This window comes from Notolepis coatsorum, assembly GCF_963971535.1.
Source record: "Notolepis coatsorum genome assembly, chromosome: 13".
In the NCBI taxonomy this organism is placed as follows: domain Eukaryota; kingdom Metazoa; phylum Chordata; class Actinopteri; order Aulopiformes; family Paralepididae; genus Notolepis; species Notolepis coatsorum.
In genome coordinates, this window is record NC_140177.1 from 29,132,621 (window position 1) to 29,408,730 (window position 276,110).

At 43.4% G+C, this 276,110-nt stretch overlaps 9 protein-coding genes across 14 annotated transcripts in view; 7 read left to right on the plus strand and 2 right to left on the minus strand.

Annotated features, from left to right (window-relative positions):
* LOC311238684 (LYR motif-containing protein 1-like) overlaps nt 1–7,442 on the plus strand; it is an 8,323-nt gene extending 881 nt beyond the window's left edge. Inside the window, exons 2-5 of the mRNA XM_084326838.1 lie at nt 82–252; nt 643–703; nt 5,556–5,587; nt 6,981–7,442. Of these exons, the coding sequence (XP_084182964.1) occupies nt 94–252; nt 643–703; nt 5,556–5,587; nt 6,981–7,097 (369 nt within the window). The 5' untranslated portion in view covers nt 82–93 and the 3' untranslated portion in view covers nt 7,098–7,442. The remainder of the gene's footprint in view (nt 1–81; nt 253–642; nt 704–5,555; nt 5,588–6,980) is intronic.
* A 16,787-nt stretch (nt 7,443–24,229) lies between these two features.
* acss2l (acyl-CoA synthetase short chain family member 2 like) lies at nt 24,230–67,209 on the minus strand. 2 transcript variants are annotated; one of them, XM_084327102.1, is made up of 19 exons: nt 67,071–67,209; nt 54,797–54,973; nt 54,297–54,492; nt 49,240–49,331; nt 48,685–48,788; nt 46,745–46,817; nt 45,841–45,916; nt 45,055–45,139; nt 44,279–44,416; nt 39,108–39,278; nt 34,670–34,803; nt 32,297–32,429; nt 31,543–31,599; nt 30,546–30,626; nt 30,293–30,401; nt 30,091–30,159; nt 28,322–28,498; nt 25,781–25,855; nt 24,230–25,138 (listed from the first exon to the last, which is right to left on the minus strand). In XM_084327102.1, exons 2-19 carry the CDS (start codon nt 54,927–54,929, stop codon nt 25,011–25,013), a joined length of 2,031 nt encoding a protein of 676 aa, XP_084183228.1. In that variant the 5' UTR covers nt 54,930–54,973; nt 67,071–67,209; the 3' UTR covers nt 24,230–25,010. The 2 variants fall into 2 exon arrangements, with proteins under 2 accessions (XP_084183228.1, XP_084183227.1); XM_084327101.1 differs by lacking the exon at nt 67,071–67,209 and having other exon boundaries at nt 54,797–55,025.
* Nucleotides 56,106–66,294, plus strand: ndufv2 (NADH:ubiquinone oxidoreductase core subunit V2). Its single transcript, XM_084327010.1, has 8 exons — nt 56,106–56,238; nt 57,204–57,266; nt 59,539–59,601; nt 59,822–59,938; nt 61,255–61,423; nt 61,881–61,990; nt 65,816–65,892; nt 66,110–66,294. The coding sequence occupies exons 1-8, from the start codon at nt 56,197–56,199 to the stop codon at nt 66,201–66,203; spliced, it is 735 nt and encodes a 244-aa protein (XP_084183136.1). The 5' UTR covers nt 56,106–56,196; the 3' UTR covers nt 66,204–66,294.
* Nucleotides 67,210–67,370: 161 nt separating the features above from the next.
* ankrd12 (ankyrin repeat domain 12) lies at nt 67,371–143,806 on the plus strand. Of its 5 annotated transcripts, XM_084327827.1 has the most exons (14): nt 67,371–67,506; nt 76,729–76,863; nt 123,474–123,587; nt 124,039–124,189; nt 126,285–126,356; nt 127,006–127,140; nt 128,971–129,174; nt 133,168–133,310; nt 134,320–134,467; nt 134,622–139,285; nt 139,383–139,481; nt 139,915–140,082; nt 140,276–140,371; nt 142,256–143,806. In XM_084327827.1, exons 3-14 carry the CDS (start codon nt 123,528–123,530, stop codon nt 142,439–142,441), a joined length of 6,126 nt encoding a protein of 2,041 aa, XP_084183953.1. In that variant the 5' UTR covers nt 67,371–67,506; nt 76,729–76,863; nt 123,474–123,527; the 3' UTR covers nt 142,442–143,806. The 5 variants fall into 5 exon arrangements, with proteins under 5 accessions (XP_084183953.1, XP_084183952.1, XP_084183950.1 ...); XM_084327826.1 differs by lacking the exon at nt 76,729–76,863 and having other exon boundaries at nt 67,372–67,506; XM_084327824.1 differs by lacking the exon at nt 76,729–76,863 and having other exon boundaries at nt 67,383–67,517.
* Nucleotides 143,807–145,531: 1,725 nt separating this feature from the next.
* twsg1a (twisted gastrulation BMP signaling modulator 1a) lies at nt 145,532–159,729 on the plus strand. Its single transcript, XM_084328034.1, has 5 exons — nt 145,532–145,727; nt 146,378–146,535; nt 155,145–155,244; nt 158,127–158,387; nt 159,239–159,729. Exons 1-5 carry the CDS (start codon nt 145,547–145,549, stop codon nt 159,418–159,420), a joined length of 882 nt encoding a protein of 293 aa, XP_084184160.1. The 5' UTR covers nt 145,532–145,546; the 3' UTR covers nt 159,421–159,729.
* A 140-nt stretch (nt 159,730–159,869) lies between these two features.
* Nucleotides 159,870–184,703, plus strand: ralbp1 (ralA binding protein 1). The gene is made up of 10 exons (XM_084328033.1): nt 159,870–160,740; nt 162,558–162,878; nt 169,418–169,861; nt 170,328–170,677; nt 171,773–171,934; nt 174,028–174,159; nt 174,663–174,773; nt 175,355–175,476; nt 176,524–176,644; nt 182,719–184,703. The coding sequence occupies exons 2-10, from the start codon at nt 162,626–162,628 to the stop codon at nt 183,043–183,045; spliced, it is 2,022 nt and encodes a 673-aa protein (XP_084184159.1). The 5' UTR covers nt 159,870–160,740; nt 162,558–162,625; the 3' UTR covers nt 183,046–184,703.
* Nucleotides 184,704–185,154: 451 nt separating this feature from the next.
* Nucleotides 185,155–207,189, plus strand: rab31 (RAB31, member RAS oncogene family). The gene is made up of 7 exons (XM_084327534.1): nt 185,155–185,300; nt 187,877–187,956; nt 190,847–190,928; nt 194,091–194,162; nt 194,254–194,360; nt 203,819–203,928; nt 205,078–207,189. Exons 1-7 carry the CDS (start codon nt 185,265–185,267, stop codon nt 205,173–205,175), a joined length of 585 nt encoding a protein of 194 aa, XP_084183660.1. The 5' UTR covers nt 185,155–185,264; the 3' UTR covers nt 205,176–207,189.
* An 11,423-nt stretch (nt 207,190–218,612) lies between these two features.
* Nucleotides 218,613–243,297, plus strand: vapal (VAMP (vesicle-associated membrane protein)-associated protein A, like). Its single transcript, XM_084327006.1, has 6 exons — nt 218,613–218,749; nt 228,716–228,868; nt 232,938–233,041; nt 237,246–237,326; nt 240,360–240,551; nt 242,191–243,297. The coding sequence occupies exons 1-6, from the start codon at nt 218,692–218,694 to the stop codon at nt 242,350–242,352; spliced, it is 750 nt and encodes a 249-aa protein (XP_084183132.1). The 5' UTR covers nt 218,613–218,691; the 3' UTR covers nt 242,353–243,297.
* Nucleotides 243,298–246,127: 2,830 nt separating this feature from the next.
* LOC311238742 (protein APCDD1-like) lies at nt 246,128–273,892 on the minus strand. The gene is made up of 5 exons (XM_084326914.1): nt 273,436–273,892; nt 262,944–263,130; nt 259,235–259,766; nt 249,662–249,983; nt 246,128–248,751 (listed from the first exon to the last, which is right to left on the minus strand). Exons 1-5 carry the CDS (start codon nt 273,476–273,478, stop codon nt 248,291–248,293), a joined length of 1,545 nt encoding a protein of 514 aa, XP_084183040.1. The 5' UTR covers nt 273,479–273,892; the 3' UTR covers nt 246,128–248,290.
* Nucleotides 273,893–276,110: the final 2,218 nt, after the last annotated feature.

Here is a 276,110-nt window from a genome sequence, read left to right on the forward strand (position 1 = left end):
TAATTTCAAATGTTTAATGAATTATTGTCTATAATATTGACTTAATGTAATTCGTTGACCTATTTATGGTGATTTCTCAAGGTTTGAGTCCTGATGGCGGCTGCCACTCGTAAGGAGGTGCTGTCTCTATATATGAGGGTGTTTCGTATTGCCCGAACCTGGCAGGCCCAGACGTCTCTCTCCCAGGATACAGAGGCTGAGAGGAAATACATTGTCCAAGAGGCCCGCACTCTCTTCAAACAGAACCAACAGGTGTAGAAAGATTCAACTCATAGAACCAGCACTAGTTTATATATATATATATATATATATATATATATATATATATTCCTTACACAGTGTATTTATACCGGTATCACTGTACATATTAATACTACAGCTCTGTACATACATCTGATTAGTGCTATTACTCAGTGCTACTAATTTATATATTTTATAGCCAGTTTAATCACCTGAACATTGTATATTACTATCGCACTTTACCGTTACATTTTCACTCTGGTTGGATGCCAAACTTCTTTTTGTTGTACTGTACTTGTGCTGTATGATAATACATTTGAATCTAATCATATATATATATATATATATATATATTTATTAGAGCTTTTATGACTAATCTCCTTCATTGTTGTTTTTCTAAAGCTAACAGACCAGGAATCAATAAAGAAGTGCATGGGAGAATGTGAAGCAAGGATAGAAATTGGTAAGAGAAGACAGATGAGATGTCTTGTTGATTTCTGGACTAAGCGTGTAGAGCAGGGGTGTCAAACTCATTTTCACAGAGGGCCACATCAGCATTATGGTTGCCCTCAAAGGGCCAAAGACCGTATAAATGTTAATGTAATGTAAAATAAATGTCACAGTCAAGAGGGGCAGAACTAACAACTGTGAGCTGCAAAGAACACGTGGGACAGATGTAGCAGATGTTACAAAAACAAATGGCTGCACACAACTTTGCAGAGGCCATACATCCAACTAATGGAAGATAGTTTAATTAACTTTAATTAACAGATTGCAGAATGGGTACAGTACAGTACAGCTCGATATACACAATTGTTAGGGGGATGCAGACCAGAGAAAGACTTTCGATTTGTTTACATCAGGGTCCCCCATTTTCAATTCGTAATGAAATTGCTATTATGTGTCTGCATGAACACACAACTGTAACTTTATTCAAAAATAACAAAATAAGGGTTGCCTCAGTTCACAACTATATTGGTCAAGTTTTGGGTGGGACTTGTTTGCGTCCCTACAGCTTCTTATTCAATTGAGCGAGATGCTCGGTTATGTCACACAGCCAGTTTGCATCTGACAGTTCAGACAATATTTCTTCAACCCTTTGTTACCTATTCCGCCTGGATCTTTTTTGTATTTTGGGCTGTAAAATTGTCAAAGAATGTCTGAGGAGTAAGTGCTTTTGGCTTTTTTCCTTTGTTACTTCATCAATACCTCAGATGTTCAACATACATGTATGTGTAAGAATGTGTAATAACTAAGGCTGTCAAAGTTAAAGCTTTATTAACGCATTAACCCACAATAATTTTAACGCCGCTATTTTTTAACCCAAGATTAATGTTTAAATACTTTTTTTTTTTTTTTTTTATTTTTACCAGAGCTCTTGGGGGCCACATCAAATGACGTGGCGGGCCACATTTGGCCCGCGGGCCATGAGTTTGACACCTATGGTGTAGAGCAGGGGTCCCCAACCTTTTTTGAACCAAGATCTACTTTTTAATTTACCACCTAGCCGAGAGCTACCAGCCAAAATTGTATATTGTAAGCCGTCATTTGAGGCTTTATAAAAGCAGCATAATGAACACAAATCTGTCAGTGCCGAGTCCGACCTCATCTTAAATAACAAACAGCATTGCTTGTTGTAGTTAACAAGGAGAGGCAGAGTTGATTTTGCAATTTTTTTTCTTTTTTTATAATCTAATTTTATTAATCGAGATCTACTTGAAACCAGCCCGCGATCTACCTGTCGATTGCGATCGACTGGTTGGGCACCACTGGTGTAGAGTGTAAGAGTGTAGCCCACCTGGGTTTTAACCTGGGTCCCCCGCATTGGGAAACCAAACATTTACGCTTAGCCAAAGGAGAATCTCCCCCTGGCCAAGGGAGATAATAAATAATAATAATAATACATTTAATTTGTAACACACTTTATATTTGTAACAAATCTCAAAGTGCTACATGAAAGGAGATAAAGATAATAAAATTAAAATGTATAAACCAACCAATGAAATGAAAGAAACATTCAGATCAAAGTCAGCTCTAGACGGCAAAAAAAGAAAATATCACGTTTTTAAAAACCCACAAGGCATCATTCGGTCCATTTAGGCAAATGCCTTGTTAAAAATAAATGTTTTTAGTCCCCTTTTTAAATGCCTCAACGGACTGTGGTGCTCTCAGATGGTCGGGGAGGGCATTCCACAGCCGAGGAGCAGCTGAGCAGAAGGCCCGGTCGCCCATTGTGCGTTTTGTGTTTGGGTTTGAGTGTGTTTGAGTTTCCAGAGCGGGTGGAGGTCGGGGGAGTGATGAGTTCCTTTAGATTTGTTTATTTATGGATCCCCATTAGCATTAGTCTACACCCATGGGGGAAAGACTATTCTTCCTGGGGTCCTAACACACAACCTACAAGATTACAGTACATTACATTACAGTAACAAGAAAACAATAAAAACATAAACACCTTAGCCTAAGCACATTCTCAACATCTTCAAAATCTCACAAAAAAAACACTGGCTCTAACTACAAATACAATACTAACTAACTAATCTAACAATACTAACTAAATAAATCAGTAACTCAACTGTATTTTGCCAAACAGCATCCTTCAACTTTTTCTTAAAAGTAAATGTGTTGCTGATAGGGGTGTAACGATGCAACCTCGCAACGATTAATTTCAATTACGATTATTCAGGCAACGATTCAATGCATCATGAAATCTCTTCATTTGACCACGATTCGATAAATGTTTGATTCATTTTCTATCAGTTAATTCCCCAAAAAATTTTGAATACACAAATGTGGCTGGGGGAACTGATTCACTCAGCATGAATGGACTATAGGTCAATAAAAACAATAAATTGTTTTAAATTTCGATTATAATCGATTCTAACATTTTCAAATCGATGCAGTTGAATCGTCACATTAGAATCGATGCATTTAGATTAATCGATGCATCATTACACCCCTAGTTGATCATCATTATCTTCACAGGTATACAATTCCAGTATGCAGCAGCTCTATACATTACGTTTCTCTTAAGTGCATTTGTTCTTGGTAGAGTAAAATGAAGACCCACTGCGTGTCTGGTGACATAGCCACGTCTAGTATTGGTGGGTTGTAGTTCTGACCACAAAGACTTAGGTTTACCAGTTTTATAAATATTAAACAAAAATGTTACAAGGCTGCATGCCAGCCTCTGATCCACTCTAAGCCAAGGCAGAGCGGCATGCATTCCCCCAACACTGCTCCTCACAGAGCAGCGGAGGGCGAGACGTGCCGCTCTGTTCTGAGCAAGCTGACGTTTCTCCAGATCCCGCTTTGAAGCGCTCAAGCAAATTGTTGGGCAGTAGTCCAAGTGGGATAGGACTAAAGCTTGTAACATTAGTTTAACTGTCTCTTCTCACTCAATAGATGAGCACACCTAGGAGAGCACAGATAGGAGGGGGCATTGCTGTGGATGCACTGATGGGTAAGGAGGGAGAACGTGTACTCTATCCTGAAGGAGACGGGAAGCCAGTGTAGAGAATGGAGTATGGGCCCATACTGGTGAGATCTTAGGCTCCAGGCTCCAGGCAGGGCTACTCTGCTAAAGGAACTCAAAGGTTCCATCCTTAGGCTCCAGGCAGGGCTACTCTGCTAAAGGAACTCAAAGGTTCCATCCGTAGGCTCCAGGCAGGGCTACTCTGCTAAAGGAACTCAAAGGTTCCATCCGTAGGCTCCAGGCGGGGCTACTCTGCTAAAGGAACTCAAAGGTTCCGTCCGTAGGCTCCAGGCAGGGCTACTCTGCTAAAGGAACTCAAAGGTTCCATCCGTAGGCTCCAGGCAGGGCTACTCTGCTAAAGGAACTCAAAGGTTCCATCCGTAGGCTCCAGGCAGGGCTACTCTGCTAAAGGAACTCAAAGGTTCCATCCGTAGGCTCCAGGCAGGGCTACTCTGCTAAAGGAACTCAAAGGTTCCATCCTTGGGCTCCAGGCAGGGCTACTCTGCTAAAGGAACTCAGAGAGTTCCTTTAGGCAGGGGAGAAGAGATCGGTCTTGAGGCAGGGTTGAAGTATCTAATGTGTTGAGGCAGGATTAAGTGTCTAATGTCTTGAGGCAGGGTTGAAGTATCTAATGTGTTGAGGCAGGGTTGAAGTATCTAATGTCTTGAGGCAGGATTGGATTGTCTAATGTCTTGAGGCCGGGTTGAAGTATCTAGTGTCTTGGGGGAGGGAGTTCCAGAGCCTGGAGGCAGACCCTGACCCCAAAATCTGCGAAGCTTGGACTTGGGGGTGGAGAGAAGACAGGCTGAGGTAGATCAGAGGGACAGAGAGGGTCGTAGGGGGAGAGGAGGTCGGTGAGAGATGGGGTAGTTAGTTGGTGAAGGGCTTTGTAGATGAAGACCAGGGTTTTGTAGTAGATCCGGGGGGAGACAGGAAGTCAGTGGAGGTCTTTTAGGACTGGGGTGATGTGGTACCATGCTGTTGTGTGGGTTAGAAGTCGGGTGGATGCGTTCACATACTGATGTTGTCATGTTAAAGCTTTAGTCGTTGAAGAGATCTGCAAGTAATATCTGTGTGCTCCAAGTAATATCTGTGTGCTCCAAGTAATATCTCAGTGTGCTCCAAGTAATATCTCAGTGTGCTCCAAGTAATATCTCTGTGTGCTCAAATTAATATCTCAGTGTGCACCAAGTAATATCTCAGTGTGCTCCAAGTAATATCTCAGTGTGCACTAAGTAATATCTCAGTGCTCTAATTAATATCTCACTGTGCTCCAAGTAATATCTCAGTGTGCACCAAGTAATATCTCAGTGTGCTCCAATTAATATCTCAGTGTGCACTAAGTAATATCTCAGTGTGCTCCAATTAATATCTCAGTGTGCTCCAATTAATATCTCAGTGTGCACTAAGTAATATCTCAGTGTGCACTAAGTAATATCTCAGTGTGCTCCAATTAATATCTCAGTGTGCACTAAGTAATATCTCAGTGTGCACCAAGTAATATCTCAGTGTGCACCAAGTAATATCTCAGTGTGCTCCAATTAATATCTCAGTGTGCACTAAGTAATATCTCAGTGTGCACTAAGTAATATCTCAGTGTGCACTAAGTAATATCTCACTGTGCACTAAGTAATATCTCAGTGTGCACTAAGTAATATCTCAGTGTGCACTAAGTAATATCTCACTGTGCACTAAGTAATATCTCAGTGTGCACCAAGTAATATCTCAATGTGCTCCAAGCTTAAGACACAAGCTCTGTGCATGTTGCATGTTCCCTGATTACATACGACTTTGAAGAAACCTTGACCCCCCCCCCCCCCCCCCCCCCCTTCTATTTTGACAGGTCTACATTACAGGAACCCATATCCAAGACCTGTAAGTCATAAAGCTTTTATCGAAACAAGCAGGGGAGGAAATTAGGCCACTTTACTCGCCAAATGCGAGTATTTTTTACGTTTGGCGAGTAATTCATGAAGAGCACTCGCCAGTCTGGCGAGTACTAGTCATTACAAAACAAAACAAAAAAATCATTCTGCAATCTGCTGATTCGCTCACTGGCACAAGCCGAACTCTGACTCCCCCCTTGATTCCTCCCATTTGCGCCTCAATCCAACCATAACCAATGAACATCATCATTGTACAGATGCGCTCTAAGCTCCTCCAATGAACACTCATTTTCTAGAAGATGCCGCCCATCTAGGGGAAGTGGACAGATCACTGCGCGCGGACCTACAGACTCCTGCCACCGGCTTGACAACGTAGACAAACTTAGACAAAAACACATCAGTGGATGAAAATAATTGCATGTAGAGTCATCGCTTTCGGATATCAGTGCGGTCTGACATGGGGGCGAACAACAGCACGCGACGCGTCTCCTTCGAGTCGGATGAGAATGACAAGTCAACCAGCATTAGCCGGCTAGCTACCTAGCATGTAACAAGCTACCATAACGCGCGTTCAACATAGTGGACTATACTGAGCGGCTTTGCTTAAATGCAGCCGAGTGACATTTTATTATTACCGGGTTTCCCCCCATATCACCACTCGCCCATATGCCCTTCACAACGGTGATGTTGTCATACTTGGCATTCAGAATACACCTGCTGAACCCCTAGCGTTGTCGATTCGGTTCCAATGTATTGTCATCTTACAGCACAAGTACAGTACAACCAGAATACATTTGGCATACAACCAGAGTGCAAATGTAACAAGTCAAGTTGTTTTATTTAGCTATTACATTACAGTGAAATGCTTGGTTCTTTCACTGCCCAACTCAGTCCAACCTAGACCAGTCCAACCTAGTCCAGTCCAGTCCAGCATCTTTCACTGCCTAGTTCAGCCCAACCCAGTCCAGAATAGTTCCCTCTTTCATGTTAATATGTGATATCCTAATATTTTGAAGAGTAGAGACAGTGTGATTAATACATGTTGTATGCTAATATTGTGAAGAGTAGAGACTGTTATTAATGTTTTATGCTAATAAATATTTTAAAGAGTAGAGACACGGTGTGATTTTTACTATGATTGAAAATCAATTTAGACAAAGACATACAAAGAAGTAATTATCACAATTAGCGATTTTTTTTGGCTGGTAAAAAATCAGTTTGTCTGGTAAAAAAAATCAGATACTCGCCAGTTGACTGGTAAGCCAAAAAGTTAGTTTCCTCCCCTGGAAACAAGTATCGGTTTCTGTGTCCTGTGTGTACGGCCGCAGTGCTACTGAGAAGCTGAATCCCCTCGTGTCGTCTCGCTGTTCTCCTCCTTGCAGATCTACCTGCCTCCGATGGGACTGGCGACTCAGAAAGGCAGGAAGCTGCGAGCGCAGCAGCGCCTGCGGAAGCAAGCCAAGCCGCTTTACTTACAGTCACATGACACAGAGACCTGACGCCGGCTCGCCCCCGTCCTCCTCCTCCTCCAAGAGGTCATGTTACCAGGAACAGGAGATCGGAAACACGGACACGAGAGATGACCTCAGTCAGGAGAACGGGTTTGATTATGACCACTCTGCAAGAAATGTAAGAAGAATTCTATGGCGGAGGGGAAAAAGTCATTTTTTTCTTTATTTTCTGACACGTTAAGTGTGAAGAATCTTGCACTGTATGATTTGTACGACATTCTATGCCAGCCAACGTTCTGTTGTTCTGCCATTTCAGTCTGTCTTGTAATATAGGAAGCCATCAAGATGTATTTATGTTGAATTTATTTATTATTTCTTGTAATAAAATGTGATATTAAATAGCGCCTCTTGTACTATTTATTCTACATCAAAAACAGAACCGAATAGAAAAACAAGACGCGTTGAAGCTACTGGTTCCTACTAGTTGTCCAGCTGGCAGAGACGGGCCACGCCCCCCGGTTCACCCAGCTGGTTCCTACTAGTCGTCCAGCTGGCAGAGACAGGCCACGCCCCCCGGTTCACCCAGCTGGTTCCTACTAGTCGTCCAGCTGGCAGAGACAGGCCACGCCCCCCGGTTCACCCAGCTGGTTCCTACTAGTCGTCCAGCTGGCAGAGACAGGCCACGCCCCCCGGTTCACCCAGCTGGTTCCTACTAGTCGTCCAGCTGGCAGAGACTGGCCACGCCCCGGTTCACCCAGTGCTTCTCAGGCCGGTCTGAGGGCACAGCTCCACCGACATGACGAAGTTGGTGGAGTGTCCCGTGGTGGACAGGGTGCCCTGGCGGGCGCTGGTCTTGTAGACGGGACAGACGTAGACGTGTCTCTGTGCTGGAACGTGGCCATCTCTCCGGGCCTCAGCCAGATGGTGGGCACCGGTTCGAAGAGGATCTTAGGGAGGGACTCTCTCCGAGGACCAACCTTCTGACTGTCCCAGCGCGCCCCCTCCAAGAAGAGGCCCCTGACGTAGGCGCCGTCCTCCGGCTTGTCCTCTATGTCGGTCTCCTGCTTGGTCACCTGGGAGAATGACGGGGGAAAAAATAAGAAACTCAGAAGACAAAGCGGGTTGACGAAAAAAAGACGCTTGGAAGGAACTGGTCGCTTTCACTGCCACACTACAGAAGGTTAACCTTTCACTACCACACTACAGACGGTTAACCGTGTGGTGAAAGGGTTAACCCTTTGTCATGTGGCAGTGAAAGGGTTAACCTTCTGTATTGTCGCAGTGAAAGGGTTAACCCTTTGGTAGTGGTAGTGAAAGGGATAAGATGAGATATTCCTTTATTGATCCCCTTGGTGAAATTCAGACAGCAGTATGGGGGAGGGGGGGTACAGGTATGGACAGGGTAATAGTAGAAAGACATAAATACAGGCAATACAGATTATAGTACAGTAGAAAAGTTAAAATAGGCACTATAAACAATATAATTAACTCTGAATATATATACGCAAGAAAGAAGCATTTCATATAAAAGTATTCTGTATTTTTGTATGACAACTAATAAAGAAACTTGAAACTATGCGCAATATACTTCACCTCGAATTGAAAGCAGATGTGGTCGATGGCGATGGTGTACTTCCTGGCAAAGTTCTGGCAAACTCCAGTGAGGAAGGACTGGGTGAAGTAGAAGCCAGAGAGCCAGAAGACGGTGGGGGGGCCGCTGTCTATCCAGTCCTGTACAGAGAGACATCCAAGCACATGGTACATTTATATATCTCTTTTATCCAAAGCGCTTTACAATTTGTTCCTCACATTCACCCATTCAAGTTCAAGTTTTGTTCCATTTGTCACAAGCGGCACGGTGGTGTAGTGGTCAACACTGTCGCCTCACAGCAAGAAGATACAAGAGTTTTATTTGTCACGGCATACAGGTATACAGTGAAATGCGGGGGGTCTCGCCCGCAACGATGTGCATAATACAAGTAATAATATAAGACTCCAACCAATAGAGCGACATAGTGCAATAAACAAGTAAACAAAGTAGGCATATCGGTATCTGTACATGAGCTATTTACAGAGCATGCCACAGGTCCTGTGGCAGTGCTGTACAAGAAGGTCCAGGGTTCCGTGATGCCAGTTACCCAGGTGGGGTATCTCCCAGGCCTTTCTGTGTGGAGTTTGCATGTTCTCCCCGTGCTCGCAAGGGTTCCCCCCCCCGATAAGAGAAACCCAATGGAAAAACATGCACACAACAGATCGCTAACGCTGTCGTGTCTGACGAAGACGTACAGGAGCACTTGGGGGAAGGACGACGGGATGGGTTAAGCGCAGAGGAGTATCGCATCGGCGATCCTACAAAAACAATGCATGCGTGTGTGTTCCGGTGTGTGTGTGTTAACCGCTAACATTGAGGATAATTGCATGCCAATTAAAGACCTCTGCGACGGGTCCTGCATTAGTATTATTATTATTACATATAAGGTACATGTACATTACAGTGAAATGCGTGGTTCTGTATGAGCCCCCTGAGATTGTGCTTCATACAGTAAAACAGAATAAAGTCCAAACACTATACAAACTAAAGTACAAAATGTAAACAATGAGGGGGAAAAAATAAAAATGCAAAAACGAGGTGTGGATCACTCACACATTCACACACCGATGGTCACAGAGGCGACCATGCAAGGTGCTCAACCTACTCATCGGGTGCAGTTAGGGGTTAAGTGTCTTGCTCAAGGACACTTCGACACGCTGCCCGGGGAGAAGTGGGAATCGAACCGGGAACCTCCGGATTACGACCGCTCTACCTCCCGAGACGGGCTACTATTTCACCCCAGGTCTGCCTCAGCGAGTTCCTTCTCACCTGCAGGAAGAGCAGCCTGGCCAGGAGATCAGCCACGTAGCCGCCCAGCGGCTTGAGGGAGGGGTAGGACCGGGCCGCCCACATCGCAGGCACCCTGCCCACCAGCATACTGTCGAAGACGTCCTCCAGCTCGGCGGACATCACCACCAAACCCTTCAGGGCCTTCCGGATGTTCACCAGGCTGCCACACACCACCTGAGTCAGCCTGAGAGGACGGGCAAACGTTCACCATGAATCACTAAAGCCACAGATGTGTATCAGCGCCGCGGTGGTCACACACTGTAGTTCAAAAGAGCAAGGGTCACTCGACCTGCATTTGTGTGAATAAAATAGGCTCAAATTAGTTGGCAAACAAATAAATAAAAAGTTAATCATTTTAAAATAGCAATCAACGGTAGTAATACAGAATCATTAGCTAGGCTAGTCGCTAAATTACAATGCCGATAAAGCACAGTGCGTTAACCTGCTTCAGCCTTTACATCTGTATATCTTATTGGCAGTAATAACAGTGAACAGTGATACCTTTAATACAAATCGGTCAAGAGGGCGTTTGAATAAACAAACACAAGCGTACATAATTAAATGCTCCTCGCGTCAAACGGCTATGTGGACATGCAGTTGCTTTCAGTTTAGCTGGTCGTCCGCACTAATACACATTGGCAGTATTAGGGGGAGGGAAACTGATGGGTGGGGATCGGGCGTTGTGGACAGCGACTCCTACAGGTCGGTTGGTGCGCCTGCGCAGTAGAATCAGGAAGCGACGGGGGGCGGGGCCCCTCCAAAGCCCAGACCCCTGACGCTGAAAGATGCGACTGCTGTTACCTCGAGTATCGGAGGGGACTCGTGCTATGTATGACTTAGTCCACATTGCAGCCGGCTTGTGGGAGGCAAGAAACAGCGTTCAAAGACAGGGGAGGGTTGAATTGGATGATACGAAAATTGGGATGGGAGAAAAATTGAAAATGGGAGAAAAAAATGGGGAAAAAAATATTTGAAAACAATATTTGAAAACAAAAAATATTTAACTGTGTTGCTATATTTCTGTTACCTTCTGCCGTTCCTCGTTTACTAACGTATCCATGAAGAAGCCGGTTCGTTTATTGGTCAGTGACATAATTAAAATCAAAATGTTTCCTTCAAGACATTTTCAACTTTTCAACCGCGTCATTAGCAACTTTGTTGACAGTTGACAGGTGACAGTTTTTGGGACCAAATAAGGTTTCGTCGATAATCCAATGTACAGTTACCCCACCCCGCCTACCCAACCCCCCCCACCCACCCAACCACCTCCAATGTACGGTTCCCCCCCTCACCCCTACCCATACCCCTCCCTCCACCCCACCCACCCAACCTCCTCCAATGTACAGTTTTCTTCGTCAAATGTATATACTCTCTTTTTAGACTCCTTTTTATATCACAAACAGTACTGTATTTGTAAATCTGGTATGTCATAAATGTATAGATGTAGCAGTACTGTCTATCTGTATGTCATATATGTTATGATGAATTGAAAATGGGGGACCCTGATGTAAACAAGACGAAAGTCTTTCTCTGGTCTGCATCCCCTTAACAATTGTGTGTATTGAGCTGTACTGTATTGTACCCATTTTGTAATCTGTTAATAACATTTTCAATCAATCAATCAATGGTTTTCCAAACAATAATTTCTCAAGTCATTGTAGGCTAATAGCTATCTGGCTATAGTTATACCAACTGTACCGACTGTACAGCTATGACAAAACGAAATAAAGCATGGCTTTGGACGTCCTTAGCAATTGACTTGAAGCACAGAAAAGGGAAGATTTAGATATAATTGTGGAAGCTGAACTGATAATAATAATACAAATACAACTGTATGTGTATAGCACCTTTCATACAGAAACTGCAGCTCAAAGTGCTTCACAACGGAAAAAGACAGGCATAAAATGAGCACAAAGTGCAGACATATAAAATCACAGTTTTTCACATTAGGATCTAACATCCCAACAGGCCACCTTGGTTATGGTTTGATTAAAAAAAAATCACAATAAAAATAGACAATAATAAAAAGAGTAAGATAGAATAGTCAGAGTAAAATAGTGCAATAGTGCAGTGCAACAAGTAGTAGAATAGAATAGACATGAAATGAGCACATAAAGTGCAGACGTATAAAATCAAATTTTTATTTTTTTACAGTGCAATAAAATAGTTCTGGATTACTGTTTAACAGTTTAAAGTCGTCTTTACTTTCTCTGTTTGGTATCCGTTTAAAACCTGACAGTCTTCCCTCCTGTTTTATACCCACTTTGACCCTTCAAACTTCTCACTCAGGCCAAACCTCCCTCTCAGGGCCCAGTTCCCTCACTCAGGGCGCAGTTCTAGGCCTGGGTCCTACACAGTTTTAAAGCCTGACAGTCTTTCTTGTTTGATACGCACACAGTTTAATTTAACAGATTGTTTAACACAGTTTAACACAACTTTAAGTTAACTTTTAGATTGTAGAATGGGTACAGTACAACAATACAGCTCAATACACACAATTGTTAAGGGGATGCAGACCAGAGAAAGACTTTCGTCTTGTTTACATCAGGGTCCCCCATTTTCAATTCATAATGACATAATGACATACACAATATACAGATATACAGATATAAAAATCGATTCTAATCATCTAATCTAAACATGACATTTATGACATACAGATATGCAGTACTGTTACATTTGTGACATACAAGATATGCAAATATACAGTACTGTTAAACAGAGATCCTAACAGTAAATATATACATACGAGGGGGAGGGAACTGTACATTAGGAGGGGGTGGGAGGGGGGTTCAGACATTTACGGGGGCCAGTTTAGAATTGCAGCCTCCCGTAGGTGCTCTTTGAGAGCGGTTTTGAAGCTGGGTAGGGATTCACATTTTTTACGGCTGTGGGTAGTGCATTCCACATTGATGTGGCATAATTGCAAAACGTGCAGGGGTGTAAAGTACTTGAGTAATTGTACTTCGTTACAATACTTAAGTACTGTTTTGGGGGATTTGTACTTTACTCTATTATTAGGGTTGTATACTTTGTACTTTTACTCCATTACATTTCAGAGGAAAAAAACATACTTTTTACTCCTTACATTTAAAATGAAGACCTACAAAGTACACATCTCACATGTCCAACAATTTTAATTAGTATATTTGAATTGTTTATCTGGCTGAACTAACATTAACGTTATTAATCCTGCGACCGCAGGTAAATCAAATCCCCATCAATGGTAATGAACCCGCCCATACCCATGCTGATTGGTCCTTGTGCAAGACTAGAAAGCGGGGATCTTTGATTAAACACCTGCTATCAGAAGAAGAGACAGGACAGTCAGATCTGCATTATGCTGTGGTTAATATTGTGATATTATTCAGGGTACTCCAGTATTCTGTGGTTAATATTGTGCTATTATTCAGGGTACTCCAGTATTCTGTCTTTAATATTGTGATATTATTCAGGATATACTCCAGTATTCTGTCTTTAATATTGTGATATTATTCAGGATAATCCAGTATGCTGTGGTTAATATTGTGATATTATTCAGGGTACTCCAGTATTCTGCCTTTAATATTGTGATATTATTCAGGGTACTCCAGTATTCTGTCTTTAATATTATGATATTATTCAGGGTACTCCAGTATTCTGTCTTTAATATTGTGATATTATTCAGGGTACTCCAGTATTCTGCCTTTAATATTGTGATATTATTCAGGATAATTCCAGTATTCTGTTTTTAATATTGTCATATTATTCAGGATACTACAGTATTCGGTCTTTAATATTGTGATATTATTCATGCTGTGATGTGAATGCCGTCCATGTTAGTTTACCTTCAATGGAGAAGTGCATTAAATAATTTTAATGCAAAAAAAGTGTCCTCTGTTCTTTCATTTCAGCATTGTCTATCGCAGAACACATTCCATTGTGGGCCGAGTGTATGCTTGGTTTCATTCCAGCCTTGCCTAAACACCAGCTGATGATTTCACTAATTGGCTCACCTCTTCAACTAACTCACCTGGTGCTATGTGTAGTTAAAATGAAAACTTGGCCAATGATGGAATGAGTTTGAGACCCCTGGTCTATCCCCTTTCAAACATTTTTTTTTAACTTTTTAGTACTTAAGTACATTTAAAAGTAGGACTTTTTGACTTTTACTCAAGTGTGTTTTTAGCCAGATACTTTGACTTTTACTTGAGTCCGATTTTGAAAGAGTACCCATACTTTCACGCAAGTATAATTTCTGGGTACTTTTTACACCCCTGAAAACATGTTTAGACCCTTGTTTGTGCCGAATCTGGGTTGAACATGATTTGTGGAACTCCCTCTGGTGTTGTGGTCATGGTATTCACTGACCTTTGGGAAGTATTTCGACATGTACATGGGTACCTTCGTGGTGTAGTGTATCTTGTAGACTAGGCCCATTGCAAGTTGCTGTACTCTGTTGTCTACTCTAAGCCATCCTATGTTGTCAAAATGGGCAGGGGTGAGGTGGGTTTTAGGAGTCAGGTCAAGCAGTAGTCTGACCAGTTTGTTTTGTGATGTTTGTAATCTTGTTTTAGTGCCTTTGAGGGGCTTTGGTACCACCATGAGGTGCAAGCATAGTCGTAGTACCCTTGAATGAGTGCTCCTGCTAGAGTCTTCAGGGTATTCTTGTTTACCAGAGAGGAGATCCGGTACAAGAATCTTGTTCTTTGCTTGATATTTTTGATTACATTGGATGCCATTTTGTCACAGGAAAGATTTGCCTCTAGGATGGAACCCAGGTATATAATTTCATCTTTCCTTGTGACAATATTATCACACACTGTAACAGTTGTTGTTGTTGGTTTTGCTGAGTTTGTTATTTGATCCGAAGAGAATGGACTCTGTTTTACCCAGGTGTGTGTAATGATAGTTTGTTATCAGCGAGCCAGGTGCAGATTCTGCCGAGTTCTGAGCCGAGGGTTTTTTCAACCTGTAACTTGTTCTTGTCAGAGACCAGCAGGGCTGAGTCGTCCGCGAACAGGAACAAGTTGCAGTCACAAGCTGAACAACATTTAATTCTACGAGGATAGCCTAGTCATGAAACAACTGTTTGGCATTCAATATTAAGTATTTCCCTACATATATACACCAAGTTTGATTTACAGCAAAGCTTTATTTCGTTTTTGGCAGAGCTTTGAACAAGGCCCATTTATTGCTCTTTTATTTTGAAGGCTAAATCAGTCAACCGGACGTGATCCTGTGGGCATTGATTGATTGATTGAAAAGTTTATTAACAGATTGCAGAATGGGTACAGTACAGTACAGCTCAATACATACAATTGTTAAGGGGATGCAGACCAGAGAAAGACTTTCATCTTGTTTACATCAGGGTCCCCCATTTTCAATTCATCATAACATATATGACATACATGACATACAGATAGACAGTACTGCTACATCTATACATTTATGACATATCAGATTTGCAAATACAGTACTGTTTGTGATACAAAAGTGTCCAGAAAAGGAGTGTATATACATTTGGCGTAGAAACTGTACATTGGAGGAGGTTGGTTGGGTGGGGTGGGGTTGGGTGGGTTGGGTGAGGGCTGTACATTGGAGGTGGGGGGGGGGGGGGGGGGGAATCAGCATTTTCGACTAACTTTGATGTGGGATAAAAAAATATTTTCCCATAAGCAGTTTATGAAAATGCTGATTCTGAGGACTTTGAAACTCAAATTACTCAAAAAGTACACAGAAAAAAAATTTCATATAATTTGTACAGGTAGTCTAAGAAGTACTAAGTACAACCATGGAAGTTTCATAAACTGCTTATGGGAAAATATTTTTTTATCCCACATCAAAGTTAGTCGAAAATGCTGATTCTGAGGACTTTGAAACTTAAATTACTCAAAAAGTACACAGTAAAAATATTTCATATAATTTGTACAAGTAGTCTAAGAGGTACTAAGTACAACCATGGCAGTTTCATAAACTGCTTATGGGAAAATATTTTTTTATCCCACATCGAAGTTAGTCGAAAATGCTGATTATGAGGAATTTGAAACTCAAATTACTCAAAAAGTACACAGTAAAAATATTTCATATAATTAGTACAAGTAGTCTAAGAGGTACTAAGTACAACTATGGCAGTTTCATAAACTGCTTATGGGAAAATCTTTTTTTATCCAACATCAAAGTTAGTCGAAAATGCTGATTCTGAGGACTTTGAAACTCAAATTACTCAAAAAGTACACAGTAAAAATATTTCATATAATTTGTACAAGTAGTCTAAGAGGTACTAAGTACAACCATGGAAGTTTCATAAACTGCTTATGGGAAAATATTTTTTTATCCCACATCAAAGTTAGTCGAAAATGCTGATTCTGGGGACTTTGAAACTGAAATTACTCAAAAAGTACACAGTAAAAATATTTCATATAATTTGTACAGGTAGTCTAAGAAGTACTAAGTACAACCATGGAAGTTTCATAAACTGCTTATGGGAAAATATTTTTTTATCCCACATCAAAGTTAGTCGAAAATGCTGATTCTGAGGACTTTGAAACTGAAATTACTCAAAAAGTACACAGTAAAAATATTTCATATAATTTGTACAAGTAGTCTAAGAGGTACTAAGTACAACCATGGCAGTTTCATAAACTGCTTATGGGAAAATATTTTTTTATCCCACATCGAAGTTAGTCGAAAATGCTGATTCTGAGGAATTTGAAACTGAAATTACTCAAAAAGTACACAGTAAAAATATTTCATATAATTAGTACAAGTAGTCTAAGAGGTACTAAGTACAACCATGGCAGTTTCATAAACTGCTTATGGGAAAATCTTTTTTTAATCCCACATCAAAGTTAGTCGAAAATGCTGATTCTGAGGAATTTGAAACTGAAATTACTCAAAAAGTACACAGTAAAAATATTTCATATAATCAGTACAAGTAGTCTAAGAGGTACTAAGTACAACCATGGCAGTTTCATAAACTGCTTATGGGAAAATCTTTTTTTATCCAACATCAAAGTTAGTCGAAAATGCTGATTCTGAGGACTTTGAAACTGAAATTACTCAAAAAGTACACAGTAAAAATATTTCATATAATTTGTACAAGTAGTCTAAGAGGTACTAAGTACAAACATGGCAGATTCATAAACTGCTTATGGGAAAATCTTTTTTTATCCAACATCAAAGTTAGTCGAAAATGCTGATTCTGAGGACTTTGAAACTCAAATTACTCAAAAAGTACAGAGTAAAAATATTTCATATAATTTGTACAAGTAGTCTAAGAGGTACTAAGTACAACCATGGAAGTTTCATAAACTGCTTATGGGGAAATATTTTTTTATCCCACATCAAAGTTAGTCGAAAATGCTGATTCTGAGGACTTTGAAACTGAAATTACTCAAAAAGTACACAGTAAAAATATTTCATATAATTTGTACAAGTAGTCTAAGAGGTACTAAGTACAAGCATGGCAGTTTCATAAACTGCTTATGGGAAAATCTTTTTTTATCCAACATCAAAGTTAGTCAAAAATGCTGATTCTGAGGACTTTGAAACTCAAATTACTCAAAAAGTACACAGTAAAAATATTTCATATAATTTGTACAAGTAGTCTAAGAGGTACTAAGTACAACCATGGCAGTTTCATAAACTGCTTATGGGAAAATCTTTTTTTATCCAACATCAAAGTTAGTCGAAAATGCTGATTCTGAGGACTTTGAAACTCAAATTACTCAAAAAGTACACAGTAAAAATATTTCATATAATTTGTACAAGTAGTCTAAGAGGTACTAAGTACAACCATGGACGTTTCATAAACTGCTTATGGGAAAATATTTTTTTATCCCACATCAAAGTTAGTCGAAAATGCTGATTCTGGGGACTTTGAAACTGAAATTACTCAAAAAGTACACAGTAAAAATATTTCATATAATTTGTACAGGTAGTCTAAGAAGTACTAAGTACAACCATGGAAGTTTCATAAACTGCTTATGGGAAAATATTTTTTTATCCCACATCAAAGTTAGTCGAAAATGCTGATTCTGAGGACTTTGAAACTGAAATTACTCAAAAAGTACACAGTAAAAATATTTCATATAATTTGTACAAGTAGTCTAAGAGGTACTAAGTACAACCATGGCAGTTTCATAAACTGCTTATGGGAAAATATTTTTTTATCCCACATCGAAGTTAGTCGAAAATGCTGATTCTGAGGAATTTGGAACTGAAATTACTCAAAAAGTACACAGTAAAAATATTTAATATAATTTGTACAAGTAGTCTAAGAGGTACTAAGTACAACCATGGAAGTTTCATAAACTGCTTATGGGAAAATATTTTTTTATCCAACATCAAAGTTAGTCAAAAATGCTGATTCTGAGGACTTTGAAACTCAAATTACTCAAAAAGTACATAGTAAAAATATTTCATATAATTTGTACAAGTAGTCTAAGAAGTACTAAGTACAACCATGGAAGTTTCATAAACTGCTTATGGGAAAATCTTTTTTTATCCAACATCAAAGTTAGTCAAAAATGCTGATTCTGAGGACTTTGAAACTGAAATTACTCAAAAAGTACATAGTAAAAATATTTCATATAATTTGTACAAGTAGTCTAAGAAGTACTAAGTACAACCATGGAAGTTTCATAAACTGCTTATGGGAGAAATGGTTTTTATCCCACATCAAAGTTAGTCGAAAATACTCATTGTTCTATAAAAAGGACTTTGAAACTCAAATTACTCAAAGTACACAGTAAAAGTAGTTAATATTATTTGTGCAAGTAGTCTTGAGAAGTATTAAGTACAAACATGGCAGTGTAATAAACTACTTATGAAATAATAGAAATTAACCACATGCCATCCTTTACTTTGAAATCCTCACCGGAAGTGTTCCTCTGTGGAATTGTCTATAGCTTTAGTGGTCGAATATACTGCGCGTCCTATTGATTCGATGTTCAATAATACTGCACATACGAAACGTCCTATTGATTCGACTAAACGTCCTATTGATTCGATGCGCATTCAATGTCATATTAAGTATTTCTGTAAGATCTACTTGTGAGACTGTGTTCAAAAGTCACGTCGGTTCATTACAACAGCGTCCCAGGCTTGTTTTAATGCATTACCGTAAACCTGGAACTAATCGCGCACTCGAAAAACAAGAGCGGCTGATTTGACCACGCAAAAGCAAAAGACGGCTCACTTGACCGCAGTGACACTTGCGGGTTTGCATTGAAAGCGAACAGCTATAAATGCATAGTCCATATGTGCCTTCAAATATTTCCAGTTCCAGTGTTCTATTGTCCATCTTGCATGTATAACCAGCTTTTATATATTTAATTAGAATATCAGAATGCATTACAGAATGTTGATCAGTGCGACCGTACCCGCAATATGGTTAATTCGCATTAGAAAAAATAAAGATTGCTGGTTCAACAGCATCTATAAGTGTGGTAATAACGCAGATATTGAGTGTATAATATTTCTGTGAATATGCGCGTGGTGCACGGCACGCCTCTGTACCCAACCAAAATGAAAACGATTGCTTCCAGCCCACGAGTCGTGCGTCCGTGGTGGCTGATGGGCCAGCAGTGCGCACGGCGGTGTTCAGAGTGGTCGCAACGAGAAGTCAGGTACCCACTCCCCCTATATAGCATAATACAATAATATAATACCCGCTCCCACAACTGCTTATATAGCATAATATAATAATATAATATAACACCCGCCTATCGTTAATGAACTAGATACATCCATCTAATCGTCAACGCATAGTCTGAAACTGCAATGTGAAGAGGGTTCAACCGTCAGTGGTTCCACAGACCTGCCCCCTCGCGCGGCCGCTGCAAGGGTTCAATAGTCCACGAAACCAGGACCCCTCTCTCGCAGAGCAGCTCAACCATGCAATATGAACAATATATGTTTTAACAACAATAGGCTGGCCCCCCTACCACCAGTATATTCATTTTAATATAACGATAATGGTCACCTTACCAAGAACAGTTATAGCAATGTATATATAATATACCATTCATTACTATAGCACTCTACACACACCGTTCTCCGACGGCGAGGCCTGGAGCCTGCATCATACAATATCCGACAAATATACACCATGGCAAGGAAACAGCTAACGACCTATGGATATAGCCTCACAACACTTAGAATTTAAGACGCCTGTATAATACAATACACAACACTGAAATATGGGAATAAAACATCGATATAACACAACTCATAACCTAACCTCATTCAACATGGGTTCATCGTAACTCATAACCTTTTCAATCGACTAAGCTTATTTCGCAGACTAGGATTGCAGTAGGCTGACGCAATTAAGAGACTAAATCAGGACAAATTAAGGCCGATCAACCTTAACCGCAATCTGTTCGTAATTCCCACGCACTCCAGTCCTGCAAATCCCAATGGTTGTCTGTATACTCTAAACTCTGGCCAGGGTCTAAGTCCCATGTACATTTCAGCCAGGCCTCCTCGAGGTCTTTAGGGCTATACCCTATGATTTAAATAGTGGCATTTCTACCTGTGGCTCCAACTTAAACAAACAACCCTAACTTAAATAAAATGGGTCATTCTAACCTAGTAGTGTAGAAAAAAGAAAGAGAGAGAGAGAGAGAGAGAGGTGTGAGTGGGAAAAAAAATTAAATAAAAAGTTCTAGTTATAAATTGCACCTTGCAAATATTCATTTCAACAACACAATTCAATGGGTTTAGTTATATTTTTAGCCACCTATTTACAAGACAATAATGAGAATGCATCCACTCATAACGGCTGTTTTAACTATGCAGATTTCGACTTAACGTAACAGGTTCATCTGCTTACCTTTTTGAAAGTGGATCCTTTGAGAGTGGATGTCCAGTCAATACTGTCCGCAAACAGGCTGGTAAGTCTGAATGAATGCCCACCCAGGGACGCCAAATTGTCACGTTTTAGATTCAAAAGTGAAAGTTGTAAACGATACTTAAAAATATAAGAGATGAAACACTTTTGAAGGTATTTATTATAAACAGTTTAACATAAAAGTAAATTAGCAAGGTACAATTGAAATCTAAAGATTGTTACAACCGGCCGGTTGAGTATATAAAAGAAAGTATAAAAGTCAAGTCATTGTGAGTCAGTCCAGCATGTCTTGTCCGTGCAGTCCAGTCCAAGCAGAGAAGAAGAAAGAGTGAAGCCCCCCTTCCCTGTGGGGGTGATCTTTATTAGCGATCCCATAGTCCAGTGTGTATGTGGTCTGGCTCCTCAGTGCGCGTCGTGTGTCTTGTGTATTGGTCAGTCAGTATGTCCGGCGTGCATGAGTGCATGTAACGCACATCTACGTGTAAGTCGTGCATGTGTGTCTCTAGGATAACGATCTGTGATTAATGGAGACTGGACTATGTGACCACTGGATGACCTAGTCGTATTTTATTCTGCTTGTGGCATCCTGTTAATTTATGTGATCCGGCTTTATCTAGTGCCGGTGAGTACCAGGGTGTGTGTGTGTGTGTGTGTAGGTGTGTGTGTGTGACAGTGAGAGTGAGTGTAGGGGGAGGGCTGTGCTTGTGTAGTGAAATGTATCAGTGTGTCTCCTGCAGGTTTATGGAGAATCACTACGTGGAATTTAGTAATTATTTGTCACTACCGCACTACTAGATACACAACACACCACTGCACTGCTATAGATACACACACACACACAATACACCACCGCACTGCTGTAGATACACACACACAATACACCACTGCACTGCTGTAGATACACACACACACACAACACACTACCGCACTGCTGTAGATACACACACACACAACACACCACCACACTGCTGTAGATACACACACACAATACACCACCGCACTGTTGTAGATACACACACACAATACCGCACTGCTGTAGATACACACACAATACACCACTGCACTGCTGTAGATACACACACAATACACCACGCACTGCTGTAGATACACACACACACAACACACTGCTGTAGATTGGCTCCTGCATATGTGCAAGTGTACTGTATTCGCATTAGAGTTATGGATAATAACGATTATCTTTAGCTTCTTTTGTTCAATTCAATTACATTTTCTATTCAGTTCGGTGGCATGCAGCCTCAAGCATGTAATGGTGTACTCAGGCTTTTTATTTAAATTCAAATGAGACACTTTAGAACTGGGCTTCTCTTGTCTCTAGGGTCACAGTGGCTCATTGAAATATCAAAGCTCCTCTGAAAACGGCTCATCTCAAACAGTGATGTGTCAGACTCATCATTGTGACCGTGAATGCATCGTTATCGTCAGAGCGAGGTTCAGGTGCGCAGCGAAGGGAGCGGAGACCCACAGCTGTGGCCGCTTCCAAACATCGTTAGACGGCGTGTTTTCACCTTGGACACCGGTAATGTGCTGCGTTGTGGGCGAGGTCACTGAGTCCACTGCATCAACCACGACACACAAGCCATCAGTTCACCTCCGTCAAACCCCAATGAAGTCTTTTATATAGAGGTTTATATTTCCCCCATTCATGTGTGAACTCTGCATAACATGTGCAATAATGCTGTATACTGTATCTATATATAAAAATGCTTACCGTATATATCCACATCTGTCTGTGCATACCTGCATATAATCCTCTGTAGATACTATATCTGTTGTACATATTCCTTACCTACTCTAACTAGTTACACTGCTGGTCAGTATGACTTACTACCATAGTGTCTTTATACCTTTATCACTGTATAGTGTACATATTCATACTATAATGCTGCCTGTATATACACATCTGATTAGCACTACACTCAATTGCACTTTACTGTTACATGTGCACTCTGGTTGGATAATGACAATACATTTCAATCTGGTTGTATAATGACAATACATTTTAATAGAATCTAATCTATAGTGGGGGGATCCCAGTAATATAGTGTGTAGAGTGTGTGTGTGTGTAACCAGGGCTAGGAGGTGTCTTCACTTCAGGGTTGAAGGGCAGGTGATGCTGGCTACCGCACCAGATGGGACGAGGTGTCATGGAGCAAACCCCTGCAGACTGCTGTTGTGGTTTTCGGGAGGGGAGGGATGTGGAGGGGTGACAAGACCACTGTTGCCATGACAACCACACCTCTGCAGCTGGAGGTGATGATGTAACAGTGCCACCATGTGTTGCTGCACCTCCTCTCGTGTCCTTCATACTCATGAGAGAGAGGCAAAGAGAGAGAGATAGACACAAAGAGAGAGAGAGAGACACAAAGAGAGAGAGACACAAAGAGAGAGAGGCAAAGAGAGAGAGATACAAAGAGAGAAAGAAACTAAGAGAGAGAGACAAAGACAGAGATACAAAGACAGAGAGAGAGGGGGGGATAAAGGAAGAGAAACGGAAACAGAGAACACGAGGGAGGGAAAGGGAAACAGAGAGAAACAAAGAGAAAGAAAGACAGGGAGAAATAAAGAAATGATAGAAAGGGAGGGAGAAACGCAGAGAAAGCATAAGAGAGAGGAAGATAGAGAGGAAGAGATAGAGAGAAAGAGCCAAGTGCAATGCAACCCAACAGCATGTGATTTTGATGCAGGCAACAGTTCCCTGCCTGCACCCGTCATGACAGTTTAACAAGAGATCAGTCATACAGAGACCCAGCTTCCAGGACGCCCTGCTGCAATGTAATCTCCAAAAGAAGAGAGGGAGATTATTTCTTCTCAAGAGCACCAATGCTTGTAATTTCAGTTCAAACAAATCCGGGGCACTTAAGATATGATCTCCTTCTCTTCTCCACCCCTCTATTCTTACAGAATCTCTCTTTCCATCTCAAATTGCTATTCCCGCGGCAGTGCGGCATTGATCAGACGATCAAAGCCATGTGGTTCAGCTGCACACAACAAAAGGAAAAAATGCTTTGGCAAGAGAATAAAGACTTTCATAGTAAGCCAGCAGACAGCCGGATGGCAGCGACGTCAAACGACCACCAGGGGGCATCTTTGATTGATTGATTGAAAACTTTATTAACAGATTGCAGAATGGGTACAATACAGTACGGCTCAATACACACAATTGTTAAGGGAATGCAGACCAGAGAAAGACTTTCGTCTTGCAAATACAGTACTGTTTGTGATACAAAAAGAGTCCAGAAAAGAGAGTATATACATTTGACGTAAAAACTGTACATTGGAGGTTGGGTAGGAGGGGTTGGGAGAAACACTGTACAACTGTACGAGCAAAACTGTACATTTCTCTCGCATTCACTCTCAACTTCACCATACTGTGTGGGGGAGCGGCAGGGGAAAAAGTCACAGACCTCAAACAAATTATACACTTTATTTTTAGGTCATAGAAACATGTCACAATTTGAGAATGTACATCAATCAACATCCAAATGCAAGCCTGTGCAAAGGGAACTGTGCAAAGCTGACTTGTCTTTCGCAAAAGTACCTTTTAACAATTCTTAAATAAATTAATTATTAAAAAAAAGAAAGAAAAAAAGAGCAGGTAGCTTCCTTCGTGGTTTGGAAAGTAATACTTTGACAATATGTCCGTGTGGAGAGAATGTGAGAAGCGACGTCTACTCGAAAGGCTGATTATTATCAGTCGTAGACTGATGAGAGAATGATAGCGATAGGTCACTGACTGGTAAGAAAAAAAAAGGTTGTTTGAACTACTGACCCGTCCATAATAATGTGATTAACATGGTTAACGATCATTTGAAAGGGAGAGCTTCACTCCCGTTCAACTAGGGAGTAGAAACAGTAAATAAAGTGAATGCACCACCAACACCTGAGCTGGAGACTCGATATCAAAAGACATCTGACTCTTACATCTGGATTCTTATGTGTCCCTTATCCCTCACAGAAGAACAATTCAAACATCCCAAAATCTACAGCCTATTTCTTTTTTATATACCTGATCCCAGCCCCGTTATATCCAGCCCCCAAAACAGTCCATACTAAACATACTGCGGCTGATCCGAGACCAGCGCGTTTTGGGGACTTTGTCTTCGTCACAGAGGAGAGTTCTCACTGGGCCTACGGAGAGAGAGAGAGAGAGAGAGAGAGAGAGAGAGAGAGAGAGAGAGAGAGAGAGAGAGAGAGAGAGAGAGAGAGAGAGAGAGAGAGGCTCTCAGGCCGCGGCTTCACATCTCTGGCTGAACAGCACCTCCACCACCTTGGGGTCGGCCAGGGAGGAGAGGTCGCCCAGGTCCTTGTCGTTCCGCGCCACCTGCCTCAGGATCCGTCTCATGATCTTACCTGCAGGGAGAGACGTGACAGTCAGGTCAGTGAGAACAGGCTTCAGCAAGTTACATTCTTTTGAAGACCTTTTTAATGCCACTTTACGACCATACTAGCACACAAAAAAAACACATAGTGACACTGAACTGGCAGCTGCACCTGCCAATTCAAATCTGCGCACGTTCCATACAAGTTCTCGCCAGACGCACCGAGCTCCCGGTAGCCCCGCAAAAAACAACGCCTTGTGCATTTCATATTCATATTGTTTCATCTCCTGACAGCCCCCCCCCCCCCCCCCCCAAATGTAATACCTGTGCACATTTTATTTAAGACTTTCTAATACCTTTTAAGGCCTTTTAAATTGAGAATTATTCATTGAATACTTTTTAATACCCCGCAGATACCCAGGGCCACACATAAGGCGAGTGACCAGCTGCTAAGGGGGGGGGGGTCCAGCAATAAATGTACGTTACATAATGTGAAATGAGTTAAGCATATCAGTGAGTATGATATGATATGATACGTTGGGGGAGAGCCCAGCAGTTTGGGGGAGAGCCCAGCAGTTTGAGGGGCCACGTCTGTGTTTGGGGCCTGGAAGGAGTATGGAGGTTAGTGAGACGACGGGGTACAGGCCAGAGTCACGTGGTGCAGAGACGTTACCAGAGCGGGTCTTCGGGAGGCACGGGGCGTTCTGGATGAAGTCCGGCGTGGCGATTGGTCCAATTTTCTCTCTCACTGAAAAGGAATATGAAGAAAAGAAAACATGGGAAACAAAAAAAAACAAGAAAGAAAAGAAAATCAATATCACTTCCAAGTGGAAGACATCTTGTCTGGATCACATGCATCTTGTCTGGATCACATACACATCTTGTCTGGATCACATAAATCCTGCCTGGATAATATACAGTAGATAATAATCATTGTATCCTGTAGTGGATAAGGTTGGTTGGTCCTCTCTGGCAGAGAGACGTGACTTGCATTGGCATCTGTTTCTGTATAAAGCCATTATTGATGATCACTTCATTACTGGACTGGAACTCTGGACCTTATCACACTCTGATCTGGTAATTGGTTTACGCTTAAGGTCCCCAGAGTTTGCACTGAATTAGTAAAATCTACGTTTAGCTTGTGTGCCCCTGACATGTGGAATGTTTGACAGCCTGCTCTCAGTGATCTTTCCAGATTAGATGTTATGTTATGTTATGTTTAATTAGGATCCCAATTAGTTGTCAGATTAATGACCGCTCGTCCTCACAAGACAATAATACAACAGAATACAAATACAGAATGTAATTAGTAATACAATGAAAAAATAAATAACAATAATAAAAACAGAAAGCATAAAGGAAATAAAAAATGTATATTCAACATTGAAGATATAATGAATGGTTGTATTCATTCACATTATCTCATATCTAAAAGGGTAAAATAATTAGTTACATTTAAAAATCTATACATTTTTAATAATTCAAATAAATATTCAATGAATAAAAAATAAAAAAAAACGTTAACACTTTGTATGCCAGACCCGATGATAGTCAGGTTAACTCGCCGACGCTTGGGCGCCAAACCCAAGTATAGTCGGGTTTTCATAGTTATTTCTTTTATTCGATATTTCCATTCATTACAGGCACACGGACATCTGGGTTAACATGGGGGATCATTCTGAGAATGCCAATGTGCAATACCGGCCGCATCCACCCAGGTGGCAGTATCAAGCACCGTTTGAAACATGATATCTTGGCCTGTGGGTCGATCAGAGGTCTCCAGTCGGATTTCTATTGGTCGGGCAAGGGGACCGGTTGTCCCAATCGGATTGAGAAGCGTGAATTGCTCCCGGTCCATGATGTGTGGCGGATTATGTTGGCGACACGATCTACACCAATACTGGGACTCGCGATCAGATAATTGGAATATTCTTTTTGGGGTACATCCTAGTGAAGGTAAGGCCTATATGGTATCAATCCTGCTGTGATCCAACCATGATTTCACTTCGATCACAATATATGTGTGTACCGTTTCTCCACAATGTGTGCCTTTGGTGACGATCAAAGCATCAAAAAACTACCCCCCCCCCCCCCCACCCTTTCATGCATTCATGATGAAACATAATCTTGATAATATAGATGTGATTTCAAAATAATAACGTGTATGTACAGGCGAGAAATGACAACGTTTTTAGTGAATTGCACGTATTGCTGCATAGCGTTGTTTTCTGGGATTAGACAGGATTATTCTAAAACTATAGTCATATTCACCACGGTATAAAATGGGAATGTATGGATGAAAAAATTATTTCATTTTCTCATATTGAACGATAGATAGGTGATGTCAAATGGGCCATAGGATTGTATCCATAGCTATAATATAGAATATAGTTATAGCCCTGCAAACACCGCCACGTATTCCTATACTTTAGAGTGTCGGCCTTTTAACAACACATCACGCATATCGCTCCGGTGTCCAAAGTGTTAAGGTTTAACTCACTTAGCCTCTTGAGCTCGTCCACTAGCGTGTGGTTTAACTCACCTAGCCTCTTGAGCTCGTCCACTAGCGTGTGGTTTAACTCACCTAGCCTCTTGAGCTCGTCCACTAGCGCGTGGTTTAACTCACCTAGCCTCTTGAGCTCGTCCACTAGCGTGTGGTTTAACTCACCTAGCCTCTTGAGCTTGTCCACTAGTGTGTGGTTTAACTCACCTAGCCTCTTGAGCTCGTCCACTAGCGTGTGGTTTAACTCACCTAGCCTCTTGAGCTCGTCCACTAGCGTGTGGTCTAACTCACCTAGCCTCTTGAGCTCGTCCACTAGCGTGTAGTCTAACTCACCTAGCCTCTTGAGCTCGTCCACTAGCGTGTGGTCTAACTCACCTAGCCTCTTGAGCTCTTCCACTAGCGTGTGGTCTAACTCACCTAGCCTCTTGAGCTCGTCCACTAGCATGTGGTCTAACTCACCTAGCCTCTTGAGCTCGTCCACTAGCGTGTTGTCTAACTCACCTAGCCTCTTGAGCTCGTCCACTAGCGTGTAGTCTAACTCACCTAGCCTCTTGAGCTCGTCCACTAGCGTGTAGTCTAACTCACCTAGCCTCTTGAGCTCGTCCACTAGCGTGTGGTCTAACTCACCTAGCCTCTTGAGCTCTTCCACTAGCGTGTGGTCTAACTCACCTAGCCTCTTGAGCTCGTCCACTAGCGTGTGGTCTAACTCACCTAGCCTCTTGAGCTCGTCCACTAGCGTGTGGTTGAACTCCCTGCAGTCCTTGAGGCTGACGAAGCAGTAGAGACACTCCCCCTTGACGGCGTGTGGCCGGCTGACCACCGCGGCCTCTGCCACCGCCGTGTGCTGCGTCAGGGCCGCCTCCACCTCCGCCGTGCTCATCAGGTGCCCTGTGTGACGTGGGACAGAACACATGCAAAGGTCAAAAGCTCAACTACACCTGATTTAAGGATTCATACATGTAACTCCTATGTTCTTTTTTCTTTGCCTTTCTATCTAAGACGCTCCAGAAATATTAGTGAACATGAACAACTCTCTCCCAGTTGTTAAAACTCAACTTTGTGATGTCATCAAGTATAAAATCTGAAGCTGCTCCATAGACAATTAATTGGGAAAGATGATGTTATAGGTGACACAGAGGGTTCAGAGTATATATTAACATTTTCTGTTTCAGAACTGAGAACACTACTATAGAATGAAGCTCATTTAGGTATAAAAACACAAACAAACATTATGTGGGGTCCACAAAATCAGTCTCTCATCCATTGTCAATGAAGGAGCTTCAGACTTTATACCCGATTACATCACAAGTTTCTTATTTCTCTGGCTTCTGGCTTTGGGAGAGAGTAGCTCGTGTTCGCACATATTGATTGTGTTTCCCTTGGCCATGAAAACAACACGCTAGAATTCTTCATTTGGGTGGCGTTCCCCTTTACGGTTGATTTTTATCACTATAGTTGAAATGTTTGAGTATTGTGAGTATTCCTATGATCCAGTAATACCTGTAATAATACAGTAATAGTACATGTAATAATACAGTAATAGTACATGTAATAATACCGGTACCTGACATGTTTAGTATGTCGTCTATCCTTCCTGTGATCCAGTAAAAGTACATGTAATAATACAGTAATTGTACATGTAATAATACAGTAATAGTACAAGTAATAATACAGTAATAGCACGTGTAATAATACAGTAATAGCACATGTAAAACTAATAATACAGTAATGGTACATGTAATAATATCTGTACCTGACATGTTTAGCATATAGTCTAGTCTTCCTGTGATCAGATAAAAGTACATGTAATAATACAGTAATTGTACATGTAATAATACAGTCATAGTACATGTAATAATACAGTAATAGTACATGTAATAATACAGTCATAGTACATGTAATAATACAGTAATAGTACATGTAATAATACAGTAATAGTACATGTAATAATACAGTAATAGCACATGTAAAACTAATACAGTAATGGTACATGTAATAATATCTGTACCTGACACGTTTAGCATATCGTCTAGTCTTCCTGTGATCAAATAATAGCACATGTAATAATAATAATACAGTAATACATGTAATAATACAGTAATAGCACATGTAATAATACAGTAATAGCACATGTAATAATACAGTCATAGTGCATGTAATAATACAGTAATAGTACATGTAATAATACAGTAATAGTACATGTAATAATACATGTAATAATATCTGTACCTGACACGTTTAGCATATGGTCTAGTCTTCCTGTGATCAAATAATAGTACATGTAATAATACAGTAATAGCACATGTAATAATACAGTAATAGTACATGTAATAATACAGTCATAGTACATGTAATAATACAGTAATAGCACATGTAATAATACAGTAATAGTACATGTAATAATACATGTAATAATACAGTAATAGTACATGTAATAATACATGTAATAATACAGTAATAGTACATGTAATAATATCTACCTGACACGTTCAGCATGTCGTCGATCCTCCCTGTGATCCAGTAATAGCCGTCCTTGTCCCGCCTGCAGCCTGAAAGAAGGAACACAGTAAATAAAAGCACCCGGCTCTTTACGGGACAGTCTTCTCGTTAACAGGCCTGCGCGCGGAGTGTTAACAAGTATTCCGTGTTTTCTAACGAGACGATGTTTCAGCGGCGTCTCACCATCACCGGTCACGTAGAAGCCTGGGAATTTCTTAAAGTAGGTGTTCTCAAAGCGCTCCTGGTTGCCGTACACGGCGCGCATAATGCCAGGCCAAGGCCTCCGGAAGACCTGCCAACACACACACACACACACAGAACGTCCGTTTAACGAGATGAAGATATGTATTCTCAGAGACACAATCATAAGAAATGGAGAGAAAAAACATGCATGCGAATAACAATTGAATTCAAGTTTTTTTGTGTGTGGATTTACCAGATAGCCCTCGGCCTCCCCCTCCAGTTCCTCTCCGTGCTCGTTGAGAATGGTGGGCTCCACGCCAAAGAAGGGGAAAGTCTGAAAGGTCAGATAGGGCTTCATGTTACCTTCTTTTATCAGATCACTGCAGCTTTTGTCAATAAGCGACTCTGGGCGCGGCGACGCCGGCGCTGGTTTTATTAAACATGTCCTTGATTCTCTCTGTTTCAAATATTGACATCTGCCAATAACATGGCTGTGAGTCAAAGTAGATTAGATTAGTAATCAGAGTTATATAGGGCTGCTCAATTGGACAGCCCTGTTAAATGTTCCATCCCACTGTAGTTATTTTAATTCTAATTAGTGTGTATGCTCGACCACATTGTGCACAATTGTATTTTATCTTGTAATTCTATTCTATTGTACTTCTATTTCAATTTAGTTTATATTCCATTTTATCTTATTCGACCTTTTATTTTATTCTATCGTAATTGTCTGTCTGTTAATGTCGCACCAATCGACCAAATCAAATTCCTTGTATGTGTAAACTACTTGGAAAGACCTTTCTGATTCTTCGGATTCTGATTCATATAACTCTGTATTATGCATGCATGTACAATAATGTTGTATATATATATATTTATTATTACCGTATATATATATATCCACATCTGTCTGTACATACCTGCACATAATCCTTATACATATCTGTAGATACTATATTTATACCTGCACATATCCCTTACCTACTCTTCCTAGTTACGCTGCTGGCTAGTATGACTTACTACCATAATGTCTTTATACCTGTATCACTGTACATATTAACTACAACTCTGTACATACATCTGATTAGCACTATTACTGAGTAGTACTAATTTATATATTTTATACCCAGTTTAATCACTTGCTATGTAAGATATCGCGCAAGGATATTTTCCAGGTACCTTCCATGGACACTAACTTTAAGAGTCGATCACATCACAAATGTCAACGTGGAAACAAAAGCGCCACCTACAGCAGAGCCGGGTTTCAGAGGCGTGGCGGCCGGTAGGGGAGTCAGGACATGGCCGCCCTGGAGGAGACAAGAAGACAGGTCAACAAACACAGACATCAGGCTGTAAACCGACTCTCTTCATTGTCTACGTTCATCCAACACGACGGGATGAAGTGTCCATGGAACAGAGGCCGATACTGAACATTAACCCTTTCACTACCACACCACAGAAGGTTACGATAATTACAACAGAGCATCTGCAGGTTTCAAAGTTACATTTAAGACCTTTTTAATACCAGAGCAAAATTAGAGCAACATTTAATACCAATTTCACAACCATACGAGCAAAGAAAATACACATAGCAACACTGAACACAAATTCCTGCGTGTTCCATACAAGCTCTCGCCAGATGCACCAAGCTCCCGGTAACCACACAAAAAACAACGACATGAATACAAAAACATTTCATACATTTAATATGAATTCATCGCCCTCCCGACAGCCGGGCTGCCCCCCCAAAAATACCTGTACAAATGAAATTTAAGACATTTTAATATCTTTTAAGGCCTTAAATTGAGAATTCTGAATTCAATACTTTTTAAGACTGTTTAATACGCCACAGATAGTCTGGAGTCAATGACATGATAGCTCCTAATCGGACCTTCGTATCAGGTGTTTCAACACAGGTTGCTTCAGGTCTATATCACCAGATCTCACTGTCCCACTGTACAAAGAGGTAGCATTGAGAAAGAGGGCAGGGAGGGGAACACGTACCGTCTCAGTCTGCCAAAAGGTGTCCACCACCGGGCACCGGCCCTGGCCAACCACATCATGGTACCAGTGCCACGCCTCCGGGTTGATTGGCTCACCTACAGTACCCAGAATCCTCAGGCTGGACAGGTCGTATCTGGAAGAGGGAGGACAGGGTCTGATGTACCGGGAAGCCAGAGTCATCTAATATTACGCAATAAACATGTTTTCATATAATTTCAAACCTTTATTTAAACTCGAAAGGAGACTGAGGTTTGCCTCGTTTACAGTCACGTCGAGTGTACGTACAGAGTTAAGCAAAAAAAAGTATATAAAATCATAACAATAAGACAACAAGATGAGGCAAAAAGCAAGGATAACAAATCAATTAAAACACGTGCAACTTGTTGGACAAAGGTTGGAGATAGAGTTTTTATTTTATTTTTTTTATTATCTTTTCCCCCTCCTTTTTCCTCAGTTTTTCTCCCATCCCAATGTTAGTCGTTATGCCAATTCCCAATCCCCTTCCTGGTCGCTGCGCACCTACCCCCTACGGTCGGTCTGGGAGAGTGGAGACTATCACATGCTTCCTCCGACACATGTGTAGCCAATCAACCGCTTCTTTTCACCTGGCAGCGCGGACTCTCACTGAGAGGGTGTAACGTGTGGAAGGATCACACTACCCCCCTTAGATCCTTTCCTCGCTGAGCAGGCGCCCCGACCAAACTGTAGGAGTCACTGTTTACAATGACCAGGACCCACCCACTGGCTTTCCCACCCTCTAACACTGCCAATTGTGTTAGTATGAACGACCAGCCAAGCTGGTAGCAATGCCGAGAGCTGGGCTCGATACCAGTATCTCCTGCGTTGAGGGCGAGCGCCTTGCCCACTGCGCCACCCAGCCGCCCGTGGAGATAGAGGTTTTAAACTCTGCAACAGAGGGGAGAATCTCAAGCTTTAAGGACTGTTTGAGTTCATTCCATGAGCTAGAGGGGCATCATAGCAAGATGCAGATTTACCCTGTTCCGAGCAAACTCTGGGGACCTTAAGGACCAGCCAGTCACTAGAATATGTTGGTCTTAAACATCAGGATATTGGGAATGGGATTGATTCTCTGAAAGGGGATCAGACGAAGATCATCCTCACTTCGGGGCGACAGTGACTCGGGAGGTAGAGCAGTCGTCTGGTAATCCAAAGATTCCCGATTTGATTCCCGCTCCTCCCGGGCAGCGTGTCAAACTGTCCTTGAGCAAGACACTTAACCCCTAATTGCTCCCGATGAGCAGTTTGGCACCTTGCATGGTTTGCCTCCGCCGTCGGTGTGTGAATGTGTGAGTGAGTGGGTAAAATGTGAGGAACAAATTTTAAAGCGCTATATAAATGCAGCCATTCACCATTTACTTCAATGGAACACACTAGATCTATATAAGGTATAGCGCCCTGCTCGGCCCAATACACACTCATTCACCGCAATACAAAAGGTGAAAGATGCCAGCGTTACTTTGGTGTCGTCGACAACATGGGTCTGGTGACATTCATCATCAGCCTGATGTATAGCCTCAACACACAGGTGTCAACAATCATGTAATGGAAGCTCTGACTGCTTTGTGTGTGTCGTCCCCTGTGTGTCGTCCCCTGTGTGTCGTCCCCTGTGTGTCGTCCCCTGTGTGTGTCATCCCCTCGCACCCTGCGAGCTGACAGCGTCTCTCGCGGTACACCAGTCGGTTCCTACGCCGAGACCCAGAGCGGTCGGGTCAAACGATAAGCTAAAATTACATCTGTCTAGATTTACACCTTAGAGCTCCGCCGTGCGGGAGAGACAGCTGGCCTGACTTCTCAGACAAAGCGTCGGAGTTCTTCCTTTGACCAGAAGGTGGCGTCTGGGAGTTGGGATGAAGTTGGGATCCTAGTTCAGCATTACTGATTGATTGAAAACTTTATTAACAGATACATACCTGGACGCTGTACTTTATACTGTACTTTAACCCTTTCACTACCACACTACAGAAGGTTAACCTTTTCACTACCTATACCACACTATAGACAGTTAACCTTCTGTAGTGTGGTTGTGAAAGGGTTAACCCTTTGTCGTGTGGCAGTGAAAGGGTTAACCTTATGTAGTGTCACAGTGAAAGGGTTAACCATTTGGTAGTGTGGTAGTGAAAGGGTTAAGAAGACAGAATATCTCACTCTGTAGAGTCATGTGTGTGTGTGTGTGCGTGTGTGTGTGTCTGTGTGTGTGTGAATGTGTGTGTGTGAATGTGTGTGTGTGTGCGTGAGTGTGTGTGTGTGAATGTGTGTGTGCGTGGATGTGTGTGTGTGCGTGAATGTGTGTGTGACTGTGTGTGTGTGTGTGTGAGTGAATGTGTGTGTGACTGTGTGTGAGTGTGGTCTTACTTGAGCAGGGGCTCTCTTCCGTACTTCATTAGCAGGCGGATGGCGGTGGGGGCTGTGTAGAACTTAGTCACTTTGTATTTCTCTATGATCTCCCAAAACCGGCCCACATGAGGGTGGACTGGAATACCTTCGAACTGTGACACACACACACACACACACGCCACACACACACACGCCACACACACACACACACACACTATTATCAGCATCATTTCCATCAGTTGGAGATGTGCTTTTTGAGACGTCAAGTGGCCTAGGCAGAAAGTGATTTATTTAAGGCGGGCCTAAATAAATATGGGTGGGCCTATTTTCCCATCACTAATATTGTCTTACGGTACACATTGAAATGACAAATATGTGATGCTTTTGTTAGGCTTACAGAAAAGGATAAATGTGGACCAAACAATTCAACTGGAAAAACTTAACGTTGCAAGCAAGCCCTTTTTAATGTAAATAATATCTCAAAAGAGAGAACTAACAGCCCAAAACCTTTTAAAACACAAGAGAGCATTGTATTATTATAGTCTATATACCCTAACTAAGCAGAGAATATATGCATATCTGATGCAACCTAGTGCTGGACACAACAGCATTGCATAGCCTGGCCTGGCGAACACATAACCACACCAGGGCTATCTGCAGGTTTCAACAAGTGACATTTAAAAAGTCTCAAGACCTTTTTAATACCACTTAGAGCAAAATGTAAGACCACTTTCATGACCATACTAGCTGCACTTGTGCGCCAATTTAAATTCTTGCACGTTCCATACAAGCTCTCACCAGACGCACCAAGCTCCCTGTAGCCCCGCAACATAAACCAACCACACACCTGGACATAGCCAGGTACAACAGCAACATAAACCAACCACACACCTGGACATAGCCAGGTACAACCGCAACATAAACCATGACACCTGAACATAGCCAGGTACAACAGCAACATAAACCAACCACACACGTGGACATAGCCAGGTACAACCGCAACATAAACCATGACACCTGAACATAGCCAGGTACAACAGCAACATAAACCAACCACACACCTGGACATAGCCAGGTACAACAGCAACATAAACCATGACACCTGGACATAGCCAGGTACAACCGCAACATAAACCATGACACCTGGACATAGCCAGGTACAACCGCAACATAAACCATGACACCTGGACATTAGGGGTGGGAATCACCAGTTTCATCATGATACGATACGATATCGATTCTTTGGACAACGATACGATATTTGCCGATATCACAAAGTCTCTCACGATACAATACGATACGATTAGATTCAGGTGCCTGCGATCGATATGAGATGATATCATATGCCCATTTAACACAATCAGTAACATTTAGATCAACAACAAAAAAGGTAATGAAAATATCATTTGACATTTGTATTTTTGAGCTCTTCCAGACATTTAAAGGAAAATCAATCTATTGTTTTTAATACAAATAGACCTCCTGTTCACTGTAAAGTGCCACGTTTTTATATATTGAGCTTTAAACTTTAAGCTACATTTTTTGGAACTCAAAACTCACAACCTCCCTCTCCCAAACCGTTCCTACAACAATTTGTTGATGTTGCATGATCATGTATAGGCCTACATTTATTATGTATTATATTGTTTATGTTTAAATAACATTTAAACATCAAACTCCTCTGACCTCATCTGGTCTTTCCAAAGACACGCGCACACACACACACACAGAAAGGGAGAATGCTATGCTGTAACATCTACACACACGGAGCTACTGCTGTTGTTCTTGGGCGGATATGAGACTCGCCACAGGATTTTCAAAATAAGAGTATCGATATGAATCGATCTTATTACATCGCATCGATCCGATTCGATTGTTGATAATTACATCGATGTATCGATCTGGATCGATGTATCGTCCCACCCCTACTGGACATAGCCAGGTACAAGTACAACAGCAACATAAACCACACACCTGGACATAGCCAGGTACAACCGCAACATAAACCATGACACCTGGACATAGCCAGGTACAAGTACAACAGCAACATAAACCACACACCTGGACATAGCCAGGTACAACCGCAACATAAACCATGACACCTGGACATAGCCAGGTACAACCGCAACATAAACCATGACACCTGGACATAGCCAGGTACAACAGCAACATAAACCATGACACCTGAACATAGCCAGGTACAACAGCAACATAAACCATGACACCTGGACATAGCCAGGTACAACAGCAACATAAACCATGACACCTGAACATAGCCTGGTACAACCGCAACATAAACCATGACACCTGAACATAGCCAGGTACAACCGCAACATAAACCATGACACCTGGACATAGCCAGGTACAACAGCAACATAAACCATGACACCTGGACATAGCCAGGTACAACCGCAACATAAACCATGACACCTGGACATAGCCAGGTACAACAGCAACATAAACCATGACACCTGGACATAGCCAGGTACAACCGCAACATAAACCATGACACCTGGACATAGCCAGGTACAACAGAAACATAAACCATGACACCTGGACATAGCCAGGTACAACCGCAACATAAACCATGACACCTGGACATAGCCAGGTACAACAGCAACATAAACCATGACACCTGGACATAGCCAGGTACAACAGCAACATAAACCATGACACCTGGACATAGCCAGGTACAACCGCAACATAAACCATGACACCTGGACATAGCCAGGTACAACAGCAACATAAACCATGACACCTGAACATAGCCAGGTACAACAGCAACATAAACCATGACACCTGGACATAGCCAGGTACAACCGCAACATAAACCACACACACACACACACACACACACACACACACACACACACACACACACTTGGCAGACGCAGCAACAGATGCACAAAATCCAATTGTACATCCAACAAAAACTTGATTCAGTCAGTCTCTACTGGAGAGGATATCATGAACATACAGGTCAGTCTGTGTGTCACCACTGATGCCCAGATGACAGATGAAAAGAGTCGTTCTGCTTGTCATGGTGATGAGGGCAGATAGGAGACGATTCATGTTGTCATGGTGATGAGGGCAGATAGGAGATGGTTCATGTTGTCATGGTGATGAGGGCATATAGGAGACGATTCATGTTGTCATGGTGATGAGGGCAGATAGGAGATGGTTCATGTTGTCATGGTGATGAGGGCATATAGGAGATGGTTCATGTTGTCATGGTGATGAGGGCATATAGGAGATGGTTCATGTTGTCATGGTGATGAGGGCATATAGGAGATGGTTCATGTTGTCATGGTGATGAGGGCATATAGGAGATGGTTCATGTTGTCATGGTGATGAGGGCATATAGGAGATGGTTCATGTTGTCATGGTGATGAGGGCATATAGGAGATGGTTCATGTTGTCATGGTGATGAGGGCGTATAGGAGATGGTTCATGTTGTCATGGTGATGAGGGCAGATAGGAGATGGTTCATGTTGTCATGGTGATGAGGGCAGATAGGAGATGGTTCATGTTGTCATGGTGATGAGGGCAGATAGGAGATGGTTCATGTTGTCATGGTGATGAGGGCAGATAGGAGATGGTTCATGTTGTCATGGTGATGAGGGCAGATAGGAGATGGTTCATGTTGTCATGGTGATGAGGGCAGATAGGAGATGGTTCATGTTGGGGAACATGTCTGGGGCATCGAGTGCTTCAGCGAGTGATGAAAAGACTGTGTCCATGTTCTGCATCTTCCACAGCGACTGAGAACTGGGTGCTGGCTGGCTGTACGTCTCATTAACTACTCGGCACTTGTTGAGGAGGAACTGGCGAAAGCAGCAGGTGTCTGGGTTGAGAATGATGTCTGAATGATAACCTGCTCCTCATGATGTCATTTTGAGACAAACTTAAGCAAACTGCTTTGTTTCGCCACGATTTAACCTTAATCTACATTAAACGCAGCTAGCTAGCGGGAGGTAGGCGCCTAATGCCAATCAATTAGGCTGAATGACAGAGATGGGGCTGCTCCCTATCTGGCATTTATGAAATGCACAGGCACTCAAAATAAACAGACCGATCATAGTCATCAATAATAATAATAATAATAATAATAATAATAATAATAATAATAATATAATAATAATAATAATAATAATAATAATAATAATAATAATAATAATAATATAATAATAATAATAATAATAAATAATAATCATCATATGGTAAACAAGAAGCAATGAACAAGAATTGTTTTATTTTCATTGTTCACATAGTCAAAGATATATAATTGAAGCAGTATTCATTGACTGCTATGGAGCTTTGACTCTACAACAAAGCCTTCTGATTGGGTGGGCCAGTGCACAATGTGGGTGGGCCAGCGACCACCTAGGCCCAACACTGCCTCCGCCACTGGACCGAAAAGAAAGAAGGAAAGAAAGAGAGCAGCTTCTCTACTCACCATGACACTAGTAGCTCCGTTAGCGAGGGGCCCGTAGGTGATGTAGGAATGGCCTGTGATCCAGCCGATGTCGGCCGTGCACCAGTACACGTCGTCATGGTGATGATCGAAGACGTACCGGAAGGTCAGCGAGGTGTACAGCAGGTAGCCGGCCACCGTGTGGAGGACACCCTGTACGGTACACACACACACACCACACACGACAAAAAAGCTTCAGTCAACACAGCAGATGACAACAATAGATCACTCATCCGCCCGCCTGCCTGCCAGCCAAGCGGAAGGGACACGTGTATGTACTGCAGGTGTGTATATGCGTGCCAGTGTGCCAGTGTATGTGTGTGTGTATGAGAGAGAGAGAGAGAGAGTGAGAGAGAGACAGAGGACAAGAGGGAGAGCATGAGAGAGAGTGAACAATGTATGTAAGCGTTTCATGTCTGGCTCTCTCATTCTCTCAATGGACATGAACCTAGCACTGAAATCTTGCCCGTTCCGTCCTTGATATGGGGTGAGTCAGAATTGGTTGTTGGTTGTATGTCATACTGGTTCTGATTATTCATGTCAAAAATATGTCTATAAACCATAACCCAGGAGTAGTTACTATACACCCAACTATATTTACATTTACATTTAGTCATTTAGCTGACCCTTTTATCCAAATAAGAAACTTACAAGTTCTGTGCAACAAGTTGGAAGGGTACAACTCTGGCAGCTAAGGGTCAAGATTGTTCGTTAACCCTTTCCCTACCACACTACCAAAGGGTTAAGCCTTTCACTGTGACAATACAGAAGGTTAACCCTTTCAATGCCACACAACAAAGGGTTAACCCTTTCACAACCACACTACAGAAGGTTAACCCTTTCACTACCACACTACAGACGGTTAACCGTGAACAGTGTCAAGCCTGAGTGCTACAGTCTTGAGTGCATAGTAGTATGGACATATTAGCATAGTAGGTAGTAATATATGCAAGGTAACGGCAAGGTATTAACGGTTCAGACTGAAGCCACAACAGTGACACAATGTTGTAGTCTGTTCGATACCACTGACCATCAGTAAACTCCTTGGTCTGTCCTCAGACATATCACTTCTAGAAATCCCGCTCATTATTCAATTTGTTCTGATAATACCTCATATCTGATCACAACCCCTTTATAACATCCTACCTCTGTTCATGTTCATGCCACCAAACTCATCCACAGTCAAAAATAGAAACGGTTTAGGGATAATTAATTTGAATATTATGAGTCTAATACAGAAATCAGATAATTTAAATGTCTTAATGTTGCAGACTGATGCAATGATGTGAGTGTCTCTTTAGAACCTGGTCAAACCTGGCTGGACCCTTGACTGATGTATGGTTTATGCGTAGCCCAAGGTTGGGTGCTACAAGTGGTGGTGAAGGAGGCAATTTACACCCTACATTGTGGGGAGCGCTTTGAGTATCTAGAAAAGCGCTATATAAATGTAATGATCATTCATTCATTTAGCTTCTGCACCACAGTTGTTGGTGTGAATTTTAAAAGGTTGTCTAGCAACCAGAGTTTACAAGAAAAGCAATAGAGACGCAAACCCAACCATACCATACCATGCTAGACCACGGCTAGCCCCAGCCAGGCTGAACACAGCTAATAATAATAATAATAATAATAATAATAATATAATAATAAACGTTATTTGTATAGCACCTTTCATACAGAAACTGCAGCTGAAAGTGCTTCACAACAGAAAAAAGACAAGCATAAAATGAGCACATAAAGTGCAGACATATAAAATCACAGTTTTCTACATTAGGATCTAACATCCCAACAGGCCACCTTGTTTATGGTTTGATTCAGTTTTAAATAGACAATAATAAAAAATAGACAGAGTAAAATAGTGCAATAGTGCAGTGCAATAAAATTGTAGAAATTACATACCTAGGTTCCATCCTAGAGGCAAATCTTTCCTGTGACAAAATGGCATCCAATGTAATAATAAAAAGTCAACCAACAAACTAGATTCTTGTACCGGATCTCCTCTCTGGTAAACAAGAATACCCTGAAGACTCTGGCAGGAGCACTCATTCAAAGGTACTACGACTATGCTTGCACCTCATGGTACCAAAGCACCTCAAAGGCGCTAAAAACAAAATTAAAAACATCACAAAACAAACATGTCAGACTACTGCTTGACCTGACTCCTAGAACCCACCTCACCCCTGCCCACTTTGACAACCTAGGATGGCTTAGAGTAGATGACAGAGTACAGCAACTTGCAATGGGCCTGGTCTACAAGATACACTACATGACTAAGGTACCCATGTACATGTCAAAATAATTCCCAAAGGTCACACAACACCAGAGGGAGCTCCACAAATCATGTTAAACCCAGATTCGGCTCAAACAAGGGACTAAACACGTTTCGCAATTATGCCACATCAATGTGGAACACCCTACCCACAGCTGTAAAGGAATGTGAATCACTACCCACTTTCAAAACCACTCTCAAAGAGCACCTACGAGAGACTGCAATTCGAAACTGGCCCTAACACAATGTCCTAACACAACCCCCTCCAATGTACAATAAATGTCCTATTAAACCCAATAATACATGAGACCCTCTTCTTGGGACCAAGTAAGGTTTAGTTGATAATCCAATGTACAGTTAGCCCCCCCCAGCTCCTCTTCAAACCCAGCTAAGTTCTGCAAAGCAGTTAATTGAAGTAAAAACAAGACCTCTTTTGCTCCCTATCCACATTAAATTTGAATGATAGTGAGATTTGAAATTTGCCTGACCTTTAATTAACAGGCACTTCACGATGCTGGGCACTTATTTGATAAATGATATTCTAGGCGTATCCCAGTTAATATTGATGTCGATGCTGATGTCGATGTTGATTGTATGACTGCCATTGGCCACGCCCCTCTCTTTCACCGTTGTCCCTTTTGACATAGTGAGGTATTCGATGCTCTGCAGTCCATTGATCCCAGGACCTTTACTGGATCATTTACTTCTTTTTTCCGCTTCTAAAATTAGCAGCTCCAATTATCTCTGAGCAATGAATGCATATATTAAACGTTCCATCTCAGTGGGAAGGTTTCCTAATGTCTGGAAATCTGCCCATGTGATTCCATTACATAAATGGAGGAGTTAGGAATCATTTGAATAATTACCGTCTTACCTCCAAACTTCTCTGTCTAGCTAAAGTCCTGGAAACTTTGGTAAATAATCAACTAAAGTCCTTTCTTTCAACTCACTCAATACTAAGCCCACACCGATCTGGTTTCAGAGCCAATCACAGCACAGTTTCAGCCATCACAGTAGTTACAAATTAAATAATTTCGGCACTAGACAGAGCCTTTGTGCCGCCCTATTTATTGATCCATCAAAAGCTTTTGACACCGTCGATCCCCACTTGCTGTTAAAGAGACTAATATTATCTAATATTGGTTTGCATAGAGGTGCTTGTCATTGGTTTCAGGACGACAGTGTGTGATGTCGGAATTTCTATCAATAACTAAAGGAGTGCCACACGGTTCAATTCTTGGTCCTGTCCTCTTCACTAGTATTTACATAAACAATATAGTCTCTACTTTGAATGGCTGTCAAGCCCATTTGTATGAGAATGATACTATAATAATTAGGGATGCTCGATATTGGCTTTTTTACCGATACCGATATACCGATATTGTCCAACTCTTAATTTCCGATACCGATATCAACCAATACCGATATATGCAGGGTTCCCCCCCCCCAAAAAAACGGAATAATTTCAGGTAATTAACATTACATATCTCTTGTCGTGGAATGAACACAACATTATGCATACTTTTGACAATAAATAAAATCAGAATTTGTTCTTACTTGCTTGCTTGGGTAAATACATTTTATAGAAATGTAAAAAAAAATTAAAAAAAATTAAAACCGATACCGATATTTTCCGATATCACAATTTAATGCCAATATCGGCCGATAATATCGGTAGGCCGATAATATCGGACATCCCTAATAATAATGTATTGCTGACTCTGTTCAGCTAGCAGTGGATAACCACCAACAATCCTCTGCAGGAAGCTCTCATCAAGCTTAAACTGGTGCTGAATGCTAGTAGAATGAAATGTCTATTATCTAGATCCAGAAACATAGATCATAATTGTGTAAGTATATCTACTCTAAATGGATCCACTATTGAGAGTCACTGAATATAAATATCTTGCCATTTGGCTTGATGAAAAACGTACTTTTAAATACCACATAGCCAATCTCGTTAACAAACTGAGACAAAGAATTGGGTTATTTTACAGAAACAAATTCAGCTTCCCCATGATTTGTAGAAAGAGGATTGTTGAAGTCTTTTGGATTACGGTGATGTAATTTATAGAAATCCTGCCTACTCTTTTACCCCTAGACATAGTCTATTTCTGCTCTTTTAATAACTGGTGATAGTTACGACACTCATCATTGCATCCTGTATGATAAGGTGGGTCGCTTTTCTCTATCAGAGAGACGTAATAGGCGTTGGTATCTGTTCATCTTTAAGGCCATTAATGGAAAATTGCCACCACATATCACAATGATGCTAGATTGGAATTATGGTTCTTATCTGACCCGCTCAGATGATTGCCTCATACTTTAAGGTCAGTCTGAACTTGTTATGTCTGCCTTTTGTTTTGATGCACCAGCTTCCTGGAATGATCTTCAACTTACACTAAAAATCAATACCCCACTAACCTATGATCACAAACCTCCATACCTCAGTGTGTATGTTTTCAATTTGTTCTCTCTTTTAGTTTTTTTCACTTGTGTTTTTTTAAATCTTATTCAGGCAAATGTCTTTTATCCCTTTTACATGTATATTCTAATCTGAACCGTCTCAATTTGTGACCTCGACAGCATTGCAAATGAGGGTAAGATAAGGTAAGATAAGATATTCTTTTATTGATCCCCTTGGGGAAATTTGGGCATCATAGCAGCATGGGGGGGGGGGGGTACAGGTATGGGCAGGCTAATAGTAGAAAGACATAAATATAGGCAATAAAACCTCAATGTCCTTTTCGATAGAATAAATAAAGGTTTCAATCAATGTCTATCTACAGTACGAGTGTGTGTGTGTGTGTGTGTGTGTGTGTGTGTGTGTGTGTGTGTGTGTGTGTGTGTGTGTACTACTATAAGCTGTGCGCTTGCGTCCCACCTTAGGCTTGCCAGTGGAGCCGCTGGTGTAGAGGATGAACAGGGGGTGCTCAGCGTCCAGCCACTCAGGTTCACACTCCTCCGAGGCGTCCCCCATGGCCTCGTCCCACCACACGTCACACGCCGCGTCCCAGGACGTCTGGACACACCGCCGTCATACAGTACATTATAACACACGTCAAACGACACGTATGTATTTCCATATTTGTCTGAATATACCTGCATATAATCCTTTCTATATAAACCTATTTAATTTATACACCTGCATATAGCCCATATAACAGTGTGATATCATGTACAATAATTGTCACTATTTATTATGTGCTCATTTTAACTATTTTGGTAATGATGATATAGTATGTAATGACTACTTTTAAGTAGAAAAACCTAACCAGGGACAGGAGATGCAAATTAGCCATGGCTAGAAATCCTACATGCAATGCATGTGTAGCTTGTTATTGTAACTTGCTACAATGTGTACAATGCATTGTATACACATGCATATATATATTTACCGTATATATATTTATCCACAGCTGTCTGTATATACCTGCATATGATCCTTTTTACATATCTATAGATACTATATCTATATCTATATCTGTAGTACATATACCTTAACTACTCTTGCTGTATAATGACAATACATTTTAATCTAATCTAATTCACACATCTACCCATGCTTATAGATAGATGAGAGAGATGACTTGGAGTGACGTGATTATGAATGGACTGCCAAAACCATAGGTTATATAAAAAACACAATAAGGTGTCTACCTGTAATTTGTTGCAAGCAGCTCCGCTTTTGGTCCTCAGTGCCGGGTGCTTGACAACTAGACATCTGGTGACGGTAGGAGACCCTCTGTGGGAAGAGAAAGAAGCTGTGAGATGCAGCAGGGCTCAAATAAACATCACTCCTACACAGAGCTGTCACCTCTGTCCAAAAGGCGCAACATTTTTACCAAATCCGAACATCCGTGACGACATTTGTTTTGAAAGAAAACACGACTATAACTTTTAATTGGGTGTATACAGATTACCACCAATAACAAATAAAAAAAATTAAGATTGTCTGAACATTCACAAGTGATGTAGTCATATAAGTGATGTAGTTATCAGAAAAGTGCAGGAAACATTATGGCTGTGTTCATCATCGTTTCCATGGACACAGTGAATAAAAAAGGCTGGAATTAAATCTAACTAACTTTTTTCCAACTCATCTTTGGTTCTTATTTATAAAAGAGATCTACTGACGGCACGCTGCTCCTCCCAGGACGGCCATATGTGCCGTTTCACACGTCGCCGTGGGAGACCAGCGAATTCTTCCATGGTGAGTCGGAACGCTCCACGTTGCCTGGCAACCCCCCGCCGCTCGGGCAGTGCTTCTCATCAACAGCCCTGATAACAGCTGATATGAGTCTGTGGCGGTTGCATGCATGCGTGTGTCTGTGTGCGGTGACCCGTACGCTGGGGGTGAGGTCTCATTACCGGAGGAGGCTAATGTAAATAAGGGCTGCTGTGCAGACGGAGAGGACTGATAACAGGACCGTGAACAGGACCTACTTTCCCCGGCATTTCTCCAGGGCCTCGTCCGCTATCTGCTTCAGGTTGATCAGCTTCTCCCCCCTGTAGACGCCGTCTGTACGGACGAGTGAGGGTCGAGAGAGGGGCAGGGAGGGAGAGAGAGAGAGAGGGAGAGAGAGTTGGTGCATGGTTGATGATGACGGAGCATATCAGTTGGACGTGCATATTAACAAACGTTATTTTTGATCTACTTTTTTCTCCTCCTTTTTTTCCCTGTGATTTTTCTCCCCATCCCAATTTTTACCTCTCGTGCCAATTCTCCCTCCCCTGTCCTGATCGTTGCTCGCATATGCCCCCCACTGGCCGGTTGTAGGGAGGATAGAAGCCTTGCATCACATGTCCCCTCCGATACATGTGGAGGCAGCCTGTCACATCTTTTCACCTGCCAGCGTGGACTCTCATTTGGCGAGGTGTAACGTATGGGAGGCTCACACTGCCCCCGTCATTTTCCTGACTTTGCTGTGCAGGCGCCCCAACCGACCTGTAGGAGTCGCTGTTCACAACGACCAGACTACCACCCTTCGACTTCCCACCCGCTAACTCTGCCAATTGAGTTAGTATGACGGCCGGCCCAAGCCGGAGGCAACGCCGACAGCCGGATTTTAACCCGGTGTCTCTTGCGTTGGTGACAAGCGCAATGTCTGCTGCGCCACCCAGCCGCCCCTATTAACAAACGTTATTACATTTTATTACTGGGTACCCTCTTTACCTCCCCCCCCACACACACACACACACACACACTGATAATAGCAGTCCATGCCAGCTGTGTGTTGTCACACTGGGAGGCCCGGTGGTAAAAGGGCATGTTGTTGGCAGCAGCTACATCACATCACATTGGCCACGTCACAGTAGCCACGTCCTCCACGCACTGCACTGTACCCACCTGATGTCACCAGGACCGTGCTCTGGGCATCCATGATCCTCTCACACAGAGACTCGGAGGAGAAACCAGCAAACTGGACACAGAGAGAGAGAGAGAGAGAGAGAGAGAGAGAGAGAGAGAGAGAGAGAGAGAGAGAGAGAGAGAGAGAGAGAGAGAGAGAGAGAGAGAGAGAGAGAGAGAGAGAGAGAGAGAGAGAGAGAGAGAGAGAGAGAGATGGGGGAAGATGGGAAGGGGGCAGAGAGAGAGAGAGAGAGATGGGAAGGGGGGCACAGACAGAGAGAAAGGAAGAGATATAGATAGAGGGGGGGACACAGAGAGAGGGAGACAGGGAGAGAGACAGAGGGAGAAAGAGAGAAAGACAGACAGAGAGAGAGAGAGAGAGAGAGATAGAGAAATAGAGAGAACCATGTTAGGCTTATTCATAAAGTAAAAGGAAAAAGAATAATCACACTAAATAGCTGAATCATTTCATTTACAGTTACATAATAAACGTTTTAAATAGCCATATGAAACAAGTCTCTTATTAGATTGTTCCCACTTCTCCCCGAGAGCCATTTGGGTTCTGGATGAGGTGAATAATAGTTCACAGAGTACAGGAGTGTCACGATGACAGCATTACAAATCAGGACACCACCAAGGACTCTGGACTCAGCTAATGTCACAGAGTACAAAGCGGTTAAAACTAGGATTTAATTGCGCGCCGGTTTGCTAAATTAAGAACAGAGATATAGAAAACGGGAGCACCTGAGAGTAGAGAGCGGAGAGGTTAGCATTAACCCAACCATCCCTGTCATTCTAAGTGGACGTTGGCGCAGAGCATTAATATAAGATCACAGAATTGAACGTGAGCTGCGCAGCGTCCAGGGGGAGAGATCGGGCCAGAAGTCGGTGCAGGAATAGCCGCGCGCGCTGGATAAAAGTGAACGATAAAAGCTCCCCGGGGGGGGATTTTTAACTGCAATACTAAACTCTACATGGACATGAACGGCCCCCCGGCGGATGAAAAGGCCTTGGCTCAGCAGTGAAATTACGCTTCCTGCGAGCCCTTCCAAACCTGCATACAGACAAGGGCTGCAACTAATGACTATTTTGGTAGTCGACTAATCTGTCGATTATTTTTTCGATTAGTCGACTAATCGAAAAACAATTATATTAAAAAAATAATTATATATATATATATTTTTTTGCACTACCTATCTTTGTGAAAGTGGCTTCTCAGCTCTGGTCCAGCTGAAGACAGAGCAGAGGAACAGATTGGACATTGAGCATGACCTCAGAGTTGCTTTGAGACTCTTGTCAGGACCAAACAACATCCCCAGTTATCCCATTAGTTCCCACAAACTGTTATGTTAAGCTAAGAAGTCTTCAGCTGGCTGGACCAGAGCTGAGAAGCCACTTTCACAAAGATAGATAGTGCAAAAAAAATAAAAAAAATAAAAAATATATATATGTATATATATAATATTTCTTTTTGTTTTTTTTAATGACTAATCGACGCAACAATTCCTTGTCGACGAGTTTTTATAATCGACATCGTCGATTATGTCGACTAATCGTTGCAGCCCTAATACAGACAGTACAGGTCTGACCTGTATTTAAACCCCTTGGCAAGGGAAGCCATGAGACCCGACTATTATGTGAGCAGGTGCCGTTGTCACCGGCGTTGACCGGTTCAGCGGTCGACTCGACAGGAACAGGGCAGATTTGGGGGTAAAAAAATAAACATCAACTAGTGTTTATCTATACGACTGAAATTAGGTCATGGATACAAATGCTAACCTACTTGTGCATCCCCTGCAAAAGGGGAAAAAAACGGGGATCTTCCAAACAAACTGAGATTAAGTGATTAGACAGCTTCCCCAAACCAGAGATGCAGGATCGTGCCCCTTTTGAAATCCTTTGATATGAATTGTAGAAAGACATTTATTTGTGCTACTTACCACAATGGAATGAACGGCTCCTATCCTAGCACAGGCCAGCATTGTGTACACCAGCTCTGGGATCATAGGAAGGTAGATGGCCACCCTGTCCCCCTTTTTCACACCTGTAAAATCAGTGACAGAGAGACATGATAGGAGGCATTAAAGGAACATGCAGACATTATGGGAAATGCACTTACCGTCTTCTCCAGAGTCAGACAAGAAGATAGATACCGGTTTCCTCTCTGTGCGTTCAGTAGAAAGCTATCCGTCTGCATGGTTAGCCTAGCTTAGCACAAATGAATAGAAGCGGATACGGATCAGCTACCCTAGTTGTTGGCCAAAAACACCTCTCCCGGGGGTTTTAAGCTGGGCTAGCTGATCCCGTGGCTTTCTACTGGACGCACAGAAAGGAAATTGGTATCTATCTTCTTTTCGGACTCTGGAGAAGACGGTAAACAAATGACCCGGAACTGGTGCATTCTGATACATATCTGTATACCAGATGTTCCTTTATATTGGGCAAAACCACAACGTCACAGAGGTCTATTGCTGACGAAGACTTATTTTTCTCACCCATCTGTTTGAGGACATTAGCACACCGGCACACCTGGCTGAGCAGCTGGTTGTAGGTAATGACCATGTGGTGATCAGGTGAGTTCCCCTCCCTGAGAAGACAATAAACCAATAAAAAAAGGTAATATATTATTGTTTTAGTTGATGCATTATCCTTGCCTTTGTCTGCCCTCGTCTTGTTGTCTTGTTGTTGGGATTTTACATGCCTACTTACAAGATATTTTAGGGGATTTCTGCTTTTCTTTATTGGATAGGACAGTTTGTGGCAGGAAATCTGAGGTCCAATAAAGCATGTAACAAAGGTCCTAGGTCAGATTCGAACATTCAGATTCTGTATGCGTTCTATCGTGGTGGGCCATATGCTGTGATTTCTATACTGTATTCATGACCGCTTATCTCTTTATGTAAACTCGACATAACTGTATACACGAGGGACACCTCGGTTGCCTTTCATGTATAAATAAAGGTTTGAAATGAAATGAAACGAAGATATAAACAGACCACCGCCCGTTGCAGCGATGCACGGCCCATCTCGTATCAGTCTCTGGATGAGAGTCTCATTAGCAGTGAAAAAGACCCTGGACCACCACACTTCATCTAACGGCACCGAGCAACGTCACTGGGTTGGAACTTTGGACCCTATCTGACTCACTGAGATGACGAGGAGTGTGTTCTGAGCTCGGAAGGTCCGCCTCCTCCTTTAGTGCTCCTGACTCACAGAACATCCTCCAATGCACTTTAAAGATCAATACTCTCCCAACCTAATGCACAGTTCAAATCACTAATCACTGTGTATCAGTCTGTAGCTGTTTTAGCTGTTTTTCTTTGTTTTTAATCTTCATTTTGATCTTGTATTTTAGATGATTTCTCCTGTGTTTAGCCGATTCTTTTTAACGTATTACTTTTAAATGATTACGTTTTACATTTTTATTATTTTTTTTTTACTCTTTTTCCCCTCCTTTTTTCCTCTGATTTTCTCCCATCCCAATGTTAGTCGTTATGCCAATTCCCAATCCCCTTCCTGGTCGCTGCGCACTTACCCCCCCACAGTCGGTCTGGGAGAGTGGAGGCTATCACGTGCTTCCTCCGACACACGTCTAGCCAATCAACCGCTTCTTTTCACCTGGCAGCGCGGACTCTCACTGAAAGGGTGTAACGTGTGGAAAGATCACACTACCCCCCTTAGATCCTATCCGCGCTGAGCAGGCGCCCCGACCGAACTGTAGGAGTCGCTGTTTACAACGACCCAGACCCACCCCTCCAGCTTTCCCACCCTCTAATACAGCCAATTGTATTAGTGTGAACGGCCAGCCAAGCTGGTGACAACGCCGGAGCTGTGAGCTGGATTCGAACAGGCGAATCCAGCGTCTCCGGTGTTGGTGACGAACGCAATCTCCGCTACGCCACCTGACCGCCCTGATTACGTTTTACTTCTTTTTTTTTTTTTTTTCCATTTTCCTCAGATTTTCTCCCATCCCAATGTTAGTCGTTATGCCAATTCCCAATCCCCTTCCTGGTCGCTGCGCACTTACCCCCCACAGTCAGATCATCTGGGAGAGTGGAGGCTATCACGTGCTTCCTCCGACACACGTCCAGCCAATCAACCGCTTCTTTTCACCTGGCAGCGCGGATATTCTCCGAGAGGGCGTAGCGTGTGGAAGGATCACACTATCCCACTCAGGTCCCATCCGCGCTTAGCAGGCGCCCCGACCGAACTGTAGGAGTCGCTGTTTACAACGACCCGGACCCACCCCGCCAGCTTCTCCCACCCTCTAATACTGCCAATTGTATTAGTGTGAACGGCCAGCCAAGCTGGTGACAACCCCGGAGCTGTGAGCTGGATTCGAACAGCTCACATGTTAAACCCAGATTCGGCTCAAACAAGGGACTAAACACGTTTCGCAATTATGCCACATCAATGTGGAACGCCCTACCCAAAGCTGTAAAGGAATGTGAATCACTACCCACTTTCAAAAACACTCTCAAAAAACACCTAAGGGAGACTGCAACTCGAAACTGGCCCCTGTAAATGTCCGAACACAACCCCCTCCAATGTACAGTAAATTACCAAGTATGGTCTTGTCAATAATCCAATGTACAGTGTTTGTTTGTACAGGTGTACAGTGTCCCCCACCCACCCCTCCTACCCAACCCCCCCCCCCCCCCACTCCTACCCAACCCCCCCCCCCCCCCCATCCACCTCCAATGTACAGTCCCCCCCCACCCCCACCTACCCAATCCAATGTACAGTTTCTACGTCTAATGTATATACTCTTTTCTTTCTGGACTCTTTTTGTATCACAAACAGTACTGTAATTGCAAATCTGGTATGTCATAAATGTATAGATGTAGCAGTACTGTCTATCGGTATGTCATGTATGTCACATATGTTACGATGAATTGAAAATGGGGGACCCTGATGTAAACAAGACAAAAGTCTTTCTCTGGTCTGCATCCCCTTAACAATTGTATGTATTGAGCTGTACTGTACTGTACCCATTCTGCAATCTGTTAATAAAGTTTTCAATCAATCAATCAAAACAGCTCCGGGGTTGGTGACGAACGCAATCTCCGCTCTACGCCACCTAACCGCCCATGATTACGTTTTACTTTTAACAGATTATGTTTGACTGATTATTCAAACCGACTTCTTTCTGTCCAGAGATGTTTCTGGTTGGTTTTTTTTTTATCTATTTTTTGTAAGCATGGAATCATTGCGCTGTAAATGAGGGCCACCCTTGATGATTTCCCAAGATTTGAATAAAGATTGAGTTACCATCTCAAACCAAACCAACATGTCCAGTGAGTTCACGTAAGGGGATAGCATGTTCTTCTATTAGCTTTGGAAGCGTGTCAGGCTAGGGCTGGAACAACTATGTACAAGAGCCCTGGACACTGGCAGCGTGCCTGGACAAAGCCTGCCTCTGCTGTGGGACTCATGCCAGATCACTGCATGGTGGCAACAACCTGATCGCCAGTAGGAATGGTGAAATTAAGTAAAATAAATGTCTAAAATAAATGTCTTACATTTACTTTTGCTGACGCTTTTATCCAAAGCGACTTACAAATTGTGAACAAGTCGGCAGAAGGGGTACATCTCTGGCAGCTACGGGTCAGTGGCCTTGTTTGTCAAATAGTATTGAGCTTGAGTGCATAGTAGTATAGACTATTAGCATGATGGGTAGTAGTATAAGTATAGAAGCATAGTACTAAGGTACATAATAGTAAAAAGGTTAATTTTATTTTATTTTAATTTCAGATATTGTTTCAAGAGGTGTGTTTTTAGTCACCGGCGGGCTGTGTTTCAGCTGTCCTGACTGTGGTGGGGAGTGTTTCCACCATGGTGAGAATCTTACTTCTCGTTAAGTCTTCGTCTTTAGTGTCATGGAATGCAGCAGCTATTCAGGTGACGTTGCAAAAGAAAGTGGAAGTTGTCTTGGCCTTTAGTGGTGCATCTAGCAAAGCCTTTGAACAGAACCGCTGACATACTGACGATTTTGATTTTTAATTTGAATTTTTAAGTTGAATTGTGTCTCCTACTCAGTGGAATGTGACACACATTCTCACAGCCATATCATGTTGCTGCTACATGCAGTACAATGAACCATACGGAATTCTAAGACTTTCCTTATTGCTCTCTGCCACACCTTGAACCATTGTGGACGTGCTACCTCATCCCCGGAGTTAATATCTAACCTCCTAAGTGGGACCAGAAGGTATCTTGGCAACAGGTGAGAAGAGCATTTTCTGCCAAAATTGCCCAGTGAGACAGACTGATGCAGCCTGCTGATAACCAGATTTAGTCAAGGTGAAACATGTTTTCAATCTGCTGATAACCTGATTTAAGGTGAAACATGTTTTCCATTTGTGGCCACTGCTGACCACCTAAAACAGAGCTTCTATTATATACACCTCTTTCACAAAAAAACTTCTATTTATGAACCATAAACCATAGTCACAGAGTCTAGACCAGCTCAGTGGAAAGGATTCACTTCACGCTGCCTTTTGAATCAGGAGTTTGAAAAATGTATCTCTGTGTGAGTTTAAGAGGTGTGAACCTTTTAAACGTATTCTGTTGCCATAGCTTGTGTGAAAGCTATTAGCCCCTAGGTTACATTCTTTAATCTCACTCTGTGTGTGGGAATTACGACTTTATATTACAATCACACAGCATCAGTGTAGAAGTGTCTGATCTAAATAGATCCTCGCTCTGCAGCGCTGTGGTCTGGTTTCCCTTCACATGAGATCAGCTGATAAGCTGGAATACAGGAACCGATCGAATATGCATTTGAAATAGTCATGTATGCCTTCACCGGGTATTACATAATTACAGTCTGGAGTTCAAACATCTTAGGGAACTTGTGTGGGTGGTGGTTGCCTTTACAAAGTGTCCAGTATCAGAACCCACCACCACTGCCCGGTTGGCAGAACAACTGCTGCTTGTCTGCTAAGTGCTGAAGTTGATGGGGTAAATATTTGTTCGTAACATGGGTCTGCTCATAAAAATCCCACAGTGCACACAGCCTTTCAATATGATTGGCACAGGGTGTGTTTTGCTGTAGCAACCCTGGAGAATCCTGTAGGATTACTTCCAAAATACAGGCTGGCGTCAAAAAACTAATTTTGAAACCAATCCTACTGTCCTTTCCGGTCCAATGGGATTGTCGAGAGTTCCTAGTCCTACACAGTTTTGGTTGTATGAAAACCCTGTAAGATATCAATCTTACAGGATTCTAATCAATCCCTTTTGTCTGTCTGATAGGATCCAAAAGGATCGTCTCCAGAAAAACAACAACAACAACAACTCGTGTATTTTTGGAACTGATCCTACAGATTCGTAAAGGACTTGTTGACTGGGGGGGGAAACATCTGAGCAGCAGCTCTGCCCTGCAGCGGCTGTGTGTCAACGCGCTGGGTCATCTATACAGGGAACCACGCCACTCACTGCCTTGACCACGGAGCGCCTCCCATATAGCCGTGCGACAGCCAGCCACACATAAGGCCCTTCTTGTATGGTGTGTCGTGGTATAGAACTCTTAGGAATGTTGTTTACTCACCAGTAATATGCGACCCGTTCGCCGAGATTCTTCTCTTTCACGTTTCGGTCGAGGACGTTGTAGCACATGTTGGTCTTGGCCCCCTCCATGCATTTGACATAAATGTGACCTTTTGTCACATCGAAGTTATATTGCAGCATTGGTCCCGTCGCCGGCTTCTTCCAGAAGAACTCGTCTGCAACCTCTTTCCAGAAAGCTGAAACAGGGGGGGGAGGGGTATTTAGTATTTTTAATCTGTTGTAGATAGCAGGGTATACAGTGGTTGTCACTCACAATGCCAGACGGTCAAATGGACAGGCAGACAGACAGGACATCTGACCAGCACTATATAGTAGTCAAGTCAGTCACTGATATAGACAGTCACAGACAGACAGTCGGATACAGACAGCAGGTCAGACACACAGAGACAGAGAAAGAGACAGAGAGACAGAGAGAATATAACGACAAATAACACACATACATTATGCAAGCACCCAACATCCGGACTTGACATGGCCTACCTTCTGGGTCCTCCAGGGACTTCCTGTAGAGTGCTAGATAGGAGCTGAAATTAGGCACGTGAGCATCCCTCTGCAGGTCTTCAGGAGGGTGGTACAGTTTGTCCTCTATGTGTTGGGATCCTGGAACAACCATTGTTGAGGAGGAGGGACAGATGCAGCCAGACAGGCCTATTTCATCTGAGACGGGGCGAGGCAGTAAATGGGTTAATCCTGAGCCACCGCTGATCTGTCTATCCTCATGGGGTAAGGTAAGTACACTAAACAAGGGCCTCGCGTACTGGTGCTGTACAGTCAGTTCAACCCCCCGTGGACAGGACCCGCCCCTAATCCCTCGGTCTGGGACCCTTCCACAGTCTGTTTAGTGCCAAGGTAGCCAACCGGGGGCCACGATTAGGCACTCCCACTTTTTCATTGGCTGGACCGTCCCTGGTCTGTTGATCGCATTATGTGCCGAGGCTGCGCGCGCAGAGCAGGGGAGGAGGAGGAATGCAGCGGGACGATGAATGCTAGGGATTCACACACATGCACGGCGAACGTTGACAGGGAGGGTATAATGTGCGCTCCCAGAAAGGAAACCCTCCCGCTGATTGATTGATTGAAAACTTTATTAACAGATTGCAGGATGGGTACAGACAGTACAGTACAGCTCAATACATACAATTGTTAAGGGGATGCAGAGACCAGAGAAAGACTTTCGTCTTGTTTACATCAGGGTCCCCCATTTTCAATTCATCATAACATATATGACATACACGACATACAGATAGACAGTACTGCTACATCTATACATTTATGACATAGCTTCCGTTATCCACAAGGAATTATGCCTTCTTTAGAGGAGAATTAACCCAAATTCCTACATTTATGTCTGACACATCTGGCCTACTTTGATTATTAGCTAGACTGAATGAATAAATGAAAACTTTATTTAACAGATTGCAGAATGGGGTTCAATACAGTACGGCTCAATACACACAATTGTTAAGGGGATGCAGACCAGAGAAAGACGTTTGTCTTGTTTACATCAGGGTCCCCCATTTTCAATTCATAGTGAGGCATGATAATCATTCGAGCAGTTACAAATCTACAAATATTGGACCATTCTACATAATCTATACATGGTTCTGCATTATTTAAAAAAAAATTAAAGTGGAAACTTTAAAACAAATGAGCTAAATAAAGAAGTACGCAACAGCATTTGAGGTTCAAAAGAGTCACATAGATGCATTCTGCGTTCTTACTGGTCGAATATTTTATTCTGTGATCGATTGACTTGAACTGCGACTGACGTTGCGTAAAAAACAGACCCTCTTAATCGAGAAGGATAACTCCTGTGTTGATGTCGGCCATTGCGTTCCCGTGATAAGTGTTGACACCTCGGGACAAAAACTCCTTCCAGAATGTTTTTGTCTTCGGCTCTTCGCTCTGCTGTATCGCGAACGGTATGGTTATGAAGATGCATTCCTATTCGAGTTGTCGATACGAGTATATATGCACCAGTTCCTATAAAGTTAGACATAATAATGACGTGACTCTTCACAAGGGCAAGTAAGCTAACGCTGCAGCCAGTGGTAGTTAGCGAGCTATCGTTAGCTAGTTTACCGGGAACATTACGGTAAACACGTTATAAAATAGAGATACATAGGCACAATATCACTACATTTTTATATACGCGATACTGTAACCTTTTGAATAGTAAGAAACGTTACATGTTAGCTAGCTAGTTTACTTGCTAATGTAAGCTGTTGTCATTTAACGTCAGCTCTCTAATCACAAACGAATTAAAAAAACATTCAGAGATCTTCTCGGCAAAGCCTGTGTGGTTGTGTCTGTGTTGGACTACTAACCGTATCTACAGATCAGTGTTTGACTACTAACCGTGTGTACAGATCAGTGTTCCTGGATGACGCGAGGCGCCGGGTCAAGGCGGTGGTTCTTATGAGTTCTCATGTCAAGGACCCCCCAATTGATGACGTAATTGCCCAATGACTTTGGGACCCCTGTCTGCAAGATATTTGATGTCCATATGATTTAATCCACAATTCCATAACTGTCTATATACTGTACGTTGTAGAGAGAGTAGAATAGTCATATACATAGTTTTATACACTCTCATAGTACTAACTTCTAGTGAATTTGTGTAATCAATATAATATAACTAATTACACTAATATATTATATTATTCACTCGAAGTTAGTACAGTGAGAGAGAGTATCATTTAATTCATATTCCCTAGAGACCCCACTTTGAGAACCACTGAGGTAGGGTATCCATTTGTGATTTTTATGAAAAGGATGTAATGTAATGATGTTGCTGCTGTTCGGATAGCAAGACCACATTTGTTAAATTTTCTTTACCATTTTCTTTTTTTAAATGCGTCTTTATTTCTCTCCATGATGTGGACAGGCCAGGCAGGTGAGGAGTCTGCACCAGTCTGCTGCCCGAGCTTCAGCTGGGGGCCTCTTTGTGGTAAGTCAGTCGGGTGCAAAAGATAAGATAAATCTACTTTTGAACACAGATAATAGCCAGTGCATCATTCATAGTGGTTTGGGGGTCATGTAATACATTTGTAGTGTGTAAGATTCCCTAGTACAAGTATTTATAGGCATGTTAGACCTTCTTTTGTTAAGGGGATTGGGTTTCTTTGAGCGAGTATCTTTATCATTAGAGTACAAGTATCTTGTGTTTTATTATAAATGCCATTGCGGACATCTCCGTAGCCAAACAACACGTTAATTGTAATAAAAAACAACAGGTGATTATAATTACATGACAACCGTGTCCCATGAGCTATGGCATTGCGCCATATTGGTACTGTAGGCATGATGACTGGTCATGAGAATACTATTGACTAGTCAGACTTCGTGTTCCATCTCCACTACATGCAACTCAACATCTCCTTTGAGAATCGGAGCTGCAATGAAAACACATGTGACAAGCTCATGTAATAATGGAAACTTGTCATGGTTACAGTCCCTTGTTAATATAATATGCACGTCGTCAGGTCTGTTTAGGGGAAATATTCTCTCGCTGAATACCGTCTCTGGAACACACTTCTTAAACCAGGGAACACAACCTTGTTGTTGTTGATCTCTTTGAATGTTAGGCTATGAAGGTTTTGGCAAGTATTTTCAAGATACCATGAGTGATGTTGATGCTGTTTCCTGCTCACAAGGGGGCAGCATTCATATACATGCTGTCTGTGCTGATGATTCTGGATGGCAGAGTTAACCACGGTATAGTGCAGTAAATAAATGGTACAAATACTAGGGGCTGTGTGATAAACCGATAATATATTTTACAGACCTAATTTTGCAAATGTAAATGGGTTCCTCCTAATTTTGTGCCCCTTTAATTCAACTGAATGCACTGCTTACTGTTTAAAGACAAACATGTTGACAAATAAACATTACAAACATGTTGACAGAGGGACAACACGATGGAGAATGTAGTATTTGTGTGCTGGTGTTTAAATTTTTTTTTATAAGAATTATCGTTTCAATTGTCATTAGAGGTAAGGTTAAATGTGTGATATGGATTTCAGGTCATATTGAGCGGCCCTAGTAGACACCACTCATAGGTCTTGAACTTCATTGTTAAAGAATAGAATAGAAATACTTTTATTATCCCGAGGGAAATTTGACAGTTAAAGGCCAAATCTGTAAAGTTAATTGACCATATACATTTGAGCTATACACGCACTTAAGATTCTTGAACAATCTGATTTATAGATTTACAATATTCCTTTTCTAACGTAATAATGTACAACTCAAAATACATAATTTCTAGCTCATCTTTACACAGATTGTGTACACAGATGTAAAACGTAAACTCTGTATTAAAGTGTTAAAGTATCAAGTGCTCAAATTGGAGAATGCATATTTCAAACCCCAAGGTTTTGATTACAGTAGTGACAGCTGGGGCAACCTGTTTAATAACAGTTGGATTACAGTAGTGACAGCTGGGGCAACCTGTTTAATAACAGTTGGATTATTACAGTAGTGACAGCTGGGGCAACCTGTTTAATAACAGTTGGATTACAGTAGTGACAGCTGGGGCAACCTGTTTAATAACAGTTGGATTACAGTAGTGACAGCTGGGGCAACCTGTTTAATAACAGTTGGATTACAGTAGTGATGGCCGTGGGCAACCTGTTTGTTAACAGTTGGATTACAGTAGTGACGGCCAAGGCAACCCGTTTAACAGTTGGATTACAGTGGTGGCAGCCAAGGCAACTTGTCTGTTAGCAGTTGGATTACAAATTGCACCTTCAAATGAAAGTAAATTCACACAATACCAATTCAATCCATCCTTTCTGATCATGTCCCTTGTTTATGTTACCGGTATATACTGTAGTTTGATAAAGGCCATTCAAACTAGAGGTGGGAATCTCACATTTAATTCAATTTAAATAGTTGGGATCAGGATTCAAATCTATTCTCGTTTCATCAGTTATCTAGGACATTAGATACCGTATATCAGATTCTAGATTGCTATTACTTGCTAATCTTGGTCATCTGTATGATTTAGTGACGGTTTATAGCTCTAAGGCCATGAGAATGTTGAAACCATATCACAAGACAGACAACTGAAAAATATTTGTTTTGGGAATTTGTATCTTAGAAGACAGAATCTTGATTCTCAATTTTTACCCCAATTAAAACTCAACCTGGGATGTTTTAGTTTTATCATTATGAGCATAATTACGTGTCCCTCTAACATGATGCCCTTTCTGTTTTAGCACAGAGATACACCTGATAACAACCCAGACACTCCTTTTGAATTCACTGAGGAGAACATAAAGGTAATTGTGACATATTCTAAGTAATATCATTGCAGGAATTAGGCCTGCTGTTTTTGTAAGAAAGCAGATCATTGAATAAATGAATTGTTAAAATTGTGTTGAAGTAGAAAGGATAAGAGGAAATGTTTTTTCAAATAAACGATTCCGCACTGGATGCATGACAGCGTTGTTCTCAGCAAGTCCACATACTTGTTGCTGTAACATTGTTGTGTTTCTGCAGAGGATCGATGCCATCATTTCAAATTACCCAGAGGGACACAAGCAGTCGGCCACCCTCCCCGTGTTGGACGTGGCTCAGAGACAACACGGTTGGCTCCCCATCTCGGCCATGAACAAGGTAATGCGAAACATCTCACTTCCTCCAAAAACACGCAAGAAATTGTGGAATGCAATTTGTGACTTCAAAACAAAAACACGAGAAGTAGCTGAATGAGTTTTGTGTAGGGATGCACCGATCCGACTTTTTCAGTTCCGATACCGATACTTGGGTTTTGGTATCGGCCAATACCAATACCGCTCCGATACCCATTGTCCAATTTTTTTTCTCCAAAAGTTAAAAAAAAAATGTAATCCACGTTTTATTTGATTTATTAAAATATATTTAGTTTTTAAGAATTGTAAAGGATCACAAGTGTGTTTTTGATTTGTTGTAAACAAAGACAGAAAATAAACTTCATTCAATTAATAAACTGTATGCCTCACTGTCACTTTGTGGAAGAGACTGGGATCATTCTTTTGTGCAAGGCAACATCAGGCTTGACTTAAAACATTACTTTCCTAACTTAGTGAAACTACATGTAACAAATTAACAGATATAAATGTACTGAATGGTTATTTCTTATTTTATTACTATATTTAAAAAAAATCCGATATATAACGTTATATAAAAAAAATTATATACCGATACCCGATCCAGCAATTTTACTGATATCGGCGGCCGATACCGATACCATTATCGGATCGGTGCATCCCTAGTTTTGTGCAAATGTGACCTAAAAAAGGGATGACAATTATACTGGGGTGTTCATAAAACCATCCCATCTTATGAATTCTAATGATGCCATGAATCACTTTGAGCTCTGTCCAGGGAAGATGGGGAATTTTCAGAAGCCTGTTGATAACTAAAAAATACCTCCTCTTAGGACATTCAAAGTGTTTTCACACCAATGTTTTTGTAATAGCCTCCTATTAGCATCTGTTAGCTATAGTGCAAGTCAATGGGGGGAATGAAACCATTTCCCTTCAATGGCACACGTCGGCCCCTTCCATTTACTCATAAGCTCTAGGCGTAGTAAGAATACGCATTAAAAACCGTTTGAAATGACGTGTGTGCAATTGAGAGAAACGTTGCATTCCCCACTTACCAACACTAGCACTGGTAACAAATGCCAACAGGAGGCTTGAGCCAATTTCCCAGAAACAAAAAGAGGCTGAAAACACACTGAATGTTCTAGAAGGGGACTTGGACTGCTGACGAAGAAGATAGGCTTCTAAATGTCCTTCACCATCCCCTTAATAAGGTCAAATCAGTCTACATTTTTAAAATAAAGGACCACTCCACCAGATGGTGTTAAAGAGATTAATAACACCGCTATTCTGAAATACTATTATACTAATTGAGTGAATCCAACTTTGAATGTATACAATCCTTAGGTGGCAGAGGTGCTGGAAATCGCTCCGATGAGGGTATACGAGGTGGCGACCTTCTACACCATGTATCTGCGTCAGCCGGTGGGAAAGTACTTTATTCAGATCTGCACAACAACGCCCTGCATGCTCTGCAACTCGGACAGCATCCTGGAGGCCCTCCAAAACAAACTGGGTAAGAGAGCAGACGTCCAGCTCACAGTGGGACCCCAATGAAAGAGATGAAAACACTGATTAAATCAGATTCCTTTTTTATTGTGTATATATATTTATAAATAAGGTAAACATAGATGGGGGAACAACCATGTAAATATACAGTTGTTATTGCTACTCAAACAGCGGTGTACTGTTGCAGTTAGAACTACGCAAATAGGAAGCGCAATGTTGGACGGGCGCCAGTAGAATTTGACTGGCTGAAGCCAGCAGCGGCACTCGAAGGCGGGTAACAAAGTCAACTCGGGTTATACTTTGTTTATTGCGAGTAAACGGTGTTTAGATACAGCCTTGTAATCGCAAGACTGTCGCCTGTGTTACCAAGCGTCGCTTGTTTCATTAACCCACCCAGCCTGTTTGGTTGTCAAAGTAGATGAGGCTTATAATAAACACACCGCACTTCTTTGATCTCCCGACAGGCATCAAGGTTGGAGAGACCACAGCAGACAAGATGTTCACAGTGATTGAGGTAGAGTGTCTGGGCGCTTGTGTCAACGCTCCAATGATCCAGATCAACGACAACTACTATGTGAGTATTCAGTACCCTGTCTGCACCTCACTCATTTCTCTACTTAATATGCAGAGCAGCAGATTAACACAATTAGATCAGATGGAGCGCCGTTTGCACAGGGCACATGTCTGCAGAGGATGCCTGCGTAATTCCCAATTATTCCCGACAAGACCTGATAGCTTGGAGAACTGTAGTGGCTTGATGGCATTGCTTGTTGTTTTCCTGTTATACTCGCGATTATCAGTAATACAGGGTATCTGCGGGGTATTAAAAAGGTCTTAAAAGTATTAAATTCATAATTCTCAAAGGCCTTCAAATGTATTAAAAAGTCTTACATTTAATTTGCATAGGTACTAAATTCTTTGTGCGGGCAGCCCGGCTGTCAGGAGATTAAATAATATAAATTATATGAAATGTTTTTGTATTCAAGTCGTTGTTTTTTACGGGGCTACCAGGAGCTTGTATGGAACATGCAAGGATTTTAATTGAAGGTGCAGCCGCCAGTTCAGTGTCGCTATTATTATTTTCTTGCTAGTATGGCCATGAAATGTCATTTAAAAAGTCTTACATTTAACTTGTTGATACCTGCAGATACCCTGTAATAGGTGATTATATCAAGTATATATAGACTGTAATTTGTGTAAAAGAAAGGACAATTACAAGGAAAAGAAAGCATAATGTGAAAAGCGAATATTCTCCACCAGCAGTGCTTTTACACAAAGCTTCTCTATCGACACCAGTAGGTCTGTCATTTCTATGAGTCCATTCAGCAACATCAAAGAACCACAGTGACCCTTTTCCCAATCATTCAGAATGACATTGCTGTTCTCATAATCTTTGTGAATAATAAGTGTGGGCTCTGTGGGTTCAGTGAACACCGAAACGGATTCATCCGTGTTGTTTTGGGGATGAGAGCACAGATTCCAGGTTGGTCTGCTTTCATAGGAAACCCCCACGTCATTGCTCTCCAAAGTCCAATCTCCGTAGGGCTGGGCAACAATAATACCACTAATTATCCTTCATCCATCTGCATGATCGTATTGCGGGATGTTTTTTTTTTAAGATCTCGAATCGTGATACACAATTTTCAGTGGTATTTTGTTGTTTAAAAATAAGTGGTCTACAAGCTACATTCTGACAGCCATCACTGATATAGAGTGTTTGGTCAGTAACATGGGTCTCCCAGTCCCTCCGCACTGCAGTAAACAGAAAATAAATATTCTGGTATCCCGTTCCCACTTGATCCAACTCAGGAGAAAGAAGCACCCTGCAAAAATGGTCTGACAAAAATAAGAAATAAAAACTTGTTTACTTTTAAGCAAATATGTGCTTGAAACAAGTCAAATAGTTTGCCAGTGCAGATTCTGCCATTTTGGCTTGGAAAGATCTCTTGAAATAAGTAAAAATATCTAGGGTTCTCTCTCCTGATTGGATAAAGTGGGAACGGCATACCAGAACATGTATTTTCTGTTTACTGCAGAGCTGAGGGACTGGGGGACCCAAGTCAGTGACTGACCAAACACTCTATATCAGTGATGGGCTGATCATGGCTGTCAGAATGTAGAGCCATATGAAATCCGCGTTCACGGAATCGCGGAATTGAGCAATAAAAATGGAATCAACTAATAAAATAAAATTACCTTTTTAAATTATAGACAAACAACACTTTGCTTTCATGAAATATTGTAAGCAGTCATTTGAGGCTTTATAAAAGCAGTAGTAGGTGCAACAGTAGGTTCCACATACCAGTGCCATAGAAAGCCGGGATCCTAAGCAATCGTTTCATATGCAGCGCAACAGTATGTCTATCTATTAATGTAATAATAAACATTGTTTGGAGTATCAACTATTCAAATTATGAAAATTTAATAAGTGTAGATGGACTTGGGACATTATGTAATTTACCTATAATGGCCATTCCCCAATCCCCATGCTTAATTATGTCTAATAAGTTGCTCCAGAAATTTCTAGATTGATTAATTATTTACACTGATTTGGTGGAACCATTTTTGATCCCTCGAAATTTTTTATAACATCAAATCCCTACAAAAGACATCAACGTATTGACATTGCATCTGGACGACAAACCATACACTCTTATTGGCCCAGTTCTCTAGTTTCTGGTTGTAAGGTTTCACAAGGCTGTGATTATCCTAGGAAAGTACCTATTGTGGATAATTGTGATTATCCACAATAGGTAATTTTATACAGTGAGGTCATGTTTAAATATAATGGCATCACCACATTCAGTGAGCTACTACTATAGAGAATCACATCATCACATAGGAATATGTTTGCTTCAGCTTTACAGCCAGAACTGATTCATGCAATTCCAAGACTGTTAAGCCAACAATATAATATAGAAAAAAAGCTAAAATCACATCTCTTGCTGACAATCACATCACTGCATGGTTTTGCCCTAAAACTGCACGGGTATAAATTGGGCATAGCTAAAAGGTGAGCCTCGTTTCCATCCAGGTATCTTGAGGCAAGAGCTCAAGAGACCCAATTGATAAATGGCCAAATGCAGATTTTTACTGTCAAAATGTAGTTTAACTTTGGAGCAACATTTAGCCTCCTTCCCGACAAGCTAGCATGACATGCTTGGCACCTGCCGGTTCCCTGTGATGTCTAGTTACAGTATGATCTCACTATAACCGGTCAGTCACCGATGCTGCTGCCGCACCGATATACTCCAGAGGGTTAACGTAATGATCATTCACAACTAAGCACATAACCATGATATATTATAAATATTGAAAAAGGTCCTTTTGAATATTGTGATATTATTTCCCCCCATATTTCCCAGCCCTACTTCTGCGACAGACGGCGTGTCTGTGGAGCTCGTCTGTGACCTTCTGTGCCGCAGGTCACCTGTGCGATCAGTTTCCGCAGAGGTTTACACATTGAGCACGAGCCACTCTGGATCAGAGGATCAATTCTCTCTATTAGGTGTCGATTCTCACTGTATGAGAAGGTCTTCAAACGCGAGGAGCAGAGTTTTGAAATCCTCTAACTTGTGTTAAATAGCCTATATTAGACTATATGGATGAAGTTGCACCTTTATTTATCCCCTTGGGGGAAATTCGTCCTCTGCATTGTGACCCATCCTGACTGTTCAGGAGCAGTGGGGCAGCCACACAGCGCGGCGCCCGGGGACCAACTCTAGTAATGCCAGTACCTTGGTCAAGGGCAACGGCAGGAAACCTAGCATGCATGTCTTTTCATGGTGTGGGGGAAACCGGAGTACCCGGAGGAAACCCACGTAAACACGGGGAGAGAACATGCAAACTCCACACAGAACGGCCCCTGGCTGCGGTTTGAACCCAGGACCTTCTTGCTGTGTTAACCACCGTGCCGTCGCTATACGCATGAACAATATGGACAAAGCATCATATGGCAATTATTTTAGGATAGGCTTGAATTATGATCGCAATATAACTTGCAATGTCATTTTTAATATAGTATAGTTTAGAATCTACATTTACTTTGCATGTAAAAAATATTGTGGAAATACATTGACCTGCTATGTAGGCTACATGTAATTCTATGACATCTCTCATTGTCTATTAGATTTCCCAGTGATGGGCTATTGTATTGTATTATATTGTATTGTATTATATAGGCCTCCTATTTAAGGAAATGGGTGAGACACGTCTGCCGTCTCTTCTCATTCTCACTTCCTCTCACATTGTGTATTTAAAATAAATATATATTTAAGAATGCCGTTGCTGGCATCTTGTGTGATGACATGGATATTATGTTCTCCATTGTGTTCTCTATTGTGATATCAATGAGCTACTTTGCTCAGCCCTAAACATGCTTCTTTCCCGTCGTTTCCAGGAGGATCTCACTCCTAAAGACGTAGACGATATTATAGATGAACTCCGAGCAGGCAGAGTCCCAGCACCTGGCCCCAGGTATGTATGCGTTTGCCAGTCCTGATCCCATCAGTTTGATTTCTCTAGTTTCCTAATTAGAAATCTGATCTTCAATAAGACTGTACTCAATTATTCTGAGTTTTTTTTTTCAAACTACCGTAACCATATAGCCTGGAATATCCTGAAATATCCATGAGTATAGCTCTTGACTCTTGTGATGGCAAAAAATTAAATAAAATAATTTCCCCTCCTATAGAAATGGTCGATTCTCCTGTGAGCCAGCAGGTGGACTGACCTGTCTGACAGAACCCCCTCCAGGACCCGGTGTCGGCGTGAGAGCAGACCTGTAAAGACTCTACAACCAGATCAGCCGTTTTAAAGTCATCCCTGATATAATGTTTATTGTCAGACTAATGTAAATAAAATGTTCATATCCCTGTGCTCTAGGTGTCAGTGTGTCACTTCGTGGTTGACAGTGGAGGTGGAAAGAGGCATCTTTACGAACGGGATAAACACAAGATCTGATGCATGATACCAACTGGCTAGTGATGAGATGTATTCCAGACAGGCACCCAACAATATTGGAGGTGTTTTGGGGGATCAGGTTACATGTAACGATCCTACGTGCATTGTGCATCCATAAATCATGTACTATTTACACAGTCTAGGCTACACTAAATAAGATTCCATGGGAGAGGAATTGGAGGGCTGTGTCAGGGCTATTTCCATGTTCAATACCATTCTCAGACAACCAACCAACCCCCAACTGACTCCTTGTTCTTACAACGCTCCTGTCATTTCCATTCTACCCTGGTGGCTTGTTCATGTCTAGCCGGTGCCCCTCCCCCAACCCGATTTCCTCTTGCGATTTCAAGCTTGTTCTGCAACATAATAATGCACGCCACAGCGCATGCGCCCACGGTCCTCCATGATGCACTGCGCCACCAACTCAAAAAACTGACCGGGTGCAAAACGTATTTATGAAAGCACTGGGCGATTCAAAATAGCCCGTTAGCGAGTGTACTACAAAAAACGGCACCGCGCAAATGTTTTACAAGTAAAGCGGAGGGCTAGCCTCCTTTATTCCCCCGTGCTTTTCGAGAACGTCCCCCCACTGACCGCACAACAGAGCAGCGGAAAAGATGACGTCAAGTCCCCGTTACTGCCCTGCTCTTCACCTCACCCCCAGTCAGCTCGCACGGTTAATAAATACTCACCGTTTCAGACGACATGTGTGAATGCCTATCCGCTCGATTAACGTGCGCCCGAGAGTGTTCTCGTGGGCAAAGGCGACGTTTTTACTCTCATTACTAGTAAAAATGTGAGTGAAATCGTTCGACACAACATAACCCCCCCACATCTATATCCAGCTAGACGTTAGACCTTATAAGCTCGGTGTGGGTGGGGCTCAGTGGACCACGTGACTCTTCCCCGCCCAATGAGAGCGCCGCCTGCGTGTTTTGCCGGAGCTTCTTCACGGAGACGACGAGCCGACTGGGATGTTTTCAAACCAGCGAGAAACAACGTCACACAGCCGTAGGCTAACGGCTATAACGTCCCGAGATTTAGGAAATAATAACAGTTTATATCGCGCATTATTCATATAGAGCTAAATCCGAATGAGTTGGCGGGAACACATAAGCGAGTTTGAAGGTAAGCATAAAGTAAGGTTTGTTTTTATTATTGCCTTGGATCATAGGAGGGGGGAAAATTCCCAGTTAGCCATCTGGGCTAGTTCTTACTGCGAGCGAGCTAATCATGTTAGCTAGCTAACTTTGACGTAAACTGCGTGCGAAAATAGGGAATGTTATGCCTTTTGCGTGTGGCGCTTGGTATAATAGTTCTGTGTGCCACGTGCGTTACACACGTTTGAATGACTTAATCTAACAAAAAAAATTAAACTACGAGGTTTATTTATTTTCGCTGAACTTTGCATCGAAAATATAGAAAGCCTGGCTTGTATGCGCGAGGGCGAAGCAGAGTGACAAGTGTAGCCAGCAGCCTCAGCTGTGCTTCGGTGCTGGTAGCGAGCCAGCTAGGTTAGCTTGGTTAGCTCTGTTAGCTTGGTTAGCTCTGGCTGCGGAGGAGGGGGGGACACTGAGGGCAGCCAGCTCGGTTAGCTCTGGCTGGGGAGGGGGGGACACTGAGGGCAGACAGAGAGGCTGCAACGGGCTTTTGTCTCGTCTTGGATCATAATGTGCTCGTGTTGAATATCGTGATTAAAGCGCGTCACATAATTTGAATTTCATGTCATGTTGGTCACCTGGTTGCATTATCATCCAGCAAAAAGCTTTTTTTGTAACAGTTATTCTGACGCAACAACGTAAATGATGTTTGCTAGTTGGTTAGCCTAATTGATATTAGCCACAACAACGTTAACTTAACATGGCAAGAGGTTTTTTTGAGCGCCCAGCTACGCATATTGTTGGCTAAAGCTGTTTGACAAGCATGCTCAAAGCACGGTAGCCTGTGCGGATTGGGGTTATCAGTCATATAGTAGTATTTTATTTTATTTTTATATACCACATTTGTGTTTCTACTACTAGGTGTCTCGAATAGGGTGCACTGTGTAACGTTAGCATACAGATGCACCAAGATAGCCCCGTTTGAATTAATAGGAGGTCGTGCGCCTCCCAGCCAGTGTTACACCATAGCCCGAGCTTTTGGGGGTGTGTTTGCTCGATACAAAAGCTGTCTGTTTTAGAACGCCGTCCTTAAAGGAAAACTCCAACATTTTGGGAAATTAGCTTATTTGCCGTCTACCCTGAAGGTAGCCAAGAAGATACATTTTTCTTCTCTGTGCATGATGCAGTAGGAGTAGGAAGACGTGCACCGTTAGCCTAGCTTAGCATCAGTCACTGGAAGTAGGTTCCTCCATTAGCCTAGTTCCCAACGTCTTCCTACTCCTACTGCACGCACAGAGAAGAAATAGGTATGCATCTTGTCTAACTCCAGGGTAGATGGCAAATAAGCTAATTTTCCAAAATGTTGGAGTTTTCCTTTAACTCTACTGTAAGCACTCTGCAATGAATATATTGGAACATTATCATTAATGTGATCATAAATGGAAAACCATCAGTACAGTGTCCCAGAGTAGACATCTTACAACGTTGTGGGTAACCTAACCACACTACCTGGAATACTAAATTTACCAGGCCTTGTATATTTTGACATGGTCTTGAGTTTTGTCAATATTAATAAACATTATTCTATGCTTTGACATTATTGTTAGTCAATATATATATATATTACCAATAATACTGGCAGTGGCAATTCGAGTAGTTCTCATGGTCTAAAATGTTTTTGTTCTTCCCCCTTTTTATATCCAAATACTTCTAATCTATTCCCACAAATTGTAGAATAATTGTATAAGAACAGAACAGCAGTTGTCTTGCTGCTTGGTATCATTTACAACACCTGCAGAAAAGTTGTTTCCCAGAGTCCAATTTCATTTAATTTCAAACCTTTATTTCAACTCGTAAGACTGCGGTTACCCTCATTGTTACAGCAATTTCATATAGGCACAATAAATAAGAATAAACAATAAAGAAATCCACTAAGATGGTTACAAATTGTCTCAGTGGTTGGAGATCATAATTTTAAATGCAGTTAAAGGAAGAACCTTCGTTCAGTCAGTTGGAGGGCATTCCAGGTGTTGGATGACAAGATACATTTGTAAAAGAGCTTGTTAGCTTGCCAGTTTGTGCCGTTAACCAGCCTCTGTACATACAGTAGGATGGTTCTAATCTTGGGTTTGAGTAGTAGGGCTTTCCTCAACAAAAATTCTTAACTAGTTGACTAATAGTTAAGATTTTATTTGAAGTTAAGTGCAGTAAAATTGGACTTTGTTGTTTAGTTAATTTATGCTTACCAGAGTTATCATTCATCTGAAAATTACTCAGCATGGGGGAAAAGCAAGAGTGAAAACGCAATAGCTGCGACCTTTTGCAATAGGCCACTCCCCCTTTTAGCCAATTGGCATGAACATACACACAGACTTGACCTCCATGCCAAATTTCAGCCTCCTAGGGCAAAACCTGTGGCTGCTAGAGGCGCGGGTGTGTAAAATCTTTGTGGACCACCCGACAGACGTGACCTATAGAGCTGCTGGTCACAGCTAAAAATTACTAATTCACAAACACATTGTTGCTCAACTGAGACCAAATCGGCTGACTATAATAGACTTAAGAGGGGGCAGCCCAACTAAATAGCCTAGTTTCATTATTGTTTGGTCGGTGTGTGACTGTAATGGTGTAGAAGGCCCATATATGTATATGTAGGCCTATGACCACTACAATATGTAAACTGTAATCATGGCGCACTCTTTTACTTAAAACAAATGTTTTTTTATTCATATCATGTAGTTTTGACCACAGTGCCATCACATTGCTATATTCAAGATTGTCATGTGCACAGTTAAACAGACAGTTTGCCATACAATGAAAATCTTACTTTGCTCGTCCGCCCTTCACACAAAATCACACAATACTTAACTTAAACATATTTAAATACAAGCGAGTGCTAGAAAAATAAGGTAAAAATAGATAAATATTGTATTGTGACGCACCATGCTTAACCATCCTTTCTACCCAACAATTCCGTGATGCTTGCAGAAGCACTTTGAGTTTTCACTCTCACGTGCACTCTTGCCGTACACTTATGTGAATTATAATTTAGATTGTAACTACACAGGCTATACTGAAGAAGAAGCTACAGATGCTTTATTTGTGTCTGCAGCATGACGAGCACCAAACTGCCCAGACGTGCAGCGCCGCTATTATAAGACCCCCCCCCCCCCCAATACAGAATCAAGGTTTTTAACATAAACAACTCAATGAAAGCTAGCTCACCACAGACTGGGAAACACACAAAGGTCTGCATGTCAAGTTACAGGAAATAACCGTTGCTCTACAGTTGAAGAAACACGAGTAGATTCTCACCTTAATCACTGATGCACAAATACAACAAAGGAAAAGTTGAAGCCGCTTCTGGCGATGCATGGATCCGTGCACAATCCTGATGTGCGCAATCCTGATGTGCGCAATCCTGACGTGCGCACCAGAGTGCTTTTTACTGGCCGGGGGCAGTTTGTGTTGTTAATATCCTGCGATTGCGTTTGAGGATGTGTGCTGTGCCAGAGCAGGAGAAAGTCACTACTGCGCACACGTGCAACTAAATGTCCCCGTCAGATCGTCTGTGGGTGAGTGACCACAAGTAGGGCTGGGCGATATGGCCTAAATATGATATCACGATATTTTCTGACCTTTCGGCGATACACGATACGCATCACGATGTTTTTCTTTTTTTCCCCAAAATTCATTATGAGGCTTACCAAGACAGTATTTGAGTTTGCAAGCTAACATTAAAGACAAAATAAAATACCCATGCATTTAGCATTTTTATATTATATATTAGATTTAGATTATTGGATTATTAGATTATATATTGCATATATTTAGCAATGAGATATTATTTGATTTAGATATGAAATATGATGAATTGAAAATGGGGGACCCTGATGTAAACAAGACGAAAGTCTTTCTCTGGTCTGCATCCTCCAGTCCGCTGTTGACTGTTGTTGTATTGAGCTGTAGTATTGTACCCATGCTGCAATCTTTTAATAACGTTCTCATTCATTCAGTCGGCAAACAGAATCATTTTGATTGACAGTCGCGTCTGCCAATTACGTCACATCGCTTGCACCCGCCCTGCTGTTCTTAGCACCAATCGGAAAGCGCGTATTTATTTTTTACTTCCGCCATTGGAGAGCTCAATGACAATAACAATGGCAGCTCGCTGCGGCCGACGTTTAGCTTTTAGCTCCGCAGAAGGACTAAACGACTGGAGGCATAATGATTTTACTGCAACGGATGTTATAATAAAAGCCTTTCCATACATCTGTCTGATTGAAAACTTTATTAACAGACCGCAGAATGGGCACAACTGAGTCAGCACGGGCTGAGATATGAACGAGCTTGCTATATCTAGGTCGACCTCGGTCGGCACTATGTAAATACGCTGATGTTATTGAAAGTGTAACTATATAGAGACCTCTGAACAGGTCCTGCATTATTATTATTATAACGTTAATGCCACAAAACGAATGCCTTTGTTATCATAAGTAGTCACTTTTGATGCAGTAGTGTGTGTGGGGCGGCGCTGTTCAAAAGTGTCAACGTGTGGACCAGATTGACGCGACACAAGCCTCTTGGGCAAAACATCACGATATCCACGATACGTTTAAAAAGTGTATTGTTAATGAACTGTACCCGATATTTATATAATATCGTCATATCGCCCAGCCCTAACCACAAGTTACCATGCGTAGCCCCTGGCTGACAGTCCTGTGCGTCGTGGGGAAGAACAAAGTTGCTACATTTGAAGTTCCAGGTTTGTCAATGATGAGGCTAGACCTGAAGTTAAAGGTTTGTCAGTCATGACGATATCAACTTAAAGGATCACTTCGCAGAGGCTATGAACTTAAAGGATCATTAATGTTGACAATATTCCGATATTACCCGATTATGACAATACTCTGAATAAGACATTGTATGCATTTATCCAATGTATGCAATAAACAGCATTGTTTTTTTAATCTACTTTTTCTCCTTATTTTCTATTTCACCCATCCCAATTTTTCGCTGTTTCCAATTCTCCCCTCCACTGTCTTGAACGTTGCTCGCATATGCCCCCCACTGGTCGGTTGTAGGGAGGATGGAAGCCTTGCATCACGTGTCCCCTCCGGTACACGAGGAGGCAGCCTGTCACATCTTTTCACCTGCCAGCGCGGACTCTCATTGGCGAGGTGTAACGTGTGGGAGGCTCACACTACCCCCGCCATTTCCTGTCTCTGCTGTGCACTTGTGCAGGCGTCCCCCAACCGACTTGTAGGAGTCGCTGTCCACAATGTCCAGATTACCACCCATCGACTTCCACCCACTGACTCTGCCAATTGAGCCAGTATGACGGCCGGCCCAAGCCGGAGGCAACGCAGACAGCCGGATTCGAACCCGGTGTCTCTTGCGTTGGTGACGAGCGCAATGTCCGCTGCGCCACCCAGCCGCCTGTAATAAACAGCATCTTTTGATTACGTTAACCTGAATTAGGTCATAGTCGAAGTAAGCACTAGTCTCGATAAGACATGGAATATAATTGCCTGTATACCCAAATTTCAAATTTGCAAGAAAATGGGCCCAAATGTACAACACATTGGTAGGCGTGTAACAATCTCGATACGGAATCTTAAAAACAGTGCATTAAAATTTAAAGTGCGCCTCGATGGCCCTTTCCTGTGTTTTGAATTTTTTTTATTTTTGTTTTTTTTAACACAATGAGGGGTTGTCTTAATACTGAGCAATTGGGAAGAATGTACATAGGACAGTTGCTGCAGTTCAGCTGTGATGAGACCCCTCCCCATTGAAACAAACCACTCAGAATTGCAGCCACAATCGATAATAACATGCGTGTGAAGAGATCTTTGAAAAATTATGACATGTATAAAATGGCAGCTGAGGCAGCTCGCCTATAAACTTTCTATTTTCTATCTAAAGTTGAACCTAAGATAGGTTTCTGACAACGGTAGGTTTGATATATTGCGTGATCTTGAGTAATTTCATCTGCAATGCCTACTTTGACAGTTTGATCTGAATTTTGTTCAATGGCAGGCACAGGCTTGTGCACCATTGTACATGTATAATAATTATCTTATTTGTACAATAAAAGCACTTACAGGCACTGATACGGCCCGTTGAGAACAGGACTGATACGGAGAGGGACAGAGGCTGCTAGAATGCATAATCAGAGTAGTTTCATTTCCCCCAGCAAAACTCATTTTTAGGTGACTCCAAAGACTTATATTATTAACTTGTTGAAAAGCACTACAATATAGGACAATGTTAAAACCATCTACAATTCTCCCATTCTCTTCCCTGGGTCTCATCATTCCCATTATTATTTGTCATCTAAGCTAGGCATCTGCTTGCATCTTATCAGCATTCAGCATAGAGTGGGGGGGGGGGGGTACACTATGCACAACACGCAATAGTTTTTTTCTGAGCCAAACCAAGCGGTGTAGTGTGTGTGTGTGTATATATATAATATATATATGCATATAATATATAATTAGAGCTCTGTAGTATAAATACATTTAACACAGGAAGAATCAAAATGACCCCTACACGTTGGCAAAATGACAGAGATTGAGGTTTAATACTGGAGGGAAACATGGACGCCGTACTGGGGATCTAATGTGGAGGGAGCTTCTTCAATCATTAAAGGATACGTTTAATTTAAATGTCTTATCGTAAACATAATAGTCTACGAAAAGACCAAAGCCAACCATGCATTTCTTCTGCTTACAAGTATGGTCCATCCAGCCAACTGCAGATTATAGCTTGTATCCAGAAGTCATAGAACTCCATTGTTGTTCACAAGCCGTACTGTTTGTTTTGGTCAGTATAATTCATCATTGTGATGAAGACGAGCATCATAGTTTCACCCTGAACTGCTGCATGACGGGACGAATACTGCTTCTGTTTCAGGCAGACTCCAGGCGAGGTCACCCCGTAAAGTAATCCCGTGGGGAAAAACTGTGCTGATCATCGCAAGGATGGATTATACTGATAAAAACAAACTGTACGGTTTTTGGACAATGGTAGTTATATGATTTCTGGGTATGAGCTATAATCTGGTGTTGGCTGAACGTAGAGGAAATGCATTGTTGGTTTTGGTCTTTTCGTCGGCTGTATTGTTGACAATAAGGGGAAAATGTAATTATCCTTTAATCAGGCTATGCTCCATAGCATGTAAACAGGGATGTGAATGGAATGGTTCTATAAACATCCCATCATGTAAACGGCTTAATAGAAATATTGGCTTTTTTAGAATAAAGCCAATAGTCAGGTTATTGCAGTCGTCTGGTAATCCGGAGGTTCCCGCTTCGATTCCCGGGCAGCGTGCCGAAGTGTCCTTGAGCAAGACACTTAACCCCCAACTGATCCCGATGAGCAGGTCGGCACCTTGCATGGTTGCCTCCGCCTTTGGTGTGTGAATGGATGGAATGTGAGGAACAAATTGTAAAGCGCTTTGGATGAAAGCTGCTATATAAATGCATTCCATTCCATGTCAAAGTCGACCAATACGGTGGCAAAGTGAGTAAGGCAACAGGCATTTTAATGCATCCTGTCCTGTGGCAGCAGAGGGAGCAGCCCGGCGGTGAGGAGGATCAGCTAAGTGATAGTGGTGTGGACATTTCTCGATTCTAAGATGCGATGCAGACGTGTAGATTCTGCATCGATGCAGTGACAAAATATATAGATTATTATAGCCTACTAGACTTAGGCACATAGCGCACATTTACGCATTTAACAAACAATTTGCGCAAAATTTTTGGGGGTAAAAATGGTTAGTAAAAGTTAGACGTACCGTACGTAGTACCTACTTACTGGTCACAGGAGTTTTCAATAACGTTTGGATGCTAATCCATTTTGTGAATCCATTTGTTGAAACAACATCTTTGTTGGCAGACGACTCCTGCTATTTTATTTAATTTTTTTATATATTTTTGTGCATTTTTACAGCTTTATTGGTCACGCAGGACCGACAGGAGAGGGCGAACGGGAGGAGAGGTGGGGAGGACATGCGACAAATAACGACGGGAGCTGGGATCGAACCTGGGTCGGCCGCGTAGGTGCGCGAGGCACTATGGTATGCGCCACGAGGGCGCCCCCTAACGTTAGCAGCTAAGCATGCATAGCGCGACCTGTCTAACGTTAATTAACTTGTGTTCCGCTGGGAAAGACTGTTCATCACTGCATTTCAACTTGGTTTAATCCAAACGTCCATTCAGAAACTTTGTATTATGAAATCATACATTCTGCGATATCTGTGAATATTCCTATGCCTTGGTCTGTGTTCAGCTGACACTGTTGACACGCCCACTACGCAAAGCTAGTGCTCCGGTCATGCATCCACTCCACTCATAGAAAATACAGCATCAGGCTATTCTAAAAGTATTTATTGGTACTAATAAAATGGGAGTATTGAACCGTTTTTAACAGCTGGGTATCGAGATACCTTTCTAGTATCTGTGTATCATGCAACACTATCTGATTTAAATAAAAGTTAATTTATCTGACTGCTTGTATTAAAATTTAATTGATGAAAAAGTAGCCATGTGCAGTAATATAGATTATAAAATTGAGGATGTAATATATTATTAAGCTGCATCGTAGAATCAAATCGTGGACAGCTGAATCGTAATCGAATCGTCAGGCCAGTAGATTCACAGCTCTACTGAGTGACGTGTCGGGGTAAACCACACGGGTGTTTGAAAAGATGGGGGTGTGGTCGCTCATGTGTCTGGCTCAGCCGTGCACTGTTGCGTTGAATTTAGTATTTACTGACCTCAACTACGTTGTAATTTCAGCTGGCCCACATCCACATTGTTTTGTATGTGGTTTGTGTACATTGTCGTCGAACACGTCCTCGTTCCGAAGAGACGATGGAGCGATTCTCTGCTGGCTATTGTAGGTTTTATTGTTTTGGATGGGGAAAGCCTCTGTGGCACATGTGTCGAACTTGAGGCCCGCAGGCCCAATGGTTGGTGTTTTTGTCCGGTCCTCAGGCGGAATGGCCTTTCCTAGGCGCAATTCAATTGGCCTGTGATGGAAATCAAGCGCACCTCAGTTTCCGCAATACAAATTACTTTTGCTTTTAAAAGTTTGTCTGTTTTCAGCCGCATTATTATTCGGTTGCATCCATTACTTATCAAGTGAGTTATTACTTTCATCATACCTACTCCGATATCAAATCCGCGGAAAGTATTTGTTTTGCGCATGATAAGTGAAGGCTACTGTGTGTGACTGTGTTCCACAGACCCTTTCCGGACATGTGCTCGGGACAATGCGGAGAATCGGGTGTGTGCGATGCCTGGAGTTGCCTTTTCCTTCTCCGGGGCAGACGTGTTCGGACATATGGAACTGCTGGGTTCAGGCGAGGGGTGGCGAGTAGGTAGGGCATGACGCAGAAAGCCTACTCCTCCACCTGTCTACGGAATAGCATCATTTAAAATATTTATGTAACTCGACATCTCCAGGACCAATTTAACCTATTACAAACTATTGTGGGTCAATAATTAATTAATTGAAACATGATCGGTATTATTAGCTTGCAAATTCATCATTATTTTAATAAATTTCATCTACTCTAGAGTAGACCAGTGAATGTGAGGTGAGAGATGTTTTGTGCGTTTGTGTATTCTACTTCGTTCTCCAATAGTCCAGGACCAGTTTAGCCAACAATTGCTAATCTTACAAACTCTTAATTAATTGAATCCTAAATTATATCAAACTTAAATCTGTAGAAAATAAATCTATAATAAGCCAATTTACCACATACAGCCCTCATTGTGTTCATTGATATGCTGAATGAACATAAGTGCATTTACAATAACATATTGAACTGGTATGCACAAATTGATTAGATAAACAAAATTACCAATTAAGTTAGTGACCTCAGGAAAAGGCCCGCAAAATCATCTATTTTTCCATTTCGGCCTCTTTGGTACAGCTCTGCTCTATGGTAATAAAAAGCGCCAGATCGCTGGCTAAACTGAAATGCAACATTTGAGTAAAAGTGAATAGCAATGCAGTAAATCACTACTTTTAAGCTAATCACTGTTTTGTCCATGGCACATTCAGTGGACCTGGTGCATAACGGATGTCTGGAACCAGGTTTGGTGTAGCCTATGGTCTGCGTCACCTATTCCACAATACATTGTTTGCAGTGGTACAATGGTTTCAGCTTAGCCAAGTAGCTTGGTCGTGTAGTCAAACACACAGCCTTCACTGACCGCGTCTGTCACAAATCCCAGGAAATGGACATCTAAAACGGTGATGGTAAAACCAGCTTCAAGATTCTCGATGTTGGCAACCAATACCTTAGATCCCTAAATGAATCTCCTTAGGCCTGCCGCGATAAGCAATAAATCGATTAATTGCTGCGATAATTAAAATGAATGCAATGATTTTGACGGGCGCGATTAATTGCTATTTGCGCGTTTGTTTTAATGAGGCGGAACCAGTGCCCCTTGTCAGTCACTGTCCGTGTTGGGAGGCGGGCCGCTGACGTTACTAGAGTACAGCACGGGAGCTCCGTGGGGCAACGCCACATAGACATTTCTCAATAGTGTTGCTCCTTTTAACCAAGTAGCATTATTTGTAGTGTAACGTTAGCTATTTTTAGACCCAAGTAGTTACTCGCTACTGCCCGGAGAAACTGGACTGCTAAATAAAGATGAAAGATAGAGCTTTGATTCTCATTCCATGCTAACAACATTAGCTAAATAGCTAACAAACGAAATACAACGTATAGCATAGCTACAAGTACAACACAGAATAACGTTAATACAATTACATGCATCATTGTTTACAATGAACGGGTGGGGCTAGTCAAAGGACTGGACACAGGGACAAGTTAAACATGAATTAATTTATTATAACACTCCGGTAGTTTCGAGTCGTGCTGCAGTGCTTACGCACCACAGCTATTCTATTATATACTGCTTTGACGCTTCCTCCTCATCGTTGATTGCCTGTAGTAGCTGCATCTAACGTTAGTAGCTAACGTTAAAACTAACCTAAAGTTAGTTGTTCACCAACAATTTGTTTTATCATTAGCTCAAAAACAGAACCGGACGAGACAAGTTGTCGGCTCATAGTTTCTGCTTAGGATAATCACAACAATACTTCCGGTCCGGTCGGTGGGCTTCAAAATAAAAGTCTAAAACACCGGAAAAGACGGAGCGGTGGGCTTCAAAATAAAAGTTTTGGGAAATAAATTTCTCAAAAAAAATTCTCTAACCGGTCGCAATAATATCGCTTATCGCGATATTTTCGGGGGCAATTAATCGCCCAGCAAAATGTGTTATCGTGGCAGGCCTAACCAAAGATAACCCAACAAGCTTGCATACCTCCGTGCTGCTGTTATGATTCAGCACAAGGCACAGTAGTCTTGAGGTCTGCTGCGTTGTCGAAGCAGGCGGTAGTCGTCTTCATGCACATGATTCATTGAGCTGGTCTTTCTCACGTCCCCATAGTAGGATGATGCAACCAACAGCGTTCTCACAATGATAGAGCTCTTGATACAAGGACTTGTTGTATCAAGGCTACATGGTTTGGTGAAACGCTGGCGCAATGCAGACCTGTAGTTGACCTATCTCAAACCCGCCCACCTTTCTTGATCCGCCAATCACAAAATAGGGTGGGTATGAGAGGGTAAATTTAAGTTGCAGATAAAGTTGTGAAAAGCTCATCATGCATGGAAGTCCTAACCGTTTAAATCTCTGTGTAGGCTATCTACCTCTAATAATGGTGTGTCATGCAAAAAAGAAAATCCAGAATTTTAATTTCATTTGTCACCACTCACTGCAACCTTTTGCAAATTGTCTACGTATTAGAGTCTTCACATTACCTTTAAAGTGATTTGGCAGCCAGGAACATAGCCCTCCTTTATCCAGAGGGGTTATCCTTTATTCAGCTTGGTATGACGTGGAGACCTTTAGTATTGTCTCTAGGCCTGCAGCCTGACCAGCAGCCAGGCTAACTAATCTTCTTAGCAGTCAGAGGATAGGGTCTGGGATGACGAGCATGAACACGAGGACGGATACAGAAAGCCCCACTAGGAGCAACTTGTATTTAACGCTCCTTTTTCCTGTCTGCCTCCGTTCCCAGTGTACCGACCTCGGGATGGTGAGAAATACTTGGCTCGCCACGGTTGGCCGTGTTACAGATTCAGCAGCATGTACAAATCTAATCGCTGCTGTAAAGCCGGCTCTGTTTTTCAAGTGTTGTTTTCATCATGACTTAACATTTTCACAGTTCAGACATTAGCGGGATGCATATCCAGGCGGAGCAGAGGGACTGATGTGTGAATGTGTCCTCACGTCCGTCCTGCGGCATCGCAGACATCGCTTGCCTGAGAGCAAGCTTATTAGCAGGAATGTGGGCTACTCTTTTCAAAGACTGCCGCTGAAGATGAGGGATAGGCTTCAGTTGAAACATGGCATCAGTGAGGATGGAACCTTTAGTGTGGTGCGGTGATGGAGGGAGGACTCCTGTTACCAGAGTTATACAAAATCAAGAACAAAATAATACTCCTGTTCCAATCATGCAAACTTGACCCCTAATGACCACCTGAGAGACTAACCTAATGGATTAGCCCAAGCGACGAGGCTCTGTTACTAGGTGGTTTAGTAGGGATGCACTGGTATCGCCAGATAATCTGTACTGGCTAGCATGAGCTTCACAAAGCACAATACGTGTCTGTTTGACTGTATTTTTAACTGCTTAACGGTGCTGTAAGTGTATTCTTTTGTTAAAACGAGTGTTAAGTAGCTCTACATTCCGACAGCCATCACTGATATGGAGTGTTTGGTCAGTAACATGGGTCTCTTAGTCCCTCCACTCTTCAGTAAACGGTAACACTAAATAAATGTTCTGGTATCCCGTTCCTACTTTATCCATCGGGAGAGAGAACCCTAGATTTTTTTTTTTACTTATTTCAAGAAATCCTGCCAAGCCAAATTTGCTGGCAGAGTATTTGACTTGTTTCAAGCCCATATTTGTTTCTATTTCTTATTTTTGTCAAGACCATTTAAACAGTGTGGAGTTCTCTCTCCTGATTGGTAGAGTTGTTCCGATACCAGTATCGGAAATGCCGCCGATACTGCCTAAAATGCTGGTATCGGTATCGGCGAGTACACGTAAATTCTAGCCTCCGATCCCATGACGTCATTTATCTCCTGCCGAGAGTGAGGATTATAAAATGAACGTGTTTTAAAGTGTGATGCTGTTTGTCATTTTAACAGCAGATACACTTTCTTAAATTCCATTGTCCCGACAGAGCGTGTGATGGGGAGCTCGGACGGGATGTGTTTTGCTTGCTGGTGTTATTATAGCATTAGCTGAAAAGCTAGCTAGTTGGAACAACATCCGCTTTAACGTTACATCAAATCAGATGATCGCCTGTCCTTTCTCCAGGACCTGACACTGTCCGTCTATCAACAATAATGCACCCACGGTGAATCGTATTTAAGTCAAGTAGCTACTGACTAGCGTTAGCTGACTAACGTTATCAAATGTCAATGCGGGGAAGACGACTAGCTACTAGCTAACAGACTGGGTAGCGAGTGCAACACCGTCTAACGTCCGTGCGTAGGGCTGGGCGATATGGCCTAAATATGATATCACGATATTTTCTGACCTTTCGGCGATACACGATACGCATCACAATGTTTTTCTTTTTTTCCCCAAACAATTCATTATGAGGCTTACCAAGACAGTATTTGAGTTTGCAAGCTAACATTAAAGACAAAATAAAATACCCATGCATTTAGCATTTTTATATTATATATTAGATTTAGATTATTGGGTTATTAGATTATATATTGCATATATTTAGCAATGAGATATTATATGATTTAGATATGAAATATGATGAATTGAAAATGGGGGACCCTGATGTAAACAAGACGAAAGTCTTTCTCTGGTCTGCATCCTCCAGTCCACTGTTGACTGTTGTTGTATTGAGCTGTACTGTATTGTACCCATGCTGCAATCTGTTAATAACGTTTTCATTCATTCAGTCGGAAAACAGAATCATTTTGATTGACAGTCGCGTCTGCCAATTACGTCACATCGCTTGCACCCGCCCTGCTGTTCTTAGCACCAATCGGCAAGCGCGTATTCATTTTTTACTTCCGCCATTGGAGAGCTCAATGACAACAACAATGGCAGCGGTAGCTCGCCGCGACCGACGTTTAGCTTTTAGCTCCGCAGAAGGACTAAACGACTGGAGGCATAATGATTTTACTGCAACGGATGTTATAATAAAAGCCTTTCCATACATCTGTCTGATTGAAAACTTTATTAACAGACTGCAGAATGGGCACAACTGAGTCAGCACGGGCTGAGATATGAACGACTAATGCTTGCTATATCTAGGTCGACCTCGGTCGTTGCTATGTAAATACGCTGATGTTATTGAAAGTGTAACTATATAACGTTAATGCCACAAAACGAATGCCTTTGTTATCATAAGTAGTAACTTTTGATGCAGTAGTGTGTGTGTGGGGCGGCGCTGTTCAAAAGTGTCAACGTGTGGACCAGATTGACGCGACACAAGCCTCTTGGGCAAAACATCACGATATCCACGATACGTTTAAAAAGTGTATCGTTAATGAACTGTACCCGATATTTATATAATATCGTCATATCGCCCAGCCCTATCCGTGCGGATCATTGGAGTAGGGTATATCTGCAGTGCCGCAGCCCCATACTCATTGATTAATGATACTAATACTAATCTATACAATCACCTGTTGAATAAATACCATTACTTTCTAGTTATTACTAAAAAACAGTATATATAAAACGGTATCTGTAAAAAAATATATATATATAATTTTTTTTTTAATGTATGCACTGGTATCGGATCAGTATCGGTATCGGCCGGTACCCAAAGCTTAGGTATCGGAATCGGATCGGGAAGGAAAAAATGGTATCGGAACATCTCTACTGATTGGATAAAGTGGGAGCGGGATACCAGAAAATATATTTTGTGTTTCCTGTAGAGTGGAGGGACTGGGAGACCCATGTTACCAAACTTTATAAAAGTGATGGCTGTCATAATGTAGAGCTATTATTTTAACATGTAGAAGACCACTTATTTTAACAACAAAATACCACTTTTTAGCACCTTTTTAATAGTAGAATTGGCCTTTTTTACTTGAGACAGTGTGTTGCTTAATATAAGCTAAGCTCCAAGTGAACAACAGAATGTAGCATCAAACGAGGACTATTTAACAAACAAATACATTTCAGTTAATACCTCCTTAAAAAATTATATATATTTTGTGGTGAAATCTATCATACGAGAGCCTTAACACTCCGTCGGAGCTTTACATTTCCACGGTGAGGGCGTTTTCTCATTAGGAACGGTTGCCCCCGTTCCGTTCCCAAGAACGATAGTCCCCACTGGCCAGCTTTCACACTACCAATCTCTCTTCGTCCCAGAGCGTTAGCATTATTATATACGTTTATTACATGGCGTTTTAACATTAGCTGAAATGCTTGATTGTGATTGGTCAATAGTGCTCGGCAGAGGTCCGTAACGGACCTCTGCCGAGCAATAATGACCGCTGTTCGCAGCTGGAGCAATCAATCCCACTGACACACACTGCATCAGTGCAATCAGACACACCTGCCGGCGAAGCTGCCGGCGATGACGGCGCGGAGCGACGGAACAGAACTGCGTCTGCATTTGATCTCGTCTTGTCGATGGTGTAAAATGAATTGTGTATATTGTTAGTAAGTTAGCCATGTAATAAGCGGGATAATGTATAGCCTATACTCGGTCATTGTCGCAAAATAATTGACCTTCGGGGCTTCACTACGTTTAGAACACCTCGGCGAGGCGCCTCGGTATTCTAAACTCCGTGTCTGTCAATTATTTTGCGACAATGACCTCGTAGCTATACATTATCCCTTTCATAACAACTCCAAAATTACGCAATGAATCAACACAGTACTATAAACGTGCATACTAGAGGCTCCCAGAAGCAGTCAAAAGAGGATCGGTAATGCAGCCTTTATCAACTATGCCCCAAAACTATGGAACAAACTACCCCAAAACATCAGGGAAGCCAACTCGCTAGACATCTTTAAAAGACAGCTTAAAACCCATCTCTTTGCTCAGGCATTTCACTGATAGATATCTGCTACCACCTAGTGGCAAGAGGAAACATCAGGGATATCCTGACACAACTTGTATTTATTCTTACCCTGCCTACTCTTTTACACTGCCTATCAAATTCATGTGTCGGTTATTGCACTTTTTACTTCTTACTGATGACTATTTTTAAACTGAATCATTTTAAACTATTTTTATTATTTGCCATATCTTGCTATGCTCGCTCATGCCTGTATTTTTTATGTCCGTTCTATTTTATAATTTTTTTTTTTTTTTTTTTACTATTTTTAAACTGAATCATTTTAAACTATTTTTACTATTTGTGTTACTGAAAACTGTAAGCGGAGAGCCTATTGGGATGCTAGATCCTAATGTGAAACACTGTGATTCTACCTGTCTATCTTTTTATGCTCGCTTATGCCTGTATTTTTTACTGTTGTGAATAGGGATGGGTACCGAATTCGGTACTTTTGAGTAGGGCTGGGCGATATGGCCTAAATATGATATCACGATATTTTCTGACCTTTCGGCGATACACGATACACATCACGATGTTTTTCTTTTTTACCCCAAACAATTCATTATGAGGCTTACCAAGACAGTATTTGAGTTTGCAAGCTAACATTAAAGACAAAATAAAATACCCATGCATTTAGCATTTTTATATTAGATTTAGATTATTAGATTATATATTGCATATGAGATATTATATGATTTAGATATGAAATATGATGAATTGAAAATGGGGGACCCTGATGTAAACAAGACTAAAGTCTTTCTCTGGTCTGCATCCCCTTAACAATTGTATGTATTGAGCTGTACTGTACCCATTCTGCAATATGTTAAAGTTTTAAATCAATCAATCAATAAATAAATAAATAAATAAATAGCATTTTAGCATTTTTATGAAACTACTGTATATATGTATGTCTCTAAATGTTTTGATGAATTGAAAATGGAGGACCCTTATGTAAAAAAGCCGAAAGTCTTTTTCTGGTCTTCATCCTCCTGTACTGTATTGTACCCATTCTGCAACCTTTTAATACAGTTTTCATTCATTCATTCTGACGGAAACATAATCATTTTGATTGACAGTCGAGTCTGCCAATGACGTCACACCGCTTGCACCCGCCCTGCTGGTCTTAGCACCAATCGTCAAGTGTTATTATTTTTTGACTTCCTGAATGTCCCGTGTGCTGAACATCAACAAAGCTACTAACGTTAGCTCCCCGCGGCCGTCGAGTAGGAGACCAGTGCTTCACAGGATGACTAAATGAGGCATAATGATTTTACTACAACGAATGTTATAATAAAAGCCTTTCCATACATCTGTCTGATTGAAAACTTTATTAACAGACCGCGGAATGGGCATATCTCAGCACAGGCTGAGATATGAACGAGTAACGTGTGGACAGATTGACGCGACACAATCCTCTTGGGCAAAACATCACGATATCCACGATACGTTGAAAAAGTGTATCGTTAATGAACTGTACCCGATATTTATATAATATCGTCATATCGCCCAGCCCTACTTTTGAGGTACCGAACCGAAACACGTCGGTACTACCGAGTATCGAATCAAGTGAGAAACCGGAAAAAAAAAATAAAAAAAAAATAAAGAAAATTATTTTTTATTAATTTTCTTTTTACTTTACTTTTTTTTTTTTTTTTTACTTTTTTCTTTTCATGTCAACGTTCACACGCACAATATATGCTTACCTAGGATTTGACTTGATTCAACAACAAAGCAGTCGGAGCAATGACAAGCCAAAAACTGTCGAAATTGTAGTTATTTGAAGTTTGGATTTTTTTTTTACGACTGAGGTAGGTAAATTAAATTTCTTGAGACTAAAGTACCGAAAAAAGGTACCGTTGGGTACCGGTATCGATTCACAGGTACCGGTATCGGTTCAAATGTGAAAGGTACCCATCCCTAGTTGTGAAGCACTTTGAACTGCAACCTCTGTATGAAAAGTGCTATACAAATAAAGTTATTATTATTATTATTATAACGTTAAGTGGCTGGAGCAGTCATAACTCTGCAGTGGAAATAGGGGTTTGTAATTAGCGTTAAGTATAACAACTCCAAAATTACGCAATGAATCAACACTACTATAGCTATAACGGCGCTGTTAAGGTGGTATTGAGAGGGCAAGGGAGACGTAAGCACTCGGCTGAAATTGAAACACAGCTTCCCTCGTTGGAGCAGGTTTACAGACTCACAATCCCAAACGGACCTAAATAATATTTTGAAATTAAAGTATGAATACAACTCTATTCTGGGCAAGCAGGTTAGCACCGTCCTTCTTAAAACTCAGACAGAAGGACTTGTTACAGCAAGCCTCTTCCGTGTTTTGGTACAGTTGTGCTCACATTTGCAATCGTTCCGTGTCCGGGGACGGAAAAGGCCCCGGATGCCTAGTGAGAAAGCACCCTTAACCCGCCCTGCCGGAGCGCTTTCACGTGAATCTAATAGATGTTGCCCTTTTGTGCTCTAAACTTTCCCAATAGAGAGTTCTTCTCCTTTGCTGTTGTAATGTTTATCATTTAGCTTCGCCTGCCTAACTCTTCGGCCAATAGAGAGTTCTTCTCCTGTCCTGTTGTAAGGTTTATCATAGCCTTTCATGTAGGGCTGGACGGTATGGTCTCAAATTTATATCACGGTATAATTTGAAGCATAGACGGTAACGGTATATATCACGGTATATTAACTTATCTTAAAATGTCTATATAAATGCTTCTGAAGGGGTAAAACACTGGTATGGCAGCTGTTATTCTGTTACAGCTGCTCAGCTATACTATAGCTAATGTCCATCAATATCTTCCTTTTTAATTAAATGGGTTCAAGAATCGAATCAGGATTGTTAGCAGAGAGGGAGAGAGGAGGCTGCTAGTGGAGCCAGCTAACGTTAGCTTGCTGAGGCTACTAGTAGATCGACAGGCTGCTACAGTAGGAGTGGAGCCAGCTAACGTTAGCTTGCTGAGGCTACTAGTAGATCGACAGGCTGCTACAGTAGGAGTGGAGCCAGCTAACGTTAGCTTGCTGAGGCTACTAGTAGATCGACAGGCTGCTACAGTAGGAGTGGAGCCAGCTAACGTTAGCTTGCTGAGGCTACTAGTAGATCGACAGGCTGCTACAGTAGGAGAGGAGCCAGCTAACGTTAGCTTGCTGAGGCTACGTACATTGACAGTTAACATTAACGCGATGTGGGCATTCCAGAATGGCGAGGATGCAAAGCATATTAGACCATTGGACTCGTCGCAGAGTTTACATTACACATAGAAACTGCGCGACTTGCAAGAGAAGTTGTCACACAGCCTTCAAACGCAGGGCGAAAGAGCTAGTTTGCTTCTGTGTTTATTATGAAATGACAATTGCGTGTTGACACGCCCACTGCGCGAAGTCTCTGTGCTCCTTTTCCAGTTCGCACCATCTATTATCTATGACTAATTCTATCTATTTTTAGGGGCAAATGCAGGGAGCGAAATTAACTTTTTGACTCACCGGCCAGTGGCGGGTAGATGGGAAGAATCTACCCGCCAAACATATTTCTTACCTGCCAAATTTTTTTTGATTAAAAAAATATATATATATATTTTATATAACTTTTTTTTAAATAAAATATATATTATATAATCATACTTGTAGTCAGGGACCGAAACTAAAGCCTGCCTGCCGCCCGCCAGGGGCGCTCAGTTTTTACCTTTGGCGCTTGACACTTAGAGGGCTGCCCGCCGTGTGGCGTGTAATCAATCAAGTTCATAACAATACCCTTATTTTGAAAATCTGTGCGGGTCTCATTTCCGCCCCAAGCGCATCTCCAGTCATAATATCGATGGCTCCGGCAGTTAGCAACAATTAGGTTCGTATGATACTCTTATTTTGAAAAAAACTGTGGCAACGAGTCATATCCGCCCAGCCCTGCAGCGGGATACTATTGGCTAAGGGCGTCTGCTCACAGTGCTCGTGTCAACACAGGCAGTCTGCTCTAGTCTAGAAGAGCGGACCTCCATGAGCTACCGTTACCGTTTAAACAATGACCCAGTCAACTATTCACTTTTAGTTTAATACATGACTAGGCATTGTCTAACGGTATCTAGCTGGCTAGCTACTGATAGCTGCTGATATCAACAAATGCTCCAGCAATTGTCGACTCGAGTGCATAATACCTCCGTTCCCTCGTTAGCTAGCTCACGTTAGCTAGCTCACGTTAGATCTATCTGTCCCAGTAAACTAAATTGTCTTAACGTTATCTACCGGGCTAGCAGTAGCTACAGATAGCTCCTGATATCAATGTCTTATAACATTGATTGAATGCGTATTCTAGCTGAGGGCATGTTGAATGTGATTTGACAAAAGAACCGTAACGTTATACCAATAGGGTCCAGCTGCATCGCCGGAGAATCCTTGCATGCTGAATGTAGGGTCTAGCTGAATATAGGGTCTAGCTGCAGGGCCGGAGAATCCTTTCTGGAGCTGGAGGCTACTCAAGTATACACACAGACAGTGGAGCTGTTTGCAGATAGCGAGCATTTTGACTTATTGCGTGGTGGCGATGTCTCGCAGATAATACAACTACAAGTATGATTATATAATTTGGCAGGTAAGAAATATGCTTGGCGGGTAGATTCTTCCCATCTACCCGCCACTGGCCGATGAGTCAAAGTTAATTTCGCTCCCTGCTTGTAGTTGTATTATCTGCGAGACATCGCCACCACGCAATAAGTCAAAATGCTCGCTATCTGCAAACAGCTCCACTGTCTGTGTGTATACTTGAGTAGCCTCCAGCTCCAGCAAGGATTCTCCGGCCCTGCAGCTAGACCCTATATTCAGCTAGACCCTACATTCAGCATGCAAGGATTCTCCGGCGATGCAGCTGGACCCTATTGGTATAACGTTACGGTTCTTTTGTCAAATCACATTCAACATGCCCTCAGCTAGAATACGCATTCAATCAATGTTATAAGACATTGATATCAGGAGCTATCTGTAGCTACTGCTAGCCCGGTAGATAACGTTAAGACAATTTAGTTTACTGGGACAGATAGATCTAACGTGAGCTAGCTAACGTGAGCTAGCTAACGAGGGAACGGAGGTATTATGCACTCGAGTCGACTATTGCTGGAGCATTTGTTGATATCAGCAGCTATCAGTAGCTAGCCAGCTAGATACCGTTAGACAATGCCTCGTCATGTATTAAACTAAAAGTGAATAGTTGACTGGGACATTGTTTAAACAGTAACGGTAGCTCATGGAGGTCCGCTCTTCTAGACTAGAGCAGACTGCCTGTGTTGACACAAGCACTGCGAGCAGAAGCCAATAGTATCCCGCTGCAGGGCTGGGCGGATATGACGCGTTGCCACGGTTTCTTTCAAAATAAGAGTATCATACGAGCCTAATGTTGCTAACTGCCGGAGCCATCGATATTATGACTGGAGATGCGCTTGGGGCGGAAATGAGACCCGCACAGATTTTCGAAATAAGAGTATCGTTATGAACTTGATTGATTACACGCCACACGGCGGGCAGCCCTCTAAGTGTCAAGCGCCAAAGGTAAAAACTGAGCGCCCCTGGCGGGCGGCAGGCTTTAGTTTCGGTCCCTGGGCAAATGCAAGTGAAATAGTCGCGCTGTGGTTACATGACGTCATTGCTATTTTAGAGCTGCTCTACCGGTTACAAGGTATAGTCAAAATCCATACCGTAGAGCAAATTCATACCGTTTATACCGTCCACCCCTACTTTCATGCCTAACTCTTTAGTCTCTGATTGCATTTTGATAAATTCATCTCAGGCATGTTATTAATGTCATCAACACCGCAGGCCTGCCCTGTAATGTGTTGTTTACCCTACATTCATTCTGTAATGCTGGCTCCTCGATGCTTCAAAAGAAAATAGTCCCTGCCACTGATGGCCTAATAGAAACACCACGGAGAGGCACTTATATTATAGGGGCTTTTATTATAGTATTATAGCCTCTTATATTATAGAGGGCAGCTATATGCAAGTATCCATGGAAGAGGCACTTATTAGTGTGGGTGAACTAAGAACCGCCAGTCTTGTGCTTCTGCACCAACACCTGCTTCATTTTCTCTCTGTTTCAGGCAGCCTATATTTTTCATTATTCTGGTACTTCTCGATTATGGTTTTCTGCTTCCTCTTCCTGAACTCTTCATCTATTTTATATCTCTGTCTCTCAGATATTTTCTTTTTTGGGGGCTTCAGACAGTTGTGAGCTTTTTCTTTGACTCTTGATTACTCTTAGCTTCAGACAGTTGTGAGCTTTTTCTTTGACTCTTGATTACTCTTATCGCTGTTGTTTGTTGAGTTTACCAGATGTCTGTGGAGCCTCTTCCTTTACATTTGTGGATGGTGCATTGACTGACTGCAGACAATGTTTGCTGGTTGGGAGTCCAAATTCGGTTTTGGGTCTGACAGTTGGTGTCACCGTCACTTCCACAGGCCTTTTGTCATGCATATCCAGTTGCACTTGTTGGGATGGCAAATGGTCTGACAGAGCCTTTGCAGGTACAAATGGCACTTTAGTCCAGCGTTGTTTTGCAGCCCGAGACCTCTTCCCTCGGCTTGGCATGATGTTCTCACTAAATGATGTGATAGATAATGAACAAATCAGATGGGGTTTCAAATATTCACACAAACCAGAAAGTTAAAGGAGCACTTTACTGGAAAACGATCCAGATTTATTTTGCACATAATCTCACATCATACTGTGACATCACAAATGTTCTAGAATGTTCTATTATGACATCATACTGTGACATCACAAATGTTCTAGAATGTTCTATTATGACTGATGAACAATTTGAATGGCATGAATGGCAGAACATTCTAGATAATTTGTGATGTCACAGTATGATGTCATAAAAGCACATTCTAGAACATTTGTGTACCTATCGGGGCATGTGTGCGGCGCGGAGAGCGGGCGGTTTTGACGTGAGCGACGGAGTGGGTTTAAAAATGGGTCGGCGCGACCTCCTCCGCTCCAATCCGCTCCGGGCCGCTCACAGTGGTTTAACACTGATGTAATATACATGTAGTACAATGCCAAAGCAACAGGTGGCGATGTACAAACATGAATGCCATTTTCAACCAATGAGAAGGGTGAACCGTCACTCACATCCTGCTAGACCAAAGTATATTCCGCCGCCGTTGTTGTTGTTGTTGTTAGCTTACATGCTAACGTGAATGGCAGCGACCATAGCATTGTGGCTAGGCTAGCTACCATCGCTTAGTAGAGCTAGTTGAATGGATATTACGTTATTTAACATTGCAGAATGGGTACAATTACAATACGGCTCAATACAAACAATTGTTAAGGGGCCCAGGGGGTGTAGACTGTTGTAGTTTGGTCAAATCAAGCAAATTTACATTAAAAAATTCTGCCGAGCGAGCTGTGGAGCGATGTGGAGCGGGGAGTGCTTGATTCGTAAATGAAAGTGAGCGGGGCTGAGCGGCGTGGCGGCGGGATCAACATGAGCGATTAGCGGAGCGGAACAAGCCGTCTAGAGCGAAGAGCGGATTTCTCGTCCGCGCCGCTCCGCTCACATGCTCTGGTATCTATTCAACAATTCATAGACCCTCTCCCGTTGGCCGGCGGTGCACAGGCATCACCCACACTTTCACAATTTCCCTGCATGGAATTGTCTAGTTAGTGTGGGTTCTAACTTCTCCCACACTATTGTAATCTATACTATTTATTTTATTCCTCTTTATCATTCCGCCGATTTTTGTCCGCTAACTCCTCCCAGAGCTTTCGCACCACATACACGTGTAAGGTATCAAAACGACCGGCTTGGTCCAACTCGAGTCGCTATAACTTCTTGGAAAGTTTCACCGCACCGTTTGGCTACAAATCGACTTTAAACGGGAAAATTCGGTCCATAAGGAATGAATGGCAGTGTGATGTCACAGTATGATGTCATAATAGAACATTCTAGAACATTTGTGATGGCACAGTATGATGTCATAATAACACATTCTAGAACATTTGTGATGTCATAATCAAACATTCTAGAACATTTGTGATGTTGCAGTATGATGTCATAATCAAACATTCTAGAACAGTTGTGTATCTATATATTCAACAATTCTCTCCGAAGATCTCATTGTGCATCTTGAAACGGTACTGAACAGATAGACTCCCGTTGGCCGGTGGTGCACAGGCATCACCCACACTTTCACAATTTCCTCGCACGGAATTGTCTAGTGTGGGTTCTCCCACACTATTGTAATCTACTATTTATTTATTTATACTTCTTTATTATTCTAGATTCTAGAAGATTTGTGATGTCACAGTATGATGTCATAATGGAACATTCTAGACGATTTGTGATGTCATAATAGAACATTCTAGAACATTTGTGTATCTATTCAACAATTCTCTCAGATCTTTAACAGATCTTTCTCATTGTGCATCTTGGAACAGGACCGTTTGGCTACAAATCGACTTTAAACGGGAAATGTTGGTCCATAAGAACATAAGAAAACCTGCATTTCTCAAACAAGATGCTTTTTCGATGCTTCTGCTGTGGAAAGGTGAGTGTCCACAACGGCTAGCTAGCTGTCCTTCGGAGGAATACAGACCCTCTCCCGTTGGCCGGTGGTGCACAGGCATCACCCACACTTTCACAATTTCCCCATGCGGAATTGTCTAGTATTATAGAAGCTATATATCCACAGAAGAGGCACTTATATTATAGAAGCTATATATCCACAGAAGAGGCACTTATATTATAGAGGCTTATATTATATTATTATAGCCTCTTATATTAGTTAGAGGCTATATGCAAGTATCCACAGAAGAGTGATACTGGGAATAAAACCAGAAATAAACCTGGTCCAAACCAATCACCATATTACGCAACAGGAACATTGTAATTGCGGTATTTGCTAACCTAGCTTAAATAGCCCTGGTTTATTCTAAGACTGCATGGGGCTGCAAATTAAGTTCCTATTTTCTGTTTTCGGTGATCATATCTGGAACCCTCATCCGAAACGGTCAAATATTTCCTCGAGTCTCTCATTCAGCTCAATGCTATTGTCACTACGTCCGTGAACATTATGAGCTGTGACACAAGGTTAGCCGAGGCTAAAGCTGGGAGGTATACCATCATGGATCCATGCGACGGTATGGATTTTTAACAATACTGCTGTCCATGAGGTATAACGTCAGTGACCAAATGCGTCCACAGTTTTATAGGATTCTATCACATTTTCATAACGATAGCGAATATAACTTACCCTGCGCCGTTTTCATTGAGGTTTCTTACAAATTAACAATGTTTTATTTGTCCTTTTATATGCGGATAACATTAAAATCTTAAATTGTACCATTATGTTCCCCTTTAGACAACAAACATAATGCTAATGATGCACTTTTGTTAAGATAATTAGGTGACTATTCTCGGTCACTGTACTCGGGTCGCATAAATAGTTTAACGCTCCTGTGTTCAGATCACGTTTTCCTCACCTTTACTCCGGTGCTGACCTGTGAACTAGGCGAAAAAAGGTCTTGGAATTTGTAGTCCTTTTTTGTTTTAACCTGTTTTCATCCTTTTTAAATCAATGCTGCCATCTACTGTCAACAGAAAGGTAGTGTATAACGTTAAGTTGATTTATAGATGGGCCCCCCACAGGTCATTTTCAGTTCAAAACCCAAATGTATATGTTTTTCTAATTAGTTATTTTTGTTAAAATGGAAAATATAAAAAAATTGTAAATGGTTTTAGCTTCATCACTGCTAACACTGAATTAAGTACAACAACAGTACTGTCATTTATATTGTCTAACAAACAAATACTAATCACAATCACTTGTCACATCAAATTTAACAACAGCCAGCACTTCATAACATTTTATAAACAATATATATATATAACAATATAATAAACGTATAACTTAAAACAATATAAACTATACAATATCAACTATTTACAGCACACCATACATATTTATTTTTTCATTCATACTCATTCATCCAAACACCAGTAACACCAGAAGCTGGCATTGTCGTCGTCCTCCTCCCACTCTACACAAATGGTGTGGAACAATTTGTGACAGTTGTCACACTGGACCCACGACACCAAACCCTCGGAGTCCGCAGGGGGGTCCGCCTTTTTACATTGGCCACACCGCCAGATCCCCAGCTTCTGCCTCTTGGTGGTGTGACCTTGCAGTTAAAAAGAAAATTATTATTATGACACTGCTTGAATACAATATACCAATAATAAATATGAATAACTATCTATATAGTACTTTTCACACATGGACCATAGTTCAAAGTGCCCCACAGCAATTCGTATAAAATCAGCACATTTTTGACCAAATAAAAAACAAACTAAAAAACATAGGTAACGTACCGATGGGTGTCGTGGGTCTGGCGTGGGAGGAGGAGGAAGTCGATGCTCCTGACGGTCCAGGAATACAGGAGGCTGCAGACACAATAAGGGGAGCACCACTCAAAAGTCAATTTTGTTTGGTTTGGTAAATATTGTGCTATGAACAGTCTATCAGTGTACTGTATGTGTGTAGGGGCGGCAGGTACAATAAGAGTTTTTTTTCCTCAGTTAGTTTACTATTTACAATTTCTTTTAGAGAGTTGTTTCATTTGCACTAATATTTGTGTACCATCTTAGACCAGAGGAATAACATGTATGAATTCTGAAATTGGCCGTAGTTCCTTGTTTGTAACATATCTGTGTAATTTGGATTCATAAAACGGATAACTGAAGCCTTCCAAAATAATTAAGTGACATTAATAGCTTATTCTACACAAAATATCACCACACATACCATGGTGAGAGAGTGGGACAGCCAGGTTGCAGTGGGCACGGCTATGCTCTGAAGAGAGATAAAGTACATTTTGGTTTAGCATAATATACATTTAAAATGACAAATGCATGATGCATTTAAAAATGATAGGGCCTAACAAAAATAATAGTTGGTTTCAGGTTGGTTGTCAGTTTGGCCATGGGTAGGTAGGGAATTTATTTTATTTTATTTTTTTATTTTATTCTTTCCCACGGCGACTATGGATAGGGAATTTCTTTATTTAATTAAAATGTTCACAACAACATGGATGCATGTACTCTGCCAGCATGTTTAATATCCATAATACTAAATGTTTGACTAAGATTTCTATGAAACGTTATTCTAATTAAAAAAAAAAAAAACAGATTTTTTTTTTTTTTTTTTTTTAATATATAATTTTTTTTTAAAAACTCATAAAATATATTGGGTCGCACCTAAATCGGCAGGGTCGGTCGGCAACCTGAAACCAACCATTATTTTTGTTAGGCCTAGTGTCCCACAGTTGTTTGAAAAAGCTTACGGTGGAAGGGAGAGGAAGTTGGCTGGGACACTCGGTGGCTGCACTGCGGTGGGACTGCCGGCTCTGAGAAAATTGTTAAGAAACAATAAAACATGATTATTTATTCATATGAAAAATGTATACTTTTTTGCTAACTGAGAATGTTGTCTTAAAAACCACTCAAAATCAGTTCATTATTATCTTTTTTTTCTTAGATTATTTTCGCGCCACCTCCGTTCATCACTTCAGACAAACTTAGATATCTTCTTAAGATTACAATGTATTTACACATTTTCGTCGGACAAAACACTGGCTATATATGCTAGCAACATAACCAAACTATCTGACTATCTTGGGGCGAGTGGGAGTTAATGGTTATCGATTAAGATGCTACTTTTACTTGGAAAACATCGTCGCCCAGAACACATTCTAACAATTATAACTTTGTACTGGTACAAACGTTCATATCTAATAGTCTTTAGATTACTAAATATAGATGAATACTCATGAAATTTGATATATATACTCTAAAATAAGTGATTTCATATATCCTACCTTTCGACGTCAAAATCTGGTGCTGTGAGTAAATATCCAGAATGCCATGCAAAATGGGGTGTGACCGAATTTGGTTTTGGGCGTTCCCAGACAGAGAGTGACCGAGATTGGTTTACGTTCCGTTATACATAGTCTTAAAAAAAATAAACTAGCCTACTTTTTCTAGTTAATAAGAAATCCTTGCACACACTATTGAAAAGTAAAATGGCACAGTGACAAAAACAGCATATTGTGATGTGATATTGTGGCCAGATCGCCCAGCCGCACTAGGCTTTGATGTGGAGCCGGCGCACCTGGAATATGCAGAGGCAAAGATCAGTTTATGGAAGTAGGCCTAATCCTCTGAGACTATGAAGAAAATACACAACAATGGGACTTGGGTGGTTTTAAAAAAACAAAAGGAACATGCTAGTTCCCGTAATACCAGGCAGAGCCGTTGCTCGAATCTGCGTCGTACGAGTTCTTCTAGGGCCCGGTACCTTTCTGTGTGCTGCAGTGAAAAGGGTCTTGTGAAACCGCGAGTGCTGTTGATGATATGAAGTGTCCCTGGCGTTGCTCGGCCCCGGCCTATCTGCCACTGCCTTTGGCAGGCGAGCAAAGTATCTGCGTCTGAGAGGCCCAGCTAGAATGTGAGTCCACAGCCGTGTGTGTGTGCGTGTGGAGAGGGTGGAGCCTACTGATTACACAACGTGTGCTTGTCTTGCCAGCAGCAGAATGTGTGCAGAGAGCATTGTTTTTGTTTTAGTAGGTAGATACTCGTATCTTGGCGTGTCTTAACGGTTGTAGGTCACACAGACGTTGGCTTGAGAACCATGTGCTTTTTCGAGAGTTGACAAGGTTCATTAACCCCTGAACTCCTCACTGGGAACTCCAGGGAAGCACAGAATGAATGGAGAAAAGGTACATTTGTAATGGGCTGAAATCTATATATTTTTTTATGAGTCTAAGAAGTCACTTTTTATGAATGAGCAACTAGAAAGATGTGTGCCTTTTTTATTGATAGTTTAACACTTTCCGTGCCAGCCATGCGGTGCCTAGGAACCCCGTTGCGTGCCACTGCTATATTCAATGACAGAGCTCTCATATTTGCGAACGCATAAACTATATCTTATATTATGGCTATGTGTCTAATATGGCCGTCGCTTATTTATTATTTGACTTGTTTGCAGTCAACATTGTCGAAACTGATTGTTTTTTAATCTGTTCATTTCCGTTTATATCATTTTGAAAAACGCTAGTTTTTTGAAAGTTTCAGAAAAAAAAAGATTCTGTGATAAACGCCCTTTACTGGAATACACTGGAATACACAAAACACGTTGTCATTTTTCTGCCTATTTATGAATTGTTTTAAAAAAACGCTAAGATTATCAACTACTTATGCACGCTATAGAAGCGGGCTGAAAAATCTATTTTCTTTTTTCCTGATCGCACACACACACATACACACATATGGCACACGCTGATATATAGGTGAAAATAGCTCTGATTATCCCAAGACTGGACAAATAGATTCCTTACCTCAGATCAGATGTTCTCCAAAAAGATTATTCCAATTCCTGATCGCCATTCCAAATATCGATCGCGTTTATTGATCCAACACTGGGTACTGGAAACTAGGGGTGCACCGAGATATCGGTCGGGTATCGGTATCGGCCGATAAGTGCCTTGTTGACTGCCATCGGCCCATCGGCCGATAAGCTCAAATGTGCCGATGGCAGTAGCCGATAAATATCCATCAATTTGTGTCGCGTCAATCTGGCCCACACATTCAAACTTTGAAAAAAGTTTCAGTCAAGCGACCTGCACAACGCTGCCCCCCCACACACACGCTACTGCATCAAAGTTACTACTTATGATTAACAACGGCATTCGTTTTGTGGCATTAACATTATATAGTGTTATATGTGCCTCCTCCTGGTGATTTGGGCCTCTTGGGCTTTTTGTGAAGCCAACAGTCACCAACCTAGGGGTGAAATTCGATTGTGACCTAAAGCTGGACAAGCAGATCAATACTGTGGTGGGAAGGAGCTTTTTCCAGCTTAGGAGGCTGTCCAAGGTCAAACCTTTTTTATCCCGTTCCGTTTTTGAAACGGTTATCCATGCTTTTATGACCTCTCGCCTTTGCCCTGTACGTGGGCGTCAGTCAGGCCTCCCTCTCTCGTTTGCAGTTGGTGCAAAACGCCGCTGCCCGTCTGCTGACTGGAACGCGAAAGAGGGAGCACATTTCCCCTGTGCTGGCTGCCCTCCACTGGCTTCCTGTGCGTTTTAGGATTGATTTTAAGGTTTTACTGTTTGTTTTTAAATGTTTGAACGGCTTGGCACCGGGTTACCTCTCAGACCTGCTGGAACCCTATGTTCCTCTAAGGTCCCTCAGGTCCTCTGACCAGCTCCTCTTGGCCGTTCCAAACTCCAGGCTGAAGCTTAGGGGGGACCGTGCTTTTGCAGTGGCAGCCCCAAAGCTCTGGAATGAGCTGCCACTGCATGTTAGGCAGGCCCCCACTCTGCAGGTGTTTAAAATCACGCCTAAAAACACACTTATTTGCTCTGGCTTTTGTTTTTTAAACCGTTTTTTGAGAGATTGGCCTTTTTATGTGACACATTGTACTGTTTTATGTGTTTTTATTACATTTTTATGTTTTATGTTTTATCCTATGTTTGTGGACTTGTACAGCACTTTGCTCAACTTTGTTGTTTTAAATGTGCTATATAAATAAAGTGGATTGGATTGGATATAGTTACACGTTCAATAACATCAGCGTATTTACCCGAACATAGCAAGCATTACTCATTCATATCTCTCACTTCCTTCCTTTGCTCAGAGAGCCCGTACTGAATTGTACCCATTCTGCAATCTGTTAACACTTTCTATGCCACTCACGAGTTTTCTCGGAATTATTAACACTTTAACCGCCGAAAACGCCGGAACTCGTCATTCCCCGCCATGCTCATTCCGCCGAGGACGCCTTAACTCGTCTTTGATGTCAATATTTCAAAAATCTGTCATCGAAATCATATTTCCTTTCCGGAGCTCTGAGACACAGTGCTGATCTCCTCTCAACTCTCTAGCGGTTCAAGAGCGCCATCTGGTGGCCGATCGGCAGATCGCCAACCGGATATTAACCTTTGAACCAGTAGTACTCATGCAAATGTGGTCCGGCCACTCTCTATAGCTCCCGCGACTCCATCTTGAAACACTGGATAATAGATCGCTCGCCCTAACTCAATAAACAACGTTATTTGGACGTATATACTATTATACAACCTGGAAATGGATCGGGCATTTCTACATCCCATAATCGAAAACGGTCTACTCCACGCTGATCGTCCAACGGCGCGAGGAACATACGGTAAGATTCAGCGTTATATTCTAACGTGTTCAATATAAACTGCTATGATGAACATATGACCCACTATGGATGAATCATCTAACTCTGCCCACGGAATTATAAACTATCCCCCGCCCATCCGGTCATCATCAGATCATACGTAGATCATTCTAGAAGTACGTCCAGTTGAAATTTTTCATCTCGCGCCGATCGCTACCAAACTGTATTTCATCATCAATATAATGCATTTAGGGCTATAACTCACGTTCTGAAGAAAGCTGCAGAAAACGATAAAAACATACTTATACTTTAGACCATATTTTAGTATGAATGTGAATGAAAAACTTTAACGTTGCTACACCCTGAACAATACATATAGGACATTGAATGGGCCATAATAATGGCAATGTAGCAATAGAATTTAAAAAGTTATAGCCCTGCAAAGAAGGGGAACTTCTCCATAGACAAATAGAGCTGGCGAGGGATGGTAAATTATGAATTTAACCCATGGCGATCAAAGTGTTAATATCTCGCTGAAAGCCACTCACGAGATTTCTCTGATTTTTTTTTTTTTTTTTTTTTTTTTTTTTTTGCGATCTGAAATCATATTGCATCACGCGAGCCTACCCTAGTCTACCAGAGTGCCGCCGGCGATCAGATGTGGAAAAAAGCGCCCCCTATCGTCTCCCAGATGACATAAGGGATTTTGGAATGGACTCAATGAAAATGGATGGGGAAAAAAATCGGGATGCAGGTGTCCAGACTGAAGTACATCTGGCCCTTGTGAACATGAATACACGTGTCTACTGTCTAGTGTTGGAACTAGGGCTGCAACGATTAGTCGATATGAAAAATCGTCCACGAGAAATTGTTGCGTCGATTAGTCATTAAAAAATTAAATAAAAAAACATAATTTTTTAACTACCTATCTTTGTGAAAGTGGCTTCTCAGCTCTGGTCCAGCCAGCTGAAGACTTCTTAGCTTAACATAACAGACCGACAGTAAGTTTGGGGGAACTAATGAGATAACTGGGGATGTTGTTTGGTCCTGACAAGAGTATATCATGCCCTGTTTAGACGGAAACGCTAGCAGGTGAATCCGCAAAAAAAAAAATTCGGATGTGCCTTTCGTTTATACGGAAACAGCGTTTTTACGGGGTGAAACCGCAAGAAAGTGAGACCACCTTCCAGGGTGGAATTCCTAGAAACGATAAACCTTTGCGCTCATCTAAACTGTCAAACCGCATAAAACGATGACGAAAGGGTTGTCAAGGCTCTCGTCGCGAGTACTGCTTACATCACAGGTATGCGCCAGTAGCCTAGAAGCGTAAAACAAAGCATGTCTGATTCTATCCATGGCGATCACCTGAAGGCTACATTGGCAGTACTTTTAAATACACAAGAATCTGTCCCGCGGCTATCGCAACTATTAGTGACTGGACCCACTGTCTGTGAGTGACTCTGCTTTGGTCCAATCACATTCCCCACCCACAGTCTGCGAATCAGAGGCAGAGTAGGGCGGGTCTTCACAGCACGTCTGGTTGTCTCAACGACCTGAGGTGATCTGATTGGCCACTGACGTTTCTGGTCATGTGACATCTGCGCCAATCGTGTGACAGCGGGGCTCCGTCGTCTCGAGTCTTTCAGCCTCGTCTGCACGCAGAATTCCATCCCAAAACACTAGTCTAAACGCAAAATTAAAAGTGAGACCGCAAGACGACTTTTGCGGTTTCTGTTCAGACTCTCTCCGTCTAAACGTAGCCTCAAAGCAACTCTGAGGTCATGCTCAATGTCCAATCTGTTCCTCTGCTCTGTCTTCAGCTGGACCAGAGCTGAGAAGCCACTTTCACAAAGATAGGTAGTGAAAAGAAAAAAAAGAAAATTATATCTATATATTTTTTATTTTATTTTTATAAATATAATTGTTTTTCGATTAGTCGACTAATCGAAAAAATAATCGACAGATTAGTCGACTACCAAAATAGTCATTAGTTGCAGCCCTAGTTGGAACACGCGCTTTGAAAAGTGGGATGCTTATTTGGCTACACCTCCTGTCCTACTAGTGTAGCTTTCTGAAGATTTACGGGATTTATTACTACGCCCCACTATCCGCTGGGTGCATACTATGACCTTTATCATGTTTTGTAACAGATTACAGAAATTCAAGAAGCCTATTGGAACGTGAGGTTCTGATATGATTTGATTAATATATCTACATTATTTTATCCCACTTTATGCTTTGATCTTGCTGTTTGTTTTACACTGATTTTATGTCTTATTTCTTAACGATGTAAAGCACTTTGAACTGCAATCCCCTGTGAAAGATGCTACACAAATAAAGTTATTATTAATAATAACTATGTATAGCACCTTTCATACAGCGGATTGCAGTTCAAAGTGCTTTACATCAGTAGCTGGTAGCTTGATAAATGAATTGCAACAATTTAACTATTTAAATTAGCCATTATTGTCTGAGTCTCCCTTAGGAGTCTTGGGCATCGAGAGACACGGGTGACATAGCAACACACAGCCGCTCAATATACACACAATATATCCATATACATGTAGAATCAAACTACAGTTAACATGCAGTGTCACAATATATACACGTAGAATCAAACTACAGTTAACATGCAGTGTCACAATATATACATGTAGATTCAAACTACAGTTAACATGCAGTGTCACACAATATATACATGTAGAATCAAACTACAGTTAACATGCAGTGTCACACAATATATGTATTAGGGCTGACCCCTATTAGTCGACTAATCGCGATCGAAAGGAGCCGTAGTCGACTGCCAACCTCTTAGTCGAATGCAATTTTTTTTTATTGTTATTATTTAAAAATTTGTATCATTCTTTCCAAAAGAAAATAGGCCTAGAAGCGTGGCTAACGCTAATGGCTCGCATACCAGAGGCTAACTGCCTAAGAAAACAGGCACGGAGGCACTGAAAGAGGATTTCACCCATCTAATGAACACACTAGACTAGACAAATATCAAGATGTATCCATCAGTGGACCAATTGCATGCTTTTGCAGAGGACAAGAAGCCTTCCGTCGACTCCTTCAGACATTAAGCACCCCCACAGCCCAAATGGAATGGGAAACATTTTTTTTTTGTTTTTATTTTTTAAACATAACATACAATTAGATATACAAGTATTAATTAACAGTACACATCCAATGAAATCACAATTTAAAAAAAATTTAGCATATGAGATATACACCTAATACTTGCTATCTAATACCCTACATACATATGCTCTCGCTCTTAGCTGTATAGGGACTGCAAACTCAAAAACATCATTCAACAGCAATACAGAGGGGTGTACAGGTATATTCAGAATTAAGAAATTTGATACCGGTAATTGCTGGGACACTTCTTTCCAGAATATCTTAACTGGTGGGCAATCCCAGTACATGTGCATAAATGTACCCTCATCCCCATTTGTACATAAGGAGCATCTGGAGTCTTGTTTAAGTCCCATTCTGTTCAATCTTATAGGAGTCTGGTATGTCCTATGAATATAGTTGAGATTAATTTGTTGATGGTCCGGGTTACGTGACGCAAGTCGAACGTTTGCCCAGGCTTCTTGCCAATCAAAATGTATTTCCAGGTCTGGTATATCCCTCCTCCAGACTGAGTCTAGGGGGAGGATTCCATACGAGGACGTTAGTAATTGATGATAAAAATCTGATACAAAACCTCTCGATGTTTCTCTTTCATAGAAGAATTTGTGGCATCTGTGGTGTTCAATTGGTATCCATAATGGGACTCCATGAGCCTTCAAACATACCAATAACTGTGCGTAAAAATAATATGTGGAACTGGTGAGATACATTTTTTTATGTATGTCTTCTAGGGCTGCAACGATTAGTCGACATAATCGACGACGTCGATTATAAAAAATTGTCGACGAGAAATTGTTGCGTCGATTAGTCATTAAAATTTTTTTTTTTTTTTTTTTTTTTTTTTTTTTTTTGTGCACTACCTATCATTGTGAGAGTGGCTTCTCAGGGTTCCAGACAACATCATAACATGATGATCCCATAGCAAATTTTGGACATTGAAAACATTGTTCCCCTGCAGGAGATGATGATCAGACTAGACACACAATACATTACACACGCACTCCTCTCACTCACACACAGCGATCAGAGTAAGACACACACATACACACTCCTCTCACTCACACACAGCGATCAGAGTAAGACACACACACATACACACTCCTCTCACTCACACACAGCGATCAGAGTAAGACACACACACATTCACACTCCTCTCTCTCACACACAGCGATCAGAGTAAGACACACACACATTCACACTCCTCTCACTCACACACAGCGATCAGAGTAAGACACACACACATACACAAATTACACAGTACACACCTCTCACTCACACAGCGATCAGAGTAAGACACACACACAAATTACACAGTACACACACTCCTCTCACTCACACAGCGATCAGAGTAAGACATACACACACACACGGACTCCTCTCACACACAGCAAACAAAAGTTATTTAAAGTACACTTCCACTTTAATTTGTATTATTTAATTTATTTATCTTGTTATGAGTGATTGCTGTATTGTTCTTCAAATACATTTTCATTTAAAGTGGCTTAAAGATCCAAATTCAAATGTTTCATGAGTCATTATTTTAATTTGCTATGGGATCATCATGTTATGATGTTGTTGTTTGGTCCTGACAAGAGTCTCAAAGTCTGGGGTGATGGTAGACAAGCAACTCTGAGGTCATGCTCAATGTCCAATCTGTTCCTCTGCTCTGTCTTCAGCTGGACCAGAGCTGAGAAGCCACTTTCACAAAGATAGGTAATTAAAAAAAAATCCTTTTTTTTTTTTTTTTTTTTTTTTTTTTTTTTACATTGGTTTTCGATTAGTCGACTAATCGAAAAAATAATCGGCAGATTAGTCGACTACCAAATTAGTCATTAGTTGCAGCCCTAATGTCTTCATATCTACAAAAACCCTGTTTGTTAAACATCTCCTAATGTGTGTATGGCCCTGCTTTTCCCATTTAGGGTATCTTATAGGTCGTTTTCCAATCAGGAGTGCATTGTTATTGAATAAATGACTATGCCATTTATGTGGGTTAGAATATTTTTTTTGTGTTTCACGCCATATCCGGATCGCATGAGTAATAATGGGGGAATGGGAAAACATTTATACTTTTTCTTTTCTTTAAACAATTTTTTTTCATAGTCTACTATCTGCTAATTTCGGCCAATCAATGTCGACTATCCAAATCCTTAGTTGGGGACAGCCCTAATATGTGTATACATGTAGAATCAAACTACAGTTAACATGCAGTGTCACAATATGTTAGAGCTGGGCTAGGGGTGGACGGTATGGTCTAAAATTTATATCACGGTATAATTTGAAGCATAGACGGTAACGGTATATATCACGGTATCAGTGTTTCCGTTTTTTTTGCCTGATAGGCAGGCTATATAAAGAATGACATCCTCAAGGCATGTAGATTTATAATATTTTAACTTAAAACTAGGCTACTTTTGCGTATAAAGTCATTATATTCCAAATAAAATAAGTCCCGAGTCGAGACTCCGTCCTGCTCCCATTGCAAACAGCGGGGCTGGATTTTGCTAGAAGCATATGTAGCTGCAGAGCCGCAGAGCCATGGGCGCTTTCAGGTCTGGTCACAATTCAGCCGTTGGGTGGGGGGGGCGCTGTTGAGCGGGCCTGTGACCAGACCTAAAAGCGCCCCCGGTTCTGCGGCTCTGCAGCTGCATATGCTTCTAGCAAAATCCAGCCCCGCTGTTTGCAATGGGAGCAGGACGTCCACCCGCTGCAGCCGTCGTTATCATAACACTACACACATATCATAATGTTTACAGCAAACTGTAGTTGATCACCAGGTATGTTTTATTAACGTAGAATAATTCATATAAGAAAAACGATGGGGAAATCCCTTACCTTTCTCCACTGGTTAAAAATGCCAGGAACTGAAATTGAAACTTGCTGTGCGCCGCGGTGATATGTGTTTATTATGAAATGACAATTGCGTGTTGACACGCGCCCACTGCGCGAAGCCTCCTAAATAACTTTTTCCAGTTTGCACATATCTATGACAAATTCTATCTATTTTTAGGGGCAAATGCGATTGAAATAGTCGCGCTGTGGTTACATGACGTCATTGCTATTTTAGAGCTGCCCTACCGGTTACACGGTATAGTCAAAATCCATACCGTAGAGCAAATTCATACCGTATACCGTTTATACCGTCCACCCCTAAGCTGGGCCGTTAACGGCGTTAACGTGCTGCGTTAACGCGAGACTAGTATCGTGCGATAATATAATTGACGCCGTTAATCTTTTTCTCAACGTTGGGTCTGTATTGTCCTTAAATACTTGCCGTAGTTCACAGCTGTGGTTCCCGGAAGTGATTGCACGTATGTACCGGAGCTGTAGTCAGAATAATGTGTTAAACTAAACGTAGGGCTGACCTTCTAAGCTTTTTTTGGCAATCTAAGCTTCGGGGCCGAGCTTCGATTTTAATTTGAAGCTTCGATTAAAAAATAAAAATTATATATATATATATATTTTTTTTAATCTTATGTTGTGGGACTTGTACAGCACTTTGGTAAACTTTGTTGTTTTTAAATGTGCTCTATAAATAAAGTGGATTGGATTAATTAATTAAGTAGCCCCTTTCGTGACTGTGACGTAGCCAACAAGGTTTCACTCGGCTGTGTGATTTAATTCAAGGTGGATCGCTGTTGTCATTTGTACAACTTCAGATTTCATGGGAACTACCAATCCCCCAAATCAAGAATGTTTAAGATGAATGAAGTAATGATAATGATTTGAAATATGGCCTGTGTAGACTAAACTATGCACAGAATTATGTCAGTCTACAAGGTCTGGATTCTACATGGTCCGGCAGCGGCAATGTAGACCTTGTAGACTCCACTAGAGACCAATTATCAGTGAATGTTCATGCATTTTTAAGAAGGGCTACTTCCACAAAAAAACAAAGAACTCACCAAAACATCTCCGTAGCACCTTATCTAAATGTTTTATTTCATATATGGAGATTCATATTTATTTATGTATTGCATGCATTTCTACATTTTATTTCCTATTTTGTTTATTCATCCCAGTATCTTTCTTTCTTATGTGTGGAATTCTACAAGGCATGTAGGTGTATATGTGTTTGAGGATGATATCCTTCAAACAGGCAATAGTGATGATATAATTTGGGCAGTGCTGAGCTGGGTTACTTTCCTTTAGTGTATTTGTCCCCCGGCCCCACCCAATGGCCCCATACACACACACACACACACACACACACACACACACACACACACACACACACACACACACACACACACACACACACACACACACACACACACACACACACACACACACACACACACACACACACACACACACACACACACACACACACACACACACACACACACACACACACACACACACACACACACACACACACACACACACACACACACACACACACACACACACACACACACACACACACACACACACACACACACACACACACACACACACACACACACACACACACACACACACACACACACACACACACACACACACACACACACACACACACACACACACACACACACACACACACACACACACACACACACACACACACACACACACACACACACACACACACACACACACACACACACACACACACACACACACACACACACACACACACACACACACACACACACACACACACACCACACACACACACAAATCGAAGTAAAAAATAAAAATGAAAAGCGAAAAGCGAGAGACTAAACCTAACCTCTTGTTGTTGTTAGCTTACATGCTAACGTGAATGGGATCGACCATAGCATTGCGGCTAGGCTAGCTACCATAGCAGTACAGCAGCTAGTTGAATGGATACACGTTATTTAACATTGCAGAATGGGTACAATACGGCTCAATACAAACGGTTGTTAAGGGGGGGTGCAGAGTCATCAACACAATGTACCACCAAGAGCGGAGAGTTTATGGGCCCTTTCTCACTCACTGCTCTGTGTCGAATCAGACCTGGCTCGCATCAGAAAAGGGTCTGTCTGAGTGAGAACGCTGTCCCCCGTCCCCGCCCCCCGCTGATTCGTCCCCGGGGGCGCTGAACCTGGACCACTGAAATAGGTGGTCTCAGGCGCGCACCCGTGGTCGACCAGTAGATCAATGACATTCAATATAATGCATATAATCGATGCAGCAATGTTACTAGTAAAAGCTAACTAGCGTTTAGCCGTTAGCTTAGCGCTATCGTTAAAACGCTCAAAAGCGGACTCTACAACACCATCCATTCGTGATAAAATGGGGTGGGTTATATTGACAAGGCTTGACAACAGAGGTTCAAATATAACTTCATATTTATTGGCCATTTGTTCATTTTATATCAGCATCCAGAGTCCGCAGTCGTGTTAAGACATTCCTGTTTACATTTTCGGTTGACCAGTAGATCAATGACATTCAATATAATCGATGCGAGCAATGTTACTAGTAAAAGGTTAAGCTAACTAGCGTTAGCCGTTAGCTTAGCGTTATTGTTAACCCTGCAAAACGATCAAAAGCGGACTCTACAACAGAGTTCCATTCGTGAGAAAAGGGGGGTGGGTTATATTGACAAGGCTTGACAACAGAGGTTCAAATATAACTTCATATTTATTAGTTATTTGTTTCTTTATATCAGAATCCATTCTCCAGTCTCCGTGTTAACACTTCCTGTGTTTACATATCGAGCGTGACATCGACTACGGCAAGCTTACAAGCTCAAAGCGCAAACCGTAAACAAAACCCAGAGCGCACCCAGACTGAAGTGTGTACACAAACTAGAGGGGGGAGAGGGGGGGGAGTTCGCATCAGATCTCGGAACGGGCAGAACGGAACGAAATAGAAACGAATAGGGTGAGTGAGAAAGGGCCCTAAGTCTCTCAAAAAGCGAGAGACTAAACCTAAAGCTCTTGTTGTTAGCTTACATGCTAACGTGAATGGGATCGGCCATAGCATTGCGGCTAGCTACCATAGCAGTACAACAGCTAGTTGAATGGATACACGTTATTTCGATGGCACAAGCTTCGAACATAAAAAAAGATCGAAGTTAAATTATTTATTTTTTTAACACTTTGATCGCCATGGTTAAATTCATAATTTACCATCCCTCGCCATCTCTATTTGTCTATGGAGAAGTTCCCCTTCTTTGCAGGGCTATAACTTTTTTAATTGTATTGCTCAATTGACATTACCATGGCCCATTTCAAAGTCCTATATCTATTGTTCAGGGTGTATCAACGTTATACTTTTTCATTCACATATTCATACTAAAATACGGTCTAAAGTATAAGTATGTTTTTATCGTTTTCTGCAGCTTTCTCCAAAACTTGATTTATAGCCCCAAATGCATTATATTGATGATCAAATACAGTTTGGTAGGAATCTGTGCGAGATAAAAAATGTCAACTGGACGTGGTTCTAGGAGTTACTACGTATGATCTGATGTTGGGCGGGGGGTCGTTTATAATTCCGTGGGCAACATATCATTCATCTAGTGTGGGTGATATGATCATCAGAGCAGTTAGTAAAGAACACGTTGGAAAATAACGCTGGATCTTACCGTATCTTCCTTGCGCCGTTGGGCGATGAGCGTGGAGCAGAGATATTCCTATTATGGGATGTATAAATACCCGATCCATTTCCAGGTTGTATAATAGTATATACGTCCAAATCATGTTGTTTGTCGAGTTATTTGCACCGATCGGTGTTCACTGTGTCAAGATGGAGTCCTGCTAATGATAGCGAGTGCCCGGACGAAATATGGGTGAGCACCACTTCATCCACATGACTTCCTGTTGGGCGATCGGCCACCAGATGGCGCTCTTGAACCGTTAGAGAGTTGAGTGGAGCTCAGCAGTATATCTCAGGTCCCCGGGGGAGAAATATGATTTCGATCACAGATTTTTGAAATATTGATATCAAAGACGTGTTACAGCGTCTTCGGCAGAATGAGCATGGCGGGCAATGACGAGTTTCGGCGTTTCCGGCGATTAAAGTGTTAACTTCGATTTTTTTTTTTTTTTTAAATGTTCGAAGCTTGTGCCATCGAACGAAGCTTCGAAGTATTTAAGACAGCCCTAAACTAAAGTAACTTTAGTGGTCTGGTTATCATTGTTATACAGGTGAGGGTAAGAAGTCCTCAGGATATAACACAATTCGGCGATGAGGATGTCTGAATCTGCGCAATGCAAGAAAGAAGTCCGTTGAGAGCTTTGTTTACATTATTAACGTTAGCTTAGCGAGTTAGCATGTTAGCTCACGTTGATCGGGCGGCACTAGGAAACATCTACAAGAGGAGAAAATCCACTTTACACACTAAAGGAAGGATCGACTGGACTATCGTGAGTGTTTACAACAGAAATGGCTTGGGTTATTGGAAATATTGGACCGTTTGATGGCAATGTGGAGCAATATGAAATGAAAATGGGAGACCCTGATGTAAACAAGACAAACGTCTTTCTCTGGTCTGCATACCCTTAACAATTGTGTGTATTGAGCTGTACTCGGACTGTAGTACGCTGTTCAGTGTTCTCTTGGAGGTGGACCTGAGACTGTAGTAGCTGTTCAGTGTTCTCTTGGAGGTGGACCTGAGACTGCAGTAGCTGTTCAGTGTTCTCTTGGATGTGGACCTGAGACTGTAGTAGCTGTTCAGTGTTCTCTTGGAGGTGGACCTGAGACTGCAGTAGCTGTTCAGTGTTCTCTTGGATGTGGACCTGAGACTGTAGTAGCTGTTCAGTGTTCTCTTGGATGTGGACCTGAGACTGTAGTAGCTGTTCAGTGTTCTCTTGGAGGTGGACCTGAGACTGTAGTAGCTGTTCATTGTTCTCTTGGATGTCGACCTGAGACTGTAGTAGCTGTTCAGTGTTCTCTTCATTCATGGAACTGTTACACTGAGCTTGCACTGAATTTGTTGAGAAACCTGCTTCTGCAGCAGTCTGTGTGTGAGCAATCAGTCAGCAGCATTGTGAATTCAGAGATTCACTAAAGACACATTGAGAGACAGGTTTGTGTGTGGATTAAGAAATGAAGGTGCTTAAACCCTTTTGCTCTTTGGGGAGCATAGGTCATTCATGAAATCTCTCCAGCTGGTTCGGTGTTGGGCGATTTTCTCTGCTTCCTTCCATGATGTTCTTTCTTCCTTGAGATCCGCCTCGACAGACCTTCTCCAGCTGTTTCTGGGTCTTCCTGGCTTTCTCTTCCCCTGTGGGTTCCAGGTTAAGGCCTGCCTGGTTGTGTTGGAGGATGGTTTTCTCAGGGTGTGTCCAATCCAGCCCCATTTCCTGCGTTTGATTAGGGTTTCAAGTGGTTCTTGTTGAGTGGTTTGCCAGAGCTGTTCGTTTGTGATGGTGTTTGGCCAGTAGATTCCCAGGATGTGTCGTAAACATCTGTTTATGAAGGTTTGCAGTTTGTTTGAGGTTGCTTTTGTTGTTCTCCATGTTTCTGCTCCATATAATAGAACTGATTTGACATTGGTGTTGAAGATGCAGAGTTTGGTCTTTGTGGAGATGTGGTTTGAATTCCATGTTTGCTTCAGTATTAAAAATGCTGTTCTTGCCTTCCCTATTCTTGCTTTGATGTCTTTGTCGCTACCTCCGTCCTTCCCCACGATGCTTCCCAGAAATGAAATGAAGGTGCACAGAAGAAACTACTGACGACTCCGAGAGTGATTTGACACTGGAGAGAGCTGTCAATATCAGTGTAACAATGTTAATGGCATCAAAGGAAGGGCACAGAAAATTACGATAAATCTGGTTTTAAAAGAAACACTGGAAATTACAAAAAGAGAGACATGTTCATGCTGTTGAACAAGGAGATAGAACAGCTAGTGACTCCTCAGATGAAGAGGAGAGGATAAATCTCCTCCTCTGGTCATTATTTGGGTAGAACACATATTTTGAATGCCTTCGGCAGATTTTTTTTTTTTTTAGCCATTTTAATCTAGATTAATCTAGATCAATTCCAGGATTGCAGGTAGATTAATCTAGATTAAAAAATTGAATCTATGCCCAGCTCTACAATATATACATGTAGAATCAAACTACAGTTAACATGCAGTGTCGTCAGGGCGGCTAAGTGGCACAGTGGGCAAGGCGCTCGCCACTAACGCAGGAGATGCTGGGTTCGAGCCCAGCTCGGCGTTGCTACCGGCTTGGCTGGTCGTTCATACTAACACAATTGGCAGTGTTAGGGGTGGGAAAGCCGGTGGGTGGGGATTTGACGTTGTGGGGATTTGACGTTGTGGACAGCGACTCCCACAGGTCGGTTGGTGCGCCTGTACAGCAGAATCAGGAAGTATCGGGGGCAGCGCAGCGTATGCCTCCCACGCGTTACTCCTCACCACTGAGAGATTGCGCTGTTCAGGTGAAAAGATGCAACAGCTGCCTCCTCGTGTACCGGGCTTGGTCCTCACTGCAGCCGACCAGTGGGAGGCATAGTCTAGCAACGTTCGAGACAGGGGAGGGGAGACTTGGCGAGGCGAAATTGGGATGGGAGAAAAATAGAAAAATAAGTAGAAAAAGTGGATCAAAAAAAAACATGCAGTGTCGGTGTCGCACAATATCTGTATACACATGTAGAATCAAACTACAGTTAACATGCAGTGTCTCACAATATATCCATATACATGTAGAATCAAACTACAGTTAACATGCAGTGTCACACAATATATGTATACATGTACATGTAGAATCAAACTACAGTTAACATGCAGTGTCACACATAGATCCATATACACCAGAACACAATAAGAATATTGCATGATGCCCTACATCAAAATGAATTCCCCCCCAATAGGGCTGTTACACACAGTCACACACACACACACTCTTACTGTGTTCAGTAGTTTGATAGTGAAACTAACCTGTTTAACCTACAGTTTGGTTGCCTGTACCTTCTGCCCGAAGGCCAGAGCTCGAGACTAACGATGTCCCGTCGTCCCGGGGACGATCAAATATTGATTTGGGACGAACAGAAATCTTTGCTGGGACGCAACCGGGACGGAGAGGATTTTTTTTTTTCACATGAAATGTCAATTGGCCGGCGGCTAGGTGGTGTAGTGGGCAAGGCACTCGCCACCAATGTGGAGACGCTGGGTTCGCGTGTTCGAATCCAGCTCTCCACATTGTTTTCAGTTTAGCTGGTCGTCCGCAGTAATACACATTGGCCGTATTACGGGGAGGGAAACTGAAGGGTGGGGATTGGGCGTTGTGGACCGCGTCTCCTACAGGTCGGTTGGTGCGCCTGCGCAGTAGAATCAGGAAGTGTCGGGGGCAGCGTGAGCCTCCCACGCGTTACTCCTCGCCACTGAGAGATCGAGCTGCGCAGGTGAAAAGATGCGACTGCTGTTACCTCAAGTACCGGAGGGGACTTGTGCTATGTATGACTTAGTCCACATTGCAGCCGGCTTGTGGGAGGCAAGAAACAGCGTTCATGACAGGGGAGGGTTGAATTGGATGATACAAAATTGGGATGGGAGAAAAATATAGAAAAAATGGGAGAAAAAGTGGATAAAAAAAAAAATGTCAATTGGCCGACTGTCAGTGCGCGCATATATTGCTGTCAAATGGTGAATGTCTCGTGCTGACTAAGTTCACAGAAGTCTAAACGTAGCGTGATTTGCCAAATCCAATGACTATCTCCGCCTCCCAACGCAGCGATACACTAATCCAGCATCAAACTCCTACCCACCTCTCCTCAGCCACTCACGCTGCAGCAGCGTCACACCCCAAATGAATCTCGCATCAAAAAAGAAAAACGTGTTAACAGGTGAGGGAAATCTCTCTTACCTAGGCTTTCTCCACTGGTATTTAACCCTGGTTGACAGTGAATGACAGCTGGTGACAGTCGCACGGCACGAGACCACTGTACAAGAACCGCAGAAAGATCAGAATGTTATATATATAAAAAAAAAACGCGCGCTATACTGTGGCATCCTCTCGGTGACGAGAGCACCGCAAACATGCTGCGCTATTTGAAGAGGATAAACACAGACCCAAAATGACCAACAGGGAACTGCATCCAGCAATACAACCCCTGAGTCTAAGGTGAGGACACATTTAAATCACAGAAGTGTAATGTTCTATTGGAACTGTATACAGTTATCGACGCGTTCTAGTTATAGCTGCTTATTGCTAGCTAACGTTACTGACTAACGTGCAGACTGCCACTGATTATTAAAGGATTTCTATTCGATTCTATACTAACACGTAATGTTACTACCATTGCGAGTTAATTGGCATAACGTTACATTTATCTAAACTAACGCGGAGAAATAGACGACAGGCTATAGGCAAACTTCACTCTGCAGCTACACAATGAATCCATATTCAGTGAGGAGGGCCCGCTGGAATTTTGCAGCAGTTATCAATATCGACCAGGACTCAGGAGGACAGCGCGATCTAAGGGACATGTTTCATTACTAGTCAAGTGTCATTACTTTAGTTATCAAAGGTGGAATCTCTGGACGCAATGACATTATATAGTTTAAAGCTAAACTACGTTTTTCTTTCTGGTTAGAAGAGGGATAACTTATTCAGTTAGATTTGATTTGATCTTTATTTATCTCTAACATTTTCAACCATAAACACACATTTGTAATAACAAAAAAAACTAAAACTAAATAAAATACAAATACATTTAAATATATTTTCCTATGGAAGGAATAATCAAGATGGCTCCAATTGGTTGACTATAACAGCACCGTGACCAAATATCCCTATACTAGCACCTTGTTAAACACTTTTTTTTTTTACATTTATTTTTAATCATAATTATTCTTGTGAAATCTTTCCACCATGGGAGCCTTTTGACTAAATCAATTTATTTTCCCCTTCTCTGAATGGTGTTTCTTATGGCAATAACAACTATAGACGACAAAACCAAAGTAAAGAAACTACATTTGATTTTTGGGACGGTTACATTCACTTTGGGACGGTTAAAATTGTATTTCGGGACGGTTCTGGGACGGTGGTGAAAAAAGTTAGTCTGGAGCCCTGCCGAAGGCATCAGCTCCTAGTCTTTGTGAAGGATGTGGTTTGGGTCAATTTATTTCACAAATGTCCTATTCGTTACTTAATCGGGCCCAGCGAATCCTTCAGACGATTTTAATTCACTAAATATAATCGGTGTGCCGTTATGCTAGTAATGATCCAAATTACGGTACACAAATACAAACCCTTCAAGTTCAGTAGTATTGCTAAAAGGGGGGAAAATGCTTTTATAATCCTTGAATCACCTGTACAATTAAATTTCCATCAATGACTGACCACGTTTGAAACGGTGTAGCGGATGTAGCCCAGGCTACTGACGGCTTAGGGTGACACCAGGCGAGGGGTGGCACCAGGCGAGGCCATGCGCTGTCATGTTTTTCACCGCGTGGCATGTGCCGAGAGAGCCTGTGATCGGACCGACGTCTCGGCACGCTTGATGGGATCTGATGGGTGTAGACTGAGTCGAGTCTTGCGTGGCATAATGAAAAGAGACGCAACGTTTCCCCCCCTCCTTCAAAACCGGGTGACCACTAGTTGCTCTACATGGAACCTAATGGCCGGGGCATCCCGGTGTGGTCGTAACACCCTCGTAGCCACAGGCGTGTGTTTGCTGTACGGTCGCGCGTGTGTGTGTTTGTGGCTTCCCCCTCGTCTTATTCCTGGCTGTTTTGTGGCCTGTCTTGCTACGCGCAGCTCGACGACAGACCCCAACGAGCACTCTGTAGTTTCTATCGCTGCTGTGCTGCTGATGGGGCCTTGGAATAACTTGCCGTTCCGGCGTCTTGTCATGCTATTCATCTGGCCCTGTGACTGAAACTTGAGGACTGTCTTGTGTAGAGCCAGGCCCACGCCTAGGACCTGACCTTTGCCCCAATCCTCCCCTCCCCTCTCCTCTCCCTCCTTTTTAACCCATAATCGGTAGTAAAGGCTTCATTGTTCTCGTCCACTGCTTGGGTATCTGATCATTAACCTACATTCAGAGCAGCGGCGGTAGGCTTCTTAAGGCTCTCAGAGACTCTCTCCTCTGACCGGCTTAATGGGAGTTGCTTCAGTGTGTCGAGGCCTGTGCTGAGCCTCAGTCTCCTGCCAGTAAAGTTAACCCTCTCCCCGCCTTTCGGGACACAAACATTAGGCTATTTTACGAGGCTTTTGATTTGTGTGTGAGCAATGTCTGACCTTCTCCCTTGTAGATGTAAGGTCGTCCCTGTTTTTATGGGCTCTTTAAGTGATGTATAGGGCTGGGACTCAAGTCTTATATAAGGACACACATTTAGCACACATCAAGTAGGCCTACTTTATGTCTGGCTCTCAGGGTGGCACAATGCTTGGGTCATTATGAATTGAGCCTCGACAGATTTGGGTGTCTCTGCTATTACTTGAGCCACACTAGCAAAAGTAGCAATTTTGTGTGCGTGTGTGTTCCGGCCAGCGAATGAGAATTAGGCATGCAGGCACATACTCAGCCATGGCAGGGAAGTATTTTCATCATCCTCCCCATAGTATCCAGTGTGTCCAAGAATCATTCTCACAGATTTCACTTATACATTTTTTTTCTTTAATACAATTGACAAACGTCCTAGTAGGACGTTTGTCAATTGTATTAAAGAAAAATAAATGACTAGGACGGTCCTAGGGATTTGTCTCTGAGATCATTGATAATTAGATTTTAAACCTGGAAGCTAGTCAGTCCTTTTCAGAGCTCCACATGTTAATACAAATATTATTCATTCCTGGAAAGGAATAACTTTCCCCTGCTTGTCCAAAGCAAATCCCAAGTTTCACAGTTATAAATGATAGTTTAGTAATTAGTAGCCTATAATCCTATATACCATATTCAGTCCAGACGATGATGATGCACACTGAGGTTGTGCTTAATGACACACCTATAAATAATATATAGCACACTGATTGAAGTCAACAGACTCTATTCTTTCAGTAGGAACTACGGCATAATGGACACGAATCTGGAGTTAAAGTCGAGCTAAAACAGCATTTTGAGTATTTATTTAGCTTCTGTATTGTGACTTATTTAACAGTCTTAAGTTCTTAACAGGACCGGCAGGTGGGACACAACGTTGGGAGGAATTTGTTTTGACCATCGAAAACATTGGGGTCGAAGACAAAGTCATGATGTTATTGGTTGAAATGTGTGCAAAGCCTACATCAGCACATTTATAAGACATATTGTTAAATAGCTGCACGATATGACCAGGGACAGAATCTAAACCGGTTAAATAGGTATTTCTTCATTTCGGCTCAACTTTAAGCACACAGTCCCAGAAATTCACCAGCCTCAGCCAAAATTCCCCAGCAATTGTCTGGTGTTTAATTTCCCAGTACAGTAAAGATTAGCAGGCTTGGAGCCGGAGCTGACAACCTCCTCCCCAGTAAAACACTTTTGCTGGTTTTCACGTAGCGGAGGAGGAGAGACATGGCGAGTCTGTCTCTGCCCGGGTGGGTTAGTGAGAGGTGGACAGACGCCCCAGGACGTCCAGTGTCCCTCGGTTTGTTCCGTCCGTGCATAGTAATGTCCGCTAACGCTCTCGCGGTGTCTTTATACCAGTATCACTGTGCATATTAATACTACAACTCTGTACATAGTACATTTGATTAGCACTATTACTCAGTAGTACTAATTTATATATCTTATACCCTGTTTAATCACCTGTACATTTTATTTTGCCATTGCACTTTACTGTTTAGGTTAGATTAAAATGTGTTGTCGTTATTCAGCACAAGTACAGTACAACGCAAATAAGTTTGGCATCCAACCAGAGTGCAAATGTAACAGTAAAGTGCAATAGTAATATACAATGTACAGGTGATTTAAACTGGGTATAAAATATGTGTTTGTACTACTGGCAGGGCTCTACGCTAACCTTTTTCCCAAGGAGCACATGTGCTCCTAAATGAAAAAATTTAGGAGCACACAGAAATTTAGGAGCACACAAAGAAATTTAGGAGCGCAGTGAAAAAAGTACCAGAGTTTATTAACAAACTATTTATTACATGCATATTATACAAACATCTGTGCAATAGCACCACCAAAATCACACATTGGTCCATGGCATGCCTACTAGACAAAGGATATAGGTTGTCTAGCTGATTTTGTATGTTGTAGTGTTGTCACGATACCAACATTTTGACTTCGATACAGATAGGAAAGGTAATGGAATATATTATTAGATGACAGACATGGAAAGTTCTTTAATACAATTCTTTAATTCATTATAATTTAAATTAATATTTTGACACTGTTGAAACGTAAATAATCAAATGATTGTTACAGCTGCTGAGCTATATACTATAGCTAATGTCCATCAATATCTTCCTTTTGAATGAAATAGGATCAGGAATCAGGAGAGAGGGGATGCAAAGCTTGCAGAGTTTTCCAGAGAGAGAGAGTTTTACCGCGAGGAGGTGCGTTTAGACTATTGCTCGCAGAGTTTTCCTTACACATAGAAACAGCGGCGAGAGAGAGGGAGAGGTTTTTACCGCGACGAGGTGCGTTTAGACTATTGCTCGCAGAGTTTTCCTTACACATAAAAACAGCGTGACTCATGAGATAAGTTGTCACAGAGCTGTCAAACGCAGGGCTGAATAGTTGGATGTCATACCTGTAGCTTCTAAAATTAAAGGTCCGCACACCGCACTGCTCTGTGTATATTATGAAATGACAATTGCGCTTTGACACGCCCACTACCCAAAACCATTACTCGCACAGACGCACACCGTGCTCCTAAATGATTTGTCCGGTTCGCACAAATCTATTTTTAGGGGCAAATGCGAGTGAAATGCTCACACTGTAGAGCCTGACTGGGTGTACTGCTAAAGATGTATGTACAGAGTTGTGATACAGGTATAAAGACGGTATGATCGTAGTCATACTGGTTGGCCATTCTGGCCAAACGTCTTTTCGGTTGTACTTGTGCTGTAACAACAATACATTTGAATCAAATCTAAACAAAGTACACACACAGTTAGGCCTAGTAGTGTTTGTGATTTTTATTATTATTATATTTGATTTATTTCTATCATTAATTTGTGATGTAATGCACTCCTCTGAATTGGCATGACATTTTAAGCGGGCGTTGAGGTCATGGCTACATATGGCCCCTGCAAGCGGGCAGCCGGGGTGATTCCTGTATGTCACTTCCATGTTGCTACGTATGCATTTGGATTAGTTACCATGTGACCACATGCTAAAGCATGGGATTCTCTCGCTCTCTCTCTCTCCATTTTCTCCACAGTAAAATAATTGGAGTGGACAGTTCTGGGGCAGAGTGCAGATTTGGCGCCGTACATTTTGTGCACGTCGTGTGTGTGTGTGTATACATATTACACCGGTTAATCGTGTGCATGCACAATTGCACATAGCCTATGGACTGGAGAGTGTGTGCGCAGACTGCGCCCGTCAGTGGCGGCTGGGTCTTCACTGGGTATTGTTTTCTCTCTCCGCCCCTCTCTCCCAGTCTCAATTGTCAGACTTGGGCTCCTGGCTTTGTCCTGCTACTCATTAGGGGGTCTGAGGAGGAGGAGGAGGAGACAGAGACGGAGGGTGGGGGGTGGGTGGGCGCGCAGCTGAAAGAGACCTCCCCCATCATTTAGCCTGACGGCACACACACACACACGGCAGAGCGACCACGTGATCCGCTGTTTACTGTCGCAGCCAGTGTAGTGGATTTCCTTCGCCCGACCATATCGCAGGGATCTGCTTTGTAGAGCGGGGGGGGGGGGGGGGGGGGGGGGGGAGAAAGGAGACGTGGTGTACCGTAGTAGATCCTAAAGGTGTTTCTCCTCCTCCTTTTGAATCATTGTTTTATTAAACAGCTGTTCATCATCATGGTCACTGTATCGAATGTTCAACGGTAATATTGATTCAGTTTGTTTAGCAATGGGTTTCTAATACAAGCCGTCGCAAGTGCAGGGTGGGGGGGGGGGGGGGGGGGGGGTCGCATATAAAGCAGACATTTCCCACATGGTGTGTGAGTGCTGCAGCCAGTACCCTGGGGGGAAGCTGGAGTGGACGGTGGTACTGGTACTGTACTGTGCCGTGTGTCTCAGGCTGGCTATTCTTAGCCCGCTCCCTCCCTGTCCGATCCTGCAGCCAGTGGATCAGGTTACCGTACAGTACTGTGTGTGTGTGTGTGTGTGTGTGTACACTTCCCATCTCTCCCGGCTCCTCCACCGCCGCATGCACCTCCCCTCTGCTCGGTCCCCTCGCGGCCCAGCTCGCAGCTCACGCGAGGACAGGCGTTCTTCTGCTACCCGCTGTTGACTGCTCTCCGGCGCTTCGGAGGAAATGGCTGTTATTGTTGTCAGTCTCAGGACTAGCGGAGCTGGAGCGCTGTGGAAAAAGCACCAGGCCTTAAATAAATACAGAGACATCTGCTTCTCAGAAGGCCCGGCCTGGACCGTACCGACGGGCTGCTTTGGTCATTCTTCTATGAAGCCGTAATGCTGGCGGTTTATGTGGCAGACAGATAGACAGACAGACAGACAGGAGCATGTGATCCCCGTGGTCAGAGAGAGGGTTTTATTGTTTGTTTTTTTCCCTCTTCCTTTCCCCCTTGAGCATCTCCTCGGCTGCTAAATAATTGACCGTACTGTTGATGTGGAACCGAGGGCTGTCTGACCATCGCGTGCGTCGTCTTAATGTCGTATCGTTCCTGCGTCGCGCCTCAACCTTCCCCCGTTGGCGTGATTCTAATGTTTTCGATGTGGCTTATTTCACCCATGGGGGGGGGGGGGGGTGGATTGAGATGGGACACCGTCTTACTGTAGGAGACATAGACATTATTAAGTCCCTGCGTACGGAGGGATCCGTAAAGACGGAGGGCGGTTTGATCTTTCCTTGAAGCGGCCCAAGGTTAATGGCAGCGCTCGCAGGGGCTTATGCAGCAGCCCTCAGCTGCTCGTGAAGCGCAGTTGAATGCGAATGCCAAACTGGCGAAAGCCCAAATACCTCTGTAATTCTAGTCACACCCTCCTGGCCTCATCCCTGGGCCAGATTGGAGTCATGTCAGCGTTTGTTTTCTGGTCCGCTCCTGGGCCGTCCGTGCAGCTTTAATAACCCCCCCTGATACGCTGGCCTCTTTACACAGGCACGTTCCTCTCTGTGGGCCGCTCATTCTCCCTCTCAGCTGTCTGAATGACAATGCTGGTGCACCGGCTATCTGCTGACTAATGACGGACCTCACACTGGCCCTGGGTGATCGGAGAGGCTAGACTAGTCATTGGAGCATTGTCGCCGTCCCGGTCTTGTCATACAATACAGGCCCGGGGCGTATAACACATGGGGAGCATTGAATGGATGGAGTACAGTAACGGGGCTGCCCCTACGATTTTTCTAGCTACTTAATGACGTGTGGTTGTTGACAGTGTGGGTGTTTTGGCTTTTTGATGCACACAGTGTGCTGGTATTCACAGGAGTTTCAGGAGGGAAATGGGGAAAGAGATGCTATTTTTGTGAAATGTAAGATTAAGGGCCTTTTATTAACCTACCGGTGAAGTACATGAAATCAGAAGATATGATCAGTGAACTGCAAACGCTATTTGTCCGGTCGATGCTAGAACCCACAAGTTCAAGTTTTGTTTTATTTGTCACATATAATAAGGTAGGCCTGACATGTACATTAGTGAAATGCTTGGTTCTGTATTCTCTTGTGCTTCATACAGTAAAAAGAATAAGACCAAACCCTATACAAAATATACAAAACTTAAGTACAAAATGCAAAAATGAGGTAGATGTAGTGCAATGTTCCCCTATTGATGGGTGTGTGTGGGTGCGTGTGTGGGTGCGTGTGTGTACAACCTTTTAATCTCATAAACACAGACCACATTAGGGCCCCGTGGTCACAGTGATGAATAGGCTATAGTTACTGACATAGGTAGCAAGTTTCCTACTGAAGGGTTGTTTTTGAGACGGACCCTGACCTGTGATTCATGTCGCCTGGCCTACTTGTTTTTCTGATCAAGCCGGAGAAATGAGAGTAAGGAAATTCCCCCATTAACCGATTCACTAGTTCCACCTAGTAGTGACTGTTGTGTTTGTGGAGGGACCGATGGCCTGGTCAGAGAGCCGGCTTCCACTAGTTCCACCGAGTGACTGTTGTGTTTGTGGAGGGACTGGTGGCCTGGTCAGAGAGCCGGCTTCCACTAGTTCCACCGAGTGACTGTTGTGTTTGTGGAGGGACTGGTGGCCTGTTCAGAGAGCCGGCTTCCACTTTAGTAGTTCCACCGAGTGACTGTTGTGTTTGTGGAGGGACTGGTGGCCTGGTCAGAGAGCCGGCTTCCACTAGTTCCACCGAGTGACTGTTGTGTTTGTGGAGGGACTGGTGGCCTGTTCAGAGAGCCGGCTTCCACTAGTTCCACCGAGTGACTGTTGTGTTTGTGGAGGGACTGGTGGCCTGTTCAGAGAGCCGGCTTCCACTAGTTCCACCGAGTGACTGTTGTGTTTGTGGAGGGACTGGTGGCCTGTTCAGAGAGCCGGCTTCCACTAGTTCCACCGAGTGACTGTTGTGTTTGTGGAGGGACTGGTGGCCTGGTCAGAGAGCCGGCTTCTTTCTCCGCTTTCTCTGCTTGCAGATGTTTGCCTGTAAACCCAGACGGCATGTGTGAGCAAAATGGCGCCCTAGTCCCAGATAATATTTTACACAAATCATACTATAGTCCACCCATATAACTCTGTATGATAACATGTACAATAGTGCTGTATATACCATATTTATACATTTTACCGCATATATATCCATATCTGTATGAATATACCTGCGCTGCATATAATCCTTCTATATACCTACTTATACACATATGACCCATATAACTCTGTATGATAGCATGTACAATACATTAATACTGTATATACCGTATATACATATTATAAGGATAGATATATCTATGATCTATCCACATGTGTATACCTGCATATAATCCTTTTTACATATCGTACTATATCTGTACATAGTACATACCCTTTACCTTCTCTTACTAGTTACGTAGAGCCATATGAAATCCGCGTTCACGGAATCGCGGACGGAATCGCGGAATTAACCAATAAAAATGGAATCAACTGCAAAACGTGGAATATTGCAGAATTTGGCCTAATCTGGACTGAAATTTCGTTTTTGGGTGGAACGTTTGGTGCACACGCGACCGGGGAGGCGGGGACTCTACAGCGTGTTACACACAACACAGCCGCGGTGCTCAAGCGTCTCGCTGCTTCCGTGTTAACATCGTCAAGAAGCTAAACAATTCCACAATAAGCCCTCAATTCAGAGCAGAACAGTATCCTAATGACTTTTATGCCTCCGGTGATAAGGTGTTTTGCTAATTCTGTCAACGTTCCGTGGACTGGACCCGCAAAAACACTTGTGACACTATTGTGATTAAATAGCTATAACGTTAGGACGTTTAGCTTCTAGCTAAATCTAGTGCACCCATCAATTTGTTTAATGCAAACGATTGTCATTATACACTGCCCTTTATAAACTAAATACACTTAAACAGCTATGTAACGTTATAGGACTATCTATGGAAATGATAGCTTCTAGAAGTTCTAGCTAAATCTGGTGCACCCATTTGTTTAATGCAAACGATTGTCATTATACACTGCCCTTTATAATCTAAATAAACTTAAATAGCTATGAAACGTTACAGTACATAGGACTATAGATGGAAATGATAGCTTCTTGCTAAATCTAGTGCACCCATCCATTTGTTTAATGCAAACCATTGCCATTATACACTGTCCTTTATAAACGAAATAAACTAAACTAAAGGTGCCTAAATTATGCATTACTATATTTCATCACAATATAATAGATATAGCTAGGTTACTGACATTGTCATTGTGATAATGTCAGTAGTAGCTAGCTGTATCTATTGTTTACACTTGAAATATGTATTTTTATTTTGTCACAATATTAATTGAAAAATATTGTGTAAAATTGAACTGTATTTCTGAGTTGCAGCACTTAAAAACATTAAATGGACTGTTATATCTTATTCAATTGTGGACATTTATTCATTCCCACTTATTAGACACTATTTCTGATGGTAAAATGAGCATAAAAGGCAAAATACAGAATTCTGAAATATTAAAACGGAAAAAATGGAATTTGGGAAAAAATAAAATGGAATTTGGAAAATAATAAAACGGATTTCATATGGCTCTATAGTTACGCTGCTGGCCAGTATGATTTAATTACTATCATAGTGTCTTTATACCTGTATCACTGTACATATTAATACTACAACTGTACATACATCTGATTAGCACTATTACTAAGTAGTACTAATCTATACATCTTATATCCAGTTTAATCACCTGTACATTGTATATTACTATTGCACTTTACTTTTACATTTGCCCTCTGGTTGGATGCCAAACTTCTTTTCGTCGTACTACACTGTGCTGCTGTATAATGACAATAAAGGTTAATCTAATCTAGTATCCTCTCTTGTTTACATATCCAGTGGAAACACTGAGGCGGTGACGTAGCTGATCTTGTGCGTCTCCTCCTCTGTCCCAGGTGCATGATGCGCCCACTGCGCTGCAGCTGTCGCAGCTAGTCCGGCGCCACGCCATGGCCAAACCCGGGAGCGACAGAGATGCAGCCATGGTGGACAAGCAGGCGGGGAAGAAGGTGCGTACGAGGCGTCGCCGTGACGATCCCATTTCTCTTGACCTTTTCCACCCCCTTAATACGAGCTTGACGGACGCCCCGCTGCCCTCCCCCCGGGGGAATAGGACTTTGACAAGAGGGCATTATTCAGAGAAACCCGTCTGCAAGACCCGGAACAATTAACCGCTGCGGAGAGCCACATCGCCGGGTGTAACATGACTATCTGTACGCCGTTATGTTCAGTGTCATGTTTTGGCACGCTTTAGTCCCCTGAAATATTATCCTCCGGTTTGAACTCGAGGCCCCATTGTGATTGGTCGGTTTCCGGTAGTTTACAGAGGCTTTTTGAAAGGGTTTGCCTCCTGTGTGCATTTACTCCCTTGTTGTGACAAATATATAGCCCTGTTGCACATGATATGTTGCCACCTCTCTGTATTCGACATGCCTGTTTATTCGCCCCCTTCCACACCAGAGCAAAGAGAAGTTATCCCCGTTCACCAAGACTCCAAAGCTGGACCGGAGTCAGCTGCTGGGGAAGGAAGGGAAACCCAAGTCTTCCATGAAGCGCAAGCTCTCCTTCAGTGCCAGTCCGGCCCGGACGGAGGAGCAAGACTCAGACACGGGTAAGAGCCGCTCCACCCCTCCTAGTGCCATGCTTCTGGCTCGCTGCCATGTCTCCACACTGCCCCCTGGTGGCCTGCAGTACAATTAACCTCTGGGATCCTCTTTTATTTCTTTTTTTTTTTAGATTCAAATTCCTTTTTTATTTTTTTTGCCTACATCTCTCCTTTTCGATGCGCGTGTCAAGCTACACACTGCATTCTTTTGTCTGTCGCGGTGGACAGTCGTGCGAGGATAAACTAACGCGGTTTGAGGTTGAATTTCCTGTTTTTGATGGTCTATGTATTTCCTTTAACGTCCTTCTCAAGTTCAAGTTTTGTTTGTCACATGCAGTATAAGGTACATGTACATTATAGTGATATTCTTGGTTCTTTATGACCCTCCTGGAAATTGTGCTTCATACAGTTAAAAGAATAAAGACCAAACACTATACAAAAATACAAGAAATCAAATCTATTAGGAATAAATGGTGTCTGAAAGTAGTTTAGGATGCTGGTAAAAACGTATACGATAACTTGTGTGTTGCGAACGCTGAAGTGTCGGAGCTCGTGTCCTCATGTTGGACCTTTTCAACTTGGGTCTTCAGTTCAAAATCCCTAATTATCTCAATTGTACAGCGGCGTAACTCACGCAGGGCTTGTGTGATTAGATTATTCTCTTCCTTGTGTAAATAGCCTATATTCTATTGCTGTCATTTTGCTAGAAGTCTTAAGTATACGTTTAGCTCTGATCTTGGATCTGAAAACGGCCCCGGACATGCTGCAACTATAATTACAGCAACTGAAACGCCGTGAATTGTTTTTGCTGTGTTTTTAAAGAGGACATATTATGCTTTAAAAAAAGTTGCAAAGCCTGACTCACGAATCCCACCAGGCACGGACATAAGCACGCCCGGGTTTCGTGCGAGAACAGCGCGCGTGGCCGTCCACACCGAGTCCGACTTCAGAGCGGGCGAAAGTGCACGGAGGAAGGCACATTTACATTGGAACACCTGTAAATGCCTAGTCTATATGCAAAGTCAGTCCCCGTTTGAAGATTTTTTTTAAAGATTTCCAGTTCCAGTGTGTTCTATTGTCCATTTTGCATGTATAACCAGTTATTATATAATTAATTAGAATGTTAGAATTGGTGATCAGTGTGACTGTACTCCTGAAAAAGTATAGTATGGTTTATTTGTATTGGGAAAGATCATACAGACACATTAGGTTGAACAACATCTATATGTGTGGTAATAATGCAGATATTTAGTGTATTTCTGTGAAAATGCGCGTGGCGCACGCTAGGGGTGGGAATCGCCAGAGACCTCACGATACGATACTATCGCGATACTTGCGTCACGATACGATAGTATCTCAATACTAAATATATCGCGATACGCTGAGTATTGCTGGGGGGGGGGGGATATATATATATTTTTGTGACTATGTGGTGTCAAAACCTATTTTGACAGTTTTATCTGAATTTCATGAGCCAGACGCCTCCGCGTGTGCACGGTCTCGGGTGTGGGAAGCGGCTGCTCGTCTACCATCTTATAGATGCAGAAACAGCCTGTCGATAGACGGAACGGTACAGACGCATGCTGGAATGCATAATCCGAGTCGTATGTTTTGGGGACCTCCGAGACTTATTTGAACTTGTTGAAAAGGAGCGTTATAGCAGCATGCTTTTACTATTCTACTCTATACATATACTCTCACCATTTCTTGGTGAATAAAACTCTGTTTAAACAGATCCAGACTCTCTTGGAGGGGGAGGGCTTTGCCTTTTCAACTGCCTTTATTTCTTTTCTCTTTTTTTTTGAGATCCTCCTCATTTCCTGTGTTGAGCAGCTGTAGGAAGAAGGGAGGCATTGACTCCACCGAACCACCTTGGATCTTCACTGTGTCGCCATGACTCATCTGTGTGCGCGGGGGGCGAGTGTGTATGTGCATATTGTGTGTGTGTGTTTTGAGTGCTAGACGAGAGGGAGCGAGAGAGCGAGAGAGAGAGAGAGCGTGCGTTAATGCAGTGCTTTACCACCCCCTCCTCCGCCCCGCTCTCCCTCTTCCCTCCCACCCTCTTCTCCCCCCCCCCCGTCCTCTCTGCTTTGCACTGTAGATGAGTCAGACCCAGGCCAGTCGAGTGAGACCTGGGGAGAGAGATTAGTGCCTCCCTGCAGGATATACGCAGGTAACTGCAGCCTCAGCCGTGTCCTCCTCCTCCTCCGAGTCGAGTCACCCCCCCCTCCTCCCGGCGCTGCTTTGCCGTAAACGCACACATACACACATGCATGTGTGTGTGTGTGTCGTCGCCCTGCACCCCCCACCCACACCCTCTTCTTTAACGCTCACGCATGTTTTAAGGGAGAGACGACCCGAGAGGAGCTGCTCTCACTTGGCTTAACCCTTTCACTGCCACATTACAGAAGGTTAACCTTTCACTACCACACTACAGACGGTTAGTGAAAGGGTTAACCTTCTGTAGTGTGGTAGTGAAAGGGCTAACCATTTGTCGTGTGACAGTGAACGGGTTAACCTTCTGTATGTCGCAGTGAAAGGGTTAACCAGTTTGTAGTGTGGTAGTGAAAGGGTTAAGAGAATGCTGTTCGGATTTATTGTTTGTTCCCCACTTTTTTATTTATTTTTATAACGCCATGCTTGTTTACCCGCCCCTCCGCGTGCCTGACAGATGTAAGAGGAGGAAGGAACAGACCGCGTCACAGGAGCGCTGAGGGCCGTGCAGTTTTAGACGTGAAGAATTAACATTGCGTGTGATTCCTGTCCTTAACAGAAATGCCCTGTTCTTTTTAACACCCCCCCCCCCCCCCCCCCCCCTCTAGATAAAGATGGACCAGATAAGAAAAAGGTGAAGAAAGAGGGGGGTAAGAAGTCTGCCCCAAACCTCCTGTTCGGATACCCGCTGTCGGAGCGCAAGCAGATGGCGCTGCTGATGCAGATGACTGCCAACAGTCCAGGTCTGTGCGCTGCTCACCGCCATCACTTCCTCCAACACCACTGTATCTGCCTTAATACTTTGGATGCCACGGGTCCCGTGGTTTAAAAGCAAGCGTATGCCACCACCCACTTCAATGATAGAGCACTCGCATTTGTGAACACATTTACTATATCTTAAATTATGACTGTCTAATCTGGCCGTCGCTTATCAATGACTTGTTTGCAGTCAACATTGTCGAAACGGATTGTTTTTTAATTGGTTCATGTCCGTTTTATACCATTTTGAAAAAGGCTTGTTTTATGAAAGTTTCAGAAGATTCTGTGATAAACGCCCTTTACTGTAATACACAAAACACGTTGTCATTTTTTGGCCTATTTATGAATCGTTTTCAAATAAACGCTAGATTATCGATAGTATGTGTACTTATGCACGTTATAGAAGCGGGCTGAAAAATCGAATCTCTTATTTCCTGATCGCACACACACATAGGGCACACGTTGATATCTCTGTGAAAAAAGGTCTGATTATCCTAAGATTGGTAAAATAGATTCCTTACCTCAGATCAGATGTTCTCCAAAAAGATTATTCCAATTCCTGATCGCCATTCCAAATATCGATCGCGTTTATTGATCCAACGCTGGGTGGTCGAAACACCGATTCCACGCTGTTCTGATGGTCCAGAATGAATCCGATCGTCTCGGGTGACTTGTCTGAGAAGTAAAATGAGGAAGCGGATTTTTTTCCCCTCATGCTTTTCATTCAGTCTAATCCAATGGGGTGCAGTACCACAGGGAGAGACGATAGGGGGCGGTATTTTCCCAATGGAGCTCAGAGAGAGTTCCAGTGGTAACAGGAGGCTAGATTGATGAAATATGAATGGAAATCGCTAATAAAAAATAAAACGATTATAAACTAGATCTCTCGTCTCTCTGGCACTCAACGGTCAGCATGAACTAACGAGAAATCTCGTCGCTGGCACTCAAAGTGTTATGGATGAGTCATTAGGCTAAAACACCAGCCTCCACCGGCCCTCGCGCTTCTTTCAAGGTTGTTTCCGAGACGGGACAGTTTCAAGTTCCAGGTTTCTAGTTGACGTGCCGTGTTCAGGAGACGGGGTGGTAATTGTGATGTAAAAAGCTTAAAAGGGAACATAAACAAACCATACAGACGTATGCCAGGAATGCTGTAAGCAGACACGGATGTTCGTACACATAAACATACAGTAGACTATTTCAGACGGCAGCCACAACATCAGCAGAGCAACAAAAAAAACATAAATAACATAAGAATAGTAGAAATAGTGCGTGGGTAAAGTGCATTAATACTGGTTAAACACGAAGTGCTGTTTAGACTCTGGGAACAAAGCTGGTCCTCAGGCGGCTACAGGAGCCTTGATGGAACCGTCTGCCAGAAGGAACCAGGACAAACAGTTTGGACACGGCTAGGATTTCATCAAACCACTTTGATATGGACCGGTTTCAGATCGTAGAATGTTATTGTTATTCCCTGATTTATCATTTGCTCCTTTGTCATGTTTTGTTTTTGTTTAGTTGAGAAGTACACAGTTCCTACGTTTTCGTGGAATTCGAATTCTTTTTTTCTTTTTTTTTCAGGCCTGGAAATGTAATTGAAAATGATGTTTGTTGATGGTTGTAGCTGGCCAAAACGAGACCTGGCGCTCAAATCAGAGATTCAACAAAAACGAAAGTTTTGATAACATAGACGCTGATGAATAATGTACATGTCATGGGATTTGATTGACAGAAATGTGTAGGAACCCTGTTGATGCGTCTATCTATCTATCTCTCTCCCTCTATCTCTCTCTGTATTATTTGCTTGTCCCCCCCAGACTCGACCCCCAGCCACCCCTCTCAGACACCCCCGGTGCAGAAGAAGGTCCCCAGCAGCATTGCGTCGAGACAGAAGGACAAGGTGAACAAGAGGAACGAGCGCGGGGAGACGCCCCTGCACATGGCAGCCATTCGCGGAGACGCCAAGCTAGTGAAGGAACTCATAAGCCTCGGCGCCGACGTCAACGTGAAAGACTTTGCAGGTACGTCATCCTGAACCCGCTGTATAGAATCTCTACATGTTAAAGGGCTTAACGCCACAAAACAAGTTAACGTTTTGTTTTATTTGGCACATATAAGGTACATGTACATTACAGTGAAATGCTTGGTTCTGTATGAGCCCCATGAGATTGTGCTTCATACAGTAAAAAAGAATAAAGATAAAGACTATACAAAAAAATAACCTTCTTACTGCCATGCACTCTTCCTAATATACTAACATACACTAAACACTGTAGCACTCAAGTCTGAACACTTTGATGAACATTGTTACTCAGCTGAGTTGTACCCTTCCTACTGACTTGTCATACAACATTTGTAAGTCGCTTTGGATAAAAGCGTTGGCTAAATGACTAAATGTAAAGTACAAAATGTGAAATTAGGTAGGGATGTAGTGCAAATCTTTTAGTAATAAATGGATTAAATATGGTGTAGTGTCTAAAGTGAATGTTAAAGGTGAGTGTTTAAAGTGAGTGTGTGCAATGAGTGTAGAATGGATGGGTTAGTGTAGCATGGAGTCATGGAGCATCCTGACCTGACGAGGATGGAAGCGGCACACGTCTGGTTTCAGCAGAGATGTGGAGGAGTGCAGTGTGCGTGTCAGCGCTAAGGACTGGAAATGACGAAGCCAAGTGGATATGTCCGGTTTCCGAGTGTCTGGGTTTCAGGATTGACTGCTTCAAGATGACATCGTCAATCCTTAGGAGCTGGGTTGTCAACACGGCCATCCTCCCAACTGTTTTCACTTTGGACCGTACAGTACTGGATGCTGCTTGGTGTTCAATCAAACACAGACACTGTTCATCAGCCAGACCCCTCGCAGCTGCTCCAACACGTGTCGGGCAGAAGTGTAGCAAGCGGTTTTGCAGGTCAAAGTTGGAACTAATTTCAACTCTGAAAGGCAGGATTACAGAGGGCAAGCGGGCGCGTCACATCGTGTTATTATTTTCTTTTATCAAATATTTGTATTTCTTTTTATACACAAAACAAGACGAATACAGTAACAATAACAAGACCTCACAATACCACAATAATAATAACAACAATGACATTAGCAATAACAAAAATAATAAACACAGAACATAACATAAAAAATCTACTTATATTATTACAGACGCCACAATAGACACCCCAAAAGACAATTCCTCCCCCACTCCAAACTAGGGATGCACCGAAATTTCGGCCACCGAAAGTTTTCGGCCGAAAATGGCAAAAAATTGCCTTTCGGCCGAAAGAATTTTTTCACCGAAAAAGATATCACCGAAACAGAAACGACCTGTAACCTAACGCGTGTTGTTGTGATGATGTCGCGCTGTCGGGAGTCGCGCTGTTTTTATGTAAACTACGCGCAACGCGTCCAATAAATGCGTCTTTAACATGCTTTTATATCCTTATTTACTATATGCCCGTCGCGGTTAATCACTGAGTGATCTAATATGCATATTATTCAGAGCGAGGGGGGGGGGGATTGTGTTTCTCACATTGACGCGGTCTGTCTGTCGCGCGTCTACTGTGCCAAAGTCAAGAGAGCACATTCATCTGGGGACTAGAAAGGTGCGCTCAGTAGAGCACAGATGTCCGCTGCGGCAGCCAGAGAAAAGATGGAATTAATGTACTGTATGCATTCAGAAGTGCTGAATAAATGTTTTATGGACCCATAATAGTGATTATTTATTATTTAAGTTAAGTTTTGCCATAATCATATTTTTCCATAATCATAATGTTCCACAACATTGGTAAAAAAATTATATTCTATCATATTCGGTTTTTGGCCAAGAATTTCCCATTCGGTGCATCCCTACTCCAAACCCCAGGACCCCGCTCCGCCGCTAGATTGTGGCCTTTACTCTCTCGGCCGCTGAGACCCAAAGTCCAATGCCGGCGGTCGTGTGTTTTGAATGGTTGAGAATGAGAGACTGGGAAAGTAAAACGTTTGAACAAACGTGACCACGCCTTTAACACTTTGATTGCCATGGGTTAAATTCATGATATACCATAGATTGCCAGCTCTATTTGTCTATGGAGAAGTACCCCTTCTTTGCATGGCTATAACTTTTTAAATTCTATTGCTACATTGCCATTATTAGGGCCCATTCAAAGTCCTATATGTATTGTTCATTGTGTAGCAACGTTAAACTTTTTCATTCACATATTCATAGTAAAGTATGGTCTAATGTATAAGTATGTTTTCATCTCTTTCTGCAGCTTTCTCCAGAACGTGATCTATAGCCCCAAATGCATTATATTGATGATGAAATACAGTTTGATGGCAATCGGGGTGATATAAAAAAATTCAATTGGACGTACTTCTAGAATGATCTACGTATGATCTGATGATGACCGGATGGGCGGGGGATCGTTTATAATTCCGTGGGTAGCGTTATATCATTCATCTATTGTGGGTCATATGTTCATCATAACAGTTTATATGGAACACGTTCAAAAATAACGCTGAATCTTACCGGATCTTCCTCGCGCTGTTGGACGATCAGCGTGGTGTAGACCGTTTTCGATTATGCGATGTTTATCCTGATGAACCATTTCCAGCTTGTATAATACTATATACGTCCAAATAACGTTGTTTATTGAGTTAGGGCGAGCGATTGATCATCCAGTGTGTTGAGATGGAGTCCGGCTACCGGACGCGAGTGCCCGGAGCTCATATGGATGAGCACTTCCTGTTTGGGGCGCCCCTCCCTCTTGGCCGATCTGCCGATCGGCCACCAGATGGCGCTCTCGAACCGACAGTTGGTGGGAGCCCACCAGCACATCTCAGGGCTCCGGAAAGAAAATATGATTTTGATCACAGATTTTTGAAATATTGATATCAAAGACTAGTTACGGCGTCCTCGGCACCTTTAGCATGGCTCTGAATGATGTGAAAAAGCGTTTTCCGGCAATCAACTCGTACACCTACTGTGAATTGTACCTAAACTGCACCTCGTCCATTTATGCCTTGCACTATATAGTATTGTATATTAGTACACTGCACAGTATTGTATATTGTATGGTAACTACGTCTACGAACATTGTACATATGTCTAAACTGAACACTGTGACCTCTTTTTTTACTTCTAATTTTTACTATGTTTTTATTTCATACTTACCTTGTCATGCACAGTCTCTGGAGCGCAACAGTAAGAAGCATTTTGTACAAAAGTATTCTGTACTTCTGTATGACAACTATTAAAGAAACTTGAACTTGAAACTTGAATCAAAGTGTTAACACTTTGGACGCCACAGCGATATGCGTGACGTGTTGTTGAACGCGCGACGCTCTAAAGTTTAGGAATACATGGCGGTCTTTGCAGGGCTATAACTATATTCTATATTATAGCTATGGATACAATACTATGGCCCCATTTGACATCGACTATCGTTCAATATGTGTTAAAGAAATAATTTTTCATCCATACATATTCCCGTTTTATACCGTGGTGAATATGACTATAGTTTTAGAATAATCCTGTCTAAGTGATCGAAGTGAAATCATGGTTGGATCACAGCAGGATTGATACCATATAGGCCTTACCTTCACTAGGATGTACCCCAAAAAGAATATTCCAATTATCTGATCGTGAGTCCCAGTATTGGTGTCGATCGTGTCGCCAACATAATCCGCCACACATCATGCACCGGGAGCATTTCACGCTTCTCAATCCGATCGGGACAACCGGTCCCCTTGCCCGACCAATGGAAATCCGACCGGAGACTTCTGATCGACCCACAGGCCACGTTTCAAAGGGTGCTCGATACTGCCACCTGGGTGGATGCAGCCGGAATTGCACATTGGCATTCTCAGAATGATTCCCCATGTTAACCCAGATGTCCCGTGTGCCTGTAATGAATGGAAATATCGAATAAAAGAACGATGAAAACCCGACTATACTCTGTTTTGGCGCCCAAGCGTCGGCGAGTTAACCCGACTATCATCGGGTCTGGCGTCCAAAGTGTTAACAGTCTTTTTTGTCTCTTAGGCTGGACACCCCTTCATGAAGCCTGTAACCTTGGCTACCATGACGTGGCCAAGGTGCTAATTTCCGCGGGCGCGGAGGTCAACACGCAAGGTCTGGACGATGACACACCGCTCCACGACGCGTCCAGCAGCGGACACAAAGATGTGAGTTCTGCAACGATACAGCGTCTCCTTATCACGTGCATGAGGCTCGACTGTTTTACACATCATAGGAGACTGTCATGCAGAAAGAATCATGGTAGTTGGACTGCTGAGATATTGTTCAATAAAAATGAGATAATGTTTAATAAAAACATGTCATATTGTTTTAATAAAAGTGTCCAATAGAAATGTCAGTTTAATAAATAATCTCCAAAGACGAATTGGCACATTACATTTAAAGGGGAACTCCAACATTTTGGGAAATTAGCTTATTTAACATCTTCCCTGGAGTTAGACAAGAAGATACATACCTTTTTTGTCTCTGTGCGTGCATTTTAGCTTTGGGAATAGACGCTCCGTTAGCATAGCTTAGCTTCATCACTGGAAGTGAGTAGGGGCCGGAGCCTTACAGTGCCTTACAGTGTATTGCAAGGTCTGACATTGACCAAACTTGATATGCATGACCTTGGTGGGCTCTAGGTCAACTCCTGAAAAGGGGGTCAATGTCAGACCTTGCAATCAAAAGTTAGGGGGCACACTGAAATTATGGCAAGGGTTATTAGCCCCCTAACTTTTGATTGCAAAGTCTGACATTGACCCCCTTTTCAGGAGTTGACCTAGAGCCCACCAAGGTCATGCATATCAAGTTTGGTCAATGTCCGACCTTGCAATACACTGTAAGGCACTGTAAGGCTCCGGCCCCTACTCACTTCCAGTGATGAAGCTAAGCTATGCTAACAGAGCGTCTATTCCCAAAGCTAAAATGCACGCACGGAGACAAAAAAGGTATGTATCTTCTTGTCTAACTCCAGGGAAGATGTTAAATAAGCTAATTTCCCAAAATGTTGGAGTTTTCCTTTAACAACATTCCTGTTCTCAAAAGTGAGCTTGCTGTTGGATACATTACTTGTTTCGTTAAGATTTTAAACCCACATTCCAGTGTATATATATTATTTGTATTTTCTGTCGGTTCCTAAATGTCAAACTAACCTCTGCTCTGTCACGTCTGCAGATTGTGAAGCTGCTTCTGCGCAATGGTGGTAACGCCTTTCAGGCCAACAAGCGCGGGGAGCGGCCAGTGGACGTGGCAGACTCCCAGGAGCTGGAGCAGCTGCTGAAGGGAGAGGTAGCCCTGTCGGAGCCCGAGGACAGCTCGTCAGGTACATGGAAGAGGCTCTAGCTTTTGGCTTCCCTCTCATATTATTTTTTTGTGTAGTGGTATCGGTATTGTTCAATTACCTATGTATATGTAATAACATAGTGGTGGTTGTGTCATTAGCGTTATTAGAGTTTTTATTTGTTTTATTTCCACAGACTCTGAAGACCCACCGTCGGTGAACCCATCCAGCGTGGACGACACCAACATGGAGGATTCGGACGTGGAGAAGGACTCCGACAGCAAACCGGCCACGGTGAAGGCGTCGTCCTCCATGTCCGGCCTGGACGAGTACGAGTTCAAGGATGAGGAGGAGGAGGAGGAGGACATGAGCAAAGCCCTGAACGACCGGCACATCCTGAGGAGGGAGCTGCGGCAGAGGGAGAAGGAGATGGAGAAGGAGAAGAACCACGTCATAGCGAAGCAAGGCGGCAAGGGCGACTCTTCCTCCCGCTCCAAGAAGCAGAAGACGTCCCGCGTCCTGCCCTGCAGTTCGGACAGCTCCAGCGACGAGATGGAGAGCTTGCCGGAGAAGAGGAGCTCCCCGACCTGCTCCCAGAGCTCCGAGGGGCTGAAGTCGGAGGCTCGGTCTAAGAAGGAGAGTGCCGAGCATAAGGACAAGGGCAAGGTGAAGAGGAAGACCAAGAGCCAGAGCAAGAATAAGGAAAACCAAGAGGACGGCAAAGAAAACAGCAAAACCCTGGTTTTCTCCGTTGCCACGGTGTCCGAGAGCACCGACAAGAGTCGGGATGAAGACTCCTTTAAGATGTCTTTCAGCCCCAAGGACGACTCGTCGGTTCACCTCTTCCACTTGTCGTCCGTGAAGTCTCCCAAACTGAACCACAGCCTGAGCGATAAGCAAGCGACACCACTAAAACAGGAGAATACTAAGATGTGCGTCTCCATCAGTGACAGTTCCTGTCCTGTGGATGGGGTCAAATACAACCACTACACGGAGGCGGACTACTGCACTGAGGGTGCGAGTGCCAAGGGGTGCAAGCACAAGGAGAAAAGCAAACATCACCAGAAAGACTTAAACGTGGACGGAGATGATGGAGGCTCGAGTCCGTACAAAGAAGGCAGCGTAGGGAACAGCGTGGACAGCGGTGAGGGCGCGATACGGAAGGCCGACGTCGACGGCAAAGTGGTCAAAAAGCATAAACTAAAACACAAGGAGAAGGACAAACATAGGCGGGAGTATGAAGCCGAGAGGAGCCGCCATAAGCAGAAGGAGGCCAGGAAGGATGGCCACAGGAATCTGGAGTTTGACAGGGAGTTCTGGAAGGAGAATTTTTTCAAAAGCGATGAAAATGATGAACCTTTGCCAGTGAAAAAGGAGGATGACGACAGCAGCTGGCCTCCGAAGACCTCGGACTCCTCTCTTCCCATTAAGGAAGATAGAGCCGTGAAAGAAAAGCACTCCAGCAGCAACAAGGAGAAGAGGCAGAGGGAGGAGCGGGAGAAAGACAAGGCCGTGAAAAAGGAGCGGAAGGAGTCAGTCTGTAAGGAGGAGAGGGGAAAGGATGCAAAGCTCAATGAGCGTGACGAGAGGGTGGACTGCCACGGGCGGATTCCTGACGAGCCGCTGCAGAACACGAGCATGAAGGAGGAGGCGGAAGACAGGCCCATGTGTGGGATCACAGCTGATCAAGACCAGCTGGAGCCGTCTGAGAAAGGCATGCGTGAGAAAACCGACAAGAGGCTCCCCGGAAAGGAGAGGGAGGCAGAGAAGATGGAGAAACGGTATCCCGACAAGGAAAAAAAGGTCAAAGTGGAGCACTCTGACAAAGCCGAGACCCAGAATTCAACCGACCGCTGGAAGGAGAAGGAGAGAGTCGCGGCCAATTCCTCCCACTCGCCTGCAGATAAAAACCACCGGGAGAGTGAGAAGCTCAGATCGTTGTCCACGACTAAAAAGCATGAGGACGGTAGGAAGAACAAGGACAAGCTAGATAAGAGAAGCGAGCGGGAAAGGCCGGAGAGGGAATACAGCGGCGGGGAGCACAGGGAGAAGGATCGGATGAGCTCCGATAAGAAAGGGAAACCTCTAGAGAAGACCACAGATCACAGTCGGTCCGATCGCTCAAAAGAGAAAGATTGTGATCGGAAAAAGAAGGACAAAGTAAAAGATGGAGCTTTGGCTTCGAGTTCCAATCTGAAACTGCTGTTGGAAGAGAGAAGGGGCTACGTTTCCGAACTCAAAGCAAAGTCTAAGGAGGAGGCCTTGAAGACGCCAGAGCGCGTCGATCGGAGAGACCGGGACAGAGACTCTGATAGACACAGAGACCGGGACAAGGAGAAGGACAAGGACAGACACAAAGACCGCTCTCAGCAGGGCAAGGTGAGCAAGACCAAGCCCAACGAGGCAGAGGCGGACCGGGTCAAATCGAAAGCCTCCCCGGCTCCACGAGACGCCAGGCCCAAAGAGAAGAGGCTGGTGAACGACGACCTGATGCAGACCAGCTTTGAGCGCATGCTCAGCCTGAAGGACCAGGAGATTGAACAGTGGCATCGGAAGCACTTGGAGAAAATCAAGCAAAAAGAGCGGGAAAGGTTGAAACAGCGACCTTTGGCAGACGCGGCGAAGTCGAAGAGCAAAGACAAAACTAAGATTGAAACATGCCTGAACAAAGAGCTCCTGCGCTCGAAGAGTTCAGAGAGCTCCGATACCCATAGCAGAGAAAAGCCCCTGAAAGATGGCACTAGTTCCAGAACAATGTCCCTTGACTGTAAGAGTCTGTCCTCCATCAGTGCAAAGGTCATGGTGGGTTTGGAGAACAACCTAAGCAGGTCACCCAGGCCGGAGAGCGAGAGGTCCGGCCTCATGTCCAGATCGGTGTCCATGATTTCCGTTGCCAGCTCGGAGGACTCGTGCCAGATGACCACGCTGACACCCAGGCCCGTCGAGTATGACTCCGACATCAACCTCGAGGCCTCCGACTCCCAGCCTCCATTTCTCCAGTCTTCCCTAGTTCCACAGTCCACCAGATCGCCATCTGTTCACGATAAGGACTGCAACAGTCTTCCAGATGCAACACAGAGTAACCGGACGCCACTGTTGAGCAGGCATGAATCCCCTTGCCTTAGGGCCATTCTGGACGAGGATGCCAACTCGTCATCTGCTGAAGGTAAATCCACTGAAACGCTGCCAAATGCCAGTGTGCCTGCTCAGCCGACGGAGGAGCCAAGAACCGCAGAGGTATCCGAAGACACAGATGAGAGCATCAACAGTCATAATTTAATGAATCTACAAAACACAAGATCGGATATTGATTCCAGCTCGGAGAGGGAGGAGAACCCTCCTGGCAGTCTCACTCCGCAAACATCTCACGGAGATCTTCCCAATAAGGACCTGGTGCTTCCTCAGCCCGGTCTTTCCCAGGCTAGTGCTTCTCAGCCATTTGCAGAACAGACTGCTCCATCCAACCCTGAGCCTGTTTTAGTGATGGAAGTCCAGTGTATCCCCGTAGAGAATTCAAATGTGGAGGCAGAATGTAGTAGCAAGGACGTGCCCTCTGACCTGCCACTGGTGTCCGCAGCTGCGCTATCTGCTGAGCCTTCGACTTTCGTAAGCACCAAACCCTCCATGCAGACCTGTAGTCAACTGAGGGAACCTCTCCCGAGTACCAGTATGGAGACCTTGCAGCAGGTGGAGTCAGTTCCACCACTAGGTCCTGACCACCACGAGAGTCCTCTTGAGACTGCGTTTAGCTCTGCTGAAAGAGAAGGACAGGAGAGCATGGAGAGCGTTTCAGAAGGCTCCAGAACGGAGAGGACTGAGGGGATGGAGAGGCTGGAGAGGACTGAGAGGCTGGAGAGGCCAGAGAGGATGGAGAAGATGGAGAATCCGGAGAGGATGGAGAGGCCGGAGAGGATGGACAGTCCTTTACCCTCCACCAGTGCACACATTCCCAGCTCCAGTCCAGAGGAGTCCATGCCAGGCTTCAGCAAAGCTCCCGCTGAGCTCAGATGTTCCCAAGAGGACATCAATGGAAATAACCAAGACTGCAAGAAGTCTAGACTTTTCAGTGATGTCGGAGGCCTATGTGACGATCCTCAGACTGACAAAAGGGACGATGTGCTTCCGACGTCATCCTCCGTGACCCACTGTGAGAGCCCCGAACACAAGGCCGAAGACATGGCAGACATTTCTCAGAGCGTGGACAATAACATGAGTGGTGAGACCTCCACAGCGACGGAGAGTTCCTTGGCAGAGGGCAGCTTCGCTATAGAGGGACCCTCTGAAATGAGAGCAGAGCTCAGCGCTGAACCGATGGAGGTGGCCCCTGCCGAGAATAGGCCAGAGTCGTTGTCTTCATCATCGTCATCATCGTCAGCCATAGGGGAGCAGAGTCAGAGTGGCGTCCAGCCTATGGCTCAGAGTGACCCAAGTGGCAGCTCCTCCGGGAGCTCATCTCCACAGTCTGGAGACCGGGACTCCGACTCTTCCGGCCCCAAGGCCAAGGTCCACCTCCTGGACGAGGAGCTGGACATTCATGTGCCTCATCCGCGCAAAAGGAAGATGCCCAAAGTGCCCATGTCCCCGCCGTGCTGCACCGCCTCCCTGCTGGGGAAGGAGACGAGCCAGCAGTCCCTCGCCGCCATCGTGGACTCTGTGAAGCTGGAGGAGATACAGCCCTACCAGACGGAGAGGGCCAACCCCTACTACGAGTTCCTGCACATCCGCAGGAAGATCGAGGAGAATCGCAAGGTGTTGCTCAGCGTCATCCCTCAGCCGCCGCAGTATTATGACGAGTATGTGACCTTCAATGGATCCTACCTCTTGGACGGGAACCCGCTGAGCAAGCTCTGTATTCCAACAGTGAGTTTTTCCCCCCACAACTGTTTTTCTTAGGCTCACATGTATAAAAACATGAATGTGAAGATGGACTAACTCCATGGTTTTGCCTTTTCAACAGATAACCCCACCTCCCTCATTACCGGAGCAGCTGAAGGAGATGTTCAAACAGCAAGAGGTTTTCCGTATGAAACTACGCTTGCAGCACAGCATTGAAAGGGTATGTTTTTCCACACTGAATTATTATTATTATTGAAATTATCTATTGTGAAATGATCTATGAAATGTTTGAATGACTATGAAATTATCTATATCTGTACATATCCCTTACCTACTCTTACTAGTTACGCTGCTGGCCAGTATGACTTACTACCATAGTGTCTTTATACCTGTAACACTGTACATATTAATACTACAACTCTGTACATACACCTGATTAGGACTATACTCAGTAGTACTATCCTGTACATTGTATATTAGTATTGCACTTTACTGTTACATTTGCACTCTGGTTGGATGCCAAACTTCTTTTCGTTGTACTGTACTTGTGTACTTTGATATTCTTTCAAGTGAAATGTTTACAGTACATCTGAACTGTAATATTTGCAGTGCAACATATCGATTAAACAATTTTCTTTCCTCCTTCCTCCCAGGAAAAGCTGATAGTTTCCAATGAGCAGGAGGTCTTAAGAGTCCATTACCGGGCAGCGAGAACACTAGCCAATCAGACACTCCCCTTCAGTGCCTGTACAGTCCTCCTGGATGCTGAAGTGTACAACATGCCTCAGGATGTCCAGGCAAGTGGCATGATGTCACATTCAGTAAGTCAGCAGCAAACACTCTTAACATAACAAACTGGCAATTTGTCAGCGAGGGAATATTATACAATAAGAAACTATATCAACGCCACCATGCGGACATACTGTACCAGAATACAGACAATTCAACAAAGACCTGATATTTTGTACGGAGGTAAATTGTCTCGAGGAGTAACGATATTTGTGCGTTTTACAGAGCGACGATGGAAAAACATCAGTGAGAGACCGATTCAATGCCAGGCAGTTCATGTCGTGGTTACAAGACGTAGACGACAAGTTTGACAAATTGAAGGTAAGATACCTGCTTCTTGCCTATGGTCGACAGGTGTTACGTTCATTTCCATTCGGTTATACACAGGGGTATCTGCCGGGTATTTAAAATAAATCCAAATTGAACTCTGCCATTGGAAAGACTCAGTAGATAGATAGGCCCGATCCATAGATGTGCAACTTGGCTATAATAATGTAATTTATAGGCCTGATATTCTATAATAATATTTCAAATTGCATGTGTCCGGATGGCAGAATTCAGTACTGTATCTAGTCTACAAAACCTTCTGTTTAATCATCTTCCCTTTATTCATATTGCTTAGATTTTTGTAGACGTGATCTCAAGAAGGTGCTGAAGGAGCTCAGTGGCAGTTTTTCATGTCTGGTCATTTGGTTATTGGTCATGTGGTGTTATTCACTGTCAAAGATGCCAAGAAAAATCATAATTTATATTCTCTGTCATCACAATTTACTCAAGCCTAGTAACGGACACAATATTTCTGACACTGGGAATACATTCCCTGAGATCCATAGATGTCCCTAGATACCAAGAACATGCAAATGGACCTTGTAGAAGTGGAGCTACTTAGGTATTTTAGGCGGATTTTCAAAAAATAGGGCTAGGGCAGGTTATGGTCTTAAAATGTATTAAAATGTCATTTGCACAGGTATTAAATATTTCGGGGGGGCAGCCCGGCTGTCGGGAGATGAAATTATATTAAATATATGAAAAGTGTTTGTTTTTTGCGGGGCTACAGGGAGCTTGGTGCGTCTGGCGAGAGCTTGTATGGAACACGCAAGTGCAGCTGCTAGTTGAAATTGGTATAAAATGTAGCTCCAAGTGGTATTAAAAAGATGAAACCTGCAGATACCCTGAATACAGTACGCAATCCATTAGCTACAGCTTCTTCACGTCCCATAAGCCTGTCCCCCCCCCTGACGTCTCTCTTCCCCCCCTGACGTCTCTCTTCCCCCCCTGACGTCTCTCTTCCCCCCCTGACGTCTCTCTTCCCCCCCTGACGTCTCTCTCCCCCCCTGACGTCTCTCCCCCCCTGACGTCTCTCCCCCCCTGACGTCTCTCCCCCCCCGACATCTCTCTTCCCTCCCTGATGTCTCCCCTCCCTGACGTCTCTCCCCCCCCGACATCTCTCTTCTCTCCCTGATGTCTCCTCTCCCCCCCTGACGTCTCTCTTCCCTCCCTGACGTCTCTCTCCCCCCCTGACGTCTCTCTCCCCCCCTGACGTCTCTTCCCCCCCTGACGTCTCTCTTCCCTCCCTGACGTCTCTCTCCCCCCCTGACGTCTCTCTCCCCCCCTGACGTCTCTTCCCCCCCTGACGTCTCTTCCCTCCCTGACGTCTCTCTTCCCTCCCTGACGTCTCTTCCCCCCCTGACGTCTCTTCCCTCCCTGACGTCTCTCTTCCCTCCCTGACGTCTCTTCCCTCCCTGACGTCTCTTCCCTCCCTGACATCTCTCTTCCCTCCCTGACGTCTCCCCCCCCCCCCCCCTGACGTCTCTCTTCCCTCCCTGACGTCCGTCCCCCCTGATGTCTCTTCCCCCCCCCCCCCCCCCTCTTCCACCCCTGATGTCTCTTCCCTCCCTGATGTCTCTCCCCTCCCTGACGTCTCTCTTCCCTCCCTGACGTCTCTCTTCCCTCCCTGACGTCTCTCTTCCCTCCCTGACGTCTCTCTCCCTCCCTGACGTCTCTTCCCTCCCTGACATCTCTCTTCCCTCCCTGACGTCTCCCCCCCCCCCCCCCTGACGTCTCTCTTCCCTCCCTGACGTCCGTCCCCCCTGATGTCTCTTCCCCCCCCCCCCCCTCTTCCACCCCTGATGTCTCTTCCCTCCCTGACGTCCCCCCCCCTCCCTGATGTCTCTCCCCTCCCTGACGTCTCTCCTCCCTCCCCAGACGTGTCTCCTGATGCGGCAGCAGCACGAGGCGGCGGCGCTCAACGCCGTGCAGCGGCTGGAGTGGCAGCTGAAGCTGCAGGAGCTGGACCCCGCCATGTACAAGTCCACCAGCATCTTCGAGATACCAGAGTTCTACATCCCTCTCGTGGAGGTCAACGACGACTTCGACCTCACGCCCATATGATCCGTAGGGGAAAGGCCGCGCTGTCGCCAGCGGTCAGTATAAACGAGAGCGAGAGAGAGGGAGGGGAGAGAGGGGGCGAGCGACACGACGGCCGTCCCGACGGGAGAGAAGCCGTGAAGCACTTAAAAGTCAGAGCTGTGGGTGAATGGCGCCAGAGAGCACTTAACCGTGAGCGCTCGGCTGCAGGGGGTCTCGTGGTGGTAAACCTCTTCGCGAGGAAACCTTTCTCCACAGGTGATGTTGATGCACGTCTGTACAGCCCAGGGCCTACAGTTGCCAGGGCACAGACCACACGCACCCAGGGACCAGAGTCCACAGGCTGGGCTTGGCCAGGCCAGCGGAGGGAGACTGCGTCTGCCTGAGCTCCAGAGGGAGAGAGAGAAGGTCGCGGAGAGACCACCACCACCGCCGGCCGCAGCTCCTCACCAAGTTGCAGAAAATGAAAGATTTAAATTCTTTGTTTTTCAGTGAGTGTTCATACATTATGTACAGACTGTGCTCTTACTTTTTTTTTCTTCTTTTTTTTAACTTATTTTATACATACAGATTGTGCATTTGTAAATAGCCATGTAATTATTGTTTTAAACTTGTAAAAAAACAAACAAAAAATAAGTAATAGATATTTTGATTGTAAAACCTTTTGTTTTTGTCTCCTGTTTTAATGGACCAAAGTTGGGTTTTATATTGAGTGTCCTCTTTGTTGTTGATGTTATCGTTGTCGTCGTTGGCTTAAATCTTAAGCATGTGTTGACTTTTCTGTTGTGTTTTTTTGTTTTACCAACGTTTCTTCCTTCCTCGTCTGGAGTTCAGCACCACGGCTGGTGTTTTTTTTTTTTTTGGACTTGCGATTTCAATGCTGTGCATGCGTTGCGTTGTTTGTACTTTCCCCCTGAAGAGCTGTACTGTGGAGGTTTACTGAAGTGTTCCAGCTTTTATGCACCTTTGACCTATTCACACGGTGGCCATTTTGCTCTTATGTCACACTCAGGTTGGGATCCCCCCCCCACACCCTTGTGGATTATTATTGAGGCCGGAAAGGAACCCCAACCTGAGCGTGACATAAGAGCAAAATGGCCACCGTGTGAATATGGTTAATTGTGTCCTTTTTTTGCAACACTACGTGCGGCCTCACTCCTGTGTGTTGTCCATTGTGTCTTGCGCACATTAAAAAAAAGTTTGTTGTGGCTTCCAAGGAAAAAAATAAACATACTTTTACAGTTTCAACGTGAGATCACAACAAAACCTATTTTTTCAACATAATGCCTTTTGAACGATAGTTCTAAAAAATGTCTATTTTAATATTTACTTGTTACATGACATGTACATATTTGTAATATATAATTGAATAAATTTTATTGGTTGTGAAATTAATAACAAATGTGTGTGCGGTTCTTGTTTGAGTTTTTTTGACAACTACCGGTAGTTTTATTTTTTGTGGCGCATGATTGCTTTCACCCAGTAGATGGCAATGTACACAACACATTAAAGTAACACACAACACACAGACCCAACGGCGTGTAGCTTTATGCCAAGCAAGCAGTGCAAAAATTTACCGTAGTGGCATGCAGTAATGCGCCTTTCATTTTCGCGGAAATAGGCTGTCTATTGCCATTCTCTTTGACAAACTCTAACCTTAACCAGCTCCTTAACAGCGCCTAAACTTAACCGTTCTAACCTTAACCAACTCCGAAACAATGCCTAACCTTAACCTTAACCATAGAAATTATATTGCCATTCTCTTTGACAAACTCTAACCTTAACCAGCTCCTTAACAGCGCCTAAACTTAACCGTTCTAACCTTAACCAACTCCGAAACAATGCCTAACCTTAATCGGCGAAAGAATACACGTTAAAAAAAAATCACGTTAAAAAATATTTTCGATGGGATTCGAACTCGCCAGCAAACAAGCCATAGGATCCACAGCCATGTGTCCTAGCCAATTGAGCTATTTGTTGGATAGTGAATAAGGGGCGGTGACTTATATATATTGAGCTCCGCTCGTGTCGCATGCGCGGGCACCTCGCGCGAGCACGCCGGCGCACGCACGCACCTGAGCGAGCACGCCGCCGCCGGTGCACGCACGGTAGCATTTGTCTGAAAAGAAGGGCGCTTTACCGCACTAGCGTGCGGTGACGAATGCGGAAGCATTTTTGCACTGCTTGCTTGGCATTAACGTACAGGCGACCCAACGATCTGCAGGACGTGTGAAGTAAGTGCAATACAGATGAAAGTGATAATATGCAAGTGGTGAGGTGACTCATAAATATCTGGATTCTCATTGTCATTACTGTAGCAACAGGCCTAGGACAGTGTTTTCTTTTCAAATAAAAGGTAAGACTGAGTCTTTGTGTTGGTTTTGATCAACTGGTTGCAACCCGGGACTAGCGGTGTGTCAGGAGGTGGCAGTGGATGGTACAAAGAACCAGGGCGCATCTCGGCGGGGTGCGAACATGGCGCTACTTCCGAGAGGCCTTTTCACACCTAATGAGCTGCTGGCTCCTTCACCCCGCGCCTGATGCAGGTCGACGGTTTGTGAAAAGAGGGTTTTATTGTTTGAAAAGAACGGGAGTTTCGTAAAGCAAACTGACTAGCTGAATCATTCCCATTCCCAAGTCTCTTAAGCTAAAGGTTTTATTAGTCGCATAGAATGTACATTACAGTGAAATGCTTGATTCTGTATGACCCTCCTGAGAATGTGCTTCATACAGTAAAAAATAATAGACCAACACTATACACACTAAAGTACAAATGCAAACGATAAAGTACAAAATGCACAAATGAGGTAGGCATGTGGGCAGCAAATATTTTAGTAATAAAAAGAAATTAATACATTTAGTCATGAATGCGTAAAGCAAGCTGACTAGAGATCCCACGAGAATCATTACCATACGTACGCTAAAGACCTCAGTGGTTTGAGATACATTTTACGCACAGGGTTTTACGCATGATGCCACTCGTCGAGGGCTAGTCGTACTTTCGTTCGTGTTGATATTTATGGTGCGGGGGGGGGTTCATCTCCCCTGTATCTCACCTCGGGGGGGGGGGGTTGATTCCCGTCTCACCTGAGGTCTGAGGTGTTTCTCCTGTACTTCTCGGGAGTCGAAATGGAGCGGTGCGCCTTTAAGGAGGACTGCCTGTCGCTTTGTGTTGCGGAGAGACTGACGCCCTCTGGACACAGTGGACCCTTCAGCGGCTTCAGAACTCCATCCTGGAAAGTGGAGAGACGTTCAAAGGGAAAAGCCATTGTCCGTCAAAGAAGAGTTCGGAAGTCGTTGGATCGCTGTGGTAAGTTTTAACACTAAATTGACGGGACGGATAAACTCATTTCGCTGCCTCCTTTTTGCTCATCGCTACCATACCGTAGCCGCGATGAGCAAAAGGAGGCAACGAAATGCGCTCATGAGCAGCTAATGTTCCTCACATGTTTTCTCTCTCCACGATGGAAACTTGCACAATGTGCAACAAGTAGCCGGACTTGGCAGGGGGGAGATGCATGTCACAAGATGGGGCAACTGCATGTTAATCTGCATGACAAATAAAGACGACTTGTGTACCACGCGACGCGTTTACCATGTTTTCTACTCGAGATCATGGTTGAAGCTGATGTTGCCAGATGTGTATTGCTACTCCGTAAAAAAAAAAAATGTAAATACAACTTTGCATCAGCTTCCATTGCCTATGTGTTTTTCTATACGATACATTCATACATAACAGGCTTTCACGTGATTGATACATAAAATACATTAGGCTTATCTAGTTCTTATTTTCATAAACTCCTAGGATGCAATTTATTAGTCCTTGACTATAGTGCTGTGTGTTGGGATAACTTAAAGCTTCCCCTGACAACTGAATGATCACCAGCAACATTTAGTCTCTCGAGTCAGGAATGCAAGTGATGAGACCCTTGTTTATTTGTCATGGCTGTGTTGATGTAGGTGTTCCAGTGCCTTGCTGTGGAGCCCTCGGTATGAGGCCTGGTCAGCTGTTCCTCCCAGCCTCGGCTGCCCTCCTCTTCCTCCTGTCAGGACTGTCCCTGACCGCAGGCTGCAACAAAGCCCTCTGTGCCAGTGATGTCAGCAAGTGTCTCATCCAGGTGAGAGGTGGTGGTGGTGGTGGTGGCAGTCAAGTAGCTGTTATGTGTGTGAAGCCAGGTGTTAACTTGTCTCTCAGGTGATGGAACAATGAATAGTGGATTTACACGACAATCGCAGAGCATTCACCGACCTGGCCACACGGATTTCCCTTTTCTCACAATAGGCCTTTACTACACAGGAGACGTGGCTTTTGTGATGCGCCTGTTGATACATAAATCAGTCACTTTGAGGTGAGCAGCAGTGCGTTGGATCTGAGGATGAAAGTGGCGCTTGTGGTTTTTTAAACTCGTCCAAGAGCTAAACTTCACTCCGTCCTGAGATTCCCGGCTGCCGGCTTTTATTGTGAGCGTTCCGTGCTCCTTTCCCAGAGTAAGAAGGAGCACGGAATCGCTGCAAGGAAGAATGCAGATGCATTCCTTCGATAAGCAGAGGAGAAATATCTTGAGAGGGTTCCCATAACAAGTCACAGAGAAGTGGATTTATCTAGCCGTGCTGCTAACTCTGTGCAGGCCTATACCTGTAACACTGCTGTTTTTTAGATTTAACTTTTTTAGATTGTTTGAAATAGTTATAGGCCTAAATCAAGTTCAAATGATGTGATTATTGAACCCTTAACGTTTTGTACTCAGTTTAGAGTAGTGTTTATTGCTCTGTAAGATGAATGACCTCCTGGCCCGTCTTGGAAGGTTTTGGTCGGCACCGTTGACGGGGGAACATTTATCCAACATTAATTCCTCTGCACGGTCACATTTTCCTCCCTGCCCGCTGCCCAGGGCTGGTTTAAGGGGCCATTTAGCAAAGCAGACGGAATCCTTTGGTAACACAAATTCGTGACATGAATTCGTTGTAGGCCTATTTGGAGGGGAAAACAAGAGAACCTTGCTTTGCCTACCCCCCCCCCCCCCCCCTTTATAAATATGAACAGAGCATCCAGTGCTGATGACAGTCTGCTCTCCTTCTCTCTGTCTGGTGTTGTTATCTGTTGTGCATGTACGCGCGCGCGTTGGGACCCGCTATGTGTTTAGCAGCCCTGCCTCGCCTATTAACATGTTTATGTCTGACTGTTAACCTCAGTGGACATTTCTGTCTGACCTCACTCAGCCGTCTAGGTGCTCTGTGAAGCCTTCATACTTAACAAGTATGTCTTCAGTCGCATAATGTCCACATAGACGCCTCTAGAGCGTCTCCTTAGTTCTCGGTTCCCTGCGAAATCGCATTGGTCTCCGATGCTCCTCTCTCTAAAAAATAAAATAAAAAAACACATCGGGGTCTTATAACTTGTGTTCTTCCAGGTGGATTGTTCCTCGAACGGATCTGTGTGCCAGGACGACCCCTCTGGCTCCTGTGACCCCTTCGACTCTAACTCGCTAGCTGTCAGAGAGAGGAGGGATGGTGTACTGTGAAGAAAGCCTCCCGCTCTCCCTCCCTCCCTCCCTCGTGTAGAGGGTCCATGTTGCCGCTGATTAGTGGGAGATGTTGTCTGACGCTCACTTACGCTCTGCTGCCATCTCAAGTCATTTGTCTGAATTCCCCAAACCCCCTGAGGGAGAGAACATGAGATGGGGGGGGTGATTGGGAGGAGGGGGTCAAGGGGAGGTGTGTGGGGGTAGAGTGTGTGTGTGTGTGTGTGTGTGGGGGGGGGGGGTTACATACAGCCTTGGAGTCTGTGAAGTGTGTGTCAGACAGGCTTGCTAGCTGTGGGGCTTCTCTGTGTGGAGCTAGCCTGTTACCCAGGCTGCTTTGTCCAGACCCAGCCGTTAGTAGGGTGGGGCAGCAGTTTCAAAGACTTCTACACAAGTGCTCCACAGGACAAGGCTGCACACGTTCACTCTCACACAACACTTTCTCCACTCTCTCTCACTCTCTCTCCCTCTTCTCTCTCTCCCTGTCTCTCTCCCTCTCTCTCCCTCTCACTCTCTCTCTCCCTCTCACTCTCTCTCTCTCTCTTCTTCCTAGTTCACTCTTGCCCAGATTGCGGTGGTTTCCTTTTGAGAGCTGCCAAAGGCCGTGCCGCTAGCATAATAACCTCGTCCACCTCGGAAACAGGAAGACTGAGAAGACTGTTAATTATTTGTAGTCCTTCAGCACCTTCGGCCGCTTCCATGTTGGCCGGACAGCGTTGCACGTCTACCTTGAGGGGTTTACAGCAGACACTCGCAGAACACTAGTTTATGGAAGGGCGGGGGGGGGGGGGGGGGGGGGGGCTGGTGAGAGAGGGGCTGAGCCGTGTGGTTGTGAAATCACACGGCAGAGTGGCGAGGAGTCGCCGACAAGAGTCTTTCGTCATCGCGCCCGGGCTGCTCGTGTTTTAGGAGATGGTCCCGAAAAACACAAAGGAGGAGCAGGAGAAAGGAGGGGTGGAACTGAAATGGAGAGAAGAGAGAGGGGGGAGAGGGAACAACGGTGAAAGGGAGAATAACGAGTGTGAGGAGAGAGAGAGAGAGAGACGCAGACAGAGAGATAGACGGACAGAGAGAGAGCAGTGAAAGAGAGAATAATGAGTGTGAGGAGAAAGGGAGGGAGAGAGAGAGGGTAGTAGCCATGTTCTGTTCGCCAGGTGTTTTCTTCACCCTGGCTCCCTCTCTTTCTCTCCCTCCCCCCCTCCCTCCCTCCCTCCTTCATCGCTGTGACCTTGACTTTGTGGAATGTTGCTCCCTGTTCTGTGTCAGGAGGAGTGTTGGTTGAGAAGGGGAACTCTATGCCAGTCTTAAAACCCCAGCGTTTATTCGGTGCCCGCTGGCTCACAGCGTGCAGTGCCAAGTAACCCAGGATCTGGCCCCAGTTTGTCGAAGAAATGGTTTTATATCCCAGTTAAGTGTTGTTGTTGTTCTGTTTCCTGGTCGTGCCTGACCTCGCATCCCTAAAGATCAGCTTTGTACGTTAAATAAGAGGGAGAGTTTTACTGTCCCCACAGGGGCGAGCTGTGTTGTTTTTGTCAACAGCACTGTACGGCACAGTTGGAAGGGAATATAAACGGGTAAAGAAGAACATGGAACAAGAAAAACTGGATAATGACATAATGTACTTTTTTCACCCACACCCCTTACCCTAAAGCAGGTTCATATCCTATTCCCTACCCCTACACCCTTTACCCTAAACCAGATTTGTAACATATTCCCTACCCCTACACCCCTTACCCTAAACCGGGTTTGTATCCTATTCCCTACCCCTACACCCCCCACACATACACATAATGACATTTTAGATTCAGATCAGATTTTTATTAAATTTTTTTACTTAAATTTGTATTTGCCAGATCAGATTATTTTATCATCTCTTTTTTAAACTTGCATACATTTATACATTTCCCACAGTTTTTATTAGTATTAGACCACTATGAGTAGCCTAGATGTTTGGCAAGGGGACGGAGTGTTTCTTCATTGAGCGCTTATCCTTATCATTAGGGCAGTATCTTTTTATTTTTATTACAAATTCATATAATAAAGTAAAATCTGAAAGAGATTTAAATCCGGGATTCCTATTCACATACCGACATCAGCAGGAGTCAACCGGTTATTAACAGAGTTATGTGCACAATAAGCGGGTCTTAAATCGTGTCTCAGCTCTCATACCAGCCGTGCAGATGTTGCACAGAGGTACAGCCTAGACGTTGTGGAATATCGCTTCTTTTATCGTTTATCCTACAATCGAGTCGGGGGGATTGGCAGAGGCCGACATCGCCTCTCTTGGACGATCGCGTAAAACATCTTGTGACCATACTTAAGCGACTCTCTCTGCTATAAAAGGGGATGCTTGAAATTCCCCCGCAAGCCATTTCCCCCCCTCTGGATTAATTATTCTGTGTTCTACCTCCTGTAATATACCACAATGGCTCAGTTGAACCAGACGTATTCACATGGTCTTGGCAACGAAAGCGCTCACAGTCACGTAGGCCTGCTCAGCTCATTCCTTGCTATGTCCTCGTGTGTCCCCCGGTCGACCCCCGCTATCGCTTTCATCAGATGTGCCTACGTGTGGCTACACTAGATCCTTTTTTTATTGTCGTTCCCGTTATCCTCGCTGCTATCCTATTTGCATGATTGTGTTTCTTTTCATATTACAACATTGGCTCATCCGTGTGGCTGCTGCACAAAGTGTGCAGCGTCGACACACCCCTGAAGCGCTGGCGCCGGCCCTGCGAGGTACGCCTCTTCTTGCAGTGTAATAAAGTTCAGGATCATCCTTGTTTGTATTCAGTGAACTTTTGACGTGCCGGATCATGCGTTCTAACATTTACACAAGGAACATACAGTAGAGTTGAGGTGTATGTTTTTTTTTCTTTCTTCCTCTCCCCACGCAGGCATGAAGTTATCATTGTGCCTGCGGTTGGCGTGTTAACATTCTTTCAACAGATTACCATCCATACCATGTTCGTACACTCGGAACAGTCTCTTGTAAGTGTTTTCTGGTTGGCGTGACTGCTGAACTGGACACTAACCTGCTGTTGTACTGGTCGTTGACGTTTTAATGGCACGCTTGCTGTTTGTAGATGCCATGTAACTGTGTTCTGCCCCAGTCTGTGTTCACTCAGTATGTACTGTGTCCTCTGTTATATACCATACCATGTGTCCTCTGTTATATACCATACTATGTGTCCTCTGTTATATACCATACCATGTGTCCTCTGTTATATACCATACTATGTGTCCTCTGTTATATACCATACCATGTGTCCTCTGTTATATACCATACCATGTGTCCTCTGTTATATACCATACTATGTGTCTTTTGTTATATACCATACCATGTGTCCTCTGCTATATACTGTACCATGTGTCCTCTGTTATATACCATACCATGTGTCCTCTGTTATATACCATACTATGTGTCCTCTGTTATATACCATACCATGTGTCCTCTGTTATATACCATACTATGTGTCCTCTGTTATATACCATACCATGTGTCCTCTGTTATATACCATACCATGTGTCCTCTGTTATATACCATACCATGTGTCCTCTGCTATATACTGTACCATGTGTCCTCTGTTATATACCATACTATGTGTCTTTTGTTATATACCATACTATGTGTCCTCTGTTATATACCATACCATGTGTCCTCTGTTATATACCATACTATGTGTCCTCTGTTATATACCATACCATGTGTCCTCTGTTATATACTGTACCATGTGTCCTCTGTTATATACCATACTATGTGTCCTCTGTTATATACCATACTATGTGTCCTCTGGTACTATGTGTATTTTGTTATATACCATAATCTGTCCTCTGCTATATACTGTACCAGCTGTCCTCTGCTATATACTGTACCATGTGACCTCTGTTATATACCATACCATGTGTCCTCTGTTATATACTGTACCATGTGACCTCTGCTATATACTGTACCATGTGACCTCTGCTATATACTGTACCATCTGTCCTCTGCTATATACTGTACCATGTGACCTCTGCTATATACTGTACCATGTGTCCTCTGCTATATACTGTACCATGTGTCCTCTGCTATATACTGTACCATGTGTCCTCTGCTATATACTGTACCATGTGTCCTCTGTTATATACTGTACCATGTGACCTCTGCTATATACTGTACCATGTGTCCTCTGCTATATACTGTACCATGTGTCCTCTGCTATATACTGTACCATGTGACCTCTGCTATATACTGTACCATGTGACCTCTGCTATATACTGTACCATGTGTCCTCTGCTATATACTGTACCATGTGACCTCTGTTATATACTGTACCATGTGACCTCTGCTATATACTGTACCAGCTGTCCTCTGCTATATACTGTACCATGTGTCCTCTGCTATATACTGTACCATCTGTCCTCTGCTATATACTGTACCAGCTGTCCTCTGCTATATACTGTACCATGTGTCCTCTGCTATATACTGTACCATGTGACCTCTGCTATATACTGTACCATGTGACCTCTGCTATATACTGTACCATGTGTCCTCTGCTATATACTGTACCATGTGTCCTCTGCTATATACTGTACCATGTGACCTCTGCTATATACTGTGCCATGTGACCTCTGCTATATACTGTACCATGTGTCCTCTGCTATATACTGTACCATGTGACCTCTGTTATATACTGTACCATGTGACCTCTGCTATATACTGTACCATGTGACCTCTGCTATATACTGTACCATGTGACCTCTGTTATATACTGTACCATGTGACCTCTGCTATATACTGTACCATGTGTCCTCTGCTATACTGTACCATGTGACCTCTGCTATATACTGTACCATGTGACCTCTGCTATATACTGTACCATGTGACCTCTGTTATATACTGTACCATGTGACCTCTGCTATATACTGTACCATGTGACCTCTGCTATATACTGTACCATGTGTCCTCAGTGTTTCCCACAGGATTTTCAGAGACTATGGGGGTGAACCTCCGACCCTCTAGGGGGGTCTGGGGGCGTGCCCCCCCCAGAAAATTTTTTGTGTGTACATTTTAAAGTTAAATGCATCAATCTGGTGCACTTTGAGAGCAAAATAAAGAGGCTAGATCTATGATGAACTTTGTGCTCAAAACACAAAATCGACTAGAGCTTCCCAATCCTCTTCTCGAAGCACCCCAGCCGTTCAATGTATTTGTTAAATTCCACCACCACCAGCACACCTGATTCAACTTAACTAGCCCTTTATTAGTTGAATCAAGGTGTGCTGGTGGTGGAATTTAACAAATACATGGAACGGCTGGGGTGTCTCGAGGAGAGGTTTTGGAACCACTGGACTAGAGCATACATTTGAGCCATCAAAGAAATTAAGCAAAAGTGGTTACCTGTGTTGAACTGGTTTATTTTTTAGAAAATAAAAATATATGGTGGTTACTATTACGACTACTACCACTGCCAATACTACTGATACATCCCTATTGGCAAACTTTATATAAAAAAAAAAGGGTAAAAAAAAATATATATATATATTTGGTTCATTATACAACTGTGGCGGGACTAATTAGACTGTGGCGGTCCTCTGCTATATACTGTACCATGTGTCCTGTTATATATTGTACCATGTGTCCTCTGTTATATATTGTACCATGTGTCCTCTGTTATATATTGTACCATGTGTCTTGTTATATACTGTACCATGTGTCTTGTTATATACTGTACCATGTGTCTTGTTATATACTGTACCATGTGTCTTTTGTTATATACTGTACCATGTGTCCTCTGCTATATACTGTACCATGTGTCTTTTGTTATATACTGTACCATGTGTCCTCTGTTATATACTGTACCATGTGTCTTTTGTTATATACCATAATGTGTCCTCTGCTATATACTGTACCATGTGTCTTTTGTTATATACTGTACCATGTGACCTCTGCTATATACTGTACCATGTGACCTCTGTTATATACTGTACCATGTGTCTTTTGTTATATACCATAATCTGTCCTCTGATATATATTGTACCATGTGTCCTCTGCTATATACTGTACCATGTGTCCTCTGCTATATACTGTACCATGTGTCTTGTTATATACTGTACCATGTGTCCTCTGTTATATACTGTACCATGTGTCTTTTGTTATATACCATAATGTGTCCTCTGCTATATACTGTACCATCTGTCCTCTGCTATATACTGTACCATCTGTCCTCTGCTATATACTGTACCATGTGACCTCTGCTATATACTGTACCATCTGTCCTCTGCTATATACTGTACCAGCTGTCCTCTGTTATATACTGTACCATGTGTCCTCTGCTATATACTGTACCAGCTGTCCTCTGCTATATACTGTACCATGTGTCCTCTGTTATATACTGTACCATGTGTCCTCTGCTATATACTGTACCATCTGTCCTCTGCTATATACTGTACCAGCTGTCCTCTGCTATATACTGTACCAGCTGTCCTCTGCTATATACTGTACCATGTGTCCTCTGCTATATACTGTACCAGCTGTCCTCTGCTATATACTGTACCAGCTGTCCTCTGCTATATACTGTACCAGCTGTCCTCTGCTATATATTGTACCATGTGTCCTCTGCTATATACTGTACCAGCTGTCCTCTGCTATATACTGTACCAGCTGTCCTCTGCTATATATTGTACCATGTGTCCTCTGCTATATACTGTACCATGTGTCCTCTGTTATATACTGTACCATGTGTCCTCTGCTGTTTCAATATCTTTTCTTTAACGTTTTTAATAAGTAACATTTTGATTAACTTAAATGTATGTATATTGTGTGTATATATATTATACACACAATATTATACATATTAGATTAAAATGTATTGTCATTATAGAGCACAAGTACAGTACAACAAAAGTTGTACATCCAACCAGAGTGAAAATGTAACAGTAAAGTGCAACAGTAATATACAATAATGTACAGGTGTACAGCACACACAATGGTATTGTAAAAATCCATTTACCTGGATCCATGACCTTCATGTTCCGTACACCTCCCAGCCCCACCTCCCTCCATGCTGTCACATTTATGTAACACAGAGTTCACTCCTGTTCACACAACAACACTTTTGGATCCCGTCTCTGTTATGTTTGTTCTTTCCACAACTATAGTCTGTATTGCGTTGCCTAAACGCTCTGTGTGCGTGTGCATGTGTGTGTGTGTGTGTGTGTAGGAGCTGTGTCAGTGCCGGCCCTCCGATGGGAACTGCTCCTGCTGTAAGGAGTGCATGCTGTGTCTGGGGACACTGTGGGAGGAGTGCTGCGACTGTGTTGGTGAGTTCCCTCATGTCCTCTGCTCCTTCTCATCATAATTACAGCCGGCGCAGAATAAGATATATTATGTGTAGCAAGCGGATTGGGTTTCTTCATTGAGCACGTATCCTTATCACTAGGGCACAAGTATCTTGTGTTTTGTTATAAAAAAAATGGCAATTTTAATAATGTATTTATTTATTTAACCAAGAACAAATACTCATTTACAATGACGGCCTGGTGAGAGGACAAACGGGACTCTCGAAGGGTAACAGAGAAAGGGGACAAAAATAAATAAATAAAATTAAATAGAAAAGAGACGGATGATACATCACAGTGGTAAGGTAAATAATTAAAACACAACATCAAACAAACAACCAAATTAAATGACAAGGTATGTAATACATGAAGCAGAACAGACACATTACAGTTAAACGGCTGGGTGACAGTTGCAGGTGTGTGTAAACAACTCCTTAAAGTCCTTAAAAGTAGTGAGGGGGATCAATTTGTCCATTTTCAAAGTCGTTCACATCTCGTTCCAAAGAAGCAACTCTGCTCTGTGAAACAAAATGTAAATAGGGGGGTGCAGTCTATCTGTGAATACGGTCGATGCACTTGACAGCTGAAAAGTGCCCAGGTTTTTTTTAAAGGCGTCGGTCCGTACCGAGTGTCACAAGCTGGTTGTGAGTGCGAGGTGAGGAAACACAGACACAGCAGGGGCCTCTGGGTAACGGGAACAACCCCCCACCCCCACCCCCAGTCTAGAGGCAGAAAATACATTTCTGGTGTACCTCTCTACCCCCGGGGTCAGGCCACCTCTCCCCTGGACCACAGAAAATTAAAGGAAGGACTTTCAATACCAAGTAGAAGTTAACCATATCCATATATCAGGAAGGCTGGGAGATCCAGAAGATCAAAGGGGGGGGGGGGGGGGGGGGGGAGGAGAGGGAAAGAAGTAGGGGGGGGGGCTGGGTCAGCCTTTCCCAGGCGAACTTTGACCTTGCGCTCTCGCCGAGGCCCAGTGGGGAACTAGCTAGTTAAGGCCTACAAGCTGAAAACAGGTTTTGTGAAACTGAACAGAAGGTTTTTATTTTATTTTTTATAATAATAATAATTAGGCCTATCTACATCTGAGGAGGTCCGCTTTCAAACCTGCGTCGTCTCTGGAGTAGCTGCCCCGAGATCAGTTTTGATTGACAGATATAGCTATATGTGTCGACAAGTAGGCTTTGTTAAAGCACTTTCATGTGGAAGGCAAACAAAAGCACATGACACTGAGAGAGCGCCGCGCACCGCTGCTCTACAGATGTTATGATGGTAGAGTCCCCCCCCCCCCCTCCAGGAGGGCAGGCCTTTACAGCGCACCACGGACAGCTCGCGGCTTCCAGCGAGTATATATATATATTTCTGGTTTTTATAAGATTCCCTTTAAGGCGCTAGCCAAGCCGTGTGACCATTTTAAGTGAGTTTCCACTCTGAAAACGGGTTTTCGGAGCCAAAAGGCGAAGCCGCTTTGAAGAAGGTGTCTGTGAGTGGTTAGGAGTAGGGGGTGCAGGCGGCCGGGTGCGGGGGGGGGGGGGGGGACAGTTTGTATTTTAGAGGAAGGGAGGAGAGGAGGAGGAGGAGGAGGAGGAGGGGGAGAGGGAGAAGGAAGAAGGAAGGGAGGACCCATGAGTATACTTTATCTGAAACAGCTGTTTTGGCTCCGCTTTTAGCGTTGGGTTTGTAATCCAATTCCTGCGTCAAAACTACGTTCCTCATTAAATCATCCAGCCATTAGTTCTAATTCACTTGACTCGCACAGGAGGGTCAGGAAGAGCCTATCTGTGAAGTCATTACTACTGTATCTGTGAAGTCATTACTACTGTATCTGTGAAGTCATTACTACTGTATTTGGGAAGAAGTGTTTTGAAGGATCTCGAGTCGAGACGGTGTCTCTTTGACTACTTTTTGACTCGTCAGAATACATAATCAAAGAGTTTTGTTTTGCTGCTGCAAATTTTATTACTGTGTGAAATCGTTCATCTCCTAACCCAGGACATTGCGTAACGTTATTGCAGGGTATTAAAAAGTATTACATTCTTGATTCTCAATTTAAGGCCTTAAAAGGTAAATAGTTTTGAGATGTTATGATGCATTCTCCTTTTTTTCTGTCATTGGAGTATTCTTGTTTTGTTTTTATTTTTTCTGTGATCAATCATTGATTCATAGTGTTGAGAGGTATAACCAAATGATGCAATGCACTCCTATTTTAGATCACCATGTAATAATCATAACCGTGGTGATATTATACCATTGTCATAATTATTGCCCTGTATCAGGGTATGTAGATAGTGTGATAGTTACAAAAAAATAGGTAATCTGTTATCCAATAGCTAGAGACCAATCAATTAAATCACAGGAACCTTCAAGAAATAATTTATTAACCAATGGGATGACATGTTGTAATATGATGTATAGGGTATCTGCAGGATATTCAAAAGTCTTAAATTCATAATTCTCAATTCAAGGCCTTAAAATGTATTAAAAAGTCTTTATTTTGGGGGGGGGGGGGGGGGGGGGCAGCCCCCCAAACTGTCGGGAGATGAAATAATATTAAATATTTGAAATGTTTTTGTATTCAAATCGTAGTTTTTTGCGGGGCTACTGGGGGCTTTGTGCGTCTGGCGAGAGCTTGTATGGAATGTGCAGTCATTTACATTTGGCACGCAAGTGCCGCCACCAGTTCAGTGTCTCTGTGTCTTTTTGCTAATGTGGTCGTGAAATTGGTATAACATTTAGCTCTAAGTGGTCTTCAATGTAACTTCAATGTTGAAACCTGCAGAGACCCTTCTTTCTGTGTTTCCACCCTGTCCTCTTCCTCACGCCAACTATGTCTCCGTCTCCGTCTCTGTGCGCGTCAGGGATGTGTAACCCCAAGAACTACAGCGACACCCCGGCCACCTCCAAGAGCACCGTGGAGGAGCTGCACCGGCCCATCCCCTCCCTGTTCCGCGCGCTCACCGAGGGCGACGCCCCCATCAACATGATGGTGGTGTCCTTCCCCGTCGCCGAGGAGCTCTCCCACCACGAGAACCTGGTGTCCTTCCTGGAGACGCTGGACGACCAGCACCAGAACGTCTCCCTCCCCGGCAACAGCATCCACGCTAGCTACGACACTCAAGGTAGCGTGTGTAGTGCAAGTCCCTTTTTATCGTGGGTCCCTTTTTATAGTACAAGAAAAACAACGTACACTATCATAGGCATAGATTTAGGGGGGGTTGCAGGGGACATGTCCCCCTCAAAAAGAAAATATAAATATTATAGACAGAATGCCCGAGAGCCTTATTACTGCATTATATTTCATTATATTTATCAGCAGGGACCTGAATGATGTCTTTTCCTTTACATAAATAAAGACATTTCCATAAATAAATTGATGCAGAAAAGTACACCAGAATGCAGGAAATAAAGTGTTTGACGCTCAAAACCACCCAGCCAGACCCCTCACTTAAAGTGCCCCCCCCCCCCCCACCCCACTTATGTTGAAAACAAACCTACGCCCTTGCTGCGCATCACCGCAAAAGTATTTGTTTACACTTGTAACCTTACGTGAATTGCTTGACATTAAACAAAGGCTTGTTTTATTTATACCAACTATTCCACTTTAGGAGAAATACAAGCTGAAGTCTCCGGTCGAAACATCTTGTATCTCTCACCAACCTTCCCTTTTTAATCCTCTCCTGCGGTTGATTTGGCTCTCACCTCTGACCCCAGCGCCCATACGCTATAAAAAGACTCCCCTCATAAGAGAGCGTTCCCACAGAACGGAGCTGTTAACTCATTAAGCCCACCAAAACATATGGTCACACTTAGCAGCGGCAAATTCATTTTCCTTGGCAGCGGGGGAAACGCATGAACACCGAAGGTTAATGTTAATTGTTTTATTAGACGACTCTGGGGGGGATCACATCGCTAGATTTACGAGGCATCTCTTTACCGGATCTCTGACTAACGTTCTCCCTCCTCGTTCCAGATAACATGTGCACGGTGGTCTACTTCGACGACTGTGTGTCCATCCGTCAGTGTAAACTATACTGCGAGTCTATGGGAGGATCCAAGTACCGCTGGTTCCACAACGCCTGCTGCCAGTGCATCGGGCCGGAGTGCCTGGACTACGGCAGCAAGTCTGTGAAGTGCATGAACTGTCTCTTCTGAAGCGCACTGGGACCCGCGTGTCTGGACCGTACCAGAGGACTGAGGGCATGGCAAATCTCTGACCGACATGTGCTTAACATGTCTCCATTCTACGTTGTAAAATACCCCCTTCCGCTCATTCCCCTCCAAATTGTTTTTTTTTTGTTTTTTTATTCTGCTGTTAATGTGTCACTGTATATTTTTTAGATGTGTTTTCAATAGTGCTTTTTTTCCTTTTTTACTAGAGGTGTATATGAATAATGTATTTTTACAATAATGGTCCACTAAATCCCCATCTCATGCCAAATAAAGACAAATTTGGTGACTTGGCACGCCCTTGTGGTAAATTAACTCAACCGTGTGACAGAAACCTTTAGAAACTCTGATTCAACCCGGCTTTCTTACGTAACGTCACAAAACCTATACTTTCTGCGAGGAACTCTTGTGAAAAGTGTACAGGGGGAACGGGAATGTTTGTCTATTTCCCTGACAGGGTGCCCCTGAGCAGCCGGTCTCCTGCTCTAATCTTAGCTTAGTGTTACCCTCGTCAGGAAGCGCATCATTTCCTGAGGAAACAAAGTTGTTATTATACCATTCTGGTCCACAGGTGTTCCAGTGCGGGCTGACCGTCTCATGCGAGCAGAGGGGGAAAGGGAGCGCTTGCACCGATGCCAATCTTCTATACCGCTGCGCACACACAACCACTCTTTGTGGTGCCAGTGGATTTCTCAAAGACTGCAGTCTGCCCCATCACTGATACTGTTCCCAATTGGCAAGCAACGGTAGTTTGCGAAGACTAATCTGCCAGACACACAATGAGACTTTGTTTGTCTTTTTATGATATTGAATCACGACCTAATTTAGCCAGAGCAGCTGTGGGATCTGAGAAAGCAAGAGCCAGTGGAGAGTGGAGCGGGAGTAATGTGTTCCAACATGTTGTGTTGACCATCAGGCTTCTGAATCCAACCAGTGTTTGGGAAGTTACGTGTGATTAGGGAAAGCGATATGGGTATTATACATTTAGATTAAAGGGACATTAACATTTTCCTTATTATAATTTATTTTAATTGTATTTCCAGCTTATCTTGTTCACTAGCCTGCAATGTGCAGCAGAAAATTGACCTCTGTTTAGAGCATCATAACTAATACCACCTTCTTCCGAACAGCCTTCTTTATGGAGGGAGGTTTCTCAACAAATGGCCAGTATTGTTGTTTTGTAGTTTAGAGACAATCCAACTAGAACTACAACTCCTACTATGCACCGGGGTTGCAGCGCAGACGCAGATGTTTATTTGGTACACAGACAGCAGGAAGCTCCGCTCTCTGAAATTGACCGAACGGGTTAGTAGTTGGTAAAAGTTTCTTGTCTTTTATGTTTTTAGAGTAAAAACGTCACTATATTTGATGCAAACTAGATCGCGCTACCTGTAACTATGAGTTTCTTTTATATTTGTTTTGTCTGTACGAAACTGAGCATGTAACAGGATGGATAGGCTTGCTAATCAGCTAGCTTTAGCCAGTTAGCAGCTAGCTAAACCAACGTTAGCATAATGTAATGGCCCCTCCATTCAGATGACAAGCAGAGAGTTTCTTAGTTATTGTTTTTCCAGTGATTGTGGCCCGACGTACACTTGTGCCTAACCATCCAGCTAACGTTAGCTAACTGTATGCGTCCGTGTTGAACACGAGATCCTCATGACTGAGGAGGACACGAGTAACGTTATGGATCATCTCCCAACATTGCAGGATGTTTGACAAATAGCCATCATCAGAAGTTTCAGCAGATAATGCAATCTTTATCTTAAACGATCTAGCACAACGGTTGTTGATGTGGCTCATCACCAGGTATCCAATGTGTCTTCTCGGCAATATAGCTAGCACTAGCTTGGATATAGCATACTACACTCCCCATTTCACTTTAGGCCTATTTATATTAACTATAAAGGGGTGTGGGTTGTCATCCTGTGAACAGCTGAGCTTGTCAAATATCCTTTGAAGGGATTAGCCGTCCATTGATTGATTGAAAACTTTATTAACATATTGCAGAATGGGTACAGTACAGCTCAATACATACAATTCTTAAGGGGTTGCAGACCAGAGAAAGACTTTCGTCTTGTTTACATCAGGGTCCCCCATTTTCAATTCATCATATCACATGAGTTTTACATTTATGAATGATTGCTGATTAATATGTAATAACCTGCCTCAACACAAGGATGGCTCACCTAACTTTTTCATTCAGTATTCAGCTTTTATCATGATTCTTTCCTGAGTTAAAATGTAAATGTCATCTATGTGTGCATTCTGTATTATCATAGACATTATTGGACAGCCAGGCCTATGGCTTTTAAGTAATCTTGATTAACCCCGTCACAGTAGTTTTACAGATATCCAAGAAGGTTCTGTTAGAAATAGAACTCCAAGGTGTATTCTTCATAAAGCATTCATCCTGAAGTCAATGTTTTATTTCCTGTGGGTTTCAGAGAATCATGTTGTGTGTGTACATATTGTTTCTATAACAGAGCCCCCCCCTGGTGGGTGTGTGTCACTGCTGCAGCTGTCATATTGATAAGATCAGGGCATTAGTCAGAGCATTGTAATGGTCTTAGACGGCCACCGAGCGGTACTAACAAAGAGTATCACTGTAGTCTCAGCAACGTGATGCAGGGGCTTCCAACAAAGGACTTCAGATGGAGGAGCTTCCAGCGCCGCCGCACACAGCGCTGCCCTGTGTTCACTGTACATGAGAATACGTGTATTGTATTAGAATATACATCATCAGGTGTACACTGGTCTAAACCAGCAGACATCCATGCTGGTGTCTGATATCAGGCCGATACCGGGGCTAAAAACATAATCATACTGGGCTAAAAAACAGATATCCATACTGGTATCTGATTCAAGGCAGATGTAAGGCTGAAACAGGGCAGTATTGGTTGAAATTGCCACAGTAGTCAAATTCAGGTCACTTGTAGCAAGTCGGTCACAAATCAAAACCTATGCAACGCTGCCCTGTGTTCATTCTACATGAGAACTCCTGTGTTTTGTGTGAACAAGCCCTTTGGGCTTCGTTCCCTCCTAGCACTGTTTATTTTTATTTTTTTTATAATGTGCTAAATAAATAAACTAAACTAAGAGCTGCTTGTGGCCCCCTGCAGGTGTGATGGAGAGGTGATGTGCCCCCCCCTCCCTCCCTGTCCAGAGAAGCGATCAGGGCGGAGCAGCCATGACGGAGTGCTTCCTGGCCCCCAGCAGCAGCCCCGTTGAGCAGCGCCGGGCGGAGCACCCGGGGGGCGTGGCCCGCACCCCCAGCTCCGAGGAGATCAGCCCCACCAAGTTCCCGGGGCTCTATCGCACCGGGGAGCCCTCGCCGCCGCATGACGGCCACCACCACCACGAGCCCCCCGACGCCTATGTCTCCGACGACGACAAGGAGCACGGCAAGAAGAAGAACAAGTTCAAGAAGAAGGAGAAGAGGAGTAGGATATACTCTGTTACTTTTATACTAGGGATACATTTATACTAGGGTTACTTTTATACTAGGGTTACATTTATACTAGGGTTACATTTATACTAGGGTTACTTTTATCTAGGGTTACATTTATACTAGGGATACATTTATACTAGGGTTACATTTATACTAGGGTTACTTTTATACTAGGGTTACTTTTATACTAGGGATACATTTATACTGGGGATACATTTATACTAGGGTTACATTTATACTAGGGTTACATTTATACTAGGGTTACATTTATACTAGGGTTACTTTTATACTAGGGATACATTTATACTAGAGATACATTTATACTAGAGATACATTTATACTAGGGATACATTTATACTAGGGATACATTTATACTAGAGATACATTTATACTAGGGATACATTTATACTAGGGTTACTTTTATACTAGGGTTACATTTATACTAGGGTTACTTTTATACTAGGGATACATTTATACTAGGGTTACTTTTATACTAGGGATACATTTATACTAGGGTTACTTATACTAGGGATACATTTATACTAGGGATACATTTATACTAGGGTTACTTTTATACTAGGGATACATTTATACTAGGGTTACTTTTATACTAGGTTTACTTTTATACTAGGGATACATTTATACTAGGGTTACTTTTATACTAGGGTTACTTTTATACTAGGGTTACTTTTATACTGGGATACATTTATACTAGAGATACATTTATACTAGGGTTACTTTTATACTAGGGATACATTTATACTAGGGTTACTTTTATACTAGGGTTACTTTTATACTAGGGATACATTTATACTAGGGATACTTTTATACTAGGGTTACTTTTATACTAGGGATACATTTATACTAGGGATACTTTTATACTGGGATACATTTATACTAGGGATACTTTTATACTGGGATACATTTATACTAGAGATACATTTATACTAGGGTTACTTTTATACTAGGGTTACTTTTATACTAGGGTTACATTTATACTGCGGATATCCATACTTGTATCTGATATTAGGTGGATACCAGTCTAAAACGGATATACATACTTGTATCTGATATCAGGTGGATACCAGTCTAAAACGGATATACATACTTGTATCTGATATTAGGTGGATACCAGTCTAAAACAGATATACATACTTGTATCTGATATCAGGTGGATACCAGTCTAAAACAGATATACATACTTGTATCTGATATCAGGTGGATACCAGTCTAAAACAGATATACATACTGGTGTCTGCTATCAGGTGGATACCGGTCTAAAACGGATAACCATTCTGGTATTTGATATTAGATGGATACGGGGATATACATATATCCATACGGGTATCTGATACCAGGCGGTATTGGTTGAATTGCCACAATAGTAAAATCCAGGTCAGCAAGTTAAATCAAAACAAACATACTTGATATAACTTGCCTTTTATACACATAGGAGGATGTTGGATTTGTACAGTGACCCTACGGCCTACGCTGATGGTCTACTCTAAGCCAAGCTTTTAGTAACAGATAGGTTGGTAAGCGGTCGATACCTTAACCCAGTGGTGCCCAACCAGTCGATCGCGATCGACAGGTAGATCGCGGGCTGATTTCAAGTAGATCTTGATTAATAAAATTCGATTTTGCTAAATCAACTCTTCCTCTCCTTGTTAACTACAACAAGCAATGCTGTTTGTTATTTAAGATGAGGTCGGACTCGGCACTGACAGATTTGTGTTCATTAGGCTGCTTTTATAAAGCCTCAAATGACTGCTTACAATATACAATTTTGGCTGGTAGCTCTCGGGCTAGGTGGTAAATAAAAAAGTAGATCTTGGTTCAAAAAAGGTTGGGCACCCCTGCCTTAACCCTTTCACTACCACACTACAGAAGGTTAACCTTTCACTACCGTCTGTAGTGAAAGGGTTAACCTTATGTTGTGTGTTAGTGAAAGTATTAACACTGATGTGGCCGTGAAAGGGTTAACCTTCTGTATTGTCACCGTGAAAGGGCTAACCCTTTGGTAGTGTGGTGGTGAAAGGGTTAATGGTATCATCAACTTGCCAGGAGTGTAATGGGTTCAGAGCCACTCAGCTGACATATTGAGTCGAGTGGTCAGATCTCTGGCTGGCAGGTAGCACACAGGGAGACACACAACAACACACAAACAAAGCTTTTAACCATTGTAAAATAATAATAATAAAAAATCATAATATTAAAAATATATAATAAAAATATATAAAAAACACCATGAGTGGAAATACGGTCAAAATATAGAGAATGCTTTTGGCTCAGGTTCAATTTTTTTTTAATACAAGACAAAACATATATGAATATAACAAAACAAAACTATATATATACATACATACACACATAAATATATATACACACATACTCATATACATGACATATACATAGACAAGTAAACAAATTTGTCCCAAATTACCCCAAGGGGATCAATAAAGGAATAGCTTAATCTTAAAACACAACTAATCAAACAAATTCACATCACATTCACATTTTTATCGGAGGCTGTATCTGGCTAACGGGTTTCAGCATTGTGTCTTCATCGGGGCATCAAAAAAGTTATAACCATCCACAACAAAATACAACAGTCCTATTGTCTTTCTGATGCTTGATTCTGCGCTCTCAGTCCAATGCGATATCTCTGAATTATTTAGTTTCTGGAACAAGGGTGGTGTATGACTATGCACTATGGTCCGTTGACATATCACATATTGGTCTGAGAGAGCAATCAAGTACATAATGACTGCCTGCAGCCGGCCAGCGTCGGCCTTGGGCCAGGTTCCCGGAGGCCTTCCGTCCAAAGCGTCGGCGTCAGCACAACCCTTACGGGAAGTTAGGTCCAGTGTGGGGATGGGCGATACCACACATCTTGGATTCAGTAAAATACCAAGTAATACCAGGGCCAGTATCGCCGATATCAGTACCAATGCTGTTAAATGTTAAAAGCTACCATTGTAGTTTCATAGAAGAGGGGTATTTCTCATAATCTGTTAAGGGAATATGCAACATTAAGGGAATATGCAACATTAAGGCTGCTGTCTTCATCAGACTGTTCCTCATGATGTGCTGGTATCTCTTTCCTTCTCTCTCTCTACCACTAACTTTATCACATGCTGTTATAGCAGAGCATTTTTAATGAGCTTAATGCACATAGTGTAGTTGACGGAGCCACGTGTGGGGCTGTCTGCCTGGGAGACCGGTCTGTGTCCATCTGCCTAGAGATCACTCGGGGAAAACGTTGCCTCAGAATGGAGAAGAGACGGGGGCTCATTTTGGTGTCGATGCTAGTATTGAGTCTCGAAACAAGACTTCAAAGAGGAAAGTATTGATACTTTGGGAATTGTTTCGCCCCCCCCTGGTGCAGTGATTGGTTGGGTATTAGTTCTCATGGAGTCGTCACACACTAAAAAAAGGAAGATTTATTTCACATCCGTAACCAGTGACCATTACAGTAATGAAACCTTTCTTCTTCCTGGAGAGGAAAGTAACCATAAGAGGTATAATTTACAAATGATTGTAAACTATTGTGAATGGCATCATGTTGGACGGGTTCCCAAAATGGGAGAACCCTTTTCCGGAACCAGACTATCACATGACTGATGCTCTCAATAGGAGATGGCCTAATGTTTGTCCTTTGGTTATACTTAAATAGCTAGCGTTAGATTGTTGACTTTTTAATTAATGTTGCTTATCCTGTCTCTGTCCCTGTACTCTGTGTAGTTTGTTGATGAAGAAAAGTCACTTGAATGTAATCTCCCCTTGAGATAATATACAGTATACAATATACAGGCTCCCGGTATTCTCTTTATAAACACAAGTTTATTGGCATAAACGGCAAAATCTTACAAATGGATCAGGTTGCTCTCAGGTCCTCTCTGTGGATCCTCTCGGTGAGCTGCCTTGCCAAAGAGCACAGATCCTCTACACAGATGCATCTATTCCCACAATATACAGCTCAGAGTTTCAATAATGTAGATTCTAAACTTACAAGACTAGAACTAGAATGCTATTGAAAGTTACATCACAACCACGTCCACAATATATGCAAAAAATAACCACAAGAATCTTGAAGATGATATTTTGCCCGTATTGTTTTTGGACACTGAGGAGGACTCTTACTAGTGCAGTGCCCGTTCGAGGCGTGGTTCTTCTGGAGCACCGGTATTACTGCTTGCAGTGTTGTTGTTGGGAGGGCCCCTCCGGAACCCGTTCAGAGCAGGCCGTTGGCCCCTGGAAGTGCTGCTTGCAGCGTTGTGGAAGAACCGCTCGTCCAATCAGCTTCACACTGGACACAGCACCCCCCCCCCCCCCCTCCCCGGGGCCTCAACTATACACCCACCGGACGCGAAAGCTGTCTGTTCGCGATGAACAGTTCTCTCTATATACGAAGGACAAGCGGAAAGACGCAGATAGAGATTCCTTCCTCTGTAGTTAGATTAGATAATTACCTCTTTTAGCATGTTTTTTTCCGTGCCTATATTTAGCTCTCTCGGGGTATGGTGGAAGAAAGGAAGAGATGGACAGTTTCAGGACAACACCCAGTTCCCAGCCAAGGTGTGTCTCAGGCAGCTGTGATACACACATACACAGGCCCTGTCCATGTTGTATTCTGGAGATCAAAACTGGGCCACTGACACCAGTTGGTTCTGTTTGCTATGTGAAAAATATTACAACCCCCATAGCCTGCTCTGTACAAGCCCTGCAAGGTGCAGTAGAAACTCTGTACAAGCCGTGCAAGGTGCAGTTGAACTCTGTACAAGCCCTGCAAGGTGCAGTAGAAACTCTGTACAAGCCGTGCAAGGTGCAGTTGAACTCTGTACAAGCCCTGCAAGGTGCAGTTGAACTCTGTACAAGCCCTGCAAGGTGCAGTTGAACTCTGTACAAGCCGTGCAAGGTGCAGTTGAACTCTGTACAAGCCCTGCAAGGTGCAGTAGAAACTCTGTACAAGCCCTGCAAGGTGCAGTAGAAACTCTGTACAAGCCGTGCAAGGTGCAGTTGAACTCTGTACAAGCCCTGCAAGGTGCAGTTGAACTCTGTACAAGCCGTGCAAGGTGCAGTTGAACTCTGTACAAGCCCTGCAAGGTGCAGTAGAAACTCTGTACAAGCCCTGCAAGGTGCAGTTGAACTCTGTACACGCCCTGCAAGGTGCAGTAGAAACTCTGTACAAGCCCTGCAAGGTGCAGTTGAACTCTGTACACGCCCTGCAAGGTTGAATGTTTACAATATTTTCCTCAATCTGATGTGTGATTGCATTTGCAGGTGACTGGCCATGCAAAAATTAAGTGACCAGCAGGTCACTTCAATTGGGGAAACCCATTAGGACCCCTCATTTTGGCATGACGGGTCACCTGGAAATGCAGTCATGTGTCAAGATTGCGTAACGCAGTTTGAGGAAAAGATGATGAACATTGCACTTTACAAACGGTCGTGAATATTGCAACTTGGCGCCACCGGCCCGACCAAGGTAGTGTCATAACAAAGCCAAGACAGTCATTTCACGTCTTTACATTGCGTCGCGCCCAATTGGTGAGCATTTGTTTTCTGGCCTATGGTATTTTCATCCAACCTCGTCCTATGCAGTTGAGCGCAGTAGAGTTGGTTCTACCAGATACCTCGTCCTATGCAGTTGAGCGCACTAGAGTTGGTTCTACCAGATACCTTGTCCTATGCGGTTGAGCGCAGTAGAGTTGGTTCTTTATTTTTTTTTATTTATTTTTTTTTACTTTATCTTTTCCCCCCTTTCTTTTTCCATTTTTCTCCCATCCCAATGTTAGTCGTTATGCCAATTCCCAATCCCCTACCTGGTCGTTGCGTGCTCTGTCCCCTACCGTCGGTCTGGGAGGGCGGAGACTATCACATGCTTCCTCCGACACATGTGTAGCCAATCACCACTTATTTTCACCTGGCAGCATGGACTCTCACTGGGGGAGACGGGGAGTGTAACGTGTGGAGGACACTACCTCCCCCAGGATCCGACCTCGCTGTGCAGGCGCCCCGACCGATCTGTAGGAGTCGCTGTTTTACAACGACCACCCTCGCCGGGTTTTCCCACCCTCTAACACTGCCAATTGTGTTAGTATGGACGGTCGGCCAACCCGGAAGCACCACAGCTGGATTCGATCCCACTGTCTCTGTGGTGGTGGGCAGACGCTCAGACCGCTGCGCCACCCGGCCGCCCTAGTAGAGTTGGTTCTACCTCGTCCTATGCGGTTGAGCGCAGTAGAGTTGGTTCTACCTCGTCCTATGCGGTTGAGCGCTGTGGAGGTTGGGTAAACCAGGTGCAGTGGGAATTGTGCTAAATTGGTGACTGACCTCTTTTTTCCTAGTCCCCGCTCTCCCCCTCCTCTTCTCTCTCCTCTCTCCATCTCTCTTCCTGCCTCAGTCCCACTTCTGTCACAGGTCTGCTGTAGGCAGAGTGTAAGGAAACGAGGGAGCACTTCCCTATATTTCTAACCCTCTCTGCTTCCTCTTTCTCTTCCCTTTCTCTCTCTCTCTCTCTCCCCTCAGCGGAGGGCTATGCCGCGTTCCAGGAGGACAGCTCGGCAGACGAGGCGGAGAGCCCGTCCAAGATGAAGCGCTCCAAGGGCATCCACGTCTTCAAGAAGCCCAGCTTCTCCAAGAAGAAGGAGAAGGACTTCAAGGTGAAGGAGAAGGGACCCAAGGAGGACAAGGTCAAGGACAAGGACAAGAAGTCCAAGGACCTGACGGCCGCCGACGTGGTCAAGCAGTGGAAGGAGAAGAAGAAGAAGAAGAAGCCTGTGACCGAGGCGGAGCCGGTGCCGGTGGTGGAGGCGGTCCCCACGTTCAGGCCCGTGTTCGGGGCCCCGCTGGCCGAGGCGGTCAAGAGGACGGCACTCTACGACGGCATCCAGCTGCCCGCCGTGTTCAGAGAGTGCGTGGACTACATCGAGAGCTACGGCATGAAGTGCGAGGGCATCTATCGCGTCTCAGGTATGGAAACCTCCCTAGAGGTGCACGTGCACACACACACACACACACACACACAGAGAGAAAAAGACACTAGTATGAATCATCCCGACAGTGGTCGTCTGGTAATCCGGAGGTTCCCGCTTCGATTCCCGCTCCTCCTGGGCAGCGTGTCGAAGTGTCCTTGAGCAAGACACTTAACCCCTAACTGCTCCCGATGAGCAGGTCGGCACCTCGCATGGTTGCCGCCTGTGTGTGAGTGAATGGGTAAAAAATGTGAGGAGCTAATTGTAAAGGGCTTTGGATAAAAGCTGTTATATAAATGCACCATTTACCATTTAATATATCATTTCTCCAGTTCACTATCGGTAGCACCAAGGCACCTAATTCCTTACTTGCTTTGTTCACATTCCCCCTCCTCCTCCTCCTCCCCCTCCTCCTCCTCCTCCTCCTCCCCCTCCTCCTCCTCCTCCTCCTCCTCCTCTCTCAGGTATGAAGTCCAAGGTGGACGAGCTGAAGGCGGCCTACGACCGCGAGGAGTGCCCGTGCCTGGAGGAGTACGACCCCCACACGGTGGCCAGCCTGCTGAAGCAGTACCTGCGCGAGCTGCCCGACAACGTGGTGGGCCGCGAGCTGGCCCAGAGGTTCGAGGACGCCTGTGGCCGGCAGGCGGAGCCGGAGAAGGTGCTGGAGTTCCAGCGGCTGCTGAGCGAGGTGCCTCCCGCCAGCCGCCTGCTGCTCTCCTGGCTCATCACGCACATGGACCACGTCATCACCCGGGAGACGGACACCAAGATGAACATCCAGAACATCTCCATCGTCCTCAACCCCACCGTGCAGGTCAGAGAGGAGGAGGTGGAGAGGTGGGGAGGGAGGGAGGAGGGGAGGAGGGAGGAGGAGAGGTGGAGGAGAAGAGGGTAGGAGGAGGGGGGAGAGGTGGGGAGGGAGAGGTGGAGGAGGAGAGGGAGGGAGGAAGGAGGGGAGGGAGGAGGAGGGGGGAGAGGTGGAGGAGGAGATAGAGAGATGGGCTGAATAGATGGAATTGGGGAAGATTTTAAAGCAAAAATAATGACACAAAAAAGCCTCATCTCATCATGTTAGCCATGTTATCTTGCATAATTCTCTGCTGTTCAACCATCTCTGCTGGCTTGTCTGTGAGACACCCTGGAACTCCCATTGACGGCAGTACAGTTCAGAAGTATCTCTAAAATCCAATCTAAACACCATCGAGAGACTTGTTGATTTGTTTTACACAATGTAACGGTAATAGTTTCATCACATACATTTTGTGGTCATAACTTCATGTGGAGAGAAGAAGCGGGCAATGAATCACTACACAATATGGACGACACGGTTGTCAAAGTGATAAATCAGTTGCTGGAGCGTGTTGTTGGTGTCTTCTTGCGGCATCGGGACCCGTTGGTTAAGTCGCCTCAGATTTCCAGAGCGTTTTCCATTTTCAATCTGTGGTGCCACTGAGGCGTGTGTTTGCCTAGAGGGCTCGACTACCAAATGAGATGTATGTTGTTTTGTGGTTTGGCCTTCCTTTTCGGTGGTGACAGGTAAGACAGGTAAAGAAATGTGTGTGACGGGAACAAAATTAGCTAGAAGGGTAAACCACACATCAAACAAAGGGTTGCCAGGACTCCGACGCGGGGATATTTAAAATAGGCAAAGATTTCCTCCATATCCCATAGCAACAGCTCCGCCCTCAGAAAAAGACCTCTCATTGGATCAAGCAGTCCATTCATTGGTGAAACCATGTCCCACTTTAGAGGAACGAGCGTGTTCCCCGTGGGGACGTCTCTGCCCCACTTAGTGGAGCCAACGGCAGCAGTGTGGCCTCAGAGGAGAGCTGCGCTGAATCTGCACTCTGACGGATTCTTCTCATTCCCAGTCTCTCTCTCTCTCTCTCTCTCTCTCTCCCTCGTCCAGATCGGGAACCGCGTGCTGTACGTGTTCTTCACCCACGCCCGGGAGCTGTTTGGGGAGGTGGTGCTGAAGCCCGCGGTGCGGCCGCTCCGCTGGTCCAACATGGCCACCATGCCGGCACTGCCCGAGACCCAGGAGAGCGTCAAGGAGGAGATCCGCAGACAGGTGGGTTCACTGTGTGGTTAGACAGGTTCACTGTGTGGTTAGACGGGTTCACTGTGTGGTTAGACAGGTGGGTTCACTGTGTGGTTAGACAGGTGGGTTCACTGTGTGGTTAGACAGGTTCACTGTGTGGTTAGACAGGTTCACTGTGTGGTTAGACAGGTTCACTGTGTGGTTAGACAGGTTCACTGTGTGGTTAGACAGGTTCACTGTGTGGTTAGACAGGTTCACTGTGTGGTTAGACAGGTGGGTTCACTGTGTGGTTAGACAGGTTCACTGTGTGGTTAGACAGGTGGGTTCACTGTGTGGTTAGACAGGTTCACTGTGTGGTTAGACAGGTGGGTTCACTGTGTGGTTAGACAGGTTCACTGTGTGGTTAAACAGGTGGGTTCACTGTGTGGTTAGACAGGTTCACTGTGTGGTTAGACAGGTTCACTGTGTGGTTAGATAGGTTCACTGTGTGGTTACTGGTTAGACAGGTTCACTGTGTGGTTAGACAGGTTCACTGTGTGGTTAGACGGGTTCACTGTGTGGTTAGACAGGTGGGTTCACTGTGTGGTTAGACAGGTTCACTGTGTGGTTAGACAGGTGGGTTCACTGTGTGGTTAGACAGGTGGGTTCACTGTGTGGTTAGACAGGTGGGTTCACTGTGTGGTTAGACAGGTTCACTGTGTGGTTAGACAGGTTCACTGTGTGGTTAGACAGGTGGGTTCACTGTGTGGTTAGACAGGTGGGTTCACTGTGTGGTTAGACAGGTGGGTTCACTGTGTGGTTAGACAGGTGGGTTCACTGTGTGGTTAGACAGGTGGGTTCACTGTGTGGTTAGACAGGTTCACTGTGTGGTTAGACAGGTGGGTTCACTGTGTGGTTAGACAGGTTCACTGTGTGGTTAGACAGGTTCACTGTGCTGTTAGACAGGTGGGTTCACTGTGTGGTTAGACAGGTTCACTGTGTGGTTAGACAGGTGGGTTCACTGTGTGGTTAGACAGGTGGGTTCACTGTGTGGTTAGACAGGTGGGTTCACTGTGTGGTTAGACAGGTTCACTGTGTGGTTAGACGGGTTCACTGTGTGGTTAGACAGGTTCACTGTGTGGTTAGACAGGTTCACTGTGTGGTTAGACGGGTTCACTGTGTGGTTAGACAGGTGGGTTCACTGTGTGGTTAGACAGGTTCACTGTGTGGTTAGACAGGTTCACTGTGCTGTTAGACAGGTGGGTTCACTGTGTGGTTAGACAGGTGGGTTCACTGTGTGGTTAGACAGGTTCACTGTGTGGTTAGACAGGTTCACTGTGCTGTTAGACAGGTGGGTTCACTGTGTGGTTAGACAGGTGGGTTCACTGTGTGGTTAGACAGGTTCACTGTGCTGTTAGACAGGTGGGTTCACTGTGTGGTTAGACAGGTGGGTTCACTGTGTGGTTAGACAGGTTCACTGTGTGGTTAGACAGGTTCACTGTGCTGTTAGACAGGTGGGTTCACTGTGTGGTTAGACAGGTGGGTTCACTGTGTGGTTAGACAGGTTCACTGTGCTGTTAGACAGGTGGGTTCACTGTGTGGTTAGACGGATATATCCGTTTGCCGACATAGAATGTTGGCATAAAAAGTTAAAGATCTATCCGCAGCAGTGGCTCAGGAGGTAGTGGTCATCTGATAATCGGAAGGTTCCCGGTTAGATTCCGGCTGCTCCTGGCAGCATGTCGAAGTGTCCTTGAGCAAGACACTTAACCCCGGGCCCTAACTGTGAGTGAATGGGTGAATGTGAGGCATAAGTTGTAAAACGCTTTGGATAAAAAGCGCTATATAAATGCAGTCCATCTACCATTCAGTCCAAAGATATCTGTATCGGCCTTTAAAAACGTATGCCAGTCGTTCCCAAGTTCACAGACCAGTGAATGTCGGAAACACACAGACATTCCGTTCACCATGTTTTTTGTTTTGTTTTGCCCGGAGCGATGTAGCAGAATCCGGTTGGATAAGATCCTTGTGTTCATTCATAGTAGTAACATGACATTCTTGTTCTCATTCCCCCTGTGACATCTTTCTTTCACTTCCTGACCATGTGGCGGTGTGTTGTTGTTGTGGTGGTGGTGGTGTCCTAGGAGTTCCTGCTGAACTGCCTGCACAAGGACCTCCAGGCGGGGGTGAAGGACTTGTCCAAAGAGGAGCGTCTGTGGGAGGTGCAGCGCATCCTGACCGCTCTCAAGCGCAAGCTGAGGGAGGCCAAGCGCCAGGCAAGTGCAGGTTTCAGGTTCTGTTTTATTGGTCGCATATAAGCTACATGTTCATTACAGTGAAACACTTGGTTCTGTATGAGCCTCCTGAGATTGTGCTTCATACAGTAAACAGTTAAAAGAATAAAGACCAAACACTATACAAAATATACAAACTAAAGTACAAAATGCAAAAATTAGGTGGAGATTTAGTGCAAATATTTTTGTAATAAATTGATAAGATATGGTATAGTGTTAGTGTTAAAAAGTGTCTAAAGTGAATGTTAAAGGTGAGTGTTTAAAGTGAGTATGTGGATGTGTGTGCAAGCTGCGTCCAGAGCAGTCTAGTTGACCTATCTCGAGCCCCGACGGGGGGGGGGGGGGGGGGGCTTGAAATAGATGGAACCCACATCATTGCATCATCAAATGCACCATTTACATCATTGCTAAAGCGATGATAATAACAGTGTGTAACCTGGGGGGAAGTGTGTTGTCTGACCGCCGCCTTGCATCTGGTCCGTCAGGAGTGTGAGAGTAAGATAGCGCAGGAGATCGCCAGCTTGTCCAAGGAAGACGTGTCGAAGGAGGAGATGACCGAGAACGAGGAGGAGGTGATCAACATTCTACTGGCACAGGTGAGACGCTCGCCTACACTGCGTCCGTGGTGCTGTGGGTCAGCGGGTAGAGGTTCGATTCCCACCGGCCAACCATACTAAAAATATAGTAGACTTTATTGTCATTATTCTCTTTCATACAACGAGATTAGGGACTCTTAACTTAACGTGCAGGTTCACACAAGTAATAAAAAATAAACATAATATCACAATACTATACAAATGTCACAATACTGTACAAGTATCACGATACTATAAAAGTATCACAATACTGTGTACAAGTATCACGATACTATAAAAGTATCACAATACTATACAAATATCACAATACTATACAAGTCACAATCCGATACAATACAGAATATACAACAATACAACAATCACAGTGTCAGACAGTAATGGGTAGATAATTTATATTTTGTACAGTGTGGGGCTTAGTGCATAGCAGAGTTCAAGGTGGTGATGACTGAGTTAAAAATGTTTCAACTTAAAGGCACTGTTGTTAACGCCGTCCAATCCTCACGTTGTCATGCGTTCAAACCCTCCTCTCTCCCTGGTTCCATGTACAACCCACTGAGGTTAAATAATTTCCCCATCGCCAGGAGAACGAGATCTTGACTGAGCAGGAGGAGCTGATTTCCCTGGAGCAGGTGTTGCGTAGACAGATCGCCACAGAGAAGGAGGAAATCGAGAGGTTGCGGGCGGAGATCGCAGACATACAGAGGTCAGAGACAGTCTCGTACACACTGCAGGAAGCTCTATTAGTGGATCATAAGACTATTAGTGGAGGGACTGGTGTGAACAGTTTTGAGATGTAATGATGCCGTAATTGGAAGAATGGCATTTCTGTTGTTGCTGTGATCAATCATTAATTCATGGTGTTGAGAGGTATAACCAAGTGCAATGCACTTCTATTTTAGATCACTGAGTAATTATCAGAACCATAGTCATATTATGCCATTGTCATAATTATTGCCCTGTATCAGGGTAGGTAGATAGTGTGATACATTCAGCAAGGTTACAAAAAATTGGTCAGCTGTTTCAATAGCTAGAGACCAATCAATTAAATCACAGGAACCTTAGTTCCCTGCAATACATCCAACATTATTAACCAATGGGGTGATATGTTCTAATATGATGTATATACCAATAATATATACCAATAATAATGTCAACATAACTCTGTACGATAGCATGTACAATAGTGCTGTATATATCATATATACATATATTTATATTTACCACATATATATATATAATATATATATATATCTCCATCCATATCTGTCTGAATATACCTGCATATAATTCTTCTATATACCTACTTATACACCTGCATATAACTGTATGATAGCATGTACAATAACGCTGTATATACTGTATATATCTATCCACATCTGCCTGTACATACTTGCATAATTATAGTCCTTTTTACATATCTGTAGATACTATATCTATATCTGTACATTACCCTTACCTACTCTTACTAGTTACACTGCTGGCCAGTATGACTTACTACCATAGTGTCTTTATATACCTGTATCACTGTACATATTAATACTACAACTCTGTACATACACCTGATTACCACTATACTCAGTAGTACTAATTTATATATTTTATACCCAGTTAAATCACCTGTACATTATATATTACTATTACACTTTACTGCTACATTTGCACTGCATTGTACTGTACTTGTGCTGTATGATGACGACACATTTGAATGTAGTCTAATGTCAACATGTAAATCCCTGGCGTTGCTCCCCAGTCGGCAGCAGGGCCGCAGTGAGACGGAGGAGTACTCCTCGGACAGCGAGAGTGAGAGTGAGGACGAGGAGGAGCTGCAGATGATCTTAGAAGACCTACAGAAACAGAACGAGGAACTGGAGGTGAGGCAGACACCAGCTGCTACCCGTTACCTAGTTACTAGGGATGCTCGATATTATCGGCCTACCTATATTATCGGCCGATATCGGCATTAAAATGTGATATCGGAAAATATCTGTATCTGTTTTAAAAAAATTAAAAATGTTTACATTTCTATAACCTTTATTTACCCAGGTAAGCAAGTAAGAACAAATTCTGATTTTATTTATTGTCAAAAGTATGCATAATGTTGTGTTAATTCCACAACAAGAGATATGTAATGTTAACACTTTGATCGCCGGGGTTAAATTCATAATTTACCATCCCTCGCCAGCCCTATTTAACATGGAGAAGTTCCCCTTCTTTGCAGGGCTATAACTTTTTAAATTGTATTGCTCAATTGACATTACTATGGCCCATTCAATGTCCTATATCTATTGTTCAGTGTGTAGCAACGTTATACTTTTTCATTCACATATTCATACTAAAATACGGTCTAAAGTATAAGTATGTTTTTATCGTTTTCTGCAGCTTTCTCCAGAACTTGATTTATAGCCCTAAATGCATTATATTGATGATCAAATACAGTTTGGTAGGAATCTGTGCGAGATAAAAAATTTCAACTGGACGTGGTTCTAGGAGTTACTACGTATGATCTGATGTTGACCGGATGGGCGGGGGGTCGTTTATAATTCCGTGGGCAACGTTATATCATTCATCTAGTGTGGGTGATATGATCATCAGAGCAGTTAGTATCGAAGACATTAACAAATAACGCTGAAACTCACCGTAGCTTCCTCTCGCCGTTGGGAGATGAGCGTGGAACAGAATTTTTTCTATTATGGGATGTCGAAATATCCGATCCATTTCCAGGTTGTATAATAGTATATACGTCCAAATCATGTTGTTTATCGAGTTATTGGTAACGGATCACTATCCATTGTGTCGAGCTCGAGTCCCGGGACCTATAGCGAGTGGTCGGACCAAATTGAAATGAGCACCAGCTTCCACTTCCTGTTTCTCCCCTGGGCGATCCGCCGATCCGCCACCAGATGGCGCTCTTGAACCGTTGTAGAGTTGAGAGGGACTCAACAGTACATCTCATGTCTCCGGGGGAGAAATATGATTTCGATCACAGATTTTTGAAATATTGATATCAAAGACGCTGTCCAGCGTCTTCGGCAGAATGAGCATGGCGGGGAAAGACGTGTTTCAGCGTCAACGGCGATTAAAGTGTTAATTACCTGAAATTATTCCATTTTTCGGGGGGGGGGGGGGGAACCCTGCATATATCGGTTGATATCGGTATCGGGAATTAAGAGTTGGACAATATCGGTATATCGGTATCGGTAAAAAAGCCAATATCGAGCATCCCTACTAGTTACCCATTTACCTGTTACCTAGTTGACTGTTACCTAGTTACCCGTTACCTAGTTACCTGTTGGGTTCCCATGGTCATGAAAATCCTGGGGAAAGTTATGGAATTTGAAAGTGTGTTTTCTGCTGGGTATTTATTTTTTTGCGGGGGGGGGTGTATTATTTTATCTCTCAGCTTTCGGGAGATGAAATTATATTAAATATATGAAATGTTTTTGTATTCAAGTCGTTTTTTTGCGGGGCTACCGGGAGCTTGGTGCACAAGTGGTATTAAAAACGTCTTAAAAGGTATTTTAAGTTTAACTTGTTGAAACCTGCAGATACCCTGGTTTTGGAACCTGTGAATGTTTGGCAAAAGTCTGTTATTGCAGGTATAATTATTTCTGCAAATGTTCAAATACAATAGTTATAAGGCAAAAGTAGGTCAGAGAGACTGGTGTTTCTTGGACAGTTCCCACCTCTTAAGCCAATCAATCAATATCTGAAATAATATTCTTACTGTCTTTTACTATTATGTGCTTTGCTACTATGTGTCTATACTACTATCTACTATAACTGTACTTATACTACTACGCTAATATGTTTATACTACTATGTACTCAAGAGTCTAGCACTCAAGTTCGACACTATTTGACACTTTCCCTTAGCTGCCAGAGTTGTCTCCTTCCTGCTGACTTGTTGTACACAACTTGTAAGTCGCTTTGGATAAAAGTGTCGGCTAAAGGACTAAGTGTACCCTGCAGACACTGCAGAAATATGGCCATGGAAATTTAGTATGAAGTTGTGAGAAGGTTTTAGAATTGAATGGGTGTGAAATGTGTGTGAACCCTGCTGTTGCTTGCTTTTTTTGTCATCAGAAGGGTTTTGAGAGGATTTTTTAGACTGACAGAAGGGTTGAAAGATATATTTACACTATGAATGCTGTCAAAGACGAACTAGTTCTGAATAGTGCCTGGTAACGATACTTACCTTCTTTCTATTTATTTTTTTTACTATCGATTTAAAGGTGTCGAAAGGTATCAAAGCTTGAAAATGTCTACATTCTTGCAATTGGATTTCTGGTTTTCTAAGATATTCCTTTATTGATCCCCTTGGGGAAATTTGGGCGTCATAGCAAATGGCTGCATTTATATAGCGCTTTTATCCAAAGCGCTTTACAATTTGTTCGTCACATTTTACCCGTTCACTCACACATACCACACGCCAATGGCAGAGGCAACCATGCAAGGTGCCAACCTGCACATCGGGAGCAATTAGGGGTTAAGTGTCTTGCTCAAGGACACTTTGACACGCTGCCCGGGAGGAGTGGGAATCGAACCGGGAACCTCCGGATTACCAGACGGCTGCTCTACCTCCTGAGCCACTTTCGCCCCATGCAGCATGGGGGAGGGGATGCATAGGTATGGGAGGGTAATGGAAGAAAGACATGAATATAGGCAATCAAATTAGATCTGAATATAAAGATATGAGAAGAAATAAACAGTGTAAACTATATAATTAACTCTGAATATAAAAACGAGAAGTCTGGACATTTGTGGACATTTCTAGTGAGGAAATCAATTTAGCATGGGTTGATTCTGTTAAGCAAATCACTGAATAAAAATGTCACAGTAGATAAATTACTCCAGTGACTGTCTTGACTTTGTCACCCAGGTCCAGTCCTATAACGCGGCTCACTGTCTTGTTTTGTCTTTGTCACCCAGGCCTAGTCCAGTCCTATAACACAGCTCACTGTTTACTTTGTCACCCAGGTCTAGTCCTATAACGCAGCTCACTGTTTACTTTGTCACCCAGGTCTAGTCCTATAACGCAGCTCACTGTTTACTTTGTCACCCAGGCCTAGTCCTATAACGCAGCTCACTGTTGACTTTGTCACCCAGGTCTAGTCCTATAACGCAGCTCACTGTTTACTTTGTCACCCAGGTCTAGTCCTATAACGCAGCTCACTGTTTACTTTGTCACCCAGGTCTAGTCCTATAACGCAGCTCACTGTTGACTTTGTCACCCAGGTCTAGTCCTATAACGCAGCTCACTGTTGACTTTGTCACCCAGGTCTAGTCCTATAACGCAGCTCACTGTTGACTTTGTCACCCAGGTCTAGTCCTATAACGCAGCTCACTGTTGACTTTGTCACCCAGGTCTAGTCCTATAACGCAGCTCACTGTTGACTTTGTCACCCAGGTCTAGTCCTATAACGCAGCTCACTGTTGACTTTGTCACCCAGGTCTAGTCCTATAACGCAGCTCACTGTTGACTTTGTCACCCAGGTCTAGTCCTATAATGCAGCTCACTGTTGACTTTGTCACCCAGGCAGGGGGCAAATTTAGAGCCCGCCACCCGCCATTGACGCTCAGTTTTTACGTTTGGCGCCTCCCACTGAGAGGTCTGCCCGGCGTGTAATCAATCAATCAAGCGCAGCTCCAGTCATAATATCGATGGCTCCGGCAGTTAGCAACATTCGGTTCGTATGATACTCTTATTTTGAAAAAAAACGTGGCAACGAGTCATATCCGCCCAGCCCTGCAGCGGGATACTATTGGCTTCTGCTCGTATCAACACAGAGGCAGTCTGCTCTAGTCTAGAGCGGACCTCCATGAGCTACCGTTACTGTTTAAACAATGACCCAGTCAACTATTCACTTTTAGTTTAATACATGACGAGGCATTGTCTAACGGTATCTAGCTGGCTAGCTACTGATAGCTGCTGATATCAACAAATGCTCCAGCAATAGTCGACTCGAGTGCATAATACCTCCGTTCCCTCGTTAGCTAGCTCACGTTAGCTAGCTCACGTTAGCTAGCTCACGTTAGATCTATATGTCCCAGTAAACTAAATTGTCTTAACGTTATCTAGCGGGCTAGCAGTAGCTACAGATAGCTCCTGATATCAATGTCTTATAACATTGATTCAATGCGTATTCTAGCTGAGGGCATGTTGAATGTGATTTGACCAAAGAAACGTAACATTATACCAATAGGGTCCAGCTGCAGCGCCGGAGAATCCTTGCATGCTGAATGTAGGGTCTAGCTGAATATAGGGTCTAGCTGCAGCGCCGGAGAATCCTTGCTGGAGTTGGAGGCTACTCAAGTATACACACAGACAGTGGAGCTGTTTGCAGATAGCGAGCATTTTGACTTATTGCGTGGTGGCGATGTCTCGCAGATAATACAACTACAAGTATGATTATATAATATATATTTTATTAAAAAAAAATTATATAAAATATATATTTTTTTTAATCAAAAAGAATTTGGCAGGTAAGAAATATGCTTGGCGGGTAGATTCTTCCCATCTACCCGCCACTGGCCGGTGAGTCAAAAAGTTAATTTCGTGCCCTGCACCCAGGTCTAGTCCTATAACGCAGCTCACTGTTGACTTTGTCACCCAGGTCTAGTCCTATAACGCAGCTCACTGTCTTCACTTTGTCACCCAGGTCTAGTCCTATAACGCAGCTCACTGTCTTGACTTTGTCACCCAGGTCTAGTCCTATAACGCAGCTCACTGTCTTGACTTTGTCACCCAGGTCTAGTCCTATAACGCAGCTCACTGTCTTGACTTTGTCACCCAGGTCTAGTCCTATAACGCAGCTCACTGTCTTGACTTTGTCACCCAGGTCTAGTCCTATAACGCAGCTCACTGTCTTGACTTTGTCACCCAGGTCTAGTCCTATAACGCAGCTCACTGTTGACTTTGTCACCCAGGTCTAGTCCTATAACGCAGCTCACTGTCTTGACTTTGTCACCCAGGTCTAGTCCTATAACGCAGCTCACTGTTGACTTTGTCACCCAGGTCTAGTCCTATAACGCAGCTCACTGTCTTCACTTTGTCACCCAGGTCTAGTCCTATAACGCAGCTCACTGTCTTCACTTTGTCACCCAGGTCTAGTCCTATAACGCAGCTCACTGTCTTGACTTTGTCACCCAGGTCTAGTCCTATAACGCAGCTCACTGTCTTCACTTTGTCACCCAGGTCTAGTCCTATAACGCAGCTCACTGTCTTCACTTTGTCACCCAGGTCTAGTCCTATAACGCAGCTCACTGTCTTCACTTTGTCACCCAGGTCTAGTCCTATAACGCAGCTCACTGTCTTGACTTTGTCACCCAGGTCTAGTCCTATAACGCAGCTCACTGTCTTGACTTTGTCACCCAGGTCTAGTCCTATAACGCAGCTCACTGTCTTCACTTTGTCACCCAGGTCTAGTCCTATAACGCAGCTCACTGTCTTCACTTTGTCACCCAGGTCTAGTCCTATAACGTGGCTCACTGTTGACTGTCACCCAGGTCTAGTCCTATAACGCAGCTCACTGTCTTGTCTTTGTCACCCAGGTCTAGTCCTATAACGTGGCTCACTGTCTTCACTTTGTCACCCAGGTCTAGTCCTATAACGTGGCTCACTGTCTTGACTTTGTCACCCAGGTCTAGTCCTATAACGTGGCTCACTGTCTTCACTTTGTCACCCAGGTCTAGTCCTATAACGCAGCTCACTGTCTTCACTTTGTCACCCAGGTCTAGTCATATAACGTGGCTCACTGTTGACTGTCACCCAGGTCTAGTCCTATAACGTGGCTCACTGTTGACTTTGTCACCCAGGTCTAGTCCTATAACGTGGCTCACTGTTGACTGTCACCCAGGTCTAGTCCTATAACGTGGCTCACTGTTGACTGTCACCCAGGTCTAGTCCTATAACGTGGCCCACTGTCTTGTCTTTGTCGTCCCCGCAGAACAAGAACACCCACCTGAACCAGGCCATCCACGAGGAGCAGGAAGCTATCCTGGAGCTTCGCGTCCAGCTCCGCCTCCTACAGAGCCACAAGCTGCAGCAGGAGCTGACCGTCCAGCCCCCCCCGGCCGAGCAGGCCCCGCCCGCACAGCCCAGCCCGGAGGCCCACGGCGACGAGCAAACCAAGCGCTCCGTCGCCGCCGTCGCCACAGCTACTACCGCTGCGGTGGCGACCGGCACGGACCCTGCGGCCGTGGTCAACGGCAAGGCCGCGAAGGATCCCTCGAAACCCTCGCCGAGCAAAGACAAGAGAGAGACCAACTTGTGAGGCGTCGTCTCAAGTCTCCGCCTGGCCGCCCTGTACTGCTATACATCTCCTATCACTGGTCAACTGTCCTGCAGGGTCACTCTCGTCGCCGCCCCCCTCCAGGGCTTTTGCATTGCGCTATCATTGAGCACACACACACACACACACACACACGCGTGTGTGAGGGCAGAGACATTTTAATACCATATGTGTTTTCTGTCAATTAGCCAACGTGGAGGAATTTATCATTCTACCGTTGGCACGATGTCCGTCTCGGCACTAATCCAGTGCTCCGCTTTTCCATTCTCTCTGCGACACATTGTAATAAATGTAGGGACTGCGTGTCGTCACCGCAGTGGACTAACGCTCACTGAGACATCCACGTGCCCGTGTGTGTAGGAAGGGGTTAGACGAGAGGGGATTAAGGAGTTGGTAAGGAGAGAGGTTGGCACCTTACATATGCATGCAAAAGAAAACACGCTTTTCAGACGCGCACGCAATTATTCATGATGGAGAAGTGGGTAGAGACGAGCGTAGTCGGGCGCCAGTCTGATCTCATCGAGTCAGGGGCACTGGGCACTGAAAAACGACCCCCTGGCGCAGACCGGTTTTGTGACGGACTACTCCAAACCGCGGGCCACCGACCGTATTTTGACCAATCACTGATGGTGTGTTTTCTGCCAAACATAGAAATTACTTTTTTTCTTTTCTTTTTGGTTGTCGGGGCTTAAAAAGAATTCAACTCTATTCCTAATGGTTCAATTCATCCCCATACCTATAGTCTCAAAATAGAAACACATGTTTTGATTGCAACCACTGTGCCATAGCTTAAGCTGCAAGACTGGACGACCCCCCCCCCCCCACCCCCAGAGAACCACTACTACAAAAGCTCTTTGAGTTATGAAGAATTTTACGATCGGTCTATATATTATATATTTAAGTAGTATTCTGGAGGACATGGAAGACTATTCAAGTAAATATATAGATTTTAAATTACATGCCATTTAGTAATATATATGTATATGAATATATTGTAGATGCTTTCGTTGTTTGAACTACAAATGCACATAAACGCGTTAGCGGCGGAGTGCCGCGCGCGACTGACCAGTGAATGAATGGCATACGAGTATCATGGTACACATTCAGTCATCTTTGCATCTCTTAAATCAAGGGAGTCATTCTTTAATGGCATCGGTTACAAGTGAGTGTGAAAGTCGAGATTCAAAGTCAATCATTTCAGAATGCCTAGTCTATATGACTATTATTAAAAGAAAAAGTGCTGTTTCACGATCATCGTTCAATCTTTGTGATATGTACAGCAAAGGCACAGCCTACTTACTGTTCATGTACATTATTGTAAAATTGAAAACATGTATTTTGAGCTCTTATTGTTTTGTCATATGTTCTTTTTTTCTTTTCTTTTTTATCGTTAATGATCTTTACGGAGTATTCTAGAATGACTGCCCAACTGCGTTGGACGTGGGTGAAATCGAAGCAATCTGTTTGGACTCATGATTCGAAATGTCAGTTTTATTAATTAATCTCCTGTGATTGAAACAGATTAATGCTAGATTGGCCTCATAAAAGCTTTCTTCTCATAAGATTATTTTCATATTGTTCAAGACTTTTGTAGCTTATTGTTGCAGACAGAATAATGCTGTGAAGAATAAAAGTGTCAATCTGAAGAATTAATCATCTGGTTCCATGTTTAGACATTGGGCTATCGGTGTGTCATTGTATCCTATCGAGGTTCACTGAAAATGCTGAACGACAATCTCAATTTATTAATTCTCTTTCACTCACAAGGTTTAGTTACTTATTATTACCTACTTTAGCCTAGCAGTGTATACCAAATGGTATTTTTCCATTTACATGGCATCGGCATTCTTTCTTCCTTACTCATCCTCAACCTTTTAGGTTTGGGAAAACACCACCTTATTCATCATAATTTTGACCCAAATGTTTTCTGTGGATGAAAGGAGTGTTTAGCTCTCAGTCACACATGATCCACAGGAGAGGTACACAAGACACCACGTGACTTCTTCCAAACGTCTCGTCGCTCCCAACTGGTTTCCGTTAGATCTGGAAAAGATGCTCATTCTCGTTTAGGGGCTGGGTTTATTTTTTTTTCTATCTTAAGAAAAAAGTATTGTGTTGTAACTAAGCATGGAAAGATAAAAAAAAAAAAAAACACTGCGAGAACTTACGAAACATGCTTTAAAAACGTCCACATCTTTACAATGGCGATACGGGAGCTCAAAGTCTGTCTTTTAGGGGTAAGTTAAGTGGCAGATGCTTTTGTTGGTTCTTTTCAGGGACATTCTCTCGTCTGTGTAGTGCGTCTATCTATCGACAACATCTTGAGGATAAGAACACATTTAGGTGTTATTGTTCATATTGTCTTTTTATTTTCAGACTAGCTACTGCGTTGACTGTTGATCAGTTGACTGACAGCCACGTTTTAGAAACTTCACAAAACTAACAGCGATTGCGGTCGTTCGCCTCATACACGATCGACGGGCCTAGCGGCTACTTTTTTGTAAAAAAAAAATATATATATATGCTGTCAACTAAATACATTTGTTTTTCTATTTGCTTTTGGTCACTTGTGTGTTGTGTGTGTTGTCGTCTAGTGGCTGTTTTCCATTTAATTGTTGACGAGGTCCTGACCATTAAAGGACCAGCCGTTACGTCATCATCCGGCTCGTTAGTTTGATTCTCGCTGTTTGCAAAACTGTTTTTAAACCGCGCCTAGAATCGTAAAAAGTGTAACGTTTTTGTTTGATTTGTCACATATAAGGTACATGTACATTACAATGTAATGATTGGTTCTGTGTATGAGCCCCCTGAGATTGTGCTTCATACAGTAAACAACAAAAGAAAATACCAAACTACAAATTATACAATAAATAATACAAACTAAAGTACAACAACCTAAAGTTCAAAGTGAAGTACAACATGCTAACAAAGTATATATGCAAGCTTTTTAAAACGCAAAAATTAGGGATCATGTAGTGCAAATCTTTTAGTAATAAATAGATAAACATATGGCGTAGTGTTAAAAATTGTCAGATTCTTTTGACAAAAGATTCTGCCTTTGGAATATGGTAAAGGTCTACTTAAAGACACAGTGTCCCGTGAATACCGTGTGGTGTGGCCCACACTGACATACCGATATATCATATACCGGTACATTCCAAGACGTTTCTAATTGTGCTTGGCGGGGGCTCATTACATACTCGTGCTTGAGTCTTATACACGTGTGTTGAGTTATTAGAGAACACTGTTTATTGTTTAGACAGCTTTAAAGGAGGAACGCTGTCCACTGAAGAAAGCCAGAGAACAAAGACTTGTTGTGATGTATGCAGTGGCGTCGCGGGGGTAAAATAACAGGGGAAGCCAAAAAAAAATTATTAAAAAAAAATTATTAAATATTTTTATTAATTTTTTTTAATTTTTTTTAAAGTCAAGCAGTCACCATGTACACTACAGTATGGCTCGGCGGCCAGTCAAACGTTCTTTTTATTTATTTAACAGATTGCAGAATGGGTACAATACAGTACGGCTCAATACACACAATTGTATAAGGGGATGCAGACCAGAGAAAGACGTTTGTCTTGTTTACATCAGGGTCATTAATACTGCTGGAGCATTGGTTAATTTTTGGTCCGATTTTTCCTTGCGCGATTTTGCGCGCCGCGTGGGAGAAAATTCGAGACACATATTCGGTTGCAAAAAGGTGTCCCACGGTCTCCTCTATGGCCGTGAATATTTTCACGCGGATCGGAATCACGGCGCGCCCGTGGGACACTTTTCCGTTTCGGCGAGTTTATTCCACGCTTTCTGTTTTCCTTTTCTAAGCATTTTAGGGGCTACATGTGAATCAGTAAAAGTTGCGGGACGCCCAGATGTTTCCACGATAGAAAGCTTGCGTGGATCCCATAATAGGCTCACTTAATACAGCGTTTTTAAAATCACGTGACATTTTCAGGGTCGCGAGCCGACCTTTTCCCCTCGTTTTCGATGATGGAAGTGATTTAGGAAAAGCTTCGGCACGCCGAGAGGTCCCCGTGGATTTAATCTCGCGAGGATCGGGGCAACATTCGGCCCGTGGGAACAGTTACGGGTTAATACAATGTTCAGAGTGCAGAGGGGAAAATATGCTGAGTGTTTTCCTCTCAGCCCCGTTTTAAACTTTTAGGGTGTGGCAGTCAGCTCGAATCTGATTGGCTAGGATCGGATTTGGACTCTATAATGCTGGAAGCCTGGAGAAAGAGACCTACCATCTGCCTCCTCTCCTGCTGCAGTGAGCATAGTGAGGCTGACAGTGTGTTAGAGGGAGTGAGAAGGAGAAGAGGGAGACATTTAAAAAAAAAAAAAAAAAAATATAACACAGATGCACAGATGAAAAAGAATGTAAACTATATTATTTTTTTTTATTTTTATTTTTTTTCATATTTCATATTTGATATTAATTCATATTTTAATATTAGGGAGGCATGGCTTCCGTTGGCTTCCATAAGGATTCGCCACTGGATGTATGTGATGTGCTATATAGCCAGGAGATGAATTGAGAACTGGGAAGGTTGTACAGGTGAACAGAGCCACCAGGGGGATGTCCTGGGGATAGGGGTGGCCTATTTTTCAGCACAGAAATAACATTATAAAATCAATCTTATTTGGGTACAATAATTAGTCAAGTGAAAGTCACTAATTTATTCTCTGGTTTCTGGCATTGGGACAAAGATATCTGTGATCACAAATGGCAATTGACCGTGACCGTCCTACAGTACACACAGTTCCTTTGACTGGTAATTAGCAGTGATCTATGTACCTCTCTATTATTTCACAGGATACAGGGGTTGGAAAGTCCAGTATTGTGTGCCGTTTTGTACAAGACCATTTTGACCACAACATAAGTCCAACAATAGGGTAAGAGCATCGCAACACACCATCATGAAAGGACATCAATATCACCGAGGTTACCACACAGCTGTTGTTATTATTCAGACTCATGAGTGGACATCACTGTTATTAATCAGAGGAGGTAAGCCGTGTTACAGTCCCAAGCAAGTCTTTGAGGTTCAATTCCAACGTCAAAATGATTGAATCCCCAGTATTGCCAGCAGGCATAGGCGTGATTTAGGAGGGGGGGGGGTGTTGTAGGGGACATGTCTCCCTCAGTATTGAGAAGAGGTAAATTTGTCCCCCTCAGTATTGAGAAGAGGTAAATTTGTCCCCCTCAGTATTGAGAAGAGGTAAATGTGTCCCCCTCCAAAAATATACTGTAGCTATGAAAGACAAGCCCCTCCCCAAAAGAGGTAAAGAAATAACGGGGTCAAAACATTTATATATCCTTCTTACCTGTAACTATATATTAACCAACAATTTCAGACACCCCTCCAGGACCGTACCATCTCAACCTTGCAGACGCGCCTCTCATAAAAACACACCAGAATGCAGGAAATTAAGTGTTTGACGCTCAAAATCTCCAGGGGGAGGACCACCAACCCCCCCCCCCCCCCCCGCTTAAAGTGCACCCCCCCCCCCCCCCCCCCCCAATATTGAAACCAAACCTACACCCTACAGGCAGGTTAGTTGTTGTAGGGGCAAGCTGGGGCATGCAGTATACACAGTGGAGCCGGGGAAAGGAGTGTGTACATAAGATAAGATATCCCTTTATTGATCCCCTTGGAGATATTCAGGCATCATAGCAGCATGGGGGGTACATGTATGGGCAGGGTAATAGTAGAAAGACATACATATAGGCAATACATTTAGATCTGGATATAAACTTATGAGAAAAAATCAACAATGTAAACAAAGGTGTAGATGAGGGTCTGTATGCCCTGTTAGTTATATTATACGCTACAATACATATGGCAATAAAGAATTTGAATCTGAATGTATATATACTATGAGTAAGAGTAAAAGTAAACAACAGTATACACAAGGTATCCTAACTGGCCTGATATACGTCATGCATTGTAGTCCGTGCAGGTTTTGGTGGTTAAGAGTCAGACACACTTAGTGGTCAGACCGACATTCCTAATAGTTCTCGGTCAGACATTCCTAGTAGTTCTCATCACAAAATATCTTTGTGATGGTCCTGTTTGGTTACTGTGCCAGGTTGGGCCACCACAAATAATAGAATAGAATAGAATAGTCTTTATTGTCATTCTGCGTACAACGAGATTAAGAACTCAAACTTAGGTGCTACACAATAAAACACACAAGTACACAGTTATCAAAATAACAAACGTAAGGTGCTACACAATAAAACACACAAGTACACAGTTATCAAAATAACAAACATAAGGTGCTACACAATAAAACACACAAGTACACAGTTATCAAAATAACAAACTTAGGTGCTACACGATAACACACACAAGTACACAGTTATCAAAATAACAAACTTAGGTGCTACGCAATAAAACACAAGTACACAGTTATCAAAATAACAAACTTAGGTGCTACACGATAAAACACAGTTATCAAAATACCAAATGTGCGTGCCGCCATCTTGCACATTTTAAATAAAGCTATGTATAGGAAACACTGGTCTGAAAGTCCAGTCCACGTCCAAATTTGAGAGGTCAAGTTGAATCAAGAGAAGGAAGTCAAGTCAGCACGTGTTGAATTGTTCTAAAGCACACATATGCATTCAAGTGTCAAGTACTGATTGATTGAAAACTTTATTAACAGATTGCAGAATGGGTACAATACAGTACAGCTCCATACACACAATTGTTAAGGGGATGCAGACCAGAGAAAGACTTTCGTCTTGTTTACATCAGGGTCCCCCATTTTCAATTCGTCAGGACATATATGACATACATGACATAGAGATAGACAGTACTGCTACATCTATACAAGATTTGCAAGATTTACTCACATTTGCGACCTGAGATGCGACTCAAGTCCAAGTGTTTGAGATCACATTAAAACCTCAGCTGTTCGTGTCCTTTCTGAGTAGGCAAGCACTAAATACACTTTACAACACGTGAGACTTGCTGGATATAACATCTTATTATTGTCTAACATAAACCTGTGCTGTTGTTCTTGGCTTTGAAGAATTTGATAATTTATAATAAAACAAGATACTTATCCTTATCAGTAGGAAACACAAGGATAAGCACTCAATGAAGAAACCCAATCCTGTTGCCAAAAGAAAGTCTAAGAGATGCATATATACAATACAGCACATGATTATACAATGGAACTACACTCTACATCTTCTGGCCGCCTCAGACCCACTCCTACCCGAGCTCCGGGGGGTCCTCAAAGAGAAGCAGGCTCTTCTCGGTACTTCCCACCACAGTCAGGACAGCCAAAACCTGCCCACTTTTCCACCATCGACTAAAAACACACTTCTTAAATCAATATCTGAAATGAAGAATACATACATAAAAAAAAAAAAAAAAAAAAAAAACTAACCTTTGTACTGTCTTTTACTATTATGCACTTTTCTACTAAATAATCTACCATGCGTATATTACTACCTACTATGCTAATTATGTCTATACTACCATGCACTCAAGACTGCAGCAGCACTCAAGTTCAACCCTGTTTGACGAACAACGTTACTTTCAGAGTTACATTCTGTAGCTGCCAGAGTTGTACCCTTCCTGCTGACTTGTTGTACAGAACTTGTAAGTCACTTTGGAAGTGTAACAAGTGTAAATGTAAATGTAAAACTACACACTAAGCATGTGTTGCATGGCCCATAATGCCCCCCCCCCCCTCACCTCCCCCAAACAGCATTGCCAACGTCAACAGGGCTGTAATGTTGTGGTAACTTCAGCTTTCTCCTTCACAGGGCGTCATTTCTAACCAAGACGGTGCCATGTGGGAACGAACTGCACAAGTTCCTCATCTGGGACACCGCGGGGCAGGAGAGGGTGAGCGCTGAGCCACATATTCCTTTATTGATCTCCTTGGGGGAAATTTGGGTGTCATAACAACAACATGGGGGAGGGGGATGGGGGTACAGGTATGGGCAGGGTAATAGTAGAAAGACATAAATATAGGCGATAAGATTAGATCTGAATATAAAAATATGAGAATAATAAACGGAGTAAACAAAGGTGCAGCTGAGAGTCTGTATGTTGGTTATATTATACACTTATTCATGCTTAAAAAGGGGAACAAGGACACTAGATTCAAATATTTCCATCGGCCTAGGAAAACTCTGTTTTTTTGTGAACATGAGCCGGAAACCACAGACTGGAATCATGTGACGTCATCAGGTGCCAAGTCTGGAGCCGCGCCGTTGACAATGAATGGGAGACTTTGATTTTGTGGAACCACAGAATGTTTTTCTGTTGGATTTGGGAGCGAGTTGTTTGTTTTGGCAAATGTTTGTGGACCGTCTTAACCCTTACACCACCACACTACCAAATGGTTAACCCTTTCACTGCTACAATACAGAAGGTTAACCTTTTCACTGCCACACGACAAAGGGTTAATCCTTTCACTACCACACTACAGAAGGTTAACCTTTCACTACCACATTACAGACGGTTAACTGTCTGTAGTGTGGTAGTGAAAAGGTTAAACCACAGGAATAGCATGTTTGAATTCTTAAATGTAAGTAGTGCCCCTTTTGATCCACGGTTGGAAAAATCAATGCATTGACGTGTCCTCCTCCTCCTCCTCCTCCTCCTCCTCCTCCTCCTCCTCCTCCTCCTGTTGCTGCTCAGCCTATTGTCTGTCAGGAAGCTAGCGGTTGCTCAATCGTTTATTTCTATTCAGTTGTGCAATCATTAAGGGTCGTCATGACATCTTTAAAAAATGTTGGCCATGATGTATGTTTGTCCCGCGGTGATTCCCATCGTGGGGTCAAAATCCAGGGAGCTGTCGCAGCAACGGACTCCGAGGTGGTGAGGTGAGCCGTGCGGGAGGGCTGTGCTGAGCGGACACGTTCGCTGCATGGAAAAACTAGGGCAATCATTTCCTGCTCGTGTGGGAGAAAGAGACCGCTTGGAAACTTTCTTTATCTCTGAGGAGTCCTTTTCTTTTCAATTATGAACAGTCTTCAGGGGTTTCTTCTTCTCTCTGCGTCGCGATTTAATACTTTTCTTGGATTGTTGTATAATCACTGAGTTAACATGGAGGTCAGGCGAGGTTGGTTGAGGTAAAGGAAACTATAAAACAAGGAAGGGTCGACACGTTAGAATACAGTGTTCTATTCTCTGCTTGGTGCCAGATTTTGATGTCAGTTCTATTGAAGCCTGTATTAAAATTCTAAATATACAAGCTATCTGAGGAAATATCCATCAACCGATATATCAAACGTTAGCTAGTTAACTATGCAACGAATTGCAGATGATTCTGACACCTGAGGTAATAACCTGTTTAAATGACATAAACGAGGAGATGGCTGATCCCATTCAACTCATTGTCGTCCGAACTGAACGCTTTCACACTTGGCACCAATGTGCTTTCACGTGATACATGGTGACGTGATGACCCTTCCTTCTTTTATAGTTTCCTTGGTTGAGGGCACGTTCAGATCATCAGATCCAACAATTTGGGGGGCGGGGGGGGGGGGGGGGGGGGCACACACAAGTTTGCCCCTTCTTTTGAATGGGAGTAGTTGCTTCTTTTGAATGGGAGTAGTTGCTTCTTTTCTACGGAAGCCCTAAGCGGCCGTACATTCATACATTTTATTTACTCCGTTTTCTCGTGATAATGCGATAATTATCTCGTTATCATGAGAAAACGGACTTCGTTTTCCCGTGATAACGAGGTCATTATCGCGTTATCACGAGAAAACAAATTAAATCTGATTAATTTATTTCAGGGGGGTACATGACATACAGGTATACACAGTACTGTTACATTTGCGACATACAAGATATGCAAATATACAGTACTGTTAAACAGAGATCCTAACAGAAAATATACATACGATGGGGAGGAAACTGTACATTAGGAGGGGGTGGGAGGGGTTTGGACATACGGGGGCCAGTTTCGCATTGCAGCCTCCCGTAGCCAGGTGCTCTTTGAGAGCTCACTTTGATTGCACTTTGAGGCACATTAATGTGTATATATATTATCTGTAACAGCAAGGCATAAAGCTATTTCAGCCTGTGTCAGGCCTTGATTGAAGAGATATGTGACGCAGTGATCAATATCCTCCTGCTTAGCCCCTTTCGTGACTGTGATGCACCGAGTGCATCATAGTCACGAACGGGGCTACCTGCTCCTCTGACATTGGGACACTGAATGATGTTTCCTGCAGTGATTTAATATATAGACTATCGTTTCGTTTTCTCAAGATCTCGAGAAAATTATCGTGTTATCACGAGAAAAAAATTAAATTAACTCGTTATCACGGGAAAACGGAGCAAATAAAATGTATGAATGTACGGCCTCTTAGGGCTTCCGTACTTTTCAATGGGGCTAGTTACTTCTTTTCAACTCCCCCATTCAAAATAATTGGAAACCTGCATTTCTCCCCCTCCATTGTCTCGTTACACGTGAATGAGCCTGAACTTGAGTCAACTTTTGCCGTAACTCAACCCCTCCCCCACGCCGAGGCGGCCAATCGATCACAGCTGAAGCTCACAGCATGATGTCACACAAATAGCCCATCCACACCAACGCACCAGCCTGCGGCGAGGTGCTGGATTGTCGCATCTGATTGGAATGTGCCGTAAGGCAGTAATGCAACCACAACCCCACCCTACAACCCCAACCCCACCCCGCACACACCTTTTTATCATGACTTTTACGATTGACCTGTTGGTATACAGGGATGTGTACATTTTAGACATATTGTGAAGCTGTAAAAGGTTTTACATTTGCGTTGTTTGTAAACTAAAGTGGGGTGTGAACGTTTCAAAGAGATAATTTTCCATTACCAAGTCTTTCCCTTTAAAAACCGGTGACATAAATGATACCAACAAATTACTGTATTAAAAAAAAACATGGATCGGTTCTTCAATAAGAAATAGCTTGTTTCTGTTTAGCAACCAGATACCACAAGAAAGAGTGTTCCGGAAGGATTTATCACTACCTGTAAAACCTACTGAGTAACTATCGTCTTTCTTTTCTAGTTTCACTCACTGGCTCCGATGTACTACAGAGGATCAGCTGCTGCTGTCATCGTTTATGACATCACTAAATTGGTAAGAATGACTTTGTGTTTCCGCATCTAAAGTGAGCTGTTAAAGGGAAGTGTCACCCAACCTGTTCGTCTCTTCGCCCGTGTGGCCGCAGGACTCCTTCCAGACGCTGAAGAAGTGGGTGAAGGAGCTGAAGGAGCATGGTCCAGACGACATCGTCATGGCCATAGCGGGGAACAAGAACGACCTAGGAGACATCAGGTGTCCCTCTCCTTCCCTTCCTCCTCTCTGTAGACGTTTCAATACACAGTATTCTAACATTCTATATCGTCACCTTCTTAAAGTAATGGCTTATGTCACTTTCGTCAATTCTCTGTTGCCTAAGCCAGTGGTTCTCAACCTGGCAGTCTGGACCCCCATGGGTGTTTTGCGAGATAACTTTAGGGGGTCGGGAAAAGATATACAAATACATTATACATACATTACATCTTTGGTATTGATATGGATGCTTTTTTTCTAAAGTCTCTCCAAAATCATTAAATCATAAAGATTCGAACATTTAAAAAGTTTTATTGAACCAGAAATGGTATAAATGGTGCATTTATTATATAGTGCTTTCATCCAAAGCGATTTACAATTTTGTTCCTCACATTCACCCATTCACTCATACTTTCACACCGACGTGCATGGTGCCGACCTGCTCATCGAGAGCAATTATGGGTTAAATCTCATGCCGACATGACTACTGTAATGCACTCCTCATCACCGGCCTCCCAAAAAAAAGAACAGAACGACTCCAACTCATTCAAAACTCGGCAGCTAGGCTACTAATTAGAACCAAGAGGAGGAGAAGGAGCTGGTTACACTGGGGTAAAACAGCAACGTTGTATTTTCAAATGATTACGTTTGCATGTCCAAGTTAAAAAGAAACGCCGTTTTGGCAGGAAAACACGTTTTCCTAGTGGCAACGCTGAAAGGGTGTTTTAGTTTTGGAAACTTGCCGAAACTCGCCGACAATGGTGCCATGTAATTTGCGCGATATGGAGCCGTTTCTTGCCCAACGCCCATGCGCAGTAGTAAACACCGACACCAAATTCTCCCCTGGCTGGACCTATACAGGATATCAGCTGCGTCCTCCTCAGATTGCCTGTAGCTACGGCTAAACTAAGATCATGTGTTGTCAAGTTATTGTTATAAGGAACCCAGTACTCCAAACTACAACAGTCTGCATTCCCATAACAATTGTTTGTATTGAGCCGTATTGTATTGTACCCATTCTGCAATCTGTTAAATAATGTTTACATCCATTCATTCTGCTAGCATTAACGTTACTACGCTGCTAGCCACAATGCTATACTGTTATAATGGCATATCCCAATCACGTTAGCACGTAAGCTAACAAAATCGGCGATTCTTTTGTGAGACTAAACTCCGCTCTTGGTGGTCAATTGTGTTGATGTTAGTTTTGTTTCATCAACAAATCATCAACAAATGAGGCAGAACACAGTGAATGTATCCGTTTTTGTTTATTGCACTTTATTTCTTGCTGAAAAATAAATGCTATGTTGCTAAATGGCTCATGCAAGGTATAAAGATGGTGGCTTTCTGAGATTTTGAGCAGGATGTGGAGTGACTCGTTCAACCTTTCTGATTGGTTGAAAATGGCCTTCATGTTTGAACTACATCGCCACCTACTGCTTTGGCATTGTACTACATGTATATAGTAGACGAGACAAAACGACGTCTAACTTAACTCTAACTTGCCTGCCAATACGCAGCGTTCTGAAAAGCGAAACGAAATGAAATGGCCCTAATGTAACCGCAGCCTTAGTAATTTAGCTGACACTTATCAGCTTATCCAAAGCGACTTACAAAAACAAGACAGCAGGAGGGGTAAAACTCTTTTGTTGTGGTATTGTTTGTCAAATAGTGTCGAACTTGAGTGTTACACTCTGAGTGCATAGTAGTATTGACATAGTAGCATGATAGGTAGTAGTATAAGTATAGTAGCATAGTAGTAAAGTACATAATAGTAAAAGACAAATGTTGTTTGAAGTGGTGTGTTTTTAGTCGACAGCCAAAAAATTGCTTCAGCTGTCCTGACTGGTGGGAAGTTCATTCCACCATTGTGGAGCAAGGACAGAGAATAGCCTGCTTCTTTTGAATGACCCCCCCACCCCCAGGAGCTCGGATAGGAGTGTGTCTGAGGCGGCCAGAAGATGCAGAGTGTAGGGGTCTTGAGGGTGTGTAGTTAGAGACCATTGACCAGAGGTAGGCGGGAGACGTTCCCCTCACTGCACGGTACACCAGGTCAAGAACCTTGAAGTGGATTGGTGCGGCGATGGAAAGCCAGTGCAGCTCTCTGAGAAGTGGGGTGACGTGGGCTGACATTGGAGCTAAAGGGAGAGGGAGAACGCACGGCACTGAGGCCATGTCCAGACGAAAACCATTTTGATCTTTTTAGTTTTCATTTAAAAAAAGGTTTCCATAAAAACGAAATCGTCTCGAGAAAATAAGTGCGTGCCACAAATTTACAAAATAAATGTCTTTCCTGTTTTAGACGTCGCTCTTTTATTTTGAAAACCCCCGACCGGAAGTGTTATCATTGTTCTGTGCTGTGCCTTTGAGCTAACGTAACATTAGTTTCCAAAGGAGTGGAGAGAGAGAGGCCGCGGCTCAAACGACCTGTGTTGTATTAAAGTAATTGATTGATGTTTAACTTGTCCCTGTGTCCAGTCCTTTCGACTAGCAAACGTTGTCTGTATTTAACGTTACCTCAGGATACCACTGTCTATTGTATTTAGTTGGTTAGCTATTTAGCTAATGTTGATAGCATTGGATAGCATCAACGCTAACTGGCTGGCTACAGCTCAACACCAGCCATGGGAATACTATTTACTAAATTATGGAGGCTTTTTAATCGTCAAGGTAAGAGAGGATTTGTCATGATCAACTGAAGGGGTATGCTATGGAACAATATGTGCTTGGCTACTACTACTACTTTCAGAAAAAGGCCAGCTATGTGACGCTAATCTCTAGCTAGTATCGTGTATTGCATCACACACAGTTGCATCATCCTGATCAAGCTCAATAGCTTCTGTAACACGAACGCAACTACTCTGTACGATGCCATTGTTGTTGTGATGTGGGAGTTTGCACATGCGGGGTAAGGGAGAGGTGGGCTATCGCGTCAACGGTTCAGGAAAAGGCTTGTATCGCTTGTAAAGACTGCGACGCAAGGGGGCCGTCTTCAGAATTGCGCACTCTGGGAGCCGGTTTCAGAAAATAGCGTCTTCAGGCTGCGAGAACGCAGTTCCGTGTGGATGAAAGGTGCATACGATCAAATACTTTGACTGATACGACCGAAATCGGTTTAGTCTGGACATGAGACCTCCACAGACACACTCATGTTAGAAATGGAGACATTGGGTCTCAGGCCCTGTCCACACGAGTGCTGGATTTAATGTAACCGAAGTTTGAAAAAAATATACCTCTGTCCACACAGGTGAACAACCGCATATAATTGCGTACCCACGGCAGGCTGGAAAAACCAGCAACCGATACATGTAGTACAATGCCAAAACAGTAGGCGGCGATGTTGTTCAGACATGAAGGCCATTTCAACCAATCAGAAAAGGTTGAACGCTCACTAAACTTCCTGTTTAGAAACACCATAGCCATCATTTTGCCAACGGAACATATATTTTCAGCAAAGAAAGAAACTGCAATAAAAGTGCAATAAACAAACGGATACATTCACTGTGTGTTCTGCCTCTCATTTGTTGATGAAACAAAACCATCAGCAACACAATTTACCACCAAGAGCGGATAGTTTAGTCTCACAAAAGACCGCCGGTGTTGTTAGCTACATGCTAATGTGAATGGCTATATCTATGTATAGTATATAGCTTAAATGCTAACGTAATGTGGTAACGTTACCGCTATGAATGGATGCAAACGTTATTTAACACATTGCAGAATGGGTACAATACAATACGGCTCAATACAAACAATTGTTAAGGGGATGCAGTCTGGACTGGGTTCCTTATAACAATAACTTGACAACACATGAGTTTAGTTTAGCCGCAGCTACATGTTTACTCTGAGCATCAGGTCAGGAATGCGACAACAGACATCAGTCGATCACAACACTCTTCAACACAGACGATATGTTTCGAACAAAAGTTTGTTACAATCATTTTCATATAACGCTACTTGGGACAGCTCTGCTGTAAACACTGGTGTAGCTGGCTCTGCTCTAATCTCTCTACCCCGCGCTCGGTTGCTAACTTGCTATTGTTTGACAGTCTGCCGTGAACATGGGAAATAATTGCGACAGCTCTGCTGTAAACACTGGGAATAACCTCGGTTGCTATGCCCACACGCAACTGCAAAACCGCAAAACTTCACCCTGGGCTCCGGTTTTCAAGGCCGCGGTTGCAGTGTAGCAAATCCCCGGTTGTGTGTGGCCGAACAGTGCAACTGCGCACATACAATCATGGTTATATTAAATCCAGCGCTCGTGTGGACAGGGCCTCATTCTCCAACGGACTTACGACAAGAAATTAGCACTCAGGGCCATTTAAGACATCTTAGGGCCAGGATTTAGGAGTGCTGAGGACTGGTGTGCTCCGTGTTCTTAAGGGCTTTATTTGGGAGGAATCATAGTGATTCCTTCATGTCAACCCTACAGGCCTCCTTGGAATTAATTAATTAATCACAATTAAAATAAATATGACAATATTTGTACGATAAAAAATTACGCATTTGATGTCGGAAAAATTAATAATATGGATTCATCTGATCACAGGGCAGCTGGATTAACCATATCTGAACCAGCTATTTTGGACAAATGTATAATTACTTAATTACTCAGATATTCAAACACAATTATGCAATTATTGTGAAATGATTGAAAATAATAATTTTGTTAAATATCTGTTTTATTGATTAATTATACATTTGAAAGAATGCAGGTTATAGCCAACATGCAATATATCCCATTGATTGGTACAATGGGACAGACATTTGTTTTATATAGCTATGACCTGCATTCTTTAAAATATATCATTAACACTTTGATTGCCTAAGGCTAAATTCATGATATACCATCTGTTGCCAGCTCTATTTAACATGGAGAAGTTCCCCTTCTTTGCAGGGCTATAACTTTTTAAATTCTATAGCTAGATTGCCATTATTAGGGCCCATTCAAGGTCCTATATGTATTGTTCATTGTGTAGCAACATTAAACTTTTTCATTCACATATTCATAGTAAAATATGGTCTAAAGTATAAGTATGTTTTCATCTCTTTCTGCAGCTTTCTCCAGAACGTGATTTATAGCCCCAAATGCATTATATTGATGATGAAATACAGTTTGATAGCGATCGGTGCCAGATGAAAAATTTCACATGGACGTGCTTCTAGGAGTTTCTACGTATCATCTGATGATGACCGGATGGGCGGGGGATCGTTTATAATTCCGTGGGCAACGTTATACCATTCATCTAATGTGGGTCAAATGTTCATCATAGCAGTTAGTATCGAACACGGTAATAATAAACGCTAAAACTCACCCCAGTCTCCGCGGGCCGTTGGGCGATCAGCGTGGAGAAGACAGTTTTCAATTATGGGATGTCGAAATACCGGATCTATTTCCAGGTTGTATAATAGTATATACGTCCAAATCATGTTGTTTATTGAGTTAGGGCGAGCGATCTATTATCCAGTGTTTCAAGATGGAGTCGCGGGAGCTATAGAGAGTGCCCGGAAGTAATATGGGTGATCACCACTTCATCCACATGACTTCCTGTTTGGCGCTTCTGCCGATCGGCCACCAGATGGCGCTCTTGAACCGCTAGAGCAGGGCTATTCAACTAAATTGTTCAGGGGGCCACATTGTCAGAAACCCAAGGGGCCAGGGGCCGGACTGCCACGGCGCCTCCCCGTGCTATGAATATATGTACACTTGACACAACACGCAACCACATTTTCACAACTTTTATTTAACTACATTGCAAAAGTAGTATACTTTTCAAAAAAAGTGCTTCATTTATGTGCCACATCTGCAACATCTCCTGCAGAAAGTGCTTCATTTATGACTGTGCAACAACTGCAACATCTCCTCTTCAACATTTCAATATAAAAATAAAATGAAAAACAAACAAGTGCATGATGTGCATCTGAACATTCTAACATCAACACTTGAACAAAAAAACACATTTATAGTGCAGCTGAGCTTATGAAAAAGTGCTTCATGTCTGTGCAACAACAGCAAATCACAGCATCTTATTAGCACTTATTGTCCACTCTTAACTCTCAAACATCAGGGGGGTGGGGGGCAGACAGGCCTAGCCTACATACACACAGGGGTGTAGCTCCAGATTCTGGGCCCCATGAAAGAATTTATTTGTAGGCCCCCAGTGAATGCGAGCGTGCGTAAGCGCGCAAGCGGAATTTTCTTTGGCCATTTTTTTATTGATGAAAACGCATAATATGGTTTTTACCTATACATTCGGATCAGCAGTTCAGCACCTGCACTGTTGGTGGGTGAGCCTAGTAAAGGATGTCGCATTGCGTTCATCTTCAATGAATGGACCAATGCAATAGTCTACCAAAGCCCCCCCTCTCTCTCTATATACACACACACACACACACACTTCAGAAACAAACATAGTATCAATGAGAGCATCAATAATACACGTAAGTGATGTCTAGTAAAAAAAAAAAAAAAAAATGTTGGCCCCCCCAGCCCTTGGAATCATCCTAAGCTATCCCCCCCCCCCCCCCCCCCCGCGTCTCTACAATTCGTAGCCGCATTTCTGCAGACCCCTCTCTGATTGGTTGAACTCCATTTTTGCAGACCCCTCCCATTTCTGCAGACCCCTCTCTGATTGGTTGAGCGAAGCCCCTCTCTGATTGGCCCCCCGCATGAGCCGAGACAAGCTCCTCTAGCCAGGAGTCGAAACTCCGTTAACTCCAGAGAGAGAGGCTGAAAACCCACGGTTGTTGCCCGACGGCATGGAAGTATTGATTACGCCATAACGAATCATTAAAAAAATATACCGTTAACTGGAATATGTTGTGTGTGCCTTTACACATGTTGGATAGGATTATGTAATTGGTTTGTATAGCTTCGCGTATAACGTTATTTCGCGTGACTTCACGGTTTATTCACATTTCACAACAGCCAGCGTTCAACTTGTTTACACTCCCCACTTACTGTACAATGTAACATTTAGATTAACCCAGTTGTCTATCTGTATGTCATATGTTACGATGAATTGAAAATGGGGGACCCTGATGTAAACAAGACGAAAGTCTTTCTCTGGTCTGCATTCCCTTAACAATTGTATGTATTGAGTTGTACTGTACCCATTCTGCAATCTGTTAATAAAGTTTTCAATCAATTCAATCAATCAATAACTAGACAGTTACAATATAACATTTAGATTAATTAACCCAGTTAATGCCTTAAGAGAGAGAGGCTGGTGGTCAAGTCAAGTCAAGAGTTATTTGTCACAAGTTGTTTATTTGCATACAAGTGGGGGACCCTGATGTAAACAAGACGATGAATTGAAAATGTCTAGGCCTACCACAAGTTCAAAATCTGGTATGTCATAAATGTCTAAATGTAGCAGTACTGTCCATCTGTCTACCTGTATGTCATATATGTTATCATGAATTGAACATGGGGGACCCTGATGTAAACAAGATGATGAATTGAAAATGTCTAGGCCTACCACAAGTTCAGGGTACGCATCCAGATTAGATTCACATGGCGGAGTACAGGGAAAACGCTCATCATTGCTGACGCGTATTTTAAGATTTGCTGCCATATTAATGTGCGGCATCTTTTTTCTTTTTTTGGCGCGATTTCTTTTTTTGGCGCGAGCACCGCGATAACCTTACAACACGTACCTGAGAGGGGCTTTGCTCAAACCAAGCGCGTACCTTAAAAGGGGCTTTGCTCAACCAATCAGAGAGAGGCTTCGCTCAACCAATCAGAGAGGGGTCTGCAGAAATGGGAGGGGTCTGCAGAAATGGAGTTCAACCAATCAGAGAGGGGTCTGCAGAAATGCGGCTACGAATTGTAGAGACGCCCCCCCCCCCCCCCCCCAGCTACGCCCCTGCATACACACATCTAATGAGAGCGATTGCACTTATTTGACTGGGCAATGGCAGAGAAAGAGGGTTCATAGGAAGTGAGGGCTACCCGCAAACAGTGATGCAAATGCTCATTTGTCAAGGAGGCACGGTTGCTTGTTTTAATGGCATTCATGTGAGAGAAACTGGATTCACAGGTGTATGTTGAGCCAAACATTGTTAGCACAGATATTGCCAGCGTTTTTATTTTGGGGAATGTCTTGACATGAATACACTTTATCCAAAATGTTGTGGTGGATTCATTCTCAAGTGCCTGCTTCAGAGCAGATGATGCTTGCATGTCAATTATTTCAAGTTGCAGGAGACCTTCATCAATGTGAAGTGATGCAAGGAACTCTTGTCCTTTTGTGGAAATAGCAGCTACATTGGCAAATGGGTTGCTCACAAAATGCATCAATTCTCTGGACATGTCAAATTCATCAAATCGACTTGCAAAGTTTTCCCTCAATTTATCAATGAAATCTGTCATTAATTGAGTGACTTTTGGCTAAATTGTGCGTGTTAACGTTGACATGAAAAAAAAAAAGTAAAAATATAAAAAAAAAATATATATATTTTTTTTATTTTTTTTTATTATCATGTAATCTTTGGCGGGCCGGTCAGAATCATCCCGCGGGCCGGATCTGGCCCGCGGGCCGCCAGTTGAATAGCCCTGCGCTAGAGGGTTGAGAGGAGGCCAGCACTGTGTCTCAGGGCTGCGGAGGAAAAATATGATTTCGATCACAGATTTTTGAAATATTGATATTAAAGACGAGTTAGGGCGTCCTCGGCAACTTTAGCATGGCTAGGAAAGACGCCTAAACACGTTTTCGGCACTTAAAGTGTTAATCAATAAAACAGATATTGGAATACACTATGTAGCTACTATAGTAGATACTATATATATGCTCTGCCCTATACGTACAGTAAGTACAGTACACATATTAAGGCCGCCAGTGTCGGGCAGCGGACTGGTGGACTGTACTACTATAGGCAGCGCAGTATCTGTGATTTCCTAATAAAAGTCATTAGAATAATATAAGCCTACTGCGTTCATTCATTACGCACGTAGACTATAGTACTGCGAGCGTGTGTGTGTGTGTGTGTGTGCAGGTTGCCACGAGCTGTAGTAGCCTGTATATATGATGACAATACATGAATCTAATCTAATTTTGCGCTTCCGCCTCAATTTTTACACGGCTGCATCGCATCAGTTGCAATTTAATGAGCTGGGCAGGTGTGTCTAAACTCTCGACTTTTTGCGATTTCATTTGCACACGGCACAGAGCCTGGCTTATAAGGAGCTCTCGGAGGCGTGTCTTGTATGCAAATGACCTAGACGGGAACGCACGTTCATAGTGACATTCCTCGTCACCGGTGTCCCAGCTGTGATCGTTTGAGCCACTTAAGACAGCTTCCCCACGCGTTGGGGAATCAGAGTGATCTTGTCGTCAATTCTTAGTCGGTCCCAAGATGGTTGCCCGAAGAGAAGTCTTTGGGAAATGTTGGAGAATGAGACCCCTTGTTGACTGTGACCTGGCCCTCGCTCATTGTAGTGTCCTCCTCTTCGACAGGGAAGTGCCTATGAAGGAGGCCAAAGAGTTTGCAGAGTCGATTGCAGCTATTTTCATCGAGACTAGTGCCAGGAATGCTGTCAATGTCGAGGAACTCTTTCAGAAAATAAGTAAGTTATTTGTTTGTTTATTTGTTTCATATGGACATTCCCTTTGTTGATATGTGGAGCTATACTGTTCAGTTTATATCAATGTTTGTTATTAATGCAGGGTATTTGCAGCTTTCAACAAGTTAAATTTAAGACTTTTTAAGACATTTTTAATACCACTTAGAGCACTTAGAGCAAAAAATACCAATTTCCCGACCATACTAGCAAAAAAACACAAAAACAGAAAAATTTCGCGACAATTTAAATTCTCCCGTGTTCCATACAAGCTCTCGCCAGACGCACCAGGCTCCCAGTAGCCCTGCAAAAAATTACTTGAATACAAAATTTAATATAATTTCATCTCCCGACAGCCAGGCTACCCCCCTAAAACATAGTACCTGTGCAAATGACTTTTCAATTAAGAATTATGAATTTAAGACTTTTTAATACCACACAGATACAGTGTAATGAATATGAATCTATGTAGGCTAATCTTGTCTTGTAACGTTTATGTTTACTTAACTGGTGGTGGTGTGGACTAAATATATAAAGCAATATGTCATTGGTCATGGTAGTCCTTTTCTTTGCCCAATTCAAATAAAAAAATGTATTTGCTTCCTCTGTCATATGCAGAGTCCTCAAGATCCCAGATAGTAGAGGGGGGAAAACTCTGACCTTAGAATTTGTTGCCACTGTTTTGGGCTATTTTTGAGATTCAATGTCATACTTATGGTCATGTTTTGTTTTTTTCTTCCAAAACCAAAATAGTAATTTTATACCGACCACAAAACCATACACATGAATGAAATAGATCACAATACAGTACTTTTTTATCATTATTTATTTTTATTTAACCAGGCAGGTCAATTAAAACATTCTTATTTACAACGACGGCCTGGCGAGAGGATAAAAGGGCCTCTCGAAGGGTAACAGGGAAAGGGGACAAAACTAAAATAGAAAAGAGACAGACGATACACACATCACAGAGGTAAGGGAAATTATTAAAACACACATCAAACCAAAATTAAAAGGTATGTAATACATGAAGCAGAACAGACAAATTACAGTTAGTCCAGATGGTAAAACTGTGGCGTTGGATTCTGAGATCAGAAGTTTTTTTTTGTTGACAAGATTGCAGCTCTGCTCACCAGCCTGCGGCGTGTGTTTCAGGTAAACAGATTCCACCGCTGGAAAATCCCGATCTGGACAGCAACGAATCCTTCAAGCTCACCCGGCAGCCCCCTCCATCAACCAGGCGATGCTGCTAGTACCAGCTCCCGGCCAATAAGATCGCCCACAATCCACGGCTCCAGAAACAACCCCGCCCCCTCTCCCCATCACTTCAGCACACAGTCAGCAAAGCACACAACATTTTTGTCCCTGTGGAGAGAGGATGGTGGGCGGACAGAGAGGTTAGCTTTTTGCCTCTGGCCAATCCCAATAATGCATTAGACAGTAAAAAAACAGAAACACCTGTGAAAAGTCATTGGAGAGAAAACCGAGGTTTGTCGCCCTCAAGTGGCGGTACACGTGCATTGCATTTTCTATTTCTATACGGAAGATATGCGTCAGCACAGTATGGTACATAGATTAGATAGCACATCAGGATTGTAACATTTGGTGAAGAAATATTTGATCCCATGTTGTCTTAATAACTTATAAGAATCGAGCACAAATTATTAGTTAGTCTTCTAGTTGATCTAGCTGATGTGCCTTTTTTGAAGATGGATTCCGAGTGTGGATGCAATTCCTTTTGTCAGCTTGAGTCAACCGCTCCCTGTCATTGCACTGTGGCTGTTGAATGACACCTTTTCTAGTTTCTAGCCATTGATGGCGTTGATATCGTCAAAGCTGCATTTGTATTCCCTCTCTCGTGGAGCCGTTATGTGTATGTGTCATGTGTGTATGTGTATGTGACATGTGTTTAGAATTTCAGTTGAATATTTGTAAAAGAGGGTTTTCAAATTGTAACCTGATTGAAGTTGCAGTGGTTTTACATTCCAGCACAGCTGTTATACTAGTTTTTAACTATGTACAATTGAATGACATCACAGTTGGGCCAGTCACTACGGCAACTACAAACTGAGATTCCCTTTGATGTGACCACTTGAGAAAATTAGAAAAGCACTTTTTTTTGCATTCAATAACAGTGTTATTACAGTGTTAACTACTTTATGCATATGTTCCAAAAGTAGAGCGTAAACTCCTCCTAATAGCTGCTTTGGACTTGCAACACTCAGATGCACATGAACTTATCTTTTTGCGTCTAAAATATGATTCTTAATAACAGAATTTCTGAATCTACAGTGCCATAGATTAAAAACAATGTTTACACTTTGCGAATAGTTTAAGAAGATGTGCTATTTTTACTCTCCTCCTGATTTTATAAATAGTATAATGGAGTTGTTTTTTCTTTTCTTTTTTATCCACTTTCTTCTCCCATTTTCTATTTTTCTCTCAAGCCTCCCCTGTCTCGAACGCTGTTTCTTGCCTCCCACAAGCCAGCTGCAATGTGGACGAAGCCATACATAGCACGAGTCCCCTCCGATACTCGAGGTAGCAGCCGTCGCATCTTTTCACCTACGCGGCGCGATCTTTCAGCGTCAGGGGTCTGCGCTTTGGAGGGGCGCCGCCCCCATCGCTTCTTGATTCTACTGCGCAGGCGCACCAACCGACCTGTAGGAGTCGCTGTCCACAACGTCCGATCCCCACCCCTCAGTTTTCCCTCCCCCTAATACTGCCAATTGTATTAGTACGGACGACCAGCCAAACTGAAAACAATGTGGAGAGCTGGGCTCAAACCCAGCGTCTCCAGTATTGGTGGTGAGTGCCTTGCCCACTGCACCACCTAGCCGCCCAGTTGTTGTTTTTTCTGGTGCTTACAACACCGTTGCTGGACATGAATTGAACATGGCTGACCGATGCTCAGGTGTATAGCGATGATGTTGACCATTTGATAAAGCCTACTCTATGTGACACAATTTGATTGACCTGTTGCCATTCTGAGAGGTGCTGATTGCCACTGACTGTGCTAGATTCACAGCCTTACAATTGCCTTTTTATGAATAAATGTTTTATGACCTGGTTAAAAAGAGCATACTAGATGCATGTATATATAGTCTTAAGTCAGCACAGACTGAATTGTATACAAGGCTACGGCTACACGCAAGTGATCATCTGCCAAATATATACAGCCATCCATATTGTCTGCCTGAGTCATGCTACACACCTTTTGTACTCTTTAACTCGACCAGATTAACTTTTGTACATTAATCTGTGTAATAAAATAGTAATAATATTCATATTGTCCTCGGCTGTGTTACTGTTTCCCCATTGGATGATGTGAAAGATCTGTACTCTGAAAGGGTTAAATTAAATGTGTAAATAAAACGTGTGTCTGTACAGTAGGTGAAGCAGGACCTACTCTAGTCTACAGTACATACAGAATTGACAAAGCTAAAAATGCAGTTGATCCATCCCTGGAATGTTTTAGATTCAGATGCATTGTCATCATACAGCACAAGTAAACGGTACAATGACCATCCAACCAGAGTGCAAATGTAACAGTAAAGTGCAACAGTAATATACAATGTACTGGTGATTAAACTGGGTATAAAATATATAAATTGGTACTACTGAGTAATAGTGCTAATCAGATGTTTGTACAATGTTATAGTATTATTATGTACAGTGATACAACTAGTATAAAGACACTATGGTAGTAAGTCATACTGGCTAGCAGCGTAAGATAGGTAAGGGATATGTACATATATAGTATTTGGTATGTAGTACAATGGATTATATGCAGGTATATACAGACGTGGATAAATATATATATATATACGATAAATATGGATATATACATACGGTATACAACATTATTGTACATGCTATCATAGAGTTATATGGATTAGAAACGGGTTTTGCTCAAACATCTGAGCAGCATCATGTTTTAGAAGCCTCGGACACACATTTACAATTAGTCATTTAGCTGACGCTTTTATCCAAATCGACTTACAAGTTCTGCACGACAAGTCATCAGGAAGGGCACAACTCTTATCAGCTGAGTAACAATGTTCATCAAAGTGTTGAGTGCTACAGTGTAGGTTAGTTTATTAGGACATGTGCATGACAGTAAGGTTAGTTAGGGTTAGATTTTTATTTTATTTTAAAATAAAATGCCATTTTTATTTCTTTTTTTTAACGTTGCGCATATACAAGATCGAGCTCTTAAAAATCGCACCTCTACTGCAAGGGTGCAGCGTCATTAACACCTTGTTAACCGCACTGCCAGGTTAATGGTGCATGATTACTGCAGTAGCAGTGCAGAGCAGAGCTCAGAGTCCTAAGAGCTGCATCTGTAGACTGCCCTTCCAACTGAAAGATGTCAGGATAGAATACAAATATTAGGTAAAGAGAGAGAGATGCCCCGTATTCCATTGCAGTTTGCACGGCCTCCTCAGCGTGCCTATCCGCAGACCTATATATTTTACGCATCGCGGGGGTGGTGATGATGATGATGACAGTAAGGTTAGTTAGGGTTAGATTTTTATTTTATTTTAATTAATTTTAAAAATGTCAGATAATGGTTGAAGAAGTGCGTCTTTAGTCGACGGCGAAAGATTGGACGGGTTTCGGCTGTCCTAACTGGGGTGGGTAGTTCATTCCACCATTGTGGGGCAAGGACTGAGAATAGGCGACTTCTCTTTGATGACCCTCCCGGAGCTTGGATAGGAGTAGGTTTGAGGCGGCCAGAAGATGCAGAGCATAGGGGTCTTGAGGGTGTGTAGTTAGAGACAATTGACCGGAGGTAGGCGGGAGCGGTTCCCTTTGCCGCACGGTATGCTAGGTCGAGGGCCTTGAAGCGGATTCGTGCAGCAATGGGGAGCCAGTGCAGGTCCCTAAGAAGTGGGGTGACATGGGCCGACTTCGGTAGGTTTGAGATCAGGCGGGCCGCTGCGTTCTGAATGAGTTGAAGAGGCTTGGTGGCAGTGGCCGGGAGGCCAGCGAGCAGTGCGTTGCAGTAGTCAAGGCGGGAGATGACTGTTGATTGGACGAGGAGTTGGGTGGCTTCTTTTGTCAGGAAGGGGCGGATCCTTCTGACGTTGCTCAGGAGGAATCTGCAGGTTCTGGTTGTCGCTGCAATGTGAGCAGAGAAGTTCAACTGGTCGTCGAGGACAACACCAAGGTTCTTGGCGGTCGGGGACGCGGTCGCAGCTGCATTCTCGACTGTGGTGGAAAGGTCGGTCGGGGGAGGATTTGGCCGGCAGGTGGAGCAATTCTGTTTTGCTTAGGTTCAGTTTGAGGTGGTTGGTCGTCATCCAGGCGGAGATGTCGGACAGACAGGCAGAGATCCGCTCAGAGACGTGGATATCTGAGGGAGGGAAGGAGAGGAAGAGTTGAGTATCATCGGCATAACAATGATACGAGAAGCCATGAGACGTGATAATGTTACCCAGTGATTTAGTGTAGAGGGAGAAGAGAAGGGGTCCTAGAACCGAGCCCTGGGGGACACCCGTCCGCAGTGGGCGGGTGGTCGACAGGGTCCCTCTCCATGACACTTGGTAGGAGCGGTCATTGATGTATGATGTCAGCCATGTCAGCGCAGAGCCAGCCACTCCCATTCCTGCGAGGGCCGCGAGGAGGATCTGATGGTTGACTGTGTCGAAGGCTGCAGATAGATCTAGGAGAATCAGGACAGAGGAGAGGCCGAATCACTATAGTCTCCTACGACCTGGCGCGTGCACACACAGAGCCCTTTTCATGCCATTTTTTATTTCTTTTTTTTTACGTTGCGCATATACAAGAACGAGCTCTTCAAAATCGCACCTCTACTGCAAGGGTGCAGCGTCATTAACACCTTGTTAACCGCACTGCCAGGTTAATGGTGCATGATTACTGCAGTAGCAGTGCAGAGCAGAGCTCAGAGTCCTAAGAGCTGCATCTGTAGACTGCCCTTCCAACTGAAAGATGTCAGGATAGAATAAAAATATTAGGTAAAGAGAGAGAGATGCCCCGTATTCCATTGCAGTTTGCACGGCCTCCTCAGCGTGCCTATCCGCAGACGGCGGGGGTGGTGATGATGATGATAGAAACATTTAATTATAGTTCAAAAAGGGCCCCCAAAAATCAGGCTTGCACGCTAAGCGCCTTCGCTTCGAAACTCGCACAGGCCCAGTGCCCTTTTCAGCCTTTGAGCACCTGCCCCTCTAAAGTCCTGTGCACGTCCCTGCCTACGACCGCTCAGCTCTGACCCCGAATTTACACCTCGACTAATTTATCTCGTGTTTGTCATACACGAGACAACGGGCGGTTGCGTGACCTTTTGAAATGCTGTAAATAGCGCAAATGAGAGGGAGAGTGGGACATTCCGCAGGTTCCCTTTCAGAGGGCCGTGGTGGATTAGCCTCTCAACAGCTTACTGGAGGGGAGGTACACCGTGCGTCTTGTCACGAAGATGGATTTAACCACAGTTGAGACCGTCAAAGGAGAGAGGAGCACTGAATAGGGCTTCCCTACATCCATACCACATTTTTGCATAAAAGAAAGGTCTACTGCATAATCTCAGGAGGCTCAAACAGAACCAAGCATTTCACTGTTGATTGATTGATTGATTGATTGATTGATTGATTGATTGATTGAAAACTTTATTAACAGATTGGAGAATGGGTACAATACAGTACAGCTCAATACTAACAACTACTAAGAGGATGAAGACCAGAAAAATACTTTCGTCTTGTTTACATAAGGGTCCTCCATTTTCAATTCATCAAGACATTTATGACATACAAGACATACAAATATACGGTACTGTGTAAGAAAAATAGATCATAAAAAAAGATATACATCCGAAAGGGGAAGAAACTGTACATTGATGTACATGTAATGTACATGTACCTTATATGACAAATAAAACAAAACTTGAACTTGAACTTTAGACTCGATTAACAACACTGGACGAATGCACTTGAGTAAACATCGGAGCTCCCTCCCTCTCGCGACCCTTCCCACCAGCCTCTGCATCTCGGTGTGTACAGTAGCGTTTAGCCTAATGGATGAGTGGATTTACCAAGGTTCTATTTTTCTAAATCCATTGTGCTCAAATCTATAGGAACAGTGGTTCTCAGAGTGGGGTCCGGGCGGGGACCCACAGGGGGTCCTTGAGGGGGTTCCAGGGGGTCCCTAGCGAAATTATATCTGAAATGAAAAAAAGAAATAAAAAATACACTAACCTTCTTACTGTTAACCGGGTTAACCTTCTGTATTGTCGCAGTGAAAGGGTTAACCATTTGGTAGTGTGGCAGTGAAAGGGTTATAGACTTCTGAATTCTGCACTAAATCACATTTAGTCCACATCTAGTACCATGGACCCTTTGCAGTTTGCATACAGGACAAACAGGTGGCTGAAAAGTTGATTGATCTGGGTCTGAACTCCACCCTGAGCGCCTGGATCCTGGACTTTCTGACCGACAGGCCACAGGTGGTCAGGGTGGGTGGACACACCTCCAACTCAATCACCCTGAGCATCTGGGTCCCCCCAGGGCTGTGTCCTCAGCCCCCTGCTGTATTCGCTGTACACACATGACTGTGTGGCCAGGTTCAGCTCCAACTCCATAGTGAAGTTTGCGGACGACACAGTGGTGGTGGGCCTGATCTCTGACAATGACGAGAAGGCATACCGGGAGGAGGTCGATGTCCTAGCACTCTGGTGTCAGGATAACAGTCTACTCCTGAACATTGGTAAGACCAAGAAGCTGAACATGGATTTTAGGAGAACACAGCTGGGGACACACGTCACTGTGGATTAATGGGGCTATCGTGGACAGGGTGAGCAGTTTTAAGTACCTGGGAGTCCACATCACAGAGGACCTGACATGGACAACACACACAGACACTGTGTTAAGAAAGGTGAAGCAACACCTCTAACACCTGAGACAACTCAGGAAATTCAGAGTATCAGGGAAGATACTCCAGTCCTCATGGGGCTGTGGAGAGCATCCTGACTGGGAACATCACTGCCTGGTTTGGCAACTGCACTGCCCAGGACAGGAAGGCTCTACAGAGAATAGTGCACTCAGCAGAGCGGACTATGGGTATTGCACTACCACCCCTGCAGGACTTATACAACAGGAGGTGCAAATCCAGAGCCTGCAGAATAATGAAGGACCCTCACCACCCCAACAATAGCCTGTTCAAGCTGCTGCGGTCAGGCAAGCGCCTCTGCATACATGCAGCAAGAACAGAGAGACTCCAACTCAGCTTCTTCCCCCAGGCCATCAGAACACTGAACACTGATCTTGCCACACACAAGCACACATGAACACACACACACACACACACCACACACACACACACACACACACACACACACACACACACACACACACACACACACGCACACACACACACACACACACACACACATACACACACACACACACACACACACACACACACACACACACACACACACACACACACACACACACTACAGGCCATGACAATATCCCCTCCAAATTCCTCAGAGACTCAGCAGCCACCATCACCCCAGTCATCACCCACATAATAAACCTCTCCATAAAACAGGGATACGTCCCCAAAGACTTCAAAATTGCGAGAGTGACCCCCCTGCACAAAAAAGGCAGCAAATTAGACCCAGGCAACTACCGCCCTGTTTCTATTCTTACCTCCATCTCGAAAGTTATGGGAAAAAAATTCTACGAACAGGTCGAAAAGTACCTTGTAGAAAAAAGCTAATCTACGAATTCCAATCTTGCTTCAGAACATCCCATTCCACTGACACATGCCTTCTCTATTTGAACGACCACATCAAACAAGAGGTGGACGCGGGCAAATACTGCGTCATGGTCATGCTGGACCTCCAAAAGGCTTTCAACACTGTCAATCACTCCATTCTGATTGACAAGCTAAAAGCAATTGGTTTTGATAGTTCATCAGTGAGCTGGATGCAATCCTACCTGGATCTCCTCTCTGGTAAACAAGAATACCCTGAAGACTCTGGCAGGAGCACTCATTCAAGGGTACTACGACTATGCGTGCACCTCATGGTACCAAAGCACCTCAAAGGCGCTTAAAACAAGATTACAAACATCACAAAACAAACTGATCAGACTACTACTTGACCTTACCCCCGGAACCCACCTCACCCTGCCCACTTTGACAACCTAGGATGGCTTAGAGTAGACGACAGAGTACAGCAACTTGCAATGGGCCTGGTCTACAAGATACACTATACGACTAAGGTACCCATGTACATGTCAAAATACTTCCCAAAGGTCAGTGAATACCACAACCACTACACCAGAGGAAGCTCAACAAATCATGTTAAACCCAGATTCGGCTCAAACAAGGGACTAAACACGTTTCGCAATCAATGTGGAACGCCCTACCCAAAGCTGTAAAGGAATGTGAATCCCTACCCACATTCAAAACCGCTCTTAAAGAGCACCTACGGGAGGCTGCAATTCAAAACTGGCCACCGTAAATGCCCAAAACCCCCACCACCTCCTAATAGACAGTCTCCTCCCCACCGCATGTATATATTCCCTCCCCGCCGTATGTATATTTCTCTCCCACCCACCCACCCCCTCCTAATGTACAGTCCCATCCCCATCATATGTATATACTCTGTCAGGATCTAGGGGTAACAGTACTGTATATTTGAATACCGTTTATGTCACAAATGTATCAGTACTAAATATATGTCATGTATGTTGTGTATGTCATAAATGTCTATATGAATTGAAAATGGGGGACCCTGATGGAAACAAGACAAACGTCTTTCTCAGGTCTGCATCCCCTTAACAATTGTGTGTATTGATAAAGTTTTCATTCATTCATTCATTCAGGTGAGAGAACAGATGGTGGAGGTGAACAGTACACTGTCCCCCCCCCCCCCTCCCAGTGAGCTGTGGTCCACAAGGAAGCATACTAGGACCGTTAATTTATACAAATGACATGTCATCAGCTTGTGACTGCAACTTGTTCCTGTTCACGAACGACTCAGCCCTGCTGGTCTCTGACAGGGACAAGTAGCAGGTTGGAATATCCCTCAGCTCCGAACTTGGCAGAATCTGCACCTGGCTCGCTGATAACGAACTATCATTACACCTGGGTAAAACAGTCCATTCTCTTTGGATCAAATAACAAACTCAGCAAGGCCAACAGCTTCTCTGTTACAGTGGGTGACAATATTGTCACAAGGAAAAATGAAATTACCTACCTGGGTTCCATCCTAGAGGCAAATCTTTCCTGTGACAAAATGGCAACCAATGTAATAAAAAAAGTCAACCAACGAACAAGATTCTTGTACCGGATCTCCTCTCTGGTAAACAAGAATTAGAATACCTTGAAGACTCTAACAGGAGCACTCATTCAAGGGTACTACGACTATGCTTGCATCTCATGGTACCAAAGCACCTCAAATGCCCTAAAAACAAGACTACAAACATCACAAAACAAACTGGTCAGACTACTGCTTGACCTTACCTAACTCTTACTCTTACAGGTCCACTTGTTCGACCTGTTGCCATCGGGCAGGCGTTACAGGTGCATCATTTACATTTACATTTACATTTAGTCATTTAGCTGACGCTTTTATCCAAAGCGACTTACAAATTCTGTACGACAAGTCATCAGGGAGGGCACAACTCTATCAGCTGAGTAACAATGTTCATCAAAGTGTTGAGTGCTACAGTGTAGGTTAGTTTATTAGGACAAGTGCATGATAGTAAGGTTGTTTAGGGTTAGATATATTTTTTTTTCTTTTTTATTCTTTTTTTTTGATAATGGTTGAAGAAGTGCGTCTTTAGTCGACGGCAAAATATTGGATGGGTTTCGGCTGTCCTAACTGGGGTGGGTAGTTCATTCCACCATTGTGGGGCAAGGACTGAGAAAAGGCGGCTTCTCCTTGATGACCCTCCCAGAGCTCGGATAGGAGTGGGTCTGAGACGGCCAGAAGATGCAGAGCATAGGGGTCTTGAGGGTGTGTAGTTAGAGACAATTGACCGGAGGTAGGCGGGAGCAGTTCCCTTTGCCGCACGGTATGCCAGGTCGAGGGCCTTGAAGGGGATTCATGCAGCAATGGGGAGCCAGTGCAGGTCCCTAAGAAGTGGGGTGACATGGGCTGACTTCGGTAGGTTTCGGTAGGGCCGCTGCGTTCTGAATGAGTTTAAGAGGCTTGGTGGCAGTAGCCGGGAGGCCAGCAAGCAGTGCGTTGCAGTAGTCGAGGCGGGAGATGACTGTTGATTGGACGAGGAGTTGGGTGGCTTCTTTTGTCAGGAAGGGGCGGATCCTTCTGACGTTGCTCAGGAGGAATCTGCAGGTTCTGGTTGTCGCTGCGATGTGAGCAGAGAAGTTCAACTGGTCGTCGAGGACAACACCAAGGTTCTTGGCAGTCGGGGACGCGGTCACAGCTGCATCCTCGACTGTGATGGAAAGGTCGGTCAGGGGGGAGGATTTGGCCGGCAGGTGGAGCAATTCTGTTTTGCTTAGGTTCAGTTTGAGATGGTTGGTCGTCATCCAGGCAGAGATGTCGGACAGACAGGCCGAGATCCGCTCAGAGACGTGGATATCTGAGGGAGGGAAGGAGAGGAAGAGTTGAGTATCATCGGCATAAGACGTGAGACGTGGCATGAGAAGGCATGAGACGTGATAATGTTACCCAGTGATTTAGTGTAGAGGGAGAAGAGAAGGGGTCCTAGAACCGAGCCCTGGGGGACACCCGTCCGCAGGGGGCGGGTGGCCGACAGGGTCCCTCTCTATGACACTTGGTAGGAGCGGTCATTGAGGTATGATGTCAGCCATGTCAGCGCAGAGCCAGCCACTCCCATTCCTGCGAGGGCCCAGAGTTGAGGGAGGAGTTGATGGTTGCAGTTAGGAATGGGAGGATGTCTGGTGCTATGGTCTGGAGGAGTGGGGAGGGTAGCTGATCCAGCTGGCATGTAGTCTGACGGTTCGACGTTACCAGTGTCAGGGTCTCGGCTTTTGTAATGGGAGAGAAAGATGACAGGGTGAAGGATGAGATTCTCGATTCAGTATTTGGAATGGGTGGGGGTTGGGAGAAGGAGCTTGCGGATGTTCTCCACTTTTTCCTTGAAGAAGATCGCAAAGTCTTCGGCAGAGAAAGATGAGGGAGGAGGGGGTGGGGGGGGGAGTGAGGAGGGAGGACATGGTAGCATGCAGTTTGCGAAGGTTCTTGGCAGAGGCCTCGATCCTATGGTGAAAGAAAGAAGCTTTGGCATTAGTAATGGTTTTGGAGAATGTTAACAAGAGGTTGTGAACTTGTGATATATGTTGATGTCAGCAGTGAGGCGTGACTTTCTATACTTCCTCTCAGCCGCTCTCAGAACAAACAGGCTCAGAGACAGTTTCTCCCCCAGAGCCATCACCACCCTGAACTCTAACATGCACTAATAATTCACCTCCACTAAACAATTCAACCTCCCACACTGTGCAACATCCTGATGTTCAATATCCACGGTGCAATATCCACACGCTACCGTCTGACACTGTGATTGTTATTTGTGTATTGCTATTCTGTATATTGTTGTTATTTTGTATATTGTATATATACAACATATTGTATATGTTGTAACATTGTCTTATTGTATAGCATTTAATGTTTCTGTATATAGGATTTTATGTTTCTCTTTTATTACTTGTGATTTTATTACTGCACCTTAGGTTTGAGTCCCAAATATCGTTGTATGCAAATATAATGACAATAAAGTACAATCTAATCTAAAAACACTGTACAACTGTACAAGCAAAACTGCACATTGGAATATTGACAAAACCATACTAGGTAATTTACTGTACATTGGAGGGGGTTGGGTTAGGACATTTACAGGGGCCAGTTTCGAATTGCAGTCTCCCGTAGGTGTTCTTTGAGAGTGGTTTTGAAAGTGGGTAGTGATTCACATTCCTTTACAGCTCAAACAGTACTGTATATTGTGTATATGTCTTGTATGTCATAAATGTCTTGATGAAACAGTATACCTGTATGTCATGTATGTCATAAATGTCTTGATGAATTGAAAATGGGGGACCCTGATGTAAACAAGACGAAAGTCTTTTTCTGGTCTGCAATTGTTTGTATTGAGCCGTACTGTATTGTACCCTGAAAAAAAATGAATATATACAACCCTAACTAACCTTACTGTCATGCTACACTGTACTAGCACTCAACACTTTGATGAACATTGTTACTCAGCTGATAGAGTTGTGCCCTTCCTGATGACTTGTCGTACAGAACTTGTAAGTCGCTTTGGATAAAAGCGTCAGCTAAATGACTAAATGTAAATGTAATGTACCCATTCTGCAATCTGTTAATAAAATGTTCAACCAATCAATCAAACAGGTCACTTTAAAAAAAAAAATCACTTAAAAAAAATAAAACATAACTGTATATTGTATTGTATATAGAACTCATTACCTTTAATTCTTAAGTTTAGCATTGTATTGTATTTTATCTTAGTACTTTTTATAATTTTATTATCTATTCTATTTTATTATTTGTATTTTTTGCACAATCAAGGCGGGCATGGCCACCTTCATTTCACTACATGTCTTGTGTATGTATGTGACGAATACATCTCTTGAATCTTGATTTATATATAAAAAAAAAATCAAATACGAGTCCCTGAGATTAATCAAATGGGGGTCCCAAACCTATTACGTGTCAATTTGGGGACCCCCAAACAAATGCGTAATAGGTCTGGGACCCCCATTTGATAAGATTTTGTTCCAGGGACCCCCATCTGAGAAGATATTTGTTGTTAGATATTCATTATTCCAGAATTCCACAACTGACTTTACTGTATGTGGGGAGATATCAGAGGAGATAAACCTATATCAGAATAGCAATTATTCTTGTACATTCTCTCATTTGGCTATACTGTACTTCTACTGTATAAAATGTTAGTGAAAATAAACTATTCTCAAGGACCCCTGGGGAGACAGTTAGTAGAAGGCAGTGATAATGCCTATTATAGTCTATTATAGTCTACATTTGAGAACAAGTTAAATTAGCTAAATTACTGCTAAGAGGTTGAAGAAGAGACAGGATAAGTAATAGTTTAAGAAGGGCAAAGAACTAACTTACACTCAAATGTCACCACATCATCCAGTGAAATAGACTTGGTGCACAGGGATGATTAGAAGAAAGTTAAACAAGAAAACATTGTGTGGAAAATAAATCTACTTATAGTTACAGCTGTAGCCTGCAGCACAACAGAGAGTGACTCAACACCAGTCGAAGGTGAACATCTGCTTATGAATTCTTGTTTTTCAATTATTTTATTTTATTTTGTATTATTTGTTATATTATTTTTATTTTTATTAAATTATAATGTCAAATATTGTAAGGAAGGGGCAGGGCTTGATAAGTTGTTTTACTTCCCCCTGTTCCTTCTCGAACACTGTATGGAAATAGTCTTTGACTATTTACCTTTTAGTTTTTTAAACTTGTTTTATGTTTCTATGTTCGAGACAAATAAAAATCAAATCAAATCAAATGTTTAGAACTTATTTTTCAATTACGTACGGAAGAAAAAAAACGAATCAAATCTAAATCAGTTGGTTCACCACGTGGACGCGCAACAACAGGCTCGCGCATTCCCCCGTTCAAATATTTGTAGCCACGAGCTCGTGCGCGCGTCTCTCAGTCAGCTCGTGCCTCAGTAGTGGCGAGAGAGCAGGGATCTAGGATTTCCACTTGTCAGTTGACTCCCTGATATCGCGCCCCCCCAGCCCCCAGTTAAAATGTCAAAGTTGGAGCAGATCCTTATTCTCGACCCCCCCGTCGACCTCAAATTTAAAGGTAAGTGAATGCAATTACTTGACGTGCGAAACGTGTAGTTTGGTCCCAACAAGTCAAGATAAGAATCACCTGGCAGCTGAAATGATTTCACACTCACTCCCAATGAGTTTCGACGCTAGCTCGCGCGCTAACGTTAGCTAGCTCTCGCCGCCATTTTAAGTGAGAGCCGGGCCGCTGCGAGGCCTCGCGCTGTAGTGACATGGAGACCCGGCGAGGGGGCCCCGAGAACCGTCTGTCGTGACGTGGAGACCCGGCGAGGGGGCCTCGAGAACCGGCTGTCGTGACGTGGAGACCCGGCGAGGGGGCCTGTCATTCGGACCGACCTCACGCTACAGAGCGGTGTGTTGGTACCGGGCTGAGAGGCACCGCGGTGATGAACCCGTGAGCAACTGAAACCAGTGCTCTTGTCGTCGTCGTTAACGTCTTCAGTGCAGGGCAGTTGTACGGAGTTGGACCTCTGACGTTACACGAAAGAAGAAGACGCGAGCTAACGTTAGCCTGCTGACTGTACTGTACCACACACGGCTAGTATTAGCTGCAAACTACTAACGTTATATCTATTGGGCTCTGGCTATGCCCTGGAATGCAAACATTCCGTTGGAAAATTTTTGCTCATTGTTTTTTAAGATTTACGTTGTGGTACAACATCCTGGGTGATAAATCAACTGTTTGGTTCACCTAAAGCAGCAGTAGTTGGTGGGAGGGGAAGTCAAAACATCCGACTGAGTAGATGTGGTGGTAGACCGTGGTGACGTTAGTGTGGTGGAGTCTGCTCAACTTAACCAGAGCCACAAACAACATTTACCACCATTTCCCTGGCGACAGGTGCCAATTTAACGCATTGACACATTCGTGGGTAATGGATGTATTAAAGTTATACCAATAGAACATGGTAAACGTAGTAACCAAGAAGAAGCCCGTATGGCTAAAGAGGAAACATTTTCCAATCAATCCAATAATGTGACAGTGACATCATCATGTGTCACAGAGCTAACAGTTGGCTAGCCTGTCCTGCAATCCTAAAACAAGTTATTATCTTCCCAGCCTCTGCTATTGCATGCGGCTTGCAGTCCTACCTGTTGTGTATATATATATATACACTACACACACAACATATAGCTGGCTAACTAGTGATTTTAATAGCCCCATACAGAGTTGACAGTTGGACTTGGAAGGGTCTGTGGTTAGACTACCATCCAGTGGTTTCCGCCCCCCCCCCCCCCCACCCGTGTACTTGAGGGGGTTTCCAACAGTTCCCCATCAAAAAGAGGAGTCATTTTAATTGCAATGAGAGAAGTTGTGAGATTGTCGCTAGTCTCTCCCCATTGTTTATGGTATTCTGGACTAAATCACAGTGAGCAACTAATATCTTCTCAGATGGAGATCGCTGTGACAAATAAGTATCAAACGGGTGTCTAATGGGTGTCAGCTTCACATAAAACATTTAGAGAACCCCTCACTGTTCTAAGTGATACTACTAGTCAAACTGACATCTCTTGAAGGCTTAACGTTGTGTTTCAAGTTGTCACATATTTGTTACATATAAGGTAGGTACATGTATATTATTATAGTGAAATAATTGGTTCGAGGTAAAAGACTACAGTATACACAAGGGAGATGATCTGGTTAATTTTGCTTAGCTGAAGACCTTAGTGTGTTGGTCATACGTCTGACTGAAGAGACGGGATCTGTCAGTCTGTTCACGAACCCCCCTGTTTCACCTCTGCTGAACTCTCTCCAATTTGACTTTTCAGTCAGATTCATCAGTCAGTCACACGGTTTACATTTTCCCTCAGCAGATTGAACCTACCCCATAGCAAATTCTGAAATTGGATGTAATGCTAAATTGCAAAGTTATGACAATGCAGATGTTTTATATGATTCACTTGAGATGGAGTGACTCCTATCATGAAGGCAGGGTACCAGAAAACAACCGTTCACTTGTTGATCTGGTACCCAGCCATGATCTTGGTTCAAGATGTTAATTTGTTATATGCATAGTTAAAAACAGTTACACTGTTGTACATCATACAATGAAAATCGTACCCCCTTCACACAGAATCACAAAATATAAACTTAAACTAGAGTCTTAAAAAGATAAATAAAGTACAAAAATAAGGCACGAGTGACAGAGTACTGTAACAGTATTGCGCATTCAGTTCATGAGTTCAGTGTAGTGGTGAATGTGCAATACTGTTAATGTTAATATGAAATGCAAATAGGCTATATTGACATGTCTGCTCAGCTTTAGTTGTAGAATGAAGTAGCCAGGTCACATTACTGTTACTAATGTGGTACATGCTTCTGAACAATTTGAACAATGTCAGTCCTGAGGTTAAAGCCCTCTTGTAAGAATGTGTAGGTCTGAATGCAACCTGGGGGAAGGAAATGATGCAAACCGACCGCTTATTGCAAACACGGGCCTGTTACATGTTGCAAATTGCATCGATCAAATACGACTTAAGCTTACGGACATTTAAGATAAAAAAAAATCTCTGCAGGGAACATGGAAGATGGGAGAGCTTCTGACCTGCCTTTCCGAGGCAGGCTATATACCAAGAAGACCAGGCAACATGAGGAGGAGGAGGAGGATGGCTTTAGCTCCTCCACTGTCACAGAGATGGAGCTAAATCCATCTGTGTGGGTCTTGGAGCTGCTCTGCTGGGATCCCTCCAGCAAGCTAGAGGGGGCAGCCCTGCTTTTCTCTCTCCTGGTATTTTTAGAATAAGATTGGCCTGGGGGACCCTAAACTCGGCGTACATAGGAGGAGATGAGAGATGCTTGCTTGTGCTGCCTGAGCAAAGGTGGCACCTTGAAGCCAGGAAATTGATGCAGCCTGTGTGTCTGTATCTGTTGTCCACAGGAGGGTTTTGTCTGCTTCATGCTCGGTGGTGATCCCTCATTAGTTTGCATAGACTTAGTTATTTGACATGGATGATGGATGACGTTTGAATGGGGTTCGCATTGTACTTGGGTGTATGTTGCGACAAGAACATAGTTTAACAATGCATTCCCATTGCCCCGATGACTGAAGTGGTTTTTCAGGTTTGGACTCAGGAATTCCATAATGACTCACCAGTGAGCAATGTTCCATTCATCCTTCCGTGTTGGTCCCAGCTAGGTGGGCCCACTCCAAGCTGGTCATGCATAGCTTCTTATCTCTTGAGTAATGGGTGTGAAGGAAGGCCGAGCAGAATCAACTGGAACACTTAACAGATTGCTGCCAGTGCAAACACAAACTGTTTGGAATAAATCATTCTCCATAATTTGACCGTTGCTCATATTCTTATATATTTTTTTATTTGTAAAGTTCTGGCAAGGGCAAATCTAACGGGACCTTTTTGGTGATGGTGTGAAACGTTACAACTTACAAGTTCTTAGTGATGCACAATATATCGGCCGCCGCCCGATATAATATCGGCCGATATGGCTGTTTTTTTACACATCGGTATCGGTCCGATATCAAGATAGGGCCGATAAGAAAAAAATTAATTTTTCTTTTTACATGTTTTGGCCTTAAATAGTTTCAAAATATCAGTCATTTCTGGAAATAAGTTACAAAAGTAAAAAAAAAAGTGTCATAAAGTGTTTTCTATACAGAGATATCGACATCGGTAAATATCGGTATCGGCCAGAACAGCAATATTAATATCGGTATCGGCCACAATTTTCACATCGGTGCATCAAGTTCTCCTTTAGCTGGTTCTGACCTGGACCCACAGTTATTGTCTTACCACAGGCTCCACACTGTTGCACTGCAGAGCATTCAGCATTCATTGTATGATATCTCACTGTTATGAGTGTACACCCAGCTGGCTTCCCTGCCATTCCAGTGAAGGTTCAGTTAAAGTGAACCTTCTGTTCTGACATCATCCCGTCTTTGCCAACCGATTGGCAAATTTTGTGAATGGAGTGAACCCGATAAGATTAGATACATAGGATTATATTTGATTAGATTAAAATGTATTGTCATTATACAGCACAAGTACAGTACAACGAAAATAAGTTTGCCTTCCAACCAGAGTGTAACAGTAAAGTGCAATAGTAATATACAATGTACAGGTGATTAAACTGTGTATAAAATATATACTAGTACTACTGAGTGTAGTGCTAATCGGATGTATGTACTGTACAGTGATACAGATATAAAGAAGATGGTATGGTATTAAGTAGGGGTGTAATGGTACACAAAAACCACAGTTCGGTACGTACCTTGGTTTTGAAGTCATGATTCGGTGCAGGTTTTTGGTACAGTGGGGGAAAGTTCCACTCAGGGGTGATGTAGTGTGCACTGCAGTAGGGATGCCCCGATCACGTTTTTTGCCACCGATACCGATTACCGATCGTCGCGAGCCATATCGGCCGATACCGATCCGATACCGATCGTTTTTGATTAAAAAGAAATTAAAATTTATTTTATATAAAAGTTTTTTTTTTTTTTTTTTTATAAAATATATATATTATATAATTAGACTTGTACTTGTATTATCTGCGAGACATCGCCACCACGCAACAAGTCAAAATGCTCGCTATCTGCAAACAGCTCCACTGTGTGTACTCTAGTAGCCCTAGCTCCAAAAAGGATTCTCCGGCGCTGCAGTGGGACCCTATTGGTAACGTTATGCTTTGGTCATTTCACATTCAGCAAGCCCTCAGCTCGAATACGCATTCAATCAATGTTATAAGACATTGATATCAGGAGCTATCTGTAGCTACTGCTAGCCGGCTAGATGACGTTAAGACAACTATTTAGTTCAATCGGACATTTCGTTTTGAACCGTGAACTAACGTCAGCTAACGCAAGCTAACGGAGATATCAACATGGGCTACTGGACTTCCTGGGGCATTTGTTGATATCCGGAGCTATCAGTAGCTAGCCGGCTAAATACCGTTAGACAATGCCTACTAAAAGTGAATAGTTGACTGGGTAATTTAGTTTAAACGGTAACGATAGCTAGGTAGCTAACGTTAGCTCAGGTCGAATGCACTATCTAGACTCAGCAGAGGAGGTCCGCCTCCTCTGTGTTTACAAACTCTACACGGGTACGGGCGGGGCTAGGGAGGAGCAGTTTGCAGGTCCTGTGCGTCTGAGACAAGCGAGTGAGATATCCACTTGATCAGTTTCCGCGATCGGCGAATATGACTAATTATCGGAATTCCCCGATCGCATATTTATACTGATTATCGGCCGATAACGATCAGTGGCCGATCGATCGGGGCATCCCTACACTGCAGTAACTGTTAAGTAGGGCCTGGGCTGTCGATGAATATTCTATATTAAAATTAATAATAAAAAAAAAAAGATTATATTTAGGGATGCCCCGATCACGTTTTTTGCCACAGATACCGATCATCGTGAGCCATATCGGCCGATACCGATCCGATACCGATCGTTTTGATTAAAAAGAAATTAAAAATTATTTTATAATTTTTTTTTAATAAAATATATATATTATATAATTAGACTTGTACTTGTATTATCTGCGAGACATCGCCACCACGCAACAAGTCAAAATGCTCGCTATATGCAAACAGCTCTACTGTGTGTGTGTGTACTCTAGTAGCCTCCAGCTCCAAAAAGGATTCTCCTGTGCTGCAGCTGGACCCTATTGGTAACGTTACTGTGCTTTGGTCATATCACATTCAGCAAGCCCTCAGCTCGAATATGCATTGAATCAATGTTATAAGACATTGATATCAAGGGGAGCTCCCGTAGCTCACCGCATATCTCGGCGCTATTTCTGCGTCGGGGAAAACCGTGCTCGTCACAGATCTGGGGGACACGAGTTCGATTCCCGGACCCGCCGTCATTTCTCAGAATGTCTTCCCCTGCTCTACATCCCATTTCAACCTGTTTCTGTCGGTCATGCTTGACCAGAAAAGCGATAAACGCTAAAAAATTATGTTTAAAAAAAAAAGACATTGATATCAAGAGCTATCTGTAGCTACTGCTAGCCGGCTAGATGACGTTAAGACAGAACTTTAGTTCAATGGGACATTTCGTTTTGAACAGTGAACTAACATCAGCTAACGCAAGCTAACGGAGGTATCAACATGGACTAATAGACTTGCTGGAGCATTTGTTGATATCAGGAGCTATCAGTAGCTAGCCGGCTAAATACCGTTAGACAATGCCTACTAAAAGTGAATAGTTGACTGGGTAATTTTGTTTAAACAGTAACAATAGCTAGGTAGCTAACGTTATCTCAGGTCGAATGCACTATAGACTCGAGCAGAGGAGCCGCCTCTCAGTCTGTGTTTACAAACTGTACACGGGTGCGGGCGGGGCTATGGAGGAGGAGCAGCGGCAGTTTGCAGGTCCTGTGTGTCTGAGACGGACAGCGAGTGAGATCTCCGCTTTATCGGTTTCCGCGATCGGCGAATATGACTCATTATCGGAATTCACAGATCGCATATTTATACTGATTATCGGCCGATAACGATCGGTGGCCGATCGATCGGGGCATCCCTAATTATATTAGATTGTGAAAAAACAGCCCCCGGTGGGCGTAGCTTGAATGCGCTGCAGGACGGATAGGAGACACGCAACGTCATTGAGTTGAACAACGTGCGAGTAGTAATGAACAACAACCGCGACGATCGGTCACGAAGACATTGATTTGCACTCTTGACTTGAGCATCTCAAGCCGCGGTTGGAAATACTTCGGATTTTGTTTTAACTTGTGGAACCTCGAGACAGTTTTATGCAAACTACAGCTGGCCTACCTTCTTTTTTATGCTAACGCTATTTTGGGAGTTCTAGCGTCAAAGTCAAGAATGTAAGTAGCCTACTTTTCTGTTTTAGCACGTAAGGCCTAACAAAATAAATTGTTTGGTTCCTGTTGGTTGTCAGTTAAGGCCATGGGTAGGTAGGGAATTTATTAAATTTTTTCCCAAGGTGACTGGGATTTTTTTTAATTTAATTAAAATGTTCATGACAACATGGATGCATGTTTAATATCCATAATACTAAAGGTTAAAATTAGTGCTGTCATCAGGCGATTAAAAAAATGTATCTAATTAATTACAGGATTTGTAATTAATCTAATTAATCGCATAACTATTTTATGCCTGATATTCTATAATCTTATTTCAAATTACGTGTAAAAAATGTGTCCGGATGGCAGAATTCAGTACTGTATCTACAAAACCTAGATTTTTCAGGCCTGGTAAATTTTTGCATGGTGTTATTCAGTCAAAGATACATTTTTTTTATTGATATTCTCATTTGGTTCATTACAATTTACTCAAGCCTAGTAACGTAACAGACATAGTATTTCTGACACTGGGAATACATTCCCTGAGATCCATAGATGTCCCTAGAATCAGATACCAAGAACATGCAAATGGACCATATTAAAAAAAAGTCTGTAAATGTGTATTCTACGTTCTTATGGACGAATGAGATAAACAAATAATTGATATATATATATATTTTTTTTGGAAATCCAGTTTGAGTTAATTTTCATAATGCGATAATTTGCTGTATAATTAATTAATCTAATTAACGTGATAAACTGACAGCCCTAGTTAAAATACAAAGACACTGTACTACAAAAGTACAATGTACAAAGGTAGTAGTAGTAGTGTTAAAAATGCCACCCCTAAATACTGCTCACGAAATATCCTGACGTCAGAGAGCTGTGCAAATATTGTGAAATACTTGCTTTTTAATATATTATCATTATTGACATGGACTGCACTTTTTTACTAAGATTTAACTAAACTTTATTGTTAAATTTTGAAGTTTTTTATTTGGGTCGCACCTAGGGCAACCGGAACCAAACAATAAATTTTGCATGGCCCATGGCCCAATGTAAATCAATCATCCCTCGTGTTTATCACACCTTGTTCGGAGGTGCGTTATATCCGTTCTAAACTATCATTAATTGGATCTCAAAATCTAGCAAAAAAAAAAAATCTTGAAATCGCTCCGCTGACTTGAACATGCAGATGAGAGAGAATCTGATTTCAGAGACTTAATTTCATCAAGAGGAGCAACATGACAATTGAGGGCAGTGGTTGGAGAACTTGTAGAGGTCAGATTTATTTATATAGCACATTTAAAAATGAGGTTGACAAGTGCTGCACAACAAGTAACACCAGACAAACGCTGCTAACCAACCACCACAGCACAACATGGTCGCCTGAAAATGACCCTTTATGAATTGTCACGCTGTGCGACTGCAAGACGTGTCATCCTGTGTTTTTAATTTGATTACCTTTTTTTATTTCATTTTAATTTGTTGTTGGCCCGAGAACAGGTTCTTCCAGAACTCTAATTCCACTGATTGAGTTTGGAGGACTTTTCACTTGGCCTCCAGCGGTGTTGACAGAGTGCGGCACTCGGACAAAAAGCTGGACCGTGCTGACACTGGTTAAGGTCTTAATTTGAAGCCAACCCTGTCACAAGATGGTAGAGGGGACCGACAGGGCCGGGCCTCTCCATATCTGACCCCAGAGCGGGGGAGCTTGTCTCTCCTTTCATCCATGGGATAGTTGGCCATCCCAAAGATTCAGTAATTGATTCAGTGGATTTGGCTTGTAAAGCACCTGTGGTATTCGTGGAGGTCGCAGCTGGTCTTAAGTCCAACTTTTTGAAGATATGATTTTATTATCTCATCTTTACAACCTTTGTCTATGTCTATACCTGGTGACAGCTGTCTCCCTCGCCCCATCTTCAGAATAGTTAACGATGCAATGGTATATGGTGCATTTAAATAGCGCTTCCAAAGTGCTTTACGATTTGTTCCTCACATTTTACCCATTCACACACCGTCGCCGGAGGCAACCATGCAAGGTGCCAACCTGCTCATCGGACGTAGTTGGGGGTTAAGTGTCTTGCTCAAGGACACCTCGACACGCTGCCCGGGAGGAGTGGGAATCGAACCGGCAACCTCTGGATTACCAGACGACTGCTCTACCTCCTTAGCCACTGTCGCCCCTATATTTATTAACACGATTGTTTGTTGATTTGAAAACATCAAATGACGACGACTGAATTAGTTTAGTCTTTCTTCTTGACCAAAGGCTGCCTTTCTGTCATCTTCTACGAGTTACGAAAAAGAAGTTTCAAAATAACTGGATAAACGCACCACACCTCTGTGAAGGAAGGGGGTACCGTGTGCCACAAGACAAAATGAGAGCAACATGGCATGCAGTACAATAATTGTTTTATCTCTTATCTTGTTCTCATGATGATGGGAAGCCAAAATCCTAATTGAAACTATTCAACCCAACCCTACAATGTTGTGATCCAACCAATTCGAGCAGCACTTGATTATCTTTCTGGTCAGAGTTAGTCCACTTGGAGGGATAGTGGGATACATGAACACAAGACGGCCTGACAGTGTTTCTTCACCAGAGGCCCCACGATATATTATCACGATACTAGTAGTCACAGTATTGTAATAATATATGGTGATTCATTACCTTCAACTGCAAATTATGTCTCCAATAGAAAATGTAAACATCCACAATAAACAAAACATACATAATCTGTTTTATCTAATGAGATAGATTACGTTTTCAGTGTTTGCTTCATTCCGAAATGTTTTATTGCAGTAAAATGGGATTGTCAAGCAAAGAAATTAATAAATAAAGTTTTTAGTAATTTATCCTTTTATTTTTTATATCAATACTTTGCGTCAGTATTGATATAATATCGGCACGCTAAATATTGTGATATATTGTCATTCCCCCCCACCCCTAGTATCAACTAATGTTTTCCGTTTTTTTTTTTTTTTACCTGCGACCTGGGAAGTACAGCAGGCCGACCCCTCTCCCCCAGGGAGGCATAACATCAAATATTGGATTTCCCTTCACGTGTTACTGATGCGACGCAACATTTTGTCTAGATGACCTCTTCAGAACGCAGGACGACCACCCGGCTTCTGAAGGGGCTCAATCCTTCTGGGGAAACAACATGATTAACTTTGTGTTTGTCTCGTTTGTGTTCGTAACCAGGTCCCTTCACAGATGTAGTCACTACCAACCTCAAACTGAAGAACCCCTCTGACAGAAGAGTATGCTTCAAAGTGAAGACGACGGCACCGCGCAGGTACTGCGTACGGCCAAACAGCGGCGTCATCGACCCCGGCGCTACCGTCACCATCTCTGGTGAGTGTCTCCCCCGCCTTTCAGACCTGGCCTGGGCCATAAGATATTCCTTTATTGATCCCCTTGCTGGGGAAATTCAGGCAGCATGGGCGAGGGGGGGCTGTTACTTTACAGGTATGGGCATGGTAATAGTAGAAGACTTAATACAGGCAATAGAATTATAAAATACAACAGTAGAAAAATCAGACCCGCTCCAGCAGCAGAGCCGTGTTCAGGTGTAGAACGGAAATAATCATGTCATATACTTGACTTGTTAGGGTTTTGAAAATGAGACATGGTCACCTTCATAAAATAATGGCTTGAGTCATATTTTCAAGTTGAGAAAAAATTATAAACTGGACCAAATATAGAATATATTATATTTATTAATCATTTCACAATTGGGTTGGAACAGCATGATCTTTTCAATTAAGGATGATGTAGACAATTTTACCAGAGGTGGCCAGAATCATAAATACAGGCAATAAAATTATAGTACAGTAGAAAAGTTTAAATAGGCAGTGTAAACAATATAATGAACTCTGAATATACGCATTATTATAAATCTACACATCTGAGCAAGTAGGCAGTGTGCTCAAGGTGCAGATGAGTGTCTGTCTGCCCCATCAGTTATATTATACATTACAATAAATATGGTTACAATACGTGGCAGAATGAGCCTGTACCACGATAACCACAAGGAGTGTTTTCATTGTTGATAACGTTATTGTGGCATTATCAATATTGAAAACAATCCTTTATATCACTGTTTAAATAAGTGGGATTGATTTGGTGCATTCCTAGCCGGTAGCCATTGTTACGTCATTAGAACGGGCATTTGTCAAAACTCCTAATCTCATTTGTAAACAGACTGCATTATATAGACCTTTTATCCAAAGCACTTTACAACTTATGTCTCACATTCACTCACACATTCACACACCGACAGCGAGGTGCCAACCTGCTCATCGGGCGCAGTTGGGGCTTAAATGTCTTGCTCAAGGGAACTTTGACAAGCTGCCGGGAGGAGCTGTAATCGAACCGGGAACCTTCCGATTACCAGACAACCGCTCTACCTCCAGAGCCACTGTTCTTGTGATTGTACACCGGAAAGGGTTAAATGAAATGAGTGCGTTTTAAGGTGACCTCATTGAAACATGAAGTCGGAGCTGTTGAAACATCAGAAGCAGAGTGAATGTGGCTCACAGGCCTTCAGAGACCAGAGGATCAACACCACTGTTGGCTCCAACATACAGGAGATTCTGTTGCCAAATACTTGAGAAATATATGAGCTGCACACACTACTGTGATCTCAACATCATAATAATAATAATAATAATCATATTTATATATTTGTATAGCACCTTTCATACAAGAACCTGCAGCCCAAAGTGCTTCACAGCAGGGATGTACACATAAAATAGACGTAGGCCTAAAATGAGCATACAATTGGTATAATTATAGATGATTTAATTGATATTAAAACCTCCCTAAAATCTAGAAAAGACTATTGGCAGGTTTCTAACTAAATAAAATCAATGCATAAAGTGCAGACATAAAATGAGTATTATTTTAAAATAGCTATCATTTACATAAATTAGTATAGAAGAGTAAAATATTGCATGAGGGCAAGTAAAACATGCCTTCAGTCATTTCTTATTTCTAGAGTTTTGTCTTGATGTTTGTGGCCACTGCAGAACGGCTGCTGGATTATGGCACAAGAATAATTTTTATCTTTATCTTGTATCGTTATTGAAACCCGATTAATCGCCTACTGTGCAGTTTGGTGGCCACTGTGCTCCATCTCTGCAGCCGCTGCAGGGGCTCAGATCTCCAGCGTGTGCAGCAGGACTGTCTCATCCGCTGCAGGGGCTCAGATCTCCAGCGTGTGCAGCAGGACTGTCTCATCCGCTGCAGGGGCTCAGATCTCCAGCGTGTGCAGCAGGACTGTCTCATCCGCTGCAGGGGCTCAGATCTCCAGCGTGTGCAGCAGGACTGTCTCATCCGCTGCAGGGGCTCAGATCTCCAGCGTGTGCAGCAGGACTGTCTCATCCGCTGCAGGGGCTCAGATCTCCAGCGTGTGCAGCAGGACTGTCTCATCCGCTGCAGGGGCTCAGATCTCCAGCGTGTGCAGCAGGACTGTCTCATCCGCTGCAAGGGCTCAGATCTCCAGCGTGTGCAGCAGGACTGTCTCATCCGCTGCAGGGGCTCAGATCTCCAGCGTGTGCAGCAGGACTGTCTCATCCGCTGCAGGGGCTCAGATCTCCAGCGTGTGCAGCAGGACTGTCTCATCCACTGCAGGGGCTCAGATCTCCAGCGTGTGCAGCAGGACTGTCTCAGCCCACGCCCTCCTCTTTAGTCTGGTTGTAATGTAAACAAGTTGGCTGCACACGGCCACCAGGCGGCTCATACCTGTTCTCTGGAACACATCATTATATTGTTGTAATATTAAAAGCTCAATTTCACTTTCAAGGACTTGAGCAAGTCATCATGTCCATCCCTAATCAAGATGGTTCTATAATATACACATTTAAAGGACCATACCACTTTAAAAAAAAAAGTATTGCATTTTTTTTATTACATGTGGATTCCAAGTCATTCTTTCATTAATTTTCTGCCGATCTGAAAATGTGTCTTAATAAACGCCACATAGGCTGAAGAAAATGACTACGTTTGACTAAAATGCCATGATGCTAATCTCTTATGAGTCACTTGTTTTCTGAAAAGTTATGCCATTGTGTCATATAGTATCTGAGGAAGGATTCCTGAATGTACCTCTGATGTAACTTAGCCTGGTATTTTAGTCCGATGTGGTGATTTACGTGGGTTATGTGGTGCTTTAGACACATGTTCAATACAATGGAAGCCTATGGCAGTGGTGACTCAGCAGGAAATAACTTTAAAGAAAATTCAGTGAAATTCAGATTCTGAAAAATAAGGGTACCTTGATTTTTGTATCAAGACAAGAATAGCCGTGTTTCCATAAAATTGTCGAGCAAATGTTAAGCTTTTGAAATGTCGCAAAAAAGAAAATGCAAATTACGTCTGTTTCCAACTTTCCATCAATTGGGTTGATAAAACGTTATACCTGAACACGGAACGTAGCAACGTCACAAAAGAACATCCAATGAAAAACCAAAGCATGACTCTAGAATTGAATTGACTACTATTGGGCTTTCAATGTCGGCCCATATGAATGAGAACATATTTCTTGCTTTCAGAAGCAAGACTGAAACGTCACGAACCAACGTGTGTTTGATAGGAGTGACTGGGAGCCACAGGGGGAGGCTAACTAAAGCCATTATGCCATGAGATATGAGATGGGAATGATATGATGATTAGGGGTGGGACGATACATCGATCTCCCCAGCAGCAGCCACCAAACATTTTAGTCTTTTGCTGCATCGCTTCAGTTTCTATGCAGTGGAATCGGACCAAAACAAGCTGAACAGTCGTTAAGACTTTATCCTCATTATTTATTCCACAAATGCGTTTCCAGCATCTATTTTGCACATTCATTATTTTTAGATATTTCCAAAAGCCACCTCTAGCGAGTGTAAATACCTTGAGGTTTTTCTTTTGCCATTTCAATTAAGCTTTTCTAATGCAATACTTCAAAATACAAATGAAAATAGATTAATGGAAACACAGCCAGTGACTTAAGTTGGAATCCACATGTCAAAAAGACTGTTATGGTCCTTTAAGTATGCATTATGGGAGGGACATGAAGAAAATTAGGCCAGAGTTAAGGTAAGGGTTAGGTTTATAAAACATTGTCCCCAAGACAGCTGCTGTATCTGAAGAAGTAAGGCGCTTGTTCACCAAACCACTGATGACTGTTTAGGTTACAAGTCTGTTCATGTTCCTCTGCCACACAATGTTCTGATGCAGTACTTACTGACTCACTAATGTCAAAGTAGAAATTTGATTTAGACGGAACGTCTGAAGGTAGGTTCTGTTTAGACCTCCATAAATGTCAAACGGTGACAGTGTCTGGTTCTCTGGAGCATTTAGGCCTAATTTGTTGTTGTTTTTGTTTCAGATATGTCTTGGCTCAGATTGGTTTAACATGGTGTTTTTCTCTTTTCAGTAATGCTACAGCCTTTTGACTATGATCCCAATGAGAAAAGTAAACACAAATTCATGGTGCAGACCATCTTCGCTCCATCAGCCGCGTCTGACATGGACTCATTGGTAAGTCTATTCTTACAGGTTTTTTTATCTACTTTTTCTCATTTTTCTATTTTTCTCCCATCCCAATTTCGTATTGTCCAATTCTACCCTCCCCTGTCTCAAACGCTGTTAGGCCATGCCTCCCACAGGCCGGCTGCAATGTGGATGAAGCCTTGCATCACGTGTCCCCTCCGGTACACGAGGAGGCAGCCGTCGCATCTTTTCACCTGCCCAGCGCGATCTCTCAGCGGCGAGGGTCTGCGTGGGAGGGACACGCCACCCCCGTCGCTTCCTGATTCTGCTGCGCAGGCGCACCAACCGACCTGTAGGAGTCGCTGTCCACAACGTCTGATCCCCACCCACCAGCTTCCCACCCCTAACACTTCCAATTGCATTAGTATGAATGACCAGCCAAGCTGGTAGCAATGCCGAGAGCTGGGCTCGAACCCAGCATCTCCTGCATTAGTGGCAAGCGCCTTGCCCACTGCTCCACTTAGCCGCCATATTCTTACAGGTTTGACACACAAACACACACAAAGATATTTGATCAAACGTATTTTCCCGTTAGCCTGGAAAGCGGGCTCGGTTTGCGTTACTTCTATCTGCCTTAGACCCCTTTCTGTGGGTGGAAGTACTTGCCTTGACGGACAAACTCCTTCAGCCAATCAGCATTTGGAAGACGGTGAAATGGTCTTTTCAATAGAGTCTGCGAGTGCTTCTCAAGTTTTGTTTTATTTGTCACATATAAGGTACCTTATAGTGAAATGCTTGGTTCTCTATGACCCTCCTGAGATTGTACTTAATACAGTAAAAGACCAAGCACTATACAAAAGTAAAATACTATTTTCTTGTTTAATTGTTGTTATTGAGTATTATTTCTGCTATAGCTTTACATATGGCCGTTTTATTTACCGCTTGTTGCTTCGGGAGACACAGTTACTGCTTTGCCAGCGGCGACCTGTATGTCACGCCATCAACTACGGCAGGGATCGGCAATAGGCGGCCCGCGGGCCGAAATGGGCCCGCCAGCAATAATTTCTGGCCCGTCAGGTTATTTTGAGAATATGATGTTTATTTTACGCGCAGGAAATATTCACTCGTCTTGACGCCAGAGTGTCTTTTGAAGCTGTATCTATCTATTCATCATATCTATGGCTGTCACTATAGCCAATTGAAATGCTAGAAATGGTCACATGGACTGGGAGAACCAATGGAATTTCACTTTCACTTCCGCGTTTGGGATGCCGGCGAGCGAACGTTTGCAAAAACAAAACAAACGTCTTTGAATAACTTTTTGCAACGGGGAAATATGATGAGCCAGAAGAGGAGCCTACGACCTATAAAGCTTATTTTAATAAACGGGAGTCATTCTTAAAATACGGGTTTATCGCAACAGGTAACTCTCGCAATAAGCAACCGGTGACTCTCGCTTGTTGACATGGCAACACGAGCAAGCAACTGTGTTCAAGTTGGGTGGGCATTCAACGCGAGCGGACATTTAACATGTTATTAGCATGGATTTTTGAGGACCGAAGCAGAAACGATAAGTCCAGGGCAGGGCTGCCTGCATTATGCCGGTGAGTGTTGTGTTTTAATAATAATAATACATTCGATGTATAATACACCAGCCGTGGTGCTTAAAATCAAATGCACCCTACTGATCTCGATTTATAATGCGAGCACCTGCATTAAAATCAAATGACTGATCTGTTCATGTGTAATGCACTGTGTGAGAGGCACTTTATAATAGAAAAAAGACAGTGCAAACATGTATATGTCGTTTTTTTTTACAGTTAAAAAATGTTCACTTATCATTGGCCCGCCACACAATGGCTTGGGGAAAATTTGGCCCGTGGGCAAACCTAATTGCCGACCCCTGAACTACGGGAACCAATCAGTGGCTGCGTTCCATGGTGGCACAGAATGGTAGTCAGAACCCAGTCCCTGATTGGCTCCGATTGCATTGCAATTTCTGGAAATTGATGTGGATATGGGGATTCTCGAAGTCAACTTCCTGCCTGTTGTTGCTACACAACTGCAGCGTGGGGGGAAACTGCCCCGCCTGGTACATTGTGTACACTATTTAGTGCAGAAACGGATTGTTAAAGCGGCAAATTAAAGACAATCAAGCGGAATTTTCTTCAGTCCTTCACAATGCCAAAGAGCTGCTGTGTTACGCGTTGTACTAATGACAAACAGAAATCCAAATCGCAAGTTTTATACCATCACGGAGGGAAAAGTGGCTGTGGCTAACTTTCGGCTAACTCTCTCTGCTGTTGTGGTTGTGGTAGCTACATGCTAAGCTAACGTTAATCACATCATATCGAACCGATAGGAGCTTATCTTATCTAATCTTACGTGGATGTTTGATCGGGTAGTGGCACACGTGGTACCACCACGTAAGATTAGATAAGAAACTCCTATCGGTTCGATATGATGTGATTAACGTTAGCTTAGCATGTAGCTACCACGACCACAACACCAGAGCTAGTTAGCCGAACGTTAGCCGCCAGCCACTTTTAACTCCGTGATGGTATAAAACTTGCGATTTGGATTTCTGTGTTTGTTTTGTTATTAGTACAAAACGTAACATAGCAGCTTCAATTTGGGTATTCGAGAGTTGGCCATGTCTGTATGTGTTTTGTATGGACATTATGTCAAGTCAATCAGGGGGAGCTTCTTTGAATCATATCTCGCCTTAGAATCACCAGAAAGGCTTTCGAAATAGTGAAATGCCATGTTGGCCTCAATATTTTCAAAACAAATCATATGAAAATGTTATGAAATGAACAAGAATGTGATAAAACATGTAATAAAAACGGACCTCAACACATGCATTTGATACTAGAAATCCGTATGGTCCCCCTATACCAAGATGGCGGCGGTCTCGTGACATCAGAGTGTCTTCGAGAATGGCCAGTCTCTATTGCAAAAGTATATTTTTGTTTTCTTTTTATAAAAAAGTTTTTACAAGAGACTGGCTTCCACTCATTCCAGGCAATTACTAGGCCTCTACTCCTGGTCATGGGAGTGAGAACCAGTGTTGGGATGTTCAGGATGGGGCAGTAAACTAAACTTTTTCATCCACCCGCCATAATGGCTGGTTGAATAAATTCACCAGACACTTGGATTAGAGTGGAACGAGTCAGGTTGTTGTTTACCTGTAAACAGTAGAGCAGATATACTTATTACCAGCCACAGACATTTCTTAGCATTTGTTTAATGTTCCACTCTGGTTTTTGTTGCATTCTTACTCCTGTCCACCAGAGGGCAGCAGATACTGGACCTAAAGCTGCCCTTCAGCTCTCTGCTCTGGTTTAGAGAAAACAAGGAAGTGCAGTTACAAGACTGAGTATGTTGCTGATGGCTCTTGTGAAAATAAGATTAAAAATATTTATATATAAAATATACAGGAGAAATATTCTACAATAACACTATTATAATGCCACATTTGACTTTATTCCCTCCCGTAGCTCACTGCATATCTCGGCGCTATTTCTGCGTCGGGGAAAACCGTGCTCGTCACGGATCTGGGGGACACAAGTTCGATTCCCGGACCCGCCGTCATTTCTCAGAATGTCTTCCCCTGCTCTACATCCCATGCTAAAAAAAAAAGTTTTAAAAAAAAAAGAGAAAAAAAAAAAGTTTTAATTATAAGTAAATATATTTGTTATATATAATATATATACGGTATATTAGGGCTGTCCCCGACTAAGGATTTGGATGGTCGACTATGATTGGCCAAAATTTGCCGTTAGTCGACTATTGGTAGAGGGGAAAAAAGAGTATAATAAAAAAAAAATCAGTCCATTTGGGCTGTGGGGGGTGCTTAATGTCTGAAGGAGTCGACTGAAGGCTTCTTGTCCTCTGCAAAAGCATGCAATTGGTCCACTGATGGATACATCTTGATATTTGTCTAGTCTAGTGTGTTCATTAGATGGGTGAAATCCTCTTTCAGTGCCTCTGTGCCTGTTTTCGTAGGAGTTAGCCTCTGGTATGCGTGCCATTAGCGGTAGCTACGCTTCTAGGCCTCTTTTGTTTTGGAAAGAATGATGATTTTTTTTAGACCGATTAATAGGGGTCAGCCCTAATATATATATATAATATTAGTGTGTTTTGTCAAGAGTGAGTGAGTGTGTGCATCTGAGTGAGTTACACATGTGTAGAGTCCAGCTGCTAGCAGTTGAGCTTGATGAATAACATGCCCACTTCTCATCTCCACCAGTGGAAAGATGCAAAACCCGATGATCTCATGGATTCCAAGCTGAGATGCGTCTTCGAGCTGCCTTCTGAAAACGATAAAGTGGTAAGAGTCACTGCAGCATGGAGAGAGAGGGAGGGAGGGGGAGGATGGGAGCCTCTAGCCGACACACCATCTCTGCCTTGAACTGATCTCGGCTTTACTTTCAAGGACCAGAAGAATAAGGAAGGGGCCAATTGCACCTTCATTTACATTTGTCAGTGTAACTACTACCAACACTCAAGTCGGGGCTTACAAGACTTTATTTTTTTCACAATTGTCCCAAACTACAATTTTATTTGTCCCAAACTAAAGAACCGTCCCAAATCCCCAAAATCTATCGTCCCCAAATATGTTTTGTACTGTCCCACCCAGACAGTTTATGATCCCTGGGATGTCTGGCATGCCCTTCATTTGAAGGCTTGAAGCCCTCCAGTGGTAGCCCTTCATTTGAAGCCCTCCAGTGGATGCCCTTAATTTGAAGCCCTCCAGTGGTAGCCCTTAATTTGAAGCCCTCCAGTGGTAGCCCTCCATTTGAAGCCCTCCAGTGGTAGCCCTTAATTTGAAGCCCTCCAGTGGATGCCCTTCATTTGAAGCCCTCCAGTGGATGCCCTTAATTTGAAGCCCTCCAGTGGATGCCCTTCATTTGAAGCCCTCCAGTGGATGCCCTAAATTTGAAGCCCTCCAGTGGTAGCCCTTAATTTGAAGCCCTCCAGTGGTAGCCCTTAATTTGAAGCCCTCCAGTGGTAGCCCTTAATTTGAAGCCCTCCATTTGAAGCCCTCCAGTGGTACCCCTTAATTTGAAGCCCTCTAGTGGTAGTCCTTAATTTGAAGCCCTCTATTTGAAGCCCTCCAGTGGTAGTCCTTAATTTGAAGCCCTCCAGTGGTAGCCCTCTATTTGAAGCCCTCCAGTGGTAGCCCTTCATTTGAAGCCCTCCAGTGGTAGCCCTTCATTTGAAGCCCTCCAGTGGTAGCTCCTGACTGTAGACGAGCTCATTGGCTCCCGTTAGGAGTGTAAATATTTGACCCCACGATTCGATTAATTTTCTATCAGTTAATTCCCACCAAAAAAAAATCAACCTATATATTAACCCTTTAATCGCCAAGGACGACTTTAGACGTCATTCCTCGCCATGCGTAATCTGCCAATGACGTCGTACAGCGTCTTTGAGATCAATATTTCAAAAATCTGTCATGGCAATCATATTTCACCCACGGAGACTTGAGATCTCCTGTAGATCTCCTCTCAACTCTCCAACGGTTCAAGACCGCCATCTGGTGGCGAATCGCCAAAACCGGAATTGAGCGGCCGGAAGTGGTGCTCACCCATATTTCGTCCGGCCACTCGCTATCACTCCCGGGACTCCATCTTGATACACTGGATATCGATCCGTTGCCAATAACTCGATAAACAACATGATTTGGACGTATATAGTATTATACAAACTGGAACTGGACCAACTAGATCGACATCCCATAATAGCGAACTTTCTGCTCCACGCTGATCGCCCAACGCTACGAGGAAGCTGCGTTGAGTTTCAGCGTGTTTGATTATTATTATACATATAAACTGCTCTGATCAACATATCACCCATACTACATAAATTATATAATGTCGGCCACGGACTTATAAAATAAATGAATCGTTGCCTGAAGAATCGTAATCGAATCGTTGTGGGGTCAAATATTTACACTCCTATTATTGACCTATAGTCCATTCATGCTGAGTGAATCAGTTCTCCCAGCCACATTTGTGTATTAAATTTTTGGGGGGGAATTAACTGATCGAAAATGTATCGAACCGAATCGTGGTCAAATGAAGATATTTCATGATGCATTGAATTGTTGCCTGAAGAATTGTAATCGAATCGTTACACCCCTAATTGCAATGCATCGATGCATTGTTACACCCCTAGCTCCCGGCTATCTCCACTCAGGTGGATAAGGCAGGTGAGAAGAGGAGTAGACCGTTCTCTGCTGGCAGAAATTTAGCCACCGCAGTGCAGACAGGCTGGTAGTCCTCCATGTTCTCCCCTGCCTCCACCCCAGGAGGCTCCACACCCCTTCCAGTTTCTGGTTCGGCTCACCCCTTATCCTACCCCAAGCAGTGTTGGCAACGTGAGGGACCTGCAGGGCTTCAAGATGGAACCCAGCTCTGAGGGTAAAGTCAGCAGGCTGCAGCAGGTTAGTTGATGGATGAGATCAGGCCACTTGGGTTCGGAGACAGTCGGCACCAAGGAGACGGTAGGACAGGGTAGAGGCTGTGAGACAGTCGGCACCAAGGAGACGGTAGGACAGGGTAGAGGCTCAGGGACAGTCGGCACCAAGGAGACGGTAGGACAGGGTAGAGGCTCAGGGACAGTCGGCATCAAGGAGACGGTAGGACAGGGTAGAGGCTCAGGGACAGTCGGCACCAAGGAGACTGTAGGACAGGGTAGAGGCTCTGAGACAGTCGGCACCAAGGAGACGGTAGGACAGGGTAGAGGCTCTGAGACAGTCGGCACCAAGGAGACGGTAGGACAGGGTAGAGGCTGTGAGACAGTCTGCACCAAGGAGACTCTGCACCAAGGAGACTGCAGCACGGTAGGACAAGTCACCGCTGCCTCAGGTACAGTCATATGTGATGGGTTGTCATTCTAGGACAAGCTAAGACTCCCTCCCCATGACTTCTATCTTTGTATTATACAGTGGATTCTATTCAGTCAGACTAATCTTCTGTGTGCCGTACCTACATGCCAGTGGACATTGTATTCAGTCAGACTAATCTTCTGTGTACCGTACAGTACATGCCAGTGGCTTTCTCATCTCGCCACCCGCTAGGTCTCCCTACCATCGTGTTGTCTATTCCGTGAACCAAAAGCCACATCAAACGTGCCTCTTGGAGGGACCCATTTCCTGCCTGGTCTCTTTGATGTGGAGCCCTGCGCCTCGGGCGCCCGGACAAGGCAGCCTTTCTCTGGCACAGACCCCCGTCTGGAGGCTAACCTCCCTACTTAGCCCCGGGCCATGCCGGATTTCACTTCGGCGGTCTCTCTCGCTCCCCCTCTCACTCTTTCCCCCCCCCCCCCCCCTCTATCTCCGCCTGTGTGCCCGGGACAGAATGACGTGGAGGCGACCAGAGCGGCCCCCGTGATGAACTCCGTTAAGGCCGAAGGGCCCTCGGTGGCCGTGGCAGCAGCCAAACCTTCCGGCGCCTCCCTGGAGGACGGGGAGATGAGGAAGGTGCAGGATGAGTGCAGGAGGCTGCAGGGTGAGCTGAGCAAGCTGGCCGACGAGAACCGAACACTGAAGGTGAGCGGAGGAATTGCATGCTGCTAATGTCTATACTGCTACCCAGTAGCTACTATATACTACTACCCAGTAGCTACTATATACTACTACCCAGTAGCTACTACTACTACCCAATACCTACTATATACTACTACCCAGTACCTACTATATACTACTACCCAGTAGCTACTATATACTACTACCCAGTAGCTACTATATACTACTACCCAGTAGCTACTACTACTACCCAATACCTACTATATACTACTACCCAGTACCTACTATATACTACTACCCAGTACCTACTATATACTACTACCCAGTACCTACTATACTAACATGTCTATACTATGCTAATATGTCTATACTACTATGTATATACTACTACCTACTATACTAACATGTTTTTACTACTACACCTACTATGCTAATATGTCTATACTACTAACTACTATGCTAATATGTCTATACTACTACGCTAATATGTCTATACTGCTATGCACTCAAGACTGTAGCACTCAAGTTCAACACTGTTTGATGAACAATGTTACTGACCCTTAGCTGCCAGAGTTGTACCCTTCCTGCTGACTTGTTGTACAGAACTTTTAAGTCACTTTGGATAAAAGCGTTCATTTAATGACTAAATGTAAACATACATGCATATGTTAAACACCCCTCCTCTACCTGCCCGAAGCGAAGGGACTACACCTTAACTTAAATTCACTTTTGTTTTCCGTCTGAAATGGCATCGGTCGACCACATATTAAAGAGTCTAGATATCCTACTGTGGCTTAAAAGATCAACAAGTGTGTTTGGCTGCCTGACATTCTGCTTGTGCACGTAGAGTAACTCACAGCCGGCTTCCCGAGTGTGAAGGCACACACTGATGTGTTACTGTCTGCGACCCAGGCGGTGGTTTGGATTCATATGGCGTCGGTCCATTTTTCCATTTTGTCGGAGTGCCAAGATTCCTCCATAGAGATCCGTTGACCATATTCAAGTGGTGGACATTTTGCTCTTATGTCATGCTCTGAATCCTAACCTGAGGGTGACATAAGAGTGAAATGGCTGCTCGTGCGAATACGGTCAATTATACTTTTATAAGGGGGGAACCACGATTGCTGACCTGAGAACAGACTTCCTGTCCGGCTCAACTGAGCCCATGAAATCTATTGCAATATTTTTTTAATCGATTTTAATGGCTGAAAGCTATTACTATCGTAAATTAGATTGAAACTGCACGATTCTCAATATAAGTGGGGCTTCAGACCCTGGAGGTGGGTGGTACTTATGCAGAACCCCTCTTGGGGCTGGACATTTTAACACAAATCTATAACGATCTTGTTTTTATAGATTTTAATGACTGAAGTATATTACAATCTTTTACAAATTATTTTCTTTTTCATAGATTTATACTGACATCTATTACAAATTGTATATCAATTCTCTGCTCATCTTATGCCTATGTATTGTCTATTTTGTGTCACTGCTGTAAAGCACTTGCTTCAATTCTTGTATGAAAGGTGTTTATTATAAATAAATAATAAAGTTTATTATCATTATTATTAGAGTACGGCACGTTTACCAACAGGAAGTTTATAAACCACATTGGTTTACTGTGACAAAACGCCCCACTTAACCCTGTTTCTCCTCTCCGCAGGACGATGGCCTTAGAATGAGAAAGACGCCCCGCTCGGACCACATGACCTCGAACTCGACCGCCCTCCTCGGCCGAGAAAGCGGCACCACCTCTCTGCCCTCCCTCCTCGTCGTCATAGCAGCCATCTTCATCGGATTCTTCCTAGGGAAGTTCATCTTGTAGACTGGGAGAGAGACGCACGCCAGCCGTACCCCCCCCCCCCCCCCCCCGCCCCCCCGGCTCCGCAGTGAAACGAAAGAGAAAAGCACCGAGGCCTGGAGTAACCGAGTCTTTCTGTTGACTTTGCCATATCATTGGTAGTTTGGCCTACAGTGAAGCACGTCTGTACAGCATCATTTCGAGGGCCTCGCCTTTTTACACACACACGCACACAGACATATACACACATGCATATACACATATACACGGTTATTACCCAATCAGAGAGGAGAAAGAGAGGGAAACGAGAGAGTTGGTCCCTGTTCTGTTTTCTGGGGTTTCTGCTTTCCTTCTTCTCTCCATGATTGTTGGATGTACAGGTATGTTGGAGGGAGACATGAAAGTTGTACACGTATCAATCCACATGGGAGGACAGGTGACACGCGCCCTTAAAAGAGTGACCTTTGGCAAGAAGGCAGTCAAATAATTGAATTGTTATTTCTATCTCTCTTCTCCTCTCGCTCACTCTCCTCTCTGTTTTAATAGGAATTGAATGGAATGTTAGGTGTCTTGTAAATGTTATTTTAATCCTTTTTAATAAAAGGAACAGAACTGCCCATCAAAACACAGACCTTGCTACCTGTTGCTGGATTTAGCCTCTGAAGTCCACTTTAATTTGTTGAGTTTGTAATTTCTACTTCTTCCCCTGGGGAATGTTCCAGTCCAGCTGGGTTATATAGGTGCCTCCTTCCTTGTACATTTCTATCCTTTTCCTATCCCTGACAACACCAATGCAGACTTTATATTATTATTATTAATATTATTATTATTTTTTCTTTTTTTTCTTCTTCTTCAATACAAAACATATATTCCTTCTGAGGCAAATGTTGACTGAAATAAGTTCTCATTCTTACAATCCTGTTCCATGGTATTAAAAAGCATTGAAGAAATAAAAATGGAAAAAATGTGGTTTTGATGGCCGTCTCTTCCTGTGTCTCGTGAAAACCTGCACAGTCGAGACATGAACGTTCAGTCACATGATCGTCCTGCGCTTACAAACCGTATGGGAGATGGTTTTACATGATCAAATACAGCTTACAGAGCTCTTAATGTACTAATAACTGGGTTTTGAATGTTTCCAATCTTTTTTTTTTTTAATTTGTAGAGCCTGCCATTCGTTTTCAAAACATTTGCATCTAAATCTTGTCATTACGTATTCTTCGCTTTGTCATAATAAATATAATTGAGGCCCTGTGAACTAAATATAGAATATGTAAACACAATTACAGGCCCTGCTTTTCTGAACATCAGCGTTGTGTCATCTTAAATGCAATTATCAAAAATGCACTTGTGAACCAAACATGAGCCTAGAATATCTAAACAAAATCGCAGACCCTGTTTACAACAACAGTATCTGTGGAGCTTCAAACGGTGTTCCAGGAACCCAGTCTTCCTCTGGGGACTTTCTGTTTATACAGTTATGACAACCTGGATTCTATTCACTGCACTCACTTCAGAAAACTGTAATGCACCTTAAGTACATCCATTAAGCTTCAGGCTAATCGTTTCTTGTATATGAATACTGCCATAACAGTTTATTTGAGCCACCAGTTGTCAACTAATGAGAACGTTTCAAAAAGCATGTTTTCAACTGAAACACCTATAAACTGGTCTAATAGTTTGCTGTGTTCTTAGCCTGTAGTGAAGTTTATTCTGGTCTAGTTGCATTAATGCAGTAAAACGATAGGCCTACTTAATTAAAAAAAGTTACTTGACTGCAGTTAATTTGATAAGGATTATTGAACCAATGTATTGATCAGGTATGCTCATGTCGAATCAGTATCGATATATAATAGAATTATTTGGGAGGGACAGTCAAAATCGACTGGTCCTGTTGAAGGAATCCCAACCTGAGCATATTTAAAATGGCCGCCGTGTGAATATGATCAAAATAGCTCAAAATGTCCCTCCTAGGTGAGTGTAATATTAGGAATATTTACTGCCTAAACACAAAATGATGCACGATGAAGCTTCAGCCCTGGAACGGGAGAGGGCAGCATGGGGAAGGGTTTCTAAACCAGAGGAGCAGGACACGACCACAACCAGCCATAGATATCTATATATCTATGCAACCAGCCACAAGAGCTTAGATTTTTCCATCACGATTAATTTCAGGGCAGGAAACTAACTTTATTTTTTACCCTCTGGTGATTAATAATGGATTCTAAGAAATAAATCACCACCCACCTACTATTCTACAAGCCAAACTGATTTCTGAGTAGAAAATAACCTCCAACATAGCCGTTTCGTTGGACGGAGTCTCGGCTGCCATGGAGAGCGGCTGGTGTTCATGTCTCACCCCGAGTCGAGCCACCGTCACTCAGGACGAGCTGCCAACGCGCTGCAGACGGTGTTGACAAACCCAGCCCACGGCCAGCATGTCGCCCCGGGGAGCAGGATCAGAATAGTATATTTAAATGTCGCTGACACAGAATGAGAAGCACTTTGAAGATCCTCACGAGGGAGATCAAGCGCATTATTAACAAGGGTGTCGGAGGAAAGCTATATGAAAGCATCTTTTTGCAAGCTACCAATTACTTCACACTGTGAATTGAAAACGGGGGACCCTGATGTAAACAAGACACGTCTTTCTCTGGTCTGCATCCCCTTAACAATTGTGTGTATTGACTCAATACACACAATACTATTGAGCCGTACTGTATTGTACGGTACCCATCCTTCTGCAATCTGTTAAATAAAGTTTGCATTCATTCACACTGGAAGGAGTTGAGCTACAGCTGTCCTCCAGAGTAATTGTGTTTGTATACTTTGTAAAAAAGCTCAAATCCACAGGAAATGTAATACGGTCACATGACTGCACAACTCGGCACAGTGTGAGGAATGGTTCCATACATTAACTTTAAGAGTAAAGTGACTTGCACAAGCGTTACCAACTTGATCATAACAATGTTCTGAACAATGAGCCTGTCACCTCAGTTATCAGAGCAGAATGTCTTATTTCTATGACACAGGAACAGTCTGTCAAAGTTCCTGTTCCTTCCTTTTTATAGACATAAAATATGTTGTTGTGTTGGCTCAAAATAGCAAAAAAAGTAATGACTGTTGTAAAGTAACTGCAAATGAGATTTAAACTACCACGAACGTCTTTCTCTGGTCTGGTTCTGTGTATTGAGCCGTACTGTATTGTACCCATTCTGCAATCTGTTAATAACATTTTCAATCAATCAATCAATCACTACCACCTAACTACTGTAAAATGTACAGTTCTTTAATAGATACAAAAAAAGAAAGTAAATTCTCTGCTCATTTAATGCATGTCTATTTTATGTCTACATTACTGATGTGAAACACTTTGGACTGCAATTATTGTATGAAAGGTGCTAGTATACAAATAACATTTATTATTACTACACGCTATTACTAGAGAGACTTTGGTTAAACTACTAGTTTAATTACACATACTGAAACTACTACTGGTGAACAACATGCTCTCTATCACAGTGTTGAGGAAACTAATCTAAAATTTTTGTTTAAAACTACTAGCTACTTCACAATGAAAATAAAATAAATCTGAGCTACTCACTCTAAAAAAAATTACTTTGTCAAACGAACAGTGTAATACTTTGAAAAAGTAGTAACTACATCCAAACTACATTGCAGAAAAATCTCACAATCCGAGAGCAACAACTGAACTGACGAGAGTAAAGTGTGTTTGATTTTAGTGACTGGGGCAACTATGGCAGACAGAACCTCCTTCAGGTGAAAGTGTGGAATAAAAGTATTGCCCCCCCCCCACCCCAAAAGAAATCTTGATTAATGGATTTATCACAAAAAAATAATAATGTGTGGGTCCAAAATGAATGTTGTTTACATGTTACGTGTCCCTACTTCTCATTCCCCCACGTGGGGGAATAAATTACATGCTGGTGTTCTACACTGACACTTACTGTAGACTCCTGTATATTTTATACTAGAATGTTTATACATAACATACGAAATGTGAATCCCGCACCGTACTTTATTATTATTATCTTATTCTTAGGCTTATTTGACTCTTTATTCATAGGCAATTTTTTTGTTATTCTTATTCGTGACTTTGTTCTGTCTACCTAAATGTTTACTGTGAGCGAGTTGTAGTAAACAAGACGAAAGTCTTTCTCTGGTCTGCATCCCCTTAATAATTGTATGTATTGAGCTGTACTGTACTGTACCCATTCTGCAATCTGTTAATAAAGTTTTCAATCAATCAATCAATCAAGTGCCAAATTTCCCTCAGGATGATTTCTATTCTATTCTCTAGTGCGACATCTAGTGGATGAATGTTATCTATACAGCACCTTTAACACTTTGTATCAGACATGGGTACAACACATGCTACCCTCAATGCAAAAGAACATACAATGATTGAACATAACTTGTGAACAATTGACACACAACATATCGATGAAGAACATTATCAAATCTTTAATCTTTATACATGTATCCAGTTAAAAGACATGTGTCTGGGAGTAAAGTACAACGTCTTCAGAATGTGCTCAGCGAGCAGGATTGTGCTCCATATAGGGAGGTGTAGTGGTTACGTCATTGCTGTTTCCCGCGCGGGCCACCCCCTCTTGAAGTAGCAATGTATTTCCAATGGACCCGTTTCTAAATGGTCTCGTTTAAAACAAATAAAGCACGAACATTGGCATGGTGTGCCTTTCTGTGTGTATTCATCCACAATCTATAGCTCAACATGAATAAATTCGCAATTCATCGTAAAAGTAGCTAAATAACATTTATGTTTTCGTTCACTGAGGAACTACACTCACTTTGGCGCTGCTGACTGACGTCACCACAGCGGACTCCTGGCTGTATTAGGCGACAGCACTGAACAACGTGCATTCTACTGGTAAGTGTAGTTATTTTTTAATGTTAAAAAAGTACAAATTAAAAACCTTATAACTAACTTTATTTCAACCAAAAATGCTTAAACAATAATGTTAGTGATAGAAGGGAACACATTTTGTGCAAAAATGGAAAGCTTGCCAATGTTCATGAGGCAGAATTATTACAATAGCCGATAATACATTTTCCAAATGATAAATCCCTATACGGGTGGACCGCACGGGACACTAAAGTGATGTCAGACTACACCTCCCTATTGTCAGTGAAGTTATACTAGTTGGACGATTCCATAGTAGAAACGCATGCGGTCGTCACATCACATCGGTGATATAAAGCCTCTGTGAAGCCGACCGAGGCCTACGACGTCTCCTGCATCCAGAATGGACACCGTCGTGTTTGTCCGTGGGACTGATTGAAGAAGGCTGACAGAAGTGCTACCGACAGACACATCGAATCGAGGCAAAGCTATATTACAGAAATGACATCCTTGAAAGCAAACTGTATTTCCCTTTTTAAACCCTGGCTCCTGATGTCCCTGAAGCATATCTTCTGATGTCCCTGAAGCATATCTTCTGATGTCCCTCAAGCGTATCTCGTGAGATAATAGGGAGCTCGTTGTCATAACCCATTGCAACTTTGCAAGAGAATAACATTTCAATGCATCACATCAACTTGCGGTATCAAGGAATAGCTCAATATTGTGTAAATATGTCGTATAAAACATATTCTCGTGTCTGATGTGGTGGATACAGAGACATCTCAGACCTTTGGATCCGCTCTACTAAAGTGCAGTTATTGTGGTGCAGCAGTGTCAAGTCTTTGGTAAAAAAAAAAACGGGGGAAGGAGTTCAAGGAAACACACATCAGCGAGACCGTTTTCCACTTCCTCTCATTCTTATTGACCCCTCCACGTTTCCATGGCATCAGAAAGGAGGAAAAGGGGGGTGCGTGAAGTGCGTCGTGTTAACAAGCTGTCAGAGTTTCTCTTGTAATCCACGCTCTCATCATCGCCAAGTCTTTATGTACAAAGAGGCCGCAGACGTGTCTCGCCTCTCTAGCTGTGGAACCAGAGGAACAGAGGTGTGACCAGCAAGGCGAGGACCAGCGGCGCGTCCCTCCGGCCGCCTCTGTGCCGCCCGCAGCCGTTGCTGAGCCGCTGGGGCTCGTCCACGTCGTTCCCCAGGCCGCCGTCGGAGCGCTGGCTGCTCGCCGAGCACTGGACCAGGGGCATCTGGTAGGAGGTGGCCCGCTTCTCCGGCCGGTTGGGACTGGAGCCGTCGCTGGGCCGCTGGCCGTTGTAGAGCAGGTAGCGGCCGTGGGCGTCCTGCTCCATGCGGAAGAGCTCGTACTCGGTATGGGGCAGCCGGATGCCCAGCGCCACACAGCCGTCGGTCAGGGTGACGTCCTGCTCCACGCCCACCTCCCAGGAGCCCTGCGCCCCGCACTCGTTCCCGTTGAAGACGTTGAGCAGGGAGGTGGTGGCCAGATCCATGGGCCTCACCCTCATGTGGTTCACTAGAGGTGCGGGGGGGGGGGGGGGGGGGGGGGGGGTTAGCTGTGCTGCTTCCTTTCAAGTCATCAGTTTCAAAGGATCTATTCATTCACCCGTTTAGACATTCGTAGTCGTCTAATATTCATAGGACGTTGTCAACAAATCTGGGACATTGTGTTTCCCACATGCAATCAGGCAGAAAGACCTCTCCAGGGTCTCTGCAGGTTTCAATAAATTACATTTAAGACTTTTTTTACGTCTACTAAAAACACATAGTGACACTGAAATGGTGGCTGCACTTGCGTGCCAATTAAAATTCTTGCAGGTTCCGTTACGTGCCATACGTTCCATACAAGCCAGACACACCAAGCTCCCGGTAAGCCCAGCAAAAAACAAAGACTCAAATACAAAAACATTTCATATATTTAATATTATTTAATCTCCCGACAGCCGGGCTGCCCCCCCAAAAATGGGGACATTGTGTTTCCTACATGCAATCAGGCAGAGATACCTCTTTAGATCTAGTGCTGACCAGAGATGTGCTTATCATATTTCAGGAAATAACCCATTCCGTGTGGAGAAAAAAAAGCATAAAAAAGTCAAATCAACTAACAAAATATAGGTTGACTAAGACCAAATTGGCTGCCCCGTTACGACAAACGTGAGTCGTGTAAATCAGGACTTTGATTTTAATACATAGGAGGACTGTTACCAAATTACTATTATTTTTATATTCAGAGTTCATTATATTGTTTACACTGTTTATCTTTCTCGTATTTTTATATTCATATCTAATTCTATTGCCTATATTTATGTCGTTCTACTATTACCCTGCCCATACCTGTACCTCCCCTCCCCCTCCCTCATGCTCTGACACCTGAATTTCCCCCAAGGGGGATCAATAAAGGAATACCTTATCTTATCTTATCATACCTTTGAAGACGAACTCCGTTCCGCCCATGACGCGGGTGGAGTGCAGGCCCCGGCTGTATCGTCCGCGGGCGTAGATGCTGAAGGTGGGGTGCTTGCAGATGGGGTCGGAGTAGTGGTAGTAGTGGCCCTCCCAGGTGTGGTTGTTGTCGTGGAAGATGAAGTGGCGCGTGAGGAAGAGGACCTCGGGCCGGACCTCGCAGCGCTGGCTGACCCACTGGCCGTACAGACCCACCGTCGGGTCGGCCCGCGGGGGCAGGATGGGCGGGTGGAACTCGTCGGACCGGAAGATGATCCGACAGGCGATGCAGCCGTGATCGTGGTTCTAAGACGTGAGAAGAGACAGGAAAGGGTTCATGACGTGAAGAGCAATAGTTATGGCAACAACAAGTGTCAAATCTAGTCACTAACACGGGTGCCCCCCCTCAGGTCTGCATGCCGTCTCCCCTTAAAGGAACACGCCAACATTATGGGAAATGCGCTAACTGTCTTCTCCAGACTCAGACATGAAGATAAGATACCAATTTCCTCTCTGTGTGTTCAGTAGAAAGCTATCCGGCTGCAAGCTAACCTAGGATAGCACACATGAATGGAAGTAGATGCGGACCACCTCTCTGCTGAACAAAGGCTCCTGTTTGAACATATAAACAATGAGGCCCAAAGAGACATTTATAATATATGCAACTAAGTGCAATCTTCAAGTGAAACTTTGCCAGCCCTATACAATAGTGAATGTCCCTAACTGACTCCCCACTGTTGAAACACGGATGCGTGAACGTCCTGGCCAGCTTCACTCGGCTACTCTAGTCATTTTCCCCTAGTCTATATGTTGTTTTCCCTAGTCTATATGTTGTTTCCCCTAGTCTATATGTTGTTTTCCCTAGTCTATATGTTGTTTCCCCTAGTCTATGTGTTGTTTTCCCTAGTCTATGTGTTGTTTTCCCTAGTCTATATGTTGTTTTCCCTAGTCTATATGTTGTTTTCCCTAGTCTATGTGTTGTTTTCCCTAGTCTATATGTTGTTTTCCCTAGTCTATATGTTGTTTTCCCTAGTCTATGTGTTGTTTTCCCTAGTCTATATGTTGTTTTCCCTAGTCTATGTGTTGTTTTCCCTAGTCTATGTGTTGTTTTCCCTAGTCTATGTGTTGTTTTCCCTAGTCTATGTGTTGTTTTCCCTAGTCCATATGTTGCTTTCCCTAGTCTATGTGTTGTTTATGTCAGTGTGCTTTACATTATGTACCATGTGAGTTGTCCTGTTAGACTGTTGTATGTGAGCACAGAATTCTGATGTATACCAACGTCGGTGAATAAAGCAATTCAGATTCAGATAATTTAAAATCAGTAAAGGCAAACATTAGCCACATTACCAAATATAACTGAGAGGGCATACATACCCTCATCTCGCACCTTGTTGCCCATATGCGCATGTCCAGAGTTAATTATATTTGACTTTTTATTCTATTTTCACTTCTCCACTGTACTATAATTCTGTGACCTGTACCTGTATGTCTTCTCCTACTTGTACCTCCCCCCTCCCCCATGCTGCTATGATGCCTGAATTTCCCCAAGGGGATCAATAAAGGATTATATTATTTTACAGTAAAAGACTTTTGAACTCTTGAGAGGTAAAAGAAGGGTTTTCTTCAGAGGAAGAGAGAGTGGCGGAAACCCAGACGAGGTTCCAGAATGTCCTGAGTCTGATCACATAATACGCTGGAAAGGGCATCTTGACAGAGAGGGGAGAAGCCATGAGGACAGCAGCACACGGCAGCAGCAGCGTGGCCATCAGCCTGTTTACACACAGAGAGAGCAGCAGCCCTGGGACTCACTTTCATTTGCTCCCACATTCATAATAAAAAGGTATCGTCAACACAGAAACGGCCGTTAATCACTTTCATTGGCTCTCCCCGGAGCAGCATGTGAAGACGGTCTCGTCAAGACAGCTGTAGGTCTCTAACGCGTGAAGACGGTCTCGTCAAGACAGCTGTAGGTCTCTAACGCGTGAAGACGGTCTCGTCAGACAGCTGTAGGTCTCTAACACGTGAAGACGGTCTCGTCAGACAGCTGTAGGTCTCTAACACGTGAAGACGGTCTCGTCTCGTCAGCTAGACGTCTCTGTGAAGACGGTCTCGACAGACAGCTGGAGGTCTCTAACACGTGAAGACGGTCTCGTCTCGTCAGCTGTAGGTCTCTAACACGTGAAGACGGTCTCGTCAGACAGCTGGACGTCTCTGTGAAGACGGTCTTGACAGATAGCTGGAGGTCTCTAACACGTGAAGACAGTCTCGTCAGACAGCTGTAGGTCTCTAACATGTGAAGACAGTCTCGTCAGACAGCTGGAGGTCTCTAACACGTGAAGACGGTCTCGTCAGACAGCTGTAGGTCTCTAACACGTGAAGACGGTCTCGTCAGACAGCTGGAGGTCTCTAACATGTGAAGACGGTCTCGTCAGACAGCTGTAGGTCTCTAACATGTGAAGACGGTCTCGTCAGACAGCTGTAGGTCTCTAACACGTGAAGACGGTCTCGTCAGACAGCTGTAGGTCTCTAACACGTGAAGACGGTCTCGTCAGACAGCTGTAGGTCTCTAACACGTGAAGACGGTCTCGTCAGACAGCTGTAGGTCTCTAACATGTGAAGACGGTCTCGTCAGACAGCTGTAGGTCTCTAACACGTGAAGACGGTCTCGTCAGACAGCTGTAGGTCTCTAACACGTGAAGACGGTCTCGTCAGACAGCTGTAGGTCTCTAACACGTGAAGACGGTCTCGTCAGACAGCTGTAGGTCTCTAACACGTGAAGACGGTCTCGTCAGACAGCTGTAGGTCTCTAACATGTGAAGACGGTCTCGACAGCTGGAGGTCTCTGTCCGGGGAGGCGACTCGGGCCTCATTCATATTCCCTCCAGGAACACCGGTCCCAAGGACGGAGCTCCGGGGAGCGGGGAAGGGATTTGTTATTGGCGGCCGGTCGCACGTTTTAAAACCCACTCTTTGCTTTTTCCCAGACACCATTATGCTTGCATGAGATTTAGGGGCAATAAAACATAAAGCTGAATCATAAAAGGAAGAGGAAAAATGAAATGTCTCTCGGCAGAAATCACTCCAGCGTGGATCCATAGTGACCTTGGTGTGAGGGGTTGAGTGAGTGAGTGAGTGAGTGAGTGAGTGTGTGCACATGTGCATGGCTGCGTGCATACTGTACATGAGCACATGTGACTGTATGTGTGTGCACATGTGACTGTATACAGTCAGTATGTGAGAGGGATATTATATGTAGAGAGAAAAGAGGGGGGGTTGGCGGGCGTTGCATGTGTGACTGTATACAGTCAGTATGTGAGAGGGATATTATATGTAGAGAGAAAAGAGGGGGGGTTGCGGGGCGGTTGCATGTGTGGAAAAGATGTTCCAACCAAAGAGCCCATAAAACATAGACATGCCGACTGTCCTAAAAAAAAAAACAGGCTTCATTCCTAGACACCTCACTGGTCCTCTGTGGATTCCCCCCCTCAACTCATGGTATCGGCACTTTGATTGACAAGGTCAATACATTATTATATATTACTGTAGACTCACAGTCAGCCTGATGCATGAACACAGAAGCCTTCATAACAAGAATCAATATTAAAGGAGCACTTCACAAAAAAAAAGAACAATTGCAGATTTATTTTACACATAATCTCACTCATTAAATTTGTTTAACAGTTATTGAGAGTAAATTAGTTTCAATATGGCCACCAGTGATGTCATATCGGGGATGTTGAATCATTGTGTTAATTACAGCACCATGAAATGGTCTAGAGATGATCATCATTTAATTGAGCTGTAGTTAAACACAACACAAGGATTCAGTGTCCCCGATGACATCACCAGTGGCCATAATCTAACTCATTTACTCTCAATAACTGTAAAACTAAATGAATGTGTGCAAGATTTTAGAGTTTAGAGTTTTTGGATGTGTGTGAGATTATGTGCAAAATTGTCTCGCATAGCCATACCTCTCTCCACACTATGTTAGCGCTGTGGTAGGGCTTGAGAGGTCTGGCTGAGCCTATTATCATTCCGCTATAGGGGGATAAAACATCCCGGGTGTTCTTTTTAACCAATCACAATCATCCTGGGCGGTGCTAAGCCCTTGCAAAATAGTGTCACAGATAGCGGATGGTTGTCATAGTTGTTATTCTCACTAACTGATGTAGTTGTTGTTATTCTCACTAACTGATGTAGTTGTTATTCTCACTAACTGATGTAGTTGTTGTTATTCTCACTAACTGATGTAGTTGTTATTCTCACTAACTGATGTAGTTGTTATTCTCACTAACTGATGTAGTTGTTGTTATTCTCACTAACTGATGTAGTTGTTATTCTCACTAACTGATGTAGTTGTTATTCTCACTAACTGATGTTGTTGTTATTCTCACTAACTGGTGTAGTTGTTATTCTCACTAACTGATGTAGTTGTTGTTATTCTCACTAACTGATGTAGTTGTTATTCTCACTAACTGGTGTAGTTGTTATTCTCACTAACTGATGTAGTTGTTATTCTCACTAACTGATGTGGTTGTTGTTATTCTCACTAACTGATGTAGTTGTTATTCTCACTAACTGATGTAGTTGTTATTCTCACTAACTGGTGTAGTTGTTATTCTCACTAACTGTTGTAGTGATGTAGTTGTTATTCTCACTAACTGATGTAGTTGTTATTCTCACTAACTGATGTAGTTGTTATTCTCACTAACTGATGTAGTTGTTATTCTCACTAACTGGTGTAGTTGTTATTCTCACTAACTGGTGTAGTTGTTATTCTCACTAACTGGTGTAGTTGTTATTCTCACTAACTGATGTAGTTGTTATTCTCACTAACTGATGTAGTTGTTATTCTCACTAACTGGTGTAGTTGTTATTCTCACTAACTGATGTAGTTGTTATTCTCTCTAACTGTTGAATGAATGAATGAATGAATGAATGAAAACTTTATTTAACAGATTGCAGAATGGGTACAATACAGTACGGCTCAATACATACAATTGTTAAGGGGATGCAGACCTGAGAAAGACGTTTGTCTTGTTTCCATCAGGGTCCCCCATTTTCAATTCATATAGACATTTATGACATACACAACATACATGACATTTATGGCATAGGGACATATAGGTATTTAGTACTGATACATTTGTGACATAAACGGTATTCAAATATACAGTACTGTTACCCCTAGATCCTGACAGAGTATATACATATGATGGGGAGGGGACTGTACATTTGGAGGGGGTGGGTGGGTGGGAGAGAAATATACATACGGTGGGGAGGGAATATATACATGCGTGGGGAGGAGACTGTCTATTAGGAGGTGGTGGGGGTTTTGGGCATTTACGGTGGCCAGTTTCGAATTGCAGCCTCCCGTAGGTGCTCTTTAAGAGCGGGTTTGAATGTGGGCAGGGATTCACATTCCTTTACAGCTTTGGGTAGGGCATTCCACATTGTTGTGGCATAATTGCGAAACGTGTTTAGTCCCTTGTTTGAGCCGAATCTGGGTTTAACATGATTTGTTGAGCTTCCTCTGGTGTAGTGGTGTTGTAGTTGTTATTCTCATTAACTGGTGTAGTTGTTATTCTCACTAACTGATGTAGTTGTTATTCTCACTAACTGATGTAGTTGTTATTCTCACTAACTGATGTAGTTGTTATTCTCACTAACTGATGTCGTAGTTAACCAGGGACAGGAAATGGAGAAAACAGAAGTTACATTTTTTTTTTAAACTAAGTTCATGTGTTGCTCTTGCATCACTACTGATCCGCCCAACAACCACAAATGAACAGGCTGGCACCGCTGGATGCTGTGGATTGTGACCAGGCCCGGGCACACCACTAAACATTAATGGATCGGAGCCTGAAAAAAGAACCCATTACAACAACCTCAATAGACAGCCTTGCTGATTGCATTCTGCGCAAAAAAGGACTGAGACCTTTTCTATTGCCATTTCCCCTTAACCCATTCTCCGCTAATCACGTGTTAAGGCGGGTTTCTCCGCCATGCGTTGTCTGCCAATCACGCCGCAAGGCGTGTTTGAGATCAATATTTCATATTTTCGTCATGGTATTCATATTTCACCCACGGAGTCTTGGCTGATGCTGTCTGAGCCATCACAACTCTGCAACGCTTCAATACCGCCACCTGGTGGCCGATCGGCGAGTTGCCAAACCGGAAGTGCCCGTTGGAGCTCGGTCCGTCCCCTAATTTCGTCCGGCCACTCGTTTATCGTCCCGGGGCTCAATACAGACACTGTGGATATGGATCTTTGCCATAACTCAATAATCAACATGATTTGGACGTGTATTAGTAATATACAAACTGGAAATGGATCGCATCGATCAACATCACATAATTGGGATCTGTTTGCTCCACTCTCATCGCCCAACGCTACGAGGAGACTGACGTGAGTTTCGGCGTTTTTCTTTATCATTTTCAATAAAAACTGCTCTGATCAATATATCACCCATACTACATAAATCATTTAACGTCGGTCATTGAATTATAAACGACCCCCCCCCCTCCGTTCACCCGCAGATGATCAGTCATGACGTTTAGGACCATGTACAGTTGAAATGTTTAATATAGCATGGATCGGTATCAAACTGCATTTGATAATCTAATATATGCATTTATGTCTATATCTCACGTTCTATGAAATACTGCAGAAAACGATAAAAACATATTTATACAGGGCGCCCCTGTGGCGCGTACCATAGTGCCACGCGCACCTACGCGGCCGACCCGGGTTCGATCCCAGCACCCAACGTTATTTGTCGCATGTCTTCCCCACCTCTCCTCCCGTTCGCCCTCTCCTCTGTCGGTCCTGCGTCACCATGAAAAAGCTGTAAAAATGCTAAAATATAAAAAAATAAAATAAAAACATATTTATACTCTCGACGGTATTTTAGTATGAATGTGTGAATGAAAAAGTAAAACGTTCCTACATCCTGAACGATAGATAATTGATGTTGAATGGGCCATAGTAATGTCAATTTAGCAATACAATTTAAAAAGTTATAGGCTAGCCCTGCAAAGAAGGTGAACATCTCCATAGACAAATAGCGCTGGCAGAGGATGGTTTAGGATGATCAAAGTGGTGGCAGAGAATGGGTTAATGCTGTTGTATAATTGAAAATCAAACCTTTTTATAAACAGTTTTTACAAATTAATTTGATGATTAGTTTGTCCCACTGTTGACATAAAGACATAAACGTGTACATTTTGTTTCTTAAGTAACACACTTTGGTAAAGAAGTGTCACAATGCAGATGTGATTCAGTTACAAATCAATCCTAAGCTTGCTGGAACGCTCCTATTATGACTGATACACAAATTGCAAATTCAGATGTATTTTTACTGTATGTAAAATGTCATGTACTGTAATGTTAAAAAAACAGCCGCAGGCCCAGGTCAAGTCGAGTCCAGGGGGAAACGGAGGGAGCGAGAGCGTTCAGAACTCTTGATGCGGCTCCAGGCATGAAATCAGACCTGGTCTGCCCTCTGCGGAATAATTCATAAGGCCTCATGATTCCAGATCCTAGGCTAGGAGCACCACATGCTTATCGCTGCCAGAGATAGGCCAGGTTTCACACTGCGCCTCTCCGGCCAGAGGGGCTTAGGGGGTGCAGCTCTGGTCATTATTGCACAGCAGGGGAGCTTGTCTGATCAGGGCTCCCCGACCCCGCACTCTGTTTGCGATACCGCGATACCCAGCTTCCCCGTCATCCACCCACCGTACAAATGGCTGTTTATGTGAGGATTGGTCCGATTCCGCACGCTTCAAGGTACCAATTACCTTCGCGCACCTGAAGTGAGTTCTAATCAGCTCGGTGGAGCCCTTATATACTTGTTCCTAACGTTCTGTGTCGGGTCGTTTTGGATTACCACTGGCTGCTGCTTGTTTCCTCCCGTGTTGTACCTCGTCTGTTTTTCTCCAGGACGTCTATGGAAGTCGCCGCTGTTGCTTTTCTCTGCCATCCGTTGGATCTCTGCCTCATAGACCGCTTTGCGCAATTGCGCCTTGGTGAGTTTTGGAACGTACTTTTTTTGGATACTCTGTTTTTCTCGCATTTTCCTGGACTTGGGACCTTTCTGTTTTTTGTGTGTTTGGGTAACACTGAAGAGGAGCCGCTTGTTGTTGTTACTGACTCAGATAAACAATTCTGGACTGCATTGTATTCCGTTCGCTCGTCTTGTTGACATTATCTCTCTCTCTGTTTTCCAGAGTGGATCGTCAAGTAGCTGCAGAGCCGCAGAGTCAGAGGCGCAACGCCACAGTGCCGTCTCTGCTCTGAAGACGAGCTGCAGAGCCGCAGACAACTCTGCCAAGAACATTTTCTCCCCTTGTGCTTTTTTGTTGTTTTCGCTCATTTCTGTTTTGTAAATAAATACGCCCTGGTTTTTGGCTAACTCTGAACTACCTGTCTGTGCCGTGCTGTTGGGGTTGTTTACAAACCATAACAGTTTATTTAGACAGACGGAATTAAAAGAGGGTTTTCGGTGTAATCTCTCCGTAAAGGGTGATCACTGTAACATCACTCTTGGGTTTCGGCCCGTGGGGACGACGGCTGCTTAACAGTGTAAACAGAGAAATTACGTGCTGCGTGGATCGCGGACGAACGCTCTCTTTTTCAATATTAGATTTGGAAGATGGAGATCAGTTATGTACACAGAGAGTCACTCGTGTTTCCATCGGCGGAGGTGTTTGGTTTTTACAGAGTGAGACCGGCGCATGGTCCAGCCTCGAGTGTTTGGCGGCTGGACCGACATGTATCTGGTGGAGTGAGAGAGCTGGTGGTCTCGTACTGAAACTCCTGCTCCCATTACCTACAGAGCATCTTTTTATCAATGAATGGTGCATTTCATATAGCAATTTTATCCAAAGTGCTTTACAATTCTCACCCATTCACTCACACACCGATGGTGGAGGCGACCATGCAAGGTGCCAACCTGCTCATCGGGAGCGGTTAGGGGTTAAGTGTCTTGCTCAAGGACACTTCGATACGCTGCCCGGGAGGAGCGGGAATCGAACTGGGAACCTTCCGGCTACCAGACGACGCTCTACGTCCTGAGCCACTGTTGCCCCCGTCATTGCAATTATACAGCGCTGTTCTAGACACTCAAATCGCTTTTTACAATGTAGGGTGGGAATTGCCTCCTTCACCACCACTGGTAGCACCCAACCTTGGGCTACGCAGGCTCAACGGCTGCCATACACTGGCACCAGGCACACGTCACGCTACACAATGGCTGAACGGCTCAGGAGACAGGGATTGATATCAGCCAATTAAGGGCGGAGGGATGATTAGGTGGCCTTGATGTCAGAGACCTGATTGGGAATTTGGCCAGGAAAGGCCCCCCAGGAACCGCCTACTCTTTGCGATAGGCGCCCCTGGGTTCTTTAACGTCTCATCCGAAGGACCATTATACCATCCCTAGATTATCTGGAGGCCAGAACGTGCCCTGAAATACTAGAATGGTCCCCCAACTACAGCTGTGCCATCGCCCCTCTCTCTTAGCTCTGCCCCAAGGCGTCCGGCAGCCACTGACCTTGGTGTTCTGCAGCGCGGCCTGGTAGCTGGAGGGCCGGTAGTACATCCTCTGGGCCGGCTCCGTGTGGATGTCCCCCAGGAACAGCTCCTCCACCAGGTGGTCCAGGTTGTGGTGGAGGTACTGCTTCTCCACCCGCAGCAGCTGCAGCTCGTGCATGGCGAAGTTGAGCTCCCGGGAGCAGTCGCAGCCGCCCTCCTCGCTCCAGAGGTCGTAGGCCACGTTCTGCTCCCAGGGGCCCTTGCCCTTCACGGCGCCGCGGCAGCTCAGGTTGAGCCTCTGGCTGAGCTCCTTGGCCACGGTGGCCGTGTGGCACACCACCTGCGTGCGGTGGAGCTGGTAGTCGGCCTCGGTGCCGCCGCGGATGATCCAGGAGGCCTGGCGCAGGCGGAGGCGGCCCCGCACCACCAGGGTGTAGGTGGGCGTGGTGCAGTGGTTGTCCCCGTAGGAGACCTGGTGCGCCTGGAAGGTGTTGTTGGGGAAGAAGCGGTAGGAGCGCGTCAGGAACTCCGGGCCGGGCCTCACCTCACAGCTGGAGGACAGAGGCGGTGGTGAGGTACAAGATACAAGATATGAGATAGAAGATATGAGATACAAGATATGAGATACAAGATATGAGATACAAGATACAAGATAGAAGATATGAGATACAAGATACAAGATAGAAGATATGAGATACAAGATACAAGATAGAAGATATGAGATAGAAGATATGAGATACAAGATATGAGATACAAGATACAAGATAGAAGATATGAGATACAAGGTACATGATACAATATATGAGATACAAGATACAAGATACAAGATATGAGATATGAGATACAAGATACAAGATAGAAGATATGAGATACAAGATATGAGATATGAGATACAAGATACAAGATAGAAGATATGAGATATGAGATACAAGATATGAGATACAAGATACAAGATACAAGATATGAGATATGAGATACAAGATATGAGATACAAGATACAAGATACAAGATATGAGATATGAGATACAAGATATGAGATAAAAGATACAAGATAGAAGATATGAGATATGAGATACAAGATATGAGATAGAAGATACAAGATAGAAGATATGAGATATGAGATACAAGATATGAGATAGAAGATACAAGATAGAAGATATGAGATACAAGATATGAGATAGAAGATACAAGATAGAAGATATGAGATATGAGATACAAGATATGAGATAGAAGATATGAGATATGAGATAGAAGATACAAGATAGAGGATACAAGATAGAAGATATGAGATATGAGATACAAGATATGAGATAGAAGATATGAGATAGAAGATACAAGATAGAAGATATGAGATATGAGATACAAGATATACGATATAAGATATCCACATCTGTCTGTAGTACATACCTGCACATAATCCTTTTTACATACCTGTAGATACTATATCTATATCAAGTTTCAAGTTCAAGTTTGGTTTTATTTGTTATACATTATAAGGTACATACATTACATTATAGTGAAATGCTTTGTTCTGTATGAGCCTCCTGAGATTGTGCTTCATACAAAATACCAAACACTATAACAATATACAAAACTAAAATGTACAAAATGCTAAAAACGAAATGCAAAATGCTAAAAGTAGGTAGATCTTTTTAGGAATACATAGATAATATGGTGTAATGTTTAAAAGAAAAAAAAAAAAAAAAAGAAAAGCTGTACATATCCCTTACCTACTCTTACTAGTTATACTTCTGACCAGTATGACTTACTACCATAGTGTCTTTATACCTGTATCATTGTATATATGTATACTACAACTCACATCTGATTATCACTACACTCATTAGTACTCATTTATATATTTTATAACCAGTTTAATCACCAGTACATTCTATATTACTATTGCACGTTACTGTTACATTTGCACTCTGGTTGGATGACAAACATATTTTCGTTGTACTGTACTTGTGCTGAATAATACAATACATTTGAATCTAATCGAATCTGATAACGGTTTCCACCAGGCTGGGAAGTTAGCAGGGGCTCGGGACAGAATTGCCACCGACAGCCCCTGAAATGGGTGCAGAATGTGAAATCTGATATCTGAAATAGGATAGAAAATGGAAAGTCACAACGTCAGTCCCTCCGCATATTTTTACAGCCTACTACAGTGTTCTATTGCTTATATCAATGTGAGTGATTGTCTCTGAGGACTAAGACATGTTTTCCTTAGAATCCTTAGAACAATAGAACAATAGTGCACCAGGCTTTGGGCTTTTGGAACGTGTTCCCTCTAGACCTTGGTAGTCAGGGGGAATAAATAAACATGCTAGGCAACACACATCATGAACTATTTAAAGGTTTCTTTTGTCCAAAAAGGTAGTTTTGCCATAGGCAGGCCACGAGGGTCAAATCAGTGGCCCTCAAGGTCAAGGTCAGTGGCCCTCCTGCTTGTCTTGGGTTGATTAGCAAATGGAAGGAGGGATCCCAGAATGTTGCATCTTTATTTTCTTTATTTGTATGTGAATGTAAATTCTATATAAAAAAGGTACTTGTTTATTTATTTTATTATTTTGCATTATTTGTACACATAAAACGTGTAAAAACATATAATTCTATGGTACAAATCGAATAACAATTATATATCCACATTTTACATCATGTTACAATACTAACACATTTTAACACATGTATACTACGGTCATAGACTCTCTTTGTGATTGTAACATTACTAGAGCTGCGGCATGGTGGTGTAGTGGTTAACACCTCACAGCTAGAAGGTCCAGGGTTCGATTCCTGCTTGGGGACCAGGTTTCCATGATGCCAGTTACCCAGGTGGGGTATCTCCCAGGCCTTTCTGTGTGGAGTTTGCATGTTCTCCCAGTGCTCGCAAGGGTCCCCCCCCCCCCCCACCGATAAGAGAAACCCAATGGAAAAACATGCACAACAGATCGCTAACGCTGTCACGTCCCTGACGAAGACGGACAGGAGCACTTGGATTGGTCCCCGGGGCGCGGCCCCACGCCGACGCCCCTATCTGCTCCCGGCTGCCCTTGGGGGGAAGGACGACGGGATGGGTCAAGTGCAGAGACTCAATCGCATCGACGACCCAACTAATTGCATGTGTTCCTGTGTGTGTGCCGCCCATTGCATGTGTGTGTCTGCCTGCATGCCGAATAAAGACTTCTCCAAAGTCCAGTTATTATTATTAGCTAGCTACTAGCATGCTAGTGAAATAAACCCATTTGACTGTAGTTAGCAAAGCCAAGATACATACATAGCATGCTAGTCTCTAGCGTTACCACTTGGTTTCCGATGCTGTGTTGGATCAAATGGAAAATCACTGTAACATTGTCCAACTAACACATGCTACTACAGTCAAATGGGTCTATTTTATTAGTATGCTAGTGGCTAGCTAGATAGCTTGGCTTCAGTCGTGCTTCTAGTCCTGATCTGCTGATAATAACATTATAAGTTAAAACAGTTTGAGACCTGCAAGAGACGAGTAGTAAGACAACTCTGTAATATAGCCTTTATCTTTAAGTGTCAGTCTAGTATAATCACAAAGTCACTAAATCACTATGATTGACAATAGTGCGCATGTGTTAAAAGCATCTTCGGTCTTCGGCGGACTGCAAGGCATTCTGGGTATGTTCACGTAGTCTCTCCCAACTTGGAAGCCTGACAAGACGTCAAGGTTAGTTTACATCTATTCACCCGGTACCTACCTGGTAGACACCCAGTGGCCCTCTATGCTCGGGGGCATCTGCACGGTGATGCGGGCTCCGTTGTGGAGATGCTTCAGCATGTGCTGGCACTGGGAGTCCTTGGACGGTCGGCCGAAGCTCTTCTCCAGGGAGGAGAGGCGGTTGGACCTGGCATCGGAGTAGTGCAGAGAGGAACCCTCACCCCAGCCTGTGAGAACGAGACGATAACAAGACTTTACTTCTGCTGATACCCAGCCGTGGGACACTGTGGTTACATGGGAAAGTCATCAGACATTCCAACCTTCAAAGACTTTTATCAGTGTCCACGATAACAAGGCAGGAGTGAGAATTAGTTGGTCTTGTTTTTTAAATTTGGGGAGTATTTAACACAACATAGTCTTTTGAGGCGCATAAATATGCCGGATGCTGCTGATTGTTAGGATTTTAGTGTAAATGTAGGTACAAAACAAGTTAAGCTTCTCAGACATGCAAATCTTATGAGGAGAATACGATTTGTTTTGTCTTTCCGCATATCTCTCCTACTCACATTCACACAGCTCCCCCACACATATCTGCAATTCTTGAGAGGTCAGAGCGCAGAGCAGTACCCCGATTAGTTTGGGTGTTCAGTGCCTTGCTGAAGGGCACTTTGGCAGAGATGGTGGGGCACAAATAGATGTAATACCAGCCATCCTCCAGCTGCTACCTCACAACTAGGATACACCATGCTGTCGGTATCGGGGATCAAATCAGTGACTTTCCAGTTACCAGTCAGCCTCTCTGGGGAGGGGGGGGGGGCAGGGGGGGGGGGGGGGTGCGCTTCCCATGACAATTAAGGACACAGTCATGTAAATTCCAGGAGAAATCAACTGAGCTGTATTGCTCTTTAAACAAGCGTGCTTTTTAGACTCTACTTTTATTTATTTTTATATCCTGATAGAAGATGATGAAACTATCGTTCTAGCAAAAGAAATGTAATAAAATGCTAAGTTAATTAAAGTGAGGTCAGGTATGCAGTTCTGTCAGGTCATGTATAGAGCTGTGACTTCATCCCACCTGCACGGTTTATTTAAAGACCTCCCCGTTCCTCTCTCTGTACACTGATGTTGTGTCACTGCTTTGCTGCTGTTACCTCCACACCACCATCACCACATCCACCACCAGCTCCATCACCACCACCATAACCTCCACCACCACCACAACCTCCATCACCTCCACCATCACCACCTCCACCATCACCACCTCCACACCACCTCCATCACCACCTCCACCACCACCACCTCCACCAGCACCTCCATCACCACCACCACCACAACCTCCATCACCTCCACCTCCACCATCACCACCTCCACACCACCTCCATCACCACCTCCACCTCCACCACCTCCACACCACCTCCATCACCACCACCACCTCCATCACCACCTCCACCAGCACCTCCATCACCTCCACCACCACCACCACCTCCTTCGGTTCTGCTGTGTATTGTTTTGTATACAACCACCCTGAGGGTATTGCATCTGTAAACTCTGTCCTAATGGGGGCTTGGTTCTCAGTGCTCCCTGCTCTTCAGGTTAGTTTGCCGTTATGTCTCATCTTTCCTGTAGCCGTCATACTGTAACCTCTCTTGCAGCAGGGAGCGCCCCCTAGGGGCAGTGGAACCATAACGCCAACTGTATCACCGCTGCCGTTTATTCCTCTCTTTACACGAAACGGTTAAACTAATGATGTGAAAGTTCACTGGGACTGTTGTGGTCTGAAGCTCCATTCCGCTAGAGACCTCTTTGAAGTCGTTAGAGGGATTTGATTTAGTCGATTTAACTCTCGTCATCGTCGTCGCCCAGGGATTACGGCATTACCAGTGACCTGTAACACCTGGCATGTATGGAGTTACTATGTTGTACTCGATTCACGTGACAAAAGGAGCGGCTCACACAGATACAGAACTCTTAACTCTCACCAGGCCGTACTGGGAGTTCACACAATCCCACAAGGCAGCAGAAGAACACAGGCTGAACGGTGGGTTAACAAAAGGATGTAAACAACACAGCATATACAAATATTCAGTTGCCTTCCTGTCGAGGTTTGCCCTCACGTGCAGCACGTGATATTGCAATATCCTCCGCAATCAGGGAGCGGAGCTTACAGGGATAAAATATCGGAAATTAAAGTATTTTCAAAACCCTGAAGTGAGGAATATCGGCATCCAAAGAAAAGCCTTCAAAGGCCCACATTCCAAAGGGGATTTATTACATATAATACTGCAATATCATCAGAATCTACCTTGAAATATGAAGACTTTGGCCTTGAATGCCTTTCTATCAGACGCGACCCGCCTGGCAATATCAGTTCGCCTCTCGGATATTCCATTGCGGGGTTACCTGGGGGCTGCCTTTAATTTGACACTAATAACCCCGAAGGAGGGACAAAAACAAACCCCCAAAAAAAAAAAAAAACATCTGATTCGAAAAATAACCCAAAGCTCTAAGAGAACAAAGCTATAGATTCAGCTGTTTTAGCCCGACGAGACAATCCCCACACGGGCTGTCAAAGGCCTGTGTGTGTTGAAACCCTGGACAGCCAGCACACATGATCCCCCCCCCCCCCCCCCCCTCCCCGCTCAGCTGCTGTCATTAGTAACGCTGCACTGTTGGCTGAAGCCGTGCTAATATCAAAGACCAGGATTTTCAGTTAGCTGCATGTGTGAGAATCTCTGTGTGTGTGTGTGTGTGCATGTGTGTGTGTGCATGTGTGTGTGTGTGTGCATGTGTGTGTGTGTGTCTCTGTGTGTATGTTTAGCCTTTTCTTGCACCTGCAGCAAAGCCTGGACTAGAGGGGAAACCCTGAGTGACTGCCAACAGCTTGTTTTCACAATGAGAGCAGAAACCACCTGTGTGTGTGCGTGTTTGTGTGTGTGTGTGTGTGTGTGTGTGTGTGTGTGTGTGTGTAGGTGTAGGTGTGTGTGTGTGTGTGTGTGTGTATTAAAAAGGAAACCTGCAGAGGCGCGTTACGTAAACACACTTTCAGCCTCACCAGGGCTTTCGTCGGTCACCTACCAGCGCGGGTTTAATAGCAGGTGAATTTCAAGGTAGGTCTCCTCCACTCTCTCCCTCCCTCTCTCTCTCTCTCTCTCACACACACACACACACACACACACACACACACACACACACACACACACACACACACACACACACACACACACACACACACACACACACACACACACAGAGGCATGCGTGGCGTGTGCTGCATATACACCCATGGCACGTACGTGCACACACCCGCTCCACCCACACACATTTATTAGCACAGAGGGGGATTTTGTTCGGCGTTCTTGCAGCCAGCAATCAAGGTAGAAGAAAAATACAAGAAAAAAACACAAGAAAAACAGATTAACAGCATGACATGACCCAGTAGAGAATACCGGACGTGTCGTTTCACTGAGCATGTTGTAATGTTATAATGTATAACATAATGTATGGTGGTCTGTGTGTTTTTTTGTGTACAGTGTGTTTTTATGCCTTGATTGCAGACTACTTAGCAAATTGCTCCATGGGGATATTTATGACTTTAGTTTACACACATGCACACACACACACACATGAACGCAGCCCCCCCCCCACACACACACACACTCACTTCTTGTATTGCTCTACTTGTGAGGACTACTGACTACATTCATTCCCTAGGCCCTAACCTTCACCACTGCATGCATGCGCCAATCTGAACCAAACCCTAATATTATTAACCCTAACCTTGATTGAACTAATATCAACCTCAATTTAAACCCTAACCCTAAAATGGCCTATTTTTAAGTGAGGACCCAGTCAAAATGTCCTCACATCTTATGACTAGACCCCAAACTGATCCTCACAAGTAGAGTAATATAAGCAGCACCCCCCCCCCCCCCCCCCCCACACACACACACACAAAACACTTCCATCAAGATTAACCATTCATGTGGAGTTATATAGGCTTTGGGACAGGATTTTCATTGCACAGGGAGATGAGAAGTGGCAGCCATTCAGAGTTGGGGCCAGCAGATATCCCTGTACTGTGGCCAAAACCTGGAGACCCTCTGAAGAATTAGCCACACTGGATTACATGAGAGAGCCGATACGTGCAATAAAACAACACTGGGATGTTATGAAAATAGCCTTCTGAGTCACAGAAGATAAGACGGTGTACAGTATTAATTTATACTGTCTCTCTCTCTCTCTCTCTCTCTCTCTCTACCTCTCCCTCGCTCTCTACCTCTCCCCCGCTCTCTCCCTCTCTACCTCTCTCTCCCTCGCTCTCTCTACCTCTCTCTACCTCTCTCCCTCGCTCTCTCTCTCTCCCTCTCTCGCTCCCTCACTCTCTCCCTCTCTCTCCCTCGCTCTCTCTCTCTCCCTCTCTCGCTCCCTCACTCTCTCCCTCGCTCTCTCGCTCTCTCCTCTCTCTCTCTCTCTCTCTCTCTCTCTCTCTCTCTCTCTCTCTCTCTCTCTCTCTCTCTCTCTCTCTCTCTCTCTCTCTCTCTCTCTCTCTCCCCCCGGCATTAACAGATGTTTCATGTTCAGGGAAATGGCTCTTTAGGATTTTATTTAAATGAGTGAAGAACTTTAATGCAATAAATTAGCTAAATTGTACATTACATTTGAGTTTTTCTCCTCACATATGACGATTGGACGGAATTATTCGGAATGAGATTTATTCACAAAAAAAACACAGAACTTTTTGTCATCCGATACCAACACACATCACATTCTTGTGATACACAGGGAGAGTAAACAACCTTACAAAGTGCACACAGTAGAAAGGTACAACTATTTAACTATTTGTGGATTCTATTGGATGCAGCAGGGGGTGCAGTGAGTCACTATCAGTGGAATCATGGCCTCGCCTAATAGTGACATTGTTAACACTGTGCACCATCATAGTATTGCTGTGTGTGTAACAGGGTGGGTGGCTGTGTGTGTAACAGGGTGGGTGGCTATGTGTGTAACAGGGTGGATGTGCTGTGTGTGTAACAGGGTGGGTGGCTTGGTGTGTAACAGGGTGGGTGGCTATGTGTGTAACAGGGTGGATGTGCTGTGTGTAACAGGGTGGGTGGCTTGATGTGTAACAGGGTGGGTGGTTATGTGTGTAACAGAATGGGTGGCTATGTGTGTAACAGGGTGGATGTGCTGTGTGTGTAACAGGGTGGGTGGCTATGTGTGTAACAGGGTGGATGTGCTGTGTGTGTAACATGGTGGGTGGCTATGTGTGTAACAGGGTGGATGTGCTGTGTGTGTAACAGGGTGGATGTGCTATGTGTGTAACAGGGTGGGTGGCTGTGTGTATAACAGGGTGGGTGTGCTGTGTGTGTAACAGAGTGGGTGGCTATGTGTGTAACAGGGTGGATGTGCTGTGTGTATAACAGGGTGGATGTGCTGTGTGTGTAACAGGGTGGGTGGCTGTGTGTAACAGGGTGGATGTGCTATGTGTGTAACAGGGTGGGTGGCTGTGTGTATAATAGGGTGGGTGTGCTGTGTGTGTAACAGAGTGGGTGGCTATGTGTGTAACAGGGTGGATGTGCTGTGTGTGTAACAGGGTGGATGTGCTATGTGTGTAACAGGGTGGGTGGCTGTGTGTATAACAGGGTGGGTGTGCTGTGTGTGTAACAGAGTGGGTGGCTATGTGTGTAACAGGTTGGATGTGCTGTGTGTGTAACAGGGTGGATGTGCTGTGTGTGTAACAGGGTGGGTGTGCTGTGTGTGTAACAGGGTGGGTGGCTGTGTGTGTAACAGGGTGGGTGGCTGTGTGTGTAACAGGGTGGGTGGCTGTGTGTGTAACAGGGTGGATGTGCTGTGTGTGTAACAGGGTGGGTGGCGGTGTGTGCAACAGGGTGGGTGGCTATGTGTGTAACAGGGTGGATGTGCTGTGTGTGTAACAGGGTGGATGTGCTGTGTGTGTAACAGGGTGGGTGGCTGTGTGTGCAACAGGGTGGGTGGCTATGTGTGTAACAGGGTGGATGTGCTGTGTGTGTAACAGGGTGGGTGGCTGTGTGTGCAACAGGGTGGGTGGCTTGGTGTAGCGGTGAGTGACCTCACACCACCACCACAAGCATTGCTAATTCGACTCCCGATCACACTTATTTTTGGGACTTTCACCAATATGAAACGCAAATATATTACTTGACAAAGATGTCGTCAAAGGATGATAAGTCACGTTACTCAAAAGAATCCTTCCCATTTCCCCCCACAAAATAACCGCTCAGTAGATATTTTCCATTTTCCGTGTGCATGTGCATGTGTGTGTGTCTGTGTGTGTGTGAGAGAGAGAGAGAGAGAGAGAGAGAGAGAGGGGGGGGGGGTTGGGAGTTGCTTTGGCTTGCTCCCTCATTATATAGCTTCAGCCACCAACGAGGCCAAGTAACGTACTCAAAGGCCTTCTGGTCCCTCTCCCTCCTCTCTCCCCTGAAACTGTTGCCCTCTATCTAAATCAAAGCGCCCACAAAACTCCCAAAGCTCTAAAACCGCTGAGAACATTTCCAGTTGGCTGCTACCCACCGGTGAGGTAACAGCCCTGGGACCCCTGACAAGCTGAGAACAGAGAGAACCAGAACTCTGCCACCAGTGTGTTGTAGCACCTCTCTCTCTCTCTCTCTCTCTCTCTCTCTCTCTCTCTCTCTCTCTCTCTCTGGGACAAAGGAGGAGAATCACTTTAATGTTTTTCTGTGCCCCTCAATGCACAGAAGAACCTCAAATAAACGTTTACTTTCTTTGAGTGTCTGTGTAAACCATTTTTAAATAATAACTTTATTACCGTCTTACTGCATGTCTTCACAGAAAACGGGATTGATGGACCAAATAAATGCTCTTTACATACAGAACAACCATGTACACTATCAAATATAATGCATAAGAAATAAGAATGCATAAGAACGTGACAAAAAACACACCTCTTCAAACAATATGTGGGAAAAAAAACGAATCCTCTAACCTTTTTACTATTACATACCTTACTACTACTATGCTACTATACTTATACTACCACCTATCTTGTTAATGTGTCTATACTACTATGCACTCAGAGTGTAACACTCAAGTTCGGCACTATTTGACAAACAATGCCACTGACCCTTAGCTGCCAGAGATGTACCCCTGCTGCTGACAATTTGTAAGCCACGCAGTTTAACCTCTTCCAAATCCTCCTGCACCTTTATCCTCTAACGGAATAAAACATTCCGTCAGTCCAGCTGGCTCCTGAGTGTGTGTTTACAGACCTCGGAGAACCTTGGAGAACCTCATGGGGTATCGGGTTGGGGCCTGACAGGTCTGCCTATTACATTCATATATTTTAAAAAGGTAAAACACAAGCACTCCCACGGCTCTGTGCGAGTAAAAACATTTTAAAACGTATTTTTCCTTTTCAACTCCGCTGTTTTGGTCTGCGTTCAAAATGTTCCTGAGGTTTTTCCCTCCGTAAATTTACAGCACACGCTAATCCGACCTGACAGTACATTTTTATTGCCGCTCGGAAAGGCTGCAATAACGAGCCACTTAATTGAACGTTAGATTCACTTAAACACACTTAAGGGTAAGTGGATTCCAAAATATCATTTTTTTTTGGTCTCAACTTGGTCCTTTGGAGGCTGCAGCCAGAGAGGCCGGCCGGCCCCCCCCCCCCCCCCCCGTGGCTGCCAGCAGATGGATCGGGTCAACTACAGTCCAGTAATCCGCTAGTCCTCCGACCGCCGCTCCATCCGGAGAGAGAGAGCGTTTTAAAGTGGCCCTTAACTCACGCTACTCTTTCATCTGCCCAGAACGCCCCAAGGCTACATTTTTATTGCCCCCCCCCCCCCCCCCCCCCCCCTTCCTCAAATGTACATCAATCTGACATAACGCAAACTCGCCGAAAGAATTTATATTTTTCTAGTATATAATACATCGGGCTAAGTTGAGAGCAGAAGAGATAACGAGAGGAAGAAGGACATCCTCTGAGTGAAGAACATACACACAAAAACACACACAGACACACACACGCGTGCACACACACGGTGGTAAACAGGTGCACTAAAAGGGAATGTGCACACATGTACGCTGACGACAGCTTGCTTAAGGTCGCTTAAACACTTCACCTAGACCTGCTGCAGTTGTAATCGCGGGGGAGGGGGGACATCATAAGAAGGTGATTTAGTTTAGTTTATTTGTCAGGGATGAGTATAGAGAGCAGTCTCAGAAGAAGCCGGAGGTCGTTTCCAACAGCGGCCCCTCGGTGCCGGGCAGTGGCGGTTCAAGGGACCGTTAAAACGACACGTTACAGATTAAAGTCGGCACCATGTAATAATCAAAAAACAAGAATAGCAAGCATCCATGACAACACACACAAACAAACGCACAAAGAGAGGATTAAATCAAACGAGACAAATCGCTTACAGCGTGAACTCCAAGTGCACAACTAATGACTGGTTGGTGTCATGATTACAGTCCTGGCCGAGGTTTAACCAGGACGTTTTAACGTTTTAAAATCCAGACGCCGCTTTGAACTGACAGGTAGGGAATTCCAGAGGGTCGTGCCTTTAATTTAGAAGGCAGTTTGTACAAAGGAAGTCTTTGCGTGTCTAATTCTAGAGCTTTTTTCTGGTGTACTTGGGGTGTCAGTGGCAGGATAGGGAGGTCTGGTTAAGAAGGTGTTGAAGATAGGTGAAGCTAGATAGGTGAAGCTAGATAGGTGGAGAGACATTGCAATGTAAGTGTGAGGTTGGAGTAACTCGTGAAATTGTCAAAACTGAGAAGATTATACTTCTTAGAATATTGCAATGGTGAAATCTCAGTGGTTTCTAGTCCATAACTTTGTTAGCTTGGTTAAGAAAATGGATGTTTTAATGGCGGTTTAATGGCGGAGGATGATGCCTGACACCAAGAACGTATGCAGTATGAGAGATGAGAGAAAATCACTGCAAATCAAATCAAAATCAAATCAAATTTATTTGTAAGGCCCAACAACACACGTTAATGTCCCCATGGGCCGTACACGTCTTCTTTAAACAAGTCAAGAAGAAACATAACAATAAGTCAAGAACAGAACAAGAACAACATAAGGTCCAACAAATTTAAAATAAATGCAAATAAATGAAAGAATGCAAGCACTCCCAGACATACCCCACGCGAAGGTAAGGAAAAACTCACTAAAACCTAACAATAGGGAAAAATGCTCCACAGGCAGTGTGGAGGAGAGACACCTTAGAAGGGCCATTCAAGGGGGGATCTCCCTTCTTGCATTTATGTTGTATGGGTCAGTAAGCTGTGTCTGATTTGCCTCAAGGTTTTGCTCTACCAGTTCTAACTAACTTATTTATGTTTGTCAAACTTTAGCAGAGTGTCCAAAACAACTCCCAGTTAGACTTAAAATCCCGTACTGTCTCTATAGGTCATTGTCTTTTATCCTCACGTTGAAACTTAAAGTGTCTGTGATTGGGAGCTTTCTGGTTGGGAAGCACATGAGAGACAGTCTTTTTTGTATTCATTGTTAGATAGGAAGAGCCAGTGTGCCACCTTGCCCAAGAAATCTGTTAGTTTGGCTGCAGCAATAGGTGTTTTTGCCGCCAACAAATAAATTGTCAGCGTACACTTGTAGCCCAACTCCTATGCAACACTTAGAGATGCCATTGATATAAGCCTAACAACAAAGGTCCAAGAACTGATCCTTGCGATATGCCCATTTAACTTTCATGGCATTCAGATTTAGAATGACCAAAGTTGACCTGTTGACTGCTATTTCGTAAATAAGAACTAAACCATGTTTTTACTTGAAAATAAACATTTTACATTTTATTTTATTTGGACAGCGGGTGTCATGATTGATGGTGTCAAATGTTTTTTTTTTAATGTCTAGAAAGACTGCACCAACCACACCCTATCCAAAAAGCTTTTGATATTTTCAAGCAGATAGCAATTAGATAGTTCCATTAAATGCTTGGGTCTGAAACCAAATAGATTTGAGTGCAAGAGATTGTTATCCTTCAAGTATAGGCTATGTTGTTCATTATTATGCTATAACCTTTTCTAAGACTTGGAAGAAAATTGGAAGTATGGAACTCAGTGTGTAATTTGTAGCCAGGTTAGCTGCACCTGACTTGAAAATGGGGGGTAATCAGAGCTGTTCAGATCACGGAATCTTTCTGTAGCTATAGACACTTTGTGAGTCTGTTGTAGTATCGTTAGTTGAACTGGCTGAACATGTCAGGCAAGTTCATCCACACACAGTCAATAAAGAATAATTACAACAATTTGCAATCTCTGTAAGGTCTAATTGTGGTGTATTGCTTCTTCTGAGGTTTAGGATTGACCAAACTGTATATTATGTTTCCATATCCCCCATGGCGTTTTCAATCAACTTGGTCGACTACTGTGATTTTGCAGCACGCATTTCCTTGACAACCTTGTTTCATAAAGTCAGTGTTATTACTTTTTGATTTCAAGGACATTTTTAGGGCCATGAATTACCATTCAATAAAACAAGGTAAAGTGTTTAAAAAGTTGCTTACCCAGAAATGCAATGAGAAGTAGCTGTACCGACGGCCCCATCATCCTGCACACGTTAGCGTTTAGTGATGAGCTTCAACTCACAGACTAAAGTTGAGAATTCCTTTCCGCAGCGTCCTTGGAGATTCACCGAACAATCCCGACATTATATATCCAGAGTGCGGATGAATGACTTAAGATACCCGAACATCATAAGCAAAAGAACCTTGCTTAATTAAAAAACAAAGTTCAAATGAATTACTCGGCACCTTTAATAAAAATGTATACGAGATCACACCTGTTGAGCCGCGCAAGTGTGACGGGCTGGCATTCCAAGAACTCTCCGCGCGAAACAGCAGCGGTGCAGCGACGCAGTATGAAACACCGAGAGTCCTTTTGGCAAGGCAGCTTGTTGAGGGTGACTGTGCCTCAAGTCAATGAGATCTTTCAATATGGAAATCAGACGACTCGTCTACTGTTGCGCACCGCGTCCTCTGCGCCCTGCGTCCCAAGAAGTGTGTGAAGAACAACCAAAAAAAACGCCCCCGTCTCTGAAGAGATTTTAGGGGCGTGGAGTGTGTTGTAGGTTCCGTCCGTTGGGTCTAGTGGCATTTACTGCTGCTCATTCATACCGTTATGATTTTTAAATATTTAGATTTTTTTTTTTAAATATTGACCGATTTCAACTAACTTCTCAGATCAAACGTGCTTAACTGCTAACTTTCTGTGCTCTTCCCTCTCAGACACTTGATTCCAAATTTAAATGACTTGCACACTGCAATGCATTATTGCATTAGGTCAGTATTAACACTTAATGGTTATAGACTGACTTTTGTAAAGCTCAGAAAATGTGCACTATGTAGAGAGAAGTGTGAAACTCTGAGAAGGGGGGGGGGGGGGCGATATTTTTGTAACTGAATGAATAAACAAACGGTCCATCCCTGGAACAGTTATTGTTTCATTGTTGTTGTTTAGCCTACAACGGCAGGGCTGGCCATTTTATTTACAAACATACTTATACTAGTCAAAGATACATCTTCTGGGCTTGTGTTTGGTTCACGGTGGCTCAGTATAATTTTGTTTTGATATATGATGACTTGGGATAAAGTAACTCCATAAGAAGTACATGTATAGCAAACGTGTTCCGTAAAACGAGTGGCAGGTTGGGCACACGTACGCAGACGTCTGTCTCCGGAGGCCCGGTTAACCCTTTCACTGCCGCACTACCAAAACGGTTAACCCTTTCACTGCGAACAATACACAGCCGGTTAACCCTTTCACTGCCACGCGACCGCCGGTTACCCCTTTCACTGCCACATACGACAGAAGGTTAACCCTTTACTATCCGACGGCGACCGTCTGTTGCGTGATAGTAAAGGGTTAACCTTCTGTCGTGTGGCAGTGAAAGGGTTAAGGCTGAACTCCCTCGAGGCTGATGTTTCATTAGCTGCACCGTCTCCTTGTTATCACTTGTGATGGATGCTGCAGTTCGTTCAGACACACAGCCTCTCAGACGACGTGCCTTCTCATCAGAGCTGCCTGCAGGGAGGGAACACAGGGAGACAAAGTATGTTCCTGCCAGACACCTGCTGAAGAGAGAGAGGAGGGGGGGGGGTAGAGGGAGGGAGAGAGAAGGGGGAGATAGAGAGAGAGATAGGAAGAGAGGGAGAGTGGAGAGAGAGATGGAAATAGAGGTAGATAGGGGGGGGGGTAGAGGGAAATAGAGGGAGAGCGAAATGGAGAAAAAGATAGGAGAGCTAGAGAGGGAAATAGAGGGAGAGAGGGAGAAAGATAGAGAGGGGGAGAGAGGGAAATAGAGGGAGAGAGAGGGAGAGGGGGTAGGAGAGAGAGAGAGGGAAATCGAGGGAGAGAGATAGAGAGGGAAATACAGAGAGGGGGGGGGGGTAGAGAGGGGGAGAGAGAAGAGAGAGAGAGGGAGAGAGAGATAGGATGAGGGAGAGGGGAGATAGAGAGGGAGAGAGAGGGGGGGGGAGACACACACACATTGACACGCACACACGCACGCATGCACAGTGTGGCCTTGTGTGTTTGACCTCCTGTCTCTTTGAACTTGCGTTTCTTTGCGCTCTCTTCCTGATCCCATTACCCCCCAGGCAACTCTCCAGCTCTCCAACACGTCCTCCGCCCGGCACTCCTCCGCTCCTCCCATCAGCACAGACTGGAGCTGTATAACATGTCTAGCTCCTCTCGGTCGCACCGGCCCTGTCCAACCTCAACGGGTGGATGAACAAAACCAAACGGCTCACAGCCAGGCCGTGTTAAAATCACAAATGCCGACATTTATTGCAGTTGCGACGGACTGTGGTTCATTCTCAAGGCAGCGGCCTCATGGAGAGTCTTGAGGAGGAGGGGAAAAAACAAGTTGTGTGTATAATTGTATAGGAACTTGGGTTTCCATACACGCCTCCCATTCATGTGAACAGAATGGAAACAGAATGCTCTTTTTTCACTCCTTCTCTACAGGATCTTGGAATTCCAGCAACTGAGACTGGAAAGAAAGGTGGATTTATGGGGAAAGTACAGAAGGACCATCTATAGCTTGTCTTTTAAAGGTCCAGTGGATAGAGCCCCAATCCCACCAGTATACACAGGTGCAGTATACACAAGGTACCCTAACTGGCATGATATACGTCACATGTATTCCTCGTATCAGGAGCTCAGTCGATCCACTAGACTA

Coding starts and splice junctions, on each gene's coding strand:
- acss2l (XM_084327102.1), bottom strand. CDS start 54,929: ATGGTTGTTCCAGGATCCCAACACATAGAGGACAAACTGTACCACCCT. Junction 45,917..46,744: donor CACGGTCCTGGTGACATCAG/GTGGGTACAGTG, acceptor TCGTCCGTACAG/ACGGCGTCTACAGGGGGGAG. Junction 28,499..30,090: donor CGACATGCTGAACGTGTCAG/GTAGATATTATT, acceptor CACGTCACACAG/GGCACCTGATGAGCACGGCG.
- ndufv2 (XM_084327010.1), top strand. CDS start 56,197: ATGTTTTTGTCTTCGGCTCTTCGCTCTGCTGTATCGCGAACG. Junction 59,939..61,254: donor CCATCTCGGCCATGAACAAG/GTAATGCGAAAC, acceptor TACAATCCTTAG/GTGGCAGAGGTGCTGGAAAT. Junction 61,424..61,880: donor GGCCCTCCAAAACAAACTGG/GTAAGAGAGCAG, acceptor ATCTCCCGACAG/GCATCAAGGTTGGAGAGACC.
- ankrd12 (XM_084327824.1), top strand. CDS start 67,473: ATGAGTTGGCGGGAACACATAAGCGAGTTTGAAGGTAAGCATAAA. Junction 127,141..128,970: donor GATGACTGCCAACAGTCCAG/GTCTGTGCGCTG, acceptor TGTCCCCCCCAG/ACTCGACCCCCAGCCACCCC. Junction 139,286..139,382: donor GCAAGCTCTGTATTCCAACA/GTGAGTTTTTCC, acceptor CCTTTTCAACAG/ATAACCCCACCTCCCTCATT.
- twsg1a (XM_084328034.1), top strand. CDS start 145,547: ATGGAGCGGTGCGCCTTTAAGGAGGACTGCCTGTCGCTTTGTGTTGCG. Junction 146,536..155,144: donor TCAGCAAGTGTCTCATCCAG/GTGAGAGGTGGT, acceptor GTGTGTGTGTAG/GAGCTGTGTCAGTGCCGGCC. Junction 158,388..159,238: donor CGCTAGCTACGACACTCAAG/GTAGCGTGTGTA, acceptor TCCTCGTTCCAG/ATAACATGTGCACGGTGGTC.
- ralbp1 (XM_084328033.1), top strand. CDS start 162,626: ATGACGGAGTGCTTCCTGGCCCCCAGCAGCAGCCCCGTTGAGCAGCGC. Junction 162,879..169,417: donor CAAGAAGAAGGAGAAGAGGA/GTAGGATATACT, acceptor CTCTCCCCTCAG/CGGAGGGCTATGCCGCGTTC. Junction 175,477..176,523: donor GAGATCGCAGACATACAGAG/GTCAGAGACAGT, acceptor GTTGCTCCCCAG/TCGGCAGCAGGGCCGCAGTG.
- rab31 (XM_084327534.1), top strand. CDS start 185,265: ATGGCGATACGGGAGCTCAAAGTCTGTCTTTTAGGG. Junction 185,301..187,876: donor TCAAAGTCTGTCTTTTAGGG/GTAAGTTAAGTG, acceptor ATTATTTCACAG/GATACAGGGGTTGGAAAGTC. Junction 194,163..194,253: donor TTTATGACATCACTAAATTG/GTAAGAATGACT, acceptor GTGTGGCCGCAG/GACTCCTTCCAGACGCTGAA.
- vapal (XM_084327006.1), top strand. CDS start 218,692: ATGTCAAAGTTGGAGCAGATCCTTATTCTCGACCCCCCCGTCGACCTC. Junction 218,750..228,715: donor CGTCGACCTCAAATTTAAAG/GTAAGTGAATGC, acceptor GTTCGTAACCAG/GTCCCTTCACAGATGTAGTC. Junction 228,869..232,937: donor CGCTACCGTCACCATCTCTG/GTGAGTGTCTCC, acceptor TTCTCTTTTCAG/TAATGCTACAGCCTTTTGAC.
- LOC311238742 (XM_084326914.1), bottom strand. CDS start 273,478: ATGATGGGGCCGTCGGTACAGCTACTTCTCATTGCATTTCTGG. Junction 263,131..273,435: donor ACTTCTCATTGCATTTCTGG/GTAAGCAACTTT, acceptor TCGTTCTCACAG/GCTGGGGTGAGGGTTCCTCT. Junction 259,767..262,943: donor GGCCACTGGGTGTCTACCAG/GTAGGTACCGGG, acceptor TCTGTCCTCCAG/CTGTGAGGTGAGGCCCGGCC.